Source organism: Dermochelys coriacea, chromosome 4 (assembly GCF_009764565.3).
Source record: "Dermochelys coriacea isolate rDerCor1 chromosome 4, rDerCor1.pri.v4, whole genome shotgun sequence".
NCBI classification, from domain to species: Eukaryota; Metazoa; Chordata; order Testudines; family Dermochelyidae; genus Dermochelys; species Dermochelys coriacea.
In genome coordinates, this window is record NC_050071.1 from 87337762 (window position 1) to 87626119 (window position 288358).

At 40.6% G+C, this 288358-nt stretch overlaps 2 protein-coding genes across 8 annotated transcripts; one reads left to right on the forward strand and one right to left on the reverse strand.

Moving 5' to 3' along the window:
- Nucleotides 1–1410: 1410 nt before the first annotated feature.
- On the reverse strand, nucleotides 1411–168205 carry MICU3 (mitochondrial calcium uptake family member 3). Of its 7 annotated transcripts, XM_038398886.2 has the most exons (15): nucleotides 167819–168205; nucleotides 141127–141280; nucleotides 102037–102068; nucleotides 90708–90786; nucleotides 78997–79044; nucleotides 74681–74763; nucleotides 55090–55161; nucleotides 53593–53631; nucleotides 47588–47683; nucleotides 39066–39166; nucleotides 36424–36595; nucleotides 26503–26611; nucleotides 17510–17667; nucleotides 9917–9991; nucleotides 1411–3241 (listed from the first exon to the last, which is right to left on the reverse strand). In XM_038398886.2, the coding sequence occupies exons 1-14, from the start codon at nucleotides 168164–168166 to the stop codon at nucleotides 9923–9925; spliced, it is 1560 nt and encodes a 519-aa protein (XP_038254814.2). In that variant the 5' UTR covers nucleotides 168167–168205; the 3' UTR covers nucleotides 1411–3241; nucleotides 9917–9922. The 7 variants fall into 7 exon arrangements, with proteins under 7 accessions (XP_038254814.2, XP_038254813.1, XP_043369649.1 ...); XM_038398885.2 differs by lacking the exon at nucleotides 9917–9991; XM_043513714.1 differs by lacking the exons at nucleotides 9917–9991; nucleotides 167819–168205 and adding an exon at nucleotides 144798–144917.
- Nucleotides 168206–176579: 8374 nt separating this feature from the next.
- Nucleotides 176580–183447, forward strand: FGF20 (fibroblast growth factor 20). The gene is made up of 3 exons (XM_038398891.2): nucleotides 176580–177578; nucleotides 180115–180218; nucleotides 182308–183447. Exons 1-3 carry the CDS (start codon nucleotides 177281–177283, stop codon nucleotides 182551–182553), a joined length of 648 nt encoding a protein of 215 aa, XP_038254819.1. The 5' UTR covers nucleotides 176580–177280; the 3' UTR covers nucleotides 182554–183447.
- The last annotated feature ends 104911 nt before the right edge of the window (nucleotides 183448–288358 follow it).

Consider the following 288358-nt stretch of genomic DNA (forward strand, 5'->3'; position numbering starts at 1 on the left):
TCCAGCCAGGACAGGTTAGGCATTTTAGAACTCACAACTCAAAGAATTAAATTTAAGTATGAGAGAAATAAAATTATGAAATGCACAGACCAATCAAAAAACTAAAATAACAGCACTGTAATCCTTAAAGAACTTTGAAAGAATAAAATTATAGAGAATATATGTGCATTGCACATTTCAACATGCAGTACCAAGAAGTAATAAGAACAACAACAACAATACAAGTGTATGGGGGGGACTGTGTATTGGGGGAGTGAAAGAGAGACAAAGTGTGTGTGTGTGTGTGTTCGTGTGAGAGAGAGAGAGAGAGAGAGAGAGAGAGAGAGTGTCAGACAGAGTGTGTGTGTTGGGGGAGTGAGAGAGAGACAAAGTGTGTGTCTTGGGGGAGTGTGAGAGACAGTGCACTGTCACTTTAAGCAGAGCACTCACTAGTCTGAAGGCTTGTTCAGACAGTAGCCCCGGCTAGCAGCTCCCACTCCTGACTCAGAAACAGCAGTACAGACTACCCCCACCCCAGCTCAGAGGAGACTGGGTACACAGGTGGAAGAAAGGGGACACCCCAACATCAGCCTCCCGCTGCCACGCTCTGCACAACAGACTCCTGGGAACAGCTTGGCAAGGGGCTGCTCCAAGGTGTGGAGCAGGAGCTGCAGCTGGCTGCAGATGGCAGCTGAGCCAAGCAGCAGGGGGAGGAAAGGCACCCCTGCTCTGGAGGCGCCCCCTCCTTAGAATGGCACCCCGGGCAGTCGCCTAGTCCGCCCACCCCTAAAGCTAGCCCATAATTTGATTCATCTGCATTGCAACAAAGGAAATTAGTTTGTTTCAAGTGCGTTTATTTTGAGATAAACAAGAATATGACAAGCATATTTTTTCATATTAGTGTACTGTTACATAATTTATTGTTATTGTACTAATAAACAAAAGCAGAAAGCACAGTCTTATGAACTAATCTGGCAGTAATATATTCTATTTTATGCCAGTCTACTGTACTTAGGCACCATATAGAAAAAAATACAAATTGGAAAAATGATACCAAGATTTTACATACATTGTGATTGGTCCTGCAATTGATTTTGCACATCGAAAAAGCAGTCCACTGCATACTGTTAATTACAACATCAGCGCCTATCAGCATTAGTCCAAATCTCTTTGATTTTCTAGTTGTCAGCTGTGAGAGGAGAGTGCAGTAGGGACTGCATGAGTATTTGTCATGGAAATGCTGTCTACAGTAGAATATTTCTGACATTTTTCTAGCTTGTATTTTCTTATTATATGATTTTTACCTAAAATGAGATAAGCCATGAAAAAAAGAAAACCTTCTAACATTGATATTTCTGAAATTCTTCAAGTGGAAATTCTAAAAAAATTTTTTTTATAAAGTCAATTAAAAAAATGAATAAAATCATTGTAAATTGATTAGTCCTGGAACTTAAGGTTATTAACATAGAAGAAAACATATTCTTTTCTATTCATGCATTTAAAGATACTATATGGTCTTTGAAGTGACAGACAGCCACATTCTACATGATGAAAGAATAAAACTCTTTGTTGTGTTTGTGATAACAATGAAAGATTAAAAACAATATGTTGTGCTTAATAGCTGAATAGCACCACTAAACCAAACCTTTTTTTACAACTGTAAACAATATGTAAACAATAACAATGTAAATAGATTAATATTAGATAATCCCTGTTTTCATTCACAGATTGCTTTTATGTAAATTCTGATTCATTTCATATTCAATAAATTTTCCTAAGAGTAACATTAAAATTGTGTGTGTTAAAGTGTGTTAGTATTAGGGTTTTATTTACTTTATGCTATCAGCCTTGTAAAAGCAGTGCAAAACTTTTAAATGCAATTGCTACATTGAGGCAAACCTGCCCCTCCAGCCAAGCAAAAAAGACTGTGGATATGTAAAAACAAGCAGAACTGTGCTTCATTAATCATGACTTTTTAGGGCCTAATTCAACAACAACAAAATCATTCTTCACAACATAGAAATCTACAGACATGAGGTCAGGGAGGCTACAGATTGCTTGCATAACCCATAGCTGTATTAAAGACTTATTCTTTATTTCTAGAATTTGATTCAGGTAGAATTCCAAAGTCTCATGGTGTTTACATTTATCATTGTAACATTTTGTAACTGGCTGTAGCTCTGTGCTATTGCCTGCATTCCTTTTAATTTTTTTAAAGCCACACCCCAGGGGCAATATTTTTTCAGTACTGCATGCCAGTCTAGCAGAACTGGAGAGGATTAATTTCTGCTCCATACCATGCCCAACTTTTATGAAAAGTGCATTATTAACAAGTAATACATAACTAAGCTGAAATCCATACTCTGGCAAAAAAGTTACAGAAACACAATGCTATATATTAAGTAGCATTGTATTACCTAACATGATAAAAATATTAGCTAATACTTTGCCATTTTATTTTCATTATATTGTACACAATTAGACATCTTAAAATCAGGAGATTTTATTAAACGGAATCAGTAAGATTATAATAGTAAGACTTACAGCTGTTGGACATCAGTACCTCTTAATTAACAGCAATCAGTAATTCACATTATCCTATATCACAACTGCTATTTATAGTTGTTTTTAAATGACAGCTCTGTTGACTCATGAGTACTTACAACCTGTACATTCCACACTTATGCAATTGTTCTGCTACAAAGTGCATTCTCATCCCTGTTTTAACACAAACTTCATATAATATTCATTTTCTAAAAACAAATTCACATCCCCACCACACGGAAATAATTTTTCACCACTGCCAAAAGACACATTCACCAGAATGAAAAAAAAATTCTTTAAATGAAAGGCACATCTCAAAATAAATACAAACAACAAATTTCTTTAAATACACATTATTTAAGATATACTTTTATAGGCCAGATGACAGTGTAAGTCAACTCTTAAAACAAAACACAAACTGAAAAAGTGGTTGAAAAAAATCCATGAATACATCAGCAAATCAAGTGAAAAAACCCAATGGTGATTCAGTGCATAGTGCTGCAAGTGAAAACTACATAGTTTACCTGTGTTATGTCATGTTTCACACACAATATCTAGGAAAAATAGTAGCAACCAAATGCTGAAGTTTTTTCTTTCCTTCAGTTTTTTATCCTAGCATATCTCGACTCCGAAATTGCTTCCAGAGCTCTCTTAAATGTTTGCTTGTTACAGTCGTCACACAAACATAGTAATCCTTCAAACCATATTTTGGGGTCTCCTGTTAAAAATGAACAAGTATAGAATTAGAAACAGATATTGTGCATTAAATTCCTTGACACTAGATTATATTTGACAGGTGTTCATACAAACTAGGTACATTTTTCATTACTACAACCAGGAAGTGCTAAATCCTCAGATTAGGGAGAGAAGACAGGCGAAGTAATATCTTCTATTGGACAAACTTCTGTTGAGAGAAACAAGCTTTCAAGCTTACACAGAGCTCTTCTTCAGGTCTGATATAAAGATCCTTGCACATGAACATGGTTGTGGATCTGTCTGAAGGTAAGTAAGCAGTTTTCAGAACTGCACCTCTACCACAAGCACATGTGGTGGTTCACCCAATAACTTAGTCTATATAGGTAGCTAAATGAAAACATATTCTTTTGTTCAGAAGTCTCCTGCTTTTAAGATAACTTCTTCATTTTCATAGCTGTATCAAAAGGTTCACATTTTTACACAATAAAATAAAAATACCAAAATGTCTTGATACTTGTGGAAGACTCATGGCAATGGCTATAGCCAAGTATAAAATGAAGGCAGATAATACACAAACTTCCTTGCACTGTTATGTCAATTCTGAACTATGAGATTTCTGTTATTTCAAACCTGGACCATCCTATAAAAATTACTATTCTGCTGAATGGTACTGCAGTTCTGTGACACTGACAAATACCCAGAAGAGAGTAGGCTGAATAGGGAGCAAGGATGGTCTAGTGCAGGGTTTTCAAATGCACGGCCTGCGGGGTTATTTCCTGCAGCCCGCCAAGTTCCCTGTGCCTCCCCCGCCCCCCTGGAGTTATTTCCTGCAGGCCACCAAGCTCCCCTCCCTCCGTGCCTCCACCTTCCAGTGCTCTGCATCCCCGCTCCTCTGCCTACCTCCAGGCACTTCCTGCTGCCAAACAGCTGTTTGGTGGTGCTTAGTGCTTTCCAGGGGGGAGGAGCGGGGAGTCGTGCACTCAAGGGAGGAGGTGGAGAAGAGGCGGGGCTGGGATTTGGGGAAGGGGTTGGAATGGGGCAGGGAAGGGGTGGGAAGAGGTAGGGCAGGGGCGTGGCCTCATAGAAGGAGTGGAATGGGGGCAGGGCTGAGGACAGCGGAGGGGTGTGTGTGTTAGTGATGCGGCCCTCGGGCCAGTGTACTAGTCCTCATGTGGCCCTCCTGGTGATTGGAGTTTGAGATCCCTGGTCTAGTGGCTAGGGTTCTAACATGGGACCCAGAAGCCTAGGGTTCAATTCCCTGTTCTGCAAGACTTCCTGTGTGACCTCTGACACATCACTGAGTCTCTTACTTAGTTCCCTGGTCATATGCATCTTGTGTAATTTACTTACATACATTAACGATAAAGAAAAGATCACATACTACAAGGGCAAGGTAACCATAGATTTATCTTTACTTTTAAATTTATAAGATAAATTCATCAATTGTTCCTGGGCATAAACTCAATATTTTTAAAAATACACTAATAAACCACAATACTCTAGCCATTTATCTATGTATTTCTAATGTGCCAGCACTGCTGTAGCTAGTCTCAGTATATCAAATTAGGAGAATTTTTGCCTCTAAAAATCACACTCTCCAATGTTTTCACCCATTTCTAAGTGAGTGTATTGTCTTGTTATTTTTTTTTAGACTATTTAATATACTCACTCTATGTATTTAGATGCACAACCCAATTTTCCCCTTTGTAAAATATATGAAAAGAAAAATGGGTCTTGTATTGTATTTTTAAGGGCCCTCAATTGAGAACTTCCAAGATGAAAAATTACCTGACCTAGTTTGATGGCCTGCAATCCAGCACATTTAGATGAGGAAAAGCTTCATACATGGACTCTGAAGGTTCCTAACATGGCCTTTCCAAATCTGATTTGAAGTAAATGTAGCTACCATCACAAATAAGGCGCTGCTGCCACTGCACACCACTGGCGGCAACATGTCAGATATGTGTAGTTACACTTCATAGTGAAAAGCAAGCTGTGGGAAAGATTCTGGCAGCAGGGAAAGGTTCTGGCGGCTGATACTTATGTTGAGAAGCGTAATGTCAATACGCTTTCTAGACGAAATGGGAGATGCTAGCTCCTCTCTTACGTGGCTGGGAACACAGTCCATAGTCAGCAGTCAAATAACAAATACCCCTGTGTAACAAACACTGAATGAAGTACAGCACATTTTGGAGAGTAAGATTCTTCCTTGCAGAGTTAAAACTAGATTTTCTTCAGCTATGAATCCAATATGATCTAAAATTTTCCCTAAAATTATGAGTGAAAAATAGTTGAGAGATTAAACAATAAACCAAACTGTGTCATTATTATTTTCAATCTTTTTATCCAATATAATCCATCTACCTTACAAGACTATTGTTCACACAACACTAAAACTGGATTTGTAATCCCAGTTTTCTGCACAATCAGTAAAGAGAAGTCATTGCTCACCTTTCACTTTGCCTGTCTCAGAGAAAAGACTTAGCAACAATGTTTCCGAGAGTTATCTGGTTTTCCTAATATTGCTTGTTATGATGGTGACGTTTAAGTGTATAAAAAGATAGCCTTTTATTACGAGAATTGTACATTGGGAATGCATAGAAATTAAAGGTTTTTAAAACCTTTACCACATGACAAATCTAAATCTTGTTTGTATAAAACATTTATATTAGATAAGAAACTGAATAAGAAAACATAACTAGAAATTAGCTTTTAGAATTCATACTTATAATATCAGTCTTCCATTGTCTTTTCTTAACATTTTCTTGTCCCCTTTCCTCCTCAACCAAATGAACTCCTACTGGTGCTAATTCATGTGCTATGCCTTGCAGGGACAGCCACAGAGAGAGAGAGAGACAATCTGCAAGACTATTGTCAACTGTTTGAACCAGGTGAAGTTTGGATCTTGTTCCCCAAGGACAGATTTCATTATTTATTATAAGGATAGCATGCTTCATGCTGTGAAGCAAATGTCATTAGTGCAGTTTAGAGATATGTAACACATAGCAGAATGTGCTTCTCTTTCTTTTTGGGTACAGATTCCAAATGTGGTATAATCAGTGATAAGTATGCCAAATATTTAAATCTCTTTTATTACTGATCTAAGTTTACCATACAAATCATATCAAAGTATAAACTAAAGTCTTTACATTTATATTTGGAACAACAGTAAAATTGAGAGTTATCATATTGCATCTAACCTTAGGTGATCTATATGACAGATTTTTATATTGCAGACATACGATGTGTTTCTTTGTATATGAGGTTGATGTTTAAATTAATTAATTTTCTGAAATAAATGTTCAGTTTCACACTGGTTAATGGCTCTGCCTTTATTCTCTTTTCAATTATTCTGTAGTTTAGTTTTGCAATGACTTTTTAAAAGGGTATATAAACTCACTTTCAATCCATAATACATATAGTGTGAATAGTGCAGGTTCTATTGTCTGCAAGACAACTCTCAGAGCAGCAGGCTCAAAATCACATCACTTATGTTTTTAATTAATAAAGTTGGCCAAAGCTTGCTTCAATTTCAGCTCACCAATCTTCATAACATGGATTAGTATTATAAATGAATGTAACATCTTTTATCCAAAAGGAACTAAAATTACCTCACAAAGTACACACGATATGGTTCATACATCACTACTGAAATGCAACTGCCACTAGGGTGGAGGGCATTAACCAATTGGTGCACCTTAAGGGAAGGGGGAGTTTTCGCTTTGGCAAAGAAGGTTAAAAGAGCAACTCTTGCAAGAAGCTCCAAGAGAATGTCCAGGTACATCAGATAGGACTTCAGTTTTTCAGTCTCACCTGAAAGAGTCTACACATAGATAAACTGAATATCATGCAGTCAGAAGGATGTCATCATGTCAGAAGGATGAATTAACTCTGCCTGGATTTAAACCTCTGGTTTCAGGGAGTATGGGCACTTATACTTGATGCTTAGAGCACAAAGTCTCTCATGTCAATAGAATTTTACTAGGTTTAATATTAATGTTTTGGAGATCTTCTGAGTGATAACATTTTGTTCCAATTTGGTAAATACTTACTATTGAAACTCACTAAAAAGGCACAGTAAAAGTACAGCACTTTACCAATCTATTTAAGACCTGATACCTGCCCTGAAGTTACAGTCTAAAGTATAAAAAGACAAACAAAGGTATGTCAATGCATAAAACAGTACAGGAAAAGGAGGATGTGTAAGGATTACTGGGGAAGAAAAAACAAAGTACTCCTGGAAGAAACTGCAGGATTGGGGTTTTAGTTAACAAGAGATTGAATAAGGTAGGAATGAAGGAAAGAAAGATAATGCTCAGTTTACCAAACTGGGAATCAAAATAATGAGCCTTAGAGGTGATGTGAAGATAAAATTAATCTAAAATAATTCTTACTCTGTGTGACTAATCAGTTAAATTATTAAATTGAAAGAATTTTAAAAATCACTTTGTTTTTACCACTTCAGCTGTCATTTACATTTCACTTCACATGTGCAGAGAAACTAGAGTTTTGCCTGTTTAGAATGAGTTACTTTCCAGTTCTGAGGCACTAACACAATACTGCAGTATTTGGGTTGGACCCACACATAGGATTTTTAAATTACAAAGTGTAATCAAAATTAGTTTTCTTTTTTGGAAAATAAAGTCCTATTGATTCTAAGTTTCATATGTGACAGAATGGGATATGTCTGAGTCAAATTTTGAGCTCCATCTTGTGTATGTGTGGAAATTTTGGATACAGACAGCACGAGCCTGCACATACCCAGAGATAACCTATTGTACTACACTCCTGAGAGCAGCCCTGCCCAGCGAAGGTGTTTGATACTGTGCTGATGGACTAACACTAAGGGTACATCTACACAGCAGTTGGGAGGTGTAATTCTCAGCTCAGGTAGACCTGCATGCACTAGCTCTGCTTGAGCTAGCATACTAAAATTAGCAGCTACATGGGTGTTGGCTCAGACTAGCTGCCTGAGTACAATCCCACCTGAGTCCCTGGGTACTCGAGCGGCTGCCCATGCCCACACTGCTGTTTTTAGACACTAGTTCAAGCAGATCTAGTGCATGTTCTTCTACCCAAGAGGGGAATGACAAGCTGCTATATAGATGTTCCCCTTAAGAGCCACTAAAATCCCAATCGGGGCCAACAACTTTGTTTGCAACAATGGGCTTTCTACACAAGGTCCTGAAGGGGAAAAGGGGCAAGCATGACTGGTGGGCATGTAGCTTCTCAGTCTGAGTAAATGGCTAACAGACAGTGGCCTCATTCTGTTCTGTGCAGGGAATGATAATTGCCAAAGGTAAAAACAACTTGAAGGAGAGAGGAGAGGAGGAACTCTGTGCAGCCTGAAACACTGACAAACCTCAGACTCACAGGAAGGGTGAGATCAGCCTAAGGGAGGATGCTTCTCAAGGAGTTCTGTGGTTTTCAAAGATCTGTAACTCTTAAGTGCTTTAAGTGTAAAGTAATTATGCTTAAGAAATTCTATTGCTAAGCATGTGTTCCTTGCTTTCCTGCTATGTTGTCCCCAAGTGGCTTAAACTAGAAGCTAAGAGCCTAGGTGGAGCTCTACGGCAGTGTGTGTAAATGACTGGGGATGGAGAGTGGGGTGCTTGGGAGGCCTCAGACTCTGATTTCAGAGTCTATGGCAGCTGGATGGCAGCATTTCATGTTCCAAGGAAGGACATAAGACATGTGGTCCGAGTCTGGCCTACGGTTCCAGAGCTAAAACAATTACTACACTCTAGCCAGACCCAGTTGGTTTGGAAGCACATGGGACCTAGTGATTGTTTCGACTTGCAACAGACTAGTGATGTACAGTGGTGTGTAGGGCCAGATTCTAATAGCCCCCTTCCCCCCCCCCCCGCTCCATTCAGAAACTATGTTTGGGACCTAAACTAGTTGTTAATGCCCCATGAGTAGCTACTATACAATTATTATTTTGCCTCCCTCTGTAGCATGGGGCACGGGTCACTTGCTGGAGGATTCTCTGCACCTTGAAGTTTTTAAACCATGATTTGAGGACTTCAATAGCTCACACATAAGTGAGATTTTTATTGCAGGAGTGGGTGGGTGAGATTCTGTGGCCTACATTGTGCAGGAGGTCAGATTAGATGATCATAATGGTCCCTTCTGACCTTAATGTCTATGAGTCTATTATGGACAGAAAGGAAAAATTGGCATTTATAACCTTAAATCACAAAAAGCATCAACACACACTTTCAACGGAAAGATAGTTCAAGCAGCAATGTTAGAAATACACCAAGCTATTAAAAATATGTACATTTTCAAACTAGAGTGGAATTAAATTAAATAACGATTTCTCAGTGGGAGAAGGGAAAATCTACTTTTACTATAGATGTCTTTACTACCATATATATCATACAGAGTTATCTGAAGCATGAATAAAACTAGTTACAGAACAGACAGAAAATACCAACAGAAACTCACAAAATCTGTGCTGTGGGAGAGGGAGAAGAAGCGTTTTCTTGAATACAGTACAAACAAAGCAATAAGCCAACAAAACAATGATAGCATGAGATAGAATTCTATGACCTTGTAAAATAATATGATGATCACATTCTGACAATCTATTCCTTAATTCTGTAATGGGAAAACAGAATGGTGGCAGTTTAACATGCAGCCATTCCCATCAGCATGCTGGCACACTTAGAAAGACTAAGCAGCTAACACATACCGTAACTTATCTGCTATAGAGTTCCTTCTTCACGCAGGCTTTGAAAGTGGTATACCTCTGTACAGTTTTGTATCCCTGTGGAGCAGAAGATGGAGAAGTGTGCAGATGCAGACAACATGTGAAGGCAGCCAGAGGTAAGCATAAGACAATAGTGGCATGAAAATACAAAAGAATGGGGATTAAACAACAAATAGCTAGAAGTTAGTCAGAGTATATAGTCAATTATAGGTAAAACTTTTTTTTATCATTCAGTCTTTATATTTCAAATGAATTGTAACTGAAGATAAAATTTATAAAGGAGAGGGAAATGGTTTAGCATTACAGTTTTTAAAATAAAATATATGAAAATCATTATCTTCAATCAAACAAAAAACAAGGAAAACAGTTTTCATTGTTATGCCTTCCTACGATATAATATTTGTACAAGCTTTTAACAAAAAACCTCTGGCAATATTCTGACTGACCACTGGGTGGCAGTTAAATACATTGGATTATCTCAAAAACAGTTTTCAAATTAAACCCTCTCTCTCAGGTTATAACAGTTTTCTTTTAATGTCAAGTCCCATACTTGAAAAAGAGATATAAATTCTTTTATATAATATAAAACCTATTAGACATTCAACTGTTTTATGTCTATGCTAGTTTCTTAAATATTCCATTTATGAAGGCAGGTACTGGAAATTTAGTTTTCATAATGTTTTAATTGTTACAGACATCTAATTTATAGTGTTAAGTAACCCAGTTAGACAAGCAGACAGTGTAAGACAATGGAAGAGAAAATGACTGTGTATACTTGTTAATTTTGTATAAAGATTAGTATCTGGTCCTCTCTCCAACCCCATAGCTTTCTGTCCTTTAACTGACATTCAAGTGAATGATCCCTTATATAGAGCAAAACCTACAGTCCTGGCAGAATCTTTTTAGAATTCCAGTTTCATTTAGCCTTGTGCTTTATTAAGTGCACTTGCTTTATTCAGGCTTAATGTGGCCACAGAACACTTTGTGCTAAAATACTTACTATTAATTGTAATAACCATAAGCTTCTTTCAGGCAAAACATCCTCAATAAAACAGAATTTTTAAACAATCTCAATTATTAGGAAATATTGCTTTAACAACTAATCAAACGAACAGAATATTATTTTTCCTTTCAAGGCAGCACTCAAAGTGAAGAGGATTTTTTACTTTTATTAATCATCATTACTATGTCAAAACAGTCACATGACATGCCAATTGAAAAGGTACAATTGCAGGGCCTCTAAAATGTAGCAAATTGAAGCTTACTTGGCCATTATGAAAAACTACAGTAAAAACTGCAGGGTTTTATAACTAACATGAGAAACTAGCACACAGGAGGGTCTCTGATTGAAGGGAATCATCTGTAATTGCAATAATAATTGTATTATTTACATTATACAGAAAAGAAATGCCATCTAGAAAAGCCACACTCCAAACAGATGCCTGCTGTTATTTAGTTTCTATTACTTTTTCTTACTAGATATTTTTAGCTAATAACAAAGACTGATGTGACTTATGAGGATGTATGGATGTATGGTATTTCACATTAAAATATTAAAACACTGTATCTGGACTGTATAAATTGAAATTTGATCTTCATAAAGTTTGATCAGCCAAATACTTCTCTGCAGATATAAAATATTGTATCAGCAGAAGCTATTAGTCTTCTTTTATCCATAAAAGCTAACAAACAGAATGTAAGTAACCATTAGGAAAGGGATCCACAATATGATAGAAAATATCGTAATGCCACTATATAAATCCATGTTATGCCCACACCTTGAATTCTGGCTGCAGTTCTGGTTACCCTATCTCAAAAAAGGTATATTGGAATTGGAAAAAGTACAGAGAAATTTATGGAGGGGATGGTATGATGGGATCTTTGACTATTAGAGGTAAATATGCCCAATGGCCTGTGATGGGACACTAGATAGGGTGGGATCTGAGTTACTACAGAGAATTCTTTCCTGGGTGTCTGGCTAGTGAGTCTTGCCCACATGCTCAGGGTTTAGCTGATCGCTATATTTGGGGTTGGGAAGGAATTTTCCTCCAGGGCAGATTGGCAGAGGCCCTGGTGAGGTTTTGCCTTTCTCTGCAGTGTGGGGCACAGGTCACTTCCTGGAGGATTCTCTGCACTGCACTGAAGTCTTGAAACCGTGAGTTGAGGATTTCAATAGTTCAGACATACGTCAGGGGTTTGTTACAGGAGTGGGTGGGTGAGATTCTGTGGCCTGCGTTGTGCAGGAGGTCGGACTAGACGATCATAATGGTCCCTTAAAGTCTTAAAAGTCTATGAGAAGGGCAACTAATATGATTAGGGGTATGGAACAACTTCCATATGAGGAGAGAAAAAAAAGACTGGGACTGTTCAGTTTAGAAAAGAGATGCCTAAAGGGGAATATGTTAGAGGTCTATAAAATCATGAATGGTGTGGAGAAAGTGAATAAGGAAATGTTATTTACCCCTTCACATAACACAAGAACCAAGGGAGGTCACCCAATGAAATGAATAGGCAGGTTTAAAACAAACACAAGGAAGTACTTGTTCACACAATGCACAATCAAACTGTCAAACTCATTGCCAGGAGTTTATGTGAAAGACAGAAGTATAACTAGATTAAAAAAAGAGTTACATATGTTCATGGAGGATAGTTCCATCAGCGGCTCTTAGGCAAGCTGTTCATGGACGCAACCCCATGCTCTGGGGATGACAGCGGATGGATCACTTGATAATTGCCCTGTTCTGTTCATTCACTTTGGAGCATCTAGTTCTGGCCACTGTCAGAAGAGAGGATACTGGGCTAGAGGGCTATTAGTCTCACCCAATATGTCCTTTCTTATATTATGTTCTTAGCAGATGGAATTTGCAAAACTTGCTATGGACTTAACACATCATTATATTTATTAAGAAACCACTTCACTGAATCTTAGGACTGGAAGGTCTTCTAGAATCGAGAGGTCTTCTAATCCAGTCCTCAGAACTCAATGCAGGATTAAGCATTACCTAGACCATCCTTGACAGGTGTTTGTTTAATCTGGTCTTCAAAATGTACAATGATGGAGATTTCCCTAGGCAATTTATTCCTGTGCTCAAACACCCTGAAAGTTAGGCAGTTTTTCCTAATGTTCAATTTAAACCTACCTGGCTAAATTTTAAGCCCATTGCTTCTTGCCTTAGCCTCAGACATTAAGGAGAACAATTTTTCTCCCTCCTCCTGGTAACAACATTTTACATACTTGAAAACTGTTATCATGTTTCCCCTCAGTCTTCCCTTCTTCAAACTAAATAAACCCAGTTTTTTCAATCTTCCCTCATAGATCATGTTTTCTAGACTTTTAATAAATTTTTGTTGCTCTTCTCTGGACTTTCCCCAATTTGTCCACATCTTTCCTGAAATGTAGCCCCCAGAACCGGACACAATAATCAGTTAAGGCCTAATCAGAGTGGAATAGAGTGGAAGAATTACTTCTTGTGTTTTGCTTACAACACTCCTGCTAATGCAGAATGATGCTCGCTTTTTTCTGCAACAGTGTTACACTGTTGACTCATATTTAGATTGTGATCCATATGACCCCAGATCCTTTTCTGTAGTACTCCTTCCTAGGCAGTCGTTTCCTATTTTGTATGTGTGTAACTGACTGTTCATTCCTAAATGGAGTACACTGCACTTGTCCTTTTTGAATTTCATCCTACTTACTTCAGACCATTTATCCAGATCATTTTGAATTTTAATCCTATCCTCCAAAGCACTTGCAACCTCTCCCAGCTTGGTATCATCTGCAAACTTTATAAGTGTACTCTCTATGCCATTATCTAAATCACTGATGAAGATATTGAACAGAACCAGACCCAGAACTGATCCCTACGGGATCCCACTTGATATGCCCTTCCAGCTTGACTGTGAGCCACTGATAATTACTCTCTGGGAATGGTTTTCCAACCAGTTATGCACCCACCTTACAGTAGCTTCATCTAGGTTGTATTTCCCTAGTTTGTTTATGAGAAGATCAAGCAAGACAGTATCAAAAGCCTTACTAAAGTCAAGATATACCACATCTACCACTTCCCCCCATCCACATGCCTTGTTAGTCTGTCAAAGAAAGCTATTGGGTTGGTTTGACATGATTTGTTCTTGACAAATCCATGCTGACTAGGTTCCATCTTCTAGGTTTCTTCAAATTGATTGCTTAATTATTTGCTCCTTTCTCTTTCTGGGTACTGAAGTTAAGCTGATTGGTCTGTAATTCCCCGGGTTGTCCTTATTCCCTTTGTATAGATGGGCACTATATTTGCCCTTTTCCCATCCTCTGGAATCTGTCTATATTCCTGTATTTTCAAAGATAATTGCTAATGGCTCAGCTATCTCCTTAGTCAGCTTCTTGAGTATTCTAGAATGTATTTCAGCAGGCTCTGGTGACTTGAAGTCATCTAACTTGTCTAAGTAATTTTTAACTTGTTCTTTCCCTACGTTAGCCTCTGATCTTGCCTAATTTTCACTGGCATTCATTAAGTTAGATGTCCAATTGCTACTAAACTTTTTGGTGAAAACTGAAACATGAAAGTCATTTAGCACTTCTACCAGGTCCATATTTTCTGTTATTGTTTCCCCCACCCCACCACACACACTGAATTAACAGACCTACCCTATCCTTGGTCTTCCTCTTGCTTCTAATGTATTTGTAGAATGTTTTCTTGTTACCCTTTATGTCTCTAGCTAATTTAAACTCATTTTGTGCCTTGACCTTTCTAATTTTGTCACCACTTGCTTGCGTTGTTTGTTTATATTCATCCTTTGTAATTTGATTTAGTTTCCACTTTTTTGTAGGACTCTTGAGGTTCAGAGCATTGAAGATGTCCTGGTTAAGATGTCCTGGGTGGTCTCTTGCCATATTTTGTATCTTTCTTACGCAGTGGGATAGTTTGCTCTTGTGCTCTTAATAATGTCTCTTTGAAAATCTGCCAGCTCTCTTGAACTATTTTTCCCTTAGATTTGCTTCCCATGGTCTTACCTACCAACTCCCTGAGTTTGCTAAAGTCTGACCTCTTGAAATCCATTATTAATTAATGCTTAATTGTGCTGTTTTCCCTCCTACCATCCCTTAGCTTTGTTACTGATAGGTTAATTTCAGTTTAGCATGAGACAACTGCTTCAGCACACTATAAATGTGACTATAATCATGATTAAAGAGTTACACTGTACTTGCTTTGCCAATAATAAATACTGTATAATTCTACAAGGTCAATTAGTTGGAAAGAAATTATCCTGGCTACAGAGGCGATATCTGCAACCTTCTGCAGCTGGAAAGATCATAGATACTTCCTGCCAATTTGGGCACTTAAGAAGCAGTAAGGCACTACATGCTATGCCCTTTTTCCTTTTCATTCTGTAACTCAGTAATGTTGGTTTGTGTATTATTAGACTTTATAAAAAAATGAGAGTTTTGCAAGAGGTTTACAACAGACACCATTACTTACCCATGGTGGATGCTGACATGTTTTCTGTATTATTTCTGAAACCTTGCTAAAAACGGATACTCGCACCATAAAGTTTATTTCTGAGTGTGTGCTGGAGTTTTACTCTCCCGGGGAAATAATATATTTTTAGGAATCATATGACAAGGTAATGGGTAGTTATAACCATTGTTAGAAAAATAAATAAATAAAATGAAAAAATAAAAGTGACTATTTCATTGTTGTCCGTGTAGTATGGGACCAAATTTTGATATCCTTACACACAGTGAGTAGCACCTGATTCCTAGCGTAGTTCTACTGAAATCAATGGGATCACTTGTGGAGCAAGGTGCCACTCAGTCTGAGTAAAGATATCACAATCTAGCCTAGTGTGTGCAGTACACTCCCTATTTTGTGAACCAAGAGCTTTTCAAGTTGCCTATAAGGAAAGCATGATATATGGAAAGCAAAATAGTGTCTGATGAAGATGACTTTTAAAGTTTATATTTGATTTCTGTCCTGCTTTTTAATAAAGTTAAAAAGAAGCATACATATAGTCCATATTCACAGTAATTATTTAGTAACTACTCCAAGCACTGCTTAAGTTAACATATACGACACATTTACAATTAGTTAACATAGTTAATCATGCAGTTAAACATCTTCTAATGGTTATAAAACAACTATACTTCCACACTATCAAGAAAAAAAATTATGGTTTAAGCATCAGCAGGAAATACATATGTGTCACCACTTCTGAAGGAATGTCATCAACATGTTTTCTTCACTGGGCAAAATACAACAAAGAAAGCCAAGTCACCTACGAGATTCAACATCACCTTCTACACAAGACCTAACATTAATTAGTCAATTTAGAAATCTATTCTACTTTAAAAGTGAGTAATACAGTGGGTAAAACAGTATGAAAAAACAAAACCAAATTTCAATTTAACAAGTACTGTACTCTATATATGAGTTTAAAGCTTGTATCTAAATGGTTATATTGTCAGTTTGAAAAGAGCATATTACATTTTAAAACTAAATTTAAATAAATAATTTGTGATATTGCTGTGTAAAAAACAGTAAGAACGTGTGACTTCATATGGTCATAAAATGATGCATTAATTTTTCTAACTGCTCCATTTAAAAATAAAATCTAAAATTATTTCTAAATCCCAAATCAACTCATAAGTTTAGCAAAATAGCTGTGCAATCACATAACACCACTATGCAATGATGTTCAGGTGTAGGTCCCAATTGTCCAATGTTATTTAAAAATTCTCCTTTAAACTTTGACACTCCCAAAATTTCCTTCCTTTGCTGGTGGAGTGGGAAGAGAGTACAGAGCAGTAAGTTTTACAGATCTGCCCCGTGGCAAAGCTCTAAAGTCAGTTTACAGGCTCATTTTCTCCAACAGCTTTTAGCAAATGATTTCCTATTCCCTACCAATCTTCCTGTGTTGTAATGTTGACTTTAAATCCACTAGATACAGACCTATATTATCAAAAAGGAGATTTGGGCCACAATAACCTTGTTTATACAAAAAACAAACAAACAAAAAATCCCAAGCCCCACAGCTGCTGCTGAAAAGAGAGTCTTAACAACTGGTGATGAACACAGAAATATAGTTTAGTCCATGACTACACTTGCAGCTAATCATACTCAGCATGATTTCACTAATTGTTAATGTCACTAATTAAAACCTTGATCAACTATATCTGTTGCAGACCCCCATTGTCAGTAACTGCCTTTGCACACATACACAAGACCTGAGGTGGAAGGCATCTTCCTCCTTTCTCCCTGTCAATGGTCCAGGCACAAACACAGTACCCGTTAAAACCTCCATCCCCAAACCACTCCACATCAGCCAGGAGAAACGGCAGCATGTACAGGAGAGCGCTCTGCACTTCTGAGGTGGTCCTGTATTGTAAAGGCACAGCCTGATCCCCATCTATGGTTCTCCCAGAATAACAAACTTCTACAAATCAGGAAGAGATTCATCTTCCTGACTGTTTCCTAAGTCTTTCAAAATATAAAGATTTAATTAGCTGTTAGTTCACAGGCTACTTTCACTACTTTGGCAATATTGAGTCAATTAAAATAAACGTAATATTAACATTCTTACCCTGAACCCTCGATTCAATCTGTCCTTCATAATGCCAATAAATTCTTTATAACTCAGCTGGTCATCTCTGTCAACATCAAAGATCTTGAAGACTGTGTTCACCAAATGTGCTGAAAGCTTCAGGCCTGTAGCTACATACACAGCACGCTTGAATTCATCTATGTAAACAATACATCAAAAGAAAAAAGTAAAACACAGAGGTCATATTAGGTGTTTTAATTTCTGGATATATCATAAAAGCTTACATGTTGTGTTATACCCTCTTCAGCATAAACTTTTCTAGTGAACTATATGTAATGAAATGCAAAAATGATGTTATTGCTAAGTTATGTTTGCACATTTAAGCAGTCAAAAGTAAGGATATGTGCAAATTACAGTTGAATTTTTCAGCTCTGCCATACTGTCTTTAGTTACATGATTACAGATGATTTTATATATACTTGAGTATCAAAAGTTGTATAGGAAAAAAAAATAGTCTCAGATTCTTCATTGGTGAAAACTGGTGCAGATTAATTGAAATCAATTAATTTACACCAGCAGAGAATTTAGTTCATAGATTGCAATTTACAAAATATATTATACTGTGTGTAATCACATAATTGGAAAGTATATCATAACAGAGATCTGATGCACTATATTATGCTTGTATTATATATAAGGCACCGTAGATTTAGGTGGCACTTCCCCTCCAAGCTCTTTCCTTGATCCACTGTCCAAAGACAAAAGCCCCATTGGTACACATGTTAGGTGGTGTACCAAGTTTGGAGATGAAAGATTGAGCCTGATCAGAAGCAGATACTTCTGAGTATATTTAGAAGCAATTTTTCAGTTGCTTATAACTTTATGATCCAAACAACTGTTCAAGTTTATGAAACATGCACCCCCTCACTAACGGCTTTTTAGTGCCATTGCGCCCCCCACCCCCACACATACCTTTGGGCAGAAGCCAAACATGGGAAACTGTATCCCATAGGCACTATGAGAAGGAACTGAGAAACATGTAGTAACTGTTTGAAAGTTAAGGACTACTTGTGGCACCTTAGAGACTAACAAATTTATTAGTTTGTTGCAAGGATAGGTTCCTGGGTTAGTGGTTCTGTTATTTTCTTTGTTGGGCCTGTACTGTAGTAGGTGACTTCTGGGTACTCTTCTGGCTCTGTCAATCTGTTTCTTCACTTCAGCAGGTGGGTATTGTAGTTGTAAGAATGTATGATAGAGATCTTGTAGGTGTTTGTCTCTGTCTGAGGGGTTGGAGCAAATGCGGTTATATCATAGAGCTTGGCTGTAGACAATGGATCGTGTGGTGTGATCTGGATGAAAGCTAGAGGCATGTAGGTAGGAATAGCGGTCAGTAGGTTTCCGATATAGGGTGGTGTTTATGTGAACATCGCTTATTAGCACCGTAGTGTCCAGGAAGTGGATCTCTTGTGTGGACTGGTCCAGGCCAAGGTTGATGGTGGGATGGAAATTGTTGAAATCCTGGTAGAACTCCTCAAGGGCTTCTTTTCCATGGGTCCAGATGATGAAGATGTCATCAATGTAGCACAAGTAGAGTAGGGGCATTAGGGGACGAGAGCTGAGGAAGCATTGTTCTGAGTCAGTCATAAAAATGTTGGCATATTGTGGGGCCATGCGGGTACTCATCGCAGTGCCGCTGAATTGAAGGTATACATTGTCACCAAATGTGAAATAGTTATTGGTGAAGACAAAGTCACAAAGTTCAGCCACCAGGTTAGCCGTGACATTATCGGGGGTACAGATTGACAGAGCCAGAAGAGTACCCAGAATAACAGAACACCACTAGCCATCACCTTCAGCCCCCAACTAAAACCTCTCCAGCGCATCATCCAGGATCTACAACCTATCCTGAAGAACGACCCATCACTCTCACAGATCTTGGGAGACAGGCCAGTCGTTGCTTACAGACAGCCCCCCAACCTGAAGCAGATACTCACCAGCAACCACACACCACACAACAGAACCACTAACCCAGGACCACTAACCACTAACCTTGCAACAAAGCCCGTTGCCAACTCTGTCCACATATCTATTCAGGGGACACCATCATAGGGCCTAATCACATCAGCCACACTATCAGAGGCTCGTTCACCTGCACATCTACCAATGTGATATATGCCATCATGTGCCAGCAATGCCCCTCTGCCATGTACATTGGTCAAACTGGACAGTCTCTACATAAAAGAATAAATGGACACAAATCAGACGTCAAGAATTATAACATTCCAAAACCAGTTGGAGAACACTTCAATCTCTCCGGTCACACGATTACAGACCTAAGAGTGCTATCCTTCAACAAAAAAACTTCAAAAACGGACTCCAATGAGAGACTGCTAAATTGGAATTACTTTGCAAACTGGATACAATTAACTTAGGCTTGAATAGAGACTGGGAGTGGATGAGTCATTACATAAAGTAAAACTATTTCCCCATGTTATTTTTCCTCCCACCCCACCCCCCACTGTTCCTCAGACATTCTTGTTAACTGCTGGAAATGGCCCACCTTGATTATTACCACAGAAGGTTTTCCTCCTTTCCCCCTCTTTCCTGCTGGTAATAGCTCATCTTAAGTGATCACTCTCCTTATAGTGTGTATGATAAAACCCATTGTTTCATGTTCTCTGTGTGTGTATATAAATCTCCCCACTGTATTTTCCACCGAATGCATCCGATGAAGTGAGCTGTAGCTCACGAAAGCTTATGCTCAAATAAATTTGTTAGTCTCTAAGGTGCCACAAGTATTCCTTTTCTTTTTTGCGAATACAGACTAACACGGCTGCTACTCTGAAACTTATGTATGTATTTCCTTTAACAAATGAAATGAGATTATAAAGATTATTTGAGGACAATATTGATGGAGGGCAGGTATAGAAGGGAGTTAATAAATCTGTAAAATTGGGGGTTCTACCCTATTACAGGAGAATCGCTAATATAGTACCTATTTTTAAGAAAGGGGAAAAAAGCGAACCAGGAAACTATAAGCCCGTTAGTTTGACCTCAACTGTATACAAGAGCCTGAAACTAATTTTGAAAGAGAAAGTAGTTAAGGATATAGAAGAAAATGGTAACTGGAATAAAATACAAGGTTTTATAAAAGGTAGATCATGCTAGACCAATCTGAGCTCTTTCTTTGGGAAGATAGCTTATTTTTTTAGACAAAAGAAATGCAGTATATCTAATCTACTTAGATTTCAATAAGGCATCTGATGCAGTTTCACATGGGAAATTATTAAATTGGAGAAGATGTGGATTAATATGAGAACTCAAAGGTGGATAAGGTACTGATGAAAGGGGAGACCTCAGCAGGACATGCTGAAAGGTGAACTGTCAGGCTGGAGGGAGGTCACTAGTGGAGTTTGTCACGGACTGGTGTTGGAACCAATCTTATTTAACATTTTCATTCATGACCTTGGCACAGAAAGTGGGAGTGTACTAATAAAATTTGTGGTGACACGAAGTTGAGAGGTACTGCCAGTATGGAGGAGAACTAGAATATTATACAAGAGCTGGATGACCTTGAAAGCTGGAGTAATAGAAATGGGATGAAATTTAATAGTGCGAAGTGCAAGGTCACATACTTAGGGACTAACAAGCATATATTTTTGATAATATGCTGGGGACGTGGGGGAACAGGGGAGAGACTGGAGAATAGCACTGTCACCAGGAAGAGGCAGGTCTATGTGATTGGGGACTCTTTATTGAGAAGAATAGACAGGCCTGTAACTAGAGCTGATCCTGAGAATAGAAGGGTGTGCTGTCTTCCGGGTGCTAAGATACGGGATGTAGACCTGAGGTTGAAAAGGATCCTAAAGGGAGTGGGAAAGAATCCCCTAATTATCCTTCATGTGGGAACAAATGATATGGCTAGATTCTCGCTGGAAAGTATTAAGGGAGACTATGCTAGGCTGGGGAAGACGCTTAAGGAAATTGAGGCTCAGGTGATCTTTAGCGGGATCCTTCCTGTTCCTAGAGAAGGGCAACAAAGGTCTGACAAGATTATGACTGTCAACAGATGGCTTAGGCAGTGGTGCTATAAGGAGGGCTTTGGGATGTATGGCCACTGGGAGGCATTCACGGACAGAGGTCAGTTCTCTCGGGATGGACTTCATCTGAGTAGGGAAGGAAATAGACTTCTAGGATCGAGGCTGGCACAACTGATAAAGAGAGCTTTAAACTAGGAATTGGGGGAGATGGATGAGAGATGTCCAGAAAATCTCCACGCCACATTTTAGCATTGAGAGGGAAGAAGATGAAGTAAGAATGGATACAGCCGTGGGTAGGAGAATGTATATAAGGAGTGAGGGCGGTGTGGATACTAGTCTAATAGGTTATACTGGATGTAGAATGACTGTGCCTAATAGGGTACAAAATGTGAGCGAGGCCAAACAGCAAAAATTAAGATGTTTATACACCAATGCGAGGAGTCTAGGTAACAAAATGGAGGAACTAGAGCTACTGGTGCAGGAAGTGAAACCAGATATTATAGGGATAACAGAAACATGGTGGAATAGTAGTCATGACTGGACTACAGGTATTGAAGGGTATGTGCTCTTTAGGAAAGACAGAAACAAAGGTAAAGGGGGTGGAGTAGCATTGTATATCAATGATGAGGTAGAATGTAAAGAAATAAGAAGCGATGCAATGGATAAGACAGAGTCTGTCTGGGCAAAAATTACATTGGGGAAGAAAACTAGTAAAGCCTCTCCTACGATAGTGCTTGGGGTGTGCTATAGACCTCCGGGATCTAATTTGGATATGTATAAAGCCCTTTTTAATGTCTTTAATAAAGTAAATACTAATGGAAACTGCATGATCATGGGAGACTTTAACTTCCCAGTTATAGACTGGAGGACCAGTGCTAGTAATAATAATAGGGCTCAGATTTTCCTAGATGCGATAGCTGATGGATTCCTTCATCAAGTAGTTGCTGAACCGACTAGAGGGGATGCCATTTTAGATTTAATTTTGGTGAGTAGCGAGGACCTCATAGAAGAAATGGTTGTAGAGGACAATCTTGGCTCAAGTGATCATGAGCTAATTCAGTTCAAACTAAATGGAAGGATTAACAAAAATAAATCTGCAACTAGGGTTTTTGATTTCAAAAGGGCTGACTTTCAAAAGTTAAGGAAATTAGTTAGGGAAGTAGATTGGACTGAAGAACTTATGGATCTAAAGGTAGAGGAGGCCTGGGATTACTTTAAATCAAAACTGCAGAAGCTATCGGAAGCCTGTATCCCAAGAAAGGGGAAAAAATTCATAGGAAGGAGTTGTAGACCAAGCTGGATGAGCAAGCATCTTAGAGAGGTGATTAAGAAGAAGCAGAAAGCATACAGGGAGTGGAAGATGGGAGGGATCAGCAAGGAAAGCTACCTAATTGAGGTCAGAACATGTAGGGATCAAGTGAGACAGGCTAAAAGTCGAGTAGAGTTGGACCTTGCAAAGGGAATTAAAACCAATAGTAAAAGGTTCTATAGCCATATAAATAAGAAGAAAACTAAAAAGGAAGAAGTGGGGCCGCTTAACACTGAGGATGGAGTGGAGGTTAAAGATAATCTAGGCATGGCCCAATATCTAAACAAATACTTTGCCTCAGTCTTTAATAAGGCTAAAGAGGATCTTGGGGATAATGGTAGCATGACAAATGGGAAGGAGGATATAGAGGTAGATATTACCATATCAGAGGTAGAAGTGAAACTGAAACAGCTTAATGGGACTAAATCGGGGGGCCCAGATAATCTTCATCCAAGAATATTAAAGGAATTGGCACCTGAAATTGCAAGCCCATTAGCAAGAATTTTTAATGAATCTGTAAACTCAGGAATAGTACCGAATGATTGGAGAATTGCTAATATAGTTCCTATTTTTAAGAAAGGAAAAAAAAGTGATCCAGGTAACTAAAGGCCAGTTAGTTTGACATCTGTAGTATGCAAGGTCCTGGAAAAAATTCTGAAGGAGAAATTAGTTAAGGACATTGAAGTCAATGGTAAATGGGACAAAATACAACATGGTTTTACAAAAGGTAGATCGTGCCAAACCAACCTAATCTCCTTTTTTGAAAAAGTAACAGATTTTTTAGATAAAGGAAATGCAGTGGATCTAATTTACCTAGATTTCAGTAAGGCATTTGATACCGTGCCACATGGGGAATTATTAGTTAAATTGGAGAAGATGGGGATCAATATGAACATCAAAAGGTGGATAAGGAATTGGTTAAAGGGGAGACTGCTACGGGTCCTACTGAAAGGCTAACTGTCAGGTTGGAGGGAGGTTACCAGTGGAGTTCCTCAGGGATCGGTTTTGGGACCAATCTTATTTAATCTTTTTATTACTGACCTTGGCACAAAAAGTGGGAGTGTGCTAATAAAGTTTGCAGATGATACAAAGCTGGGAGGTATTGCCAATTCAGAGAAGGATCGGGATATTATATAGGAGGATCTGGATTACCTTGTAAACTGGAGTAATAGTAATAGGATGAAATTTAATAGTGAGAAGTGTAAGGTTATGCATTTAGGGATTAATAACAAGAATTTTAGCTATAAGTTGGGGACGCATCAATTAGAAGTAACGGAAGAGGAGAAGGACCTTGGAGTATTGGTTGATCATAGGATGACTATGAGCTGCCAATGCGATATGGCTGTGAAAAAAGCTAATGCGGTTTTGGGATGCATCAGGAGAGGCATTTCCAGTAGGGATAAGGAGGTTTTAGTACCGTTATATAAGGCACTGGTGAGACCTCACCTAGAATACTGTGTGCAGTTCTGGTCTCCCATGTTTAAAAAGGATGAATTCAAACTGGAGCAGGTACAGAGAAGGGCTACTAGGATGATCCGAGGAATGGAAAACTTGTCTTATGAAAGGAGACTTAAGGAGCTTGGCTTGTTTAGCCTAACTAAAAGAAGGTTGAGGGGAGATATGATTGCTCTCTATAAATATATCAGAGGGATAAATACAGGAGAGGGAGAGGAATTATTTAACCTCAGCACCAATGTGGACACAAGAACAAATGGGTATAAACTGGCCACCAGGAAGTTTAGACTTGAAATCAGACGAAGGTTTTTAACCATCAGAGGAGTGAAGTTTTGGAATAGCCTTCCAAGGGAAGCAGTGGGGGCAAAAGATCTATCTGGCTTTAAGATTCTACTCGATAAGTTTATGGAGGAGATGGTATGATGGGATAATGGGATTTTGGTAAGTAATTGATCTTTAAATATTCAGGGTAAATAGGACTAATGCCCTGAGATGGGATATTAGATGGATGGGATCTGAGTTACTATAGAAAATTCTTTCCTGGGTATCTGGCTGGTGAATCTTGCCCATATGCTCAGGGTTTAGCTGATTGCCATATTTGGGGTCGGGAAGGAATTTTCCTCCAGGGCAGATTGGAGAGGCCATGATTTAAGGACTTCAATAGCTCAGACATGGGTGAGGTTTTTCATAGGAGTGGGTGGGTGAGATTCTGTGGCCTGCGCTGTGCAGGAGGTCAGACTAGATGATCAGAATGGTCCCTTCTGACCTTAGTATCTATGAATCTATGGATGTACTGACTGATCACAGGATGACTGTGAGCTGCCATTATGATGAAGCTGTGAAAAATGTTAATGCAATCCTAGGATGCATCAGGTGAGGTATTTCCAGTAGAGATGGGAAGTGTTATTGCCATTATACAAGGCACTAGTGAGACCTCTGAAACACTGTGTGATGTTCAGGCTTCCTATGTTTAAGAAAGATGAACTCAAATTGGAACAGGTGCAGAGAAGTACTACTAGGATCATCAGAGGCATTGAAAACCTACTAATGAGAGGAGATACAAGGAGCTTGGCTTATTTAGCCAAACCAAACAAAGGCTGAAGGGAGATATGATTGCTCTCTATAAATACATCAAAGGATAAATCCCAGGGAGGGAGAGGAGTTATTTAAATTAAGTGCCAATGTTGACACAAGTACAAATGGATATAAGCTGACCATCAACAAGCTGAGGCTTGAAATTAGATGAAGGTTTGTAACCATCAGAGGAGTGAAGTTCTGGAACAGTCTTCCAAGGGGAGCAGTGGAGGCAAAAAACCTAACTAGCTTCAAGATTGAGTTTGAAAAGTTTATGGAGGGGTTGGTATGATGAGATTGGCATCAATGGCATGTGGTCCATCTGTAACTGCCAATAGCAAATATCCCCAATGGTCATAGATAGGGCAATAGATGGGGAGGGCTCTACTACACAGAATTCTTTCCCAGGTGTCTGTCTGGTGGGTCTTGCCAATATGCTCAGGGTCCAAACTGATAGCCATATTTGGGGTCAGGAAGGAATTTTCCCCCATGTCAGACTAGCAGAAACGCTGGGGTTTTTCTGTCTTCCTCTGAAGCATCGGGCACAGGTCACTTGCTGGTTTAAAGCAGAGTACATGATGAATTCTCTGTAACTGGAAATCTTTAAATCATGATTTGAGGATTTCAGTAAGTCAGACAGAGATATGGATCTATTACAAGAGGTAGTTGGTAAAGCTATATGGCCTATGACGTGCAGGAGATCAGAGCAGATGGGCACGATGGTCTCTTCTGGCCTTAAAATCTATGAGTCTATGAGTTGTATGTATAATATCTTCTAAAATTACAACAGATCTCTAGGCACATGAATAAAACATAAATTAGCAAAATAAGGAAATAATTAGTATTAATCAAATTCAGCTAAATATTTTTCAATTTTTGAAGGAAAAAGAATGATTAAATTAGTTTGCACTGATGGCATCTGTTTAAATGACAATGTTCACCGAAAGTGGTGAAAAAGACAGCACTATTTTCTGATAAACAGCAGATGTATTTTTATTTTCAAATATCAAATAAACTCTCAGTGATACAGTTATATCCTATTTTCCTAGTAATATCCAGTAATGATGAAAAATTGTTAGGACAAGAGCAGGACTGCAAGTTGCACAAAATATCTGTTTTTAATCACTTACTAACAAAAAAGTAATAATTCTCACCTTGTCCTATGGAACGATTTGCAAAATTATACATTTGCATTGCTATTGCAAAATCTTCTAGGTTGTTCAAAAACTGGAAAAATGATCTGAACTCATCAAATGTGATACCCTATTGAATAAAAGAACCATATTTGCATTAGTATTGTTAGAATAATCAATAGAAATGACACGTGAATAAACATGTTAGAAGATTGCATATGGCTCTTTCATTTAGGGACATATCCGACATCCACCACAATAAATGAAAATTTTGCAGCTGATGTCAATGAGAGCAAGACTTGTCCCGACATGAGTTCCTACAGATATAACACTTTCGCATGTTTGTCACAACTACAGGAAGTTAATTTTCACTGAAAAAACATTAACTTACAGTTAGGTTGTGACACTGATTAACATAACCCTTAAACTAATAAAATTATTATGATAAAGTAACCATTAACATATTTTGATATAAATACTGGAATATCTTTACAGTTTAATATATACATCATGAATATAGATATATAAACAGAATGCAGTATTATTGTAGTCATGTTGGATATTAACCCAGGATATTAGAGATACAAGGTGAGTGAGGTAATATATTGGACCAACTTCTGTTGGTGAGAGTGACAAGCGTTTGAGCTTACACAGAGCTCTTCTTCAGGTAAATAGTTACAGATACGCTGAATGAGTTCATAAGTACATGTTGTGAGTCTGAGTTAAGTTCTTTCCTGTGAATTTTTACATATTCACATTTGTAGATACTTGAGCTTTCTTCAGCTGATGCTCACAAGCTTATACTGGAGGAGTTCCTTCTGCTTTGCAAGACAAGTTCTGAGGATTTGAGCATTGATTAATCTGCTGGGTGTGCAGTTTTTAAATGAGCACCAATGATTTTTCTTTTTCTTTTTTACTGGCTCTTCTGCTCCCTCTCTAGTTTTGGCTCCAAATCTATAGCCCTAATCACTAACTTCAAACCCCAGGCCCACTCCACAAGAGATCTCAACTACTTGCTGCGTGTATTGATTCCCCTGATCTGAGCTTTTATTTTTCAGAACCAAATCAGAACTGGTTCAAATCAGAATCAGTACTCCAGCCTCATGCTCACTGACCTTTCAGATACCTTCGTCACTGTTGATCATGCTCTTCTTCTTGAGGTCTTGTCCTCTCTTCACTTCCATGACTGTCCTCTCCTAGTTCTCCTTCTAGCTTTCTAATCACTCCTTTAGTGTGTCCTTTGGAGAATAGTCCTCATCTGCCCTCCAGCTTTCTGTAGGGGCTCCACAGGGTTCTGTCCTCGCTCCCCTTCTCTTCTCCCTCTACACCTTATCACTGGGTAATCCCAACTGCAAATACAAATTCTACTACCATCTCCATGCTGATCATTCACAGATGTACCTCTTTACTCCGGACCTGTGTGTGGCTGTGCAAACTAAAATCTTGGCCTGTTTCTCTAACATCTGTTCATGGATGTCTAGCTGTCAGTTCCAGCTCAATATTTCTAAAACAGATTTCTTAATCTTTCCTCCAAAACCCTCCCTGTTACCTCCTCTCTCAATCACTGTGGAAAAACCATTATCCTACCTGTCATTCAGGCCTGTAACTCTGTTTGACTCAGACCTCCCTCTAGGTCTTCAAATCCAGTCCATGTCTAAATCTTGCAAGTTCTTTCTGCATCACATCTCTAAGATACAGCCTTTCCTAACCATCCACACAGCTAAAACTTATCCACACTTGCGTGATCTTGCATCTTGATTACTGCAACATCCTTTTCTCTAGCCTCAACAAACGCAATCTTTTCCTACTCATTTCCATTCAGAATACTGAGACCATTTTCCTAGCCCATCACTTTGACTATGTTACCCCCTCTCTTTGCATCCCTTCACTGGCTCACCCTTCTCTATTGCATCAAATGTAACTTTCTTGTCTTCACTTTCACGGCCCTTATCCCCATACTATCCTTATAAACTTTCATTTACTATTGAGGGATCAGTTTCCACCTTCAATCAGCCCATGATACCTGCCTCCATCACACACGTTTTAAATTTTCAAACAAGCACCTTCTTGCTTTATCCCATGCTGTTCCTTCCCATAAACATCTACAAAGCTCTCTCATTATCTTCCTCTAAAATGCTCCTTAGCCATGATGCCTACAAAACATTTGATGCCTGCTATGCCACTGCCTATCATACTAAGCAATATTTTCACCCCGCTTTCCTTGTACAGGAACTCCTCACTTAAAGTTTTCCTGATTAATGTTGTTTCATTGTTACATTGCTGATCAATTAGGGAATAGTCTCGTTTAAAGTTGTGCAATGCTCCCTTCTAACGTCATTTGGCAGCCGCCTGCTTTGTCCACTGCTTGCTGGAAGAGCAGCCTGTTGCAGCTAGCTGGTGGGGGCTTGGAACCAGGGTGGACCAGCAGCCCCCCTTCAGCTCCCTGCTCCCCTAAGTTCCCTGTGCAGCAGCTGCTCAGCAGGCTATCAATTGCAGGCAGTTCAGCTGTCCCTCCCCCCACTGCCATGTGCTGCTCCTGCCCTCTGCCTTGGAGCTGCTCCCCGAGACTGCTGCTTGCTGTGTGGGGGGCAAGGGAAGATGAGGGGGGCTAATGTCAGGATGTCCCCCTGCGCTCCTGTACCCTGCTTACCCCATCTTCCATAGAGCAGGGGGGACACACTGACGGAGGGAGCAGCTGTGGTCAGGTCTCAGCTTGCTGATCTAATTAACAAGGCACGTTACTTCTGACCCCACTCTTCATACTTAAAGGGGAAATGTGCATCTCTATCTCTCAAACACACACAAGGTGTGTGTCTCTGTCTGCCCTTCCTCCTCCATCTCAACCAAGCTTCACAATCATCATCACTGTGTACCAGTATTAAATTGTTTGTTTAAAACTTATACTGTCTCTGTATGTGTGTGTGTGTGTGTGTGTGTGTGTGTCTGTGTCTTTTGTCTGGTGAAAAAAATTCCCCTGGAACCTAACCCCCTCATTTACATTAACTCTTATGGGGAAATTGGATTCGCTTAACATCCTTTTGGTTAAAGTCACATTTTTCAGGAACATAACTACAACGTTAAGTGAGGAGTTCCTGTACTCTCCTGTTTATCCATCTATGTCCATCTGTTTCTAGTCTTATACTTAAATTGTAAGCTCTGTGAGGCAAGGATCGTCTTTTTGTTCTGTGTTTGTATCGTGTCTGGCACAATAGGGTCCTGGTCCATAACTATGGCTCCTAAATGCCATGGTAATACAAATAATAATAATTTGAGATGTCTTATAGGCAAGTCAAGGAGAGGAAAGGCCAGGGGAGCTGGGAAATGGTGTCAGTGGATGTTTTGTATATATTTCTTCTATTTGTATTTATAGAAGGATCAGGTTAATATGCCTAGAAATACCTGAAAACAGTTTGACTTTATGAATCATTATATTTGCAACAATAGAACTCACTCTGGAAGACCTTAGCAGGCCCACGAATAACAGAAAGTGCCTACCTACTTAGCTTAGCTACTGGTGCAAGCCTTCATCTCTCTCTCCCCCTCCTCTGGTTCCTTCTCTAGAGATGGAGAGGGCATTTGAAACTGAAGAGGATGGAGTGTGAAACATCTCATTAGCACGCCACAATGACCCTTCCCAAGAATAATGTCTTGGCTTTTGCCTAGCCAGGGGGAGGGATAGCTCAGTAATTTGAGCATTGGCCTGCTAACCCCAGGGTTGTGAGTTCAATCCTTGAGGGGGGCATTCAGGGACCTAGGACAAAAATTGGGAATTGGTCCTGCTTTGAGCAGTGTGTTGGATTAGATGACCTCCTGAGGTCCCTTCCTATCCTGATATTCTATGATGTAAATTATCATGTTGGATGGGTTCAGAACATCTACATATAGGGGGGTAATTTCATCCATAGTGGGCAACAGTTTTACTTCCCCAGTTCTATTCCTGTTTTAGATTTACCTGGGAAAGCAGTTTATATCATCCTCTGGCCTTTACCAGCCCATTCTTGCAACACATTAAGCACAGGTGGTCCATTACACATGTAAGCAATCCTAGTGAAACTGGCATTGGAATCAGGAAACTAGGTGCTATTCCTGGTTCTCTCTCAGACTTCCTGTGTACCTCCTCGACGAGTCACAAACTTGTAGTGTATTAGTTTTTAGCATGATTGTGGTCAGGCTAAATTCATTAAACACGCATACAGTACTTTGTATTCATATAGCCCCGTCCATCCAGATTCTCAAAAGATAATATTAATGTTGATGGTGAGATAAGAGGTCAAATCTCACTCCCTGGCCCTCGTCAGGAATAAAGTAGCGAATCATTTAACAAACCAAAATCACAATGACAGGGTTGACAAAAGAGAAAGCGTTTTGACTTCTTTCCTAATTTCCTTACCCACAACAAATGAACAAACTCATCCACACATCCACTATGGCCAAAGCTCATAAAAAGACAAATCTGTACATCTCAAAACAATGGAGGATAAATTGCTGAGCTGAAACCTCTCTCCAACCATAGCTGTACATGACTCTTACATAAGTTATGAGAAATGCTCAGAACTGCAATGATTTCTCTGACTCCTATAAATTTCCCAACTTGTGGCTGCAGAGCTGCATTTTGCTTTTTTATTTTGGCTTCAGCAGTAGTCCAACCATTCTGCTGAATGGTTCAGTCTCACGAGGCAATATCATCTGAAAGTCACTGAGGTTTAAATACCCAAAGAGATCACAGAGGCTTTCAGATGGATTAAGCCCCAATAGTAAAATGCAACAAAATTACAATCTGGCTATTGTGCAACCTCACTGAGAATTATTTTTCAGGTCGTCTGCTGTACTGAAGTTGGATTTTATTTGGTTTTAAATGAAAGAAAAGATAATTGTATTTGTCAAGTCAAATCATGAATTAAAATATCATTGAACTTTGCATAACATGCTTCTGAGTTACTAGTAGCTAGAAGTAATTATAAATATGTACAATTATAATAGATTTGATCTTCACTGCAACTAAAAATGCCCATGAGTGGATTGAGAACATTTGAAGTTTATGCTGATTTAGAAACTCTGGAATTTCTCATGAAGTTCTGGCTAAAATTGTGGAGCCTGGAACTGATTTGCTATAGCGAGCTCAAACTAGTGGATGTGAACAACTAACCTGCCCTTCCCTTATTGCTAAATGGGAGGGAGCCCTGTCTAAATGGGGATGTCCTGGTATGGAAAAGGTTAAGAGAACCATCGGTCTATACACAGTACATTTTGCAGCTTCAACCTTCTAAACTGCCATGAAAACTGTTGCCTTGTATGAGTTGATATTCAGGGTAAAGTGGTTTATGTAATTTAACTGAAGAAGCATCCAGCATCCCAGTGTACTCCCCACAACCTTGAATGTAGAGGGATTTTGTCTGGTCATTGGGAATAAAAGGAGTTGTGGCCAAAGAACGGGGAAAGAGGGGAGGGGAGGAAAAGTATCACCTGAGTCAGAAGCAGATGAAAAGGACTCAGGTGACCCTCTGGACCATGCACATTTGAGGGAGGGAGGGTATTTATATTCTGTTCTCTCTTGGCAAAGCCCTCTTTCATGTCATAGCAGCAGCACCTACCCTCCCATCTATGGGATCAGAGTAGGACCAGGTATTATGGTCATTGCTCTAGTCACCTTTTTTGGAGCTGGGAAGGAATTTTCCCCTCACTAACAGACTGGCCAAGGTTGGGTGGATTTACTCATCTTTCCCAGAGCAGGTCAGGGACCTGGCGGGGTAGGTAAGAAGGTATAGTTCAAGCTGTCACAACTTAACAGGTGACAGGTGCCCAGTGCAAGTACTCATTCTGTAGGTGGTCTGGTTCTCTGAAAACTCCATTTCCAAATCCAGTTTAAGGGAAGGCATCCACAAGGAAGCTGAGAAAGGGGTTCCTACATGTGGCACAAATGGGAGACAACCCCCTTTCCCCAGTCCCTTAACCCGCTTATGAAGGGAAGGTCCCAGCAATGGGCTGGGACCAGGGAGGGCTAACAACAGATCTCCCCAAATGTAAGTGGAAATGATTACGGAAGGAATGATGACATGCACTGTGAGGTTATTATTGGGTAGTTCCCAGATGAGTTAATACAGTTGTGGCGTATTTAAACTGCATCCCTCACATCTTGTCATTCTCCCTGTGTGGCCAGGATCATGTAAAGTGCATGTACTCTACAATTTTTGCATTAATGACGATAAAAATAGTGTGATCTCTGCACAATACAACTTTCACTGAAATCAACTGCAGTTCCAGATGCTCAGTATCTCTCAAGAGCAGGCCCACAATATTTGCTACAACAGCTCACCTTAAAGCTGGAAGAGGTGAAGGAGAAAGAGAGAGAGAGAGAGAGAAAGGAAAAAATTAAACTAAACTAAAAAAAGGGAGGTGTCCTGGACATACAGAGTTGGATATCTTTTTCCGTTTCTAAAATAATTTATTTGTAAAACTGACCATCTATAAAAGAGTAATAATCTAATTCTGCATATATTTTGACATGTGAAATGATCTAAATGGATTTCATAGATATTCATAGAATATCAGGGTTGGAAGGGACCTCAGGAGGTCATCTAGTCCAACCCCCTGCTCAAAGCAGGACCAATCCCCAATGTTTGCCCTGGATCCCTAAATGGCCCCCTCAAGGACTGAACTCACAACCCTGTGTTTAGCAGGCCAATGCTGGATTTGCCAGGTTCCTATTTAGTTTCCAGGTAAAAGTGAAGGCAAACATGTTCATTTCACTGGGCAGATTATATTTTTAGCAAACAAAGTGGATTGTGACATGAATGTGGCAGTTAAAAAGACAAACTTCCTTTAACTGCTGCTATTTGTAGTGTAATTAAAATGCCAGTCTAAATGAATCAGTATTTGGCACCTAGTTAGCAAAAGTAGAACATCTTGTGAGCAGGCAGCATGCCAGCCAAATGTGTCAACATGAGATGCATCCGATGAAGTGAGCTGTAGCTCACGAAAGCTTATGCTCTAATAAATTTGTTAGTCTCTAAGGTGCCACAAGTACTCCTTTTCTTTTAACATGAGTGTAGTCAGCCAAAAGATCATCACATTGTTTATGGGCTTCTGCATATAGAAAGTCACAAAAAGACTAACTGTGTGAATATAGCAGCGTAACAGTCCGGAGCCATTTCTTTGAAAACTGAGTTCTTAGTTTTGCTTTATTGTTGGAGAATTTTATAATAATCAAATATTCTGTTTTTGCAAAAGTGAAGACTTAATATTATAATGCTAAATAAGACATCAGTCATAAAGGTTAAAATTTTTTAAAGGACCTAATGACTTAGACGCCTAAGTCCCATTTTCAAAAGTCTGCAGAATATCTCGTTTCAGAGTAGCAGCTGTGTTAGTCTGTATTCGCAAAAAAGAAAAGGAGTACTTGTGGCACCTTAGAGACTAACAAATTTATTTGAGCGTAAGCTTTCGTGAGCTACAGCTCACTTCATCGGATGCATCTGATGAAGTGAGCTGTAGCTCACGAAAGCTTATGCTCAAATAAATTTGTTAGTCTCTAAGGTGCCACAAGTACTCCTTTTCTTTTTTGCAGAATATCTGTGAGCCCTATTCTAAGGAGTTACTTTAGCTACAGTCACGAGTGCATATTTTCAGAATCACTAGTATGTAACTGTAGAAAACTGAGAAGTAGCCCAGCATATTGCTTTTAGAATTATGGGAATTATATGAAGGAACAGGGAATACCTAGAACAAACATGTGCGTAAGTTCTCATTTGGATGATAGAGTTTACTAGCCAGAAAAGAAAACTTATCGGGGACATGTGGGCTGACAAGGTAGTTTCCCGGGCTGATGGTTCTGTTACAGAGCACAGCCAAGAGATGGAAGGGAACCTACTGAGTTAAAGACTTTTCCCACCCAAAACTGACATTCAAGAAGTGAGATACTGAACTTCAAAGAGTGTTTCTTATGTATAAATCAATACAAATACAGATCTTTTCTTTTAAACTAAACTGTCACTTTAGACAGTTATATACATGTGTATCTCTATATCCATGATTGTGTGCCATTATTTTCCACTACCTATGTGCTATATATATTATTGTGGCTATTAAAAATAAAATAAAGAATTTTAACAACAAACTTTTATTTTTCCAAACAAGTCTTCACCCATACACATAAGGTTTGATTTCAACAACAAAATACATCTGGCTGCCACACAGCAAAAAAAACAACAACATACTGAAGCAAAATCCATTTCTACTGCATTGGAAAGGCTTTCAAATAGTGGCTCGTATTTAGAACTGGGCACACACAGGACTAGTTTGTACCCCGAGTAAGGGGCAGTAAGTAGCTGCATTGCCCTAGAAGCAGACCAGCGCATAAACTGTTTCTTGGAAAGTAATAATTTCTTCTCTGCTCCCCCTTGATCTAGGGAGTGCATTTCTTCACCCCTTTTTATCAAGCATATTGCTCCTCCTGTGCCATGTATCAAGTCAGCTACTCTGGCTGGCAAGTGGGTGAGTGTGCAGAGCAAGGGCTCCTCATGCTTTCCACCCCAGGGAATAAGAGTGAGAGTGGGAAGAGTAACAGGTGAGTAACCTTACTTCCTTGTACAGCTGAGGGTTGTGACATCTCACCCAGAGCAATTGCTGTGTCTCACATAAACACACAACATTCATTTTTTTGTGCTTACCTTTTATGAATATAACTCCAGTTTTACATTCAGCATTTTGTTTTAATTTTAATTTTTTAAATGTCCTAGCTATTTTATATTTTAATGGTTTGTTTTTTCAGACTAACAAATTAAGGTAATTGCCAAAGCATACTTACTGCTTTTAGTTCCACAAGCGGAACTGTCAATACTATCAAAAAGTGTAGCCATTTTAAACAAAGTCAGACTGTTTGCAAGGACATATTAACCTGATCCTTCTATAAACACAAGTAGAAGAAATATATCCAAAACATCCCATGCTCTAAGGGGTACTTGTAACACAAGCTCTATTGATTTGCACTGATGCATTCAGCTACCACTAGATTTTTCTATTGCTCAGATACACTACTGACAACACATTTGTTGCTAAATAATGAAGGATTAACGACCTAATGTTCTTAGTTCACAAATTCTTTGAAAATATCTCTTCATCCACTGATAAGAAACACTCACTCATCAATGGCTATCTACAAATGATCCACTATTAAGACTATTATAGAAGTAGATAAAGAGTGTCAATATTGTTTTTGAAAAGGTTTTATTCAGATGGTAGCAGAAAGAAAAAGTCAGAAAAAATGTGATTTTCCACTAAAGCTAAAAATCCTCAATATTAGGAAATTTCATTTCCTTACAGCACTAGCATATTGTTGTTTAAACTGAAGGTTTAATATAGTCTTAAGCCACTGTCTTTAAACACCTCAAAAATAATTACTGGATAATTCCCGTCATGGTTCCTTGTTATTTAACTCTACACATTTAACAAATTAAATACTGTGTCATTCAGTGTGGATTTTGTAAAAACAGAAGACACAAAGTAGATCATCAAAGATACTTAAGGTGAAATCTTGGTGCCTCTGAAGTCAATGACAAAACTCACATTGACTTCAATGGCACTAGGCCCTGGTGTACACTGGGGGGGAGGGTTGACCTAAGATATGCAACTTCAGCTACGCGAATAGCATAGCTTAAGTTGGTGTATCTTAGGTCGACTTACCTGGCCGTGAGGATGGCGGTGTGTTGACTGTTGCCGCTCCCCCATCAACTCCGCTTCTGCCTCTCGCAAGCTGGAGTTCTAGAGTCAACGGGGAGTGCGTTCGGGGATTGATTTATCGCATCTAGTCAAGATGCGATAAATCGATCCCCGATAGATTGATCACTACCCGCCGATCCGGCGGGTAATGAAGTCCTGCCCTAGGATTCATCCTTAGGATTTTGGGATTTTATCTGCTGCGCATCACTGTAGTATCTGCGCACCTACCTTTTCTTCAGGGATCCTGCAACGTACATTTTCCAGGTAACTTGATGTATTTTCCACATTTGTATATCTCAAAAGAATATGAGCAAAGTCTTCCTCACTGATGGTGTTCATCCCATTAGAATAGGAAAGGAATTCTATTTCTAGAACTTCGGTTTGTAGGTTATCCATAAATCTAAAGCACAAATATAATACATAGGGAACAAAAATACTTTGCACTTCTACAACTCCTTTCATCCAAAGATCTCAAAGCACTTCACAAACTCAGTAATTAAACCTAACAAAACCCCTTTTTAGGTAGGTAGGGGATAACCATATAAAAAGTAAGCACTGGTAGTCCTAGTGAAGAAGCAGAAGCCAAACTTTCCACTTGTTTGAATCTGGCAGATACATATTTTTTCTTAATTTGATCAATTGTGCAATTTTTTGTGGCATAACTATTTAGTAATGTTCTTTTAAGTGCCACCATTAGAATCAGTTTTCACCTATACTCGTAATAGGTAATACAGTAATTATGGTACCTGTTGCAACAATTTGGGGAATTGTCTGTACAATTTATTAATTCTCTCTGAGACTGTGAACTCTGAGTATGTATCTTTACCAGACTACAGGTTCCATTCAGAATATGGGGTTCTTCATCACCTTCATTGTTGTCCTGCTACCTCTATGTTGGACTGAAATTCCAACAAGGTAGTGGTACAGGGTTGACAACAGAAGGCTGTTAAATCTGGATGGTCAGCCACTGAAATTTAATTGCTCCAGAGAAAAAACTGGATCCCTACCAGGAGAAACAGTTTATCAGGGAGAGGTCACCTAACAGTGAAGTCACCCAGCAAGGGTCTTGGATCACCTGTGGAGGCTGATTCAGGAGTCACCTGACAGAAGGACTGGCAAGTTATAACACGCAGGACTTAATCAATTTGTTCTCTCTCCCTCTGGCCATTTTTCAACATCTTAAAAATATGGTAAACTGCTGTAAGGAGCTGATGAGGCAGGAGGAATGGGGACCCTGCTTCTCTGAACACAGATGGTCCCCCAAGGAAAGAGTGAGCTAGAGTGAGAGGAAATGAGTGTAAGATTTATTATTTCTTATTTCTTGTCTGATTAAATAAAGAACATTATTGTGTTAGAACTTGCGCAAAGTCTGCCTGTCTGTGTTATATGTTATACTTACTACATGTTTCCAGAGAGAATTAAACTGTAACCCTGAAGGCTCATACCCTTGGTGGGATTCTGGAGCCCATGTATGTCAGGCACAGGCGCTGACTTCTGTTTTTGCTGGTGGGTGCCTTCGGCCTTCCGGTTTCACTGTGCGCCATGTATATGCTCTTGGCACTGGTGCCTTGTGGGTGCTGAGCACCCCTCCTTTTTTTTTGGTGGGTGTTTGAGCCCTGGAGCCCACACAGAGTCAGTGCCTATGCCATGTGTTTAAGCTACTGGAGTATCTTGGGGGTCAGTATTGCATCTGGGGGCCTAGGCAGGTGGACCGAGGGTCTCTTTTTCCATCAAGCAGTAACAGACAGAGTCAATGTTCAGGAAATGTATAAGAGACACCAAGGGAAGCAACAGTCCTTCAGCCTGCTAAGACCCAGGGAAGCTTAAAATATCCAGGTATCCAGATGGTTGGATTCCCTCACAGCAAGCTAGTTCCTGAGAGGTCATAAGGGGGCAGGCAACTGGATCTGTGAAAACCTGCATGGTATCTTTTGGCAGTTTTTTACTTTTAAATGATAACCACTGTATGTCCCTAGCAGAAGAGATAGAGGTGAAGACAAAATCTCTGACCCAAAGAGATTACAATCTAAACAGAAAATGTAACAAGCAGGAAGAGGGGAAGTGGAAAAAAAACTTAAAGGCTGCATCTCCTGCAGCCCAGTACAGCCGAGTACACGAATACACAGGAGCGGGCATTAATTCAGTACTGGATAGGGGCAAGAATACCACCTGCTGCAGTGGTTCTCAAAGCCGGTTTGCTGCTTGTTCAGGGAAAGCCCCTGGCAGGCTGGACCGGTTTGTTTACCTGCCGCGTCCGCAGATTTGGTCGATCGCAGCTCCCACTGACCGTGGTTCACTGCTCCAGGCCAATGGGGGCTGCGGGAAGTGGCTCAGGCCAAGGGATGAGCTGGATGCCCTTCTCGCAGCCCCCATTGTCCTGGAGCGGTGAACTATGGCCAGTGGGAGCCGTAATCGCCAAACCTGTGGACGCGGCAGGTAAACAAACTGGTGTGGCGCGCCAGAGGCTTTCCCTGAACAAGCGGCGGACCGGCTTTGAGAACCACTGACCTACTGGACCACAAACACTACTTTCTATAGGGCAGCATTTCTTTGAGTCAACATATGTAACTAATGACCTCCTCTGATTAGCTTACAAAATCTGATGTTAATAGAGGAATGTTTATTTGGCCTTTATTAAAACCAAACCAAAACAACCTAACAAATTTTGAATTCTGTGTATTGTCTTAAAACTTTCTTCATCCTTGTTTTAAACCTTTTCAGCAGAAAAGATAAAGCTAAAGAAATGTCTGATACAAAAGATGCTTATAAAGAAAGAGTTACCTTCTTGAACTAGATATATTATGTATATATTATTTACTAACATATACGGAGGTCTTTGTTTATATAGAAAGTATAAAATCAAAGCTCACCTATAAAAATCGTCAAAGTTTAACTCAGCCTTTCCCTTCTTGCCAAAAAAATGCACAAGCAGTGTAGTATCAGACAGCAAACTTGAGATGTCATCTGCACGCTTAAAAACCATTAGAATAAGACAATTAGTTAAGGCTCTAATTGCTTTAAAAAACTTTATCAAAGAAATCATTTTATAGTCAGGAGAAATACATTATGCAGCAAATATTTAAGATATGAATTCATGCATCCGATATTTGTAATGTTAGAAAGGTAATTATAGTGTTCAAATCAGTGAAGTTATTTTAGTTATCATACACTTTCCATATGAAACATTCACTTGTTAATTGCAAATTAGTACAACACACAAATCTCCCCCGCCCCCCCCAGTGAGTTAGTGGAAAATATCATGAGGAAAAAAGCATGAAAATTAAAACCAGAAACTTTAGGGGAAAATGGACTAGAAAGTAAGGTAGGACCAAGGATTTTTATTTATATTTATTTATTTATGTGAAGAAATATATATATATAATATTAGTTTTCTCAAGCTGCACTTTCCGTAGATACTATTTTGCAACTACATGAAAATAAAGCATTGCTATGAGTGTGTGTTTTCAAACCATCTCTAATGGCGTACTTTATACTGGAGCCACTGGGAGCAGGAATAGCCTATAGTGTGAGGTCTCAGTAGCAGACAGCAACGTTATATTATGCAAATGATATATATGGTCATAATTGCCTCATGATACAAAAGAGTCATCTTGTGAGTCATAGGCATGAGGGAATAGTGAAGATAACTAGACTACCTCTCATATTACTAAATGACATGTCATTGATATAGTAAGAGAGAACCCTCATTAGAATATAGAGATTATGTATCATTCCACATTTTTGATATAACTAGTATTTGTTGCATTTACTCACGGCGTATGTGCGTGTTCATTTTTCTCTTTCATAAAGACCCTCTTGTTATAATGAAAGACTATTTTAAGAACTGGATATAACGATTCAGTAGAATGAGACCCTGATCCTTCAACGTTTTCAACATGGGCAGTGTTTCTTTGAAATCACTGGGGCTCTGAATGAGATCTGCTTGCAGAACACAGCTTCCAGGATCAGGGCATCAGAGATTTTTTTGAAACATTGGTCACTATCTGATTAATGAGGAAGTTAAGTGATTTATAAAAAAATTAGAAACAACCCTCAAATGAAGCAATCAGGCCACACATTTTGAGTGCTTTAGTTCTATCCCAAATTATTGGACTTGATACAGGACTTTATGAAAATCTCCAGAGAAAATCTTCAGATAAATAAATTCCCTTTTCTCCAGTAACAAGTGTCCTCAAAAGATACCTATTCTTAGAAATAACACATTCCCAGTAAAGGATGTTCAGAGTAATAATTTGTGAGAATGTTGCTATTGACTTCTTTGGGAGCAGCATTGGACCAAATGTTTGAACAAGATTTTGAAAGTGTAAAATGATAAATAGCACTACACTTAGAAACAGGAAAGCTGATTATGTGTACAAAAACTCTTACCTTGAAATGCACATATATGCCCTGATAAATTCCAGTAAAGACAAATACCAGATGCCCCCTTTATTTTTATGAAATACATGTAATAATAGCTACAGAGGCAGAGTATAACCAATCTGTTGAAATAAACCAAGGCATGGAGATTAGGAAATCAGTCAGATTTTCTGGATAAATAACAAGAAAAATGAAGGGAAGCAAGTGAATATGCTATGTCACAATGGCTAGTTATTTAGAAAAAGTTTAAATACTAGACTACAATTTTTTAAAGAAGTTATCAGCAATAACTATTAAATGGAAACATGAGGGGTGTTCCCTATCCTATCTGAGGGAATGAGAAGAGAAGAGGTTGATGATCATCAATGGAGCTACTATTTAGGAAGTCCTAAATATGCATAAAGACTTGAGAGATCAGGAAAGAGATTCAGCTGCTTTTCTTATGTAAAACGCACACAGTGATTTGGAAACGCCAAGAGAAAGTAAAGATGTAGGAATTAAAATATTGCCAATTATGAATATAGGGCCTAGTCTGATTGGATTTGTCAGTGAAAGAAAAATATATTTACCAAAGGATGGCAAGGATGTGAAAATCATAAGTATTTCAGCGTTGGTTTACTAAAACTTCTGCAGCAGAAGCTGATCTGTAGTTGGCATAAACTGGCATAGGTCTAATGAAGCTAAGACCTGGCCCTAAAACTACACATTCTAAGAATAACCTATGAGTCAGCATTACTGACACTATTCAGATATGTGAATCTTGGTTCATTATGAAGTGATGAATTGCAATAGCAAAATAACATTAAAATACATTTACTCAGCTGCACGGTGTATTGATAACAAAAATGATTTAATATCCACATTGTCCAAATCCTTTATGACATACTGTATTCACATTTGAATACACGCTTTCAAATTTTACCTATTTTATTGTTAAAATTAACATTTCATATGTACTAGTAGTACTTATTAATCACTGAAGAGAAGATACTAAATAACAAAAAAAGGAAGAAAAAGTAGTAACAACAAAAAACCCTTTCTTTTCATCGTACAAGAACTAAAGGAATAGGAGAGATACCTTTAGTAGTTTAATAAAGTCTGTTTTTGGATTATCAAGTTTATATTTCACAAACTCTAACTATTCTTCTCTTTATTCCTGTATTCTTCTCCAGGGAGAAATATGATGGCATAATATATATCTGTAGAAAGACATTTTATATCCTTCAATTAAGATAGCTCTACTCCTTAAATGAACTGATTAACTGGAGAACAATAATCACCGACTATTTGTCCTTTAATACTCTGTTGTCCTCCACTACAGGGCATAGTGCACTGAAATAGAGATACCTTGATTTTCTACATCTTTTAAACAATTAACCTTCTAAGTACATTCAAGCAGTTTCCCTCAAGCACTGTGAACATATATCAGATTGTAAGTTAGTCTTTCATCCTGTAAATTTTTTTAATAACCTTGTTAGATTCAGGTTGCATTCATCCATATCTAAAGAACTGTGAGTACTAGCATATTAGTTAAAAAAAAACAAAAAAACTAGAAGTCTTTCTACCATTTTCACTTGGTCAGTCTCACTGAATGAAAAAAAACAAAAAAAACCCCTCAATATGCGTTTACACAGAGTTCCAAGTCACTGAAAACTATATCAATGTCCCTTGTGTCTTAATAGCATTATATAACTTAAGTCTCATAAGGGGTGAGCCTAAAATAATGGCTTTATCCCTTTGATGCTGTTGTTCAAAGTAAAATGAATTCTGTTTTATAACAGGAAACAAAGCAACAAAAGAACACAATTTGTTTTCATGTAATAAGATATCAAACTCTATTTTGATCTAATTTATTTAAAATATTTTCAATGAGAATGAATGTTTGGCTTATCTGTATTTGTTAAGAGATATTTTACACTAGTTCTAAGATACCTAATATAAACTGTAGCATAAAGGCAGACAACATATATCAGTCATATAACTAGGAAATAGGAGTTCTATTTGCAGCTCTTCAATGAATTTTGCACCCATGGACAAAATCATGTTAGTCCTCTGTGCCTTCATTTCCCCATCCTTAAAATGGGGATAATTATATGTATTCATCTTGTAAAGACTTCAGATCCTTGAATGAAAGGCAGTATGGCCTTCTATGATGAGATAACTGGCTCTGTGGATATGGGGAAAGCGGTGGATGTAATATACCTTGACTTTAGCAAAGCTTTTAATACAGTATTCTTGCCAGCAAGTTAAAAAAGTATGAATTAGACGAATGGACTATAAGGTGGATAGAAAGCTGGCTAGATGGTCGGGCTCAACGGGTAATGATCAATATCTAGTTGGGGCTCGGTATCTACCTGAGCGCCCCAACATTGGTCCTGGGGCCGGTTTTGTTCAACATCTTCATTAATGATCTGGATCAGGGGTGGGCAAACCATGGCCCACGAGCCACATCCAGCCCAACAGACGATTTAATGTGTCCCTCGAGCTCCTGCTGGGGAGCGGGGTCTGGGGCTTGCACTGCTCCCACACTCCAGCCGGAAGCAGTGGCATGTCCCCCCTCCAGCTCCTATGTTTAGGGGCAGCCAGGGGGCTCCACACACTGGTGCTGCCCCCACAGCTCCCATTGCCCAAGAACTCTGGCCAATGAGAGTTGCAGGGGTGCCGTCTGCAGACGGGGCAGCACGCAGTGTCGCCTGGCCACACCTCCACGCAGAAGCCGGAGGAGGACATGCTGCTGCTTCTGGGAGCTGCTTGAGATAAGTGCTTCCCAGAGCCTGCATCCCTGACGCCATCCTGTGCCCATATCCCTTGCCCCAGCCCTGATCCCCCTCCTGCCTCTGAACCCTCAGTTCCAGCCTGGAGCACCCTCCTACACCCCAAATTCCTCATCCCCAGCCCCACCCCAGAACCCGCACCTCCAGCCAGAGCCCTCACCTCCCCCCCCCCCCTGCAGCCAAACCCCCTACCCCAGTCCGGAGCGTTCTCCCACACCCTGAACTCCTCTTTTCTGGCCTCACCCCAGGGCCTGCACCCCCAGCAAGAGTCTTCACCCCCTCCTGAACCCCAACCCCAAATTTTGTGTGCATTCATGGGCCCACCATACAATTTCCATACCCAGATGTAGCCCTTGGACCAAAAAGTTTGCCTACCCCTGATCTGGATGATGGATGAATTGCACAGCACCCTTAGCAAGTTTGCGGATGACACTAAGATGGGGGGAGAAGTAGATATGCTGGAGGGTAGGGATAGGGTCCAGAGTGACCTAGACAAATTGGAGGATTGGGCCAAAAGAAATCTGATGAGGTTCATCAAGGACAAATGCAGAGTCCTACAGTTAGGACGGAAGAATCCCATGCACTGCTAAAGGCTAGGGACCGACTGGCTAAGTGGCAGTTCTGCAGAAAAGAACCTGGGGATCAGGACCGGCTGTAAGCACCAGCAAAGCAAGCACGTGCTTGGGGTGGCACATTTCTAGGGGTGGCATTCTGGCCATACTTTTTTTTCCCCTGGCCCCGCTCAGTCAACCAATGAGCACCTGTGTGGGCCGGGGCAGCGGGCTCAGTGCGGGGGACCTGGCCCGGGCGTGGTCCCTGTCCTGGTCCCCAGCCGTCGGGGGAGCGGGGCGATGTGACTCCTCCCCCTGCCGCATGTGTCAGAAGTGGCGGAGAAGCCGGAGGCGAGTGGAGGGGAGCCTGGGATCGGGGCAGGACCCGCAGACAGTAAGGGACCCGCTGCCCTGGGCGGCTCGGTGCTGGGCTAGCGACCCTGGTCCTCCACCCTACCCACAGCTGACCCACCTCACAGCCGCTCTGTCGGTTACTGTCCCCTCTGCAGGGGTGGGGCCGGGTCTGAGATTGGGCTGGGGGCCCACAGGCGGGATGTAGGTCCCCAATCACCTCACTCCAAATACTGCTATAGCATTACGCATTCTTTTAACATTACCAGTATCAGTGGCTTCTGGTGAGCACAGTTTCTCAAAACTGAAATTACTAAAAAATTATTTGAGGTCCACCATGTCTCAGAAGCACTTGTCAGAACTCACATTAATTTCAGTTGAAAGTACCACTGCACAAAATTTAAATTTCACTGAATTATTAAAAGACTACGTAAATATAAAAACCCGAAAAATTAAGTTCATATAAATTCTTTTAATTTATGAGAAACTGGGCACACCAGAAGACACTAACATTTTTCATTACAGTATATAGTTGAACCCAAATTGTTTGTAGTTGTGATTTTGTTAAAATTAAATGAGTACACTAGTAGGAAATTGTTTTATTTCACTAACTACAAATTCTGTTTTCATTTTTTAAATATTTTAAACAGTCAAAACAAAAATATTGCAAACTGCAAACGTGTAAAAGCCAAAAAAAGGGGGGGGGAAGCAGCCAACATTTTTTTTGCTTGGGGTGGCAAAAAACCTAGACCCAGCCCTGCTGGGGATTACAGTGGACGAGAAGCTGGATATGAGTCAGCAGTGCGCCCTTGTTGCCAAGAAGGCTAACGGCACATTGGGCTGCATTAGTAGGAGCACTGCCAGCAGATCAAGGAAAGCGATTATTCCCCTCTATTCGGCACTGGTGAGGCCATACCTGGAGTATTGCATCCAGTTTTGTGCCCTCCCCCGGCATCACTACAGAAAGGATGTGGACAAACTGGAGAGAGTCCAGCAGAGGGCAACAAAAATGATTAGGGGCTGAGGCACATGACTTACGAGGAGAGTCTGAGGAAACTGGGTTTATTTAGTCTGCAGAAGAGAAGAGAGTGAGGGGGGATTTGATAGCAGCCTTCAATTACCTGAAAAAGGGGGGTTCAAAGAGGATGGAGCTAGGCTGTTCTCAGTAGTGGCAGATGACAGAACAAGAAGCAATGGTCTCAAGTTGCAGTGGGGGAGGTCTAGGTTGGATATTAAGGAAAAACTATTTCACTCGGAGGGTGGTGAAGTACTGGAATGGGTTACCTAGTGAAGTGGTGGAATCTCCAACCTTGGAGGTTTTTAAGGCCTGGCTTGACAAAGCCCTGGCTGGGATGATTTAGTTGTGGTTGGTCCTGCTTTGAGCAGGGGGTTGGACTAGATGACCACCTAAAGTCTCTTCCAACTCTAATCTTCTATGATTCTATGATCTAAAATTGCTGATATCAATGGGAGTCTTCTACAGTGAGTACAAAATATGTATGTTACATTCTATGTTGATAGACAGAGACATCTCTCCACAGTCCTATATTTTTCAAATGCTCTAGCAACTTCAGTAATTTCCAATATCCATTCAGAATTAATCCAAAAGCTGAGCTCAGCAGTGTTCAAATCCACTGACCTATTGGGAGTGGGCTGTAGAACTACATAGCTTCACTCATTCCTCTCAGAAAGATACCAGAGAGTCAGGATGGGCAACTTCTCCTCTTGCTGAAGAGACTCTTTCGTGGAGTCTGACAAGAACAAATCTTTTCTAACCTCCTTTTCAGTCTACACAATAACACTTGAAAAGGCTGTAAGACAGCACAGACTCCAATGTTACCTTGCTTTATGTCACTTTTTCAGCACAAAAGTCCATGGTATCATCCATTTGTTAAGAGTGTCTGCGAGAGATAAGGATATGGAAAGCTAGCAAGCTCAAGCTTAAACCAAGCAAGACAGATGTGATTCTAGTGAGTAGTGGGAAATACTCTGAGAAGCTAACCAAGGATATTCGATTTGTATTCAGTGATTTGCATGTTAGCTGAGAGGGTTTATGCAAATGTTCATGGAAGAATTAAACAAATGCAGAAACTAGATGCTGCTAAATTTTAATTATTGCAGTCTACAGATGTCAGTGTAATGCACCTTTAATGATGTGCTTAATTGCCTATTGGACAGGTTCACATTAAAAAGGCTTCTAAAGAATACTAATCTTAAAATATTGTACATCTTGCTCATTGTTAATTTTGCTCATCTAAGTACAACAGGTGTAAAGACAATCTGTCCCCAGCTTTGCTGCACTTCAAGCTAATCCAGCTGACTGGAGTTACCCTCAGTGTGGGAGAATCCTCAGGTGACATAAGACTGGCAAAGCAGCTCCTATGCTTCCCTCATTACTGTCCCTGTTGTGATTTGCATGGCTCGAGATAGAGGTGTTACTGGGGAGCTGCTACAGGTGGCCAATCCTTGGGGCCATGACCAGCCTGGCCCAATGTACAGCAACCTCCTTCACACTGTAGCTGGGCACAGAAATGCCAGTTTGGAGGATCTGGCCTTTAGACTCTCTTTTAAATTATCAATACAAAGACATACACACATTCTGTTTATTCAACTTTTTCAATGACTAGATAATGAAATAAGCTTTTTATTTTTATTAGAATTTAGATACCTGCATACATTCATTTTTGATGGAATAGAGATATTGCTAGTCTTTCACAATGATTGTGCAATATCTAAAGATAAAGACTGAGATTAATGTATGCAATTGTTTTAACTGCCTGAAACACCACTGTTTTCAGTACAATACATTAAAAAGAATCTTTAGCAAAGGCATACATAATATTGCTGATCATGACCTTCTGTAAAAATAAACTTGGCTACCATATGTTTTAAAGCAAGTTAAGGGCCTGAACCCACAAAGTCTTGGATACCTCATGAGAGATGCTGAGCGCACTCTACTCTCATTAAAGTCATCACCTCACAGGGTCAAGCCCTAAATGAAAAAGGGTTCTTAATTTTTCAGTTATATAGAAATCAGTGGTTTTTTTTCAGTTAATATTAGATAAATATCCTAACACAAGGACATAGTGATAGGACTTGATCTTCCAAATCTTGCAAAAGAGAATGCTAGCTGACTAGAAATGACAACTTAAAGTAATACCACTGTATTCAGCCACATTAATTTCATATGACAACTTTCCATAAACACTGTTTTTAAAAGAACTATTTTAAAAAGAAAAGAAATAAGATCCACAACAATGGGGAAAACACTAAAATACAAAAGGAAATAAATAAAATGGCAATTTGTTCATGGACCAGACAGAGGTTTTATTATACCTCTGCAAGATCCGAAAAGAGGGCTTGGCTTGTGCTACGTCTCAATGTATCCCAATAGCTTCTGGGGACAAGGTCCTTTCCATCTGTCTTAAGTACCTGTAGAAGTTTCAAGAAGCACAACTGTTTGAAAACCACAAAACAATCATAAAGAACAACAGCTTATATACTTTAAAATCTTTTCTAACTAATCTTCAAAAACAAGAAAACTGCATGAATTTATCTTTGTTTTTGTTTTTTTCCCTGCACAAAGAAAAGTATTATCACACCCCTTGTAAACCCAAGGTATTTTCAAAAGGGTAATAGTATCGATGTTCATTTCCTTATTAGTCACAATGTGGGTTTTACAAGACTTAAGCGATTAATGCAAAATAAATTAACTACATTAAAAAAATAGTCGGCATTAATCAGAGTTTTAATTGCACTGCTAAACAATAATAAAATACCAATTTAAATTTATTATGAATATTTTTTGATTTTTTTCTACATTTTCAAATATATTGACAAAAATTACAACACAGAATACCAAGTGTACCATGCTCACTTTATATTATTTTTAATAGAAATATTTACACAGTAAAAAAGATTTTAAAAGTATTTTTCAATTCACATCGTACAAGTACTGTACTGCAATTTCTTTATAGTGAAAGTGCAACTTACAAATGTAGAATTATTTTTGTCATATAACTGCACTCAAAAACAAAACAATGCAAAATTTTAGAGCCTACAAGTCCACTCAGTCCTATTTCTTGTTCAGCCAATCACCAAGACAAACAAGTTTACATTTACAGGAGATAATGCTACCTGCTTCTTATTTACAACGTCACCAAAGTGAGAACAGGCATTAGCATGGCACTGTTGTAGCTAGTGTTGAAAGGTATTTATGTGCTAGATATGCTAAATATTTGTATGCCCCTTCATGCTTCGACTTGTAGATTACGCTTTTAAAAATCTTTTTTACAGTGCAAATATTTGTAATAAAAATAGTAATATAAACTGAGCACAGTACACTTTGTATTCTGTGTTGTAACTGAAATCAATATATTTGAAAATGTAGAAAAACATCCACAAATATTTATAATACATTTAAATTGGTATTCTTTTATTGTTTAGCAGTGCAATTAAATCTTTTTTAATCTCACGATTATTTGTGATTATTTTTTTAATCATTTGACAGCCCTACTATAAACAGAAACATTCTGGAGTATATGTAAAGTGAAAATGTATTGGCAAGCTTGTATTATTAGTAATTTCATAATTTTGTCAACATATTAATATATAAATAGATTAGGCTGCTTGTGATAGGAAGCTTGTTTTCTAATTTATGAAAGCATGACATGCACCAATAGCACTATCTAAATAGTTACAAATAATTTAATTCCAACAAAAGATCCATCCTAGTAGTGTTAAGGAAAATAAGAATCAGGTCCACTGAGACTAAGTTCTAGTTGCAGGATATACAGCAAGAAAACCTGATTGTGGGTGTCCACTGATCAAATTTACCATGTGCTCTATTTGAAAGAACTGTAAGCCATATCTTTTTGCCATGGAGGTGCTCTGCAACAATTTTAGAGGCCTGAGACACTTACATCTCTTACTTTTTGCCCCACTTCCCCACTTTACAACTACCCTTGGAGGTCGAACATGATAGCTTCCATCTTTCTGGCTAAGGAGAACTAGATAAGGATCTTGGAGGCAGTCAAGGCTTCTTTTAACTTGGCTACTGTTATCACTGTTGAATGTTCTGTTGCCCTTTCTCCTGTGCCCTTTCCCCCATTAGTCTAGGCCTGATTCCCTACCGTCAGTGCTCCCAACTCCTGTCAGTCTGGCAGAAGAGACAAAGACTGGCAACTGAATTCAATCTTCCAACTACAAGTGGGAAAAATATCCTTACTTTTATTTTTTAAAATGAGCATAAATTGTTGCTATTAAAGATCTTACACGGTCATAAACTATAGAAATACAATGTGATATATGCCATCATGTGCCAGCAATGCCCCTCTGCCATGTACACTGGTCAAACCGGAAAGTCTCTACTCAAAAGAATAAATGGACAAAAATCAGATGTCAAGAATTATAACATTCAAAAACCAGTTGGAGAACACTTCAATCTCCCTGGTCACTCAATTATAGACCTAAAAATCGCAATACTCCAACAAAAAAAAAACTTCAAAAAAAAGACTCCAACAAGAAACTGCGAATTGGAATTAATTTGCAAACTGGACACCATTAAACTAGGCTTGAATAAAGACTGGGAGAGGATGGGTCATTACACAAAGTAAAAACTATTTCCCCATGCTAATTTTCCCCTACTGTTATTCACACCTTCTTCTCAACTGTTGGAAATGGGCCATCCTGATTATCAATACAAAAGTTTTTCTTCTCCTGCTGACAAGAGCCCACCTTAATTGATTAGTCTCGTTATAGTTGGTTTGGCAACACCCATTTTTCATGCTCTGTGTATATATGTCTTCCTACTATATTTTCCACTGCATGCATCCAATGAAGTGGGTTTTAGCCCACTAAAGCTTATGACCAAATAAATTTGTTAGTCTCTAAGGTGCCACAAGTACTCCTCGTTCTTTTTCTGCCCCTATTGTACACTTTGCAGAATCCTGTGGGATTCCTTTTAGGATTTTTAGTATATCTATAAAGCCATATAGATGTTTTGAGGAGTATTCTGCGGGGCTTATTTTTGATTTTCCACACATTCAACATCATATGTATTGAGGAAATTTAGATAGTTGAAAATTTAGAAAGGAGACCTGACAATTTATATTTTAGAAAAAAATCTCTCTTGAAATATTATTCCCAATATTCTGTTAGCACAATATTTTCTCAGCTAACATATGCAGCCTTCATGGCACTCACATTCCCAATTTAGCAAGTAGTAAAATATGGTTACATGACTGAAGACATCATTTAAGTACGTCTTATCAGTGTAATCCACTTAATGCTCATGGGGCTGTCATTTAATTATTATTTGCCTGAAGATGAATCAAAAATCAGAAATGAATTCTGAAATATACTTTCTCTTAATAGTAAAGAGCAATAACAATGTTTTGACACCAAGTGAACGAGTCATCTTACTGAAAAAGAACAGAGAAAAAAATTCACAGAGAACTCTTGGATGAAGTATTTCTGCTTATTGTAGTTCACAATATTTTTGCCTGAAGAGAAATATCTTATATGCTTAGAAATAAGGTATTTTACTTTTGCATGTAGTGGCATTCAGGACAAAGACTTAAATTAGTTGAGATGCCAACCTTGTATATTGTTTAATTTCTCTGAAAATTACAAAGATTTTATAAACAAGTGTAAGACAAAAATGAACAAGATATTCATTTTGTGCTTTCTAATAAAGTCAAAGCAGAGAGTCATTACAAACTAAAATTTTGTCAAATAATTTTTAACTCCTTTTTAAAGTAACCTTTTTTAAATCTGGCACTTATTTATATACCGTATGAGAAAACAAACATCTAAAATTATATTATATGACAAGAGATTTTTAGCCAATAGAACATTATCCCTTTTGTTGATTTGGACCATACATTAAAAAGATAAAAATACTGTTCCCACACCATACAATCTCTGTAATTACAAAAGTCTTACATAAGTCTGAAGATAGTCTATCACTCAACTTTGGAAGAAATCTCTTGTCTGAAGTATGGAATCTCATTCTGGGGAGCTTCCAGAAAGATCCATAAGAGAGTCACCCAATATTAAATACAATATATTGGACCTCCACAAACCAAAATTAATTTTCCACAATTTTTAATATGCTGCAGGTAACAACTGTATACTATTCTGACCAGTATAAGGTTAGGTGCATTAAAATATATTTTGCAGCTAACATTCATAAAAAGTCTGAATAAAAGATAAAAAACTGAATACAATTAGTATGCCTATCCTTTTCATTTCAAATTTAATGTCATGTTATAAAGCTCTTAATCTAAATAGAGATAAACTGGTTTTGATCCAACTGCTGATTTATCATGTTGATTATGTATATTTTAATCTATGAAACTTCATATTTTAAAAAAAATTCTTAAACCATAAAATATTGACAAAATATGCCAAATAAGTAAAAAAAAATGAAATCACTGCCTCAAGAAGTTACATATATTTTTGACCGCCTCATCCTTTATTTAGATACACATACTATTACATAATTATTAATTGAATAACCTGTCTGATAACCACAAAACCTGGTGATGTACTTCATTTATCTGACAAAAACTGATTAATTACTGATGAAGTTAGTATTTCTGAAGCATGCACATTTTATTATTCTACATGTTACTTTTACAATAATGCTCAATAATAAGATTGCATTCAGCTAGTCAAAACCCACATGCAACTCATGCTGTACTAGTCTTAATACACATTCACAGCATGCACCAGCTTAGCTCCAGAGAAATATCATGAGTAATATGAAAAGACATAAATAATCAAACTACTCAGACGCATTTATAGATGCATCTTATGTAAGATGTAGCCTTCAGAGCTTGATACTATGAAGTTGTGAGTACACTCAATTGCCCCAGATTTCAATGGGAGCTGAGGGTGCTCAGGACCTCATAGTTTGGGCTTTCAATGATAGAAATATAAAAGTGTTCATTATTCCAATTCCAGGTCCACATTCATAGCATGCCAATAGATCTAATTCACCATTCACCCATATATTTTATTTAAAACAATTTAAAACCCCTACTGTGCTGACTTATTTTTCTAAATGTGAATATAAAATAGATTTTTTTTACTAGAGTCAGAATATTATTATAAATTTAGAAATGCTTAGAGCTAAGTTTTGTTAAACTATAAAAGGAAGGAAATATAGAGAAATGAAGCACTGAGTCTTTCACGCTGACATAGGGCATGATCCAAAGCACACTAAAGTCAAAAGAAAGGCTTCAATAGACTTCAAGTCAAGACTATAGTGCATACTTTTTGCCTTATCATCATCTTATTGAACAGGTATGTATTTAACATGTCTGTGCTGCCTTACCTGGGCACAATTGTATGAAAGACACAGTGACAGAGTTAAAACGTAGGCATGATCAGAAACAGTACTATGTAAAAGGTTGGTTCTTACCATTTTTTATTTTTGTTAATGCTGCACAGCTACAAAAGTCATGGGAAACAGAACGGTATATACAACTTCAAATCCTATTCCCTTTTCTATAAATGCAGTCACAAACTCCATCCAGCCTAATTATCATGCTAATCTGGCTCAAAAGAATGAATTCCTCCCCATATAACCATGAAGATTGAGGCTTGGGTTCTTCCCTGGCTTTTTTATGCTAGGCAGCCAGGGAGGACTGTTTAAAGGAGTCTAAATCTGCTCTGCTCTGAAAGGGCATTCAGCCAAGGTCAAAGGACAGAGTTCATCAATCTGAAAATTCCTTCCACCCTCTGCCCAAACAGTAATCAAGTGTAATAAAGTCTGTCCTCATCTTGGGCTATGGGCTTCCTCTCTACCAACAGCCCCTGTTCTCATCCTACTCTGAAGTAGTTTTGTTTTATTTTATGCACAAATAGTGCAAGAAAAAAATGGTTGAGACCTTCTCTTCCCCTGTGCTGTGTTAGGATAAGATGCTGGGAAACTGAACGAACCCAAGGAATATGGTTATTATTGAAGGCTCTACCATTATGTCCCATAAAAGGGGATGGAATTTTTATTACTAGTTGTTGTTGGGGGACTTTATTTACCTGGGGTCACCACCCCATCCAGAGCAGGTCTACAATTCCCTAATACACACCTGCTCTTTTTCTCCTTTTTACCTATCCAGAGGCATCCATCTGTCCTCTGGATGGGCCAGTCTATTACTCTATGCCTGTAGCAAATATGTGCAGCCTTCTGTGGCCATGAAGATAGAGTATACTTTTGATTTAATAAGACCCTATACTAGCAAAATTCATTTACTTGATAAAGAGCCAACTGTTATAACAAATGATTCCATCTCACTAGTGAAAACTATATACACAGAAAAATTTTGAGTACATACACTGTTAGTAGAAGTATGATATCCATAGAGTTGAAGGCGCTGACATACGGCAAAAATGGTGAAGTGAAGTACCACATTTCAGAATGAAACCAAAAAGAAAGAGAAAGAAGACAACAGAATAGGTTAAGACAGGCAAGTCTTTATCTGACACGTTACTAGAAATGTTGGTATGTTTTTTTAAACAGTGGCGAGCAAATGGTTTTCTTTTTTTACATCTTGTTTTTAAGACTCTTAAAACAGAAAGAAGTATAGGTTTATCATTAAAACCATGATAAATTTAAGTTACAAGAATTATGCTATTCTATCCCCCTATTTTGTCTCTAACATTCTCAAAAGTTTTCCTTCTAGGATGAAGTTTCTTTTGCTTAGACTTGGCCTAAACATGTCAACAAAATTAACTGAGCAATTAATTTTTTTTGCCAATGTGAAAAAAGTTGTGTCCCTTAGGATGAGAAAATATTCTTTTCTGTGCTTGGGTTATTCAAAAATGTGGTAGCTCCTAAAATTCAAGTTTCTTGTGGTTTGGGGGCCAAGCTCTGGGAAGAGAGCACACAGACAGCCCCAGATAAATATGCTTTTACATTATGCTTTTAAAATTCAAATAAATAAATAAATAAAAGGATTTTGCTGTACACAAAACAGTTGTTGAGCTGAGGGCTAGAATCTACAGCCCCAAGTGGCCAAGTAGCCTTAATGGTAGCCATAGGGATAAGAAGCAGATATATCCAAGTGGTACCTATAATGTGGGGTTTTGGCCCAATTGATTTGCACAGTGCATGAATCCACGCATTTTTCAAAAGGAGGATTGGTAGAGACCTATCACCGAGACACATGGGGATTGCAGGGACACGGGATGGCTGAGTGGGGGTGCAGGCACAAAGGGGGGCAATGGCAGATGTGCCTGACTGAGAGAGGCTAGGGGTCAACTAGGATCTTCATGGGGGAGGCTCCATGACATATTTCTCCCAACCACTCCCAGGCTCCTTCCCAGCAATTACTTCCCCTTACTCCCCAAAGCCTTTGCACTGCTTCTGATGGATGCGGGAAATACTGTATGTTTCTTTTCCTGAATATTTTTTGTTGTTTATATTGTTACATACATACTTGCCCCTAGGACTTGCCCACATGCATTTTGAAATAAATTACTAAAGTAATTGAAACTGGTGTGATTATATTGTGTTATTTTGACAAATAAAATATGCAGAATTTTACAGAATTTTAAAATATTGTGCATATATTTTTTATTTTTTTGATGCAGAATTCCTCCAGGAGTACCTATGATACTCCGCTCAATAAACAGGCTTAGAATCAAATCAACCCTTTATATTGTTAGGAGTTATGTGATTCAATATGGTACCTGGTGTTGCCCAGAAATTTCAAAAGTGATTAGTAACAGTAAATAAATATTCTTCTTAATTAATAAATATAACCACACTTTTGAACTACATAAAAAAAATCCAAGAACTACAAACCTACAGCTATTCTAATTTTACTTACCAACATTATACGTTTCTCTTCATCTCCTTTTCTTTCTCTCTTCTCATTTTTCTTTCTAAATATCTCTTGAAGCTGCAAAACAAGCCAAGTTTATCTTCTGATCCAGGAATAGAGCTACTATGTACATAACAAACAATGCAGAATTGCCACTTCCTGTCAATATGTCTACATACACAGTGCTGTATACATACATACACATGCTGTAAAAAGTTGAGCTATTAAATATAGTTTTAAGAGAAATAAAATTTTATATGACCAGAGATAGATAAATGTTCCAAAACTATACTAAGTGGGTCATAGCCCACGCAAGCTTATGCTCTAATAAATTTGTTAGTCTTTAAGGTGCCACAAGACTCCTCCTTGCTTTTGCTGAAACAGACTAATACGGCTACCACTCTGAAACTTGTCACCTTATACTCAGACTCTCACCTTCTAATCTCCAGCTCTCCTCACCCCCTTCTCTTCCATATGAAAAGGCAAAAATAGTTGTTTGTTTTTAAATAAAATACTAAGTAAACAGCCCCCTTAAAACCACAGATTTTAGAGCAAGGGCCTCAGAGTTTTACATCATTCTCATCGTTTTAGTATCTGAAACTGGACTAGACAAAATTCTGGAGAATAAACTGTTGGGAATAATGCTACAATCCGGAAGTGATGGACCAGGTGACCTAATGGGTCTTTTCCTATCTGCAAGTTCTATAATTCTATGAAAACTCATATCTGCATCTCTTCCTCCTACCCATGAACTAATTACTTCTGGTAAACAGGGCATAACCCCTGGTCATGAGCCAGTAGTTATCTGGTCATTCTATCAGGTCTATTCTATTGACAAGTTTCAGAGTAGCAGCCGTGTTAGTCTGTATTCGCAAAAAGAAAAGGAGTACTTGTGGCACCGTAGAGACTAAGAAATTTATTAGAGCATAAGCTTTCGTGAGCTACAGCTCACTTCATCGAATGCATCTGTATTTTCCACCAAATGCATCCGACGAAGTGAGCTGTAGCTCACGAAAGCTTATGCTCTAATAAATTTGTTAGTCTCTAAGGTGCCACAAGTACTCCTTTTCTATTGACAAGCTGTCGGTGTTGCAATGCTACTGTTCCCCAAGACTAAGGAGCAGGAATGAAGCTCTCAATCTCAACTAGCAGTGGCCAAAGTAGGAACAAAAATCCCTCAATCTTTTGAGCAACAGAAAAAGAATCACCTCTATACTATTCTCTGTTTTGACAGCCTGCAAAACAAGCATCTGAGATAAAAAAATCAGATCTGGATCCCTTGTGTAGTACCACAAAATCTTAAGGAAAATGTGTCATATGTTCCTATGGTCACAGGGTATAATTAATGTAACTAATTTCATCACCTGAATGTGTAAATCAAGAAAATAGATCACTTATCATTAACTACTTAGCAGTGATGGTTCCTGAAGAGTGAAATAGTATGAATTTTCCATTTAAATCTGTATTAACTTCCAACTTCCACCACAATATAGAGCTAAAAATCATAGTAAAAGAAGAATCAAATCTGTTTATAATCAGACCTCTTAAAAAGGATTAGCATAATACCCATGCATAGTTATCTAAATCTTTATAAAGTCTATTTATATACTATGTTAATCATATGTTAGATATAGTCAACTACAAAACATAGGTTTCAGAGTAGCAGCCGTGTTAGTCTGTATTCGCAAAAAGAAACGGAGAACTTGTGGCACCTTAGAGACTAACAAATTTATTAGAGCATAAGCTTTCGTGAGCTACAGCTCACTTCATCGGATGCATTTGGTGGAAAAAACAGAGGAGAGATTTATATACACACACACAGAGAACATGAAACAATGGGTTTATCATACACACTGTAAGGAGAGTGATCACTTAAGATAAGCCATCACCAACAGCAGGGGGGGGAAGGAGGAAAACCTTTCATGGTGACAAGCAGGTAGGCTAATTCCAGCAGTTAACAATATCATCAGAGGAACAGTGGGGGGTGGGGTGGGAGGGAGAAATACCATGGGGAAATAGTTTTACTTTGTGTAATGACTCATCCATTCCCAGTCTCTATTCAAGCCTAAGTTAATTGTATCCAGTTTGCAAATTAATTCCAATTCAGCAGTCTCTCGTTGGAGTCTGTTTTTGAAGCTTTTTTGTTGAAGTATAGCCACTCTTAGGTCTGTGATCGAGTGACCAGAGAGATTGAAGTGTTCTCCAACTGGTTTTTGAATGTTATAATTCTTGACGTCTGATTTGTGTCCATTCATTCTTTTACGTAGAGACTGTCCAGTTTGGCCAATGTACATGGCAGAGGGGCATTGCTGGCACATGATGGCATATATCACATTGGTAGATGCGCAGGTGAACGAGCCTCTGATAGTGTGGCTGATGTGATTAGGCCCTATGATGGTATCCCCTGAATAGATATGTGGACAGAGTTGGCAACGGGCTTTGTTGCAAGGATAGGTTCCTGGGTTAGTGGTTCTGTTGTGTGGTGTGTGGTTGCTCGTGAGTATTTGCTTCAGATTGGGGGGCTGTCTGTAAGCAAGGACTGGTCTGTCTCCCAAGATCTGAGAGAGCGATGGCTCGTCCTTCAGGATAGGTTGTAGATCCTTGATGATGCGTTGGAGGGGTTTTAGTTGGGGGCTGAAGGTGATGGCTAGTGGCGTTCTGTTGTTTTCTTTGTTGGGCCTGTCCTGTAGTAGGTGACTTCTGGGTACTCTTCTGGCTCTGTCAATCTGTTTCTTCACTTCAGCAGGTGGGTACTGTAGTTGTAGGAATGCATGATAGAGATCTTGTAGGTGTTTGTCTCTGTCTGAGGGGTTGGAGCAAATGCGGTTATATCGTAGCGCTTGGCTGTAGACAATGGATCGAGTGGTATGATCTGGATGCCTCTAGCTTTCATCCAGATCATACCACTCGATCCATTGTCTACAGCCAAGCGCTACGATATAACCGCATTTGCTCCAACCCCTCAGACAGAGACAAACACCTACAAGATCTCTATCATGCATTCCTACAACTACAGTACCCACCTGCTGAAGTGAAGAAACAGATTGACAGAGCCAGAAGAGTACCCAGAAGTCACCTACTACAGGACAGGCCCAACAAAGAAAACAACAGAACGCCACTAGCCATCACCTTCAGCCCCCAACTAAAACCCCTCCAACGCATCATCAAGGATCTACAACCTATCCTGAAGGACGAGCCATCGCTCTCTCAGATCTTGGGAGACAGACCAGTCCTTGCTTACAGACAGCCCCCCAATCTGAAGCAAATACTCACCAGCAACCACACACCACACAACAGAACCACTAACCCAGGAACCTATCCTTGCAACAAAGCCCGTTGCCAACTCTGTCCACATATCTATTCAGGGGATACCATCATAGGGCCTAATCACATCAGCCACACTATCAGAGGCTCGTTCACCTGCGCATCTACCAATGTGATATATGCCATCATGTGCCAGCAATGCCCCTCTGCCATGTACATTGGCCAAACTGGACAGTCTCTACGTAAAAGAATGAATGGACACAAATCAGACGTCAAGAATTATAACATTCAAAAACCAGTTGGAGAACACTTCAATCTCTCTGGTCACTCGATCACAGACCTAAGAGTGGCTATACTTCAACAAAAAAGCTTCAAAAACAGACTCCAACGAGAGACTGCTGAATTGGAATTAATTTGCAAACTGGATACAATTAACTTAGGCTTGAATAGAGACTGGGAATGGATGAGTCATTACACAAAGTAAAACTATTTCCCCATGGTATTTCTCCCTCCCACCCCACCCCCCACTGTTCCTCTGATATTCTTGTTAACTGCTGGAATTAGCCTACCTGCTTGTCACCATGAAAGGTTTTCCTCCTTCCCCCCCCTGCTGTTGGTGATGGCTTATCTTAAGTGATCACTCTCCTTACAGTGTGTATGATAAACCCATTGTTTCATGTTCTCTGTGTGTGTGTATATAAATCTCTCCTCTGTTTTTTCCACCAAATGCATCCGATGAAGTGAGCTGTAGCTCACGAAAGCTTATGCTCTAATAAATTTGTTAGTCTCTAAGGTGCCACAAGTTCTCCGTTTCTTTTTACAAAACATAGATTAATGTAATATTACATTTGAGAATTTATAGGCTAAACAGCCAAGAAATACGAAAGTGTTCCTACGGCAACATTAACTAGTCCATGTTGCACATTTAAGATATGTATTATTTTGGTTTACAATTTACTGATGAAATATATACATTCACTTACAAAAAGAAAAGGAGTACTTGTGGCACCTTAGAGACTAACACATTTATTTGAGCATAAGCTTTCGTGAGCTACAGCTCACTTCATCGGATGCATTTGGTGGAAAATACAGAGGGGAGATTTATATACACACACAGAGAACATGAAACAATGGGTTTTATCATACACACTGTAAGGAGAGTGATCACTTAAGATGACAGGACAGGCCCAACAAAGAAAATAACAGTATGCCACTAGCCATCATCTTCAGCCCCCAACTAAAACCTCTCCAACGCATCATCAAGGATCTACAACCTATCCTGAAGGACGACCCATCACTCTCACAGATCTTGGGAGACAGGCCAGTCCTTGCTTACAGACAGCCCCCCAATCTGAAGCAAATACTCACCAGCAACAACACACCACACAACAGAACCACTAACCCAGGAACCTATCCTTCAAACAAAGCCCGTTGCCAACTCTGTCCACATATCTATTCAGGGGACACCATCATAGGGCCTAATCACATCAGCCACAGTATCAGAGGCTCGTTCACCTACACATCTACCAATGTGATATATGCCATCATGTGCCAGCAATGCCCCTCTGCCATGTACTTTGGTCAAACTGGACAGTCTCTACGTAAAAGAATAAATGGACACATATCAGACGTCAAGAATTATAACATTCAAAAATCAATTGGAGAACACTTCAATCTCTCCGGTCACTCGATTACAGACCTGAGGGTGGCTATCCTTCAACAAAAAATCTTCAAAAACAGACTCCAACGAGAGACTGCAGAATTGGAATTAATTTACAAACTGGATACAATTAACTTAGGCTTGAATAGAGACTGGGAATGGATGAGTCATTACACAAAGTAAAACTATTTCCCCATGTTATTTCTCCCTCCCCACCCCACCCCCCACTGTTCCTCAGATGTTCTTGTTAACTGCTGGAAATAGCCTACCTTGCTTGTCACCATGAAAGGTTTTCCTCCCTCCCCCCCTGCTGCTGGTGATGGCTTATCTTAAGTGATCACTCTCCTTACAGTGTGTATGATAAAACCCATTGTTTCATGTTCTCTGTGTGTGTATATAAATCTCCCCTCTGTATTTTCTACCAAATGCATCCGATGAAGTGAGCTGTAGCTCACAAAAGCTTATGCTCAAATAAATTTGTTAGTCTCTAAGGTGCCACAAGTACTCCTTTTCTTTTTGCGAATACAGACTAACACGGCTGCTACTCTGAAACCATTCACTTACAGAAAACTATATGTACAATTTAGACAAGTTAATGTTGCTCTGAATATCTTAATTTATATTTATTAGACCTACATGGGAAATAATTTTCCCGTCCCATGAGAATTTGAGATTTCAAAACATTTTCTTATTCCAAATTCAGATGAAAAGTCAAAATTTTAATTTTCACAAACTGATAACCTGTCTTTATTATAACACAATCTATCTAACAAGTAACTCATTTGCTTATATAATGGTTGAAATACCACATACTTGGCACTCATAAACTACACACTGCATAATTCAAGTAATTATACAGTTAAACTGACTTGTATAAAGTGTAATAAACCGTACTATTAGTGTGATATCATGGTTTTCAGCACTTTTAAAACAGTTTATAGTATATCATATACAGGGCCCAATTATGCATAAGATTTGCATTGCATCTCTCAAAAATTTGTAATATTTTATGCCCTATAGGTGCTGTTGAGATGTCAGCTGTTATGTTTCTCTGTACAGAAAGCAGAATACACATTCTAAATCTAGATAATTTATTTTTCAGATCAAGGAAAACATCAGAGCCAGATTTGTATATGCAGTCCAGATTCTACTCATTGCTTGAGTAGCACAAAAGAGCCACATCCTGACTGCAAGTGGCTAATTGAGAATTCCTCCAGGGGAGGGAAGGACAGAGATGTCACCTGGTACAATACTGATGGAGTGACTACTAAACTCTAACTTCTCCCAATTATCTGACTATGTCAGAACTTTGCTACACTTTGCCAGTTCTCAGCTGGCTATGCGCGCATAAGGTTCATAGCCAGTTTACATCAGTTAAAGCCTAAAGCTTACCCTAGAGCTGGGGCTGGAGCCACTATGGCTTGAGAATCAGAGAGTTAAAACTGACTCCCTGATGGCCTGCTTGTCACAGGAGGGGAGATGCAGATCTTGGCACTGAGAAGAATCTAGCCCATAAAGTCTCCATAAGAAGGAAACAGAGACAAAGGCCAAAAGTGGAAGAACTTAGCACAATACATAATGTGTTAGCATTCTATTGTTCAAAGAAGACAGATCAGAAGCCAATTTATTAAATACAATTTATTCCAAATTCTTGCTAGAATAAACAGCACTTTTGAATCTTGGAAAATGATTCTTCTGCAGGGGAACTCTGTCTGCAAGAGACAATAGCAACTGAATTCCTTTATTTACAGTAGTACCTCAAAGATATGGAGACCAGAGTTTTGAACGGACCAGTCAACTGGACACCACGTGAAATCAGAAGTAACAAATCAGGGAGCAGCAAAGACCAAAAAAAAAAAAAAAAAAAAAATCAAATACTGTACTGTGCCTGTATTCCATCTTAAAGGCTGTATTATATCTGGGCTGCCTGTCCCAACCCCCACGCACAGGGCAGCCACTTACAGCAAAACGCTGGGGCTGCCAGCCTATGGCAGCTGGAGCCAGAAGAGCAGGAGCAGGTCTGGGGTCTGCGCTGCTTTCACCCCCCGCCCCGCCAGGAGGGGGATGCACTGTTTTTATTTCTCTCCCCCGGCTGGAAGGGGAACAGGCTGTTTTCACACACACACAAACAGCCCTGTCAGGAGAAAGACAAGCTTGCAAACTCATGCCTGTGCTGAGTAGGGAGCTCTGCTGCTGTTGAAGCCTGGGCTGGAGTGTCAGCTGCTGGATCTGGAGACCAAACTGTGCTTTGTTCAGAGCTACGAACATTTCAGAGTTACGGACAACCTCTATTCCCGAGGTGTCCATAATTCTGAGGTTCTATTGTAATATAACAGTGAAGGTGCAACAAAAATCAATATTTTACATATCCCTACCAATGTGCTTCACAGATGACAGATTGTTTCAGACCTCATATCCATTACACTTTGGCTTCTTAGCTGAGACTAACACAAATTATGCCAGTTATTATGGTGGAGGTTTTGCCTGCTATAAATTACAGGGAGCCAATGAAGACCCTCATCCTGTAATACACTATGCACAGGCACGCCATATGGGAACAGGTTTCAGAGTAGCAGCCGTGTTAGTCTGTATTCGCAAAAAGAAAAGGAGTACTTGTGGCACCTTAGAGACTAACAAATTTATTTGAGCATAAGCTTTCGTGAGCTACAGCTCACTTCATCGGATGCATTCAGTGGAAAATACAGTGGGGAGATTTATATACATAGAAAACATGAAACAATGGGTGTTACAATACACACTGTAAGGAGAGTGATCACTTAAGATGTGCTATTACCAGCAGGAGAGTGGGGTGGGGGGAGGGAGAGGAGGGGAAGAAAACTTTTTGTAGTGATAATCAAGGTGGGCCATTTCCAGCAGATGACAAGAACATCTGAGGAACAGTGGGGGGTGGAGGTGAAAATAAACATGGGGAAATAATTTAACTTTTTGTAATGACCCATCCACTCCCAGTCTCTATTCAAGCCTAAGTTAATTGTATCCAGTTTGCAAATTAATTCCAATTCAGCAGTCTCTCGTTGGAGTCTGTTTCTGAAGTTTTTTTGTTGAAGAATTGCCATTTTTAGGTTTGTAATCGAGTTCCCAAAGAGATTTCTAGTAACGTGTAAGATAAAGACTTGCCTGTCTTAACCTATTCTGTTGTCTTCTTTCTCGTTCTTTTTGGTTTCATTCTGAATGCTTGATAGAGATCTTGTAGGTGTTTGTCTCTGTCTGAGGGGTTGGAGCAAATGCGGTTATATCATAGAGCTTGGCTGTAGACAATGGATCGTATGGTGTGGTCTGGATGAAAGCTGGCGGCATGTAGGTAAGCATAGTGGTCAGTAGGTTTCCAGTATAGGGTGGTGTTTATGTGACGATTACTTATAAGCACCATAGTGTCCAGAAAGTGGATCTCTTGTGTGGACTGGTTCAGGCTGAGGTTGATGGTGGGATGGAAATTGTTGAAATCATGGTGGAATTCCTCAAGGGCTTCTTTTCCTTGATGATGAAGTCCAGATGATGAAGATGTCATCAATGTAGAGCAAATAGAGTAGGGCATTATGGCGTCACATAAACACTACCCTATACCGGAAACCTACTGACTGCTATTCCTACCTACATGCCTCCAGCTTTTACCCAGACTACACCACACGATCTATTGTCTACAGCCAAGCTCTACGATATAACCACATTTGCTCCAACCCCTCAGACAGAGACAAACACCTACAAGATCTCTATCATGCATTCTTACAACTACAATACCCACCTGCTAAAGTGAAGAAACAGATTGACAGAGCCAGAAGAGTACCCAGAAGTCACCTACTACAGGACAGGCCCAACAAAGAAAATAACAGAACGCCACTAGCCATCACCTTCAGCCCCCAACTAAAACCTCTCCAACTCATCATCAAGGATTTACAACCTATCCTGAAGGACGACCCATCACTCTAACAGATCTTGGGAGACAGGTCAGTCCTTGCTTACAGACAGCCCCCCAACCTGAAGCAAATACTCACCAGCAACCATACACCACACAACAGAACCACTAACCCAGGAACCTATCCTTCAAACAAAGCCCGTTGCCAACTCTGTCCACATATCTATTCAGGGGACACCATCATAGGGCCTAATCACATCAGCCACACCATCAGAGGCTCATTCACCTGCACATCTACCAATGTGATATATGCCATTATGTGCCAGCAATGCCCTTCTGCCATGTACATTGGTCAAACTGGACAGTCTCTACGTAAAGGAATAAATGGACACAAATCAGACGTCAAGAATTATAACATTCAAAAACCAGTCGGAGAACACTTCAATCTCTCTGGTCACTCGATTACGGACCTAAAAATTGCAATTCTTCAACAAAAAAACTTCAGAAACAGACTCCAACGAAAGACTGCTGAATTGGAATTAATTTGCAAACTGGATACAATTAACTTAGGCTTGAATAGAGACTGGGAGTGGATGGGTCATTACACAAAGTTAAACTATTTCCCCATGTTTATTTCCCCCACTCCCACTGTTCCTCAGATGTTCTTGTCAACTGCTGGAAATGGCCCACCTTGATTATCACTACAAAAGTTCCCCCCCTACCCCGCTCCCCTGCTGGTAATAGCTCATCTTAAGTGATCACTCTCCTTACAGTGTGTATTGTAACACCCATTGTTTCATGTTCTTTATGTATATAAATCTCCCCACTGTATTTTCCACTGAATGCATCCGATAAAGTGAGCTGTAGCTCACAAAAGCTTATGCTCAAATAAATTTGTTAGTCTCTAAGGTGCCACAAGTACTCCTTTTCTTCATATGGGAACAGTGATCAACCCAGGGTAGAATCAGGGACTAAGCCTAGTCATCTCATGTCAGCCACTGAACAGAATTTAAATGATTAACCTAAAATTTAAAAATACCATTAATGTAATAAATAATCCAAGTATAATTTAAATCTAATTACTAGAGGAAGTAAAATTATTCTTTATTCTATTTGATTTCAGAATACCACTTCTAAAAAGAGTCAGCAAAATACAGACAGATATCACAATATGATTAACTAAATAGTATTGCTGGGATATAGATAAATTAGATAAATATCTGTAATTAAATAAATAGCAAATGAATTTATGAACAATATTAATATTAGTTTCCAAGAATGGCTATAATGTACACAGAAAAGTAAAGTGAGGCAAACACAGAGCACAATATTTTCTATGATATTTTCCCTTTATTATTGAGGATAGGAATTATTTTCCTATTCTGATATGCTGTCACTGAATTGTTACAAGCCATCTGAGACAAATTACAGACCTCTGTCACCTCTCCTGAAGACAAGATAGGAAGATTTTTGCCAAAGGATGGTGGTCTGTATATTATATATGGAGTGTCAAAAACATTTAAAACCATGGAGAGAAAGATAAAGGCTAATGAAAAGGCAGAAGTGGAAAGGAAATACTTTGTGAAAAGTGTAGTGACAAGTCATCAAGTAAGAGGAGAATGATGGTAATTGAAAAACCAAAAGAGATCTGAAAAAAAACTAATGCATCTTTGGATTTTCCCTGCCCCAGCTTCAAAGGGAGCAGGATCCTGTTGCATTCATTATTAAAGACCTGGCTGAACTTCTGGAAACTGACCCTTTGTGCAGAAAAAGTGCTATGGGATACAAATGAGAAAAATAGTGAATGTGAATGACTCTGGGAGCACTATCCTAGGAACATTGTCTGAAACAAGATAATATGACTGAACATTGAAAACAATGCAAAAAAGATCTCCAGTAGTAAGGGGACAAAATCCATCTGTTCCCTGACCTCAGCCCTATGACATAAGCAAAGAAAAAAAGCTAACACATCTGAAGAATTAGTTTATAAAAAATTATTGGAGCCATGGTGCTGTATCCAGAAAAGTTAAGGGTGATATAAATCCTCTCTTGGCATATTTTGAAGTTCTATCTGCAACTAAATCTGACAAAGGTTTAATTTGTCCTATATTACAGTTCACAAAGCCATTTTATTTGTAAAGCTTATACGTTACTTTTGTTATTAGCTTTACTTTCAACTTTGCAGTATTTGAATTTTGTTTAATGGAAAGGTACTGTGGAAAAGTTTAAAAGGGGTCAAGCGGTCATCTATCTGACCTGTGGCCAAATTCAGCCCTGGTGCAATTAGGTGCAGTGCCACTGCACCAATGAAGTTGCGTTTAGAAATACAGAAATGTAGGGCTGCAAGGAACTATCTAGTCCAGCCTGCTGTGCTAAGGCAGGACCAAGTATACCTATACAAACCCCAACAGGTGTTTGCCTACCCTTTTCTAAAAAAACCTCCAGTGATGGGGATTCTACAACCTCCCTTTGAATCCTATTCCAGTGCTTAATTATCCTTATAGTTAGAAAGTTTTTCCTAATATCTCACCTAAATTTCCCTTGCAGCAAATTATGCTCATTACTTCTTCTCTTACATTCAGTGGACATGAAGAACAACTGATCACCATCCTCTTTCTAATAGCCCTTTACATGTATGAAGACTTATCAGGTCCTCCACTCAGTCTTCTTTTCTCAATACTAACCATGCCCAGCGTTTTTTTAAAGCTTTCCTCACAGGGCAGGTTTTTTAAACCTTTTTCATTTTTATAGCTCTCCTCTCGACTTTCTCCAGTGTATAGCTTTCTTAAAGTGTGGCACCAAAATCTGGACACAGTACTCCAGCTGAAGCCTCACAGTGAGGAGTAGAGCTGGTCAATTACCTCACATATTTTACATACAACACTACTGCTAATACACCCCATAATGGTATTAGCCTTTTTAGCAACTGCATCAGATTGTTGACTTATTCAGTTTGTCGTTCACTATAACTAAGGCTCCATGTTGGTCATGGAGGTAGAGGAAGTCACAGATTCCATGACTTTCTGCAACCTCTGTGACTTCTGCAGCGGCCAGTGTGGCTGGCCCTGGGGCCAGCTGCTCAGGTGGCTCTGGGGACAGACACACCGGCCGCTGCTGGAGCGGCTCTCCAGTCAGCCACTTGGGCAGCCCTGCTGCTAGCCGCACCGGCCACTGCTTGAGTGGCCCCAGGGCCAGCTGCATCAGCCACTGCTTGGGTGGCCCCAAGCAGCTGGCCCCAGGGACTGCCCGAGCAGTGGTCCCAGGAGCAGCTGGAGCAGCTGTTGCTTGGTGGCCCTGGCAGCAGTCCCAGGGCAGCTGGAGCAGCTGCTGCTTGGCAGCTGCTGGCAGTTGGCGTCACTGGCCCTGGCCCCCCGCTCCCTGAGCAGTGGGCCAGGAATTTTTGTTTATTGCCCGTGACCTGTCCATGATTTTTACTAAAAACACCCATGACTAACTATAACCCCCAGATACTTTTCACCAGTACTACTGCAAGATCAAAAAGAAAAGGAGTACTTGTGGCACCTTAGAGACTAACAAATTTATTAGAGCATAAGCTTTCGTGAGCTACAGCTCACTTCATCGGATGCATCCGATGAAGTGAGCTGTAGCTCACGAAAGCTTATGCTCTAATAAATTTGTTAGTCTCTAAGGTGCCACAAGTACTCCTTTTCTTTTTGCGAATACAGACTAACACGGCTGCTACTCTGAATACTGCAAGATCAGTTATTCTTCATTTTGTATTTGCGCATTTGATTTTTCCTTCCTAAGTGAAGTACTTTGCACTTATCTTTATTGAATTTTATCTTGTTGATTTCAGATCAAGTCTGTAATCAAAATTATTTTGAATTCTAATTCAGTCCTCCGAAGTGCTAGTACTCCTTCCCAGCTTGGTGTCAGCTGCAAACTTTATAAGCATACTCTATTCTCCTCTATCCAATTCATTAATGAAAATACTGATAGGGACCCAGGAGAGACTCCTATGAAATCCCACCAGATAAGTCTTCCTAGTCTGACAGCAAAACATTGATAACTACTCTTAAATACATTGTTTCAACCAATTTTGCATCCACTTTATAGTAATTTAATCTAGATGAAATTTCCCTAGTTTTCTTATGAAAATATCATGTGGGACTGTATTAAATACTTCACTAAAATCGAAGTACAACATGTTCATGCCTTCACCCCTATACACTAGGTCAGTAATCCTGTCAAAGAAGGAAAATAGGTTGGTTTGGTATGATTTATTTTTGACAAATTCATGTTGGTTATTACTTATCACCTGATTATCCTCTAGGTGCTTACAAATTGATTAATAATTTGTTCCAGTATCTTTCCAGGTATCAAAGTTAGGTTCACTAGTCTATAATTCCCCATGTCCTCTTTGTTCCCCTTTTTAAAAGACAGGTACCTCTTGGAACTCACCCATCTTCCATGAGTTTTCAAAGATAATTGCTAATGGTTCTGAGACTGCTTCAGCTAGTTCCTTAAGCTCCTAGAGTGAATTTCATTAGGCTCGGCTGCCTTAACTTGTTTACAAGCTGAATTAGGCATTTAATCTTTTCATTATATTTTTGATATTACAGATTTGTTCTTAATAGGCAGCAGATATAAAACAAACAAAAGGAAGTATTTCTTCACACAACACACAGGCAACCTGTGGAATTCTTTGCCAGAGGATGTTGTAAAGGCCAAGTCTATGACAGAGTTCAAAAAGGAACTAGACAAATTCATGGAGGATAGGCCCATCAATGGTTATTAGCCAGGATGGGCAGGGATGGTGTCTCTAGCCTCTTTTTGCCGGAAGCTGGCAATGCAACTCAGGGCATGGATCACTTGATGGTTACCTGTTCTGTTCATTCCCTCTGGGGCACCTGGCATTGCCCACTGTCGGAAGACAAGATACTGGGCAAGATGGACCTCTGGTCTGACCCAGTATGGCCATTCTTGTGTTCTTGTGGTTACTTTACTTAAGACCAAGATGGAACCAGACTCCTGGCATGCAAAATTAAAAAGGTCACAGAGAAGTTTTTAAACTAACTAACGGCTGGAAAAAAGCTAAAAGGTGTGAAGGAGCATGTGGTTTGGATAGAGACATCCCTGAGAGGAGGATTTAGAAAAGGGGATACTCTATATCCTAGAAAGAGCAGAGGATACAAGTTGACAAAGTCCAGAAAGAAACTGAAGAGAAACAAACTGTCAAACAAAAAAGAGTCCCATTCATTTACATTACAAGAAGGCAGACAACTAAATATTGACAAATTTTATAAGTGCTTGTTTACAAATTCTAGAAGTCTAAATAATAAGATGGGTACTTGAGTGCCTGGAACTAAATGAAGATATTGATGTAATAAGCATCACAGAAACTTGGTGGAACAATGATAATTAAGGTTAAGATTTTGTCACGGTTATTTTTAGTAAAAATCACAGACAGGTCATGGGCAATAAAGAAAAATTCATGGAAACTTATGACCTGTCCCTGACTTTTAATAAAAATAACTGTGAGAAAATAGGGCTGAGACCGAGCTCTGCTGTAGGAGGAGAGGCAGGGGGCCCAGCACCCGCCACCGTTGTGACTGACAGCTTGAGGGTCCCACAGCCACCACAGGTAGCTGGGAGCTCCAGTACCCCCCAGCACCTGTTGTGGGCTGAGGTCTGGGGGCCCCTTCCTGCCTGCAGCAGCTTGGACCACTGGGAAACCTCTGCCGTCCACGGTGGCTCAGAGCTCTGAGGGCCCCTCACTGCCTGTGGTGGTTCAGAGCTCCAGGGACAGCAGCTTAGATCTCTGGTGGCAGTGGCTGAGAGCTATGGGGCCCCCCTCCACAGCTCCAGAGCTCGGAGTTCCAGATCCCCACGGTGCCTGGGGCAACTGAAAGATGCAGGAGCCACTACCACTCACAGTGGCTCAGAGATCCAGGTCCTCGGCTGCCCAAAAGCTCTGGGGGCCCTCCACCGCCCGCGGCAGCTCCAGAGCTCAGAGCTCCAGATCCCTCTGCTGCCTGCAGCAGCTGAAAGCTGCAGGGGCTGCTGCCACTCACAGTGGCTCAGAGCTCTGGGACCCCTGCCTCCCATGGCGGCTGAGAGCTCTGGGAGACCCCTGCCACTTGCAGCGTCTCGGAGCTTCAGGATTGGTGGCTTGGAGCTCTGCTAGCAGGGGCTGAGAGCTCTGGGTTCCCCTGCCACCCACAGTGGCTGGGAGATTCAGATCCCCCCACTACCCACGGCAGATGGGAGCTGCATGGTCTCCTCGCCAGTTGTGGCAGCTCAGAGCTCCAGGTCCCTCTGCAGAGGGTGGTAGCTGCAGGGGCCCCCACCACTTATGGCGGCTCAGAGCTCCAGAGCTCCTGCCGGTTGACAGCTCCAGCCCCGCCGCCCTGGGACTGAGGTTGAAAATGTCATGGAGGTCACAGAAGTCATGGATACCGTGACTTTGCTGAGGTTGAAAATGTCATGGAGGTCACAGAAGTCATGGATGCCGTGACTTTGATGACATAATCTTAGCCTTAATGATAGTCAGTGGGACATAGTAATACCAGGGTACAAAATATACAGGAATGACAGAGTAGGTCATGCTGGTGGGGAAGTGGCACTATATGTGAAAGAAAGCAAGAGCCAAATATAGGGAAAATATTAAATGAATCAAACAGTACAACAGAATCTCTATGGATAGAAATTCCATGCTGAATAATAAGAGTATAGCAGTAAGAATATACAGGTTGAACCTCTCTAGTCCGGCACCCTCTGGACCTTAGTGCTGAACCAGAGAATTTGTCGAACCTTGGGAGGTCAATGCAGAGCGCCAGCGCGTCTCCATAGGCGTGGAAAGTAGGGGTGCAGGCTTTGCATCCAGCATGGCCTCCTGCCCAGGGGATCCGATGCCAGCCCCAGGTCCCAGCCACCAGCCCCATACCCGGGGTCCCAGCCGCTGGCCCCAGGTCCTCCCCCTCCCTCCCGGAGCCTGAATGCCGTGAATCAGCTGTTTGCAGCACTCTGGAAGCGCTGTGAGGGAGGAGGTAGAATTGGTAAGCGTGGGGCCACCGGCACACGAGAGATGGGGGAAGAAGGAGGAGGCTTGGCGCCAGTGGATGCTCCAGCCCCAGAGCACCCATGGAATCGGTGCATATGCCAGACCACGAATATTGCCAGACCAGGGAGTGCCGGGTTAGAGAGGTTCAGCCTGTACTACAGACCACTTGACCAGGATGGTGACACGATGACTCTGAAATGCTCAGAGATTAGAAAGGCTACAAAAAACAGAAAACTTAATAATAATGAGGGATTTCAATTATCTCCATATTCACTGAGTACATGTCACCTAAGGATGGGATGCGGAGATAAAATTTCTCCACATCATTCATGACTGCTTCTTGGAACAACTACTCCTGGAACCTACAAAGGGAGAGGGAATTCTTGATTTAGTCCTAAGTGAAGCACAGGATCGGTTCCAAGAGGTGTATACAGCTGAACCGCACAGTAATAGGGACCATAATGTAATTAAATTTAATATCATTGTAGGGGAGAAAATACCAAAGAAACCCACCACAGTAGCTGTTAACTTCAAAAAGGGGAACCATATAAAAATGAGGAAGCCAGTTAAATGTGAATTAAAAGGAAGAGTCACAAGACTGAAATGCCTGCAAGCTGCATGGAAATTATTTTAAAATACCATAATAGAGGCTCAAATTAAATGTGTACCTCAAATAAAAATAAAACAGTAAGAGGGCCACAAAAAGCCACCCTGGCTGAAGAAAGTAAAAAGAGGCAGTTAGAGACAAAAAGACATCCCTTAAAAAATCAGAACTCAAATCCTACTTAGGAAAATGAAAAGAACATTTACACTTGGCTTGCCAGAGTTTAAGTATAATAAGGTAGAGGAAAAAAGCCAAAGAACAAAAAACCAATCCGAAGAGCAACTAGCCAAAGACACAAAAACTAACAGCACATTTTTTTAAAGTACATCAGAAGGAATAAACCTTCAGGGGGGTACCAATCAGGGGGGTACTGGATGATCCAAGTGCTAAAGGAGCACTCAAGGAAGACAAGGCTGATGCAGAGAAGCTAAATTAATTCTTTGCATCACTCTTCACTGCAGAGGATCTGGGGGTGATTCCCACACCTGAGCCATTCTTTTTAGGTGACATATCTGAGGAACTGTCCCAGATTGATGTGTCTATAGAGGTAATTTTGAAATAAACTGATAAATTAAACAGTATTAAGTCACCAGGACTAGAGGGTATTCACCCAATAGTTCTGGACCTCATTCAAACAATAAAATACAAGTAAATAGATAAAATTCACCTTTGGGCTAAACTACAGATTGAAAAATATTTATTTAGATTTGTAAAATAACAGAAGTACACCTCTCTTAGTTCAGAGCAACTCCACCTGTAATCCCACCCTGTGGTCCAGCAAGGGCAAGTATTCACAGGCTTCCGGTTCCCCAGCCATCAACTCTCTTGGGCAGAGACACGTGCATCTCTCAAATTTGACCAGGGTATTTCCAGGCTGCACAGTTTCCTGCCTACACTGGCAATTCCCCACCAATGCAGATTGCCTCAGCAGGCGTGCTTTCTCTTCTCCTCAGAGTCTATAAACAGTGTAATTAGCCATAGTGAAGTTACCATACAACTCTTTTTAAGCAAGCACATTTAGTAGTAAAGTAAAAAAGCATTTCAGAGAAAACATATTAAAACAAAACAACACACTACGTGCATGCTAATAAGCTTAACAGAGATCACCCCTAGTTGGTGTCAGTCCTTCCAACCCTTCCCCAAGGATTGGGGCCCTTCTCTTGGACAGAAGGTCCTGTCTGTTTTCCGGAACCTAACGAAGCCCATGAGTCAGCTTCAACTCAGGTTAATTATCTAAAGTCCTTCCTTTGACTTTGGCCTCTGGAGAATCCACTTTGAACTAGCAGGGGCAGCGAGTAATATGGGCCCGTGGTGCCCATGCTCCAGCAATATTCAGGGCTGAGGGGCCTGGCCCCACCAATGTATGGGGCCGGGTCTCTCCCCCGGCCCTACCTGCTGCTTCCTGCGCGCCTCCCCTGAAGGTCCCCCGCCTGATGTCCCCGTGCGTCTCCCCTGGGCCCCATAGCATCCCTGTCTCAAGCGGGTGGCTGTCCCCTGCAGCTATGCACTGCGCTCCACCAACTCCCGGCATCAACTGCCGCCGCAGGGTCCTAGCGCCCCCATCCACTAGTGTCAGGGCAGGCTGACCCTGCCCTTCCGCCTCAGACGGACAGACCCTTCCCTTTTCCGGTGGGACCATCCACCAGCACCGGGGGCCCCCCCTGCAGTCACCGCTCCTGCTCTACGCTGGGCAAGGGGCAGCCCCATTCCCTACCCCCAGTGAGGTTACAGTGAGGGGCAGCAACAGGGAAGGAGGCGCACACGCACCTACCACACCCACCACAGCAGAGGTGAGGGGGCTTCCTGGATCTGACACGGGCTCTAGGAGCACGTGTAGTGACAGTGGTGCAAGGTGAATGTGCTGCCAGGAGTGGAGAGGGGGCCCCTCCCTCGGAGATCGCTGCTGCCAAAGAGGGGAGGGTTGGAGGGAGTCCTCTCTGGCCCCAGCCCGGGGAAGTCTGCCTGCACCCCAAACTCCTCATACCCGCCCCACCCCAGAGCCCACACCACCAGCCAGAGCCCTCACCTCTCTGCACCCCAACCCTCTGCCCCACCCCTCCGCCCCCTCCTGCACTGTGAACCCCTCATCCCCAGCCCCACTCTGCAGCCCTCCCCTCAGCACCCCAACCCTCTGCCCAATTCCCTCCCACACCCCAAACCCCTCACATTTTTACATTATTTTAAAACATATATATTGGCTTACAAGGCAGGTGTGTGTGTGTGGGGGGGGGGGGGGGCTTGGACCCGTTTGGGCATCACCAAAAATTATACAAACCTGCTGCCTGCTGGATGTGTTACATCCTGAGTGAGTACCCAATCACACTCCACTGTTCTTAGTTCCTTGAGGGCTGTGGTTACTCTCCCCCATGGAATTACATACAATCCCTGGCCCACGATACACGCAATACAGTAAGAGCTCCCCAAGATATTGCAGGAAATTGTCATATCTGTCACAACATCTAATCCAAAAGCTCTAGGTGCCCTGCCATTACTTAAAAATACAAAATTATTCAGACTCCAGTCAGTCTTGCCACCAACATCATCCAGGTGTAATAAAATCATTAAGGGCCCAATTCAGCAAATCACTTTAGCATGTGCTTCACTGTAAGCCTGCATTTGAAATCAATATGATTTACACAACATTGTAGTGCTTTGTTGAAATGGGACCTTAATGATATGATGGGGCTAAGCAGCACAGCAATATCTCCATTCCACCTCAGAGCCTCTCCAAATGGTCCCCAAAATAGACTGGCCTTGCAGCATGTCACGAAAGTCAACAGATTCAGGTTATTTTGGATCAAGTGGGGGAAATAAACAACAAAGGCAAGAGGCCACCTGGAGAACATCCTGCCACAAGCTCCCTCATTGTTATACCAAAGTGTGTCTAGCTCAAGTAACTGCTGACCACAGCTGTGGCAATATTAGCCCAAAAGGCATTTTACTTGAGAAATGTATTAACAACAACAAAAACAGTAAAAGGAAAATGGCAATTCAACTTCAAAGCACAGCATGCAGTACATCTATGCACCATTATAAATAGTTGACATTCACAGTTACCATTTTATGCAATCTCTCATTGTCATACAGAATTTAAACATAAAAATAGAATGATAGCAAGATGAGGTTAAAATACTCAGAAACTGATCAAAGGGCAATATCTAATATACATACCACCAAGAACTCCTTTTTGTCGACCATCTCATTGCCATCAGTATCAAACATGTTGAAAGCTATTTTAAAACCTGCATGAGGCTCTGCCAGAAAAAGAATACAACTGTCAATTATTTGCAAAAAGTGATGATAAAAGTTTAACCTTATGAATATAAACTAAATATTTTAGATCAGATCCTCAACCTGTGTATATCAGTATATTGGTGCATATAAACAGTGTATAACTGACTTACAACAGCTAGGGATCTCACCTTATACATTTGTTTCACTTTCAACATTTCAGAAGCTGAATGCACACCTCAAAGTTCATAGATTGAAAAATAAAAAAAAAAGAAAGAAAGAAAAAGGGTAAAACATCTTGCAGCAGTGGTGGTTTGGTATTGAGGAGGGAGAAGCAATCACACATGGCTATGACCTGTTGTCATCTCCTAGGGGTAGGGCCAATGTTCCTCCCAGAGTCATTGTGGAAATTGAGGCAAAACCCATGGGTGGGTGCGGAGGGGCGAGGAGGTTATGTGCTTACAGTATTAGGAGATTTAAGAAAAATATTTTTACAATTCTGCTTAATTGAAGTGAGGATCAGTTGTGGCACTGAAGTCCAAATAGTGATTCTGAAAAGATATATATCTGATTCCACATTTCTAATCTGCAAATAATGTTGATTGGAATGTCAGATAAATAGAGACTACCATATTGCTGGCACAATGCACCTTAATTCAGAGCCAGCTTTACTCAGCAAAGACACACACTGCCAATCCATTTGTACAACTTTTGCTTGGAAAGGCATGACCCATCAAAATTAGTTAATAAGCCCCCCACAAAATTATAAGGTTTTTGCAATGATGAAATATCATCCAAATTTTAACTTACAATCTTCTTACCATTCAATTTTATAAAAACTGGCTTCTACTATCCAGGAACAAGAAATTGCTAAGGACAATAAGAGAAACAACATACTGACCAAGGTGAAATCCCTGAACAGCGTTAGGTGAGAAGTGACAGTCCTAAAGACAACCTTATCTTTGTGAAAGAGAGTAAACAGGCTATCTTTTAAAATACCCTACAAATCACTCATTACTGTCTTTAAAAGCTTTGAAAACAGCCAGAAGAAATGACATCTTAAAAGAGTACAGATAAAGACTAGTAAAGACTAAACAATAGAATTCAAAAGCCAGGCTATATTAGAAGCTTATGTAATAAACCTTTTAAAAATCTAGCAATATTGAAGTAAGCAAACAATTTAGTATCCTGTGAATTATGGCAAAAATAAAACAAACAGGGCAACCAAATGAAATTTAAGATATCACTCACAGAACAGATTTAATAAGGAAATATATTTAGAGGATAGAAGGAAAAGGGAAATATGAACAAGGCAACCAACAGAATCTCAAGACCAGGAATAACCAAGAACTGTAAAGCCTTCTTCTGTTTAGCACTGTATTACTTATGTTAGGTAAATAAAAGGTGACACACATGCACTCTCCCCCGTCCCACTGAGCTCTATTATATTTCAAAAGCCTGGCAATTAAATATAAGGGGACAGATTCACCCTATGTATAACTCCACTGACTTTTATAAGAATGAATGTCTCACCTGAGGACATAAAGTATCAAATGACTTGGAAATAATAATAAGAGGCTAATAGAACATTTTGGTATACCAAAATACCAGTAATTTATTAACCAGAGATTTCAGAGTAGCAGCCATGTTAGTCTGTATTCGCAAAAAGAAAAGGAGTACTCGTGGCACCTTAGAGACTAACACATTTTTTTGAGCATAAGCTTTCGTGAGCTACAGCTCACTTCATCGGATGCATTCAGCTATAGCTCACGAAAGCTTATGCTCAAATAAATTTGTTAGTCATCATTTTTTCTCTAGTGCTGCCTTGGCATTTAGAAGTTGAAAGGAAATGGTATTCGTAATTCTCTGAGCCTCTCTGGTTAATAAAAAGAAAAGGAGTACTTGTGGCACCTTAGAGACTAACAAATTTATAGCTCACGAAAGCTTATGCGCAAATAAATTTGTTAGTCTCTAAGGTGCCACAAGTACTCCTTTTCTTTTTATTAACCAGAGAGGCTCAGAGAATTACGAATACCATTTCCTTTCAACTTCTAAATGCCAAGGCAGCACTAGAGAAAAAAATGATGACTAAGATGTTAAATGAATCCTTCAGAGAATCTTCCAATATGATTTTCCTTTTAAAATATCAAATGACATTTTTATTAAAGTGACTGGCCAAAAGTTTGGGTGGAAAAAAAATAGATCTCCCACTGATTAAAGAGATGTTGCTATGTGCCCTTGGTCAGGTCTTAAAGCTACTAACTAAAACAATCCATACTCATGTTCCCTGATATTGGCAAGAGGAACAGCTGACAAGCCGATTCTATGATTTAAAACGCAGTCCTATGGACATATATTCTATGTCTCAAAAGGTATGCAATGATTGCATTTACTCCACATGTACACCATTATTCTAGTAGGTCCCTTTGAGCACTTGGAAGGAAGAATTTAAAACCCAGTCATATTAGCCTGAACTCCAAAGCTTATTACATCATTCAATTTAGTAATAATTTCTTGCCTTTACATGTGGCCCTATGAAATGATGGACTAAAGCCCTCTTCTAACTCTGCCATAGTTACATAAAAATGGCATCAGCTGATAACCTCAGTTGTTTGGATTTTGAAAATTCCAGTTTAACGTCTACCATTCGGACAATTGAACTATTTTATCCTTCAGTCAAAAAATGGGTAACTCACCTCCCATTTCACTTCGTACCTATAATAAAGAATCTCATTTTTGGTCAGACACTAGTCCATTTTATGGATATTCTTTGTAATGGAAAACAAATTCAGACAAAATATTCTAGAGCAAGGGTAGTCAATAAGGGGACTGTGGGAAAAACTCAGATCGCGAGCGGCTTTTGACCAGACCACAAAGCTCTGGGGGAGCTGTGAGCAGTTAGTGTGTGTGGGGCGTGTAGTGCAGGCAGGAGTGACTGGCTGTGTGCTGGTGGGCTTGGAGGAGCTGGCCCCTGGGTCTGACTTGTAACTGGGGGGGGCAGGTGCTGCCCTGCCCTCCCTAAATGGAGCCCCGCCAGGTATGCTGGAGCTCAGAGCTTCAGCCCCTGCTGGGAAGCACTGGGGCTTCAGTCCCTGTCGGACACACTAGGGTTCGGGTCTTCAATGGCCCCACCCCCGAGTTACAAGTCAGCACCAGGTGCCTGTGGGGCTCCTGCTGTCAGCACTGGGTGCCTTCCAGGGCTATATTTAGGGAGGTCTGTGATCAGAGAAAAAGGGTTCCTCAGCAAATAGTACCTCAGGCAATCCATAGACCACTTCACTGCCGCGACCTCTTTCTCAATGATGGATACAACTTTCTCTCTGGAGAACATAAGCTTTTAGCTTATGTAGAATATGGGGTTTTCTTCTCCCTTAACTTCTTATGAAAGAAGAGCCTCTAGCTCTACATGTGAGGTATCAGTTTCTCATATAAACCTCTTTGAAAAGTCTGGATTAAAAAGAACTGGATTCTGACACATACAATCCTGTGTATATGATTCCATACTTACACTCGAGAATTCTTGCATGAAATGCCCAAATTAAAGAACAATGTTGTGGTTTTTGTGTTTGACTTTTAAATTCCAATAGATGACAGTTTTAAAAGCCTATTACTTGAAGTTAACAAAACTTCTAAAACTAATTTGTAAATCTTTAATTTACAAATCTAAAATCTCAAACAATTGTGTTAGTTATGGAAAATCTATACTATACATAGTTGACTCTAGTACAATCAAAAAATTAAACCTTCTACATTCTTCTATATTGTTTTCCCAGGTGGAAGACAAAACAAATATTTAATTTTGCTAGTGTTTGTTGTTTACAAATAAATGTTTGGCTCAGTTTTAACAGATATTCTAAAACTATGAAAGTGGATATCATATATAGACTGAAAAATAATATTTACAATTTATGTATCTCTCTCCATCTTCAAAAGTCGTTTATAAACTTTAATAAATTTATCTAACAATTATCAGCAATTTCAGAGGACTGAGATTATACACTACAAACTGATGTTCAATTCATCTGATAATCCTTAATCTCTCATTTTCAGTAAAGGGTGCCCAGGTAATACAACACTTCAATTGAAACGTTATGAGATTACCCTGTGATAATACAGTGACCAAGTTGTATGGAAAAGATGGATGTGATTTTTCCCCATATAATTTATATAATTTTTGAGTGAACATAAAATATTCTAATGTATAGGAATAAATTCAGAATCACAAAATTGCAGTGAGTTTTTTTCAGAATACTTACTTGTTAAGATACAAAGGAGAAACAGATATTCTGTGTAGGAAATCAAACCTAGAGATAAAAAAGTGTCATGTCATATCAACTCTAATGAGTCTTCATTTGTCAAGCTTGAAAAATTAGAGGTTTTTTTTTTTTTTTTTTACACATATATACATTACAGCTGGGCAAAATTGTTCAGATGAAACTATTTTTCAGTCAGAAAGCAGATTTAGGTTGACTGTAACATTTTGCGAATTCATGTAGATTTCAGCAAATTGTTTCAGTCAAAACACAAAAAAAAGAACATTTTTCCAAAAAGTCAAAATGAATCATTTCAACATTAACAAAATGAAATCTTTTTCAGGAAAGATTTCACACAGGGATTTAGGCATTATTCACAAAAATGGAAGTAGGGGGCACTGTCATCTCCCTTATAACCTTTAGTACAATGGGTAGGGTACTCATTTGGGACCTGGGAGACCCAGGTTCAAATCTCCACTCCAGAGCAGGGACTTGAACCCAGATCTTCACTCCTTCTAGGTAAGTACCCTAACAACCAGGCTATTGGGTATTCTAAAGGGGGTCTCTCTCACTCTGTCCTGTTGAAGCTGTTCCACTTTATATAAAATACTTGAACAGTCATTGAGGGGGGAGGGCAAAAATGAATGACTCTATAGCCTCGTGCTCAGGACACTCATCTGGGAGGGAGAACACCTACATTCCAATTCCTGCTCCAATGAATATTTATTTATACAAAATGGAACAGCTTCAAAAGGAAAGACTGAGAGAGCCCCACACTGGAATAGGCAGCCAATAGCCTGGTCGTTTAGGCACTCTGCTCCAGACCTAGACTGTCCACATTCAAGGTGACTACGCTAACTACTGGACGAATGGTTATAAATCATCTCCTCCAGTTTTGCAAATATAGCCCTTCATTTTCTTTATCTTTTAGAACAAGTTAAAAATACTCAAAAGGTTTTGTTCAATGTGAGCTTACTTTTTGATAGTTTGGAACTGTCAGAAAACTAAAATCTCTCTCTCTCTCGCCAGCGGAGAGTGGTTTGTAGTCCAGGTAAGTTGCTCTACAAATACACTGCAGCCTTACTACTAAAACACTGGGTTAAACATATATTAGTTTCATCCCTTGAACGTAATGTGCATGATTCTTTACACCAGGTTTTTCCAAAACCCCAACCATGACACATGGAAGTATCTTATGGTAGGTTTCAGAGTAGCAGCCGTGTTAGTCTGTATCCCTAAAGAGAAAAGGAGTACTTGCGGCACCTTAGAGACTAACAAATTTGTTAGTCTCTAAGGTGCCGCAAGTACTCCTTTTCTTTTAATCTTATGGTAGTATATAAAGGTTTCACATTACAGTTAAAACTGTGTTCTCTCCTGATGTCATCTTTAAATATGTTCAAGCTTGGGTCATAATTTTACTAAATGTTAGTACACATATCTAGTTAGGAATTTTGATTCTCACATTGCTTAACAATACACAGATTTTAGTATTTAGCTGCCTCTGTGTATACGTACATACACTCTAATTATGCTTTGAAGTTTACATTCAACTCTTATTAGATGAGCTTATACATTTTAATTAAATAAAAAGAAAAGGAGTACTTGTGGCACCTTAGAGATTAACAAATAAGCTTTTGTGAGCTACAGCTCACTTCATCGGATGCATGCAAAAGCTTATGCTCAAATAAACTTGTTAATCTCTAAGGTGCCACAAGTACTCCTTTTCTTTTTGCGGATACAGACTAACATGGCTGCAACTCTGAAACCTTTAATTAAATACTGATTTTTAAGGCTTTGTTAAAAATTGAAGTATAATGTCAGAACTATTTACCAATTTAGATATATATGAAGCACTTATTCTAGGCCTCTCAATACTTTTGCGATATTTTAAAAATCCAATCACAAAAAATTCTGAACTGGTTCAAACTGCAGAAAATAATTAATCAGGGTTGAACTCAACATCCATATTATATACTCATTACCACAAATTGCGCTCCTTCTTCCCCAAAAGCCTGGGTAAATAGATAATCTTGCAGCATGCCCAGAAGGTCAGTGAATTAGGGATATTCTGCACTCTTTTCAAAATGGGCTGCTTAAGGAACAATTACTGCCTTGAGGGTCTACTGGAAAGGCTTCAGTTCCATTAATCTTTAATGACAGACCACCAAAACTGGTCCCTAGTCCCTAACTTGATAGGAAGGGCACTATCTCAAAAACACAGGAATTATGAGTTGGTCTATAATATTGGCCAAACTCCAAGAGCGAGATTTTTTCAAGTTGAAGGTGCCTAGTGGGATTTTTAAAAGTGCGTAGACACCTAACTCCAATTTATTTCAATGCAAGTTAATCACCTGTGTGCTCCTGAAAATCCCATTAGTCTCCTATCTGCATCTTTAGGTGCCTACATACCTTTAAAAAATCTAGCCCTAAATGACTAACTTCCAATCCCAAACCAAACACTAGATTACCTGTGAGCATTGAACCAGGAGCCACCTGGAATTTTTTCATGGTCATCATAGTGGCTGTGAAATCTAAAGCTCATTCCAACAATTTGTCATCCATACACGTTAAAATCACTGATTGCTATTGGCCTAGGTACCTCCAAGGTGGGTCAGCAGCTCACACGAACAATTTGCAGCACATCAGCTGGTTCTCCTGAATTTATGCCAACTCAAATGCATCCTGGGAATAGCACAAAATGAACATACTGTAATCAATCTAGCCTGGGTGCAGGAAACTTCCAGATTTTCAGGCTGCATACAAAAATCATGCAGAGTAGATCTTCACCTGTCTTCTTTAGGCTAATACTGTACAGAATACCTCGCTTAACCCAACTGTGCCCAAACTAGTAAAATGGTAACATCCAGCCACACTTTGCTAATACGGGCAAGCCTGGGGGACAAAAATCCTAATTAAATCATAGACTGTTGAAATTTTAGCCACTGATCTTCCACCTATCAGCATGAAGCTAAAACTGGAATTTTTGTCCTTAACTATAGGTAAAACCAGTGAAACGGAGATTATGCATTTTGACCTCACAAGGTATTTTTCTGACTTGTCTCCTCCCATACATGAATATAGGAACGGAGGAATCCAAATACTCACAATTAATTCTCTGTGTACAATACGACCATATTCCCTACACACAGCAACATTTTTCAACTCTGTTTGCCCTCTGCAGTGATTATTGAATGGTCATAGCTGCCACACCTCAATACTAAACAAAGGATCTTCAATGCAGGCTACAAAGCCAAACTAAGAAGACTATTCACTCTCCCAAACACCTTTACCAATAACACCCCAAAACCTCACAGCCATTACCTTCAGAATCACTCCCTAAATATTCTCCAATACAACAGGCCATTTATCCTAAATAATCCTACACACTGGCCATTTATCCTAAAAGGGCAACGCTTCCATGATGGATATGTCTCCTACCCTCAAAAAACAAGAAAAGATACCCAGATCATTTTGGTCCTCACCATTGAGGCTGGAATGTGGGGATTATGTAAAAGGAAGGCAGTTGATTAAGCTATCATTTAATCACACCAAACCACCTATCCACCCCCCAAATGAACACTTACACACCTGTAAATTCACTAAATTTGAACCTCTTTCCTCTCCGACCCTAGCCCAACCCCTAATTTCAGAAAATAAAATAAATAAACATATTTAATTCTTCCCTCTCTTCCTCAGTCTAAATGAAAATCCCTGGAGTAAACCTCCTGCTGTCGCCGGTTGTTGTTGTGGTGCTGCTAAAGTAGGGAAGGCTTCTAAGCAGTTCTAATACTATCCATTTTCCTTACAAGTTAGTATCTCACTCCCCCACCCCCACAAAAGTGTGGATTTGTAAACATAATGTAGCTGCTTCTGCTAGCATTTCAAGTTTAAAAGCAGTTACTCTAATAATAAATACAATCATGTATTCTGCCTTGTGTCATCTAGATTTCGTACAGTACCTCAGAAACTGAGAATTACTCTTATGTGTCAAAGACCAGTTCCAATTTTTCATTAGGTCTGTGACTACTTGGAAGGTGAGCTACCTAGAGATCAAATGCAGCTGAGATATAGATAAAGGGATGTAAAACACGCTTGAGTAATCAGTCAAATGTAAAAAATTATTTTACAGATTGTTTTTCAGTGTTTGATACCACCTTCTTTGTTGTAAAATAAAGGAAGGAAGAGCAACTGTCAAGTAGTATGTCAGCAGACATGAAGGGAGCTATCTAGGAGGCCTTGAAAGCATTCCCTACTTTTGTTTGTACTAGTATATTGCAACCTATGGACAGATAGTTCTGGTTGATTGCCCTGAGTGTTATGGGAGAAAGATTCTGGAATGACTATTGCTCAGAAAGAAGGGCTAACTCAAATACCACATAGAAGGTGTAGAGGTCACTTGAGGTGAAAATAATTAAAATAAAAAGCCCTGGACCATATCCTTAGTTGGTGTAAATTGGTGTAGCTGAATTGACTTCAATGAAGCTCTTCCAAAATACACCAGCTGAGGACCTGCCCATCTACATACTTTATATCACAATGCATATATTGTAGCAATAAAACCTAATAGAGAGAGAGTGTGAACTAGGAGATTAAGACAGAATTGGGACTCTGGCGATCTCGATTCTATTCCTTTCTCTGCCTTTGGCATGTCATCTCTCCGCCTCTCAGATTCCCCATCTATAAAATGGAGACAATGATACCACTTTTGTAGAGTACTTTGAATGTACTAATTAAAAGCACTATTATTATTCTACCACTTTCCTCCAATTTTACACCATAATTTTATTAATTTCAATTGACTCTCACTGGCAGAAAACTGGAGTAAGACATTGGTGAATCAGATGCAGAAATTTTAGAGACATTTGTATTACACAATTCACAAAGCTTATTATTGGATACGCTTTTTAATGGAGAATATTTTTAGAAGAGTTATTATATTGCATATGCGATTGCCTACTATATGGTAATGTTTACATTATTTAGAGCATATCTGGATCTATTAAAAGTAGAGTCACAACAACAACTATTAATAGAACATATAATGTAATTCTCAGTTGAATGACGATTATTTTATTATCAAATATTAATAAGAAACAAGCACCTTTGTGCTTTCTCCCATGCTGCCCCATGCTTGGAAGGATCTGCCTGTAAGTATCCACAAAGTTACTTCACTATATTCCTTCAAATCTCTTTTTTAAAATCTCCTTTGCTGTGATGCCTACAAAAAACTTGACAATGCCTGGACCACTAGTGTGTTGAGACCACTGCCTATCATGTCAAATGTAATAGAGCCCTCAGAGGGTCAGGTGGTTTACTGGGTAGCACACACAGTATCGCCTCTCAGCAGGAAAGCCTTTCAGTCCAGTTCCTCACCCAAGGATGGGTTTGGCTTCCCCTCAGGTTTGCAGTGTCCTTGTCCTTTTCTTATCAGACGTGGAGTAAGAGTGGCATGTCGCTTGTGCCCCCTCCTGCAGCAGTGGAAGTAGGCAGGGGAGCCTGGGTCCTCTCACTCCACCGGGCTCTGAACTAGGGCCCTATGAGAGTCAGCAGTGTCCAGCATCCTGGAGTGCCCTCTGAGTTACCCTCCCTGGGTCACTTCCTACCATCTGTCTCTCCCCACAGCTCCCAGTCCAATATAAGGTAACAAAAGAAAAAGAAAAAAAAACAAACAAAAAATAAACCTTAAGCCCCAACTGGGCTCAGTATGCAATCCTGTTCCTCAAAGGGGGGCTTCTTTGGCACCCTTGTCCAGGAAGGTCTATCTTCCTCCCCAGCCTCCCACTTCAGAGCTGAATTTCTCCCTTTAAGCTTGCTCTGCAGGTCTGGAGGGGAGGGGCTATCTGGATCCAGTATTGTCCTTTAACTCCCTTGGACCCAGTGTGGGGTTTGTCCACCCCTTCACACTAACCAATACTATCTCATTGTTTCCTTGTACTCCCCTGTCTATATCTACCTATGGTCTCTTGTCTTATACTTAGATTGTAAATGCTTTGAGGTCAGAACTGCCTTTTTGTTCTGTCCTGCACAGTGTCTACCCAACATAAAATAATTCAGCCTGGAAATAACAGTAAAATATGTCAAGATCATGATAGTTAAGAATTGCTGTATATGTTTAGATAAGATGGTTTAGAAATGCTTTAAGATTTTATTTTCAGTGAATAATTCAATCTACACCTGTACAAAATAAAAATAGGGAGATCACACCTTTGCAGGATATTGCATTTTTATACTGTATATTTGGTTGTGATATAAAGTATTTCCTTGGATTCAGTGTCAGTACTTAGCAAACTAGACCATAATTCATGGCACATTCACCAAAAGGAAATAGGCATTTTACAGAAGAATATCATAACTTTATTGAAATAAGTCTCTTATATCAACATAAACCAAAAGGGGACAATCTGACCTAAACATATATCTTGAGTTAGAGAAATAAAAGGTTTCAGAGTAGCAGCCATGTTAGTCTGTATTAGCAAAAAAGAAAAGGAGTACTTGTGGCACCTTAGAGACTAACAAATTTATTTGAGCATAAGCTTTCGTGAGCTACAGCTCACTTCTGTAGCTCACGAAAGCTTATGCTCAAATAAATTTGTTAGTCTCTAAGGTGCCACCAGAACTCCTTTTCTTTTTTAGAGAAATAAAAGAAAGTCATGAGAAAGTAATTAAGGACCCAATTCACAAAGGAACTTAGGCATTGCAGTGCTCAGCATTGCAACACCTAACCTGTAAGTGTCCTGGAAATCACTGGAAACCACAAACCCTGAGTTGAGTTAGGCACCTAGTCTCCCTATACAATGCATGGAGAGAGGTAGGCACCTGAGAATGGGATCTATAAAAGACATTATGCTAGGCTGGGAGCTGCCTAAGATAACCAATGGGAGATGCCAATGAAGGGGGTTTGTCCTCATCTTCACCCCTCTCATGGAGTTACGTACCCAAGTCCAATCTGCAGAAAGATGCTTATCTGCTTGTGATCCACAGCGAGGAGTCAAGTGTGTAAACTATTTCTTGCAAAAAGAGCAGCACACACTCCTAACACCACATGAGGACAACCAGTAGTCATCCTCCATTATAACATTTAGCCTAGTTGTTAGGGAACCCACTTGTGATGTGAGATCCTTGTTCAATCCCCCTGTCCCCTGATGAGAAGAAGGGATTTGAACAGGGAATCTTCCACCTCTCAGGTCTTAACCACTAGAGTATGGGGTAGTTTCATACAGGTCTCTCAATTACGCTTGTTGAAGCTGTTCCTCTTTGTATTAAAAATTATATATATGTAGGGCCAGAGAGAGAATGAGAATGACTCTATGGTCCAGTAATGAGGGTACTCAGCTGAGAGGTGGGAATGCCCAGTTGAATCTCTTCTCATCAGGCAGAGGGGGAGCTGAATCAGCACCTCTCACATCCCAGGTAAATACCCTAACCTGATGGGAAAAGATTATAAGGAAGGCCTCCTCCCTTCCCCGCGTGGCTTGTTTTGTGTGGAGTTGGGCAGCTCAGATCCTGCTTCTGGATCAGGCGCTGCAGGCAAAATACATGGGGTAATACCTATCTGGTTTGAGGATCACGCTAGGGTTTAAGTATGAGATAGGCACCCAGACACCTGCCCAAGGCAGCAGTGCACATGCCCAGAGGCAGAAACTTAGATGCCTAGGGAACTTTTTCTAGAAAATGTAGACATTGAATGAGTTCAGGCACCAGCTGAGTGAATGAAAGGGAGCAGACAAAGATAAAGTTGGTCATAAGGATACAGATAGAAAGCTTTCAAATTAGGTACGGAGGGCCAGTTTTTAAAGGTAGTTAGGTGCCTTGTTTTCAATGAGAGTTAGGCACAGGTATTTTTGAAAATCTCACCCTGAGTTACCAACTCAGAAAGCTAGTTTCACAGATGAGAACATAAAAACATGAGAGCTGTCATACTAGGTCAGACAGTGGCCAGTACCAGAGCTTCTGGGGGAGTATACAGAATGGCAATTATGGAGAGATCCACCCTGTCTTGCCTCCTGGCTTCTAGCAGTCAGAGGCTTAGGGTTGCCCTGAGCATGGGGTTGCATCTTGACTATCTTGGTTAATAGCCACTGATGAACCTGTCCTCCATGAACTTTTCTAGTTCTTTTTTTAACCCATCTATATTTTTGACTATCACAACATCCCATAGCAATGAGCTCCACAGGTTAACTTTGCGTTGTGTGAAAAAGTACTTCTTCTTGTCTGTATTAAACCTCCTTCCTATTAATTTAATCGAGTGACCCCTAATGCCATGATAATAGATGCAACCAAATAATAGCACTGCCACTCCAGTAATTTTTTTAAAGACACTTACAATAAACTCAAAAAGATTTTTTCTCTCTTCTTTCTCCATCATTTTGTAGCCAGACCATCTCACTGACCCACCCACAACACCCTTCTCCAATCCCTCAAAGGCCCCTGCATTGTTGAAATTTCCCCTCTAGCAAATGAGACCTACACAAAGTTCCCTGTGGAAAAACATCCACCACAAGAGGTTGCTAGAAAGGGAGGCAATACTTTTTCAATCAGCGATTACAGTGCCTCCACAATGCTCCCAGCCCAAAATCAGGTGACTGCTTAAAAAATACTCCAATCTGTGCATGTAGGTACTGGGAAGGATTGAACATTATTGTGCATACCTGAAGTCAGATTTTAGTCTGAACCAAAAAATAAAACCAATGGAAAAATGAAAAATAGCAGAACTGGAATTTAAAAGGCCAATAAAAACAACTGCATGTGTTTCCCACCCCATTAGTAATTGAAGTGTCATTTAGCATCCAATTTAGTCAAACTTTTAATTAAATAATTCCTTTATATTTTACTTCACACCTTTTCTAAATCGAAGGTACATTTGATGTAGATAGCCTGTTTTGCACCTTGTATCATATATGAGGTACACCGAAATAATTTAATATTACTTTAATGTGAACTGCACAAGAACTTCTCAGCCTAACAAAGTAGTTGCATAGTAAGGTATCTTTTAATAAAGGATAGGTCACCAAAAACAAAAATAAAAGTGTTGCTGGAATTCTGCAACAGCCCTGCATGAAGGAGATATACTTAAGGACTGAAGAGTAACACAGTTAAAATATATAAATAAATATATGGTTTTAACAAATGTTATGTGAAGAGTGAGAAAGGTGATTCCTATTGTTAAATATTTAAAATTTGAGCCCTAATTTGAGCCCTAGTTCTTACAGAGTCTTTACTTATGTATGAATATTTTTCAATGGACTAAGGCATATGTAATAAATAAATAGTTATATCTCATGTAGTGCTTTTCATCAGTAGAGCTCAAAGCATTTTCCAATATTGGATTTTTACAGAAGGAAAAACTGAAGCACAGTTACTTTGCCCAATGTCTCAACTGTAAATGGAACCCAGATCTCCTGAGTCCTAGCACATTGTTCTAAGCACATAACTTGACATCACTGAACCAGCGTTTATAAACATTCTAAAAATGAAAAGTTTGTATTTCATTTACATGATCTAAAACTCATATTTTTATGGAGCCAAATTCTTCATAGCAGAAAGCAAACTATGCTAATTTCTCTTGCGAGCATAACATATTTATAAGGTGCACAACAAACTTCAAGGAAGCTATTTTTTTTCCTCTTGAGGAGTCTAAAAAAGAGAGGTAATCTACAGCTCCATAACTTTACAGGATTAGGCTGCACAAGAGCTACACAGAGGACAGGTTCCACTGCAACTTTATACATGCTAAGTGTACTTGCTACATACTCTCTAGTTTTGAATTATTCTAAAATTAATACAAATGGACTTAGGTACACTAACTCTTCATTTAATGTCATCCAGATTAATGTTGTTTTGTTGTTATGTTGCTCATCTATTAGAGAACATAGTCATTTAAAGTTGCGCAATGTTTTCTTATAACGTTGTTTGGTCGTGGGGGCTTGGAACCAGGGTGGGCCTGCAGATCCCCTATCAGCTCCCATCCACCCTCCCCCGCACCTCCCCCCCTGCCCCACAGGTCAGCAACTCCCCCTCCCTCCCTGTGCCTCCCGCCTGCAGAAATCAGCTATTTCGAGGCATTCAGGAGGCTTGTGGGGGAGGAGCGAGGATGCAGTGGGGTGGGCCCTTGGGGGAAGGGTTGGAATGTGGATGGGCCTAGGGCAGAGCCGGGGGTTGAGAACCCCCTGGCACTTTGGAAAGAACAGCAAGAGGAGCAACTGGACAATCCACCATCTTTCACTCTCTGACTCTACCACTTCAACCAAGCTTCACAATCATCATTGCTGAGTACAGTATTAAATTGTTTTACATTGTTTAAAACGTATACTGTATATATGTCTTTTGTCTGGTGAAAAAAATTTCCCTGGAACCTAACCCCCTCCCCCCCATTTACATTAATTCTTATGGGGAAATTGGATTCGCTTAACATCATTTCGCTTAAAGTTGCATTTTTCAAGAACATAACTACAACGTTGAGCGAGGAGTTACTGTGTAATAAATCCTGAAGCTTTACCCCCCCCCCCCCAAAAAGTCTTAGTTCAGGGCTTCAGTGCCTCTCTTCGATTTAATGCTGACAACAGTGAGCAGCAAATGGTTTTCATGACCATGAAGCTGAGGCATGCTGCAACACTTTTAGTACCGTTCCAAAGATGAGCTTAGTTTTGGGGGTTTCTTTATAGCTTATTATAAATGTTTACTTCAGTTTGAAACCTAACACAGAACTGAACAGCAGTCTTCCCAGTATTGGTATCTGGCAACAGCACAGAAAAATACCTACAGCCCCAGTACTCAGAAAAGACTTAACTCTTCCAAGGTGTCATTCTAACAAGAATCACCAGTTCAGGCAGACTAGTATTTCAAGATCATTTTATTCAACCTGCTGTAATAGATAATATTTTTGGTTATATCATCTTGTAATAGTTGTCTGATTTAACTAATTTAAGGCCAGATTTAATTTAAAAACTCCATGAGTCTTCTGCTACTGTGGAAACAAACGCAACACTAAATAGGTTAATTTGGATGGCTTTTACAAGTTTCCACAGTACAGAAACCAGCAGGTTTTTAGTGAATATGTACTTTTTAAAAAATATATCAGAGATCTAGAGTGAGATTATATCGTTTCCCAATAATTAATGTGAAGTTTGATGGTCAGAAGCTATGAAGATTTTCAAAACCAAGTCAAGTCAAAACCTTGATCTGCAGATGTTTAGAAACTGCTAATGCATAAATCTGATTTTCTTGATTAAAAAGTTGATGTACTATATGGGATTTTAGAAATCATCAATTAGTATTGTGGGGAACATGAATAACTGAAGTTTTTCAAGGAAATCAATACACATTACTATCTTTGCACCTATCAAAACTGACAGTCATTCTATATCCTTTAATTAAAAGTATTTTATCTATGTCTCTTTTGTAGGTAATTCTCATTAGAAGGACAAAATTAAACTTGAAACATTTAAATACCAATACAACACACTTCAAAAAACTGTTCCAGATTCAGATAGTACTATATATAGCGATCCTACGGCAGCTGCAATCATGATCAAACAATGTAGATATTGAAGGAAACTGTGCTAGTCTCTAAAATGTAAAAGACAACTGTTTTCCCTCTTTTTGGAAAAAAAATTAAGGATTTAACTTAAAAGTGAATATTTTAGCAACAATATTTCCATTATACAGAATCTAAAATAGATGTAGTAAAGTCATTCAGCAAAATAAATCTTCCTCACCTTTCTCTCTAAGATTACGGAAAAGTTTTGATGATCCTTTCCAAACTGGTGGTGTCTCTATAAGTATTTGATTCAATTCCTGAAAAAAGAAAAAAAAAATTAAAAAACACAAAGTAGTTGGTAAAGTCGTTATCAGACTAAATAGTGAAATCTAAGAAACCAAGACCAGAGGCAAGTAATTTTACACAAACTTCCTATTTAACTTAACTCCCAATGTATGGCAGCTGTAAGTGGAAAAATTTTAGCTTATAAAAGCATATGGGCCCCGATGCGTCAAACACTTAAACACAGCATAAGGTTTGCTCATATGAGTAGTCCTGATATCAGGATCATGAGCAAATCTATATTCATACTTAACCGTTTATAGGACTAGGGTCTTATATGTAACTCATTTCAGAGTGGTAGGCGTTTTAGTTTGTATCAGCAAAAAAGAAAAAAGAAAAAAAAAGAAGTACTTGTGGTACCTTAGAGACTAACACATTTATTTGGGTATAAGCTTTTGTAGGCTAAAACCCACTTCATCGGATGCATGCAGTGGAAAATACAGTAGGAAGATATACATACACAGAGAACATGAAAAAATGGGTGTTGCCATGCTAACCGTAACAAGACCAATTAATTAAGGTGGGCTATTATCAGCAGGAGAAAAAAAACCCTTTTGTAGTGAACTCAGTACACCTTATGCATGACTGAACTTTTCAATTTGTTGCTACAACTCATTCACTAACATTTTTATTGGGGGACTGATCCATAGCCACTGAAGTCAATGGAAAGACTACACTGACTTCGATGGGCTTTGTTTCAGGCCCCTAATTTGGTTGCATTGCTATTATGATGTCTAACTTCACTTACACCAAAACAAATTTCACATTAGAAACCTGAGCATGGGCTTCTTAAGGCTTACAAGTCATTCAGCACCTTGCAGGGATACCAGGATACATTCTGCTCTCAATTACACCCATGAAAAGAGCAAATCAAACTGCAATAATTCCAATAAAGTCAATCAACATAATACACTTTAACACCAGGAAGGGCTTAAAACAGCCAAGGAGAGGGCTGTGGCTGGGGGGCAAGTAACTCCCAGGCTGATTGGGGAAGTAGATACAGCTGGGGCCATGCCCCAAACAGACCACAGCTGGCCTGTGAGCCAGATATTCAGATAGAGTCTCCTCTAGTGCTGGAGAGTGTGGCCAGGCCAGGCCAGGCCAGGGGAACTGGGAGGCTCCAGGCTGGAAAATACCAGACTGCAGGCCTGGCAGATAGCCTAAGACAGGGTACTGGGGTTGCAACAGGGCAGCCCAAGGGTAGGCGGAGGCAGCAGGTCCAAACTCCCCTTGCCTGTGATGAGTTGCTTGTACACTGCTAGGTGGTGACTAGCAGTAGCCATATACTGAGGTGGGGATGGGGGGTTGGGGGTTCCCTGGGAGGGGAGACCCAGAGACTGGGGGGTACTGCCAGGGGGCAGGAACCAAGGGAAAGGGACACTGGGGTTCAAGAGGGACACTGAGGGCCAGCGACAGGTGAGATACCGGCTGACTGAGGATGCTCTGGAAGTTGGTGAGCTAATTCCCTGGATGACCAGCAGGAGGTGCTGCCGGGTGAGTCTTGCATCGCTATACACCAGCAGCAATAAGAGCAGAATTTTGTCAGCTGAGCACCCTCAACTTCTGCTGAGTTTCACAGGAGTTGAGGATGCACTGCACCCTCAAGGGAATTCCCGCACCTTGCAGAAATGGGTCACATGAGTTTTACACATCCAGTCAGGGAGAAGAACTGTATTATGGAACCTTCATATCCATAACATTTTGATTTTCAAATCATCACTACAAGCTGCTGGTAAATCTACAGAACAATAATTATTTGCAGAAATAACTTCAGATAAATAAATCTGTTAAAATCATGATTTGTCCAGGGACAATGTACAAAGTGCTACAACTTGTCAAATGGTTTTCTAAAAAATATTTTCTTCGCTCTACTCCTGGTAATCTGGTTAATTACCATATTAAACAAATTTCTGATTTTGTATTAATTAACAACAAAAAATAAAATTTAAGTGAGAACAGATTTTACTGTAGTCTGAATGCTGTAGAGTAAACAAAAAAAGTGTAGAATTTATATTGAAGGCAATCCACTTGGAGAGATACACATGATAAGGTAACCAAACTAAAGATCCCGTCTGGGAACACTGCACAAAAATAAAAGCTTGCTACTTTTAGATCTGGTGCCATTTCTTCCTAATAAAAGGCTCAGTCATGCAACTGGGTTTACATGGGTGCAGAAGTCTGCATAAATAGATCCACTGGAAGGATCAGAGCATGAACCTCATTTCAGATTAGCCAGAAGCATAATGAAAGCCAAACAAATAAAAGGCAAATTGTTATATTTTGAGATTTATAAAAGTGTTGTACCAGTGTTAGTCGCAGGATATTGGACAGACAAGGTGGGTGAGGTAATGTCTTTTATTGGGCCAACTTCTGTTGGTGAAAGCGACAAGCTTTCTTTGGGCCAATAAAAGATATCAGCCACCCTGTCTCTCTGAGATGTATATAGTTAGTTACAATTGTCAATATATATTTGAGGGATGTGATGCATAGTGGGATTGAAAAATCATGTAGAGTTAAAGGCCAGGAGGGACCACAGGATCATCTTGTCTCTCATCCTGTATATCACAGGCCACCAATGCACTAAACACTACACCCAAAAGTAGACCAAAGTATTACAGATTAGGAGACCTAAACTATGAGGTGCCACAGGCAGAGAATAGCAGGGACTGAGTTGCACCAATGCCTAAGTCCCTCTGCAATTGTAGGGAAATATTTAAGTGTGATATACCCAGCAAGTGACTCTCACCTCAGACTACAGAGCATGGTGGAAAAAACCCTTAGGCCACTGCCAATTTGACCAGTCAGCTAAGCACCTGAGAGAGAAAATGCCGAGTGCCAACTCAAAGCACCATCCCACCTCATCCACTGTCTCATCTCCAGCTGTGTCCATCTTGATGCTTCAGAGGAAACAAGCAAAAAAATTATATTGGGCGAGATCCCTTCCTGATCCCTGCAGGAGACTGGCAGAAGCCCTGAAGCATGAGATTTTAGGAACATAAGAAAAACCAGAAGGTACCTCCCAGGATGCCAAATCCAGATCCCACAATCACAAGCAACCTCATCACACAATCTGACTCATATATTTATCCAGCTTTCTCAAAACTAAATTGTTTACTCCCACACTCTTATTGGGAGGTTGTTCCAGAATCTCACTCATCTCGTTTTTTGAGGGGGAGGAGGAAGGATAGCTCACTGGTTTGAGCATTGGCCTGTTAAACCCAGGTTTGTGAGTTCAATCCTTGAGAGGGCCATTTAGGGATCTGGGACAAAAATTGGGGATTGGTCCTGCTTTGAGCAGGGGGTTGGACTAGATGACCTCCTGAGGGCCTTTCCAACCCAGATATTCTATGGCTAGAAACCTTCTAATTTCCAGCCTGAATTTGTTCAGAGATAGTTTATACCCATTTGTTCTTGTGCCAACATTGTCCCTTAGCTTAAATAGCTTTTCTCCCTCCCTGGTGTCTATTCTCCTTATGCATTTATATAGAAAGCAATCATAATCTCCCTTAGTCTTTGTTTTGCTAGGCTAAACCATCCAAGCAATTTTAGTCTTCGCTTCTAAAATAAGCTCTTCATTCCCATCATCACCCTAGCAGCCCTTCTTTGTACCTGTTCCAATCTGAATTCCTCATTCTCAGAAATGGGTGACTAGAATTACATGCAGTATTCCAAATGGGGTCTTGCCCTATCTCTACAGCAGACACCTCGCCTGATACACTTGCCCTTTTCCATCATGTTGCTAACTCGCATTCATCCTGAGATTGACTAATGCACCAAAGTTTTTCTCCTCCTTTGCCACATCTGACAGAGGCACCCCCAGCATACAGCAGAAATTCTTGTTGTTAGCCTCTCAGGATACGTTTACAATGCAACACGACATCCATGGCTGGCCCACGTCAGCTAATTTGGACTCGCAGGGCTCAGGCTGCAATGCTATAAAATGGCAGTATAAACATCTGTGATTGGGCTGGAGCCCGGGCTGTGGGATTCCATGAGTGCTTCACCTTATTTCTAGCTCTCCAATTCTCAAGGTAGTCCAATTCTTCCTGCATAATATTCCAATCCTCCTGTGCATTAACGATGCCTTCCAACTTTGTATCAACAGCAAACTTTTTGTGTAATAGTCATTAACAAAAACACTAAATAAAAATCAGTCCCAAGACCGGTCCTTGAAGAACTCCACTAGCAATCTCCTTCCAAACTGACTGTTCACCTTTCAGAACAAAACACCGCCTTCTCCCCTTTAGCTAGTTCCTTACCCACCTTATAATTCTTGTACTAATGCCCATCTTTTCTAACTATTACTTTCCCATGTGGTACCATGTTAAATGCTTTACTGAAGTCTGTATATTAGATTTACTGTATTTCCCTTATCTTTAAAAAAATCAGTTTTTTTCTCAAAGAAGGAAATTATGTTAGTGTGGCACCTTTGGTAAACCCATGATGCATTACACTTCCTTTTCCATTTGCCTCCACCAATTTAATTATTTTTTCCTTCACTATTTGTTCTAAAGCCTGGACTACGGCTGAGGTCAGACTAACAGGTCTGTTATAATCCAGATCCCTTCTCCCCCCCTTCCCCCACCTTTTTTTTTAAATATAGGGATGATGTTAGCTATTCTTCAGTCAAAAGGTGCTACTCCCCAAAAGACTGAAATTTTAAAAATTGTTGCTACTGGCCTTGCAATTTTATGAGTCAGTTCTTACAGTATTCTAGAACAGAAATTATCCGGTCTCCCCATTTTGAATACATTAAGCTGTAAGTTTTTCTTCCACCTCAGAAGTGGTAATTTCCATTCTGTAAACTGATTTCCATCAGCCATGCTGTCCTTCATGCCCATATTCCATTTTATCATCCTTACTGAGAACCAAGGCAAAGTATTCAGTTAGTTTTTTGGCCATACCTAGATTAGTCTCCTCCCCATCCATGCTGTATGGTGGCCCAACCTCATCCTTCCTTATTCTTTGTAGATATAATAAATACGAGATTTTTAATTTTATATAATTTCCTTGGTAAGTGCTAATTCAGCTTGACTTTTAGCAATTCTTATTTTATTCCTACATTTTCTAACTTCCAGCATGTAGATTTCTTTGATCAATCCTTTTTCCCATTCCCTATAGGCTCTCTGCTTACACTTATAATCACCTCAGAAAGGTTAATTCATCCAATTGGGTCTGAAGCCTTTCCCTACAAAGTTTTTTCCCATTGCTTGGGATGAAAATTGCAAATACAGTAAAAGCTGTGTTATCCGGCACTTTATCAACCAGAAAGCTCTATTAATCGGCATTTCTGATATCTCCCAATACAAATCTTCAATCTAGTAACTGGGACTAATATACTGCCCAGGAGGTTATGCAATAGCACATTCTGTACTCTACTTTAATGCAAAAAAGGCAGAAGACAAGTAAGCCAGCCAGTATCAGGGATTTATTCAAAAAAGCAACTTCCAGGGTGTGTCATAGGGTCATTAGATTCAGCCCAATCTCCTACACCTTCTACATCTACAATAATAAACTGGTCTTGATAATGGTGACCCTGAGGCACTGCAAGATCCTGAACTGCCTTCTGAATCATCAAAGAAAGATTAAATTATGTTCAATATAGTTTTAGTGTTAAGTGTATTTTTAGTGATCTGGATGTAGGCCATGCTCTCACAGCCCACAGTGATATGTAGTGTCATAAGATAACCTACTGTATAGACAATTTTACCTGTATACACCAAAGTGCTTCAAGAAAGCAACCACTCTGCAGTACAGCACTACTATTGGATTGGTGAGTACCTGTATACTATTTTATACTTTATTCATTTTATTGTATTCTAATTCTTTGAAAATTGGTATTCCATTGGTAAGTATAACACTTAGTAAACCGGAATTTTTGACTAGCCGGGATCCTGTATTTCCCCCATGCCGGATAACAAAGCTTTTACTGTAGTTTTTGTATACTTAATTCAAAGAAATTCCAAGCGCATCCACATTTAAATCCCTGAGCTCTTCAATACAGTTGACTTCTTTAATTCCCTTAATTTCCCAGTCTGCTCTTTTGAAATAAAAAATAGTTGACAACCTGGTTTTGGTTATCCTTCTATTTAATTTAAACTGAATCAATTCATGATCACAGTATCCAAGGTTACTTCCTATAGCTAGGTCTATGATGGCCTCACTACCTACCAAAAACAAGTTTAAAATTGCATCATCGCTTGTTGCTGGTTCGGTGACTACTTGATGAAGAAAACTCATCATGACCAGGAGTAACTAGACCCTACCAAAAAGAAAAGGAGTACTTGTGGCACCTCAGAGAGTCTCTAAGGTGCCACAAGTACTCCTTTTCTTTTTGCGAATACAGACTAACACGGCTGCTACTCTAGACCCTACCAGTATTAATAGCATTTATTCTTCAATCTGTAGCCAGAAAATTTAAGTCTCCAATTATGATACAATTCCTGATAGTATTTCTCTAACAACATTAAAGAGATCTCTATACATATCCATATCCAAGTCCAACCCTGGAAATCTATAGCAACTGCCCAGCACTGTCCTAATAGAACCTCTTTTGCAATCCTTCCCCAAAGTGATTTTGACTCAAAGAGATTCAGTTTTGTCCATACTATTTCTTATTTCTTTACAGTTTATCGCATCCTTATACTACCCTACCAGCTTTACCTTTATGTATATCACTCCTAAACAGCAAACTAAAATACCCTTTAGTTTTGAATGCTATTTCACCAGTTTTCCATCATGCCTTATATCCAATTTGACCTCCTACACTATTTGTTCCAATTCCTCCATTTTATTGCCCAGACTCCTTGCATTCGTGCACAAGCATCTCAGTTGTTTCCCTCAGAACTCACACAGTTTTCTAGCCAAACTAAAAATTGTCCTTTCACTAACTGTATTACCCACCTGACTACTTCTCCAGTTAATATTTGTACTTTCTTCCTCTTGCTGTTCATACTCTTATATTCTGGTGTTCCCTTACCTCTTACATCTTCATTTAGAGGATTTTCCTCCTCCTGTATATTGAAGTCAGGCATGGAGATTGCACCAATCTCTCACAGCCTCCTCCCCACATTTTCTAGTTTCAAGTCCTTCTTAACAACTATGCCAGCCTTGATCCCAAAAGGTTAAAATCCCAAACACTCTAGTGGGGGTCCATCAGGCGAGAATAGTCTTCCTCTGTGAATGTCTTGCAATGGTTGATTAACACCGAACCTTCCTCATAGCACTAATTCTTGAGCCACTTGTTGATCTGAATTATTTTGCTACACCTTCACTCTCCTTCTGTAGGGTCCAGAAGTATCCCACTGAAAGTCATCTGAGCTTCCCTTCTTTGAGCATCTTACCAAGGCTAACAACTGTCCTGGATCCATTTCAGTTGGAATCTAACAGTATCTTTCATCCCAATATGCAGCACACTCAGTGGATTTTCCCCCACTCCCATTAGGATCCTTTCCAATCTCAAAAAGAAAAGGAGTACTGGTGGCACCTTAGAGACTAACATTTATTTGAACATAAGCTTTCGTGAGCTACAGCTCACTTCGCTCACGAAAGCTTATGCTCAAATAAATTTGTCAGTCTCTAAGGTGCCACAAGTACTCCTTTTCTTTTTGAGAATACAGACTAACACGGCTGCTACTCTGAAACCTTTCCAATCTCACATTCACATCTCATATCCTTGCCCCTGGCAGATAAAACACTCTCTTCTGTTCTCTGGTTATGGTCTGGGGAAAGGCCTGTCGATTCTTCTTAGCATGGAGTGGAATTCCCATTGACAGAGTCTCTTTCTGGTGTTATAAATCTGTCTTATGTTCTCTCTCTCAGTCACCTGTACATCATCCTCATTTTATCTTGGGTTCCACTCCATGACTATCTCCATTGTCTCTTCCATCCCTTATGCATACACTTGCTTCCCTTCTCTTCTTCTGCACCGCTGCAACTTCTGTCTGTTTCTCTTTCTCATTTTCCAGTGCAGCAAACTTGTTGTTCAACTCTATTTCACCTCCACTAGCCAGTCTCTTCTTCTGCATTGTCCTTGTGGTCACGCTCTTCCATGGATCACCCTCCTCTTCTGGCAGTTCACTCTTAAGGTCTGTTTTTTCAGCAGTTGTCCAAAAATCTTGAGTTGTCTGTCCCACCTTGTCTCCATTATAACTTCAAATCCCTGTCTGAATTCCATCATAGTCTAATCTCGAATACTTGGATCTTTTCCACCATGAATCCTAACTGGCGACATTTCATGCATAAGTAGCTTCCATCAGATACCCACTCTAGGATTATGTATGTCCCACAATTTCCACATCCAACCATCTTCCTGTCCTCTCCCCTTCAGATCACTTCTAATGTTGCATCAGTAGCCATCATCTCTTTCTAGTCCCTACTCCTAGGAGGAAAAATGACAAACCTCCCACCTACAAACTCCCACAGAAACTCAGCTGCTAACTCCTCCAGTGTCAACCAATGACTTGCTTTTAAACTAGCCAAAATAGGGCCAGGTCTCGACTCAAAAGTTAAGTCGACCCAACTACATTGCTCAGGAGTATAGACAGCATTAGGTTGACAGAAGAATTCTACCGTCGACCTGGATATTGCCTCTCAGAGAGGTGCATTAGCTACACTATGGGAGAACCCCTCCCATCACTATTGGAAGTGTCTACACTGAAGTACTAGACTGGCAAAGCAGTAGTGCTGCAGCTGTGATGTTGTAGCATTTCAAGTGCAGACAAGTCCTAGGTCAGCACTGCCCCCTTGTTAAGCAGCAAGCAATGGATCAAGTCACAGACTTGGAACAGCTCACTCAAAAATCAAAACTGCGCCTCCAGAACACACAATCACCACTCTCCTCTCAGAGAAAACTCCCACTGAAACTCCAGTTAGCTGCTAGTTGTTCACTGCCAATGTAAGGCACACTGTTGTAACACTACAGTGGTGAGTAAATGCTAATGGTTGCTACGATTGATCATGATCAACAGTTTTTATATTCTAAAAATAAAAATGAACTGTTTATTTTCATAAGCCTTGAAATTAATCCATTTACATTTCCAATGTATTGAAATATACAGTGCATAAATACAGACTGACAATAATTTGTCGTTGTGGTTTCTGCAAATATGGTTGTATTTTTGCTTAAATGTTCTGCGACTCCTGCAGTACTTTCAATGAAACAGTTTTCCTAAACGAACAGAGATCATGGAGTACTTTATTCTTCTTTCAACAACAGACATTAAGAGCAATTGAGGGAGACAGCAGCTGCAGGCAATATTTGCTGCTGCTGAAAGTCTTGGGAGACTCATGGGGATGGAAGTAGGGACAAGCTCCTTCAACCAGTCTGAGAAGCAAGGAATAAGTATCTTTTGCTCCCTCAAAGACATCAACTTGTTGGAGGAGATGAGGCACAAGTATCCATTACACTTAAAGAACAGTGTATTTAGCCTCCATAGACTTCCATCCAGCCATGGGGCAGTGAAGCAGCAGGAGTAGATTACAATGGAACCAGTTTTGCAGTCAGATTAAGGATCTCCTTAGGATATTCCTCCTCATGATTTTATGACAGTCATTAAGAGGGTGTAGAAGGAAAAGAGTCACTTCTTCCCCAAAATCTCTAGCCTGGCCAGGTGAAATCAGAACACAGGTGCTTGTTCCCCTGACCCCACATGGATCTCTTTTTAGCTGCTTCAGCAGCAAATACTGTGTCCTGGGAGGAGGTAACAAAACAACAAAAAAGCCAGAGTTCAGCCCTGCTTAAAAGCATGTAAACGTCCAACTACAAATTGGTCACCTGATCTGAACAAATGCACTTGGGCCATATTATACTGTTTCTATTCTTGATTAATCTTCTCACAGTTGAGACCCTCTTGAAGACTGAATAAAATGAAATCACATTACTCAATTACCCAATTAGTTTTGAATTCTGAGTAAGATGCTCTAAAATGAAATGACTAATGAGAACCAGAAAAGGCTAGTTATTTCAAATGATTAGACAATTCAATGTGGCATGTCTAAAAGTTATCTGAACCACTGAAAGCCTGATTTTTGTAATTACAAAGTTAAAAACAAATGGCAGTGGGGGAAGAGACTAAGCATGCCAGCCTCTCATCACCACCTTTCCCCGTATCTCCTGCACATCTAGAAAGCAGTGGAAGGGGTATCCTCCCCTCTCATCAAGAGCAGGTAGCCCCAACACTCCTTCCACAGGCAGCTTTAGCCCTTAGGAGAAGTAGACTTGGACAAACTCAGAAACCTGGTGATGTCGTAAGAGTTCTGTAGGCAGGTGACCCTATTGTAATACATAGTACTTCTAAACCTCATTTCCTTTAGGTGATTATGGGATCTTGGACAATTAGTCTCACTCACTCCTTCCTCCCAGTACATGATATATGGATTAACATGGAATTTTATACAGAATGGAACAGGCTCATGGTTTTTTTTATGCTGCTTAATCCAGCCTTCCAGAATTCTATTCGTCTACTTATTGCAGCAAGTAACTTTTTTTTTTTTTAGAAAAAACAACTTTGTTCAATTTTTAATCACCACCAACACCACAAAAATAGTGGTAAGCGGATTTTGTGCCCAAACTAGTACATTTTCAAGACAATTTTACAAGTCTGCCTTAATCATGTTTCCATCCTAGCTCCTTTTAAATTATTGTTCACTTATTGCCTTATATTCAGCTAGAGACCAATGAACAGCATCCATATCAGCTTTGGGCTTGTCTACACTTAAAATGCAGCAGCTGTGCCACTGTAATGCTTTGGTGTAGACATTATCTAAGATGATGGGAAGGGTTCTCCTATCAGTATAGGTAATCCACCTTCTGTTGACCTAGCACTGTCCAATGGGGATTTAGGTCATTTTAAACTATGCTGCTAAGGGGTGTGGGTTTTTAACATCCATCCCAAGTGATACAAGTAGGCCAACCTAATTTTCTAGTGTAGACTAGGCTTTGGAGGAATAATTAATCATTAGAGCCAGCAATCCTTTTACTAGAGACCAAGTGACTATTGTGACATTCCAAGAAGCAGAAGAGGAAGTGTCTCTGTTGTTGGGTGTGTTTGTTGTTCTTTTTTGGGGAGGGGGGAAATCTGGGATTTATTAAAAAAAAATCTCACCCAAAAAAACAAAATTGTCTAATCCTTTCTCCTTGTGGTTGCAAGTTTATAGCATATATTTACTTAACTCATATGTGGAGAAATCTAAGATTGCAAGATACAGAAGGAACTATTGCTCACCTGTTTTGAAAGGGATCTCCACTTTTTAGCACCTGAAATGAGAGAGAAAAATTAATGTAATGGAATCAGTTAATGATTTAGCCTGTATGATTTGCATCAAAGAGAACATATCTCTGCTATAGTTAACTTAGGGACATATTCCTGTCTTCAAGCAAATTGCATTTGGTTCCAAAGCATTTAGTATATGCTGTTAATGACATTTTTCAAAATCATACAAAACATACTTTAAAAAAACCTATGTAAAGATATATTTCCTTACTAACTGCCTCTTCGGTGAAAAATGATATCTACATGGTCTCTACCAACACAATATTCAATTAAAAATTCTAAAGAGGGAATGGAGGATGATCCAGGTATACCTGTAGAGTCTGTACATTCAGATAATTTGTATTAGTAGTACTATTACAACTGAGATTGCAGTTCTTTTGTGCTAGGCACTGTATAAACACATAGTAAGAGACAGTCCCTACCCTCCATAGAACTTAAGTCTTAATGGACACCACAGACAAAAGGTGGAGTGAAAACTGAGGCACAGAGAGATGAAGTGAGTTGCCCAAGATTACCCAACAGTTCAGTGGCAGAGTCAGAAACAGGGCCTAACTCTCCAGATTCCCAGTCTGGTGCCCTGTCCCTGATAAATCATGCTATACCTCTGAGGACTGGTCACTAGTAGCCTTCCTTTCTCCTTCAAGACATTTTTTTCCTGCAGATTCCCACAACAGGGGACTTGCAGCTGATGATAATCCTCAAGAGGATGGTTAAACAGACTAAAGCACTGTTCTCCCAAAACAAGCTTCCAGAGGGAACTCTATCAAGACAATGTTTGTGAAAGCATCAACTGAACTCCAGGTAGCAGCCTTACAATTCACAGGTTCAGAAACTTCACACCTCTTACACCTCCTATGCTTTCAAGATTATCCAGATACTGCGGATTAATTTCATACAACATTATAGCGGGACACCAGCTCTGCTACACTTAAGGTTGAGAAGACTTTTCTTTTTAAAGGTTGATTCTTCTAAATGCTCTAAAATCTGCATGTTTACTCTGACACATGGCTGGTGAGATGAAGACAGCTGGGAAACTAAGGGCAGGTCTACACTTAAAATGCTGCACTGGCGCAGTTGCACAGCTGTAGTGCTTTAATGAAGATGCCCTTAGCCAACAGGAGAGAGCTTCTCCCATTGTCTTACTTAATCCACCTCCACAAGAGGCAGTAGCTATGTCATAGAATCAGAGGGTTGGAATGGACCGCAAGGGTCATCTAGTCTTAACCCCGTCAAGATGCAGGATCTTGTGTCTAAACTATCCAAGACAGATGGCTATCCAGCCTTCTTTTGAAAACCACTAGTGAAGGAGCTTCCACAACCTCCCTAGGCAGTCTGTTCCACAGTACAACTGTATGTAAGGGAGCAGTTTGAAAATAGCCAGAGCCTCGCGAACCAGCTGAGCGGCAGCGGAGCAGCGGGGACAGCAGAGCAGCTCACAGCAGGAGTTTGCCTGGGACTGGTAAGTATCCGAGTGTGTGTGTTTGCTTGCTGAGGAAGTATCCGAGCGTGTGTTTGCTGGGAGGGCAGGGAGAGAGCCTGAGTGAGTGTCTGATTGGCTGCTAGCCTGCAGGGGGCGGGCATTAGGGTGTCTGTGTGTTTGCGTCAGGGAAGCCTGGCTGTTTGAAAATAGCCAGAGCCTCGCGAACCAGCTGAGCGGCAGCGGAGCAGCGGGGACAGCAGAGCAGCTCACAGCAGGAGTTTGCCTGGGAGTTCGCCTGGAGTGAGCCCAGTGAGGCTTACATCTTGCCAACGTCTCTGAGGAAGCTCATAGTAGGTAGGTGATATGGAAGGGGGGGATTCAGCTGTTGTGACCTGCACTGGATGTGCCATGTTTGTCTTTCTTCCACAGGACAGAAGCGACTTTGTCTGTACAAAGTGCAAGCTGGTCTCCATATTGGAAGAGAAGATTGAAGGTCTGGAGCAACAGGTAACGACCCTGCGTTGTATACGAGAGACTGAGGACTTTCTGGACCAAACTCAGGATAGCCTTCTAGGGGCACAAAGCTCTAAAGGTATAGAGCAGGTTGCACAGAGGAGCCAAGAGGCCAGTGAAGAAGCTTGGCAACATGTGACCTCCAGAAGAGGTAAGCGGAATGTCCGGGTTCCAGTAACACAGACACAGGTAACTAACCGCTTTCATGTTCTCTCCACAGGTACCATTGCGGAGAGTGGACCAGATGATATGTCTGGGGGGAGAAAGCAGAAGGAGACCCCGCTGGTTGGGAGGCATGAGATGCGATGTCCTGAGGTTGGGGGTTCCACGACCACCACTCCCAAGAGGAGAAGGCGGGTGGTGGTGGTCGGGGACTCTCTCCTCCGGGGGACTGAGTCATCTATCTGCCGCCCTGACCGGGAAAACCGAGAAGTCTGCTGCTTGCCAGGGGCTAAGATTCGTGATGTGACGGAGAGACTGCCGAGACTCATCAAGCCCTCGGATCGCTACCCCTTCCTGCTTCTCCACGTGGGCACCAATGATACTGCCAAGAATGACCTTGAGCGGATCACTGCGGACTACGTGGCTCTGGGAAGAAGGATAAAGGAGTTGGAGGGCGCAAGTGGTGTTCTCGTCCATCCTCCCCGTGGAAGGAAAAGGCCTGGGTAGGGACCGTCGAATCGTGGAGGTCAATGAATGGCTACGCAGGTGGTGTCGGAGAGAAGGCTTTGGATTCTTTGACCATGGGATGGTGTTCCATGAAGGAGGAGTGCTGGGCAGAGACGGGCTCCATCTTACAAAGAGAGGGAAGAACATCTTTGCCAGCAGGCTGGCTAACCTAGTGAGGAGGGCTTTAAACTAGGTTCACCGGGGGAAGGAGACCAAAGCCCTGAGGTAAGTGGGAAAGCGGGATACCGGGAGGAAGCACAGGCAGGAATGTCTGTGAGGGGAGGGCTCCTGCCTCATACTGGGAATGAGGGGCGATCAACAGGTTATCTCAAGTGCTTATATACAAATGCACAAAGCCTTGGAAACAAGCAGGGAGAACTGGAGGTCCTGGTGATGTCAAGGAATTATGACGTGATTGGAATAACAGAGACTTGGTGGGATAACTCACATGACTGGAGTACAGTCATGGATGGTTATAAACTGTTCAGGAAGGACAGGCAGGGCAGAAAAGGTGGGGGAGTAGCACTGTATGTAAGGGAGCAGTATGACTGTTCAGAGCTCCGGTACGAAACTGTGGAAAAACCTGAGTGTCTCTGGATTAAGTTTAGAAGTGTGTGCAACAAGAGTGATGTCATGGTGGGAGTCTGCTATAGACCACCGGACCAGGGGGATGAGGTGGATGAGGCTTTCTTCCGGCAACTCACGGAAGCTACTAGATCGCATGCCCTGATTCTCATGGGTGACTTTAATTTTCCTGATATCTGCTGGGAGAGCAATACAGCGGTGCATAGACAATCCAGGAAGTTTTTGGAAAGCGTAGGGGACAATTTCCTGGTGCAAGTGCTAGGGGAGCCAACTAGGGGGAGCGCTTTTCTTGACCTGCTGCTCACAAACCGGGTAGAATTAGTGGGGGAAGCAAAAGTGGATGGGAATCTGGGAGGCAGTGACCATGAGTTGGTTGAGTTCAGGATCCTGACGCAGGGAAGAAAGGTAAGCAGCAGGATACGGACCCTGGACTTCAGGAAAGCAGACTTTGACTCCCTCAGGGAACAGATGGCCAGGATCCCCTGGGGGACTAACATGAAAGGGAAGGGAGTCCAGGAGAGCTGGCTGTATTTCAAGGAATCCCTGTTGAGGTTACAGGGACAAACCATCCCGATGAGTCGAAAGAATAGTAAATATGGCAGGCGACCAGCTTGGCTTAATGGTGAAATCCTAGCGGATCTTAAACATAAAAAAGAAGCTTACAAGAAGTGGAAGGTTGGACATATGACCAGGGAAGAGTATAAAAATATTGCTCGGGCATGTAGGAAAGATATCAGGAGGGCCAAATCGCACCTGGAGCTGCAGCTAGCAAGAGATGTCAAGAGTAACAAGAAGGGTTTCTTCAGGTATGTTGGCAACAAGAAGAAAGCCAAGGAAAGTGTGGGCCCCTTACTGAATGAGGGAGGCAAGCTAGTGACAGAGGATGTGGAAAAAGCTAATGTACTCAATGCTTTTTTTGCCTCTGTTTTCACTAACAAGGTGAGCTCCCAGACTGCTGTGCTGGGCAACACAAAATGGGGAAGAGATGGCCAGCCCTCTGTAGAGATAGAGGTGGTTAGGGACTATTTAGAAAAGCTGGACGTGCACAAGTCCATGGGGCCGGACGAATTGCATCCGAGAGTGCTGAAGGAATTGGCGGCTGTGATTGCAGAGCCCTTGGCCATTATCTTTGAAAACTCGTGGCGAACGGGGGAAGTCCCGGATGACTGGAAAAAGGCTAATGTAGTGCCCATCTTTAAAAAAGGGAAGAAGGAGGATCCTGGGAACTACAGGCCAGTCAGCCTCACCTCAGTCCCTGGAAAAATCATGGAGCAGGTCCTCAAAGAATCAATCCTGAAGCACTTAGAGGAGAGGAAAGTGATCAGGAACAGTCAGCATGGATTCACCAAGGGAAGGTCATGCCTGACTAATCTAATCGCCTTTTATGATGAGATTACTGGTTCTGTGGATGAAGGGAAAGCAGTGGATGTATTGTTTCTTGACTTTAGCAAAGCTTTTGACACGGTCTCCCACAGCATTCTTGTCAGCAAGTTAAGGAAGTATGGGCTGGATGAATGCACTATAAGGTGGGTAGAAAGCTGGCTAGATTGTCGGGCTCAACGGGTAGTGATCAATGGCTCCATGTCTAGTTGGCAGCCGGTGTCAAGTGGAGTGCCCCAGGGGTCGGTCCTGGGGCCCGTTTTGTTCAATATCTTCATAAATGATCTGGAGGATGGTGTGGATTGCACTCTCAGCAAATTTGCGGATGATACTAAACTGGGAGGAGTGGTAGATACGCTGGAGGGGAGGGATAGGATACAGAAGGACCTAGACAAATTGGAGGATTGGGCCAAAAGAAATCTAATGAGGTTCAATAAGGATAAGTGCAGGGTCCTGCACTTAGGATGGAAGAATCCAATGCACCGCTACAGACTAGGGACCGAATGGCTCGGCAGCAGTTCTGCGGAAAAGGACCTAGGGGTGACAGTGGACGAGAAGCTGGATATGAGTCAGCAGTGTGCCCTTGTTGCCAAGAAGGCCAATGGCATTTTGGGATGTATAAGTAGGGGCATAGCGAGCAGATCGAGGGACGTGATCGTTCCCCTCTATTCGACACTGGTGAGGCCTCATCTGGAGTACTGTGTCCAGTTTTGGGCCCCACACTACAGGAAGGATGTGGATAAATTGGAAAGAGTACAACGAAGGGCAACGAAAATGATTAGGGGTCTAGAGCACATGACTTATGAGGAGAGGCTGAGGGAGCTGGGATTGTTTAGTCTGCAGAAGAGAAGAATGAGGGGGGATTTGATAGCTGCTTTCAACTACCTGAAAGGGGGTTTCAAAGAGGATGGCTCTAGACTGTTCTCAATGGTAGCAGATGACAGAACGAGGAGTAATGGTCTCAAGTTGCAATGGGGGAGGTTTAGATTGGATATTAGGAAAAACTTTTTCACTAAGAGGGTGGTGAAACACTGGAATGCGTTACCTAGGGAGGTGGTAGAATCTCCTTCCTTAGAGGTTTTTAAGGTCAGGCTTGACAAAGCCCTGGCTGGGATGATTTAACTGGGACTTGGTCCTGCTTTGAGCAGGGGGTTGGACTAGATGACCTTCTGGGGTCCCTTCCAACCCTGATATTCTATGATTCTATGATTCTTACAGTTAGGAAGTTTTTTTTTTTCTTGAGATTTTATCGAAATCTGCTATGCTGTAGTTTGAACCTATTGCCTCTTGTCCTGCCCTCTGTGGCAAGAGAGAACAACTTTTCTCCATCTTTTTTATGGCAGCCTTTCAAGTATTTGAAGACCACTAACATGTTCCCCCTCAATCTCTTCTTTTCCAAGCTAAACATACCCCATTCCTTCGGCCTTGGCTCATATGGCTTGCATTCCATTCTTTTCATCATCTTTGTCACTCGCTTCTGGATTCTTTACAGTTTCTCCACATCCCTTCTATACACTGGTGACCAGAACTGGACACAGTACTTTAGCTGAGTCCTAACCAGTGCCAAATAGAATGGTATTATCACTTCCCATGCCTTGAATGCTATGCCTCTGTTAATGCAACCTAAAATTGCATTTGCTTTTTTTCCGCAATAGCATCAGATTGCTGACTCATGCTGAGGTTGTGATCCACCACAACTCTCAGATCCTTTTCAGCAGTGCTGCTACCAAGTCAGTTATCCCCCATTCTGTATTTGTGCATTTAGTTTTTCCTCAAGTGTAGCACTTTTGTCTTTGATAAATTTCATTTGTTGTCTATAGGCCAATTCTCCAATTTATCAAGATCCCTTTGAATTTTAGCTCTATTCTCCAAAGTGTTTGCAACCCCCCCCCCCAGCTTTGTCACGTGCAAACCTTATCAGTATGCTCTCTATTCCGACATCCAGATCATGCATAAAGATGTTAAACAACACTGGACCCAGAACAGATCCCCATGGAACCCCACTTGAGATCTTCTTCCAATCTGACATCATTCCATTCAGAGTTACTCTTTGTTTGCGGTTGTTTAACCAAGTATGTATTGACTTAATGGTAATTCTGCCAAGTCCGTATTTCTCTAGCTTATTTATCAGTGTGTCATGTGGGACTGTTTCAAAAGCCTTGCTGAAGTCCAGGTATATTATGTCCAATGCATTCCCCCTATTCACCAAACCAGTTACCCTGTCAAAGAAGGAATTCAAGCTGGTTTGGCATGATTTGTTCTTGGCAAATCCATGCTGATTGCCAGTGATTACCCCTTCATCCTCCAGGTATTCACAAATTTGAGAAGCTCTCCTGCCAACATAGCACTGTCTACACCAGTGCTTAAGTCAGTAAAACTGAGTCACTCAGAGGTGTAGATTATTCACACCTCTGGGCAACATAGTTATACCAAAGTAACTCTGTAGTGTAGACTAGGGCTAAGGTTGTCTATGCTGCAATTAAAAATCTGTGGCTGGTTGAGGTGGGAGGGTCCCAGAACCAAGGCAGCTAGGAAACTAAAGGAATTAGCCCACGGAGGAAGACAGGGAGGTAGGGTTGTGTGTTGCTGTTTTTTTTTTCCTTTCCTTAACTTGAAGTATTGTTCACGGAAGAACACATCATGGGAAGAAAATGACATATTGCCAACACCACTGCTAGCTCTTCCTCTGCCTACACGGAGAAACTAAATTAATTCTTTGCTTCAGTCTTCACAGCTGAGGATGTTTGGGAGATTCCAAAACCTGAGTTGTCCTTTGTAGGTGACAAATCTGAGGAATTGTCACAGATTGAAGTGTCGTTAGAGGAGGTTTTGGAATTAATTGAGAAACTTAAAGTAACAAGTCACCGGGACCAAATGGCATTCACCCAAGAGTTCTGAAAGAACTGAAATGTGAAACTGTGGAACTATTAACTATGGTTTGTCTTCTGTCCTTTAAATCAGCTTCTGTACCCAATTACTGGAAGATAGCTAATGTAACACCAATATTTAAAAAGGGCTCTAGAGGTGATACTGGCAATTACAGACCGGTAAGGCTAATGTCAGTACCGGGCAAATTAGTTGAAACACTAGTAAAGAATAAAATTGTCAGACACATAGAAGAACATAAATTGTTGGGCAAAAGTCAACCTGGTTACTGTAAAGGGAAATCATGTCTTACTAATCTATTAGAGTTCCTTGAAGGGGTCAACAAAACATGTGGACAAGGGGATCCAGTGGACATAGTGTATTTAGATTTCCAGAAAGCCTTTGACAAGGTCCCTCACCAAAAGATCTTATGTAAATTAAGTTGTCATGGGATAAAAGGGAAGATCCTTTCATGGATTGAGAACTGGTTAAAAGACAGGGAAAAAGGGTAGGAATAAATGGGTAAATTCTCAGAAGGGAGAGGGTAATTAGTGGTGTTCCCGAAGGGTCAATCCTAGGACCAATCCTATTCAATTTATTCATAAATGATCTGGAGAAAGGGGTAAACAATGAGGTGGCAAAGTTTGCAGATGATACTAAACTGCTCAAGATAGTTAAGACCAAAGCAGACTGTGAAGAACTTCAAAAAGATCTCACAAAACTAAGCGATTGGGCAACAAAATGCAAATATAATTTAATGTGGATAAAGGTAAAGTAATGCACATGGGAAAAATAACCCCAACTATATGATATATGATAGGGGCTAATTTAGCTACAACTAATCAGGAAAGAGATCTTGGAGTCATCGTGGATAGTTCTCTGAAGATGTCCGCGCAGTGGCAGTCAGAAAAGCGAACAGGATGTTAGGAATCATTTAAAAAGGGACAGAGAATAAGACAGAGAATATCTTATTGCCCTTATATAAATCCATGGTACGCCCACATCTTGAATACTGCATACAGATGTGGTCTCCTCCTCTCAAAAAAGACATACTGGCATTAGAAAAGGTTCAGAGAAGGGCAACTAAAATGATTAGGGGTTTGGAATGGGTCCCGTACAAGGAGAGATTAAAGAGGCTAGGACTTTTCAGCTTGGAAAAGAGGAGACGGGGGTGGAGGGGGGGATATGGTAGAGGTATATAAAATCATGAGTAGTGTGAAGAAAGTGAGTGAGGAAAACTTATTTACTTGTTCCCATAATATAAGAACTAGTGGCCACCAAATGAAATTAATGGGCAGCAGGTTTAAAATAAATAAAGGAAGTAGTTCTTCACGCTGCACACAGTCAACCTGTGGAACCCCTTGCCTAAGGAGATTGTGAAGGCTAGGACTATAACAGGGTTTAAAAGAGAACTGGATAAATTCATGGAGGTTAAGGAATAGTATCCCTAGCCTCTGTTTGTGAGAGGGTGGAGATGGATGGCAGGAGAGAGATCACTTGATCATTACCTGTTAGGTTCACTCCCTCTGGGACACCTGGCATTGGCCACTGTCAGCAGACAGGATACTGGACTGGATAGTCCTTTCGGCTGACCCATTATGGCCATTCTTATGTACACCTTTGGTGCCTGCCATCAGACAAGCATCCTGACCCTGGAGGCTTCTACCCAGCCCCTGGTCTTGACTTGCTGGGAATGTGTCCTACACATCCCTGCCAACAAAAGTCAGGTAGGGAGAATAACCTCATGTGAGAGGGGTCTGTTGGAGGAGGCCCTTGGGAAGCAGGAGGAGGTGAAAGTAAGCTGGTATGGTACGGTACGGAGTACCGGTAAAAAAAAGATGCAGTAGCGTACTGGCAAATAAGTCGAGCATTCAGTACTGGCTCACTTTCACCTCTTTTGGCGGCAGAACAAAAAGTTCAAACTCAAAGCTAATAAAAGCTTGGAAAGGGAAAACTCACTGTCACATTTGTTTGTTGTATCTCTCCCTCTCCTCCTCCAGCCAGGCTGCCCTGGCAAGGCTCCCTGTTCCCCTGACCCTCCCACTCTGTAGGGGCTCCCCTCTAGCTTGTAGCAGGGGGACTGCCTGAGGGAGAAGCCTCCCCAGGTAGCCTGCTGCTTGCATAAGAACAATTTAAATTCAGCTGCTCACTCCCTGCTCTGAACAGCAGGATTAGGGGCTATTTTTGGCTTCCTTGTTAATTTCACTCAGGTTTGTTGCTGGGAGTGGGGAAGGGGGATTGTGTGAAACCAAGACGGGCAGAATACAATAGACATTTGGCCGCACAGCTTAAATCCAGAGCTAATAAAAGCCAGAGAAAGGGGAAAACTCACTGTCACAGGTTTCTCTCCTCCCTCCTCCGCAGCCTGGCTGCAGACAGGGCTAGGCTCAGTGCTTCCCTGAACCCCCGCACTCAGAAGGGAGCCCCTGCAGCCCCTGCTAGCTTGAAGCAGAGGGACTGGCTGAGGGAGAAGCCTCCCCAGGTAGCCTGCTGCCTGCATAGGAACAGTTTAAATTTAGCTGTTCCCTCCCTGGTTCAGACTGGGATTTGGGACTATTTCTGGCATCCTTGTTAATTTCATTCACAGTTGGTGGGTGGGGGGGGAGGGAGATGGAAGGTGAGACCAAGGTAGGGGCAAACTACAATAGACATTTTACTGCACAGCTTAAATCCAGAGCTAATAAAAGCCAGTGGAAGGGGAAAACTCACTGCCACACTGGTTTCTCTCCTCCCTCCTCCTCCAGCCAGGCTGCCCAAGGTGGCTAGGCTCCCCGTTCCCCCCGACCCCGCCCCCTCAGCAGGGGCTGCAGCCGCTCCCCTCTAGCTTGGTGCAGGGGGATTGGGTGAGGGAGAAGCCTCCCCAGGATGCCTGCTGTCAGCATAAGAACAGTTTAAATTTAGCTGTTCACTCCGAGGTCTGAACCGTGGAATTTGGGGCTATTTCTGACTTCCTTGTTAATTTCACTCATGGTTGTTGGGGGGAGGGGGTACCACAGCCTGGGCAGTTCTTTTCTGCCCCTTGGATGAGGCAATCTTCAATAATATAATACACAAAAAATACAATCAAAATCAGGAACCATTTCCAAGTTCAGCTAATACCTCAGGAACTTCTGGTTAATGTGTGCTGCTTACTGGCATCTTGCCCCTGGGGGGCTGTTGGTCCGATTCCTACACTGAAGAGCTATCTTTTTTGAGAGATCCATCCATACTGTACATATACATTTAGAACATACCTGGAATAAGAGTAGATTTTGATCTGTCAAGAAAGACAAGAAGATTTTGTTTTCACAAGACGACCTTCATGTGGATGTTCCAAAGTTAGCTTTTGAGTGCCATACCGCCACATGGTGGTTGTGCGGGCTTGCTTCTGATTGGTCAGGTCTGGTCAGGCACGCACTATTAACAGCAGGAGGACAGTAAGTGGGGGAAAAATGCTGCCTAAGAAGGTACGTGTTCAACAGACTTTTACAGGTGGATTTAAATGGAAAAGTGAGGAAATGGGGGTCAGTCAAAAAGAACAGCAACCAATGAAGAAGCTGTAACTAGTCATCCACAGGGAAAAAATGCTGACACTTTTACACCTTTGTCATGCGGTGAGCTACAGCCACCACAAAGAGAGGAGACAAATGAAACTGCTGAATTGCCCCGTAAAAAAGCTGATACTCCACCACCATACCCTGCTGTGTGGTCAAAAATGCAATTTGAGGAGTTCAAAAAGAAAAACGATTGGCTTTTTGCTTTGGGCAGAAAACTTGGGTGCCCAGTATGTCATGACATTTCAGATTTGAAGCTCCGTTCTGCAAGAGGAGTTAACATCTCTCCAAAGTGGGCCTCTTGTGAAATATCCTCGTATGGAAAGAATAAAGAGATAGAGCTGTCCTCCCTTCGCAAAAAAAATAAATTAACATAAGAAATCTGCAGCTCACATGGAGGCTGAAAAAATTCAAGCCATGGCTAAAAAAGAAACTCTTAATCTGAATGCTAAAAGTGAAGAAGCAGCATTTGAAACTACTGCTCATGGATTCCGAACAGCCTACTGCATTGCCAAAACAAATAGACTACTCAGTGACCACAAGAGCCTCATTGACCTACAGCAAATCAACGGAATTGAAATGGGGCGTTTGTTGCATAGTAAAACAGTTTGTGTAGACATAATCAATCATATAGCCACTGAAATGAAAGAGAATTGTCAACAAAATAATCGACTATAAGGCAAAAATTACAGTACTTGTCGATGAATCGACTACTCTTGCTGGAAACTCAACTCATCATTTTTTTTGAAAGCCAGTATAGATGGAATTATGAGGCCTCTTACATTTCCTCTGGATTTGATAGAGCTGCGAAGTGCAACAGCAGCAGCCATTAAAGGGGAAATTTTGAAATGCTTGCTGCATTGTGGGTTCACTAAAGAACTATTATTGGAAATGATTATCAGCTTTTGTAGTGACAGCGCAAATGTGATGTTAAGAGTCAAAGCTGGTGTTGGAAAACTACTACAAATGGACTTTCCTAATGAGATATTATGGCATTGCCTCAACCATAGACTGGAGCTTGCTGTTGATGAAGCTTTAGACGTCACTGAAGGTACAAATGACTTTAAGGCCTTTTTGGATGCATTATATTCTTTGTACAGTCCATCACCAAAAAAACTCTTGTGAACTGAGTGCTCATGCTAATGAATTACACACTGTACTTAAAAAAATCGGCAAAATATTCAATTTAAGGTGGGTGGCGTCAACATGGAGAAAAGTCAGTGCAGCGTGGCAAACATACCGTGCTTTGTCAAAACACTTTGAGACGGCCTCACCAGACCTGTCAAGAGTCGGAAGCGAATGTATTAAATTTCAAGGACTACACTCAAAGCTGTGTTCTGTAAATTTCATCAGAAACCTTTTGTTAATGCTGGATGTGCTGACAGAACTGAAGAACTTGTCAGAGATGTTACAAGAACCAAACATGACCATTCCAAAAGCAGACAACCTAATGCAAATATACATCAAGAGAATTAAAAGCCTAAAAACAGACCCAGGAATTCACTCTGAAGAAGCTCAGAAGGCTCAACAATCCATGATGTTCAAAAACAGCAAATTAAACGGCGCTGGAAAAAGCCCCAGAATCAACTTGTCTCAATTCATTCAAGCAGTCATTGACAACATGAGGACAAAACTCTTCACAACTGCCTCAAACAAAGCCAATCAAAGCACACATGAAGAAAGGACTTCCAATTATAAGAACTTAATTAACAATTTGTCAGTTTTGAATCTTAAAAAATGGCAAGAGATTCCAGAGAATCCCCACTTTGGAGAAAAGGAAATAAGAGCATTGGCTGATCAAGTGAGACTCAAACAACAAGAAACACACCTGGGATTTGTTGAATTCAAGGCTTCTGGAGGAAAAAACATTCCTGGTAAACATAAAAAACTCATCCTTGCAGTGGACACCCTTAATGCAAGCAACGCTGACTGCGAAAGAGGATTCAGTGCGATGAACAACATCATTACAGTGAAATGGACTGTATTTACCACTCATCATGTGGCGGATTTGCTATTCATTTCATGTGTGGGACCTCCTCATACTCAGTGGAATCCCATGCCATATGTGAGATTGTGGCTTGGAAAGGGCAGACATGCAGCACATTCATCTCAAGGCATGGCACGACAACAGGGAGAGCAGCGAGATCAGCTGTATGGCCCAATGTGGGAGTTTCTATAAGGATGCTTTGCTCCACCTAGTCCTTCCCAAGGATGCCCCTTTCTTGCCCCCATTGGCTAGCCAACTCACACCTTCCACGTGCCAGGACTGAATCGGGGACTGGGGCGGCTTTGCTGTGGGTAGTGGTTCCCCTTGGAGCGGCAGCCCCCACCTGCCACCCCCTATCGCTTGTGTTGTTGCTGCTGCATGCCCCCCGGACCTCTGTCTTCTCCCCTGCCTCCCAGGTGGCTCCCTCCTGCAATCTGACAGAGTAGCAGTTGCTGAGGCTGGAAGTTTTCCTGTGGACACCATTAAGCAGCAATCCAAAAGCTGGGTGTCCACAGGTGCACTGACAATACCCAGCCAGACCTTGCCTCTTGCAGAAGTTCCTGAGGTGTTAGCCGCAGAAACACCTTCTCCCTGGTCCCTGCACCCCTCAAAAGGGCACTGGCGCCCTCCCCACAGGCTGCACGCCTGGAGAATGTGCCTGGCCGCTGCAATGGGTGGCCGCTTGCTTGCACAAGGGCAGCAATATGTACAGTATGTATGTGTCACAAACGATGCACTGGCCAGCAGTGACCCCAGCAACCAGCCCCTGCGGGCTGCTGCCTGCAGAGAGCCAGCAGTTGCCACTGGGCTGGGTCTGCCAACGAGTAAGTAACCAGGTCAAAAACCACAGCCAGCCAGCCACAGCGCCATGCCCACCAGTGCCCCGCTTTCCCTAGACACTCCCTATTTTCTAGCAGGTCAGTTAGCAAGGATTGTTTAATCTCCCTCCCAGGCGCATAAAAGTGAGCAGTTTGGACATCACAACAACGATCCTCTGCTGGGGAGGGAATGGGATAGTTTTGAACTTGGAAATGGTTCCTGATTTTGATTGTATTTTTTGTGTATTATATTATTGAAGATTGCCTCATCCAGGGGGCAGAAAAGAACTGCCCAGGCTGTGGTACCCCCTCCCCCCAACAACCATGAGTGAAATTAACAAGGAAGTCAGAAATAGCCCCAAATTCCACGGTTCAGACCTCGGAGTGAACAGCTAAATTTAAACTGTTCTTATGCTGACAGCAGGCATCCTGGGGAGGCTTCTCCCTCACCCAATCCCCCTGCACCAAGCTAGAGGGGAGCGGCTGCAGCCCCTGCTGAGGGGGCGGGGTCGGGGGGAACGGGGAGCCTAGCCACCTTGGGCAGCCTGGCTGGAGGAGGAGAGAAACCAGTGTGGCAGTGAGTTTTCCCCTTCCACTGGCTTTTATTAGCTCTGGATTTAAGCTGTGCAGTAAAATACCTATTGTATTCTGCCCCTACCTTGGTCTCACCTTCCATCTCCCTCCCCCCCCAACTGTGAATGAAATTAACAAGGATGCCAGAAATAGTCCCAAATCCCAGTCTGAACCAGGGAGGGAGCAGCAAGTTTAAACTGTTCCTATGCAGGCAGCAGGCTTCCTGGGGAGGCTTCTCCCTCAGCCAGTCCCCCTGCTACAAGCTAGGGGGGGAGCCCCTGCAGCCCCTGCTGAGTGCGGGGGGTTGGGGGAACACAGAGCCTAGCTGCGTCGGCAGCCTGGCTGGAGGACAATGAGAAAAATAATGCATCCGATGAAGTGAGCTGTAGCTCACGAAAGCTTATGCTCTAATAAGTTTGTTAGTCTCCAAGGTGCCACAAGTACTCCTTTTCTTTTTGCGAATACAGACTAACACGGCTGCTACTCTGAAATGAGAAAAATGTGACTGAGTTTTCAGGCTTATTCCAATAGTAAAGTTTTATTACAGACAGTACTGGTAGTAGTAATAGTAGCTTTATTTTCTATACCTAAGTCATGCAATGGGAGGGATCCATGAAGTATGTAGGAGAGGGTTGCTTGTGTTTGGACTGTACCGGTAAGAAATGTAACTTACTTCTGGCCCCACCCATTTTGCCTGAGACCCCGCCCCTTCTGGGAGCGGGAGAGTGGGACCTGTACCAGTAAGAGCTGTATTTTACTTTTACCCCTGGAAGCAGGTACCATAGTTGGAGGAGGAGGTGACTCCGTTGCACAGCATCTGGCAGCAGGAGGACTTCATTGATAGGACGCATCTGGGATGGAGGATGCTAGCCAACTACAGATGACTACACCAGCACCAGAAGAGGAAGGGAAACTGGCTGCTATGCAGGAAGAAGACTAGCTGGTAGCCACCCTGTGCCATATATTATGCTCCACCCTCCCCCCCCACTCATCAATATGAAGAACCAGTATGCTATACTGCAACAGGAGGTGAGGAGCAAACCCCATGGGTGAGGAGCAGGAGCCAATTTCCCCCCAAACTAGGAGGCTTATGGCCACCTCACCCAAGAGTAGGAGACATAAGGAGCTGGTGGTTGGGGGCTTCCTTCTAAGGGGGACAATGGCATCCTTCTGCCAATCTGACGTGATGTCTTAGGAGGTGCACTGCCTCTTTGAAGCCTGTGTCTGAGCCATTACAGAAAGGTTGCCGAGGCTCATCCATCCCTCTGATCACTACCCCATATTGCTCATAAACATGGGCACAAACAATACTGCCAGGTATGATCCTGAGCCTATAAGCAGTGTGTATAGGGCTCTGGGAGCAGGGGTGAAGGAGTTGGGATACAGGTTGTATTCTTGTCTATCCTCCCAGTTGAGGGAAGGACAAAGGCAGCAGGACATATCATGAAGATGAATGCATATCAGCACAGATGGTGTTGACGAGAGGACTCAGGCTTCCTCAACCATGGGATGCTGGTCCGGGAAGGTCTGCTGGGAAGAGATGCAGTCCTCCTGATCAACAAGATGAGGAGCATCTTTGTGTACTGATTCACCAACCTAGTGAGGAGGGGTTTAAACTAGGTTCACAGGGAGCAGGTGACAAAAGCCCTCAGCTAACAATAAAAATTGGTGACCTTAGCAGGTGGCTAGGTGTTGGGGTGTGGTGACGGAGGGGACTTGCAAAATTACAATACGGTTAGAGGAGCTACAAGAAGGAAATGAATGGGGGAATGTGCTCAATATCTTAGATGTCTTTACATAAATGCAAGCAGTGTGAGGAATAAACAGGAAGAACCAGATGAATTAGTGCATAAAGTGACTTGGTGGGATAAGTTTCATAACTTGTATATTAATATAGAGTATAATCTGTTCAGAAAAGGAAACACAGGATAAAAAGGGAAGAGGTGTGGCATTATAAATCAAGAATATATACATTTGCATTGTGCTCCAGAAAGAGGTAACAGGAAGGCCAGTTGAGTAAAGACAATAGGAATTAAAAAAAAATTAGCTCTGACATCACAGCAGGGGACTATTATAGACCACAAAATCAGGAAGAGGAGATGCATGAGGCATATCTAAAACAAATACCAGAAATATCCAAAATACAAGACTTGGTAGTAATGGGAGGTTTTACTTTTCCAACAGGTGTCTGAATAGTTAATATGGCAAAAGAAAATTTCCTAAATTCTTCTAATATATTGGGGATAACTTTACGTTTCGGAAAGTGGAGGAAATAACCAGAACAGACATTTTAGACATGATTCTGACTAACAGGGAATAATTGGTAGTGAATCTGAAGATGGAAGGCAATTTGGATGAAAGTAACCATTAAATGATAGATTTCATGATTCTAAGGCAACGTCTACACTTACCAGGGATCGATGCTGCTGCGATCAATGAATGGGAGGTCGATTTAGCAGGTCTAGTGAAGACCCACTAAATTGACCACAGAGCACTCTCCGGTTGACTCCAGTACTCCACTGGAACAAGATGAAGGTACCGTAATAAATCAATCTAAGCTACGTTGACTCCAGCTACATTATTCACTTGGCTGGAGTAGCATAACTTAGGTTGACTTACTGTGGTAGTGTAGACAAGGCCTAAGAAAAGGAAGGAGTGCAAGTAGTAGAATAAGGACTTCAAAGAAGCAGACTTTACAAACTCAGAGAACTGGTAGGTAAGATCCCATGGGAAACAAAATTTAAGGGGAAAAATGAGTTCAGGAGAGCAGTCAGTTCCTCAGGAAGACAATATTACAGGCCCAACTGCAAACTATCCTGATGGAAAAGAAAGTTAGGAAGAATAGTAACAGTCCATTATGACTTTATCTGGAGAACTTCAATGACCAGAAAATAAAAAATAAATCATGGACAAATTGCTCAGGAGGAGTACAAAAGAATAGCACAAGCATGCAAGAACAAAATCAGAAAGGCTAAGGCACAAAACAAATAACATCTAGCAAGAGATACAAAGGCAACAACAAGAGGTTCCTTGAATACAACTGGCGGCGTAAGAGAGAGACAAAGGAATATATATGTCCTCTACTTAGTGGAGGTGAACTAATAAGTGATGACACCATGAAAGGTGAGCTATTTAATGACCATTTTGCTTCAAATCTTCACTAAAATGGTTAATGGTAACTATTCATAGAATCATAGGACTGGAAGGGACCTCGAGAGCTCATCTAGTCCAGTCCCTTGAACCATGGCTAGATTAAATATTATCTAGACCATCCCTGACAGGTTTTTGTCTAACCTGCTCTTAAAAATCTCCAATGATGGAGATTCCACAATCTCCCTAGGCAATTTATTTCAGTGCTTAACCGCCCTGACAGTTTGGATATTTTTCTTAATGTCCAACCTAAATCTCCCTTGCTGCAATTTAAGCCCATTGCTTCTTGTCCTATCCTCAACAGTTAAGAATAATTTGTCTCCCTCCTCCTTGTAACAACCTCTTACACCCTTGAAAACTGTTATGTCCCTTCTCAGTCTTCTTTTCCAGACTAAATAAACCCAATTTTTTCAATCTTCCCTTATAGGTCACATTTTCTAGACTTAATTGGTTTTGTTGCTCTTCTCTGGACTTTTTTCAATTTGTCCACATCTTTCACGAAATGTGGTGCCCAGACCTGGACACACTACTCCAGCTGAGGCCTAATCAGCATGGAGTAGAGCAGAAGAATTACTTCTTGTGTCTTGCTTACAACACTCTGCTAATACATCCCAGAACGATGTTCGTGGTGTTTTTTTTTTCTTTTTGTTTTTGTCTTTTTTGGCAACAGTGTTACACTGTTGACTCGTATTTAGCTTGTGGTACACTATGATCCCCAGATCCCTTTCCACACTACTCCTTCCTAGGCAGTCATTTCCCATTTTGTATGTGTACAACTGATTGTTCCTTCCTAAGTGGAGTACTTTGCTACTGAAATATTGAATTTCATTCTATTTACTTCAGATCATTTTTCCTGTTTGTCCAGATCATTTTGAATTATAATCCTATCCTCCAAAACGTTTACAACCCCTCTCAGTTTGGTATTGTCCGCAAACTTTATAAGTGTACTCTCTATGCCATTATCGAAATCATTGATGAAAATATAGAACAGAACTGGACCAAGAACTGATCCCTGCGGAACCCCACTCGTTATTCTCTTCCAGCATGACTCTGAACCACTGAAAACTACTCTCTGGGAATGGTTTTCCAACGAGTTATGCACCCACCTTATAGTAGCTCTGTCAAGGTTCCTTCCCCACTCTGAACTCTAGGGTAGAGATGTGGGGACCTGCATGAAAGACCCCCTAAGCTTATTCTTACCAGCTTACGTTAAAACAGATATCTTTCTTGCCTTGGGAACCAGCTTAGCTTAAAAACCTGGTACACTGCCACCACCAAGCGATTTAAACAAAGAACAGGGAAAGAGACCACTTGGAGACGTCTTCCCCCAAAATATCCCCCCAAGCCCTACACCCCCTTTCCTGGGGAAGGCTTGATAATATCCTCACCAATTGGTACAGGTGAACACAGACCCAAACTCTTGGATCTTTAAGAACAATGAAAAATCAATCAGGTTCTTAGAAGAAGAATTTTATTTAAAGAAAAGGTAAAAGAATCACCTCTGTAAAATCAGGATGGTAAATACTTTACAGGGTAATCAGATTCAAAACATAGAGAATCCCTCTAGGCAAAACCTTAAGTTACAAGAAGACACAAACAGGAATACACACTCCCTCCAGCACAGCAAATTTTACAAGCCAAAAAAACAAAAGAAAATCTAACGCATTTTCTAGCTAGATTACTTACTAACTTTACAGGAGTTGGAAGGCTTGCATCCTTGATCTGTTCCCAGCAAAGGTATCACACAGACAGAGACAAAAGCTTTTTTTCCACCACCTCCGGATTTGAAAGAATCTTGTCCCCTCATTGGCCATTTTGGGTCAGGTGCCAGTGAGGTTACCTTAGCTTCTTAAACCCCTACAGGTGAAAGGATTTTGCCTCTGGCCAGGAGGGATTTTATAGCACTGTATACAGAAAGGTGGTTACTCTTCCCTTTATGACAAGCTCAATCTAGGTTGCAGTTCCCAAGTTTGTTTATGAGAAGGTCATGTGAGACAGTATCAAAAGCTTTACTAAAGTCAAGATACACCATGTCTACTGCTTCCACCCTAGCCACAAGGCTTGTTACCCTGCCAAAGAAAGCTATCAGGTTGGTTTGACATGATTTGTTCTTCACAAATCCATGCTGACTGTTACTTATCACGCTATTATCTTCTAGATGTTTGCAAACTGATTGCTTAATTATTTGCTCCATTATCTTTCCAGATACAGAAGTTAAGCTGACTGGTCTGTAATTCCCTGGGTTGGCCTCATTTCCCTTTTATGGATTGGCACTATATTTGCCCTTTTCCAGTTTTCTGGAATCTCTCCCATCTTCCATGACTTTTCAAAGATAATTGCTAATGGCTCAGATATCTCTTCAGTCAGCTCCTTAAGTATTCTAGGCTGCATATCATCAGGCCTAGGTGACTTGAAGACATCTAACTTGTCTAAGTAATTTTTAACTTGTTCCTTCCCTATTTTAGTGTCTGATCCTACCTAATTTTCACTGGCATTCACTATGTTAGACATCCTATCACCACTAACCTTCTTGGTGAAAACCGAAACAATGAAGTCATTAAGCACCTCTGCCATTTCCACATTTTCTGTTATTTTCCTCTCCTCATTGAGCAACGGGCCTACCCTGTCCTTGGTCCTTCTCTTGCTTCCAATGTATTTGTAGAATGTTTTCTTGTTTCCCTTTATGTCTTTAGGTAGTTTGATCTTGTTTTGTGCCTTGGACTTTCTAATTTTGTCCCTACATAATTGTGTTATTTGTTTATATTAATCCTTTGTCATTTGACCCAGTTTCCACTTTTTGTAGGACTCTTTTTTAAAAATTTTTTTTATTACTGAAGATCTAGTTTAGACTCTGTGGTTTATTGCCATACTTCCCATCTTTCCTACGCAGTGGGATAGTTTGCTCGTGCCCTGAATAATGTCTCTGGGCATGGCTACACTTGCAGATGTAGAGGGCTTTGAGTTAAACCCGCCTTCAAGAGCGCAGTAGGGAAAGCGCTGCAGTCTGTCCACACTGACAGGAACAAGCGCACTGGGGTGGCCACATTTGCAGCAGCATTGGGAGTGGTGCATTATGGGCAACTGTCCCACAGAGCACCTCTTCCCATTCTGGCACTGTGGCTTGTGGGAAGGGGATGGGGGGTGCGGGGCATTCTGGGTCCTGTCCCAACACCTCATGATGCATCGGTTCACATCCCAGCAATCGCTGTACTTCCATCCACATTTGGCACCATCTTTCAACATTTTTTGTACTTCGCGCTCTGTCTTCCCTTTCAGTCTGTGGGAATGGAGCCCAAACTGCTGAGGAGTAAGCTCTCACCAGCACGTCACGTTTGGCAGTCAAATTATTCCTTGTGATCCAAAGTGACAATGAGGGCTCAGACATCGACTCAAGTAACGCATATGACACGAGTGTGCTTGTGGCATTCACGGACATGCTCACCACTGTGGAACGCTGCTTTAGGGCTCAGGAAACAAGCCCTCAGTGGTGGGATCACATCATCATGCAAGTCTGGGATGATGAGTAGTGTCTGCAGAACTTTCAGATGAGAAAAGCCACTTTCATGGGACTGTGTGAGGAGCTCATCCCAACCCTACGGCGCAAAGACACGACACAGAGCTGCCCTGATGATGGAGAAGCAGATGGCTATTGCATTTGGAAGCTGGCAACTCCAGACAGCTACCGATCGGTCGCTAACCAGTTTGCAGTGGGGAAATCGACCACTGGAATCACGTTGATGCAAGTTTGTAGGGCCATTAATCACATCCTGCTCAGAAGAACGGTGACTCTGGTGCATGACATTGTGGATTGTTTCCCTAACTGCGGAGAGGCAATAAATGGCACATACATTCCAATTCTGGCACCAGCCCACCTAGCCTCCAAGTACGTTAATTGGAAGGGGTATTTCTCTATGGTTCTCCAGGCACTTGTGGATCATCGTGGGCATTTCATTGACATTAACACAGGCTGGCCTGGAAAGGTGCATGACGCACGCATCTTTCAGAACACTGGCCTGTTCAGGAAACTGCAAGCCAGGACTTTTTTCCGCAGACCAGAAGATCACCGTAGTGGAAGTCAAAATGCTCATTGTGATCCTTAGAGACCCCTCTTACTCTTTAATGCCATGGCTCATGAAATCCTACACAGGGACCCTTGACAGCAGCAAGGAGCAGTTCAACAACAGGCTGAGCTGGTGAAGAATGACTGTAGAGTGTGCTTTTAGCTGTTTAAAGGACTGCTGGTACTCTCTGTATGGGAAACTGGACCTGGCTGATGACAGCATTCCCACAGTTATATCCGTGTGCTGTACCTTCTATAACATTTGTTAAGGGAAGGGTGAACGATTCACTCAGGCATGGAACTTGGAGGTTCAACACCTGGAAGCTGAATTTGAACAGCCAGAGAGCAGGGCTATTACAGGGGCCCAGCGTGAGGCTGCAAGGATTAGGGATGCCTTGAGGAAGCAATCTGAGGCTGAAAGCCACCAGTAATGTCTGGTGCCCTGCACGGGAGTGAAGTTCAGTGGTTCCAATGTTAGTAGGAATCTGTGTTTGCTACGCTGACTTGCGGTGCCTGTTTCTTTCCTGGTCTAAGGTATCTTTTACTTTATGCAATAATAAAGAATGTTTTCAAAGCCAAAAAATCCATTTATTGAAAAGAAACACAACTGTTTGGGAAACAGAAAGGGCAAGGAGTGGGGTGGGGAACGGTACAATCACAGATTTGCATATGTCCTGTTATCATACTAAGCCTTCCTGGCTGGAGTGCTGTGCAATGAGTGCTGCACTTCAGGATGGCTATACTGCATGGTGATGGGGGTTGAGTGCAGAGGGTAAGGGTCATAGTTTTCAGGGCTGGGTGGTGAAGCTACAGGTGTTGGAGGCAGCCAGTGGCGGTAAGAACCCGGATGTTGGGGAAAGTGGGTTGGAGGTGACATGGGGGCACAAGGGAGAGAGTTTTGGGACAAGGGCTGGGTGGGGCGGCACAGTAGTGTCCCGCCTGCATGGCTACGAGCGTCTGGATTGGTCTGCTTGGCACTCCATTATGCTTATCAGCTGATCTGTGCTTTGCTGCTGGAGCACTGCGCTTTTGTGCCGGCGCTCCTCATTCTGCTGGCGGAGCCTCCTTTCACAGTCCCGCCACTCCTACACTTTTCGAGTTTTCATTACTTGAATGCTGCATTACTTCATACAACATGTCTTCCTTGCTTCTACATGGCCTCTTTCTGATTCTTTGTAGTCTTTCGGCCAGTGATAACACGGACGGCTGAGATCTCACGGTTGCATCTGTAAAGGCAAAATGCAACACTTAACAGAGGCAGCATTGTTTACACCAGACAGAGCAATGATTCCCCCGTACTTAAGAGCAAGCACAGTCGAGACAATAGCATAATTTGCCCATCCCAAAGCGAGTGCACATAACCCACAGGGGCCCCAAATGGTGAGTAAGCACAGGGTCAAGCGTGACTGATTGTTTCACAGCTGTACTCTCCTCTGGGTTTCTGTACCTTGGGGAGAGCCAACAGTGGCAGCGGGCCCCTATACTGAACACTGTCCCCATATTTTCCACAAGAGTTTGTCCTGGAAGATATCTCACCGCTGAGGGTGACCTGGGAAGCAAGGGAGGGTCTTCTACCGCAATGCGAATTCCACCCTGGCCCATATGCAGCTTGCCTGTATGTAACAATGGTCCCCCTGCCCCTCACGGCACAGTGGCACGGACAAGTTAGCCTTACTGGCACAAGCAACACAGTGGCTCTCCCGAGAAACCTGCGCAAGCACATTGCTCAAGTTCTGGTGGAGACCTTTGAAGAGTTCACGGAGGCCGATTACCACGATGTGAGAGAGCACATCAACACCCTATTCCACATCTAGGCATGCATGCAGCCGTAACCCTCCTAACTCCAAGAGCCCGCATCGAATAACTTCCTTCCCAAAATAAAAGCTGCTTACCGGGAACCTCCTCTGGTGTTTGTCCTTCCCCAAGCACCGGCCACCGCGACTGGCTACCTTCCTCCTGGCTTGAGAACAGCTCCTGGCTGCATGCATCTAGGGATTGCGGGGTGTCTTTCTCCGTCTCAGTACCCTCACTCCCGCTTTGCTGCTGCTGCTCCTCCTTCTCCTCCTCCCGCCTTGTTGAACTGGGCTCTGAAGTGTCCATGGTGGTACTCAGAGTGGAGGTGAGGTCGGCCCCAAGTATCACGTCCACCTCTTTGTAGAAATGGCAGGTCACGGGGCAGCACTAGAACAGCTGTTTGCCTCATGGGCTTTGCAATAGGCATTCTGCAGCTCCTTCACTTTAACCCTGCACTGCAGTGTGTCCCAGTCATGGCCCCTTCCCATCATGTCCCTTGATATCTGTCCGAAGGTATCATAATTCCTACGGCTGGAGCGCAGCTCGGACCGGACAGCTTCCTCCCTGCAAACACTGATGAGGTCCCTCACCTTGCCATTGCTCCATACTGGGGATCGCTTGGCGCGTGGAGGCATAGTCACCTGGAAAAATTCGATGAGAGCACTCCATCCCTGGCTGAAGAAACAGGAAGGGGATTTTCAAAATTCCCAGAGAATTTAAAGGGCAGGTCTGATGGTTGGTCACCTGAGAGCAGAGCAGTAGAGTTCAAAGTGATGACCAGAGTGGCTAGAACAGGCATTGTGGGGCACTTCTGGAGGCCCATCAGAGTGCAGTAACAGATCAGGGCGTCCACACTGGCGCCGCAGCACTCCTGTGGGGGCGCACAAAACGTTATTCCACTCGCCGTGGCGGAGTACCAGGAATGGACCAGCCGTGGAGTCAGTGCACTCTATGTGCCTTGCCAGTGTGGACGGGTAGTGAGCTAGTGTGCCCGGGGCTCCTTTAAAGCGCTGTAACTCGCAAGTGTAGCCAAGCCCTCTCTAAAAAACTGCCAAGTTACTTAACATAATGAAAATTAACAAAGGGAAAGGTACACAAGCCAAAATAGAGAAATAACAGATTAAAGAATATTTAGATAAGTTAGATGTAATTTAGATGGCAGGACTTGATGAAATTCATCCTAGGATACTTAAAGAAAATAACTGGAGCAATCTTGGAACCTTAGCAATTATCTTTGACAACTCATGGAGGACAGGAGAGGTCCTAGATGATTGGAGAAGGGCCAACATAGTATCAATGTTTTAAAAAAGGGAACACAGATGACCCAGAGAATTATGGACCAGTCAGCCTAACTTGGATACCTGGAAAGATACTGGAACTAATGATTAAACAATGAATTCTTAAGCATCCAGAGGATAACAGGTTTATAAGAAATAGCCAGCATAGATTTGTCAAAAATAAATCATGCCAAAAATCAACCTAATTTTCTTCTTTGAGAGGGTTACTGACCTAGAGGATGGGGAAGAACCAGTAGAAGTGATGTATCTTGATTTTAGTAAGGCTTCTGATGCATTACTACATGATATTCTCATAAGCAAACCTGGGGAAAGTTGTATGAAATTTCAGTAATTCTTTTTGTTTATACAAAAGTAAACAAATTAAAATGATAATCAGTTGTTCACTCATCTTACCGTAGTTTGAAAAACCATACTCAAAGATAGGTTTCAGAGTAGCAGCCGTGTTAGTCTGTATTCGCAAAAAGAAAAGGACTACTTGTGGCACCTTAGAGACTAACACATTTATTAGAGCATAAGCTTCCGTGAGCTACAGCTCACTTCATCGGATGCATTTGGTGGAAAAAACAGAGGAGAGATTGATATAGACACACAGAGAACATGAAACAATGGGTTTATCATACACACTGTAAAGGAGAGTGATCACTTAAGATAAGCCATCACCGGCAGCAGGGGGGGGGGGAAAAAGGAGGAAAACCTTTCATGGTGACAAGCAAGGTAGGCTATTTCCAGCAGTTAACAAAAATATCTGAGGAACGGTGGGGGATGGGGTGGGGTGGGGAGGCGAAATAACATGGGGAAATAGTTTTACTTTGTGTAATGACTCATCCATTCCCAGTCTCTATTCAAGCCTAAGTTAATTGTATCCAGTTTGCAAATTAATTCCAATTCAGCAGTCTCTCGTTGGAGTCTGTTTTTGAAGCTTTTTTGTTGAAGGATAGCCACTCTTAGGTCTGTAATCGAGTGACCAGAGAGATTGAAGTGTTCTCCAACTGGTTTTTGAATGTTATAATTCTTGACGTCTGATTTGTGTCCATTCATTATTTTACGTAGAGACTGTCCAGTTTGGCCAATGTACATGGCAGAGGGGCATTGCTGGCACATAATAGCATATATCACATTGGTAGATGCGCAGGTGAAGGAGCCTCTGATAGTGTGGCTGATGTGATTAGGCCCTATGATGGTGTCCCCTGAATAGATATGTGGACAGAGTTGGCAACGGGCTTTGTTGCAAGGATAGGTTCCTGGGTTGGTGGTTCTGTTGTGTGGTGTGTGGTTGCTGGTGAGTATTTGCTTCAGATTGGGGGGCTGTCTGTAAGCAAGGAGTGGCCTGTCTCCCAAGATCTGTGAGAGTGATGGGTCGTCCTTCAGGATAGGTTGTAGATCCTTGATGATGCGTTGGAGAGGTTTTAGTTGGGGGCTGAAGGTGATGGCTAGTGGCGTTCTGTTATTTTCTTTGTTGGGCCTGTCCTGTAGTAGGTGACTTCTGGGTACTCTTCTGGCTCTGTCAATCTGTTTCTTCACTTCAGCAGGTGGGTATTGTAGTTGTAGGCATGCATGATAGAGATCTTGTAGGTGTTTGTCTCTGTCTGAGGGGTTGGAGCAAATGCGGTTATATCGTAGCGCTTGGCTGTAGACAATGGATCGAGTGGTATGATCTGGATGAAAGCTAGAGGCATGGAGGTAGGAATAGCGGTCAGTAGGTTTCCAATATAGGGTGGTGTTTATGTGACCATTGCTTATTAGCACCGTAGTGTCCAGGAAGTGGATCTCTTGTGTGGACTGGTCCAGGCTGAGGTTGATGGTGGGATGGAAATTGTTGAAATCATGGTAGAATTCCTCAAGGGCTTCTTTTCCATGGGTCCAGATGATGAAGATGTCATCAATGTAGCGCAAGTAGAGTAGGGGCATTAGGAGACGAGAGCTGAGGAAGCGTTGTTCTAAGTCAGCCATAAAAATGTTGGCATACTGTGGGGCCATGCGGGTACCCATCGCAGTGCCGCTGATTTGAAGGTATACATTGTCCCCAAATGTGAAATAGTTATGGGTGAGGACAAAGTCACAAAGTTCAGCCACCAGGTTAGCCGTGACAGTACCGGGGATACTGTTCCTGACGGCTTGTAGTCCATCTTTGTGTGGAATGTTGGTGTAGAGGGCTTCTACATTCATAGTGGCTAGGATGGTGTTTTTAGGAAGATCACCAGTGGACTGTAGTTTCCTCAGGAAGTCAGTGGTGTCTCGAAGATAGCTGGGAGTGCTGGTAACGTAGGGCCTGAGGAGGGAGTTTACATAGCCAGACAATCCTGCTGTCAGGGTACCAATGCCTGAGATGATGGGGCGTCCAGGATTTCCAGGTTTATGGATCTTGGGTAGCAGATAGAATACCCCAGGTCAGGGTTCTAGGGGTGTATCTGTGCGGATTTGTTCTTGTGCTTTTTCAGGTAGTTTCTTGAGCAAATGCTGTAGTTTCTTTTGGTAACTCTCAGTGGGATCAGAGGGCAATGGCTTGTATAAAGTGGTGTTGGAGAGCTGCCTAGTAGCCTCTTGTTCATACTCCGACCTATTCATGATGACGACAGCACCTCCTTTGTCAGCCTTTTTGATTATGATGTCAGAGTTGTTTCTGAGGCTGTGGATGGCATTGTGTTCTGCATGGCTGAGGTTATGGGGCAAGCGATGCTGCTTTTCCACAATTTCAGCTTGTGCACGTCGGCGGAAGCACTCTATGTAGAAGTCCAGGCTGCTGTTTCGACCTTGAGGAGGAGTCCACCCAGAATTCTTTTTTTTTGTAGTGTTGGTAGGAAGGTCTCTGTGGGTTAATAAAAACTACAGTCCATTGGTGGTCTTCCTAAAAACACCATCCTAGCCACTATGGATGTAGAAGCCCTCTACACCAACATTCCACACAAAGATGGACTACAAGCCGTCAGGAACAGTATCCCTGATAATGTCACGGCTAACCTAGTGGCTGAACTTCGTGACTTTGTCCTCACCCATAACTATTTCACATTTGGGGACAATGTATACCTTCAAATCAGTGGCACTGCGATGGGTACCCGCATGGCCCCACAATATGCCAACATTTTTATGCCTGACTTAGAACAACGCTTCCTCAGCTCTCGTCTCCTAATGCTCCTACTCTACTTGTGCTACATTGATGACATCTTCATCATCTGGACCCATGGAAAAGAAGCCCTTGAGGAATTCTACCATGATTTCAACAATTTCCATCCCACCATCAACCTCAGCCTGGACCAGTCCACACAAGAGATCCACTTCCTGGACACTACGGTGCTAATAAGCGATGGTCACAAACACCACCCTATATTGGAAACCTACTGACCGCTATTCCTACCTACATGCCTCTAGCTTTCATCCAGATCATACCACACGATCCATTGTCTACAGCCAAGCTCTACGATACAAGCGCATTTGCTCCAACCCCTCAGACAGAGACAAACACCTACAAGATCTCTATCATGCATGCCTACAACTACAATACCCACCTGCTGAAGTGAAGAAACAGATTGACAGAGCCAGAAGAGTACCCAGAAGTCACCTACTACAGGACAGGCCCAACAAAGAAAATAACAGAACGCCACTAGCCATCACCTTCAGCCCCCAACTAAAACCTCTCCAACGCATCATCAAGGATCTACAACCTATCCTGAAGGACGACCCATCACTCTCACAGATCTTGGGAGACAGGCCACTCCTTGCTTACAGACAGCCCCCCAATCTGAAGCAAATACTCACCAGCAACCACACACCACACAACAGAACCACCAACCAAGGAACCTATCCTTGCAACAAAGCCCGTTGCCAACTCTGTCCACATATCTATTCAGGGGATACCATCATAGGGCCTAATCACATCAGCCACACTATCAGAGGCTCGTTCACCTGCGCATCTACCAATGTGATATATGCCATCATGTGCCAGCAATGCCCCTCTGCCATGTACATTGGCCAAACTGGACAGTCTCTACGTAAAATAATGAATGGACACAAGTCAGACGTCAAGAATTATAACATTCAAAAACCAGTTGGAGAACACTTCAATCTCTCTGGTTACTTGATTACAGACCTAAGAGTGGCTATACTTCAACAAAAAAGCTTCAAAAACAGACTCCAACGAGAGACTGCTGAATTGGAATTAATTTGCAAACTGGATACAATTAACTTAGGCTTGAATAGAGACTGGGAATGGATGAGTCATTACACAAAGTAAAACTATTTCCCCATGTTATTTCTCCTCCCCACCCCACCCCACCCCCCACTGTTCCTCAGATATTCTTGTTAACTGCTGGAAATAGCCTACCTTGCTTGTCACCATGAAAGGTTTTCCTCCTTTCCCCCCCCTGCTGTTGGTGATGGCTTATCTTAAGTGATCACTCTCCTTACAGTGTGTATGATAAACCCATTGTTTCATGTTCTCTGTGTGTCTATACCAATCTCCCCTCTGTTTTTTCCACCAAATGCATCCGATGAAGTGAGCTGTAGCTCTCGAAAGCTTATGCTCTAATAAATGTGTTAGTCTCTAAGGTGCCACAAGTACTCCTTTTCTTCATACTCAAAGAGTAATTATTAATGGTTCTCTGTCAGACTGAGAGGGCATATATAAAGGGGTCCCGTAGGGGTCAGTCCTGGTTCCAGTTCAGCATTTTCATTAATGATTTGTACAACGAAGTGGAAAGTATACTTATAAAATGATGACACTAAGATGGAAGGAGTTGCAAGGTCTTTGGAGAACTGGATTAGAATTGAAAACAACATTGACAAACTGGAGAAGTGGTCTGAATTCAACAAGATGAAATTCAATATGATAAAACCAAGTACTATGCTTAGGAAGGAAAAATCAAATGCACAAACACAAAATGGAGAACAACTTGCTAAGTGGTAGTACTGCTGAAAAGCAGCTGGAGGTTACAGTGAATCACAAACTGAATATGAGTCAACAACATGATGCAGTTGTGAGAAAGATTAATATTCTGGGATGTGTTAACAGGAGTGTCATATGTAAGACCCATGAAGAAATTGTCTGACTCTTCCCAGCACTGTTGAGGCCTCACCCGGAGTCCTGTGTCCAATTCTGGGCACCACACTTTCCAGGAAATATGTGGACAAATTGGTGAGAGTCCAGAGCACAGCAACAAAATTGATAAAGTTTTTCTAAACTGATCTCTGACGAAAGGTTAAAAAAATGGGCCGGTTTACTCTTGAGAAAGAAGACTGAGGGGGGACCTGATAACAGTCCCCTAATATGTTATGAAGAGGAAAGGAATCAATTGTTTTCCATGTCCATCAAAGATAGGAGAAGTAATGGACTTAATCTGTAGCAAGGGAAATTTAGGTTAGATATTAGGAAAAACTTCCTAACTATAAGGGAAATTAAACTCTGGAATAGGCTTCGAAGGGAGTTTGTGGAATCCCCATCACTGGAGGTTTTTAAGACTAGGTTAGAAAAACACCTTTAGCAGATGATCTAGGCATACTTGGTCCTACCCCTGCACAAGGAACTGGAGCTGGTGACCTCTCAAGGTCCTTTTCCGCTCTACATTTCCCAGGATACAGCCCTTTGGGGATGGAGAAGAGCTTTTCTTAAAGTTCACAGATTCAACCAACTTTTTTGGGGGGGGGGGAACCTATATGTTACAGGGGGTGGTGGGGAAGGCAGGGAAAGGAGAGAGACACAACAATCTTCTCTCAGGTGCTTAAAATTTACTGTAACAACCATGTAATAAAACTGTCATGATTTTAGGATGCAGACAATGTTTGAGATTTCTCTTACTGGCCTTGTTAGGAACTACACATTCTGAACATTTCAAAGCTATGACCATTATCTCTATTCCATTATAACAAAGTGTACAGGGTGGGGCAGGAGAGAGAGAGCACTTAGGAATCACATAGCAATCATATCAACCTAATGGAAAGAACAGTGTACTGGCACCAGAGGCGTTGGAACAATTTTTATAGTAGGGGTGGTGAAAGACATTGACCAAAACTGGGTAAACCCTTTATATAATGTAAGCCACTTCACCAGGGAGTGCTACCACACTCCCAGCCCTCCTGACTGGTACTCAAAAAATTGGGATATTATTCCTGGATCTCTCATTAGCCTTCTTGGTGACCTTGGGCTAGTCACTTCACTCTGTCACCACTGTACAGATTGGAAAAAAAAGAAAGACTAAGATGTTTTCCTCCTTGGGAAAGTGCTTTGAGATCTACTGATGAAAGACACTGTGCAAGAGTTAGGTATCATCATCATCTTCATCATTACCTGGCCACAGCAGCATCTCAACTCCATGCCTACATGATAATTGCAAATGCCTAACTGTCCATTAATTCCTACCAACACATTTCTCTTTCTGTTCAAAAAACTAAACTTCACTAACAAAACTTAATTAATATAGATTTATGGTTGCCCACTGGTATCTTGTGATTTTTCAAAATATTGAGGACAGCAAAGAAGATTCTTAAAATGAGGAAATACGCTTAAGGTACCTGCCCATTCAACCTTAACTCTGGCTTCCTTGATTGATGCCCCAATATGTCCATAACACATGTACTCACATTCTGCCTTTGCACCGTACTAAACAGGAGTTACCTATACTTGCCCTACATTCAAACAAAAAACAAACAAACAATACTAATTTTCACGACCCTTCAACAACTTTTACAACCCCTTCACCCTTATGCACATGATGCCATCTAAACATAGTATTTTCCATTTACCCTTCATAAAACTCACAGATCACATTTATCTCCCACTTAACTGTGGGGCAAGAAGACCCCTGTGCCCCACTACTGCCATGACCTACACAACACAGTACTGTAATGAGACCACTGAATCTTGGAAGGTGCATATGAACCTCTTTCCTTTGATCATATATATATATGGGTGTAAGGAAGATGGGCTCACCCATGCCCCCAGAGCACCTCATACTACAATCACAGGTCTGCCAAGCTTCTCCAACTGATACTTCCATCATTCACTAGAGCTACACCTAACAGTGAATGCAGCTGTAGTTCATAACAGCAGCTACTGTCAGCTCCAGGAGAGCAGAGATAAGGTTGCATGGACATGTACCAGAACCCCATTTTCTGGTTTTCCAAAGTTAGAGCTTTGCTGAACTCAGTGTTCTGGAAGGGCAAGAGATACCACTGACCAACCTTAACTTTGCATTCATGGAGTTTTTTGTCAGAATTGTATAGCAGTAGACACAGCAGCTACAATGGAATTTAATTAGTTTAGGAGTAGTACCATTCCTCATACTGAGATTTGAACATGACAACTTGGTTATGTTCATACCTCAGAAAGTCTGTGACAACACCACCACCCCCATAAGGTTTGGTATGATCAAGCCAAACATGTAGCAAGCTGGACAGCTTTTCATGTAACTTTGTGTTTAAAATCTTAAATATGGATTACAGCCATCTCTCTACTGTACATCTTCTATAAAGTCAACTCATTCTGATATAGGCTGATTTGCATTTGTATTAGTTGGGTGGGGCGGAAGAGCAAGGCATTGAAGAGTAGAGGAGGCCTGGGATTACTTTAAGTCAAAGCTGCAGAAGCTATCGGAAGCCTGTATCCCAAGAAAGGGGAAAAAATTCATAGGAAGGAGTTGTAGACCAAGCTGGATGAGCAAGCATCTCAGAGAGGTGATTAAGAAGAAGCAGAAAGCATACAGGGAGTGGAAGATGGGAGGGATCAGCAAGAAAAGCTACCTAATTGAGGTCAGAACCTGTAGGCATAAAGTGAGACAGGCTAAAAGTCGAGTAGAGTTGGACCTTACAAAGGGAATTAAAACCAATAGTAAAAGGTTCTATAGCCATATAAATAAGAAGAAAACTAAGAAAGAAGAAGTGGGGCCGCTAAACACTGAGGATGGAGTGGAGGTTAAAGATAATCTAGGCATGGCCCAATATCTAAACAAATACTTTGCCTCAGTCTTTAATAAGGCTAAAGAGGATCTTAGGGATAATGGTAGCATGACAAATGGGAATGAGGATATGGAGGTAGATATTACCATATCTGAGGTAGAAGCAAAACTGAAACAGCTTAATGGGACTAAATCGGGGGGCCCAGATAATCTTCATCCAAGAATATTAAAGGAATTGGCACCTGAAATTGCAAGCCCATTAGCAAGGATTTTTAATGAATCTGTAAACTCAGGAGTAGTACCGAATGATTGGAGAATTGCCAATATAGTTCCTATTTTTAAGAAAGGAAAAAAAAGTGAACCGGGTAACTACAGGCCAGTTAGTTTGACATCTGTAGTATGCAAGGTCCTGGAAAAATTTTTGAAGGAGAAATTAGTTAAGGACATTGAAGTCAATGGTAAATGGGACAAAATACAACATGGTTTTACAAAAGGTAGATCGTGCCAAACCAACCTAATCTCCTTTTTTGAAAAAAGTAACAGATTTTTTAGATAAAGGAAATGCAGTGTATCTAATTTACCTAGATTTCAGTAAGACATTTGATACCGTGCCACCTGGGGAATTATTAGTTAAATTGGAGAAGATGGGGATCAATATGAACATCAAAAGGTGGATAAGGAATTGGTTAAAGGGGAGACTGCAACGGGTCCTACTGAAAGGCGAACTGTCAGGTTGGAGGGAGGTTACCAGTGGAGTTCCTCAGGGATCGGTTTTGGGACCAAATCTTATTTAATCTTTTTATTACTGACCTTGGCACAAAAAGTGGGAGTGTGCTAATAAAGTTTGCAGATGATACAAAGCTGGGAGGTATTGCCAATTCAGAGAAGGATTGGGATATTATACAGGAGGATCTGGATGACCTTGTAAACTGGAGTAATAGTAATAGGATGAAATTTAATAGTGAGAAGTGTAAGGTTATGCATTTAGGGATTAATAACAAGAATTTTAGTTATAAGTTGGGGATGCATCAATTAGAAGTAACGGAAGAGGAGAAGGACCTTGGAGTATTGGTTGATCATAGGATGACTATGAGCTGCCAATGCGATATGGCTGTGAAAAAAGCTAATGCGGTTTTGGGATGCATCAGGAGAGGCATTTCCAGTAGGGATAAGGAGGTTTTAGTAGCATTATACAAGGCACTGGTGAGACCTCACCTAGAATACTGTGTGCAGTTCTGGTCTCCCATGTTTAAAAAGCATGAATTCAAACTGGAGCAGGTACAGAGAAGGGCTACTAGGATGATCCGAGGAATGGAAAACTTGTCTTATGAAAGGAGACTTAAGGAGCTTGGCTTGTTTAGCCTAAGTAAAAGAAGGTTGAGGGGAGATATGATTGCTCTCTATAAATATATCAGAGGGATAAATACAGGAGAGGGAGAGGAATTATTTCAGCTCAGCACCAATGTGGACACAAGAACAAATGGGTATAAACTGGCCACCAGGAAGTTTAGTCTTGAAATCAGACGAAGATTTCTAACTGTCAGAGGAGTGAAGTTTTGGAATAGCCTTCCAAGAGAAGCAGTGGGGGCAAAAGATCTATCTGGTTTTAAGATTCTACTCGATAAGTTTATGGAGGAGATGGTATGATGGGATAATGGGATTTTGGTAAGTAATTGATCTTTAAATATTCAGGGTAAATAGGACTAATCCCCTGGGATGGGATATTAGATGGATGGGATCCGAGTTACCCAGGAAAGAATTTTCTGTAGTATCTGGCTGGTGAATCTTGCCCATATGCTCAGGGTTTAGCTGATTGCCATATTTGGGGTTGCGAAGGAATTTTCCTCCAGGGCAAATTGGAGAGGCCCTGGAGGTTTTTCGCCTTCCTCTGTAGCATGGGGCATGGGTGACTTGAGGGAGGCTTCTCTACTCCTTGAAGTCTTTAAACCATGATTTAAGGACTTCAATAGCTCAGACATAGGTGAGGTTTTTTGTAGGAGTGGGTGGGTGAGATTCTGTGGCCTGCGCTGTGCAGGAGGTCGGACTAGATGATCAGAATGGTCCCTTCTGACCTTAGTATCTATGAATCTATAAGAGTATTTTGAACAGAAAAAATTTGTCAATCATGAGACATTAGTTTAGAATGGCAAGCTTGCCATTCTAGACAAGCAAGTGGAATTTTACATTGGGCATATGAACACACACAAACCCTACAACTCAGCATTTGGCTGTCTATAATTTTTGTCGAGTCAGGTCATAAGTTAAAATAGAGCAAAACACAATTCTATTTCTTCCTCTTTCCAAAAGTTTTTTTGAAAGTGTAAACATGTCTCCACGTGATAAAATCAGAATTACAAGCTTGACTTCTCATAAACAGTTTCAGATAACACACTATGATTTATTTCATAAACCCAATCCTTCACTAGAAATATAGGAATATAATTTTAAAGTTAATAATTTTACTACAACTGTCTAAAGTTAAACGTTTAGTTATAAAAAATATTTCACATTTTTACCATAATACTATTATCCAATGTTCAGTCACTGTTTAATCAAAAAGGAAGTGAGCACACTCTTGACTTTTGCAGGGTTTATAAGATTTCCAGGGTAAATCAGTCACAATAGCTGTATTTATTCTACCAGAAATCTCATCCAAGTCTAGTAGTATTAGCTTTTCTATATAGCAAAAGTAAATAGCTACTACTATTACTCTTCAAAGGGCACTTTTCCTTTCTGACAAAATTCAAGGCTCTTCTAGTGTTCATCCACTGAAAGTTTAAGTGTGAGTTCTGCCCTCCTATGTTCTCCATAAGATATATGAACAGCCCTTACAGGCCCAAATCCATAACAAGTTTAAAGCAAACAAAAAAAAAGATTAAAAAATGCAAGACATGATTTTATTTAATATTTAATCTTTGATTCAAAAAGTCATCTTTCCATGTCATTCTATATTTAGTAGAACAGGGCAGACAGCTAGCAATCTCTTCAAAATGATAACAGTAGGAATAATAATAGTAACACAAATAATTTATTACTTTACATCTTCACAGCTATATACACATTTTAATTAATTAAATACTCACAACACCTCTGTGAAATATTAGTTCAGTTTACAGAAGAGGACACAGACCCAGAAACATTACAATATCTGTGTTCCAAGTAGCAAATCAGTGGCACATCCAAAGTCCACACAGCAAATGAGGCAGTAAAAGATTAAAACTCAAATGTTCATGGAATCAGAAGCTGGAAATGGGAAAGACCTGACAGTCATCTAGTCCTTCCCATGGCAATGCTCACGATTGTACATTTGCTAGCCTTTCCCCTCTCTAATTTTAAAATAACTCAAACAGTAGAGCTACCACCTTAATTTCATCCTCTTACATTTAGCTACACACTCTTATGCTATTCCTGTAAATAATTACTCTCAGTTCTGAAGTCTCATAATGCTACTAGTTTTGTAAAGTTAATCAACATGTCTGACTGCATCTCTAAGGCTTTATAGATTAGCAGGATTTCCAGATTAGTATTGTCTCTGGCCTCAGAGATTAACTACATGCATTCAAAGGATTTTGATTCAAATAAGGTTTACTGCATTTGAGCTCAGAAGGGAAAAGTGGCTACTCCACCTCCAGATTCTCCTCCCTTGGTGTAGGATTAATAGCATATCCTGGGAGAGCTAACACTGGACTTGCAATATCAGCCAAGTGGACTTCTGCGACAGAGATCAGGTAATGCACCTCACTGGCAATAAGATTATGGATTGTGAATGATGTAAGGCTTGATCCTATGCTATCAGAGCCAATGGGACTTTTGCACTGATTTCAATAGTAGGAGGATCAAGCCTTTATTGACTAGAGATCTTATGTTGAGGATGAAATCCTTCTGTTTATCTATTTTGAATCCATGTGTGGTAGCTGGCTGCTTATTGCACCAGATTGTAGGTAGTAGTGTCTGGTAATCTTCTTTCCAAGCTTTGGCTGATGTTCTCTCCATTTCTTCTTCCTTATATGATTTATACTGTGGAGGATGATTATAAGAAGTATGCTTAATTGACGATGACAGGAATTTAGCACTGTGTTGGATAACTAGTGTATTGCCAAACTACTCATCTCCCAGGATGACTAAGTGAAAGTGAACTGTTGGAGAGATCTGGAGATACAACAGCTGTTCAAGGTATGGTACATGTGCTCAGCACCCCTGAGTACTGTGTTATTGCTATACTGTGGGAAGCCTCTACTTCAGAGTACCTGAAAGTGGTGTTGCAAGTAGATGGCTTTATATAAAGTGAGGCATTAGTCTGTTTGGAGGATGGTAGAGAAGGAGTAACATAAATCCTGATGTAAAGCTGGTACTTGATGTTGTCTGAGATGCCAAACTTGCTTTGAGACTTTTAGGGACGTTTATTGAAAAAATAAGGAGGAATTAAGGAGGTTGCTTGGACCTCTCCCCTCACCTAACCTCCCCTTGGAGAAATCAGGACCTACTTCTCTTCCCCCTCCTATATATGGTCGGGGGGGGGGGGGAACCTGGGTTCACGCCTCATTGCGCTCCTGACTCCCACTTCCAAACAGGGAGAAGGAGAAGATCAATCCTAGGAAAGCTGCTCTTCTATGCCACCGAGGGCTCTTTATTATGTTGACCAGTCCAGGGCCTGGATCTCCTTCCTGGGATTGTCCCTGTCCTCTTCTCACTCCTGTCATTTTCCCTCTCTTTTCCTCCACCATCACTGCCTCCTCCTGCCCCTTTGGCTTCTCCTCCTCTGTATACTGTATAGAGGGTCTGCATGGTGATTGTCAGTGGGATTGAGGCACTGGATTCACCATCAAAGCCTCTGACTGCACGTTGAGCCCTAACTGCCCTGTATGGACCCTGTTGGCCCACTCTAGTGTCTTACTGTAGTTGAGCAAGGTCCACACAGAGCAGTTAGAGTGCAACACGCAGCCAATGGCTTGGAAGGTGAATCCAGCAGCGCCCCAACTCATTCAAAATTACTGCAGCTTTCTTCCTATCAGACTGTCACTGCATAGTTTGTGCATATGCCAGGATTACTGAAAATTAGGGATAAACAAAAACTTTAAATGCTGCTTCCTGAGTCAAAACTTCAAAGTTTTGGAAGTTCAGCTGATGTGTTGTTCTTGGCAATGGATAGGGGTCTCTGCGCTACTCTCTGCTGGTATTCCATCGACTTAGTCCTCATTAATAGAAGGACATTATACCTTTCTTCAAGAGTTGTCATGGTAGATGAGGAAATATCTTTTATTGGACCACCTTCTGTTGGTGAGAGAAACACGCTTTCGAACTTACACAAAGCTCACCAACCTTGTCTCTCTAATATTGTGGGATCAACCTGGCTATAACACTGCAAACTTCAAGAGTTGTAGCAGTTTTGGTATCACTTGATTCAGACAGCTGCAACCTCTTTTGTGGTGTTGCTGCTGAGAGAAAAGGGAAGGAAACTGTAGTCTGCAAAGAGTCTTTCAAGCTCTACTTAAGCTGCATTAACTGGTTTTGCTAGTTCTCTGGTGATGGTTTCAGCACTCTTTGTGCTGCTGACTTTAGAAAGAAGGACTTTGACAACAACTCAAGTCAGTTATCGTAAATTACTCTTAAGCAACACAAGGCATTCACTTTTCCCAGGAGTTCTGAATGTTGCTACCAGAGCATTCCAAGTTTGAGAGCCAGAAAATCAAGCCAGTTAAGAATGTTTTGCGTTTGTACAGTGCCTAGCACCCTGGAGTGCTGGTCCATGATTAGGGATCATAGGCATTACAGTAATACAAATATTATAATAATAAATAGATAGTAATGTTGTTTCCTACTACTCAGTCTGCCTGTGCATTTATCTTTTGGTGTTGAAACTGACATAACAAATCAACTAAAGCTGTGTTAAAAAGTGGAAAATAAACTATCAGGGAGCTTCTTCTTTGAATCTGTAAATGCAGAAAATTGATTCCTGCAGGGTCTGAGATTCTTGCTCAGAGTGTTATTTGCTCTTTGGCCATGAGATGGCTTACATAATCTTGAAAGAGTGAAAAATAAAAACAAAATAGATGACAATTTAAAATGGTGAAAACTGCAATACAAAACTGTTCTAGACAGTGCATAGGGAAAAAAGCACTTTCTACACTGTGAGAACGACACAAGAGTTCTATAGCAGTACTAGCATATTCAAAAAGAAGCTGGAATTGAAACTATCAGTACAAATGAACTTCATATTCTGCATGCCTATTATGAAAGGTGTGACCTATAAGACAATACAAAATGTTTAATTAAAGACTTCTAAGGGATTAAAAAGGAATTACAAAATTGGCTTTAATTTAAGGGCAATCAGTATAAGAAACCCTATAAACCTTCTGGATACCATTAAAATGAATTCTGCATTCTCCTTTTGGATTCTCAGCAGTTCCTTTTCACGTCAAGTAAAACAGAAACAGTAATTTAAAATAAATTGAAAGATAACATGCATCATCAGCATTTAAAACAGGAACTTCATCCATACCAAAATCCTACTTACGTTTGGGTGCATCACTTGTAACTGACTGAATGAAGTCATATGGGGTCATATATAATTGGCCTTCAAATTCTAAACTGGCAAATATACGAAACCGTTGCTCTCGAGAAGTTGCATAAAGGTCCAGATCTTCAAGGTCTAATGTGCTGTCTGTGATCTTAACAGAAAAAAAAGTATGAAGGAAAAGTTGTTCTATTACATTCAACACTGTCTTCAAGACTCACTATAAAGCAAATTGTAAATGTAAAAGGTGTAAAGATAAATGCATGCATAAAAGTTTTGCAGGATAAGGGCCTAAGTTTACCAACAGGGTTGTCTTAATCTTATTTTGTAAGTTTCAGCAACAAACTTCCTTTAGACATGAAAACTGGCAAGCTTAGGACAAGTCTACATTTAAAATGCTGCCTCAGTGCAGCCTCACTGACGCAACTGCACCGCTGTAGAGCTTTAATGAAGACACTCTAAGCAGAGGGAAGAGAGCTCTCCCATTGGTCTAGTTAACCCACCTCCCGGAGAGGCGGCAGCTATGTAGACAGGAGAACTTTCATGTCTACATAGTGCTCTCTACACGGGGGGCTAGATCAGTATAACTATGTCGCTCAGGGGTATACACCAGACCTTACTGTCAGACAAGAGGAAAACTTTTTCTATGTTGATTTGGAGAGAAAAGTTCAAGGGTACCTTTGTTTGAAAAGCTCACAAAAATCTAACAATAACTGGAAGACAGCTTGGGAAACAAACTTCAGATAATACTTAAAACTTGTACACAGGACAATTTGAAAGAAAACATGCAATGGGAAGGAGAGAAAATACTTTTTTTTTTTTTTTTTTTTTACTTCCATGTGTAAAGTGCAAGTGTCGACAATTTTATATGCAAGAGGTTCTACAGATGTAAACTTTCTATGGCTATCCTGGATTCAATAGCTAGTACTATCAATACTGCTATACTTTGTGAGGAACAAACAGAACTCCTCTAAAGTTAAGAAACCGCTTAAATGGCATAACTTTGTATGAAGTTCTGAAGTTTGTAAATGCCTGGAGTACTTGAACTCTTGGGATACTGCCAAAGACCTTTCATCTCATCCTGTGGTTACAGGTGGACATTCCACCCTCTCTCTCTCTCACACACACACACACACACACACACACACCACAAAAATATGTATTAGTGTTGATTGGCATATTGCTACTATCAAGTGACTCTGTAACTAACTAGAGTAAAATCACAAAGGATATCAATCCTCATGGTTCTCTTTTCTATTCGCACTGTTTAATCTGATAATATAATGATTTTGTGAGACATGCACCTGCACCCCTAACTGCCAACTGCTGCTTGTAAACATTCCTTGGCCATGTAGCTAGACATATGCTTCTATGGAGGCAATATCAAGAAGGAAAAAATAGTATTTCAACCTGTTCATCACAAATGCAGAGAAAAACAACAGCTTAAAAATGAAAAGCAATGATACAGTTAACTTTTACTAGTATTTAAAAATCAGAAAGCAGTATCTAAGCAATAAAACAGCTATAATGTCACTCTACCCTTTTATTCATTTCACAGACATACCATTTAGTTAGTTTTGCCACCTAAGCAATTTTGAAACTATTAAGTCAAAGAGAACAATTAACAGATCTTAAACAGTAGTTCATTTTTTTTAAACCACCCAAGAAATTAGCCACATAAAGTTTGTTTTTAAAGAGGAGTCCAAACACTTCCAACAAAGGGAACAAGCTTAAGAGATGTTTGCAGTTAGTGTCCACCAAGAGATAACAGTCTTAAATGGAGGGTATTTTTTCAGAAATCTTTGTAAGGGTGAGGTTTAGATTTCAGTGATTAAAAGGAAAAGGCATATTTACTGGGTGGGCACAAATGTAGGCTTTCTTGAGTTCTGATTTCCAAAATGTTAACATTTAGTCACCTGAAAAAGTAACACATAAGTAAAACTACAGGGGTGAAATAAAACCAAGCTGCCTTCAACTTGTAGCCCGCCCAATGACTAAATGTTTAAATTGGTGTTGTAGACCAGAAGCAGGGCTGGGCTCATAAATGGGTGAATGTCAACAATTGGTTGAAAATTACTCTTTGGGGACACATGACAACAGTTACTTTGGACTGCAGGTCAGAAATAAAACAAACCAAACAGCCAAAAATAAAATACATATAAACATAAAAATTCAACCTCATTAGGGACAATCTAGATGAAGTTGCTGCCAAATTTTTCAATTTCTACATTTGTAGATATGTTAAACAAGGGTTTTGTACAAGTACCACCACAGATTTATCTTGAAAGACTGTATGTAGTCACTTTTTATGCTGCCTCCTCAGTTCCTAGCAGAAGAAATTAAAATAATTGGCTATGTAAAGCTATTCTATCACTTGGCAAAATAGGTGAGAAACTTTTTGTGACCTGAAGGAAATAATCCATAATCCATGTTGAGAAGGAGGAAGGAGAACTGAAGAAAAAACAGTAAGTGCATCAAGTATTTGCTTCTGCCAATTGTTAACAAGTTCTGTGGAAGTGAACTTCTTACTAATCACTTTTTTCTCACCTCCAAGACAACTCACAAACTGCAAAATTAGGAAGCCAATACATTTCTCAGATTCAGACACTCTATTAGGTTGAGAGAGAGCCTATAATCCATACAGTAGTATCATGCAATTCAAAATCTTTTTTATTTTTAGAAGTCATTGTATCCAAGATTACAAGGACTATCAGTCCCCCACTATTCTCCCATGAAGAAAATGAAGCCGCTTGATCCTCTTTACTGGATATCCCTCTTTACTGGAGATCCCTGTCTGTGTATCTAGGGCATATTTAAATAGTATTTTGGGGACAAACAAGATCTCTTCTGTGCAGTGCAAACCACACACACAGGGCTCTTTCCAGAAGGTCCAAATATTTTTCTACATTTTAGATTAACATTTCTATATATTTTAAAATATATCAAAACAATCAAATTTAATTTAAAAAAAATGTTTGCTACATACAAAGTAATAGTTTATCAGAACTGCCATTAAGAATTTTTTTTAAGATCACATATAGGCTAACATTACAGTCTTGAGAAGTGACTGTAATTGTGGCATTTTGGGATTCCAAGTTTTAACATTTTCCAGTGATTTCCAAATCAAATGTACAAGGATAAGATGCTTTTTTTTAACTGCCTGTCCTGCAAAGTCACCATGTGATGAGAATGGAAAGCTGGGTTCTTTCCTTCTTGGACATCCATCAGCAGTAATAAAAGATCCTGCAGGCCAAATTGTGCTCTCAAATTATACACATGCAAACCAGTTGCATTCAGGTTATGCTTTCAGTGAAATTTTGCAACCCATCCTCTTCAATGTATTTGCACAGATGTAACAGATTATCCCTAAAATCAGAGTTTTAGTTAACAATTCTGTTTGTGATATATATGAAAAAAGAGAATCCAGATCATTCCCTCTTAGTTTGTGCAGTTTCTGCAGGGCTAGAGAGTGGACAATTATTTTTATCACTAATATTAGCAGATACAATTCTGAATACACACAGGAAACAAGCACAAGTGCCATTTTTGCCCTGACATCTTTCACAGTAGGATTGCATTTTAAGAATTTACTAAACAAGTATAATCATAATAGATCACAGTGACTCAAGAGGATCTATGGATAATGGATCACTTAGGAAGTTTTAGCATACTTTTCTATTCAGGTGCAGTACTTGGAGGATATGTTGAGGTTCTGTGCACTTTGAGGCAATTCAGACCATCTCAAGTAGTGTTGCTTATGTTTCCATGGAGACACTTCCAATCGTATTTACTGCATTGTCAGACACATACTTTAACATTTCTTAAATGCTGAGTGCTAGAATAAAAATAAAAAGTGACACACAGTATTTAAGGAAGTTTTAAGACATACTTACATTTAACTCATGTCACTACTTAGCCCTGCAAGATCTTAAATGACAATGGTGAAATCTTGCTCCATTGACGTCACTGGGAGGCATCAATCAGCATTCACGTCGCACTCCCTGTCAATATCCGGCCCGGGCCAAGGAAGCTAATGATCCAACCAGTGGACCAAATTCGGAGATTAATCCTGGTCACATGCCACCTGAGGCACATTGCACATACACTCAGAAGATTGAAGTCAATGAGAGTTTTGTCACCGACTTCAGTGGAACTAGGATTTCACCTTATATGTGTTTCAGAGTAGCAGCCGTGTTAGTCTATATGTCTTGCAATACTTGGACATTTTGTTTTGTGAATTAAGAGCAATACCCTTTTCTATGAATGTAGTTGCTTCCATTTTTCAGATTAGAGGCAAAATAGGTTTTACATCTGCTAATGATACAACATGAACCCAAACAAGCCTATAACGGCAGCCTAATCTACTGTACTGTTATACTGGCTTTCATAGATCCATTTATTATGTAGATGTGTACTATTTATTTATACATATAGTCAGAAACTAGGTAGAATTTTGTCTGGGAAAGATTCCAGTCAGACACTTTATAGTGAAGGAGAGACAAAATACCTTTAGGAATACATATTGTTTTCCTTATTTAAACAGTGTTCAGTGTTAGAAGAAAGCAACTCTTTCTGCAATTCTTTACCAAGTCACAATATATTTTTCACACTTAATCTCTTTCATAAAGCCTCTAAATATTAAGAATGGATGAACAGGTTTGCTAAAAAATTCCAGGCCAATCTTCAGGTACAAACTTTTTAAAAGTTCATTAAAGAGATCCCCTCTCCCAACATTCTCCATTACTTGCATATATTACCCATCCTCCCCAGTCATTAGAAGATCCCATCCCTGACAATTTTAGTTATGCTTAAGGCTACATTTTAGTCACTCATATTTTTAGTAAAAGTCATGGACAGGTCATGGGCAGTAAACAAAAATTCATGGCCCAGGACCTGTCTATGACTTCTGCTATATACCCCTGACTAAATCTTGGGGAGGGAGGCAGCCCTGGGGTGCCGCAGGTTCTCAGGGAGGATGGCCCAGAGGACATCGCAGGTGCTGGGGGTGCGACAGGCCATGGCATGCGGCCTGGACCCTCGCTGGTGCTGGGGAATTGTGGCGGAGTGGCGCACAGCCCGGGACTTGTGCTGGTGCTGGAGGGCCAGAGGCGTTGGCGGGACTGGCAGGCTCCCTACCCATGCCTCCCTGGAAGCGGTGACATCCTTCAGCTCCTAAGCAGATGCAGAGGAGTGGTCATGCAGTTCTGTGTGCTGCCTCCTCCCTGGGTGCCGGCTCTGCAGCGCCCATTGACCGGGAACCGCAGCCAACGGGAGCTGCAGAGGTGGTTCCTGCAGTCGGAGGCAGTGCACAGAGCCCCTTGGCCAAGCCTCCCCCTAGGAGCCAAGGGATGTTGCCACTTCTGGGGAGCCCCCCCCACCCAAGGTAAGTACCGCCAGGGCCCTCACCTCCTCCCGCGCCCCAACCCCCAGCCCTGAGCTCCGACCCAAACTCCTGGTGCTGCGGGGGGGAGGGGCGGTGGCCCGAGACTGCCCCAGCAGCGGCCAGTGCAGCTGGCCCAGGGGCCACCCAAGCTGCTCAGGTGGCTCTTGGTTCAGCCATACCAGCCACTGCAGAAGTCACGGAGGTCATGGAATCCGTGACTTCCATGACCTCCGTGACAAACTCACAGCCTTACTTATGCTACAACTTGCTCCCTGTCTACTTAACTCAGGCACATTCTGGTGCACCTATGACCGCGTAAGTCTCAGAGTTGGGGAAGTTTTACTGAAGCAGCGCGAGCACCAAAACAGATGGATCATTCAGTAAGATTCACAAAGCCAGGTAAATTCTAAAGGAAAGTACAGTGGTGTTGACAAAGTAGGGGGGTAAGCGTCAAAAAAGACTCCAATTTCTATTTGAAGTTTTTAAAGTTTATCCAAACCAAATCTCTTAGTAATTATCGGCAATCTTCAAAAACTTTCATGAAAGCATATCTCTGACAAATAAAAGAAAAAGATTTTTCAAACTTCTATTTACTAATCCTCTTGGCAATCTTGTCTACTACTTACAATGACCTTATATCATGTTATAGTTCTGTGCCTTTTAAAAACTGGATGTGGCCATTTCCCTTAAGTGCACTGTCACAAACTTCTGATTAGCAGTTTTATCTCAATTTTATGAATAGCAGGTTCGTTCTGGTTTACCTCATCTGCTGACCTACTTCACTTAATACGTTTTACCAAAAAACAAAATCTACAACACTTTTTCTTTCAGCCTCAAAATTAACCTTTCTATTCACAAGCAAGAATCTTTTTTTAAACAAAGTATTAGGGTTGAAAGTATGTTTTAAGGTAGTCTCACTGACACCCAAAAACAAACAGTATAAAAGCCCCAAACATTAAAAATCTGGAACTGAACAGTTAAGGGACTTAGCCAGTTGCCCGCTGTCATGTAAACCTTCATCACTCACTATCACGTCATGACTTATATGGTCAACCCAGTCATAGCTTTTTAATGTTGGGGTTTTGGTCCCCTTATATGCCATTTTTAAAAATAAAAGATAACTTTTATAAGGAAAATTTAATACTTTTTTGGCAATGTTAGGTTGCCACTGTAACATATTTTCAAACAACTCTTTTTAATGAAGTTATCTGTTTCTGAATTTCCTTAGGGTTTTTATTTAGAGGGTTATTTCTTGTGGGTGTTTTGCTTTGTTTTTTTCCCTCAAAAGAGTGACATACACCAAACCTATTTAAATTTTTTAAGGTCAGCGGGAGGGAAGTCCTTCTTTGACAGACCCTTTTGGAGACTTTAGCAATTCCGTAGGAGATAGGTTAGTGTGGTGAAAGGGGAAGTGGGTAGGAAATGGAAAAGTGAATGTTGGAGGGAAAAGCTTTTATCCATATTCAAAGCTTTAAAGTATTTAAAGCTTTATATCCAGAAAGTCAAGCATTTTAAAGTTTCATATGAATAAAATTGCTCTTCCTGATCCCCTACACTCCATCATCTTACAACCTGATCTCTTGTCATATTGACATCCATGTCTTGCTAGTACTTTTTCTCCTTACCAATGCGCTCACTCCTCCCATACAGATCACTATTTTAAAACCCGAGAGCCTGGCCACTCTCCATATACCACCCCCATGCCCAATCCTAAACCTCCAGTTCATGTCCCTCCAAGTTTCATCCCCAAACTCCCATACCATCACTCTCCAGCTCAGCACAGGAGCAGCATAAGGTCAGTTTATATTGATAAAGTTAATTTTAAACATTGTTCTGTATACACATGAAAATAGATCTATAAACACACAGCCATAGCCAAAAGTAACAAGAAAGAAGCACCCTGGCCCTTGGCACACACACCTTTGAGCTTTTCCCTTCTGGCCCAATTTGCAGGGTGTCAGGATGTATTGTCCTGGCTTTCTTCTGCCTAGTCCAGAAACAAAGCCAAAGCTTGGATAGCTTTAGCTGAGAAGAAAAACAAACAGCCCTCAATTTAAAATCTCTTGCAAGTAGTACAGATTAACGGTCAGTTCTTCCTTGCTGCCCCAGGTTGGGCCTGGTTTATTGAACCTGTTTGGGAAGGGATGGAGAGGAGGAGGGAGAGAAAAAGCAACCATATGTGTACCTCCTCTTTGTATCCTTGCTCTAATGTGTCCATAGGTTCGCCCTCCCCTAACTACCGAAGAGTGGGTTGTAGAATCATAGAAATTTAGGGCTGGGGACTTTGTCCTCTGATGTTTGTTGGTACTAAACTGAAGAAAAAGGGACCCTGATGCATATTCTGGGGGACTATCCAACAGTCAGGCAGCGGTGGAAAGAGACGGACACAATAATGAAAATAACGCTTGGCTTCAGCAACCAAACCTCAGCTGAAAATTATCACAGATTACATATGTACTATGCTGATTCTTGAGGGCTGCAAAGATTGTCAAACCCATAATTTTACAAAAATGAAAGAGTAAGCTTATTCCCAGACTAGAGCAATGGTATTCAGACGTGTCTGAATTGTAGCGAAGGAAGAGTAACTCACCAATGCAGAGACCAAGTAAATAAATTTGAAGACATTTGGACCATGTTTCTTGATAAATTTGAATAAAGATTGCTGAGATAGAGCAAACAATGCCGGACATCTCCACTTTTCCCCTCCCTTGTGCCCCCGCTTTCCCTTTTTGGCTGTTTGTGAATGTCTCTGGGTGTGTCTTTTTCCTCCACCCTAACATGTTCTGGCTGTGTATTATTGTCTGACTTTGTAGTGTCTGTTCTTGAAGCTTTGACACACTGCATAATTCCACTGGACAGCTTGTGAAATGTGTGGCATTTGATAACATAGAAGCAGTAAGTCATTTAACGTTGTTTTTTTATTATTTCTTTATTAAACTTTTTAAAAAATTAATCCCAAAAGAAAAAAACAGAGGGCTGGAAGATACCTCAAGAGGTCACCTAACTCAGGTCCCTACAGTGAAGCAGGACCAAGTATTCTGCAAAATTCTGCATTGTTCAGTGGCGCCGAATTTCCCTAGGAATAAATCTGCTAGTCTTAATTCATTGCTAGTAATTTAACAGTCTTTATCAGAGACTTAGTTGAATATACATAAAGTATCTTAATTCAGGTCAACCCATTAGTCCAACCTAAAAGCAACAGCCTCCTCCCACTGTCAGCTCCCAGACCCTGAAGAGTCTATTCATTCTTGTAAAGCCACAGTAACGCATCTTTCTTTAGTTCAAACTTATTCAAGTGTTTATATATCAGTTATCTTAACAGCTTTCTATAAGTCGTTTAATAGTCTCCTTTGACCTAATGACCATCTATGTGTGTTGTATTATTGAAGTTGTTTTTATTAGAAGAATGATGCCATTTTCATTTTCTTGCTGCTGCTGTTCTTCATCATTTCTTCTTTCAGCTGAGTTTGGTCTTGCAGGTCAGAACTGCAAGTGTCTGATTTAGTCTATACACTTGACCATCATTCAGTTTCAAATAAGGTAGGTTATGCAATTCTCTGCCATGATTCTTTTAAAAAAAAAAACCTCAACTGATATTTAAAATGTATTCCTTCCCTTATATTCTTCTTGGAAAAAAAACCAAGAACTAATAAACTGTGCAGGCAATAAACCGTGCAGGCAATAAACCTTGCTGTAATGATGATGTTCTACAACAGGGGTTGACAACTGTTGGCACACGGCCCATTAGGGTAATCCGCTGGGGGCCACAAACCATTTTGTTTACGTTGACCGTCTGCAGGCACGGCTCCCCACAGCTCTCAGTGGCCATGGTTCGCCATTTCCGGCCAATGGGAGCTGTGATAAGCTGCAGGCCGGTGCTGGCTGTCGCTTCCCACAGTGCCCATTGGCCAGGAATGGCGAACCGCAGCCACTGGGAGCTGCGGGGGGTGGTGTGTGGCATGCCTGCGGATGGTTTAAAAATAGCCAGAGCCTCGCGAACCAGCTGAGCGGCAGCGAACCAGCGGAGCAGCGGGGACAGCAGAGCAGCTCACAGCAGGAGTTTGCCTGGGACTGGTAAGTATCCGAGTGTGTGTGTTTGCTTGCTGAGGAAGTATCCGAGCGTGTGTTTGCTGGGAGGGCAGGGAGAGAGCCTGAGTGAGTGTCTGATTGGCTGCTAGCCTGCAGGGGGCGGGCATTAGGGTGTCTGTGTGTTTGCGTCAGGGAAGCCTGGCTGTTTAAAAATAGCCAGAGCCTCGCAAACCAGCTGAGCGGCAGCGGAGCAGCGGGGACAGCAGAGCAGCTCACAGCAGGAGTTTGCCTGGGAGTTCGCCTGGAGTGAGCCCAGTGAGGCTTACATCTTGCCAACGTCTCTGAGGAAGCTCATAGTAGGTAGGTGATATGGAAGGGGGGGATTCAGCTGTTGTGACCTGCACTGGATGTGCCATGTTTGTCTTTCTTCCACAGGACAGAAGCGACTTTGTCTGTACAAAGTGCAAGCTGGTCTCCATATTGGAAGAGAAGATTGAAGGTCTGGAGCAACAGGCAACGACCCTGCGTTGTATACGAGAGACTGAGGATTTTCTGGACCAAACTCAGGATAGCCTTCTAGGGGCACAAAGCTCTAAAGGTATAGAGCAGGTTGCACAGAGGAGCCAAGAGGCCAGTGAAGAAGCTTGGCAACATGTGACCTCCAGAAGAGGTAAGCGGAATGTCCGGGTTCCAGTAACACAGACACAGGTAACTAACCGCTTTCATGTTCTCTCCACAGGTACCAATGCGGAGAGTGGACCAGATGATATGTCTGGGGGGAGAAAGCGGAAGGAGACTCCGCTGGTTGGGAGGCATGAGATGCGATGTCCTGAGGTTGGGGGTTCCACGACCACCACTCCCAAGAGGAGAAGGCGGGTGGTGGTGGTCGGGGACTCTCTCCTCCGGGGGACTGAGTCATCTATCTGCCGCCCTGACCGGGAAAACCGAGAAGTCTGCTGCTTGCCAGGGGCTAAGATTCGTGATGTGACGGAGAGACTGCCGAGACTCATCAAGCCCTCGGATCGCTACCCCTTCCTGCTTCTCCACGTGGGCACCAATGATACTGCCAAGAATGACCTTGAGCGGATCACTGCGGACTACGTGGCTCTGGGAAGAAGGATAAAGGAGTTGGAGGCGCAAGTGGTGTTCTCGTCCATCCTCCCCGTGGAAGGAAAAGGCCTGGGTAGGGACCGTCGAATCGTGGAGGTCAACGAATGGCTACGCAGGTGGTGTCGGAGAGAAGGCTTTGGATTCTTTGACCATGGGATGGTGTTCCATGAAGGAGGAGTGCTGGGCAGAGACGGGCTCCATCTTACGAAGAGAGGGAAGAACATCTTTGCCAGCAGGCTGGCTAACCTAGTGAGGAGGGCTTTAAACTAGGTTCACCGGGGGAAGGAGACCAAAGCCCTGAGGTAAGTGGGAAAGCGGGATACCGGGAGGAAGCACAGGCAGGAATGTCTGTGAGGGGAGGGCTCCTGCCTCATACTGGGAATGAGGGGCGATCAACAGGTTATCTCAAGTGCTTATATACAAATGCACAAAGCCTTGGAAACAAGCAGGGAGAACTGGAGGTCCTGGTGATGTCAAGGAATTATGACGTGATTGGAATAACAGAGATTTGGTGGGATAACTCACATGACTGGAGTACAGTCATGGATGGTTATAAACTGTTCAGGAAGGACAGGCAGGGCAGAAAAGGTGGGGGAGTAGCACTATATGTAAGGGAGCAGTATGACTGCTCAGAGCTCCGGTACGAAACTGTGGAAAAACCTGAGTGTCTCTGGATTAAGTTTAGAAGTGTGTGCAACAAGAGTGATGTCATGGTGGGAGTCTGCTATAGACCACCGGACCAGGGGGATGAGGTGGATGAGGCTTTCTTCCGGCAACTCACGGAAGCTACTAGATCGCATGCCCTGATTCTCATGGGTGACTTTAATTTTCCTGATATCTGCTGGGAGAGCAATACAGCGGTGCATAGACAATCCAGGAAGTTTTTGGAAAGCGTAGGGGACAATTTCCTGGTGCAAGTGCTAGGGGAGCCAACTAGGGGGAGCGCTTTTCTTGACCTGCTGCTCACAAACCGGGTAGAATTAGTGGGGGAAGCAAAAGTGGATGGGAATCTGGGAGGCAGTGACCATGAGTTGGTTGAGTTCAGGATCCTGACGCAGGGAAGAAAGGTAAGCAGCAGGATACGGACCCTGGACTTCAGGAAAGCAGACTTTGACTCCCTCAGGGAACAGATGGCCAGGATCCCCTGGGGGACTAACATGAAAGGGAAGGGAGTCCAGGAGAGCTGGCTGTATTTCAAGGAATCCCTGTTGAGGTTACAGGGACAAACCATCCCGATGAGTCGAAAGAATAGTAAATATGGCAGGCGACCAGCTTGGCTTAATGGTGAAATCCTAGCAGATCTTAAACATAAAAAGAAGCTTACAAGAAGTGGAAGGTTGGACATATGACCAGGGAAGAGTATAAAAATATTGCTCGGGCATGTAGGAAAGATATCAGGAGGGCCAAATCGCACCTGGAGCTGCAGCTAGCAAGAGATGTCAAGAGTAACAAGAAGGGTTTCTTCAGGTATGTTGGCAACAAGAAGAAAGCCAAGGAAAGTGTGGGCCCCTTACTGAATGAGGGAGGCAAGCTAGTGACAGAGGATGTGGAAAAAGCTAATGTACTCAATGCTTTTTTTGCCTCTGTTTTCACTAACAAGGTCAGCTCCCAGACTGCTGTGCTGGGCATCACAAAATGGGGAAGAGATGGCCAGCCCTCTGTAGAGATAGAGGTGGTTAGGGACTATTTAGAAAAGCTGGACGTGCACAAGTCCATGGGGCCGGACGAATTGCATCCGAGAGTGCTGAGGGAATTGGCGGCTGTGATTGCAGAGCCCTTGGCCATTATCTTTGAAAACTCGTGGCGAACGGGGGAAGTCCCGGATGACTGGAAAAAGGCTAATGTAGTGCCCATCTTTAAAAAAGGGAAGAAGGAGGATCCTGGGAACTACAGGCCGGTCAGCCTCACCTCAGTCCCTGGAAAAATCATGGAGCAGGTCCTCAAAGAATCAATCCTGAAGCACTTAGAGGAGAGGAAAGTGATCAGGAACAGTCAGCATGGATTCACCAAGGGAAGGTCATGCCTGACTAATCTAATCGCCTTTTATGATGAGATTACTGGTTCTGTGGATGAAGGGAAAGCAGTGGATGTATTGTTTCTTGACTTTAGCAAAGCTTTTGACACGGTCTCCCACAGCATTCTTGTCAGCAAGTTAAGGAAGTATGGGCTGGATGAATGCACTATAAGGTGGGTAGAAAGCTGGCTAGATTGTCGGGCTCAACGGGTAGTGATCAATGGCTCCATGTCTAGTTGGCAGCCGGTGTCAAGTGGAGTGCCCCAGGGGTCGGTCCTGGGGCCCGTTTTGTTCAATATCTTCATAAATGATCTGGAGGATGGTGTGGATTGCACTCTCAGCAAATTTGCGGATGATACTAAACTGGGAGGAGTGGTAGATACGCTGGAGGGGAGGGATAGGATACAGAAGGACCTAGACAAATTGGAAGATTGGGCCAAAAGAAATCTAATGAGGTTCAATAAGGATAAGTGCAGGGTCCTGCACTTAGGATGGAAGAATCCAATGCACCGCTACAGACTAGGGACCGAATGGCTCGGCAGCAGTTCTGCGGAAAAGGACCTAGGGGTGACAGTGGACGAGAAGCTGGATATGAGTCAGCAGTGTGCCCTTGTTGCCAAGAAGGCCAATGGCATTTTGGGATGTATAAGTAGGGGCATAGCGAGCAGATCGAGGGACGTGATCGTTCCCCTCTATTCGACACTGGTGAGGCCTCATCTGGAGTACTGTGTCCAGTTTTGGGCCCCACACTACAAGAAGGATGTGGATAAATTGGAAAGAGTACAGCGAAGGGCAACAAAAATGATTAGGGGTCTAGAGCACATGACTTACGAGGAGAGGCTGAGGGAGCTGGGATTGTTTAGTCTGCAGAAGAGAAGAATGAGGGGGGATTTGATAGCTGCTTTCAACTACCTGAAAGAGGGTTTCAAAGAGGATGGCTCTAGACTGTTCTCAATGGTAGCAGATGACAGAACGAGGAGTAATGGTCTCAAGTTGCAATGGGGGAGGTTTAGATTGGATATTAGGAAAAACTTTTTCACTAAGAGGGTGGTGAAACACTGGAATGCGTTACCTAGGGAGGTGGTAGAATCTCCTTCCTTAGAGGTTTTTAAGGTCAGGCTTGACAAAGCCCTGGCTAGGATGATTTAACTGGGACTTGGTCCTGCTTTGAGCAGGGGGTTGGACTAGATGACCTTCTGGGGTCCCTTCCAACCCTGATATTCTATGATTCTATGGTCAACGTAAACAAAATGTCTCACGGCCCACCAGTGGATTACTCTGATGGGCCACATGCCGAAGGTTGCCAACCCCTGTTCTACAATTTAATAATGTCAAAGACACTAATTAAATGTTCAGTATTCAACAATGTCAAATAGGCCAACCAAGATAAGTACAACAAGGACTGCCACAACATAGTACTTCCACAGTCCATAAACACTGCCCAAAGAACTTCCAACACCCCCGCTCCTCCATGGGTTAACAGCTGCACAAATTTCCGGCCTAAGACTCAAAATAAGAGCAATAGGCATCTGACAATATTCACCCACAAGGTGGGTTGATTTAAATCACCAAGAGGAAAGCTAGGATATAAATAATCAATTTTAATCAATTTTTCCATTTGTACTTCAGTTATTTTCTAAAGAAAAGTACAGTCTCATTGGTTAATATAATCATTAAAAACATGCCCATTTACACCCAATTATAACCCAGTGCAACAGTAACTCTTCGATGATATCACACAACTGCATGACAGTGACCCCCAATGGTGATCGCCCCACACCGAACTGGTTTGCTATGGGCCAGCAGCACTTGGGGTGGCCAGCTTCCAGACTTGCTTGTCCACAGATATGGCGCGCCGCATGCTGCTCTGCTGTCACTGTAGTTCCAGGATTAGTACAGCACATCTCCAAAAAGGTTGCCTTCCTCCCATCCTAAAATTCTCTCACCACTGCTAGTTATCCCAGATCTGCAGGTGAATCCTTTCCTATTAATACATTCTCATTACCTGACCTCAGAATCTGCACTGTACACTGTGAAGCTGCTCCAGGAACCAGTCCTCTATGTCTCTCTCTCATCTACGTCCAAGTTCCACCATCACTGAAGACACTTCTGCTGCTGCTACATCTATTCAGTGGTGCGGCACATGAAACCTCCAGTCAAAGTTCCACCAGCTGAGTGCTAAAAATACAGCCCAAGCAGCCTGTGTGTATCAGAGGTTGCCAGCATAGTGGTGAGACAGCAATTCAAAAGTGGCACTAGACCGCCCATAAAGGCAATATGAGGCAAAAACAGATGAATCATGAGATTTTAAACAATTTTAACTATCCTGGCTTCTGCTAGGCATCCCACAATGCCGTGAGAAAAATCCCATAATGCAGAATTATGAAGCATACCCCCTGAGAACGCCATGTGGCAAACTGCCCATGTGTACCCAGTGATGTACATTGACAGAGGGAACACCATCCCATGTGCATGCTATTACTGCAGCTTGGATAATGCATGTAACCTGAGATGCAGCAAAAAGCTGCTCTCACACACACACACACACACACACACACAAGCCCTTAGAAAATGTTGAATGGTACACAGCAATAGCATAATAAAAAAAAAGCAGGTGACAAATTGATGTTCCTGCCCATATTCCAATGACATGCTTTAAATGTCTCCCCTGTCTAAAAACACTCACATATACTTCTGCATAAAAGATATTTCACAGCAATTTTTATAAGATGGATTAGTTCATGTCAGCAGTCATAAAAAAACCTACAGCAGCCAAGTGTTCACACTTTATGAAAAGTGTTTTCCCTCTAAGATACATTTTACTGTCAGGTTATCATCATCAGGGAGAATAAAGGCCATTTTGAAAATTAAATTGTATTCAGGCAATATCTTTTTGAAGGGACATATGTTTAATATGTAAGGGGACAAACATATCTTACAAACATCCTGAACACTAAAAAAAAAAAAAACTAGCAACCTTCTCAAATGGGGCCTACAATAGTCTCAAAATCAAAGTTATTCTGTATAACCTAAAATATGTCCATAAATTATGATGTTCCCCTACTAAACAGATGTTAGGGGCTAGATGGACCTCCATGTTCCTGAAAGTCACTTCCCAGAAGTATTGGATTTAGAGCAGATAGACTAAACACACTGATGTAAACACTATTGCAGGCCTTAGAGAATTTTAGTCTTTTCTGATTAAGAGGCATATTTGTACTGTATACCTGGCATTTAGGGAAGCATATTATATTTAGGATCAATCATGAAAATGTTGCTTTAAACAAAAGAAAAAGAAAGAAGTTTTAAAAGCTGGATAGTCCTATTGCTGTGTAACATGCTGTGTGCTATTACATAGCTACCACTTTTTGCCTTAAATGTGGTGGCACTCCAACAGTGAGTGAGGCAATTTGTGTATAAAACAGTTCACTTGTAAGTTGAGTAATTTTATAAGTGCTTTAGGAGTGAAGCGAAATTATTCTATGTACAATTATTCTCTTTTATCCTCACTCCTCTCTCCTCATTCCCCACTCAAATGGAAATATCAGAAGTGTGAGTGGGTCTCTTGCTGTGTCCAAAACTCATTTCTGTCTAGGAGTTCATCTCTATTTTTCCCCACAGTGGATATAATAGCAAGCCGCAAAGTCCTTGAAACACCTGTACTCACCAAGAGTTCACCATATTTCACCCAAACTTCCCCTTAGGCTTGTTTAATCCCAGGCTTCTCACTTTAGGACTTCATATCCATCCTACTACCTGTCTAATCTCAGAGAGTTGCTCAGCTGTTTATATCTCAAATTGTTTATAGTGAGAGCTACCCATGTAGTCAGTAAAATAGCTTTGCACCTCCATAAAGTGTCCTAAAGCCAGGATACCATTTTGCACAATAGCATAAAAGATTAAACTGCTGCAGTTTTTGTAAACTCTTAATGTATTTGAAAGCAGTAATTACAAAGCTATGGCTCAATTTTAATGAAAATAAGGCATTCAGATAATACATTACATCATTATCCTTCCTATAAACACCACAAAGGACAGGTTCACTGCCAAGTGTATGTCTCATGTTACTTTAGGTCATTAATTCAAAAGTTTCACTCTGGCAAAAGAGCTGGTTTTCCCATGGAGACAAGGTTAATGCCAAATAAAGGATTTGCTGCTTGAAAATTAGGAAAACTGATGCCTACAAGCTGATAATGCTTTAGAAAGGTAACCTGAACCAATTATATCAGTTATCTAAATTCAGAATAATACATTGCCTTTCACCACCTCAAAGCATCAACTAATGATGTCAAATAGTCTACAGGCTATATAAGGCAAGAAAAAATTGCCCTATCATAAGCCATCTCCACGTAAGAGAGAAGACTTTGCTATGCTCCAGATCACATAAGTATTAGTTTGGCTTTTTCTAATTGACACAAAGAAAGAAGACTAGCATTTGATTTCACATAAAGAAGCCACTATTTACTACTAGGAAATATCTTTTGCTAGCAGTCAAACATGTATTATATTATAATAGTTTAATCTTTTAACAATTATGTTTTAAATGAGCAGATTTCACTGATTTCTTTTTACAAAGTAACCTGTCTGAAATCAATGAGGTTCTGTAAAATTCATTAAAATAAAAAGGTTTTCAAAGAAATTCTGTACTCAGCTCCCTTCATTTATATTTGGCTTCAGGCTTATTTAATATGCTTCCAAGTAGATAAAAGCAGTATACATTTTATTTTCATGGTGGGTGGCCAACAGGTTAAACATCCAATTCTCTGTGTGGGAAAACCCCAAAGTAGACAAAACTGTTTTGATGCTTAGCAAAGTTCTATTTCTAGTACAGCCAACACTACTGCTAACTGCTCTCTCTCAAAATATGTGAGAAGGATATTATGTGAAAATATTTACAAGCATTGCAAGATGGAATATATTTAAAATATTGTGTAGAATGACTGGTTTGAATAAGACTTTACAGGGAATCCTTGTGATAAAGTTTAACTAGAACATAACTACAGTGTTCCAAAACAGTAACATTAGCACTAACATTTTACATCAAACTTTTGATGGTTAATAATTCTGTTTTTATTTTTCAGCTATCTAGATGTACAAGTTGCCAATAATCCATCATTAATATTGATTATGAAAAAAGGTTTAGCACTATATCGATGTGCTAGAAGCAGAATGGTTTGGAATCTGGAATTCTCAAATCCCAGTGTTCTCAAAATGTATTCTTTATTATGCTTCTATAAGTGTTTTACATTACCTGTTTAAGAGAAGTTACTACTCAGTTAAAACACTAGACACACAAGAGTTAAGTTTCTATTGTTAACTTGCCCACATTGCACATACCACACACACAGGTATGAATTAATAGCCTACTTAGTAATCAAAAATCTCGTGTGTGTGCTATAGAGGCAAGTTTATGTTATGAAAACCCTAATTTTTGCATTTCCTGACATTCCTTACAGAACTGGATAGTCCTCTTTGCTTTCAGTTAAAAGGACTCATAGAACTGTTACTTACCATACAGTTCTTTGAGATGTTATAGTCAGTATGGTTCCCATTATGGGTGCACATAAGCCTCGTGCTGAGACCAGTGGATTTTTGTTTTGTTTTTAAAACTAGGATCCAGCTGTGCTGTGCATGCAGCCCATTCTGACAGCCCTCCGCTGCAGGATGTTCACGTGTAATTTCAGGTTGTCTTGAGACTACATCCCTTGTATTTGCAGATGGTTCAGATGGGCGGCTCAGCCTGTCCCATGTGTGTCCACATAAAAGCCATCATCATGGAGGGGACCAAGAATGACATGAATTTCCCCAGCCCCGCATATTTACTGGGCCTACCCACCAACCAAGCTCTCAGAGGACTTGAGGTGGGACCATGATCCTGCTATTCACATGACATCTGGATGGGAAATATGCATACCTCAGCCACAACTGTAAAGGCCACAGGTGAAGTCTGGCAGGCAGTGTTACGTGTGTACACACTCATGTTCATATGTCACCGACTGCAAATATCTGAACCTGTCCTCTGGCACATAGGTCCTTGCTGATCTGGAGACACAGCTCTTATGAACTCTCATTTGCAATAGTATGAAAGATGATTTCTCAGTTCACAAGGAATCTTAGCTGAGAGAACAGGGAAAGGATATATTCCAAGGCTGACTGTCTCCAGGAGCAGGTCAGAACAGATCAGCCAGTCATCCAGGTACAAGCAGATGTGGATTCCTTGTCTTCTTAAAGTGTGTTGCAACTATTGCCAGACATTTTGGTGCTGTGGATGCTCTGAAGGGAAGAACCATTATTGGTCACAACTAGGCCCCACTGATCGTCTTAGGTACTTCCTATGGGCCAGGTGGATTGAAATGTAGAAGTACGTATCCTGTAAGTCAAGAGCCAGAAGCCAGCCTTGAGAGGGAGAGATGGAATGACAGAGGCAAATGTTACTGTCTCAGGTTCAGGATGGTATGTAATATGTTGAGTCTCCTCAAGTTGAGAATTGGACAAAAACCCCTTTCTTCTACAGAATGAGGAAATACAAGGAGAAGTCTCTTCCCTTGAGCTATTTTGGGACCTGCTCTATGACTCCTGGATGAAGCAATTAAGCTACTTCTGGTTTTGGTGGGCTCTCATAAGACAGGTCCCTGAAGAGTGGAATTAAATGTACACACACCTCTAACGCCTATCTGACTAGGGTGACCAGATGTCCTGATTTTATAGGGACAGTCCAGATTTTGGGGTCTTTTTCTTATATAGGCTCCTATAACCCCCCCACCACCCTCTGTCCCAATTTTTCACATTTGCTGTCTGATCACCCTATATCTGACTCATGTCATGGCAGACCATGCTCACTGGGTTGGGATGAGGCAGTTTCCAAAAACTGTGCTCTCTAAGTTAGGTTTGAGGTGGTTTTCAATTGTCTCATCAAATCTGCTCATGTGTAAGACTGTAATTCTGTCACGGAGGTCAGAGATTCCATGACTTTCTGGACATGCCCAAACAGAGGATCGGTGGCCAGCCCCATCCCACTCTAACAGCTGACCAGTGGCCAACCCTGGGCCAGCCCTAACATCGTCTGGGGTTAGGACAGCCTCTCTGGGGCTGGAGCAGCAGCAGTCAGCCCTGCCGCAGGAGCAGCAACGAGGCTGGAGCAGCTGCAAGCCCTGGCAGTGCTCTGTTTTTACCCCACCCTAGGGTAATTTTTAGTAAAAGTCAGGGACAGATCACAGGCTTCTGTGAATTTTGCTTATTGCCCAAAACCTGTCCCTGACTTTTACTGAAAATACCTGTGACAGAATCTTAACCTTACTCATGTGTCATAGGAGCAGAGTATGTTGCTGAGGAAGAGGAAGGCAGGTGCCCCTGTTGAGTCTTAGATGCCTCTTGACATGGTTGTCTGCATTGGCAGGGCATGTGCATTGTTTCAGCTGGAGCCTTCCCTTTATATTTATGACGATGAGGATTCTTTTTCTTTATAGTATTTTCTTCTGTGAATATGTAAGGTTTGATTCATATTTAATTTGATGTCCCAGATGGGTCAGTGGCAGGGACTGAATTCAGGACTTCTGGATCTAAATGCATGAGCCATTATTACCTGTGCTAAAATAATCACCTCTGTTAGCTCAAAGACTGTAGCCAACTCATAAGCCTGTCCAGCCACTCAACAGAGAACCACATTAAGTAAGCATGGGTTAGAGTTGTCTTAAAGAAACAGCTGAAAAGCAGCTTTCTAATAAGAGACCTATGGGAATGTGAGAGTACAAATCACATCTTAGAAGGATAAAGGAAAAAAAAAATCAATGGAGTTACTGAATACAGTGTATTCTTATTCACTTAAACTCTGAATAGGATGAATACAACTCTAAATGTTTATTAAATATAAAACATAGCCCTCTGATGCTGAAAGAAAACAATGGTCTTGATGTTTATAAATACCTCAGTAAAGAATAACTGGAATATTTCTATCCCCAGTAATAGGGTGTGTCATGGCAATGAAGATGAACTGGGAGGTTTTTATGGTTAGTTCTTGGAATTGAATCCTCTGAGACCAACATCAGGCCCCTCTCAGGTGAGACACTCCACTTCTAGAACGTACACCCTCTTGGCAAGTCAGAAAGCCAGTTTAGGGAACTTAAAACCATAATAAATAATGAGTGTTTAGATCTGAAAAGAAGAGAATGGTTTTAACCAAACCCATTATCGGTGGTTATGTAACTTGTTTCTAAAATCTGTATTGAAATAAGCATTTAGTAACGATAATTGGTTCTCTTAAAAACAGTTTAGAAAGAAAACACTTATGTTCAATTTCCAGAACACTTAAGCACCTGCCTATGTGTGGTAATTTTAAAAAATGATGTCATCATGGAGCACTTCAATATGGGAGAAATATGTTGGAGGTCTCGTATAGCAAGCAGTAAAATATCCAAATTTCTAAAAGTTATAGATGAAGTAACTATTTTGGACCTCATTATCATAGATGAAGACAGAGTTCCCACTAGACTGGAAGTTGTTGGTTGCCTAGGAACCAGTGATCATGATCCAATTACATTGTGTATGGACAAAGAGAGAACAGTCCCAACCACAAGATATACACTTAGTGCTTCAGTTGAGGAAAATTATGAAGAATTTAGACAGAAAAATGTGAATGAAATTGGCAATTGTTTAAGAGTTGAGATGGCCAAAAAGCCACAAATCCACAATTGCAAAAGAGGACAATTTTGTTTAAAAATCTCATTCTGGTTACTAATGGAAGTGTAGGTAGCAATTATAAATTTAACCTTTTTTCCTTTTGAAGTAGATGGCAAACAATATCAATTAGAAGCTGTAAAATATATATTAAAAAAATCCATGGCTGACATGGTTAAGGACAAGTTTGTTTGTTTAAGTATATCAGAAACAAAAACTAACAAACAAAACTAACAATGGCATAGGCCCATTACTAGATGGAGATAGTAATTTGTTAATAACAATGCAGAAAAGGCAGAAGAGTTTAAGTATTTCTGTTCTGTATTTGGAAAGAATGACAATGACAGACTCATATCACAGCAGGATGAATTGCTTTCTAGTCCACTAACAAAGACATTAAACAGCATCTACTAGCGATAAACATTTGTAGTTCAGGAGCCCAGATAACTTGAACGCAAGATACCTAAAAAAGAGTTGGTGAAAGAACTCTGGCCCATTGATTATGTTAATTTTTAATAACTCTTACAATACTGGGAAGTTCCGGAAGACTGGGAGACTGCTAATATGGTGCCAATATTCAAAAAGGGGAAGTGGGAAGCATAGGTAACTATAGGGTGGTTGATCTAACACCACTCCCAGGCAAAATAGTGGGAAATCGGATACAGAATTCAATCAATAAAGAATTAAAGGATGGATATAAAATTAGTGCCAGTCAATACGGTTTTACTGACAACAGGTCTTGTCAAACAAACATTTTTTTCTTGAGATTACAAGTTTTGTTGATAAAGGTGACTGCGTAGAAGTAGACTTTTGTAGTACCACATGATATTTTGACTTAAAAGCTAGCACTATACAAGATCAATAGATCATATGCTAAATGTATTAAGAACTGGCTAACTGATAAATTGTACAAAGTAATCATCAATGGGGAAAATAATCAAATGGGGAAGGGTAGTTTCTAGTGGGATTTTACAGGGATCACTTTTAGGCCCAACACTATGGAATATTTTCATCAATCATCTGGAAGTAAATATAAAGTCATTTCTGATCAAAATTTTCAGATGACAGACTGCCAGAGGGTAAATGAGAACAGGGAAATCACACAGAGCAATCTGGATCACTTCAGTCAGCACAGACCATGGGTTTACTGATAGACAGGATCAAAGTAGTAGCTGTTGGTTCACGGAAGGCCAAGAAACTGTTGGGCCAGTTCAGGGGCACTCCAGCTCTTCACTGAAGCAGTGGTTGCTTCGATGGAAACCCGAAGCTCTGTGAAACTGTTCAACCAGTTCAGGATCCTCTCGGAAGCAGCTGCCTTAGTTTTTCTACTTCCTTGCTTTTGTGGTAGGTATGTCATGCATATAGCAAGCTTAACTCGCACATGGCATCATGTTTTTGTACTACAGTAACAATATAAGAATGCTATTTTATCCCAAGTGTTACATCTTATAGAAGCATACTGATAGTTTGCTACCATATTTGTATATCTTAATTAAGAGGAATAGTCATCTCAGTGAGGAAGGGTCCAGTAGTTAGTGCATTAGTCTGGGGCTTGAGAGACCCCGCTTCAATTCCCTGCTTTGCCACAAGTTTCCTGAGAGACCCTTACCAAGTCATTTAATCTGTGCCTCAGTTCCCTCCTGTAAAAATGGGAATCCCTTTATCTCCTACATCACAGGTACTGTAGAAACTGTGTGGTGCTCAGATACTACAGTAATGTGGGCCATAAAAGTACCTAAAATAGAGATATCTCAACCCTAGAAACTTTTCAAAGTATATTTTTCTTTTCAGTCTAATAACCGCATCACATTATGAAATTCTATCAAGCTCTCAAAATGTTAGTATATAAGAATCATAACACAGCCAATCACATTGGAGAAACCTTCTTCTCCAATGTTTCTAATACCTCATAACCCCTGCACTGGATGGAATCAAATTACTCAAAGACTGAAAGCTTACAGCTGTCCACAAAGAAACAATGGTCACTACTCAACACTAGTCCAGCCAGCTTTATGATGAAAATAAGCCTATATACAATATCATAAGCAGAGCTGCTAATGATACATGTAGTTAAGGTTTGCCAACACTTCCCATTATAAGACTTTGTTTCAATTGTTTGAAACTTTACCAAACTTTAACCTTTCAGGCTGAAATTTTCCATTGCAGGTGGAGGCCTCAAGCTGATGTTTTTTAAGAAAGTTGCAGCAAAAGGATCGCTCAGTTATTTCCCAAAGTGGGATTGGAAAAAAATTGTTTTGCCCATGTTAAAAAAATCTCCCAACTCCTTTGTTGAAATGCTCTAGTAACTCCATGCTTTGGAGCAGGAACTTGACGTTTGGAAGAGGGAGTCACCCCAGTGTCAGCCTTTTTCTGTTGCTATGAAAAACTGATCAAGTTACGACCTTTGAAAAATCTCAAGTTGTACATGCTCAGTAAAGACTTGTCTGTCAGCTAAATTCTCAGAAGATGCCATCTGCACGAAGCATGCTCCAGCCCAGGTCTACAGGGACTGAGAAATATTTCCCTGCAATTCCTTCTCCTGGCTCCTGAAGGTCACTGTGGCACGGGACACTGAAACTGAAAGAAGAGACACCCTCTTTCCTATGCTTTCACTGCTCTACCTGCTGACACCAGGGAGATTGGAAATGGCTGGTCAGAGAGGATGGGGGAAGTAATTTGGGAAGGGAAACTAAGAAGGGGAACCCAAGGAAGGAAGATTGGGAAACTCATAAGGAGTACTGGGACTGGACTGAGGATCTGGAGAAAAGGGAGGAAAGACATGAACAGACTGGAGAGACAGGGGCAGAAGGGGTCAAATTGTGAGGTTGTCTGTGACCAGTAGAGCACACTCCCCTCCGGAACCTGGAATGGAACCCAAGATTCTTGAGTCTCATCATTCCTTTTCTGTCAGCAAATATTGTGAAACCCTAAGTATGTGTCTCCGCCCCCTCTAGTGGCTGGTCCACCTGGAGGATGTCAACCTCCATGGCCATCAGTTTCTCTGTTAAATCAAGTGGCAGTGGCTCTAAACATTCCAACCTTGCTGATAAGTAATGTGGGTGTCAATATGTCATCATGACAGAATTTTTGTTAGCTATTTAAAAAAGTTTAGGCATGGGGGTACACTTTCAAAGTGAAAACAAAATATTGAATAACTGCTCATTCAGTGAGCACCATCCAGCCTGCACAATGAATGAGGTAGGGATCCTGGGGAGGGGGCAACAATGTAATCACAACGTATACTCACAAGTGGAGTGAACTCAGGTTACACAGGCAACCTTAACTCTTGAATTTCCCAACTTTTCAGTGCTTCACTTTGCAACCTTTACCATAGCTTAGCATGTAATATATATTAATACAGAAAAAACAGAATTATGAAGTTAATTGTGTGAGGCAAGCATACTTGATACAAACGCCCAAAAGCCAGGAAGTGAAAGTTAAGCCACCTAGCAGCACATAGCCATTCTTCCACACACGAGACACAAACCTAACCATCATAAGAACTACGATATACTGCAGATCACATACCGCAATTTTAACTCTGCCCTCTTTTAGCCCTTCCACACACACACACACACACCCCCCCCTTTAATATCTTTTCCTCTCAACACCAGTAGTTGTGGATGTTTGGTATACTACATGGGCGTCTTGGGAGAGAGTAGTTTGGTAAAGCGTTGGGTACAGAAAGGTGGTTAAAGGGTGTGACTGAAGAGTAGCAAGCCTCAGGTGGCAATTAGGTTATAAGCACTAAAAAAAATTTAGAAAGGAGACAAAACCCCAAGCAATTTTCCTATTTTAATTTTCCCTGTGCATCCTGTCTACAAGACTGTAAGATCCTTAGGGGAGGGACTGTCTGTGTCAGATCACTAGTGTTCATTGTAAAAAACAGTTTGTGAAAATGTGCCATGTTTTCTGATACGTCTTACAGTATAAAATTATTCTATAATCAACATTTATGTCATTATGCACTAAACATGTCACTATGCCCCAGTTTTAGATATGATAGGGCAGTGGTTCTCAACCAGGGGCCTGTGGCCCACTGGGGGGCCTCCAGGAGGTTTCAGGGGAGCTGAAGCAGGGCCAGTGTTAAACTTGCTAGGGCCCAGGGCAGAAAGCTGAAGCCCCAACTTACAGGGCTGAAGCTGCCATGTGCGGCTGAAGTTAAAGCCTGAGCAACTTAGCTTTTCAGGGCCCACTGTGGTATGAGGCCCTGGGCAATGGCCTTGCTCGCTACTCCCTAATGCCGGCTCTGGCATCTATACGCAGAAAAAAGTTGTTGTGGCACATGTGGGCTGTGGATTTTTTTATAGCATGTTGCGGGGGGGGGGGAGAGGGGGCTCAAAAAGAAAAAGATTGAGAACCCCTGTCATATGGCATCTAATATCCAGGACTTCATAAATCAATATTTTGGGAGACCCAACTTAAGTTCCCTGCTCTGCCACAAGTTTCCTGAGAGACCTGGGGCAAGTCATTTAGTCTTTGCCTCAGTTCCCCACCTATTTTCCATTACTGTACAGTTAGCCAGCACGTTAATCTGCAAAACATGATCAATTGTTGTGCTATTTATATGTACAAAGCAGTATAAAATTATAATTGCTTATGCAGTTTGATATATCTTGCCAATTGCCAACTAAAGATATTATTGAATTAAAAAGTCAATAATTTTAACTAATAAGCAAACAATGCAAAGATTTTGTTTCAATCAGCTGGAGTTCCATTTGTAGCACAATACACTTTTTAAATCAAGCTGGATGGAATGAAACATCTAATCTAATAAGGATAGTTCCACACTGTGAAAAACAGTAAATGGTCCGATTGACAGCAAATCCAAAGTTGAGGAGTGGTTGTTACAGCATACTTCTTGTCATCTATTATTAAATAACTGTACTGCACAGGGCAGGAGGGGGAAAAAATTGTTTACACATCTTTTACACTTCTGCTTTTGTATTTTAACTTTCTGCCTGATCCGACAGACAGGGCAAGTCCAAGCACTTGTCCCGTGCAGACGGGCCCAATTAGGAGAAAGTGACACTGACAGCATTTGGCACGTAGTCCAACGCACAAGATATTCACGCTGAAAAGACAGAGCGGAAACTATTTCTCTCTCCAATCTTTCGCTCCGTCACCTGCGGGGTTACGTTCTCAGACAAGAAGCTCGGCTGTGAGCATGACCGCATCCCTTTAAGGTACAATGGACACGAGTTTGGGACTTGAAACTGCGTTTCCCTAAGTCCTGCCCCTGACTCGCCTATATAAATCGACGCGGGGGGGGGGGGGGGCACAATCCTAGGGGCGCGCCACACACAGGGTGCCGAGCCGCTGCGCACCAGCGCATCTGGCAAGCTCTGCTCCTCCACCCGCTGGACACGGGCTGGCGGGGAGCAGGGAGGCACCGGACCCCGAGCCATGGGGCCTGCGGCTCAGAGACCAGCAGCCCCCCTCCGGCCCGTTATCCGCTCCCGGCTCGGCGCTCACACACCTACCGTCTCCTTGGCGGCCGCCGCTACGGGGATGGGCAGCAGCCCCCGGGCCGGGCCGGGCTCTCCGGCTCCCGCGGGTCGGCGCTCGGCGGCTGTCTGCGCCCCACGGGGCCGGGGGGGCTCCGGCCGCCGCCCGACCCGGCGCTCATAAAGCCGGTAGCCCAGGTAACAGGCGAGAGCCCCCCCGGCCGCCCCCGCCGCCATGCCCAGCTCCCCCCGCCGGCCCGGCCCCGCCGCCTCCTGCCCCGCGCCGGCCCCCAGCGACCTGGCCAGCTCCGGCCCGCCGGGCAGCGAGCAGGCGCGCGGGGGGCCCAGCAGGCGCCACCGCAGGAGGCTCCGCAGGGCGGCCATGGCCGCAGCTCAGCCCGAGTGAGAGGCGGGGGAAAACGAGCCGGCAGAAACCTCGCGAGATGCGGGGGGAGGGGGGGGCACGCGAGACTCCCTTCATTCCAACCCCTTCCCCGGTCCCTCCACAGTCTGCGCCCCCCCCCCCGCCTCGCCCTCTCCTGCCTTCCCCTCAGCCTCTGCCCCCGTCCCCTCTCCTAATCCTGTCCCTCCTGCTCAGCCTCCTCCCCCCAGCCCTTGCCCCCTCCTGTCATCTATCCCGTCCAACCCCCTCCTCTGCCTCAAGCCTTACCCCCCCTGCCCCATCCCCTCATCCTCTGCTTGTGCCACCCCCAAAGTTTGGGGGAGTTCACAGCCAGTATTGCACACGGAGCCTGCCTCTGCTTCCTCACCAACCTTGCTTACAGTGCAGTAAGAAAAGGAGTACTTGTGGCACCTTAGAGACTAACAAATTTATTAGAGCATAAGCTTTCGTGAGCTACAGCTCACTTCATCGGATGCATCCGATGAAGTGAGCTGTAGCTCACGAAAGCTTATGCTCTAATAAATTTGTTAGTCTCTAAGGTGCCACACGTACTCCTTTTCTTTTTGCGAATACAGACTAACACGGCTGCTACTCTGAAACCTGTTACAGTGCAGTGTATCTAACGGCCTAAATGAAGTTTGTCCGCGTTCTCAGGCAGGTCCTTCTCAGTGGACAAGAGTCCACACTACAGAAGCCACCATCACAGCTGGCAGCAGAGCATTTTGTGTGTACACTGGAGTTCTCCATCACTCAGACAAGTAGTCCCTCTAGGGCAGATGTAAGGCACTTTGATGGGCCAATTTTGGCAAGCTTGGAGTGCCACTTCCCATTCTGTACATAAATAAGCCTTCAGTCTTGGCCATCAATCTGCCACCTTCCACCAGCATGACATAATTCTTATTTAAAATAAATGAACACACCTTGTGAGGATATTGTATAATCTCCTTATGAACTGTGCATAGCCATACTACACGGGTTGTTTGATCTAGTGAACTTCCCACATGCAGAATATGATTGAGCCTGGACAGTATATGAACTGGAGACCAACAAGGAAAACATGTAAAATGAAATCCAATCTAGTGATTTTGGGCACTCATGAGTTTTAAGTTTCTCAAACTCACGTCAGTAGCCTCCTGCTACCACACTGTACTAACTTGAATGGAACTATACCCATATTCATCAGCCCAGTAATCCAACAGGTCATACAAAAATAAAAGGAGGACTTGTGGCATCTTAGAGACTAACAAATTTATTTGAGCATAAGCTTTCGTGAGCTACTTCCGATGAAGTGAGCTGTAGCTCACAAAAGCTTATGCTCAAATAAATGTGTTAGTCTCTAAGGTGCCACAAGTCCTCCTTTTCTTTTTGCGGATACAGACTAACACAGCTGCTACTCTGAAACCATACAAAAATAAATACTTCTCAGCTTATACAAACTCCAAAATGTCTGAGGGCACTACAGTAATTATAATTCATAATATCACTTATAATACCATGACTCAATTTATCTCTTATTTAACTCTTGACTTCATTGTTCTCAAGTGTTAGAATCAACAGAATGAAAAAATTGTTATAATTTTGGACAGTAGGTAGGAGCATTTTTATTAATATATTGCAGGCAAGTTTATGTAGGGAAAGGCATGCCACCTAAACAGACCTAGGTTTCAAGATTAAATGTCATGCTGCTGTGAAGTACTACTTAGATTTCAGTGACTGTGGTTCTAATCCAAACCCCACTGAAGGCAATGGGAGTCTTTCCAGTCACTTCACTAGACTGCCAGAATCTGTGACTACACTATAGTGCAGTTAAATAAATGTGTTACTCAACACCATCTAAATCCTTTCTGTGCCTACTGTTAAGATTAATTGCTCTATCCAATTATCCAACAATTGATTCTGTTGACACTGAGATAAACCAAATTATATTAAATTTTTGAGGCTTATTTAATTTAGAAAATAAAAGAGTGATCATCAAGGTAGGTAAGAGTTAAATAGAGTATATTTGGCTGAGTCTAGAAAAATAGAGGAGAAACCTAATTTGCTTAGGCAAAACAACTTTGGGTTAGTAGTAGAAAATTGTACTTAAAAGGATATCTAGAAAAAGTAATTTCTTTATACCTACTGATAAACCTACCTGTAGGGTCAATGGACGGTAAGACTGTGGCGAAATGTTCAGAGTTGTGTGTCTAAAATTAAGCTTCTAAATCCATAGATTTGGAAATCCAACTCTGAAAATTAAGCTACTTTAATTACATAAATATGGACTTCACAGTCCAACTTTAGGGACCCCCATGGTCCTGTACTCACCAACTATAGTACTCCATTATGTCAGGGTGCAACGCTGCAAGGGCTCCTCATCTCCAGCACCTCCTGCTGGCCATCTTGTCACCAAGTCTTCCACGGCTCAGCATAAAATTCAGTTCCTTTCCAGATAACAAGAAGAGCCAACTGGAAAGTTCACAAAATATCATATCACAAAAGAGCCGGCAGCCCCCTCTTAGGCTATTCCTCAGCTCATCCTTTGTGGTCAGCCTTCACCTCCACCTTGGGCTCAATATTCCTTCCATTAGGCTTGCATACCACTTCCTCAGAAGCTGGTAAGGGAACCCAGGCCCACCTTCTACTCTGGGTTCCATCTCAAGTACCTCATATTAAGCAGCTAGGTCTGCTTTTACAGACATGCAACTGTTTCCCTGGGCCGCTTCCTACCTCTAACCTCCCTTGTGTTGCTTCTTCACAGCATGTGCTTAATACAGCCTCCCTTTGGTCCTGAACCAGGCTTCTCCCCAGGTCCTCTCAGCATTTTCTTTCTCTGTTGAACTAACCACTTCTACCTCTCTCAGGTTCTACTAAAGTGCTCTTACTGACCCTATCTCAGGGCCTGCCCCACAGAAGCCTAACTTATTCCTTGTGGATTCTCCAACCTGACTTCTTACCAGTTTAAGCCCTATTTCAAGGCTCTTCTTCCACGGGAGCCTGATCTGCTCTCTGTGAGTTTCTCTCCACAGGCACATCTTGCCACCTCTGCAGTCTCTCCCCCAGTGAGTTCCCTCAGCTTCCCTATTAGGCTCTGGTGCCTAATGATTTTTATCTAGCACTGTCCCTTCTGGCAGAGAGGCAATCAATCAATCACAGAGGCACTAACTGGCTTGTCAATCAAGTGATGGGAGTAAGCCCCATCACAGGACCCAATTTAGAAAATTTTGTCCTGTCCTTTCCAAATCTATCTCACTGATCATGTGAAATGGTCCTTCAATCAGTCAAATGTTATATCTTTCTGACTGTCTAGTTTTAAAATCCAATTTCAAATTAACTTTCATGAACATAGTACTGCCAGTAAACCCATTTGATGTGTGACTCATTAATCACCCAAATTCCAAAAGTATATGGACCATGAGTTATCTTACCATTGCATATTGTTTCCTTGAAACTGGCATCTTTAGACAGGAATTTGACTTTTCAGTAGCACCTTCAGGCTAATCTTTTGTTCAGTTCAAAAAGCCCAGTACACATCTGTAACTACTTGTGTCTGGGTGTGTTCCTCAGGCCCTCCCTAGTGAGGTGTCTGCTTAGGAACACGTGTGGAGACTATTCTTATAGGAAGTTTAAGATTCCAAGTTAGCTGCAGATCTGATCTGCCCTGATTCAGACCACCTAATTTAAATAAAATAAAATAAAGTCTTCCAGTGTCATTGTTAAAGAACTTGTTTAAAAGCTGCTGAACAGGCCATTTAAACACATGTTGGTAGATGTATCAATATATATGCAAAAGTTGACCTCTCATCTGAATATAGACATGTGTTCCCCATCTATTTTTTCTTTTCCACTCCACTTATATGGGAACTACTCATATGTATCCAGAGAAGATTGGACCTAACAGCCACATATCTTTAAAAAGCAATTAATTTCTCTCTTCCTTTAAAAAAAAAATCAAATAAAACAGAAATTCCATCCTACGGGAAATTTTGAAATTTCAGCATTTGTTTTTGTCTTCAATCAGGTTGAAAAGTCAAATTATTAAAATGTTTTGCAGAACAAAAAGTTCTGAAAAAATTTAATACAGAAATATTGATATGTTTAGTTTCAACGTTTTGGAGAGAAAAAAAAAATTTGATTTTCCTAATCAAAATGTTTGATTTTTGGTTTGCCAACCTGAACAAAAATCTTTTGTTTTGATTCAGGCTGACAGTAATCTCTGCATCTGCCTGAGCTGCTGCAGAACCTTATGGGAGCTGTAGTTCCGTTGTTCATGTCCCCATTGTCCTCTATGGGTCCAGCTCCCCACCTACAGCACATCTCCCATGATGCCCTCAGCAGTCAAATAAAACATTTTTTGTAATTTTTTCCATGGAAACCTGCCACCTGCCCACCCATTTTCCAGCCAACTCTAGTCAACATACTGATTTTGTTTAGATTTTGTAGAATTGTAGATTTTAAGGATGGAAGGGACCATGATGATTAACAAGTCTAAACTTGTGCATAACACAAACCAGAGAATTTCACTAAGTGATTCCTGCATCAAATGTATAGCTTCTGCTTTAGTTAGAGCATTTAGCAATGCAATCTTGATTTAAAGACTTCAGGTGATGGAGAATCCACCCCATCTATAGATAAAGTTGTCCCAGTGGTTAATTACTCTCACTGTTTAAAAAAATTGCTTTAAATTGCTAGTCTGTGTCTGGTTTGTGCTTCTAGCCACTGGGTCTTGTCATGCCTTGGTCTACTAAATTAAAGAGCCCACAGTTATCAGAAAAGGAGTACTTATGGCACCTTAGAGACTAACAAATTTATTTGAGCATAAGCTTTCATGAGCTACAGCTCACTTCATCGGATGCATTTAATGAATGCATCCGATGAAGTGAGCTGTAGCTCACGAAAGCTTATGCTCAAATAAATTTGTTAGTCTCTAAGGTGCCACAAGTACTCCTTTTCTTTTTGCGAATACAGACTAACACGGCTGCTACTCTGAAACCTGTTATTATCAGAAAGCTGCTCTTCAAGTAGGTATTTGTAGACCGTGATGAGGTCATCTCTTAATGTTCTCTTGAATAAATTAAATAGATTGAGGTTTTTAGTCTGTCACTCTAAGGCAGGTTTTCTGCACCTCAAGTTATTCTTGAAGCTCTCTTCTGAACCCTTTTCAGTTTGTCAACATTCTATTTGAAGTGTAGACATCTGAACTGGTAACAACCATAGTTTACCTATTGCCACATGCAGTGGTAATAATATCTACCTACTTCTACTCAATATTCCCTTCCTTATGTATCTAAGAATCACATTCACCCTCTTAGCCAGTCCATCCAACTAAGCTTGTGTGCGCCATGATCCCTAAGTCTTCTTTTTTTGTCATTGCTTTCCAGAATAGTTATCCATATTTCACATATTGCCCTTAGTATTCTCCCAAAGTTCATATATACACTGCTCAATGTATTTCATATATTAATATGGTCTTAAAAATGGTTTTGTACGTGTGTCTGTGTGTGAAACAGATGCTACATTTTATATGTTTTGTACAGATTCATTTGTTGTAGAACTTATAGGGAAAGTGTTGCTGTAGGTATTCAGAGCAGAGCAGAACCCAAGGAAAGATCTGACCCCCACCAAAGAGCCCAACAGATCGCCAAGGGATATCCAAGCCCCCTTGAAAGAGAGCCAAGACCAAGGAGCCCATAACAGCATGCATGTTCATTTTCTGACCATCTGCAAATGTGGAACATTCTATTACTAGTGGAGTTTCATTTTCCTATCTCAAGGGGATGGGATCTGATTTTGGGGCATAGTTTGGAAAATTACTCCTCCCCCCCCCTCAGTGAATCCTGCATACATCTATGACTTACTTAAGTTCAATGGGAATCTGAAAGACTCGCTCCTCAATACCTGTGTGATCTTCTGCTATTATTGTCCATTGAAAATAGCCCATACTGTGTTTTTTTGTGAAGATACAGAAAGGATTTGATAATGATTGAGGTACAGGAGTAACTCAAGTAGGCAATACCCATATTTTGTTTTAGAGTTGGTACACCATTGTTGCAAGGATGTTTTTAAATATTAAAGTACAGTAAATTTGGAAAATATAAATCTTTAGAGCCTATATGTTTTTTTCCAACTGTGTCATGTGATACATGTATAAAAGCATCAAAGTTATCAGTGAGCTCCTTTCTCCACTCTGCAGGCAGCCACCAACTATTGCTCAGGACTATATGCTAATCTTAGAAAATGTACAGTAATTATATTGTCTGCAGAAGCTCTAACTACTTGCAGTAGAAATAAAAATTGGATCACATATGTGTTTGTTTAACAACATTGAAAGTGTGGTCTCTAGGAAGTATAGGTAAAGTTGATTAGATTGTAGTGTATACTTAAAGTTGAATAATGTACTCTTGTAAAAACACTCTTCAAAATTATTTAACTTCCCATGATATTGTCACAGAATGTGCAGAAAATCTTTAGTGTTATCTTTTCCTGTCACATGACTACTGCAAACAAGAAAAAAATCCTTATCTTTTTGCTTCTTTTCTGGTACTTTATAAAATAGCATAACCGGTTCAGCAGCCAGACATTAAAGATTCCGGTTTGAAAAAGTCTGTGTTTTGTATTTCACTCTACTTAATGTGTCTCCATTGTGAAACAAGAATGATTTTATTAGCAAGAAAGTATCTGAGGGGCTGATGATGTTTGAGAAAACCTCTGGTACAGATAGTCACATGTGGAATCTAACCAGAAAAGCCCCTTATTGCTTACTATATTCAGATAATACTGGAACCCAGGAACTTTTCATTGGAGGAGCATCTCTAGGCTCAGTAGGATATTCCCCTTAATATGTGCTGCAGTGTATGTCCAGCAGTTTTGTGTTGAACTGAATTAATTACAGTTTGATCATGAAATAACTGTCATATCAATAAAAACACTTGATGTGTGTTTCAAATGTTTTAGGTATCTAAATCAGTGTACAGGCTACTTGAGAAATCTGTGCTATATAGATCACTCAACTTTGATCTATTTCTTTGATTTAGCACTGCAATTAAGAAGATTTGGTTCAAAGAGAAAGCTCATTGGTTGATGTTTTACACTGATGTGGTAATGTTTACACAGATGTGCTTTGAAATCTCAATTATGGTGAATTTTTGGGTCCCACCACATGACAGACTCCTGTTATTTGAAAGGTAAAATAATATAACATCTATCTGTAACAGCCTTCAGAGCAGGTCTGCCAGGGCTCTCTTCTGAGGTGATTTATCTGATCATTGTATTTAGTGTGAGTTTTTTTGGTTTTAAATCCCGCCACAGTAAATCACTTGCTTTAAAGAACCCTTTTTATAATTCAGGTGCATACAGGGGCAGTACTTAGGACTGCAATGATGAAAAGGTGTAGCATTACTTGCTTTAAAGCACCTGCCAATTAATTAGCCCCATACTCTCCACAGCAAATAAAGCTAAGCAGTCAAATCTATTTGATCTCCCAGATTTAGACTGTGACTGAAAAGCCCATGGAGCAAGATTGAAAAACTAATCTTTCATGATTCTCTACAACTTTTTGTTCAAATGAAAGCTTAAACCGGCCAAGTGACTTTCAAGCCTTTGAAAGATTTAACTATGAAAGATCTTTGGGTTTTACACCATAATACATTAATACTGGTGAGGGCACATGTTGCAATACTTGCATGCTAATGAATATACTTTAAGATAGTTTTCAGTGTTTAAAATTACTATTAAATATGAAAAAATCAATAGAGTGTAAAAGTCAAGCCTTGATAGTTTTAATATAATTGTTTTAAAATATCAATTATAGTTTTATACTATTCATTTGAAAGGCAGAAATGCATCTTCTCAGCTACATCAAGTTAGCATAGTCCTAAATCAGCCTCAAAGAGATCTTAATGTTATTGATGCAAGGATTAAAACATATTTTAAAGGCGATACTGTAGTTAAATTGTAGGCGCTCCTATATTGTGGTGATTAGATGGATTAGATATACCATCGCTCTCTGTCAGAGTACGTACTGTGAAACTATTCTCACACCATATTCTTCCTCTTTCTCTCTATGTGATTTAAAAATGTTAATCAAAAGTCACTGGTCTATCTCACTGATATGTTTAAAACCACTCTGCTGATACCAACAGACATTGATCAATATCGTATCATGTTTGTGATGAATTAAATATGAACGCGAATTTTACAGAGGGGAAAACATCCCTTATTATGCAATTTCTTTTAAAAATCCCCCACCTTGGAACTTAAGTGATAAAAGGAAAGGGTAATACATGAACATTTTATTAGTGTTTTACAATCAGGGAGTAAAACTGTCAGATCTTTGTTTTGTCTTTCATGTGTGTCTGGGCAGGTCTATCCCTCAGGTAACGCCCTTTATCCTTCTTCTCTCTTACCTTTCCTTGCACCTGTCCACGTAATGCACTGCAAGCTCCAAGCAACTCCTGAGTCCAACCCTCCTTCTCGAGTCCCTGCCAAACCGGGCTCCTTATAGCTGCAATCTATCATTTTCGAAACACTCACATCAAAGGAGGCTGAGCAGCAGCATCAACAACAACAACAAAGGGGAAGAGAGTGTCTATGCTACCGCTCTGCAAAGTTGGATGCCAGCTCTCTCTCTCTCTCTCTCTCTCTCTGTCTATGGATTATTTTTTATGGCTCTGCACACTGGGAAACGTCAGAAACTCCCCATCGTCATTGCAGATCAGAAAAAGGTGTGAGGAGAGGAGAGATCGGTTTAAAATTTCAAACACAACCTCTCCGGCGCGCAAGAGAGGGCTTCATTAGCATATGTCCGGGGGGACCAGCATATATACGGGCTTTGTATATAAACAGAACTCTAATCTGATCAATTTCCCAGGACACAACAGCAGCACCAGCAGCTCTAGATGTTGATGCAAAGCCAGCAGCAGACTCCCACATTCTCGGAGAGAGAAGAGGCTCCAAAGACAGGCAGCTGTTGTCCCAGTGCAAAGTCCACCCTGCCTGAGATCATCCAGGAACAGCTCGGCCTGAACGTTTAGAGCTCACTCTTCTCAATTGATTATTGTTAATTTGCCTTTCAACTCATCGCTCGTTAAACCTCCTCCCTTCCAGCGGGCTCTTTCATGGCTCCCTTAGCCGAAATTGGGGGCTTCCTAGGAGGCTTGGAAGGGTTAGGGCAGCAGGTGGGCTCCCATTTCCTGCTGCCTCCTGCCGGGGAGAGGCCGGCTCTGCTCAGCGATCGCCTGGCTCAGGCCGAGAGGGGGTCCAGAGGTGGAGGAGGTGCGGCGGCTGGGACTGCGGATTTAGCCCATTTACAGGGCATCCTACGCCGGAGGCAGCTCTACTGCCGGACGGGCTTCCACCTGCAGATCCTGCCCGATGGCACCGTGCAGGGCACCAGGCAGGACCACAGCCTCTTCGGTAGGTAGCAGCTGCAATCACGCAGAGCTTGGATCTCAGCCTCATCCATCCCGAGGAGAGAGGTGTTTCTATTCCTCGTGGAAAAGAAACACTTACATACTTACTGCAAAGTACAGCAGCAGAGCGGTCCGATCAGAGTGCACCATTGGGCAGGTGTTTAATCCGAGACTCCCAGTATAAAGCTGTGCGTTCCAGCCTTAGACTGCAGGGGCTGCACACAGAACTCAGCATGACAGAACATCTCTTCCTATATCATTTATTAACGAGAAATGTCTGTGTGGAGCGTACAGAGTATGTCGGTTTATATGTACATACATATATTCATTAGTATATGTGTGTAAACTCTACACCTGCATTTGTATGTAGCAGCAAACCCAGAAAGAGAGGTTCTATCACGGAGATTTTTTTTCTATTTAGTACCTAAAATATAATGTCCCGCACTTGCCTCTGCAATCTCAAAATCTCTAAATTGCTCTAAATCTCTTTCTAAACAAACAAAGATCATGGAATCGTTAATCTTGCTAAACCTCTAATCTGCCTCAGGTTGCTTTGTTTTGCAAGGAGGAGAAAGCTACACGTGGGATTGCACACAGCTACAACTGTAATGTAATTACAACAGTAATGTTTCTTTTATTTCCTTTTTAAAATGGTTTGTCCATAAACCAAAAAGGGGGGGGGAGAGATATCCTAAGGATGTAAATGGTTTCCTGACATGTAAGGGTAAATAAGAAGGAATGTATATAGGCACTGCAGCCTTATCTGAACAAACCTGCTATTGTTGACAATCAGTGAGTTTTTTCTGTATTAATTTAACAGCCACAAAAAGGTGATTAAAGAGTTTTCTATCATCTCTCCCATAGTCAAAACAATCAGCTGGAATGTCCCTTAACTGATTTTATAACACATTGAAGTACTGATGTTTTCAGAACTAAAAGAACTGTAGTTAAACACAAAGTTATTCACAGAAGGGAGACTTTCTACAGCATGTAAACACGAAATCATTACTTTAAAAAATGTTTAGTCCAAGATCAAAGATTTGCAGTGTTTCTTTCAAATGTTCTTCCTTTATTCTAACCCTATTCTCCACAAGTTTGTCTGATGTGGTCTCTTTGTGGGTTGAATTGCCTGCTTATTATGGTTTATAAAAAGAATGGCTTTGAAAATGATATCAGAAAGACAAAATACCTCCATGACTTTTTATGGGACCTTGGACATTAGGAACTGGGAAATCTGTGATGATTTACATCCAATAAAAAGTTCTTAATGCTTGCTCTTTGTAAAGGATTTAGCTGGTTTGTCATTTAGCATTGTAAATAAGAGGTATGCCAAAGTTCAGTTAAAACTCAAAAGATTGTAAATTACAGTACACTAATCTCTCAAGATGGAAAATGGGTCAGAATGTAAAACAGTGTGCATAATGAGACAAAAAGGCATGCCCAAACTATTGTAAAGACTATTCCATACTATCACATCAGTTTAATAAGTTTGTATTATTATTTTAGTATTGTGCTAGCTGTGATGCAAAAGCAACCTCACTTTGGGACTCTGTTTACATTGGTAGCAATTTTAACAGATATGATTTACACATTTCCTGTCTTTTTTGTATTGTACATGTAATGTAACCTGTACATATTGGATCGCAAAATATTTAATGCTTAGGGCAAGAATGGGCTACTAGCAAGGTTACAGGTAAATTGGATCCTTTTTGGTCACATTTGTATTTGGTGAAATAGTTTAAAGAGACAGAATATAACATAATTTAAATACTGTAAAATGGGCCCAATTTCACATTGCAAATGATGAATAATGAATCAGAATAACAAATATTTTAGGCATATTTAGATAATAAACATTCTAAATCAAGTTAGTTATATTCCACATATTATGATCAATTTTGTAATTTTTTAAATATAGTGTACATGCACCATATTTTATACGTATACAAAACCTGCCTCTGAAATAAATGGGATTACTCATGTGATTAGGGGCTGCAGGTTTGGGCCCACATGTTGGATTAGATATACAGCGAATATGTTTTTCTTCTCAATGGGAAGACTCTCTGGTATACAACTCCCATCTGTATTTTGACTTCTATTCACATGATATCATTATTTTGACTTCCACCCATTAGATATAATTAAAATTCTTAAGATAGTGCTACAGAGAAGGTGAAATATATCTCCGGATAGTTCAATCTTACTCTTCAATGTATGAACAGACACTTCATCAAATATTGTATAATCATCTACTGAAATTGTATAGCCCTGAATCCTAAATGTATATTCTTAACTAAGTCATAACAAATGTTTCTGAAAAAAGCATATAATTCTTTTTCCTTGTGGAGGCTTCTAGTGAACTAAAATGTGTATGAAATTCAGTTCAGTGATAGACATGTAAAATAGGAGTATTCTTATATATGTATGTAGGCCACATTTGCTATAAATTATTTCACCTGCTTCTTAATATATTATATATATATTTCTTGACTTTAACACATGTGAGTTAAAGCAACCCTACCCTTTTTGTATACATTTAGGTATCCTTGAATTCATCAGTGTGGCAGTGGGACTGGTCAGTATTAGAGGAGTGGACAGTGGCCTTTACCTTGGAATGAATGACAAAGGAGAACTCTATGGATCTGTAAGTATTAGCTTATATTTTCTAAGCCACATTTGGATTTTAGACCTGACATACTGAGTCAATTGGTAATAGTGGGCAAAAAACTCAGCCAACCACTGAAATAATGCAATATGCTAACTTTCTTTCCTGTTAAAATAATGTATATCATTTGTGTCATTCAATCATCCTGAGAATGTGTGGTGATGATAGCTCAAATCTTTACAGTCTGAGTCAAATATCATGCACATGGAAAGAATTCAATTAGCCTGAGAAGAAGAGAATGGATCAGAAATGCTCCTCCTTAACAGAGACAAAAGAAAGAGAACAATGAATGAATGAATGAAAGTAGCCAGTTTAAGAAAGTCTTAATACTTAATACAGTTGCTTAGTGACTGATTTTCTTTTTAAGATCTACCCTACAAATCTATCAGGGTCACTGCATTTTACACCATAAAAAATACTGATATGGAAAACAGTGGAAAAAGATAACTACAGAAAAATACATAAATAAATACAAAACCCTGGATTACTTGATTTGTGGTCTGCTGATCCCTTATAATTCAGCAGGTGGCACTCTGGGGCCCCTGCTTTTTTTCAACATCTGAATGAAGACCGTTAAAACTTAAACAGCTTAGTCATGTACCACTGTTATTTTGAAAATGTGAGGATTATAAATGAGGCAATATCATTTAATCCATACTCTGATTTAAAATTAAACTATTAAGATTGAAAATAAGCTTGTAATTATTTAAAATGATTGTTTTTTGTTGAGAAATTTCAGCATAAGACACTACAAACTATAGTCTTTGGTTCTACAGCAGTATCAGGCTAACATGGACTCAGATTCTTCTCCATTTCAGTTTTCAAACCTTGAAAGATAAAATACTCTCTGTCCTCCCCTCCCACCCAAATGTTATGCAGTAATAAAACATACACCTTTGACAGGAGTTTCAAGTCTACAACTTCTATTCCTATCATGGATTGGTTTATACCCTTACCACAGATGATGGCTGAATATAATCATTTCTTACAATAGATTGTGAACTCTGGGCATTTTATAAACCAAAAGGAAACAGTATGTACATTATCATTGTTTGTGGCTTACCTTGTAAATCAATGACATCCTTTAGTGTTTTAGGCCTCAAAATTTTTTAGGATTGAAGGTTGAGGGGGAAGCATTTGTTGCTCTGAATGGGTATGAAATGGTGACCAGATGGTAATATGTTCCTGATTCTTCCATCTTGCTGCAAGCTTTACCTTATCCATCATAATAATGAACCATACACACTGAGTTCCTTTGGTTTACAAAATGTGATGATGGTAGTCCCTCTTCCAGCAATGAGTAATTATGTTTCTCCAAACAAGATTAATGTGGTCACCAAAGTCCTTGTAGTGATCTTAGTTATTTTAAAAGTTGGGGAGTATAAGTCACAAATACGAGGTACAGCCACAGCAGTTGCTTTTCTAGTTCCAAAGGGATTGCCTTTCTCATCTGTTACATTACATCTTTACCCAGAAGGCTCATATGTGTATATGGACAGCAGTGACCACATACCCTTCAGCATAAACTGAGGTCTAAGCCATTCTATGTTGGATATGTTCAGTAGTCAAATACATTTTTAAGGTAACAATCTGTATTTTCTTGACCATTTAAGAACAGGAACACTTAAACACATATTGTCATGTCTTATAATTTCTCTGCCTGTATATACATCCCCAAATCTCATTTTGAGGGTGTCGGATACGATGCTGGAGATGTGTGTGTTAGTTGATTCTTGCATGTGTAACACCCTCTTCAATCCTAGAGAAAGTCAGCAAAATGGGATTTAAATCCAAAATTGTACACAAAGTGGTGCAGGTCTAGTACTGATAAAAGGGAGCCTTGTGAACAAATAACTTTCCCTACTGCTCTAAAACAGTTCACATGCTGCAGGTATGATCAGATTCACCCTCTTTCCGGGTTTGATTTTATTAGCAAAGAAATTAACAATAAGTCAACATATACTCCAATCCATTTTGGATATCACTGTATCTCTTTATAGGAATATGTTCAAAAATTGGTTACTGAAAGAGCTCTGACCTTTTATTTTTCTATCTTTTTTTAAAATAGGAGAAACTAACTTCTGAATGCATCTTCAGAGAACAGTTTGAAGAGAACTGGTATAACACTTATTCTTCCAACGTGTACAAACATGGAGACTCGGGTCGGCGGTATTTTGTAGCACTTAACAAAGATGGTACTCCCAGAGATGGGGCTAGATCCAAAAGACATCAGAAATTCACACACTTCCTACCCAGGCCAGTGGATCCCGAAAGAGTCCCAGAACTCTACAAAGATGTGTTAGGATACAGTTGAAATGGGACAGAATGTTTGAAAGGAAACCAAAATAAAACCCATTCTTTCCTACCACAGCTTCCATGGTAACACAAGCAGGAAGAACTTTCAAATACTGCAGAGTTACCAAGCTCTAAGAGAGTGGATTTTAACAAGCTGTTTAGTGATAGCCTCCATTTCCTAATGTTTGGATATAGGAGACAAAGCCTTAAAGTTAAGAGTGGACAAGCCTCTTTGAAGTTTGCTGACCCTGTTGCTGGCCAGTAGAGAGTGGGAGGTTGGAGTCTGATTTATTTTAAAATACCAAACTCGTGCCTAACTTGTCTGGATTACTTATTATTCATAAACTAGAGAAAAAATAACTACCTAAATCATGTGGAGTGGGACAATAGTTCGAAAGTTGGAAGAAATGGTAAGGAATAGGCTGTAAAACAGCAATAAAGCCTGAGAACTATATCTGAAGTTATAGTGGCTATACTGCAAGTGACGGAACTTGGAAGTCAATGCATTTCAGTCAGAGCTGGAACTTTTCTTCAGGATGGACCTATTTATACATTTCCAGATGACATATATTTATTTTATATATTTATTTATTAAAGAGTTTATTTTTACTGGGATATGAAGACACTACAACCCCTTGCCCGAACAAAAAATCATTGACAGTGCCAATATTTACTCTGAGGTAGTGTCATCATGCAAAAAAGGCATTACATCACAACAAGTTCAAAAACAGAGTATCTAAATTTTCATTTTTTATAAAGTATAGATTAGGTTATATTTTTATGCACACATAGTTATCTCATGGATCGTCGTAAGCTGGAGAGAATGTTGGTTGCTTTTGACTTTGAGAATGCCTTACAGATTTGTACTGAATTCAAATGCATATTTAAAAAGGAATTAAAATGTTTTACTTTATCAGTTTTACTGTCATTCTTTAAGTGAAGAGTTTGCTAACAAACTAAATATATATAGCTTTGCAAAACTGCAAAACTTTTGATGACCATAGTAAAGTAATCTCTCAAAAGTTTGTGTTAGCACTTTAAAGCCCACAGTGCATGGCATTTTAGCTAAGTGACTTCCATTGACTTTAATAATAGTTGAACAGCTAAATGACTAAATTCTATACAGAATTTTAAAAACTGAAGAGTACAAGTGACCATCGTATAAGAAGTTTTGTTCTTATCAACTTCATTATGTTTACAGTGCAGTGGTAGTGCAGTACAGTCTTTGAGATCACTGAATGAAAAGCTCTGTAAAAGTGCAAAGTATTGCTACTATTGTATTCTTAAATTATATATTTAACAGAATGATGTGCAGAAGATGTTACACAATGATCTCATAAATTAGCATGCAGATATTTTTTCAGAAGATGAAGACAAAATTGAAACTAAGCGCTCAGTTCTGAATGACAGACCATAGATGTGCCTTGATTCAGTAGTTGCACACATGTATACACTCCAGTCATGATCTACATCACCCAAAAGCAACGTTGAGGGTTTAACCTAGGATCTCCCATTCCAAAAACATAGTCTCAGTCATTAGCCAACTGAGCTAACATTTCCATCAGGCCAATTTCTGTATGGTTTGACTTTGTAACCTATCTAGGCTAGCTGATAGAGAGTTACATACTCTATCATGACTGACATTAGAGTAGAGGGCAGCATTACACATACTTGATCTCTAAAGGAGAAGATAGATGGTTTTGTGTTTGAGGCAGAGAACTGTGAGTCAAGAAAAGAGAGAGCTCTGCTCTTTAGAGACTTCCTGTATAGCCTTGTGCAAGTCACTTAACTTCTCAATGCCCCCGCTAAATGGCTTTGAGGTCTTTGGTACTGTGTAAATGCAAAGTGTTAAATGTAATAATATATTATTATTCATTACATATGAATAGCACCAACAAGCAGAGTAATACTAAAAATGCCTTTGATGGGTTAAAAGCAGCTTCCACAGAAAAGTATTGCTATGTTATGGCACTGTACATTAGGTCAGATGCATACATCTAGTGTATCTCTCATTAAGATAATGAAAATGGGGTGTAGTTTTGTGCAAATATCAGTGGTGTATGTGCTATGCAGCAGCATTCATGTGTATCTACCTGTGATGGGGTGTTCACCCCATACTAGCCTGGGAGGGGTTAATGAGGCTGAGAAGGGGAATTATGTGGCCTAAGTAATTCCCTGAATGATGACGGAGCCCAGCTTGAAAAGTAACAGGTGGGGCTAGGATAAAGCCAGGAAACTGGCAAAAGAAAGGGGCTGCAAGGGAAATAGTCTGAAGTTATTCTGGGAGAAGGGAGTTTGGGCTGGTAACCCCAGAGAGGGGGAGAGCAAGAAGGTAGAACTAATAAGTAGGAAGATGTAGGAAGGAGGAGTCCAGGAGAAGAGCAACATGGTCTGGGAGTAAGCAGGCCACTGTCCCTAGAGATAGGTTCCCTGGGCTGGAACCTGGAGTAGAGGGAAGGCCTGGTTTCCCCTACCAGCCACTGGAGAAATGACATGGCCAAGGCAGTGAAGGGAAGACTGCCATTTTTGTATGGAGGGACTTTGATACCCCAGAAGGGGCAGGTTATAGTGACCGGGCCAGAAGCCTAAGTCCCAGAGAAAGAGAGAGAGACCATGGGGAGAGGAACAGGCAGAAGGGAACATTGGATGTGTGAAGAGCTAATCCCCAGAGCAACCGGAAGGAGGCACCCTAATGATGACTGGACACCATGACACTATTCAAAACCAGAATTTCAATCAAGAGCATTTTTTTAATATTAACTACACTTGCAAGAAACATTAATATAGCTAAATGTCCTCAGATCTATAGTCAATAGAGAACTGGCTGCTTCATATATATAAATATAGATAAACATATTATTTCTACTCATATCTTTTTACTTTATCCAAGAAGAAAATGAAATATTTAGCACTTGGATAACAGGTGGCCAGGGTTTAACAGATCAATAAACCAATTAAATGAAATTGTGAAAGGCACCATTCAAAAAATGAAGAGGGAAATGTAGCACAGAGGGCAATGTAGCACAGAGAATATCAGAAATATTTTGTACTAAGTATATATTGCTAATAGATGGTATAACCCATTCTTATTTACAGTAGTTGGTATTGATGATATTGTATTTGAAAAGTAAATTAATGACTAAATAACAACCAAGCTAAATGGAAGGGTATATTGGATAAGTACAGTAAATAACTCAAAAGTCATCTCTGCATGCTAGAAAGGCAGAACAGTTTATTCCACACAGTTGTCTAGGCTTTGTGACAGATCTGTGAATACAGATCTGGCTGACAGATTTTCATGTATTCTGGCAAACACGGTCAGTGTTTAATCTGTATTTATAACCATAAGTGAGTTTCTGACTATGTGTCCTTGGTTTACCAGTTAGTTTACATTTGGAATATGCTTTGAAGGTGAAAAAGCATTACAAGAATTTTTAACATTGTTACTATTATTTTGTGTCTCATCATGGCTGTCCTGTTTTTTTAACAGACATAACACAAACCTGAATAGTTACAGGGATTAGCTCCATCTGATAAATAAATAATATGCAGCTGGAACTTGAAGATCCAAATGCTTATACAACTTGTATTATCAGGAAATACCATATATTTCTATAAAATACTTGCCTCATTTTCCATATATTATTTGACTATTGAAATCCCGTATTACAGATATCCCAGTAGTAATGGTCAAAAATGTACCGCAAAATTACATGGCATATATATATATATGCTCAGATACTAAGTGATGGGCAGCACCTGACATGTCCCTCCAAGCACTGAAAGGCCTATCAGTCTCTCTCTCTCTTTTTTTGGCTGTAGCATACTTCCACTGACAAAAGTAAGAGGATATTGTATTATGTGTCACAATGTGTTCAATTTCCCCATTCCATTCTGCTTTTTGAGTGTATTTCCATTCTGTTGTATTCTGTCTATCATGATCCTCTGAAACAGTTGATGTGCTTTGTACTCTGAAAAGTGCTTATGTAAAAATGACACTTTAATGAACAGACCTACCTTTGTGTGTACTCAGAGTCAAATCTGTGGATTTTAGTGACTTTTTAAACTGTACGGCTAAGATAGATAAGAGAGAGGCATTTCATTCTATTTAATCAGCAGAAATGACTAAATTTACTAATAATGTACCTGTGTAACTCTAATGGTGTAGTGCTTGGAATGATATGGGGTTACACTGATATTACCAAGAGTATAATTTGAAGGCAATAAGGTTTCACAAGTGTAATTGAGGGCATAATATGAAGGCAATGGGATGCACAAGTGCAACGGAAGGCATAATTTCATATCTGTCGACTCTATGGGTTTCCCCTATAGATCAGGGCTTTCCAACATTTCTATAGGTCTAAGAAAAAAACTTCTTGGCTTCAAATCCTCACCTGACTGGCTGCTCTTTCGCTACTTCCTCACCTCCCGGGGAAAGAAAGCCAATCAGAGCTGCTACACAACCTGATGGACATTCTGATTCTGCACTCTCCGTAGCAAGTAGAGCTCCAGCTCCTGCTTCCCAGGTGTATAAACAATGGGAGAGAGCTGGTAAAATGCTCAGCCCTTTGATCTCAGAGCTGGCTGGGAAGCAGCAGCTCCCTGCCATCTCTTCAGCTCCCCATGTGTCCTGTGCCTCACATGAGCTCCCATCCCAGATGCCCCCTGCCTCTCATGTGCCTCTGAATTCCATGCACGTGTGCCATCGTGTTCTTCTGCCCATCATATGTCACAGATGCCACCAGTGCTATTTTTTGTCCCTGACCCCACACTGTTCCTATAGGACAGTGCCCAGATAGGACCTCTACTGAACCCATGGAAACCTCAGTTTTGCCTATAAATGATAGGGCTTATTGTGTGCTGTCCCTCCTCTGTTGTAGCTTGGTAGTTGGCTTGGGGGATACAACTTCTGAACTTCTCCTGGGAGTGATGGGTTGAGTATGGAAGGAATCAGTATGAAGTGTAGAGGTGTGAAGTGTATGAGGACTGAATAGCTAGATGTGTTCAGGATGGGTGGGTGAAAAATGAATGGGTATATGGAGTGGGCATTTAGGAGTGAATGTGGATTGGGGATAGGTGTACCGAATGAGTAGCTGTATGTATTCAGTATGTGGCTATGCAGAATGAGTGGATGCAGATGGTGGAGTAAATTGTCTGGGGATTATGTTCCTAGGTGGATGAAGAGATGGGATGTAATAAGAATGGGTGTGGAATAAATGCTAGTTGAAATGTATGGAATGAATGTATAGAGCGGGTGTGAGAAGGACAAATGGGCAATGTGTCCATGAATGTATGCATGTTTATATATTTCTATGCCATGCATGTAAATCAGAATTGTCTTTTTTTTAGTTTGTAAATGTTGGCAGGTATGTAGTTTGCCTCGATTTGCCAGAACCTCAGTTACTGATAATCCCAAAATGAGTTGGTAGGGATAAAGTTAGGAAAAAAACCCATCTTTTTAATTGTAAATTGAGGACATTTGATGTGGAAATCACTGTGAGATAAACATGGAAGCTCATGGTTCCATTTTTACAACGTTACCTTTCAAAGTTAAACCATGGTAAATAAGGAATAATTCTAATTCATTGTATATTAGTTACTTGAACTTTATTATACTTGGATTGCTTTTTTAAATGTATTTTTTTCAGTACTGTGTAAAAATAATCATACATATATGGCATTCAATATTAAAAAAAAAGGCAGGGGAAGCAAAAAAAGCTGCATAGATTTTCCCCATCTCTAACTAATTAAAGAAACTCAGTTGTGGTGTGGCAAGGAAGATATATATTTCCAGAGATACTTTCCACGCACAAAAATCCATTCCAAACACCAACAGATTAAGTCACCCAGTTTTATGCTCCAAGAAATGAAGATTTTCATTAATCCGTATTGTGAACAGAAGGGTCCAGTTTAGGGAAAACTGGGACTGCTAACTTGATGCATCTGCACAGCACACTGGGAATTTTAAAGAGGGATTATGCTTGAGGCTTAGTCTTCCCCAGTGTGGGCCTATGTATAAAGTACACAATCTGACTTTAACCATTAATAATTAGATAGCTGACCGCAGATTCATTCCCAAGGCCTCAGCCCTGTAAATTGTTCCATTTGGGGTAAGGGAGGGCTCCTGTACCCAGGTGGACCACATTTAAATCAATGGGAATCTGCATGGGGACATAGGTCCATCTGCACAGAACAAGCTGCAGGATGAGGGCCAGAGACTGTTTCTGTATTCAGGTACAACAGCTGTAAGTTAGAATACTGGTTATCCCCTTTTGTTTTCTTGAGTATTCACAGTTTGAAGAGTTTATTCTGCAGACCCATGTGACCTTGAATAGTTTATATTTGATGTAACATGCCAAAATCCCAGTGCTTTGCAAATGATTTGATTTCTGTACCAGTATATTGTATTTTCAAATATACTTGATTGGGAATTCCATATCTTGTAAAGACTGATTTCATATAATAAATCATCATACTCAAGATATATTTTAGCATATTCAGTTCAAAGTAGCCTGACTAGAAGGAGAAGGCCATTAAACAGCCTTTGCTTTCACATCAGAGCTGGTAATAAAAGAGCTGGTCTTTTATTCCATAATGAGCAACCTTTAATTCATCACCAACAGACCAGTAGCAGTGTAATAGAGGTGAGATTTCTCTTTCTACAGCCTCTTTCAGGACTTGTAGTTTTATCTTCTGTCATCACCTGTAGTTTTATTTGGTACATTTTCAATGTGCTTGTGCATTTGTGCTTCTATATCACACTTCGTGTTACTCTCTGATTAATGTGCCCTTAACAATGTGTCCGCCCCAAGTAAGCAAGAGCTTACTAAGACTAGCAGTTATTGCTAGTACTGATACACATGTTTGAAATGAAACTGGTAACTTTGAAACAGTAATCTTTGTATCCTAGGTAGAGGGGTGCAGTTGTTAAAGACTTTGTAACAATGGCTAACAGTTTATGGTCAGCTTATATGTCAAATTGTCAAACATATTGGTGATAACTTTCACACGCAAATGCTACAGTGAGCATCTCTTCTATTTGGATGGAACTTTTTTAATCTGACTCATCAACAGGGACACAATTAGTTGAAACACCAACCTGAAGAACAGAGTTCATGTTGTGAAGCACCAGAAGTCACTTTTAAAAAAGTGCAGAACAAACTGGTTATGCAAACAGAAGCTTTATCTATCTATCTTCACCCCCCCTCCTAATTTTTCATAGCCATTTACAGTCTTTCTGCAATAACTCTTTAAGGCCTTGTCTAACTCAGGTTTTGTACCTGTGTAACTCTAAATCTAAGTGTGATTTTTTTTGTTTGTTTTTAAACTGATATTTATGCTGGTACAACCCCTAGTGCGGACACAGTTATATCAATATAAAGGTGCTTTATATCAGTATAGCTTATTCCCCTTAGTGTATGGGAATAAGCTGTACTGGTATAAACACTTTTGGCATAACTGCATCCACACTGAGTGTGTGTGTGTGTGTGTATTGCTTTAATCACACCGGGCAAGGCCTCAGTGGCATAGTTATTGTGAATATTGTGGTAGTAATTTGGAAAGCTTCTACTGGTTCCAGCAAATCAGCTGATACCTTTTTTCCCCACAATGGAAATGTGAAGATGTTTTTATAACTTCATTAAATTCCTTTAGATCTAAGCATGCTGTTTGTCAGCATCTTGTCTTCATTTATGTTTTGTACACCTCTAAGCACATTGCTGGTGGTTAACAAATAAATAATAATAGTGACAAATAATGGATCAGATCATTCTTCAAGGTGGAAATGTAATACAGCAAGAGATTGTATCACACTTTCTGCACCCACCACCATGGTGGAGATACTCCATTGGAGCCACACAGGTGGACAGTAGGGAAATGCTAGTGATCCAGAGCTGGCAGAGAGCTATCACAACCAGGAGAAGGGCAGTCTTACCATGTAGCCTGAGCAGGAGTTGGGAGTCAGGCAAGGGCAGATACCAGGAAGTCAGAGTCTGACACAGGCCAGAGGGAAAACCAAGAATCAGGTGTCAGGAGGCAGGAAGGGCCAGGTAACCAGAGGATCAGCAGTAGAAGCAGATATTGCAGAGAAAGCAGTCCTGAGAGGGAGAACCCAGCTGCATGAACAACTTTCTGTGCTTGGGTTACATAAGGGCTGGGGACCAATTAGGACACTCAGGTTTCCACCAGTCAGAGCCCAGGACTCCCTCTGTTAGAGTTCAGCTGCTATTCTGGTCAGTGGGTGGCAGGTTGGGAGTGCTTATCTCTTAAAGGCCCTGTGCTCGCATTCAAGACCCATGGTCCCTGACAGAAGCTGATACCTGGGGATTTGTGTCCTGGTGGATCAGGGGCTTTGTTTATCAACCTCATGGCATATTGTGCAGAGAGGCAAATCTTGCTGTGATAATGAAAGGACTAGGTAGTTGACTCAGTGAAGCCAGCCTTTTAGAAATTTACTCCTCTTTAGTTCCCTCCTTTGGGTTTTCCTGGGAGAAGGGCTCTGGGCCCACTGATAAATTCTCAGATGTATTTGGTTTTTCCTTCTACACCACTGGATATAACAAGTCATGTGACTGGGGACTAATCTGTCTAAACCTGATCCTGATCAGGTGACTGAAGCCAGGAAATAAAATAAACTCTAATCTGCACTCCTGTGAATCAGATCTTTTATAAAGTAACAGAAGTAAACTACATTTTCACAAGATTGGAGATATGAGAGGATTATTTTGCCCCTTACTGCATATTTGTCAACAAGTACTACCCCCCCCCCCAACCTCAATGGCTTTCTGACTGCATGGTTGCTACTTGTTTACTTGTTTACTGTCTATGAATGGATGAGTACATATGGTACATGAGCACTGTCAATAGAATTCTAGCATTGTTAAAGTATTTCATCATACTTTACAATGCTTTATTGAGACTACCAGTTCAGAGACTCATAGGCAGAAGGACAAAAAAAGATGTAACAAATTTCTCAAGCAAAACACAATTAACTTGGAAATATTGTGATGGGGTAGTCTGCCATTGAGGGCAGTTGTGCCTAGTGGTCAGCCCCACTCTGCCACCTGGCTTGGCCATTAAAGGGTTTGGAAGGGTCTAATAGATGCAGATAGAGATCTGGGAATGCCTGAGAATTGGGGAAGGAATCTGGAAACTGCATCATTAAGGGCCTGAAATCTTTCAGATAAGGTAGGGCTAGGTTTCCCTCTCACTCAACCAACTGGGAATGAATGGGAGAAGGGGAGCAGCATAAAGGCTACCTCCTTTCTCGGAGCAGACGGACACTGATAAGAGAAGGGTGGCTTTTTAAATTGGAAGGCTAATTGGCATGGGTATTCAGCTGAAGAGAGTTGGCAAAAGCCTTGCAGCTAAGTTAAGGCAAGAGGTTTAAGATATGGTCCCAGAGGGCTTAGGGAGACTTTCTGTTTAAAGGAGAGAAACACTGAGAGTTTTAAGACAAGGGGCAGAGAACTGCTAGTATAATCCAGCTGCTATGGGGAAGAGCTGAGACTGGCTTTTAGAAAATACTTCTGTAGCTGGTCCCAGGAGAAGCTGTGAAGAACCATAAAGGTCAGGACAGGAGCAGCAGTCTGCAGATCATATGAAGAGGTAAAGGTGGGTGTAGCCCAGGGAAAATGGGGAAGGGATTGAAGGAATAGTCCTTAAATGCCTAAACAAGGTCCCAGGGCTGGAGCCCAGAGGAGAGGGTGGACATGTGTTCTGCTGCCTCTCCCCAGGCCAACAGGAGAAAGCAATTAAGGTGGCTACTCACATGTTCCTGGAATGCTGGCTATTCAGTAGTTCTGGGAATGGCTTGGGTCTAAACCTGCTGGTATGACCTTGTATGCACAGTGCATGTGAGGTCATGGTACACAGAGGGCTCCATTTTTAAGAGCATGCCACACTGGCCCTGCCAGCATGACCTTGCACATATGCTTTCTAGGTCGGGTTGGGGGGTGGAGTGTCATGCTCTTAAAAATGGTGTCACTATCAAATAGTGGACAAAAAAAGTCCACTTTTGTTCCGGTACCAGATGGGATTCAAACCTCTCAAAAAGAGGACCACCTGGTTTAATACCAGATGGATGGCTTCCCTAGAAGAAACACAGGTGTCAAGAATAAAAGAAGCCAAGAACAGAAGTACCAGAGGCTAGGACATGGCTTTGAACATTAGATTTTCAGTTTCCTATTTTCTGGACTTTTCTGTGAACCCCTAGAAGGGGAATGAAATGAGCAATGACATGGCTGGAGGACTAGGCCAAGCGTTTTGACAGACTGTTGTGGCGCTAGACTAGCTGGAGAGAGTGCTAGGTTGAGAATATCTTTGCAGCATTGAACCTGGAGGCCCCCTGGAGGTGAAAGAACCCTTATGATAAGTAGTTACAAACAAGCTATGTACCAGGAAAATAGAACAGAAAAACAGTATAGGAAGGAGGTGAAACAATTGCCTCCATTGTCAACTGGAGAGGATATTGGATTTCAAACAGAAATTGGCTGGCAATATGCTAAAGTAACAACTAACTGATCCGCAGCAAAGTCAGATGACAAAACCACCCTGAAGGGTCAGTACTAAAGGAGGACTCACAACACCTCAACAAAACCAAGGGTGACAAAACACTCTGCGTTTTGAGGGCATCCAGGATGCTATTGATATTGCTTACTTGTAAGAGAAACTCTAAGCTGAATTTTGCAAGGAGGGAAAGTAATGTAAGAAAACAGCCTTTTGAACATGTGTTTAATAAAAAAAACTTCTCTAGTTTTAGATTTTGGAAGGTGCATAAGATGTATTTTAAACCAGCAACATACGAAAACTAAACAAAGCTCTATTCACGCACTGTAGCATTTTCAAAAATCACAAACCACACCAGCATTACTTTCAGGGTCACATCTGTCATAAATATAAAGGGAAGGGTAAACACCTTTAAAATCCCTCCTGGCCAGAGGAAAAACCCTTTCTCCTGTAAAGGGTTAAGAAGCTAGGATAACCTCCCTGGCACCTGACCAAAATGACCAATGAGGAGACAGGATACTTTCAAAGCTGGAGGGGGAGAGGAGAAACAAAGGCTCTCTCTGTCTGTGTGATGCTTTTGCCGGGAACAGAAAAGGAATGGAGTCTTAGAACTTAGTAAGTAATTTAGCTAGATATGTGTTAGATTCTGTTTTGTTTAAATGGCTGATAAAATAAGCTGTGCTGAATGGAATGCATATTCCTGTTTTTGTGTCTTTTTGTAACTTAAGGTTTTGCCTAGAAGGATTCTCTGTTTTGAATCTGATTACCCTGTAAGGTATTTACCATCCTGATTTTACAGAGGTGATTCTTTTACTTTTTTTCTTCAGTTAAAATTCTTCTTTTAAGAACCTGATTGCTTTTTCATTGTTCTTAAGATCCAAGGGTTTGGGTCTGTGTTCACCTATGCAAATTGATGAGGATTTTTATCAAGCCTTCCCCAGGAAAGGGGGTTTGGGAAGGATTTTGGGGGAAAGACTTTTCCAAGTGGGCTCTTTCCCTGTTATATATTTGTTAGACGCTTGGTGGTGGCAGCAATAAAGTCCAAGGGCAAAAGGTAAATAGTTTGTACCTTGGGGAAGTTTTAACCTAAGCTGGTAAAATAAGCTTAGGGGGTTTTCATGCAGGTCCCCACATCTGTACCCTAGAGTACAGAGTGGGGAAGGAAACTTGACACCATCTTTTCAGCATCATTTGATATATGTGTAGAATCTAAGTTATAACTCGTATATACCTGTCTAATACCTCTTTATGTATCAACAGTAGCATATTTTTGAACAATGCTTTGTAATTTTATTATTTACAGATGTTTCTTTTGTTCATGGAAATAATGTTAGTCTCAATGATTGACAATCTCCTTGTGGAAATAGACTTAGGTCTTTGTTATGTGCTTGATCTTTCAGTTATCTTTAATAAAATTGGCCATGCGGTGCCATTGACATGACTATGGCTTTTAGGGTAAAAGGAATTGCCTTAAAGTGGTTCCATTTATTCCTGGTGTAGGGATCTCAGAGGGTGGTGATAAGCAACTGCTCTTACACCAAGGAACTTTCAGCTACGGAGTCCCAGAGGGATCAGTCTTACCTCCCCCTTTTATTCAATATTTAACTGAAGTTGCTGGGTGAGATCATGAAGTAATATTAGTTTATAGGGTGTTCAATATGTTGATGATACTAATTCTACGGTTCCTTTTTATTGGACCCAGATGGTGTCATTTCCTTGTCTGACATAGGTAAGGATCTGAATGAAAGCCAGCCGGCTTGAGCTCTGTCTGAATAAGATGGAAGTTATACTCAATGGGCAGAAGGAAGCATTTTGAGGAACTTGCAAAGTCTCTGTCAGCTGTCACAATTGGAAATGCCTACTGTGTAGGAGGTCTTATAATCATTTGGGTTCATGAGTTCCCGCATCAGAACAGCAGATAAACTTTTTTCTTTTCAACTGGCAAAAGGTCTGTGCCCTCTCCTCTTAGGTTTAGAGCCCATCGTGGCCATCTATCCCTTTTGGAAAGCAGTGTAGTCCTGTGGCTAGGGTAGTGCACTAGGAGTCAGGAGATCTGCATTCTCTCCCTGCTTTGCCATTGCATCCCCCGGTTCAACCTTGAGCACATGTTTTACACACTTTTTCAGTTTCACCATCTATAACTTGGGGGACAATAATGCTTACCCACTTAACTTCTATGGACGAAAAGTGCTGTAGAACTGCTTACACAAATCCAGTTTTGGCTAGATACCCCTTGTTATAGAAATCCAAATAAATTTTAGTTGTTACTTACAGGTTAATTGACTGCCATACTCACCCTGGGGCTAACTATCTTAGGACTTGTCCACACCAGTGCTAAGTCGGCAGAAGATGCTCTCCTGCCCGCATAGCTTCTGCCTCTTGTTGAGGTGGAGTAATTATACTAACAGGAGAGTGCTTTCCGATAGGCATAGCATATCTTCACCAAATGTGCTGTAGTGGCACAGCTGCATCGGTGCAGCTGTGCCAGTGTAGCAGGTAGTATAGACTAGCCCTCAGTTATGTCAAAGATCAGGTAGTGCAAAATTTGGTTGTGTGCCCTCTCAAAAAAGTGGACTTGTGACAACATATTACACTTTTGCTCTACGCTCACTGCTAATATCTTTCTGCTCGTAAATGTAAACTGCTAATTACTGTCCACAAAGCCCTACATAGGATAGAGCTCAGCTACATAAGATGGGAACTAACCTGGTGGTTTCCATCATATACAGGGTTAACAGTTTGGTTCAATGGCTCTCAGCACTAACCTCCCCGCTCCCTCTTGGACCCACAATGTCACCTGTTAGTCCAGAATCCATAAGGTAACAAGTTTGAGGTTGCTGTGTGTAAGATATTGTCAGGTGCATTCTGGAATTCTTTCTCACTGGAAATATATCATGGCCAAACTGAAGAAACACTGTTTGGCTTTTCGCTAACTGCTGGATCCAGGATCGTATCATTCAGCATAGTGGCTGTATTTTCATGTCTTCATGCTATAAAGTTGTGGAGGCTAAAGGCTTTAAATCCCAATATTTGGGATATATTCTTACTTATCTTAATTATGTAAAGTGTTCCCAGCTACTATAGGTGTTAAAGTAAATGACTGCAATGAACAATAAAGTCATTTGTAGGTGTTATTACTAGATCAATGCATTTACATTGGGCAAAGCTCAGTTTATCTAATTCTAATTTATTAACAGAGCCTTTCCACAACTTGTCACTGTGTATGTGACTGGTGGGTATTAGGATCTCCGCTATCTTACTTCGTTTCACCAGCTTTGGACCAGTCATCACGATGACTCTCTTTCTTACTGACTATGTTTGAAAGCTAATCCCCTGAAGCCCAACATGACTTGAAGAATAGTCAGGGGTGGTCTCTGGAGAACACAGTGACTTCCAGGAGTTGAGTATGAGGCTTCTGAAATTACTCCAGCCCCTCACATTCTGGGGATCAAGAAACTGAAGTTGCAGTCCAAATCAGAACCCTTGTGTAGTAGTACAACATGTTGCCCCTTGTTTCTCAAGTGCCCCACATAGACCATTTGAGCAGCCCCACTGACAGTGTTTTAAAAGAAAATGTAACTGATGACTGACATAGTACAGTCATATGTTTTCATGGAAAAAATATACTATTGTTTCAAACAGCAAAATCTTTATATCTTATGGAATAACTTCAATAGTTCTACAAAAGATTTGGTTGCTTAAAGTTAATTAGTGTATCCACATGCTTTCATATGATTCCTTTATGATGCTGGCCAGCAATAATGAAATTAGCATGTTTTCATCTATATACAAGTTGTTCATAAAAAAACTTGAAAGGGGTAGTTAGGAAAATCCGAGTGCTGAAACATTTAAAATATGCTTTCTGGTCACAGTTTTGTGTGATTGTCAGCCAGAGACTATCATGATCAAGGTAGCTTGCCAATTGCCTGCCACAGATATATTTATTACTGTAATGGGGATTTCCTATCAGAGATCTGAAGACACCCACTCTTGCACATTATTTTATACTAGATAATCTATACAAATCAACAGAAGAGATTTGATATGGAATATAATGAAAAGAAATACAATATATAGGATATTACTTTGATCTAGTGGACTTAACTGAACTTATTTGGATATTTTTTGCAATTTATATGTAACTAAATATGGAGAAGGAGCTTGTCTAATGCTTTGCTATGTAAAATAAATAAGTGTGGCATGTAGGTAGGGGTGGATTTTATTACTGATTTCAAATGGTGGGTTAGCATTGAGTAACACATTTCTTTCACTCTAAAGAGGAAGAAGTAATTTAAAGAAATTCTCTTAGGCCTATTAGAAAGCACACAGGAATGTTCAACTAATCAGGTCACTAACTGGCTGAACACTTCTGTGACTCGTTTTCTTTCCAGAAGGAGATGAAGCCTGGGTTGTATTACTGGGGAAAGGGAAAGATATTTTTTAAAAAAATTATTAAAAATCTAGTGCCTGATGATGGCACTCTTTGCTTTTGCCTCTCCAACATGTAAAAACAGAGTGTGGTAATCTGTTGTGGTGTGGAATAGTAAAGAGCACACTGCATACCTGCCAACATTTGCAAACAAACCCCAGTAAATTCTAATTTACATATATTTACATAAATAAGCACATATATTCACAGACACAGTCCCCGTTTGTCCTACTCATGCCCACTCCATGCATGCATTCATTCCATACCCACTTGCACTCCATCCTACCTGTTTACTCACATGCTCATTATGCATGTCATCTCCGGATCCAATTTATTTCACCTCCTATCCCCATTCATTCCATGCTCACCCATCCACTCGTTCTGCGCAGCCACACACTGAATACGCATTGTCACCTGTTCTCTAAACCCATACCCTCACTCCATACCTACATACAGCATAATCACTGCACACATCCTTTCTGAATACATCTCCCTGCTTATCTGTGTACGCTTCCCATTGCCCTCAACAACAGTCCAAGCTACACAATGGGAGGGAAAGCACACCCTAGGCCCTATTATTTATTGGCAAAGCCCAGGGAATGATGGAGTTTCCATGTGGTCAGTGCAAATCCCATTCCTCCCATTAAATAGTCTCAGTCCCTGAGTCCCTACCCCAGAAGATACCAATGCTCTCTTAGTGGGAATCGGGGGAGGGGGAGATAGTGGTCCCATTTGGTCCCCCCTCTGAAGACTGGAGATGTGGGACAATGACATCTCCTGAAGACAGGAGAGGTGGGGGAAGGAATTGGGACACCTCCCAGAAGAGCCCTACAGTAAGCAGGTAGCCAGGACCTGTGGATTCAGTGTAAGAGGATGGGGAAAGGGGATGGCAGGCACATGGGGACAATAGAAGGGGAAGTCAGAGGCATATAAAGTCAGAGGGCACATGGGAACACTGAGGGGGAGGGGGCAGAGGCTCACGCAGGAGGGAAATAAGGGTGATGCAACATCCACCCCTCTCTCAAACAAAAAATAAAAAATTCATTTTTTTTTTCAAAAATGTTCATGGAAAATAGTTACCATTTTCCAAACAGCTCTACAAAATATGGCACTTGTGGTTTGTAGTACAGTACTTTGTATCACTTAGCAGATAGCCCAAACATTAAACACTAAAATTACAAAAAGGGTGGCAATTGCTGCCAGGTATAGTGGTGGTTATCCGACGCAGACACCTATTCACTGGAAACTAGATTGAGAGCACTGGCTCATTTGGTAATCATTGGTCATCAGTTATCTCATAAGTTTTTGGTCACCAATAGATGATGGTACTACAGTGATGAGCTTTATATTACATTACTGTTCACAAGTCATTCTGCCATAGACAAAATGTTTTACCCAAGAGCTACACATTAAAATTCAGCACTGCAGTTTTAATTTTTCAATTTACATATGAAAGGGAACCATGTTCTTTAGATCCAGCATGCACTAATGCTTTCCAAATATTTGCAAGTGCTGCAGAAAAGAATCCCACTGACTGAAGTTTCCTCATTTACCAAAAAAAAAAAGTTAGAAAATTTTCCAGGAGTGTTAGCTCATGCTATGAATTTTAGTTAACATCTGAATAATTAGGATTCAGGTCCTGTCAGAGTATTTCAGCATTAAGACATGACGGGGCATATTCCATAGGGCTAATAAGACATGCCCCAGGTACATCAGGAACTCCAGCTACCTATGGCGTGTATCAATGGACTTATAGAACGTGATTTGCAGTATCTTATTGTATAATAATATTGCCAGTCAGTCTTGATGAATGGAAAAACAGAAAAAAGGTTGTAAGCAATTCATTTTTATTCAATTATGAATATTAAATATCTATTTTCTTGTTAAAGCGCTATGTTTTCTATGCTTACCATGGACTTCTCATCATCTCCTGTAATAGACAGCTGTTCACAACTCTTCCTGCTCTCCTGGGCCCAGTGGCAACATTGATTTGTTCTTTCCTGGTGGCTAGGTAACTTACTACTTTTGAAAAAGAAAATTAAATGGAGAGACTCTTGACACTTCCTTTCCTTTTCAAATAGTATGCTTTATTGAGGCCACGTCCACACTTCAAACTTTGGTCGATGCAGCTTACTTTGGTGTAAAGCTGCTGTATTTAGTATATCACTTGTGTGCATACATACTTGATGGCCTGCGTTGGCACTTTGTGCATTCACAAGGAGTGTTTGTGTCAACACAAAGTGTGGTGCACCATGGGTATCCTTGTGTGCCATGCACTACTCTCCAGCACAATGGCTTTTTGGAGATTTTTGCAATGTGTTGTGGGATAGAAATGAGCCGTGCAGAGAGCTAGTGGTCAAGTCCCCATCATGCAACTTTCTCCATCGTATAATGCCATCCCTATCCTGTAATTTTTGCACCTTTTTTTAAAAAAAATCCTGTGCGGAACTTGTTGCTGTCCATCATCTGTCAGACTTATGAGCCCAAAATGACGTATAAGCGCTATTGTCAAGAATGTTGCAAACACAGGATGAGTGATCCTCCAGTAGTTGCAGAGCCTCAGGAAATACCACAACAAAGGGGTAAATGATTTCTTTGAGGACAGATTGCTATGGGACTTAGCAAAAACCAATTCAAGGTGGTTGTTGGCATTCACGGAGCAGCTACAGGTGGTGGAGCACTGCTTCTGGGCCTGAGGAACAAACACTGATTGTGGGATCACCTCATAATTCAGGTTTGGGATGACTAGCAGTGGCTGTAGAAGTTTTGGATGTAAAAAGCCGCATTCCTGGATCTGTGTATTGAACTCACTCCAGTCCTCCAGAACATGAACACTAGAATGAGAGTTAAATTGACAGGGCAGAAGCAGGTGGAGATCACACTGTAGAAGCTTGCAATGCCAAATTACTACCAGTCAGTGGGAAATCATTTGGAATTGGAAAATTCACAGTGGAGGGCCATTGTTCAAGTGTTTACAGCTGTTGATTGTATTCTGCTATACAGGACTGGGACTGTTGGCAATGTGCAGGACATCAAGGATGGATTTGCAGCTATGGGTTTCTGAACTGTGTGTGTGTGGGGGGGGCGGCAATAGATGACACACGCATCCTATTTTGACCCGACTCCACCTGACAACAGAGTACATCAACAGAAAGGGCGGCTCCTTCTACGATTATGCAAGTGCTGGTGGATCACTGGAGATGTTTTACCGATATCAGTGTGGGATAGTGCATGACTCTCACATCTTTAAGAACACAGGACTGTTCAGAAAGCTGAGAGCAGACATTTTTTCATGACATAATGACATTTATGACATGACATTTTTTCATGACATAATGGTGGATTACCATTGGTGATGCTGAAATGCTCATAGTGGGGGACCCAACTTACCCTTTTCTCCCCTGGCTCATGAAGCCGCACACTGGTCACCGTGACAGCTTCAAGGAAAGATTCAGCTACCGACTCAGCAGGTGAAGAATGACAGTTGAATGTGCTTTTCATAGATTGAAGGGACACTGGTGGTGCTTACTCACCAGATTAGATCTCCGTGAGAAAAATATCCCACTTGTTTTAGTTGCCTGTTGTGTCCTGCAGAATATCTGTAAGGCAAAGGGGGGGGGGAAGTTTGTCATGGGGATGGAGGGCAGAGGTGGAGCGGCTGTCTGCTGATTTCGAACAGCCAGACACAAAGGCAATTAGCAGAGCTCAACGCACAGTTATGTGGTTTAGGGAAGCCTTGAAAGAGCACTCTGATGGCCAGCAACATTGATGTGCTGTGCTAGACAGTACGCGACCGGAAATTTTGGGGGTTAGGAATGGTGCAGTACCTGGCATACACTTATGAATATCAGTGTCTTTTAATGAACCTATGAATTATTCAGTGCTTACTGTATATTTATAACTTTTATTGCCGTGTGGTTTGCACAGAATCAGTAGTTCCATTCAATTACAACTAATACGTGCTTTCAGTAGCACTAGGAATTCTGCGGTATATGTTATGAAGTAATAGGGATGAAATTATTTCCAAAAATAAAAATTTATTATGTTACAAGGTTCAAAGAGTAATTTGTCGTTAAAAATATTGTGCAAATGTATAAAATTAATAGAATGGCATAAATGGACATGAATGTTTTCTAGCAAATATACACCAACCATAGGTCTCACAGGTCAGTGTGTGAGAAGCTGTGGTTTGCCTTACTGTCCCCTGGCATGGAGTGGTAGGGCTAGGGATGTGACCACAGATGCTGAGTGTGTGTGTGGGGGGGGAGGCAGGAGGGCTAGAGAGCTGCTAAAATGGAGTTTCTATAGATTGACTGACTGCAAAGGGAGGTGAGCATGTGTTGGACCTGTAGGTCAACAGGAGTCAGCAGCATTTGTGTTTGCTACTGGAGAAGCCCAATTATGTCTTGGTGCATCTCCCTCTCCTTTTCCTGCTGCAACTTTCTCTTGTCCATTCTTTCCTTCTCCATGTTGTCTGTTATATTTACCCTCCAGGTCCTCTGATCAAGGTCTGATGAAGTATTGGCTTGCAGGATCTCACTGAACATATTATCATCTCCTCCTCCTCGGGGTCAGACATTCTGTGAGTGTGGAAGGGGCACCCTTCAAGGCCGCAAGAGCATCAGCTACAGATATGACAGATGTATTGTTGGATTGACAGTCCAATCAACAGTGAAATAAAAGTTTCCAAACTGCCTTCCCTCATTCCTATAAAAGTTTTAAAATCAGAAATACTAATTGACACTTCAGGTTTTGAACACCTCTCTGCACAGCACCGCTCTCCAGCCGTAGCCATGGTGACTATGGCCCACTGAGGCAGGAGAGGAGGGAGGTAATTGTTTGGCTGTATAAACCCCAAAAAACTTCAGCCCCTATATCCAAGGTTACAAGTACAGGGCAATGGCGCTGTGTACTGCCACTGTTTTCCAAAGCCGGTGGTGATTTTAACTGATCTCGCTCCTGAGGATAAAAGAGGCACAAAAAGCACAGCTGCTGCTGGCATCCTGAAGCTGCCTGGGCCTGTATGCTGCCAGGTCACTAAATTCAATGGTGCCTGCCGAAGTCAGTGCTGAGGGGTGTGGGAAAGTGTCCTACTGTGGAGGAAGACTCTTATCTCTAGAAACCTTTGGGTTTGCAGAGAAACGTTCATGGAGATTCTCGCTTTCAGAAGGACACAAGGGACATCCCTGTGTACATAAACAAACTGCTCTGCATGGCCTCCCTAATCCTGCAAGGGAATGAAAAGCAGATACAAATGCTACAAGTTTGTTGTACTGCTATCTCTGCTTGTATGAGTAAAATAATGAAAAGCAGATACCTGGTAACTTTAGGGTTGGGCTGGGTGCCATCTTCACATTTAAACTTTTTTTAAGGGAGAATGCATGCACACACTTACCTGAAGTACCTTCCCTTGGATATGGCTCATCTGTGCTAGATTGGTGGAACTGGATAGACTGTGGTGGAGTCTCAAAAAGATCCTGGTTTGTGGCATAGCTGGCCACCCTTGCTCCATGCGGCTCTTTCCTTGCTGTTCATGGCAGAGGTCTCTGTCTCAGGCTCTACTGAGTTATCCTTGATTGTCTATAGGGTGCTGTTCTCTGCCAAGTGTGGCATGCAACTCATAAAAGTGGCAGGGCTATGGCTCAGCACCAGATTGACTGTTGGCTTCCCTGTCCTTGTGGTATACCTGCTGCTGTTTCTTCGCTTTCATGCAGCACTGCTGTTGATCCTGGTTGTACCCCTTTGTCTGTATCCCCTGTGCAATCTTTTTGTACATGTCCATGTTTCTATGGCTAGTCCATGGCTGAGCTTGCACAGCCTCTTCTCCCCCACAGGTCAGGAGATCTAATACCTTCTGTCTACTCCCAGCAGGAATGTAGCTGGAGCATGTAGCTGGCATGGTTGGGTGGGCAGTTACATACAACAAGGGAGAGCTTGCCAAGCTGGGAAATCAGGAAAAAGCATTTAAAAAATACATGAGGGTTTTTAAAGCAAGGGGGTGACTTTTGTGACCCCCGGGCAGTGGAGTTCACATCTGTGAACACAGCAGTCACTGTCGTGCATTAATGGACAGCTGCTGGAGGACTATTCAGGTTGACATAGGTCATGCAGTATCTATACTCACACTGCATTGACCATAGGTCAATGCTCTTCAGGTAAGTGGTGTTACTGTGTCTCTGTAACGGGGCACTTACATCAGTGGAAGATACACTTGAGTGTAGAAACAGGCATAAATAGGTTGACGCAAGGTGACTTATGTTGACCTAACTTTGTAGTGTAGACTGGACCGAAGTAACTGAGCCATCTAAAATGAAGCAGGAACTAGGATGAGGAGATATAATGGGACACTCACCCTATGGCAAAATTTATGATTTATTGCACAAAGATGGAGAAAAATGACATGCACAAGTCCATGGGTCCAGATCTAATGCATCCAAGAGTGCTGAGGGAGTTAGCTGATGTGATTGCAGAGCCACTGGCCATTATCTTTGAAAATTCATGGTGAGCGGGGGAGGTCCCGGCCGATTGGAAAAAGGCAAATATAGTCTCCATATTTAAAAAAGGGAAAAGAGAGAACCCACGGAACTACAGACCAGTCAGCTTCACTTCAGTCCCCGGCAAAATCATGGAGCAGGTCCACAAGGAATCCATTTTGAAGCACTTGGAGGCGAGGAAGGGGATCAGGAACAGCTAACATGGATTCACCAAGGGAAAGTCGTGCCTGACCAACGTGATTGTCTTCTGTGATGAGATAACTGGCTCTGTGGATGTGGGGAAAGAGGTGGATGTGATCTATCTTGACTTTAGCAACACTTTTGATAGTGTCCCACAGTATTCTTGCCAGCAAGTTAAAAAAGGATGGATTGGGTTAATGGACTATAAGGTGGATAGAAAGCTGGCTAGATTGCCGGGCTCAAGGGGTAGTGATCAACAGCTTGATGTCTAGTTGGCAGTTGGTATCAAGCAGAGTGCCCCGGGGTCGGTCCTGGGGCTGGTTTTGTTCAATATCTTTATTAATGATCTGGATGATGGGATTAATTGCTCCCTCAGCAAGTTTGCAGATGACACTAAGATGTGGGGGAGAGGTAGATATGATGGAGGGTAGGGATAAGGTCCAGAGTGACCTAGGCAAATTGGAGGATTGGGCCAAAATAAATCTGATGAGGTTCAATAAGGACAAGTGCAGAGTCCTACACTTAGGAAGGAATAATCCCATGCATCGCTACAGACTAGGGACCAACTGGCTAAGCAGCCGTTCTGCAGAAAAAAACCTGGGGATTACAGTGGACGAGAAGCTGGATATGAGTCAGCAGTGTGCCTTGTTGCCAAGAAGGCCAATGGCATATTGGACTGTATTAGTAGGAGCATTGCCAGCAGATTGAGGGAAGTGATTATTCCCCTCTACTCAGCACTGGTGAGGCCACACCTGGAGTATTGCGTCCAGTTTTGGGGCCCCCTACTACAGAAAGGATGTGGGCAAATTGGACACAGTCCAGTGGAGGGCAACAAAAATTATTAAGGGGTTGGGGCACATGACTTACGAGGAGAGGCTGAGGGAACTGAGGTTATTTAATCTGCAGAAAAGAAGAGTGAGGGGGGGGATTTGATAGCAGCCTTCAATTACCTGAAGTGGGGGTTCCAAAGAGGATAGAGCTCAGCTGTTCTCAGTGGTGGCAGATGACAGAACAAGGAGCAATGGTCTCAAGTTGCAGTGGGGGAGGTCTAGGTTGGATATTAGGAAACACTATTTCACTAGGAGGGTGGTGAAGCACTGTAATGGGTTACCAAGGAGGTGGTGGAATCTCCATCCTTGGAAGCTTTTAAGGCCCAGCTTGACAAAGCCCTGGCGGGGATGATTTAGTTGGGGATTGGCCCTGCTTTGAGCAGGGGGTTGGACTAGATGACCTCCTAAGGTCTCTTCCAACCCTAATAGTCTATGATTCTATGAAAAACTGCTGTGCTCTTTGGGGGCTGGAAAGGGAAATCCAACCACCCCCAGCCTGGGGCAGTCCATGGGGCTGGAGCACTTCCCTCGTCGCAACACATTTGCGCTCCTATATGGGGGTGCCCAATGCTGGATTTAGTTTGAAGTGGCCCTTCTCCAGCCGGACTCTAAAGCTCCCAACTCCATTGCAGTTTATTTGGAGCCTGTGTCTGTGGGACATAGAAGCCTTCTGTCAGTGACTGGATCATGGCTTGTCATGCCTCATGGTTAGAGCAGGAGTCAGAAGTCAGCTGCCAGAGCCGAAGTCAGGAATTGGAGTCATGGGTCAGAACTGGAGTCTGAGGCCAGATCCCGAGACAAGGATCAGAGCTGAAGTCAGGAATTGGAGTCAAGGGTCAGGACTGGGTTACCTGGAGTGAGGCAAAGCAGGAGCAAGACTGGGTGGCGTGGGGCTGGGTCCAAGGCAGGAGCAGGTCTGGGAACAATCAGACACAGGAGCTATTGTATCCAGGGGTGAATGCTTTGAGCAGCTGCTGAACTGCTGCTGCTGCTCCTTGGCTTGATTGTTCCCAGCCAGTTGCTGACTTTTCCAACCAGTCAGGTGGTGTAGCCCATACAGCAGCTTACTACAGGCCAGCTGTGCTTGCTAGGATGCCTGGTGACTTGCTTTGCTCCAGACCCGGACTCCTGACACGTCCCTGCATTGCCACTGTCTATCATGATGTCACTAGAAGCTTGTTTGAGTAGTAAAATCTCTCAGGATATGGCCAAATCATATGTACAGTCATTTGCAAGAAAATTGTCTATCCTGCGCTTAGCTCTTTCCTTAAAGAAGGAAGGTGACTATTGTGTAGATGGGTAAGCAAGAGGACTCTCTGGGAAGATCTGTGTATTTTTTTCCCTAGAGATCTATGTTTATTTCCCGAAGTGTGAAAAATATAACACAGCAATTTGCCTATAAAACAACACATAATCCAAAGGTGAGTGGCTACCCAGCATCCCTACAGCATGAGTTGAGAAGTGAGGGAATCTAATACTAACATACTTCTTGCTACATGTTGTTGTTTTTATAACATGAAAGTGCTATTCAATGAAATAGCTGCTGCTTTGTCAAAGATCCTGTTCTTCATGAAACGGTTAAGCCGGCTCAAGACCTCTTCTCTTGAACTTGCTGAACACTTTCACAAAGACCAGGAACTCCTCAAAACTATTCAGTAGGTTTAGGAGTAGAGCAATAGGTACCCTATTAAAGAGTCTGTTAATCATGAAACTTTATGAAACTGTTCTACCTACTCTGTACTTTTCTTCAACAAAGTGGCTGTTTCTTTGTTGACATTGATCTCTGATCCAAAAAATGTGTCTCTGGACTAGCAAAACCTATTCCCCATTTATTGTGTTCTTCCCAATTTCAGATACAGGGAACATTACTCAGGTGAAAATGAAAGTGATGCATTCCTTTCCTGAACTGTTCATAAAGCCTCCTGCATACGAGGTCAGAGAATGGAAGTAACAGACTGTCCTGTAACTGCGGTGTACAAGGTAGGATGAGTAGTCCCCTTTTTCTTTTTCTTTTTCTGTTAACAAAATGGTTATACAACCCCAGAGACCTCTAAATTATCATTATGCACAAATTTTTGACTTTCTAGTCTGTAGTTTTTATGCTAGAAGGATCTTAAAATGAAACTCACATTTTGTATTTTGTGATTTTTCTGGTCAGTTTTTAACCAATTAGAGCACACAAACTAAGATTTACTTAAATCTTCAGAAAATCCAAACTTTACTCAGAAATTACGTGCTGAAAAAATTGGACAGACCCTGTAGTTCATACAAAAACCAGAGGTTGAATCCCATTTTAAATACAAAATAAGACCCAGCCTTAGCTAGGGAGCTGCAATAGCTCTGTTGTAATTCTAAAACCTCACAAGTCCACCTGTCATATATACATGTTTTCCTGGCAACTAAATGACATTGAGTTCCTGGAGCATTCCTTTCCAGAAGGCTGGTTGGAGTTTTAAGGATCCAGGACTGATTATATTGCTTGTCCTGTATCAGATCCTATTTTAACAATAAAAATCCTTTAAGGTATATTTTGATATCATTGGGTTGCCAATCATGGCTAGTGCAACTCCTTGCATCTAGGTCTAGGAATGTAGCTCTTGGTGCAACAGGTGCCCCTTTGCTGTTTAGTGCTCACTCTGCGATAATTTGGCCCTGCTGCCAGGTCACCATTTAATCCTCCCCTTTTGGGGTTACAAAGTCTGACAGGACAGTTGTCTAAATTCCATCTCCAGATGGTGTTCAGCCCCACCTTAAGGTTTTGTGCCACTATAACAGTGGCTGGCAGTGGAACCCAGGCCTGCCCTTTACACAGGTTTCAAGCCCAGGGACCCTATAACCAGTAATCCAGGTCCTCAATCTCTGTTCCTGTTGAGGTTTCTCTAGGATTTTTCTTACCAAGCCTCTCTATCTTCTTACCTTGTTTACCACAGGAGCCTACTCCTTGTGGCTACTTCACCCCTTCTAGCTTCTTGCCAGATTCCTAACTCCAGGCTCTCAAGGCTTATTTTTGCTCTGTACAGCCTCCTTGTCTCTGATGACCACCTTCATCCCAGTTGTAATGGGATGTTAAACTGTATTGTACTGTTCAGCCACTAGGTGGCACTGTGTATGAAAGACCTTATTTAAACTAACCTCAGCCATACCTGGAAGAGCACTACAGGACCTTATGATGAACACATTTGGTCTGGTGTATATAAGCAAGCTATGTAGCCCATCCATATCTGGTATAGAAGATCATGACATGGTGTCAAGAGTAACCTAAGAACAAAACCAGAAGGAACAAAGCAACAAAACTTGCAGTATCTCATCAATATGCCACTCTTCAATGCCCCAGAGAATTTCAGCTTTGACTAACCTTCAGAATGAACAGACTTGAAATAAGATTTTGCACTGCTACCAAGCTTCACAAAGAAACTGGGGAGATACAGCTATTGTCTTTAATTTATGCTATGGGAAAGCAAGCAGAGCATATCTTTAAATCCTTTGATTTAGTGAAGACAGTTGTTCACAAAGATAACTGTGAAATGGTTCTGGCTATGTTTGATGCACACTTTATACCCCAGAGAAATGTGGTTTATGAAAGAGCACGTTTTCATCAGAGAATTCAAGAACTGGGGGAAATGCTGAATGTTTGATTAAAAACTCTACATACATTGGCTGAAAATTGTGATTTTTGGGGAATGCAAAACATGAAAGTATCAGACAGGCTGGTTATTAGGTTAACTGATTAAAAAACCTTTAACAGCAGCTACCACTGAAGAGTGTTTTAACCCTACCCACCACAATACAACAGACAGCAAAACAACAGAATAAGTCAAACAATAGAACACAACTTAGAAGCAACTTGAAAAACCTGAAACTAGCTTAGAAGCTATAAACAAAGACTTGAGTATTAAGTCTTTCTTTCTCATAAAACCCCTGAATCAAGGAGGGAGAACTCCCAGGCTAAGAGGGACAAATTCTAGCCTACATGCACAAAGTATGGAAAAAGTTAATCTCAAGAGATGACATGTCCAACCAGAGATGCATGGTGTAATACATGCATGAAATATGGAAATTTTGCAGCTGTTTGCTGCACCAAAGCAGTCAGGGAGTTGACTCATATTATAGAAAAGAGTAATTGTTTCTGGGATCTCACTTGTGAAGATATAGTCTGCCTGGAAAGTGAAATTGAATATTAATGGCAAGACTATTGACTTTAAAGTTGACTTAAGAGTGGATATCACAGTCATCTGAGAAGGACTTACAATGACCTTGAAACTCTCCTAGAGCTGAAGTCACCAGAAACAGCACCTGACTAGCCCTGCATAGGCCAATTCACCAAACCACTTACAAAGACAAAAGCTACGCATTCAGAGTGCATATGGTCAAAGACAAACAACCTTCTCAGCTGCAGTGTGGCAGCCATGATGGGCCTAGTGAGAAAGGTGGAAGTACTTGATGGAGGATTTGATGATAGGGGACTTTTGAAAGGAGATCCCGTACAAATCAATTTAAGAGACAATGCTGAACCATACAGTGTACAAACATGCCTACAAGAGAGATCTTGGAAGAAACTAGCAATAGATTTACATGATTTCAGAGGACATCATTATGTTGTTGTAAAGGACTATTTATCCAGGTATATAGCAATGAAGTACTTGAAAGACCTAACATGTTGCAGTGTTACTGAGAAATTGAAGTGCACTTTTGCTCACTTTGGTATCCCAGAACAACTAGTGATGGAAAACAGATCACAATTCACTACAGCAGAATTTAAGTCATTCTGAATGAAATGACATTACCCACAAGTGACTGAAGAGGTTGAGAGAGCTATACAGACTGCCAAGAAAATCATACAGCAGAAGAATGGATCTGAATATAGTCCAGCAAAACTCCTGATTGGAAGACAACTCAGAAGTTCTTTTCCAAGGTTGGAACAGTAGTTATGTGCAAAGTGGCCAGACATGAGGAGAGTAGCCAAATTGGATAAAAAGGCTAAGAGAGCTTTATGAACACTTTTATAACAGACATCACTCAGAGAACTGCTGAGTCTAGAACCTGTGACAGTGTTCATGTTAAATTGGATGGAGAAAAACAATGGACCAAACCAGCTGTTGTGAAGAAAAAAATTCAGTGGCGAAATCAACAGAAACCATCATTGTCTACAGTTTGTTCCCCTAAAAAGAACAATCAACAGAGCAAACTCTACAGATGGTGGATGCTGAACAAGAAGATGACCGTTCAGGGATTCCAAACCAACCACAAGCAGTCATTGCAACTATTGGACAGCCAGATGATCAAGTTGTTACTTTTGGGACATGTAATTAGAAAACCAGCATGATTCAGAGATATTTAATAGAATGAACTGTACTGAACTTCAAAGACAGCATGATGGTAAGAATGTAGAAAGAACTTGAAGGGGGAGATGGAATGTTAAACTGTAGTATACATTCAGCCATTAGGTGACGCTGTGTGTAAAAGACCTTATTTAAACTAACCTCAGCCATACCTGGAAGCTCATTAAAGGATCTTATGATGAACACATCTGGTGTAATAAGCAAGCTCTGTAGCCAGTCCATATTAGATACAGAAAAGCATGACACCAGGGAGTTATTTTAGACTCTTTTTTCTTTTCATGGAGAAACAGACTTATCTGGATTGTCTACACCTGCCACCAACTATAATTTTTAAATACCTAGCAGTTTATATTCTCTTGTTCTACCCTATGTCTGTCAGGTAATGTAACAATGCCTTTCTAATACTATCCCATTTCCCTGATATTGTTACTAAACATTTAATGTAATATTTGTTATCTTAAGCCATTTAAATTCCTCAAAAAGCTTTTCCCTTTCTTATCCCTTAAATGGTAATCAATTGTTTCTTCTACCTTAGAGCATGCACATAGTACATCTTTGTGGGGGTTTTTATTTGAAAAAAAGTTTCATTTAAGCCACAATGGTCAGTTAGTATTCTAAACAAATTCATTTCATTTTCCCTATCCAGGCCCTGAAGAACGCCATTATCCTCAACTCTAGGGCACAATGCAAAAAATGTTCTTCCTCATTTTTCATTGATCCAAATTTTTTGCCATTCTTTTTATTTTTTCTATACTAAACTTTTGAATTCCTGTTTACTCAAGAGTATTTCTATGTCTATCCTTCCATTTCTTACAGTGCTTGTAGCTGCTTTGTCTGCCATTTCATTCCCCATATGCACTGGGATGCAAGCTAATGCTACATGTATCCCCATCTGAACTAACTGATGGTAGAAATATAATTTCATTGATTAAATCTCTTCCCCCTTTTTTTTATTGCCATAAGGCCTGATACTGAGTCCAAAAAAATGACTTCTGCTGCTGGGCATACATCCCAGATCCAGTTTAACACTAGCATTAATTGCTGCTAGTTTGTTTGTCATGACAGCTACAAAATTGGATATTCTTTTAGCTGCACTAATTCCCAGTTTTGATGTACAATGTGCCATCCCTACTCTTCTTGTTTGGACCTATCTGTATATATTTGACACAAATGACTCTACTTTTCATTTATATACTAGTACACTTCATTTTTTTATATACCCATTGTCTCCTTTTTACCCTTAAGTTTATAGAATAAATCCAAATCCATATTTGGACATGTGGCTTTCCATCCCATGACCAAAAGTTGTGACTTTGAGTTTTTCCTTGTCTTTCAACTCCTGCATCTGTTTTAACTCAAACAGCATGTGGAGTTCTAAGATCCTGTGCTTTAGTCTGCCTACTGTATTTGCAACAATCCTCATAAATTTGTTTGGTACTTTCATCATTGCTAGTCCCATTAAGTTTCGCCCAGGAAGTTAGGACCAGTAGTTTCATTTGTAGTGTAACTGGCATTTCACTAGCAGCTATCTGTAGTGCGCATATGGGTGTTGTAATAAATGCACTGCACGCAACGCATAGTGCACTATTAAATCTAATTTTTTTTAATTCTGATTTTGATGCTGACCCTAGAGTTTGGCAGCTATAGTCAATACCTGGTTTGATTAAGGCTTTGAATACCTTCAGCAGTGTCTTCTCATCTGCCCCCCCAATTAGTCCCCACAACACTTTTAAGCAGGTGATTCTTCTCTTGCATTTATTTTTAACATAGTCTATATTATCTTTCCAAAATAATTTAGCATCAAATATTGTCCCTAGGAATTTAAACCTTTAATCTTTATCTAGCTGTACAGACACAGTTTATATTCCTTTGTAGCTTTCTTTTTTGTAAAGATCAGTCTTTTGGTTCTAGCAATGGAGACCTTAAAACCCAAGCATTTCCCCGGTTTGAAATCCCTTGTAATGCTTTGTGTCACTCCTTGTTCCCATATAATATATACAATTCCAAAGGAACCCTCAACCTGCTTTCAGGAAGATATCTAAACATTACATTGCATGCATTATCTTTACCCAGGGATGTATTTTTGTTATATCAATAGCTTTCTCAAGTTCCTGCACATCAAACCTTTCATTCAGTATAGTATTTTCAAGTTTTCGCCCAACTACATAATAGTTCATTCCTCTATTTGATGAATTGCCTTTTAATGTGATGAAACTGAACTTTGATTTTCATCATTACTCACCCTTTGGAAAATTTCTGTGAAAAGTTCTGCTTTCTCATTATCAGAACTTCCAACTATTTTGGCAGGCCCAACAAGACTGGGATGTCACTACTCTTATTCTGAATTCCATGAATTCTTCTAATATGCTTGTATATTTCTGATGTTTTGGTATCTTTATTTAACCCCCCACAATACTTCCTCCAACTCTCTCTTTGATTTTTTTTTTATAATTCTTTGTGCTTTTGATTTCCATCGCAGAAGTGAGTTTTGGGGTACTTCAATATCTTAGGTCTGGCTACAGTAGCTGCTGCTATTATCCTTTTTATTACATTGTCATTGAAATTCTCTGTCATCACTCTCACATAGTGATCATTCACAAATTCAGTACATTTATATGTAAATATCTCCTAGTTAGCTTTCTTAAAATTCCAGGTGAGTAACTTTTACATTGCCTTCAACCTTGTCCTAGAAAAGTAATAAGGATAGGGAAATGATCACTCCCCATTCCTTCTTCCTTATATATTTCCCAGTTGCATTTGCTTGCAATATCTGTTTATGATTCCGGGTCTAAGCAAGAACACCTACCATCTGCTGCATTAAATCTAGCTGGGGTGCCATCACTTAAAACCACAAGATTAGTTTTTTGTCTATCGGCCTTTCTAGACAGGCACCATTACTATCAGTTGCCCTGCTTCTGCACAACTTATTATGACTGTTTAGGTCACTGTATGTAATGTATGGTCTTTTTGTGTTCTTTGCTATTTCTTGTTGTTCTGAGCTTTCTAATTTCCCACATGGGCTGTACGTATTATAAATCCTTAAAGAAATATTTCTCTTCTGCATTGGGATCTCAACAACATTATATTTGAGACTCACTTCTTCATTCTGTAATTCTATATAGTTTAGGGCTTGACCACACTTAAAACACTGCTGCAGCTGTGCCACTGTGTAGACACTGTGCTTCAGTGTAGACAATACGTATGCTGACGGGAAGGATTCTCCCATTGACATAGCTAATCGACCTTCCCAAGAGACAGTAGCTAGGTTGACAGAATTCTTCTGTTGAGCTAGCACTGTCTACATTGGTGGTTGGGTCGGTATAGCTACATCTCTCAGACATGTGGATTTTTCACACCCCTGAGAGATGTAATTCTATCAATGTATAATTCTAATGAAGACCAGGCCTATATGAAAGTACAAACACCTCCTCCTCTACCTACTTTTGGTATATTGTCAATATACCTTGGAATTTTAAAAGCAAGTTTTTCTACTGATCATGTTTCCTGGATACTTGTATCTAGTTTAATTCTTATTCCCAGTATATTTTTCCCTTAGTTCTTGAGTCTGTGCTATCAAACTGACCATTCCAACAAAAGATTGTGGTTTCCACACTAATCCTATTTCACCATTATCCTCATTTAAGGTTGCAGGAATACAATTCATTGACAACTTGCGAACATAGAAATAGTTTTCCATTATCCTTGCTATAATTTTAATTTTTTATGTTCCCCCCCCCAATTTGATGTGCAATTTATCACTTCTATCATAAATGCAATAAACCTCTCTTTTCATCTGCAGTGTTTATCATATTTTTTTTATACACTGAGGCCATATCTGCAGTTCCCATTTTCCTGTGCTGATTTTCTCTTCATTTTCTGCCTGAGGTTTTGAGATTCTCCTTGTGCCTTCTGCATAAAATGTTAACAATTTTTGTCTCTCTTGTATCATTTTAGCTGGTCTTGCTGCAGTACATATGCTGGACTCTGACTCCCACCACAGTTACTACACACGCCCTCCATCCCTCCTATACAATTTTTATAGGACTGCTAACCCCCCACATTTACTGCATCTCATTTTCCCATTACAAACATTTATTACATGGCCATACCATTGGCACTTATCCCTTCTTATGGCAGGAGGAATATATGGCTTAGTTCTAAATGTCTGATACCTTAGTATCACTTTCAGGTAGAGTCCCTCCTTAAATGTAATCAGGACAGAACTTGAGGCTTGTTTTTATCCTCCTCTTGTATTAATTAGAGTGTTAGTAACAAAGCACAGAAGATAGCTGCTTACTTATCTCATCATTGGTCAGGCCCAGTGGTACCTTGGATACTACCCTTTATTTTGGTGAAATACTTTGGTAGCAGTTAACTTACTTTAACTTTCTGTAAACTTTTAGTTTTAGCAGTTTATCAGCCTGCTCTTTGTTTATACTTTTAACTAAAAGATCCCCATCTTGCAACCTCCTGGCAATTATGATATCCTCTATGATGTTTTTAATTCAGTCAGTTACTTTCACAGGGTTAACGTTGCATACTCTTATTTCTTTGGCTAGGAATCTTACAATTATAACATTTTGGTTTTATTTCTTTCCTCAACTTGGCTTTTTTCACTAAAATCATCATCATTCTGCTTCTACTCTTTTCTTCTTACTTTGTTTTCATTCTCTCTCTCTCTAATAGACTTTTCTTCAGTTTCCAGATTATTTGGGGTTATAAAATTCTCCATTTCCCTCAAACCTTTCACCCAACATTTTTTTTTTTTTTTTTTGCTGTCCCGACCGCCACAGCTGCTCCTCCCACCAGCCCTCCCTCCTCCAGGCCTTCCAGCCCAGAGCCCAGTGAGCTTCTAGCTCCTTTCTGTTCTCAGCTTCTTGTCTTTATAGTGTTGCCCAGCTGTTCCCCAGTTGGCCTTCACTCTCAGTTAACCCTGGTCCTTCTTCTCTCAATTGATGCCAGGTGATTTAACTGGCCTCTCAGGCCCTCATTAACACTATCTGAGCTGGTATGGGGAGTACGCCCCATCACATTTGAGGAGGCAAGACAGTTAGAGGCCTATTACTACATAGAATTATAAAACTGTGGGGCTGGAAGGGAACTCGAGAGGTCAGCTAGTTCAGCCCTCTGTGCTGAGGCAGGACCAGGTATACATAGGACATCCCTGTCAGGTGTTTGTATAACCAGTTTTTTTAAAACTTCCAGTGATAGGGATTCCATCTCTTTCCTTGGAAGCCTGTTCCATAGCTTAACTATCTTTATCCTAATATGTAACCTAAATCTCCTTTGTTGAAGTTTAAGCCCATTACTACTTGTCCTACCATCAGTGGATATGGAGAACAACCAATCACTGTCCTCTTTGTAACAGCCTTTTAACATATCTGAAGACTGTTTTCAGGTTCCTCGTCAGTCTTCTTTTCTCAAGACTAAACTCACCCAGTTTTTTAAACCTATCTTCATAGTCCAGGTTCTCTAAACCTTTTATCATTTTTAAGCTCTCCTCTAGACTCCCTCCAATTTGTCCATATCTTTCCTAAAGTGTGGCACGCAGAACTGGGCACATTACTTCAGCTGAGGCCTCACCAGTGCTAACTAGAGCAGGATAATTACCTTCTGTGTCTTGTATATGACTCTTCTGTTAATACAGCCCAGAATGATATTTGCGTTTTCACAACTGCATCATATTGTTGACTCATATTCAATTTGTAATCCACTATCCCCACCCGATCTGTTTAAGTAGTACTAGCTCCTAGCCAGTTATTCCCCGTTTTGTAGTTGTGCATTTGATTTTTCCTTCCTAAGTGTAGTACTTGGCACTTGTCTTTACTGAATTTCATCTTGTAAAATTTAGACCCATTCTCCAATTTGCCAAGGTCATTTTGAATTCTAATCCTGCCCTGCAAGGTGTTTGCAACCTCTCCCAGTTTGGTGTAATCTGCAAATTTTATAAGTATACTCTCCACTCCTTTTTATCCAAGTCATTAATAAGCATATTGAACAGTACCAGACCAGGGACAGATCCCTGTGGGACCCCACTTTATCCTCCCAGTTTGACAGCAAACCACTGATGATTATACTTTGAGTATGGTTTTCCAACCAGTCATGCACCCACCTTATAATTTCATGTAGACCACATTTCCTTAGTTTGCTTATGACAATGATGGGGGACTGTGTCAAACCCCTTACTAAAATCAAGATACATCACTTCTACTGCTTTCCCCCCCCCCGCTTCCATGCAGTAGGCCAGTAATCCTGTCAAAGCAGGAAATTAGGTTGGTTTGGCATGATTTGTTCTTGAGAACTCCATGTTGGCCATTACTTATAACTCTATTATCCTCTAGATGTTTAAAAACTGATTTATTTAATTATTTGTTCCAATATCTGTCCTGTGATCAAAGTTAGGCTGACTGGCCTATAAATCTCTGGGTCTTCTGTGTTCCCCTTTGTAAAGATAGGTACTATGTTTGCCCTTTTCCAGTCCTCTGGGACTCACCTGTCATCTATGAGTTCTTGAAGATCATTGCTAACGGTTCTGAGATTGCTTCAGCTAGTTCCTTAAGTCTCCTATGATGAATTTCATCAGGTTCTGCTGACTTGAATACATTTCACTTATCTACGTGTATTTTAAACTGTTCTTTCCCTATTCTGGCTTGTGCTCCTTTCCCTTATTGTTAATATTAAATGTGGTAAGCATCTGGTCACTATTAACCTTTTCACTGAAGCAAAATAGACTTTCAGTGCCTCAGCCTTCTTGATGTAATCTCCTTCTCTACTGTGTAGAAGACTTAACACTTTTTCTTTTTCTTTCTCTTGCTTCTAATGTATTTATAGAACATCTTCTTATTGCCTTATGTCCCATACTATGTTTAACTCATTTTGTCCTTAGCCTTTCTGAGTTTATCACTACATGCTTGTGCTATACTTTTTTATCTGTCCTTAGCAGTTTGTCCATGTTTCCACTTTCTTTAGGATTCTTCTTTGATTTTCAGGTTGTTAAAGAGTTCCTGATGGAGCCGTATTGGCCTTTTAGTATTCTGCCTATCTTACCTCTGCATCAGGATAGTCGTTGTACCTTTTTAATATTGTCTCACCTAATATTGTCATCACCTAAGACTGTTTGTATACTTACTCCTGGAGTGATAATGCAACTTAAAACCAGATCTCTCTTATCAGGCACCTCTACTGTTTGTTTTATAATTTGCAAAGTGAATTTAAACTCCAAGGAAACAATGCAGCAGTTCTTACTCTGGAGTACTGTGTCCAGTTTTGGGCCCCACACTACAAGAAGGATGTGGATAAATTGGAAAGAGTACAGCGAAGGGCAACAAAAATGATTAGGGGTCTAGAGCACATGACTTACGAGGAGAGGCTGAGGGAGCTGGGATTGTTTAGTCTGCAGAAGAGAAGAATGAGGGGGGATTTGATAGCTGCTTTCAACTACCTGAAAGGGGGTTTCAAAGAGGATGGCTCTAGACTGTTCTCAATGGTAGCAGATGACAGAACGAGGAGTAATGGTCTCAAGTTGCAATGGGGGAGGTTTAGATTGGATATTAGGAAAAACTTTTTCACTAAGAGGGTGGTGAAACACTGGAATGCGTTACCTAGGGAGGTGGTAGAATCTCCTTCCTTAGAGGTTTTTAAGGTCAGGCTTGACAAAGCCCTGGCTAGGATGATTTAACTGGGACTTGGTCCTGCTTTGAGCAGGGGGTTGGACTAGATGACCTTCTGGGGTCCCTTCCAACCCTGATATTCTATGATTCTATGAAGCTTTCCCAGCACAAATTCTGTTGCTATCAGAACAGGTAAGACTAAGGGAAAAGATGAGGAAGGACAGATGTTGGCTACATTGCTTTATCTGCATTTTCTTGTAGCATGGCTGAAACCTTACTGACGGAAAGTGCAGCTTACTCGAAGGATGGAATGACTCAAAGCACAGGAAGCACTTTGCACATAGAATCTGGGAAACAAAAGGGAGGTACTCCACATACATTTCAGAGATCAGAATATGTACATTGCTTATGCAACAGAGTACATTCCTGAAAAACACATCTCTTGGAGAATGTGACACTTGACAGTAACAGCCACAATGACACCTGAAGCATGAACAACAGCATCAAAAATGCTATGGGTCTAAATGAGCATATATGTGCAGTTAGAACATTTTGGGCAATGTCCTTTTCTAGCGTAAACTGATGTTGCTCATTTGACTTAAATGGAGCTACACCAGTTCAGGTTCTGGCTTTTGTCATCAACCCAGGATAAAGCAGTACAGTCACAGGAAGCTGTCTAGATCTTCTTTTGTATTAAGAATAACTCTGAGAAAGTTTGTGCAGGACTAGGGAACTTGTCTTAGAGTACTGAAATTTCAGCTGTGGATAAAATTTGTTGCAGTGCAGAGGTCCTAAGTAAGGTTCTCTGTACCACTTAATTACTTAATGTGAAGCATAATGAGAAATACTAAAAAAACTGAACTCTGTGAAACAAGACTTTTCTTGACAGTCAGCAAATTATCATTGGCCTGCACTGCAAAACCATTCCAGGAATGACTGGTTTGGTAAACTCAGAAATGTAAAACAATGCAAGGGCAGTGAGTAAGTAAAAAAATCTTGCCTATTTGATCTAGAATATCAATATTCTTAGATATGCCATCCCCCAAACAGAAATTCTAATATCATTTTAATACATTACCCATCTTCTGTCTGTTACTGATATGTACAGGGAGAAGAGGAGTGTAAGGGAAGAAAGAAGAATCCCTCAGTATTTTTTGGGTGATTATTTCTGTCCTAGAGAAATAGTATCAGAAAAGTAATATCTCCTTCTTCAAAATAATGGACAAGATCTTTGTCTCCATAGTCTGCTTTGCACCAGTGCAGCAATGCAAAGCAGTCAAGCTGACTTACACAGCACACAGAAATCCCCACTGGTATAGAACAGGCATAGTCAGCTCTATCCTATGCCCTCTCTTAAGCTCATGGGATAAGACATACTGTATAATGGTCCTGTGGCTGGAGTGAGGCTGTGGTTTGGTGATCCCTGGCTGGTAGTGACCATTGCAGCTTGGCACAAATTAGAACAACCCTGAGGCTGCTCTAAGTTTCATCAGGGGCTGAATTGGCCTTCAGGTAGCCCAAAGATCAAGGAAGTATAAAGATTGCTTAGAATCACCTTTATCCACACCTTGTTGGATCCTGCACCAATAAGCAGGCCGGACCCAAGGAATTAACTATGAAAGCAAATGATGTATCCTTATCAAAAGCTTTTACCTTGTTGCAAAAGAAATAATAACTTTGATATTTGAACACTCACTGTGTCATTCATGGTTATTGACACTTTAATATTAAGATACAATTCCAAATGTTGGATTTGTACATCATAAAGTCGTAAAAGTAAATTTTTCTTTACAAATGTTTTGTTTGCCCCCTAATTTAAAATCAACCAAGTATTGTGAGGGAATGTGAAATGCACATATATTCTGTAAAAAATAGAGAAATCAAACTTTTGTTTTGAATGCTGTACTGCCATCTAATGAAATAACTATAAATTACATGAAAACATTTCTCTCACAGTATTGCACTCTTGTTGTTTTGGACACATGTGGTACAATATGTCACAAACTGCCATAAATTCAGGAAATCTGTAATTGTGGAAAAAGACTTAAGGGTTTATTCACAACTGAAAGTTTGAGTGTAATGCTCACTCGTCCTAACTTGAAGTATGTGCATACAACAATGAAAAACTTATCCCTTTGCTAAAGTTTGCATATAATGAAATGTCTAATCAAATAAATACAGTGAATAAAGTTTCCTGAAGAAATAAACAATAAAGTAAACACAGTCCCATCTTACAGTTCACAGTAGATTTATTTTTGACACTAGCAGGATTTCAGTGCCCAATGCATAGCCCTGCATGCCGCTTAACATTGCCACAATGGTCCAGGAAAGTTGTTGATCCAAAGTGACTTCACAGAGACATTAAAGATCTTGTGGTTAAAGACACAGGGCTAGGAGTCTAGCCACTTGGTTTCTACTTCTGGCAATACAACAGAATTTCTGTGTGAACTGCAAGTTACTAAGGGAAAATCCTGCATCATATCTGTCAGTGTGAAGATCTTCAGACAGTGCTGCTCTGCTATGTGGAGCTGGGACAGGGTGAGGAGAGCCCCTGGAATACATCTCTGTAGGGGCTCCTAGCACTTTGTGTGTTTTGGGTTTTTTTGCAGGATAGTTGGAAGCAGGCTGGAATCCATCTCCCTTTGGCTTTCCCCTGTACAGGAGATGCTGTGGAGGATGGTGACCCACCTTAGTGGGTCCTATACCAGTTACTGGCTGGTTGGGTGTCTGGGAAAGGGATATGGCTGAGATTCATCATTAGGTGGGAAGTAACATTGTTTTAAGCCTCCATTTATATCCCTCCTTCTCAGCTGCACCAGGCACAACTGAAGCCCTGACCCAAGATATTTTTGTATTATAGTATAAGCAATTCCATATATGATATTTTCTGAGGTTTAAATCTTGTAATTAAAAATACAATTAGTGATGAAATCAGACACAGTTTAATTTGTTGCATTTCAAAACATACATTGAGAGGTGGTCCTCAGTCAAAAAGTACAAAAAGAATTGTAAACCTAGTCTGACTGCTTTCAGCTACATGTGTGCAAATCACCATTAATAAGTAAAAATAAATAATAACCACTCAGTGCTTCCAATATACAAAACTTTCCCTCCATAGATCTTAAACTACTTTCCAAAGATGAGTAAGTATAATTATTCCCATATTTCATGAATTTACTCTGGTGTAATTTAGAACAGAATTTGATCCTTAATGTTTGTTTTACAATCCTACTTTACACCATACTGGCATGATCCACTACTATTTTGTTTTGTCTTGGTAATAAAGAATGTAACTGTTGCCAGTATTATTGAGATCATAGTATGTCACTGAAACTTTACATAAACAAAAGAGGAAAGGGTGTCTGTTTACTGACACTAATAAGTGTTATAGTCTTGCCAATCAACAAGTACTAGTTCTGACTTTTTAGTAACTGAGAGCATTCTGTTGACTTTATGGAACACTAGTGTCTCCACACAGGAGGAGATCAAAGAGATGCATTATGTTTCAATACATAACTTTATGGGACAGATGGAATTCACCCAGAGAGACCCATGACACTTAAGGCCAGATTATCAAAAGTATCAGACACTAAAACCTATTAGCACATTCAAATCTTTATCCCAACACTGTCAGCACTGTTTAGCTCCATTTAAAGAGGCCAATTCCATCAGAATTTTAACTACTGCAAAGGTTCAAATGTAGGTTAGGAGAGTGGTTAAAAGAGGTGGAAAGGCCACAAGACCCTTCTTTTGCCATTTCTTTTTTTCCATGTGGCTAACAAGTGTCACAAGTGCCAGGATACCATGTCTTTGAAAAAGGGGGAAAAATGGTCATGCTGGTACACATACCAAGCCTTAACAATGTATTTGGAGAAGTGATATTTTTTTAAAATTTTGCAGAATCTTCCTACCTGCGTGGGTCACAGAACATGAAGAAAACGGTTTTCTGTGTCATCCCTGAATAACTTTGCGCCAGTTTTCAGCAAGAAACCCAAATGCAGTCTTGAGGGAGTGTACTTCTGGTCTCTCTCATACATTTCTTACAAAATTTTCTGTGGTTAAATCCTGACCACTTTATTCCAGATCACATTCTGCTTTCTGATACACTGACAGAACCAGGAATAAAATCATTGGCTTCAAAGGGATGAGTCTTGATATACTCTGGTGTAGATGAGATCAGAATCTGGCCCTCAGTTTTTACACAGGCCTTGTCTAAATGGAAAATTTTACTAGTTATACTAGTATAGTTAAACTGGAATAATGCCCCCACCCCGCCCCCATCCCACGTAGGGGGACACTCATTCTGGTAGAGTTGGTTTCTTTGGTTTAGCTCAAATCCATTCCTATGTGACATAAATTAAGATGAAATAGCCACTCTTCTACCAGAATAAGAGTGCCCGTATGATGGGGTGGTGCACGGTTATGCAAGTATAACTGTATTAGTTGAAATTCATACCTTAGCTTATATTGGTATAATTTACCCATGTAGATAAGCCTTCAGGCCTAATTTAGGCAAACTGCTATTGTATCCAAAGACAATTTGCCTGAGTGGACTAGACTACGGATCTAATAATTTGCCCCCAAGTTTCAGAATTGATTCCATACATGACAATGTCTAAGTCAAGAAATGTGGAAAACATTTTCTCTTTTAAGGACATATTTTCATGCTTGGTGGCAATATCAGAAATGATAATGATGAACTTCAGCCAAAACTGGGGTAAGGGATTGAGTCTGATGGTCTTGCACACACACAGGTTGCACTAGCTTCAGCCTGAATATTGATCGTATAAGGACTCCAAGATCAGTTCCAATGTGATACATGTTTGGACTTAGCTGGAGCTGAATTATTTCAAGAGGGCTGTTAATCAAATCACAATTGCTTCAGAAAGGTAGGGAGAAAAATTAGACCACTGATTTTTTTGGCAACGAACTCTGTGAAGTGGACGGATATATTGCAGTGAAGGGTGTGATATAAAAATATAGATAAAAAAACAAATTTAATTCACTACCTTGCTGAGAGTAATATTGTGGACCCTTTGTAGCTGTGAACAATTCAAAACTTATTTCCATTTTAAGAAAAATCCCTCCCAGTAGCAAGTAGCCCCTCATAGTACGAGTATGAAACACAAATATTTTTGCTACTGTAGACAAAAATTTAGTATTTCCTCTGTTTCCTGTCTTACGTTCGATTAATATTTCGTTTGTGTCACTGCCATAGCACAGTCTTTCCTTTTTTAAATAAGAAAATCAATCGGTGGCTAGAAAGGGTTAAAAAAGTTGCATCACTGAGCAGGTGTTGGTTAGCAGACTTTTTGGTTTACTTCTTGGCCACTCATGCAGTGCAGGTGTTGAGCATCGGCATTTCTTACTGTTTGATATCTGGGCTTTTGTGTTTGTCATTTGCAGGAACCCCCCCCTCAGCTTTGTTGTTTAGGCTGAACAGGATAAAACAGAATTTATTTCTGATTAGTCTTAAGGTTGAAACGACTAGTGCAGCTATAGCTGCCAAGCTAAGAGGTGGAAGTCTTGTTTTAACTTGACCTTGTATATTGGTACAGTTCATTTTTTACAAAACGGTAACAATTAAGAACTGAGTAACAGAAATCTGGCAATTTAAAAAAATGAATGTGGTGCAATCAGTATTATATATTTACTTCCCTACCCCTACAGCTGTCTTGTGTGAACTCCCCGAGATGCCCAATCTGGTGGACAGCCTCTGAGCATGTTATTGGATAGGGCCCCTTCACACAATTTAGGTGGCTGAATGCCTAACTTCCCTAGTGTATTAATTGCTCTGGGGCTTAGGCAGGAAATAGGCACTCAGATGCTTCCAGTGAGGCAGCAGTGCACATGTGCACCTAGGCGTGTAGAGCACGGCAGCAGTGGGCAGGCCCAGAGGCAAAAACGTAGACACCAAATGAGTTTAGCCATCTACAGGGTTAGGTGGCAGCTGAGAGGGAGTTTTCTGGATCACAATGATGCCTAAATATGGGACTTAGGAGCCTGAGTCTCCTTGTGGATCACACCCATAGTGCACACTTTCTTGGGCATTTTATTATCCTAAGGAAGTCTCCTAAGGATGCTATTTCTACAGGGAAGGCACATTTGGGGTCACTGACCTGTTTGCTGTGAAATGCTAAACTGATGTAGGCAACAATTTCAGAACCTCTCTTTTGCTCTTTTCCTTTACTGAATTACTGGAAGGCCTATCATAGCCTGCTAAATTTTGTGTGCGACAGAGAAAAATTGTGATTGAAGTCTGTCTATAAATTTACATAATAAATGGTTTAATCCCATCATACTACTACTTTAATTTTATGCAAAATGAATATGATTTTGAGTTTCTTTTCACTAAAAAATAGAAAATTTCATTTTCCCATACTGGACACGTTGTTTAGGACTAATTTTATGGTAGCACCCGAAGACATCTATCAGGAGTGGATTGTGTTAGGTGCTGTATGAATATATGGCAGGAATACATGGTCTTTGGCTCAGATAGTTTGCAATGTTGGGTCCTGATCCTGCAATGGACAGAGCATGGGTGGATTGTTGTGCCAGCATGAAACCCTACTGAAGGCAATGAGGCTCTGCACGGGTGCAGCAGTTTGCCTGTGTGATTTTAGTTGCAACAGTAGGGCCTATGGCCACAATACTGTAGCTGGCTTTGCACAAGTAGACCAAATGGTCTGATGTCAATGAATCTATGAGTGTATACTGAGGTCAGCCCATGTGTAACTCCTTCCAGGATAACAACTTTAAATAAGTCTAAGACATACACAGGGCTTGTCTACATGGTGTGGTAAAGCACAGTAGAGGGGTGTGTTTTTAGAGTGCTCTAATGTGCTGCGCTGTAGCTGTCATGTGTAGATTCCTGGTGTAAACTAAAAGGCATCTAGTTTGCATTAACATTGTCCTACCAGGTACCTTTTAGTTCACACCAACAGTGTCTACACAGGGCATTTAGAGTGCAGCATGTTAGAGCGCTCCCCAGATCACACCACTCTAATGCACTTTACCATGCTGTGTAGACAAGCCCTTTCTTTCTCACAGTTAGCTCATTTAAATTGTGCTAAACTGAGAAATAAAGTTGGCTAAAAGCTGATTTTTTTCTGAGAAAATTTTAATCTGGAAAAAATAATCCACATTTCATCACAAAATTTGTCCAGAAAATTTTCCAAACAGCTCAACTGGTTACGCATCTGGACTGTTGGTGGAAAAAGTATTTGACAGCAACCCATGGTATAAATACAGCCACCCAATGGGCTGTTCCAGAAATTGGGACTAGCTGGAGTTCAGAGGTGCCTTTCCCTTGGGAATGGCCCATGTCCCAGAAGCTAGGAGTAAACGGTTATTCTAGTTTTATAACAACTGAGGATTCCTCTTGCCTAAAGGGGACACCCTGTATAGCAAACTCGTCAAGGTGGTGTTCAGGAGTGGCACACGACAGCCAGAACAGGGGTAAGAATCTGGCTTGAAAGCTGGAAATGGGGTCATAGGGCATATGTCCTTTTTGCTCTCAGATTAAGACTGCCAATTTTTCAAATTGTTAAGCATTAATTACATTTTCCTGTATGCTAACAAAAGAGAGAGAACAGTGGCATATCACTACCAGACATACTGTACTTCATGTAGTTACATTCCCCTTCCTGAACAGTCACGTAATGCATGTAATAAATAGCTGCACATTTCTGCAACTCTTCCACAGAACTCCGCCCCCACCATTTAACTCCTGGAGAGCGGTACAAAATGCACACTCAGAGGTCACTTCTAAACCTGCTCATATGTGACAACAATGTTCCAAAACATTGTGATACTACTATCCTAAATGCAGGATCAGTAATGGGCCCAAACACTGCTGTATCAATATATTTTTAAACCATTATTGTAGAATACAGTCACATATTCTTATAAGAGATCATGATAGTTCCCTGGCATGCCACTGTATTGACCTGAAAACAAGGATACATCCCATACAAAATGGGGTCCTGATCCATGACTGGATTCCTAGGCAATAAAATAATACAAATAATAAATAATAATCAAGACTGTATATTCATAAAGTGATGCAGATATCATTTTGGGATCAATTCTACAGTTTTGAGAGAGAATTATTACCTAATGAAGTCTGTGGGCATATGGAACTCTTGGCTGAGATATGTCATAAACCCAAAATACTCAAAAGGGGCTAAACTTGACTTCTGTCTATCTATCTAGGTATTTATATTGTGGTTATCATCATGGTATCTGAGCACCTTGCTACTTGATAACAAATTCTTGCAAAGGCAGTTGGAAGTAGACCTAAACAATTTTTTTGGAAGGGATAAAGCTCAGAAGCCAAGAAACATGACTAAAAATAATAATTTCCTAAATATCTAAGCAGGATGGATAGCTTGGCTATGTGAAAAAAGTGTATCATCTTTATAACACCATTTACCTGTTTAAATCTTATTGGTGCATACTGTAATTGTATTTGTGTTTTCATAACACCACCTGCCAACTTAAATTAAGATGCATTTTATTATCAGGTCAGGGACACTGAAAGAATCTCCCTTTAAAACAGGGAAATTATCTTTGTTCTGTCCCTGGTTCCAATACAGCTGTCACTGGTACTCCATTATTCATTTTGGTAACGTTAACCAGCTGCCAACTTAATGTCTTCATTGCTGGAGTCTATTTAAGAATCCTCCCTCTCCCGCAAATAATCAGGACAATTTAACACTTGTTCTGAATTAGCAAACTGTTTTAATGCTACATGAAACCTAAATAGAAAGTTGTATATGTTTTGCTTTGAATCACTTTCATGTCTGAACATGACTGGCACAGAATTATTTCATTAACTTTTGGTAAAGTGTACTAAAAGTATTAACCCATTTGCTTATATACCACACTGTGCACATTGTTTTTTCCTTATTTTATATTAGTACTGCCTCCAGTCTTGTTAATTAAATCACAATTGCTGTCATCAAAACACAGTTTGCTACTATATTGCTAATTGGCTGTTAAGCTAAAAAAATCACATAATGCAACAATTTGTTAAACAGTAGCTTCTGATAATTAAAAATGATTAATTTTAACTTCTGAATTTCTGGAAGGTATATACAACAAGATGAAAAACAACTTAAATGAAACAGATTCTTGACTAAAGATTGTGAAAATTCAGTGTTTTGGACAATAGCTGTAGCAAAATAAAATACTTTAGGCTTCCATCTTAAAATATTAAATAAATGTGGTTGCCTCTGAAAGCGGGTAGTTGCTGAGGTGTTGTCAGATTATATCACAACCAATAGCTGGATGGGTGGATACTATAGTGCACCAGTAAAGAGAATTTATGGAAATCCCAAGGAAAAACAATTGTTAACATATAATGTTAAGATTGAAAGACTCTATCATTTACTTCAACTAAAAATATTAAGGAAAACCTTGTAATGTTATTAAAATACACAAATATCAGAAAGCTGGAAATGCCTATATTTTTGATTTCTTATCTGCTTTGCTCTATCCTGCAGTGAATTTTTGCATGTGAAATTTGACTTGGATTCCTTTGGTTTTGGTGAAGTTATGCTTTGAAAACTGGGTTTATAATGGAAAATAAGTCACCTTAAGTATGGAAGGATTAGTGCTCCTCTTAATATTGTCCTTTCTACTGGACATTCAATAAAGGATATTGAAAACCAAGCAAACAGAATTTATGGAAAATGCTGCTAATGGTAATAACTATACTGAAAAAAAGTCTCCTTATACTACAGATTTAAACTGTAGATGAGAAACCATAAATTTTTGTCTTTGCAAAAGACACTCACCATTCTTGGTATTTTTGACAACTGTGGTGGTTCAATATAAATTAATGGGATATAATTATTCTGACTACAGGTTGGACAGAAGTTTAGGAAGTTGGACAGAAGTGGGAGTTGCATTGTACTCATTATATTCATATTGAAATTTGGAAAATCACTACAGGGTAAAATGACAATGAGTGGAATCTGTTTAAAAATCCCCTGTAACAGAAATTGTTCTGTTCCTGTTCATGCCATATTATGGGAGAAGGGTGAATAGGATATGTGGCCAGTTCCCCTGAAGACCCAGTAGGCTGCAGGGAGTGGGTCTTACATTTCTTCCCACACATGGTAAAACTGCAAAAGGGATGGCCAGTTGGCCATCTTTCCTTGAGAGCTCAGGAAGGGGAGGAAGCTTGCTAGCTTCCCTCTAGGATAGGGAGGGCACATGCAGTTGGCAGAAGACACCTTTATATTGATGCTTAAAGAAAGGTTCGGAGAAAGGAAAGGTTCAGAGAAAGGCAACAGAGGTAGTTAGAATTAGGAAAGGATTTATATCTGACTAGAAACTGCAAAGACTAGTATTATTTATCCTCAGAAGGAGTGAAGCTAGTAAGACTTAACTGAACCTTCAAAATTATGAAGAATATAGTGAAAACAGATGTATCACTTCACTTTACTTTGTCTTACAACACAAGGACAAGAGGCCAATTGATAGTACTTTGGTGCATAAATTCAGAACAAATAAAAACCCTAGTACTGACACTAAATGGGGAAGAGAGGTAGTTACGCTGGAGGGTAGGGATAGGATACAGAGGGCCCAAGACAAATTAGAGGATTGGGCCAAAATAAATCTGATGAGGTTCAACAAGGACAAGTGCAGAATCCTGCACTTAGGACGGAAGAATCCCATGCACCGCTACAGACTAGGGACTGAATGGCTAGGCAGCAGTTCTGCAGAAAAGGACCTAGGGGTTACAGTGGACGAGAAGCTGGATATGAATCAACAGTGTGCTGTTGTTGCCAAGAAGGCCAATGGCATTTTGGGATGTATAAGTAGAGGCATTGCCAGCAGATCGAGGGACGTGATCGTTCCCCTCTATTCGACATTGGTGAGGCCTCATCTGGAATACTGTGTCCAGTTTTGGGCCCCACACTACAAGAAGGATGTGAAAAAATTGGAAAACATCCAGCAGAGGGCAACAAAAATGATTAGGGAACTGGAACACATGACTTATGAGGAGAGGCTGAGGGAACTGGAATTGTTTAGTCTGCAGAAGACAAAAATGAGGGGGGATTTGATAACTGCTTTCAACTACCTGAAAGGGGGTTCCAAAGAGGATGGATCTAGACTGTTCTCAGTGATAGTAGATGACAGAACAAGGAGTAATGGTCTCAAGTTGCAGTGAGGGAGGTTTAGGTTGGATATTAGGAAAAACTTTTTCACTAGGAGGCTGGTGAAACACTGGAATGTGTTACCTAAGGAGGTGGTGGAATCTCCTTCCTTAGAAGATTTAAAGGTCAGGCTTGACAAAGCCCTGGCTGGGATGATTTTCTTGGGGATTGGTCCTGCTTTGAGCAGGGTGTTGGACTAGATGACCTCCTGAGGTCCCTTCCAACCCTGATATTCTATGATACTTCACACAGCATGTAGTCAGTGTATGCAAATGTTACTTCTGCATGATATCAAACCAATTACTGTACCTGGATTTTGTGTATGTATGTGTCTTTGTCCACCAGTTGACACAATGGCTGTACAAAAGTGATGCTTATAGATTCCAAAGGAAGTCCAGTCCAGGTTTTCCTGGCTGTAAGTTGGTATCTATGATGAAAGGTAATATTGGAAAAATATATTGAGCAGGGAGAACATGGGAAAGGAGCCTCAGACTTCATGTGGGTTGTGAAGGATTTAAGAGCAAAATGACAGAAACTTTTGGGATAATAAGGATTTGTTAGGATTTAAGACAACAGAGGCTGCAGATTAGTTGCAGGCTTCCCACTGATTTATACTTCGATTTTTGTGCTCTGTATTTCCGCCATCAAACAGCATGGTGGCGGTGGTAAATCATAAGCAACATATAGATTCAGCCACGTGATTGAATCTGGCACTGCTTCTGTGGCTTTTCATATTTTAGACATGTAGGAACAGTGAGCTTTTATAAACTTGGCCTTTGGAATAATGAAAGATTATTCCACAAAAATGTCTATATGTGCTTTTGTCTTTAAAATGCAGCACTCAATGGATTTAATTTATAGTACTAACCTTAATCAGAATTTTTAAATGATTGCTGGTTATTGTTGTTCCACACAGCTCATGCAGTCTATACAAATATTATATCTAAAAAGTTTGCTAAAAGAATATTAAAGATGCAAAATCAAGCACTAAAAAGTTAAGAAATGCAAGCATTAAGGTTTCCTGTGTAACCTTAATTTGCCCTCCTTGTGTATATGCATAATGATACATGATCACTCACTATTTTCCCTATGTCTCAGTCCATGAATGGACAGCTATTCAATATTTCTTTGAGTGCTCCTCCATTCAATATGCTGCCTCAGGTCTTATTTAACACACACCACCCAAATAGTTACATTATTATCTTCTTTCTGAGATTCTATACTATTCATCATAATATCTGAATGCTTCACAAACATTAACAGTCATCTTAACTTCAGTATCAGAAAGATAATGGAGCAAATAATTAAGCAATCAATTTGCAAACACCTAGAACATAATAAAGTAATAAGTAACAGTCAGCATGGATTTGTCAAGAACAAATCATGTCAAACCAAATTAATAGCTTTCCTTGACAGGGTAAAAAGCCTTGTGGATGGGGGAAGGAGGAGGAGCAGTAGATGTGGTATATCTTGACTTTAGTAAGGCTTTTTATACTGTCTCACATGACCTTTTCATAAACAAACTAGGGAAATATAACCTAGATGGAGCTACTATAAGGAGGGTGTATAACTGGTTGAAAAACCATTCCCAGAGTGTAGTGGTTTACAGTCAAGTTGGAAGGGCATATTGAGTGGGGTCCCACAGGGATCAGTTCCAGGTCCAGTTCTGTTCAATATCTTCATCAGTGATTTGGACAATGGCACAGAGAGTACACTTACAAAGTTTACAGATGATACCAAGCTCGGAGGGGTTGCAAGTGCTCTGGAGGACAGGATTAAAATTCAAAATGATTTGGAGAAACTGGAGAAATGGTCTGAAGTAAATAGGATGAAATTCAATAAGGACAAATGCAAAGTACTCCACTTAGGAAGAACAATCAGTTGCACACATGCAAAATGGCAAATGACTGCCTAGGAAGGAGCACTCCGGAAAGGGGTCTGGGGGTCATAGAGAACCACAATCTAAATATTAGTCAACAGTGTAACACTGTTGCAAACAAAACAAACATCATTCTGGGATGTATTAGAAGTAGTATAAGCAAGACATGAGAAATAATTCTTCTGCTCTACTACATGCTAAATAGGCCTCAACTGGAGTATTGTGTCCAGTTCTGGGCACCACATTTCAGGAATGATGTGGACAAACTGGAGAAAGTGAGGGGACATGATAATAGTTTTCAAGTACATAAAAGGTTGTTACATGGAGGAGAGAGAAAAATTGTTCTCCTTAACCTCTGAGATTAGGACAAGAAGCAATAGGGTCAAATTGCAGCAAGGGAGGTTTAGTTTGGACATTAGGAAAAACTTCCTAACTGTCGGGGTGGTTAAGTACTGGAATAAATTCCCTTGGAAGGTTGTGGAATCTCCACCACTGGAGATTTTAAAGAGCAGATTAGACAAACACCTGTCAGGGATGGTCTAGATAGATAATACTTAGTACAGCCATGGGTGCAGGGGGTGGACTAGATGACCTCTCGAGAACCCTTCCAGTCCTATGATTCTATGATCCTATGATTAATACATTTATCTCCACAATACCTTTGTAAGATTGGCTACTATTATTATCATCCCCATTTTGCAGCTATGGAACCAAAGCACAGAGAGTTTAAAGCCAAATTTGTCAGAAGTGTCCATTAATTTTGGGTGCTTAACTTGAAACACTCAGGGACTGATTTTTCAGAGTACTTAGCATTTTTCAGCACTTTCTATGTTCAAAGCACAGCATCCATTGACTTCAGTTGTACTTATGAATGTTCAGCATTTTGGTAAACCTGGCCTCATGCATCTCATGTTGGGCACCCAGAAAAAGAGGAATAGAAATAATTAGTGGCTAACTGTGAAAAGTTTGCTTTAAGTGACTTCCACATTGTCATATAGAAACTCTGTAGCATGAACGGGGACAGAATCTAGTTCTCCAGGGCAACATTCAACTTCCTTAATCATGAAACTATCCTTTCTTTTTCTGCAGTCCCCTGCTTCATTCATTACACGCCTTCCAGCTGCTTCAATAAATGAGGTGAGGGACCTACAGACTATAGCCTCATTCATTGCATAACCCTGAAACATTCCCTAAAGTCTCTTTCATCCTGTGCACTGGGTGAGGCAGGAGTCCTGAGGGAAAAATATTATGTGATCATGTAATTAAAGACCACATCATAGTACATATATATAAGGGGGTTGAATGAAGGTTGCACAGTTGCAACCTTAATTCTGGCATTTCCTTCTGAATGCTTGACTTTGCAACTTTAGTGCTCTTGATGTAATTTCCTAACTTAAAAAAAGAAACCCTGAAAAAACAGAAATCCCATTACATGGAATCATATTGACTTGCATGGGTCATCATCAGAGTTTGGACCTTCTTATTGACAGCACAGAACTGTATCATTTGAGATAACAGAGTAACTAGTGCTTATTTATGCTCAAATAAATTTGTTAGTCTCTAAGGTGCCTCAAGTACTCCCTTTCTTTTTGAGAGTAACTAGTAGCAATAGTAGGCTGTAGCAATAACAGAGTAACTGGTAGCAATAGTAGGCTGTTATCTTCTATGTGGACCAGCCAATGCAAGAAGATAAGATACACACATTGTTTTTTGGGTTTCACCTATATTTGCCTACAGCAGAGGAATGTAGAGACTCAGAACTCCTGGCTTCAATTCCAGGTTCTGGAATGGAATGTATTTAGTGGTTATATACCCTTCTGCCTCTCTACTCCTATTTACCACCCTCAACCCAGTTCCTGCCCCCTCCATCTCTGCTCCTATCCATCTACCATGCCCTGGCTCCTGTCCCCTCTCTAGCTTCTACTATCCACCCAACTCATCATAGTTCCTGCCACTCTCTGCTTCTATTAACTGCTAAAGGCCCTGGCTCCTGCTCAAGTCCCCTCTGTTCCTATCCACCACCATATCCCCTGGCTTTTGATTACCTGACCCCAGCATCTTATGTATCCCTCACTCCTATCGATCCCCTACTCCTCCAGCTCTTGCTCCCTCCCACTCTGGTTCTTGGAACACCTCCCTCTTCATTTCTCACCATTCTGCATTCAAATCAGATAACTTCCTCCTTCTTCAAGTGTCTTGGACATCAGCTGGGGGGGAAGTTGAGAGCACAGAAAACACTGTCTCCTTGCTCTCAGTTCCAGTGCCCAGTGGCACAGGAACATCTAGCACATGGAAGGAGCAATTGCAGAGAAAGCCCTACTTAGCCCTGCAGCCCTGGGCTAAGCATGCTCAGTGCAGGTGGAATCTCTGGGGAATTTAGCTACCAAATTCTAGAAAAAAAAAGTAAACTATTTGGGGCAGGGACTATCTTTTCATTCTGTGTTTGTGCAGTGCCTAGCACAATGGAGTCCTGGTTCATGATTCCTCAGCACTACAGTAATACAAATAATAATAATATTGAGCATGGGCAAACTGCAGTTTTTCAGAGGTACATGCATCCCTCTCACCGGGGTGATGCTCCTGGCAAATTTCAAGTCCCTGCTGTAAAGAATGGAGATGTTAGAACTTCTCAATGAAGCAATTGTAAGAATTTTTTTAGCACAGGCAAAACAATATTTTTTCCCTAACTTCATTTTTGCATATAGCCGGAAGATCTCTTTCAATAAGGGAGGTGGGAGGGGAACTATATGATGAAGAGTGGGGTGATGCTCTTCATGGGAAGCTATAAAAATAAAAACCTCAATAATAATGGGGGATTTCAACTACCCTATATTGACTGGGTACATGTCACCTCAGACGGGATGTAGACATAGAGTTTCTTGACACCTTAAATGACTGCTTCTTGGAGCAGCTAGTCCTGGAACCCACAAGAGGAGAGGCAATTCTTGATTTAGTCCTAATTGGAACACAGGATCTGGTTCAAGAAGTGATTATAGCTGGGCTGCTTGGTAATAGTGACCATAATATAATTAAATTTAACATCCCTGTGGCGGGGAAAACACCACAGCAGCTCAACACTGTAGCATTTAATTTCAGAAAGGGGGACTACACTTGTGGAGGTTAGTTAAACAGAAATTAAAAGATACATCACCAAAAGTGAAATCCCTGCAAGTTGCATGGAAACTTTTTAAAGACACCATAACAGAGGCTCAACTTAAACGTATACCCCAAATTAAAAAACATAGTAAGAGAACTAAAAAAGTGCCACCATGGCTAAATAACAAAGTAAAAGAAGCAGTGAGAGCCAAAAGGCATCCTTTAATAAGTGGAAGTTAAATCCTAGTGAGGAAAATAGAAAGGAACATAAACTCTGGCAAATGAAGTGTAAAAATATAATTAGGAAGGCCAAAAAAGAATTTGAAGAACAACTATCTAAAGACTCAAAAAGTAATAGCAATTTTTAAAAAAGTACATCAGAAGCAGGAAGCCTGCTAAACAACCAGTGGGGCCACTGGACGATTGAGATGCTAAAGAGCACTCAAGGACGATAAGGCCATTGCTGAGAAACTAAATTAATTCTTTGCGTTGGTCTTCATGGCTGAGGATGTGAGGGAGAGTCCCAAACCTGAATCATTCTTTTTAGGTGACAAATCTGAGGAACTAGCCCAGATTGAGGTGTCATTAGAAGAGGTTTTGGAACAAATTGATAAACTAAACAGTTATAAATTACCAGGACCAGATGGTATTCATCCAAGAGTTCTGAAAGAACTCAAATGTGAAATTGCAGAACTACTAAGTGTAGTTTATAACCTACCATTTAAATCAGCTTCTGTACCAAATGACTGGAGGATAGCTAATGTGATGCCAATTTCTAAAAAGGGCTCCAGAGATGATCCCAGCAATTACAGGCCAGTAAACCTGAATTCAGTACCAGGCAAACTGGTTGAAACTATAGTAAAGAACAAACTTGTCAGACACATAGATGAACATAATTTGTTGGGGAAAAGACAACATGGTTTCTGTAAAGGGAAATCATGTCTCACCAATCCACTAGAATTCTTTGATGGGGTCAACAAGCATGTGGACAAGAGGGATCCAGTGGATATAGTGTACTTAGATTTTCAGAAAGCTTTTGACAAGGTCACTCACCAAAGGCTCTTAAGCAAAGTAAGCTGTCATGGGATAAAAGGGAAGGTCATCTCATGGATCGGTAGCTAGTTAAAAGATAGGAAGCAAAGGATAGGAATAAATAGTCAGTTTTCAGAATGGAGAGAGGTAAATAGTGGTGACCCTCAAGGGTCTGTACTCGGCCCAGTCCTATTCAACATATTCATAAATGATCTGGAAAAAGGGGTAAACAGTGAGGTGGCACAATTTTCAGATGATACAATACTACTCAAGATAGTTAAGTCCTAAGCAGACTGTGGAGAGCTACAAAAGGATCTCATAAAACTGGGTGACTGGGCAACAAAATGGCAGATGAATTCAGTGTTGATAAGAGCAAAGTAATGCACATTGGAAAGCATAATTCCAACTATATGTATAAAATGATGGGGTCTAAATTAGCTGTAACCACTCAAGAAAAAGATCTTGGAGTCATTGTGGATAGTTCTCTGAAAACATCCACTCAATGTGCAGTGGCAGTCAAAAAAGCGAACAGAATGTTGGACATCATTAAGAAAGGGATAGATAATAAGGCAGAAAATATCATATTGCCTCCATATAAATCCATGGTATGCCCACATCTTGAATATTGCGTGCAGGTGTTGTTGCCTATCTCAAAAAAGATATATTGGAATTGGAAAAGGTTCAGAAAAGAGCAACAAAAATGATTAGGGATATGGAACAGCTTCCATATGAGATGAGAGATTAATAAGACTGGGACTTTTTAGCTTGGAAAAGAGACGACTAAGGGGGGATATGATAGAGGGATATAAAATCATGACTGTTGAGAGGCTCATTCACCTGCGCATCTACCAATGTGATATATGCCATCATGTGCCAGCAATGCTCCTCTGCCATGTACATTGGCCAAACTGGACAGTTTCTATGTAAAAGAATGAATGGACACAAATCAGACGTCAAGAATTATAACATTCAAAAACCAGTTGGAGAACACTTCAATCTCTCTGGTCACTCGATCACAGATCTTAGAGTGGCTATCCTTCAACAAAAAAGCTTCAAAAACAGACTCCAACGAGAGACTGCTGAATTGGAATTAATTTGCAAACTGGATACAATTAACTTAGGCTTGAATAGAGACTGGGAATGGATGAGTCATTACACAAAGTAAAACTATTTCCCCATGGTATTTCTCCCTCCCACCCCACCCCCCACTGTTCCTCTGATATTCTTGTTAACTGCTGGAATTAGCCTACCTTGCTTGTCACCATGAAAGGTTTTCCTCCTTTCCCCCCCCTGCTGCTGGTGATGGCTTATCTTAAGTGATCACTCTCCTTACAGTGTGTATGATAAACCCATTGTTTCATGTTCTCTGTATGTGTGTGTATATAAATCTCTCCTCTGTTTTTTCCACCAAATGCATCCGATGAAGTGAGCTGTAGCTCACGAAAGCTTATGCTCTAATAAATTTGTTAGTCTCTAAGGTGCCACCAGTACTCCTTTTCTTTAAACAAGAATTGTTATTTACTCCTTCTCATAAAACACAAACTAAGGTTCACCAAATGAAATTAGTAGGCAGCAGGTTTAAAACATATAAAAGGAAGTATTTTTTCACACAATGCACAGTAAACCTGTGGAACTCCTTGCCAGAGGATGTTGTGAAGGCCAAGGCTATAACAGGATTCAAAAAAGAACTAGATAAGTTCCTGGAGGCTTGGTCCATCAGTGGCTATTAGCATCCCTACCCTCTGCTTGCCAGAAGCTGGCAATACACAACAGGTAATCACTTGATGATTACCTGTTCTGTTCATTCTCTCTGAGGCACCTGGCATTGGCCACTGTCAGAAGACAGGATACTGGGCTAGATGAAACTTTGATCTGACCCAGTATGACCGTTCTTATGTTCTTATAAAATGAGGGGAGTTACTGAGACTCGGTGGGGATAGGGAGAGCTGGCTCCAGGTGGGAAGCGGGATCCTGGTGGTTTGTAGTCTTTCTTGCTGGCTTCTGGGGGTAGATGCTCTCAACCCTGACCTGATCAGCCTAGTTCCTACTTGCTCCCTGACCCAATCCTTGGTTCTGTGGTGGCTGCTCTAGCCTGTCTGGTTCCCACTCTTGTCCCTGCCCCCCTGCATGTGTGCAGTTTACAGGGAGTATTGGTTCTCAGAATGTGTAATGAAATTATGTTTGAGGGAATGAAACATAGATTAGCCCCCCTGCCTAGGGTGACCATACATCCTGTTTTGGCCAGAACAGTCCCTTTTTTAAGCCCTGTCCTGGCTGTCCTGACTTTTATTTCAAAAGGAAGAATCTATCTCATTTGGTCTTGCTGACTTGATCAGTTGGCAAGAGCAAACGGGACAAATGCCCACTTTTGTAAAAAAAGTGGAGTGTGGAGGAGTGAGTGTGTGTGTGTGTGTTTGTGTGTGTGTGTGTGGCCAATGGAGATACCAACTTTCCCCTGCCCCAGCAGAAGAGGCCGAACTGGGGAGGGGAGGCAGGGTTCTAGCCTTGGGCCCGCAACCTCCTGAAGGGGGCCCCCACAGGTTTCCAGCAACGGGCCCACAGCCTCCTGAGGGCCCCCCTGCACAGCGTTCTAGCCACGGGCAGACACCCAGCATGGAAAATTTCAGCCTGAACAATTACTATCTGTCAAAGTTAAAAACAATTGAGAATGGGGCCTTAGAATTGGAAGTGTCAAGAAACCTTAAGAACAGGCAGTACTACTAGCTCCACTTATAATATTCAAAGAGCTGATGCATTGTTTATATTCAGTAGTGCATTCACCCTGACCACAAATCCTTGCACAGTTTATTTCACTATAATGCCAAAGGAATATTGAGCCAAACAGAACCTTAGGGCAAAAAATCAACCAGTTGAAAAGGTAGCAAAATACAAGATGGACTTGAAAAGCAGTGAAAGAAAATAACATCATAGCAGATCTGGTTTTTTTAGATGTTTGGTATGCACAAATTATTACATTACAATGGAATGATAAAAGTAACTGTCCTAGAAGCAAAAATCAACTATAATCATTAATGTGCATAGTTTGATGCATTTTGATATTATTAGTTAACTTTTGAAACAGATGCAGAAGAATTCATAGAAAAGGAAAAAAGACTTCAAAACATAAAGAGGCACAAAAGAATTTGAGATGATATCCCTAATGAAACACAGAGGTTCAGCACTGTGAGAAAATTAAAAGTTGGGCGAGGAATCAAAGAAAAGCTCAATAGACTTCAGAAGACTTTTTTATTGTCTGGGATCAAGGAGGTTTCATCTTTTAGTGTGCAGAAGGCTAATAATGATCTGCTAATCTATGTGGAGCATTTATTTTGTTTTCCTTGTCATTTCTAAAAGTCTATTAAAGCTTACATATAAGGGATTGTAGGCTGGAAATCAGATGTGACTATAGGGCTGGTGTGTATAACACCACATCAGTGTTATGTGATGTTCAGGAGGATGTGGAATGCTTTTAGGATTGTCTAGAGGTTAAAGACTTTAAACACTGCTACTCACTTCAGTCACATTCTAGGAGCAGAGAGTAGATAGAGACCAGAACAGAAGCACCTGGGGCATATTTGCTCTACATAGAGATTTGAGAAGCTAGACAATAAGATCCATAATGTATTTCTAACTTTGTCCTTAATGTATAAACATAAATAATCTTCTAAACTAGACAAAATGGTAGCAAACATGGGGACAAGGGGAATATCTAAAATATTATGTTTAGACTTTGTATTCAGTTGAATAGTGTTTTGCAATAAAACATATAAGAATTGGAAGCTGTCTTTTTTAAAGACTTTTCATAGATTTAAACGTCCAAAGAAACAAAGCGTATGCTTAGCAATGGAAATTTATGTAATGCAGAAGTGAAATCCTGACCTTACTGAAGTCAATAGGAGTTTTTCCACTGATTTCAATGGGACCAGGATTTCACAATTACAAAGTCCCAGGTTTTTTACATTCCTGTAAATTAACATGATAACCAGAGCCACTGGGTTCAGGACTGAACTTAGTTTTCTTTTTCCAAGATCAATCCAATGTGGAAACAATAACTTAAAGTTAGTAAACTCTCAAGAGGAAATGCGACAAATCAGTGATGCAGTTGGTCTGAAAAATATAGCTTTATATTATTGAGACAAAATGACAACATCTGATTAACGGCTACTGAATATACAGTATACCAGGATCATTCAGCACACATATACCTTTGGTATTATCAGATGGATCCAACACATCTTGGATGTTCAAGTGATGATGGATTATCCATTTAAAATGACAGCTCAGTAGGCTTCAGAGGAACCAGTATGAAGGAATAAAAAGCACTTACTAATCAAGACATAGCACTTACTAATATATTTTGCAACATGTAAGTGATTTGCAAATCAAGCATCTTCTCCTGTTTCTATTGATGTCAGTTGCAAACCTCCCATCAGATACATTGGAGCAGTCACTTAATTAACTAACAACTGATAACACTTTCCATTTATATAGCACTTTTGATTCATAGATCTCAATGTGCTTTACAAAAGTAAATGTTGTCTCAATTTTACAGATGGGGAAACTGAGGAATAGAGAGGGGAATTGAATTGCCCAGGGTCACATAGTGAATCAGTGGCAGAGTCAAAACTAGAACCTGGAAACACTGACTTTCAGATTGGTGGTCAGTCTATTAGACCACTGTTGCCCCTCCATTAATAAAATTGGTTTTCTCCTCAATATGGATCTCTCTTATTTAGTAGGGTATTAAGCTTTTAGAAAATCTGCAAAGTTGTTTTATATGAGGTCTATGAGCTACCAAATATCAAAAGTAATTAGTTATAAGAATATGTTAAACTCAGAAGGATGAGTTTGAGAATTATATTAATTATAATTATATTATATTATATTATATTATATTATATACTATATATATTATATACTCTTCCCTCCTGCTCCTATATATTTTGTGCATAATGGACCCCACACAACTCTTTTTGGAAAAACAAACCTGGATGTACCAAACCATGATGTACTGAATTTTGATTATTTTTTTCCCTTTCACAAACTTTGCGCTGCACATATTTCTCTTATTGAAAACAGATGTCCTGTAAAATATAGGGAGGGGGATACCAGCCAATTTCTCAGAGAAAAAAATCTCTTGTTTTTTCTTCATATTGGTTAATATTTAAGATAGTTATGACATACAGGAGAGGCTTTGTAAAGTAAAGAACAACACTGAAGTGGTAGGAAGGATGTACTATATATAGATCTTTTCCATCTCTAGAGTCTGTGATTTTTATAATTTCTTGGCTACTTTATGTAAAACTTACAAACAAAAATCCCTCCTTCTAGAACAAAGTAGAATGGAGATATAGGCTATACCAGTTTGGCACTGTTGTAACCAGATTAACTTTAGTGGAGTTACATTGGTGTAAATTTTGTGCCACAGAACTGAGAATCAGATCCCCAGGCACTCATCAGTGTCATGGTTAATCATCAAAGCTGAGAAAAAATAATTTTCAGTGAATAATTTATCAACTGAATTTCACCATGTTTCTGTCTGTGAATTGCCTATAGAAAGATAACAAGTGTACTCAACTTATTTGCTATTGTAAATTATTTGTGATTTTTCTTCAGCAAATAATTTTTGGCCTGTACATTGTTCAAATTGCCACAACAACCAGTATACAACTTACTCTGTAACTTATAGAACTAACGGAGGTAATTTACATAATTTATATGACCAACGTATATATTTGCCTTATGTAACTAATCAACATAGGCCCTGATCCTGCGACAAGGCAGCAGACTGCTGGGCCTACTCAGAGTCACACTGAAGTCACTGGACATCCCTATGGAATCAGTGGTCTCACGTGTAACAAAGTGTGGAATTGGGGCCATTGTGAAAATCTGAAATTGCATATTCGACTTATGCTTACAAGTTTTTGCTGGGTTTGGTCAGCTATGCAAATAATTCAGTCAAGGAATAGAAACAATACCATGTGACTTGCACTAATGTCCAACCCAGAACCAGTTGTGAATTTTGAATGTTGTTATCAAATTTACAATTCAAAATTTGTTTTCAAGGTGAAATTCATCCCTGTCCAGAGGGCCAGCACAAGGGAATAAATGGTGCTAGCCCTCTGAATGTCACCTTCAGTTAAGATTCAAGCTAAAAGTGTGATTTTCATAAGTATCTGTGCTAGTAAAGCATGATAAATCAACTGTTAATGGAAAGCAAACATGAAACTATGGACACATCAAAAATTGTTTTGATCATGTACATGAGACATTATTCCACTATTTTCTTGGGTCTATTCTGGGCCAAATAATGCAACCATTGACTATGACTGCTCATGTGTGTGAGTACTAAGTATGAATAAAGGATAAAGAATCTGGCCCTCTGTTAATACTTAGGTCACACTATGGTTCTGATCCAGTGAAGCACATAAACATGTGCTTAACGTTAGTTACCTGAGTAGTCCTAATGACTTCAATAGCACTATTTACAGTCTTAAAGTTACTTGCATGCTTAAGTGCTTGCTGGATTGAGACATCTGCTCTAAGAGGAGAGCACGAGTGGATGCTAGTGGCAGTATACATGTCAACTAATGTTCCATCATTTGTTGCAGAGGGAAAACTGGTGTAGGGGAAGAACATCTGTGAAAGTGTTGTTGTAGCCATGTTGGTCCCAGGATATTAGAGAGACAAGATGGGTGAGGTAATATATTTTATTGGACCAATTTCTGTTGGTGAGAGAGACAAGCTTTTGATCTTACACAGAGCTGATGAAGAGCTCTGGTGTCTTGAAAGCTTGACTCTCTCACCAACAGAAGTTGGTCCAATAAAAGATATTACCTCACCCACCTTATCTCTAATAATATTTTAGAGAAAAGTTACTTTCACTTAAATTAAGGTTGTAAGTAGTTCAGTAATGAGATCCTCATAACATACATCCTAATGCACCCAAACCTGAACTTTTCCTTTCAATCTTTAAAGACAAAGGAAATCTGCCAAAAACTTTTTTCTATTTTTACTTTTTTAATTTCTCTACTTTCTTCACTCTTGAGTACTTATCTTGACTACATAAAGGAATGCATTTTAATATTATTTAACTTTGTGGTGTTAATCTCCAACTGGTGGTTTTTGTGGTTGAGCACTTCAAATTACTCTTGGGTGGAGTTTTGTTCTAAACAAAAATAATGTTCGGATTTCTTGATAACATTTCAACAAGATTTACAAGCCCACATGAAACGATGGTATAAATTATGAAAAAATCTCTTCCAATTTCTTTTTTATTTTTGTGTGTTAGTATAGATCTGTACTACTACCCAGAAATATAATGGAGAGACTACACAATTTAAAAAGTGATGCATCAAATAAAAAAAATCAACCGTCATATCTCAATTCATTAGGGCATATGTTTAAAAACATGTTGTATTGAGACAGGTACATTAATGCTAATGACATTCACTTCAACTCACTCACATCTTAATCAGTCTCCTTGGTAATTTATAGCCAGATCTAGAACCAGATTGTAAATTAGAGATAGGCCATGGAACTCATTGAGGGTGAAATTATAGCCCCTTTGAAGTCTATCGGAGTTTTGCCGTTGACTTTGGTGACATCAAGATTTCTCTCTGATTGTTCACTGTGTTCTGGGATATGACACTAATTAGACCAGATATTGCAGACATATTAACACTGGATTTCTACTCAAGTCACAAAATCTAGAATTGCTATGGTGTGTTCTTTTAGACAAAGCATTCCTATGCAAATGAACCAGTGCTGAAGAAAAATGAGGAGAGCAGAGATAAAAGCAATCACTTGATTTGTATGAAAGACACTATTAGCGTACAGAACTGTATGCAAAGCAATGCAGTATTGTTTGTTATAAGGAGGTGTAAAGTGGACTAAATAGTAAATTGCCTCAGCATTAAGGCTTTTTTCTAAAATGTACTTTCAGTGTCTGTGTGGTACATGTGGAGATGCAATATAATGATCTGAGAATACTGATATGTAATCATTTTATGATATTATACACGACCTGGGCTATTAGGTGAAACTACTGTATATTAGGTTATTATACTTTACTATATGAATTTGTTGATCTTGTTTAAGAGGGGGCAGTGGGAAAAACACTCAGGAAAGGAACTTGATGGCTGTACATAAGCAACCTCCCAACAAATCATTCTGGGAACAAGTTCAAAATGATGGCTTACTTCCAGCCCCCAGACAGTACCTACACAGCTGTTTTGACTCTGCTGGGAGCCTAGAGATTAAAGGGGACACCAAATGGTTAAAAGAATTGTCTGGAGAGAAAGAGGAGGGGGAGCTGAGGATACTGTTCCTGGAGAGAACATACTGAGACCAAACAGACACAGGTTAAGGTGGCCACTCATACATTCTCAGAATAGTGGCCACTCAGGTATTTCTAGGAATGGTGTGGGCCCACCCCTGCTGGTGTGATGGTGTGTGTGAGGTCATGCCACTAGGGGCTCCATTTTTAAGAGCCGGAGGGGGCAGAGTGGAGCCCCCTGTCTGATACCAGAAAAAACCATATCTAGTTTTGTTCCAGTATGGACAGGGGATAAATCTCTCAAAAAGAGGATCATCCAGTTTAATGCTGGACAAGTGGCCTCCCTAACACAAATCTTGGAGGAATGTCTGATAGCAATTGAGATCTTCCCTAGCTCCCTGGGAAGGCAAGCCTTCGGTAAAGAGAGGAAAATGTATAGACTCATTATTATTTTAAGATCTGTTTTCTTTTAAATACTTTTGTGCTAAATAAATAATACCCTAAGGAGGATGTTTGATTACTGGATACAACTGATATAGCTTCCAAAGGGAACTGAACTGCAGGTATTGAACATGTCAGGCCTGCTGGGGTAATCAGAGTTAGCACCTGTGGATTACAGCCCAAGGCCTGAGGGAGAATTGCACGCTTCCACTCTGAGAGAAATGGCTTATGGCCTGAGACCTGATAGGAGTGCGCAGTCAGAGGTGCAGTCAGCCTGGTAACTGTGGCAGTCTGCCTCTTTCATAGCTACAAAAAATTAACGAGACAAAGTGAACCTCAGATCTGAATCAAAAATAAAAACTATGCAGTGTACTCAGGTGCATAAAATCTCTTACCCAGGTAAGCTGATTGTCATAGCAGTCATATCACTAAGCAAATGTGAGGGAGAAATGCAAAGTCATGCTCAATTAAAAATAGCGAACAGGTTTGTTACATCTTATTTATCCATTAATTTACCAACAAGACAAGCCACTCATTGGGCACTGATTAATGAATGTGTTTGATTCTTTATCCCCAGGGTAAGGAAGAGGTCAACTGGCTATCTTTTCTGTCAGCTCTAACATTCTTTTGATATGTGGGGGAAAATTCACTTAGTTTAAGCATTAGTCAAGTCTTAGTCTTGCAGATAGTTAGAGGAGTCCTGAGCGATAATATTTAGAAACATATTTTCAAAAAAAGCACAGGAATGGAAAGTCCTTGTGAATCTTACTGTATATGTTAAGGATATGTGCCAAAGCTGAGTGAGAAATGCCACCTTTAAACCAATAGGCTGAAGTATTAGATGGATAATATTACACCTACTATTACAATTTACAAGCATGAAAAATATGGGCCAAGTTCTGCAATTCAGAGGGGCCAAAGGACTGTTCCAAGTTGAGTTAGCTGCAGCAATCCCATAGACACTGCTGTGCTGGCTGAAGAGCTGCTGGAGCTCTATGCACTCTGCCTTGCCCTCTTCCACCCCTTAGATGCCTCCTTTTTGCTCCTGACATGACCTTCACATGGAGTGAGGAGAGCTGGTGTCATACAGCTACACAAAATAGCTGGAGCCAGACTGAGAGTCTGGCTCAATGGTTCTGATCTCATTTATACCAGTTAGACACTGGATTAACTCCATCAACATCACTGGAGACAGTCCTGATTTAGGATGAATAAGAGGAAAATAAGGACCGCTTAACAATAGGGGAAGTACAAATATTAAACGTAATATTTTCTGATGTTTAAATCTACCCAGAATATCTTATCTGTAATGTGTGTTAAGGGTCTGATATGAGATGAATGGATATGACTTCAGTTAAAAAGTAATATTATACAAAATTGTAGGGCTGTCTAAAGAGTAAAAAAATAATCACAATTAATTGCGAGATAAAAAACATAGTCACAATTAATTGCAGTTTTAATTGCATGGTTAAACACTAATAGAATATCAATTTAAATTTATTATAATATTTTTGGATGTTTTTCTCCATTTTCAAATATATTGATTTCAGTTACAACACAGAATGAAAAGTGTACAATGCTCACTTTATATTATTATTTTTCATTACAAATAATTGCACTGTAAACAAGAACTGTAGTGTAATCTATCATGAAAGTGCAATTTACAGGTGTAGAGTTGTTATTATTTTTTTTACATAATTGCACTCAGACAAAACAATGTAAAACTTTAGAACCTGCAAGTTGAAGCATGAAGGAGCCAATTGAAGTTTAGTATATCTGGCATGTAAATAGCTTGCAACATCGGCTACAACAGTGCCATGTGAATGCCTGTTCTCACTTTCAGGTGACGTAAATAAGAAGTGGGTAGCATTATCTCTCGTAAATGTAAACAAACATGTTTGTCTTAGCGATTGGCTGAACAAGAAGTAGAACTGAGTGGATTTGTATGAGGTGAATTGAAAACTACAATTTCTGTTATCTTTTTTTTTACAGTGCAAATATTTGTAATCAAATATAATAATTATATAAAGTGAGCACTGTACACTTTGAAATTAATATATTTGAAAATGTAGAAAAACATCCAAAGATATTTATAATAAATTTTAAATGGTATTCTATTGTTGTTTAACAGTGCGATTAAAACTGCAATTGATTACAACTATTTTTATTCTACTTAATTTGTTTTGGGTTAATTGCATGCCTTAAAAATAGTATTGCACATGGTTATTTTGTGATTATAAAGGTGCTTGAAAAATATGTCCTTACCTTTCAAGTATAGATAAACAATTTCTACATTACGGCTAGTTACATCTTCATAGTAGTTTCCATTTCCTAGATCCCACCTGTTAGTCATCCCCCACTTCACCACCACATTATTGACATTCTGTGTCCTTCAAGAAGAAACAGACACCATCCTGCAGAGTAATTGCCATTTGTTTAATCCCCTGAGCCAGATTCCTCATTTAATGATTGATTCCCTATGCATATTCCATGGCCAACAAATCAAAAGTATAGATTCCTTCCAAAACAACCATATAATTGCTTTGGAGCTGTTAATAGGACAAGATATTATTTTTGTATAGATTAAAGTGAAGAAATTAAAACCTAACCCAGGGTTTTGGGAATTGAAGAAAATAAGTGGGAATATTGGATGTTCAGATGGAGATGCATGGACCTTTACTTCTGAGGCTCCTAGCATTCAGTTACAAAGGAAATGGAAAACGCCACAAACAAAAAGAAACAGAATCATTCTTTGTCAGATATAGCAGTTTGATCTCTCACTATCTGGAATAACTTCACAATCTTGGTATATTTATGTGGTTTATTTTAGCTTCAAAGGCAACTATTCTTTTCATAATTCTAAGGGCAACAGCCCCTATATCCAGACTCATAAGGAACTAAAATAAATTTTGCATAAATCAATTTGGATTTGGTCCTAACTCACATCTTGTTTATAAAACAAAATTTCAAAACAGGTTGTGTTGTTAGATAGCCAGAGATACAGTAACAATAGACTCATTGGCTACCTATCCTATGACTTTTTTTTTTTAAGTGTGCTTACAAATCTTTGGTTAAATGAGTAAAACGTTGTAACGCACATCACAAGTTAGAGTTCACGTTAGATGCTTACATAACAAAGCACAAGTGGATATTATTATTATGTATTGTTTATATTGCAATTGAACCGAATCATAATCAGGGTCCAATTGTGCTGCACAAATAAATACAAAGAGATAGTCCCTTTTACAAGGAACTTATAGTATAAGTTAATTAGTTATACTAAGTTGATTAGTATCTCCTGTGGTGATTGCCCCCACCAGCAACATAATGACAATGACTGTGGAGTTCTGTGAATAGCAGTGTATAGGAATGCAGCACTTTCTCAGCTGGTTGTCTGCAGGTTGCTGTTTAATCCGGGGGGAAGTGTAACAAATGATTTTCCCATAAACCACCTTCTCATATCTGCCAGTTTAAAACAAACAAACAAACAAACAAACAAACAATCAGACAATAAACAAACCAAACTACTGTAAGATCTGAATTATGTGGCTTCAATGATAATAGTAATTCTTTCGTGTCTTGTGGGTCAAGATTTCACTACGAAACTACGGATGAAATGGATTTGGGAAAAAACTCTGCTCATTCCCTAGTGATTCACTTAAAGAAACCACAGGCCAAACTGTATAGAAAGAACCTCACTTCCATTGAAACAGATATATGAGGTAACATGGTAATTGAATTAGCGCCTAGTCCTAGGGAGGGTGGTTACCTCTAGGTCAAAGCTGAGGTAATTTGTGGGTCATCTGAGAAAGCTCTTACTGCAGCTGATCTGCACAGTGTTTAGCATTCAAGTAAGCCAGGGATTTTATACTGCAGAACTGCTGCTCCCCAATAGAGTTTACTAAAGTCATTTAAAAAAAAATCAAACCTAAAATTATTGATGAAAGATATCAAGGCCCTGTCTATACACAAAAGTTGCATCAGTTTAAGTAAAATTAGTTTAAAAATTAGCACAAACCCCCTCCTTGTGAACATGCTTATGTATGTTTAAAACTTGCTTTATCAGTGTAGGTTGCCTCTAAATTTCCTGACACAAACTAAATTGAGATAACACAGGTTTAAATTGAATTCAAAGTGTCCACAGAGTGGATTGCACAGGTTTAATAAAACCAGTTTAAAAACACACATTTTGTTAAGCCAACACAACTTTGTGTAAATCTAAAAAGCAGAAAATATCAGTGTCCTTGTGGATTGTTGACCAAATCCTGGAAGATTGCAAATGATGGCTCAATAGCTGGCTGACCTAGCCAAGGGAAAGACTGACTTAGGGAGGAAGAATAGGGAAATGAAATGCAGTCATTTAATCAACCATGGCAAAATTCACCCCCATATAGAGGACCAGTACAGGGTCCTATATGCCATTTCCAAGAGTTAAGGCTTAAAAGGTATGTAGGGCCTGAAGTAAATCCTCTGGAGTAGCTGTGATTTTCCATTGGTGACGCTACCTCTGCACTATGCAATATGCTCCCAGCTACATGCAATCCTGTAGTTATTCTCAAGTGCCTGTCTTCTTTGTGACAGTAGAAATGGGAGAAGACAGTCTGCACCCAAAGGTAATCTGAAGTAGATATTGTGGTGCACAACATGTAAAGCTTGTGGAGTATGGGGGACTGTGTTGGAACTGCAAGCTATCACTTTCGGTATGTGTCTGAGATTTTCTGATCCTGCTTTCAGGCTAAAGTGCTTTGTAGGGAAGAGTGCAATCTGTGTTTCAGGCAGCAGGCAGTCTGGAAAGAGCCAGAATAGAATATGGTGGCGTGAGTTCTGTCTCTTTGCCCTACAGAGCAGCCGGCTTTCTCTCTCTTTCTCTTTTTTTGGTTTTGTGTGTAATTGTTCTGAATTCTAAGAAATAATGTAGTGTTATGTTGCAACCTTTCAAGAGTGTTTTGTTTTTAATGCAGCTTCTCTGTGTGTATGCCATGAACATAACAGTTCTAAGAATCAGTAGTAGCAGAGGCTCATTAGCTAGAGCCCATGGAACAGTTGCCTCAATAGTTTATTAAGATTATGTCTACACTACAAGTGCTACAGCAGCACAGCTGCAGCGCTGCAGCTACGGTGCTGCAGTGCTGTAATATAGACACTTACTGCAGTGACAGAAGGGGTTTTTCCATTTCTGTAGTAAATCCAACCCCTCAATAGGCAGTAGCTAGGTCGATGGAAGAATTCTTCCATCGACCTAGCTGCATCTAGAGTGGGAGTTAAGTTGTTCTAACTACATCATACAGATATGAAATTTTTCACAGCTCTTAGAGATGTATCTAAGTTGACCTAAGTTTTAGGTGTAGATCAGGCCTGAGTTATTGAGATGCAAGGCCTGATTCAGTGTTGTCTTTCCCCCGTGCAAAGTGAGTGCTGACTGAATATGAAATGCTAACATGCTAATTTCATGGCATTTCCCTGCCCCCTCTACTAAGATAAGCAGGGCAGTCATGATTTTAAGGAACGGTAGGAGGGAGAACAGCAAAATAAAGAATGAATTTCAAGAAGGCAGACTTTAGCAAACTCAGGGAGTTGGTAGATAAGATCCAATGGGAAGCAAGTCTAAGGGGAAAAACAATTGAAGACAGCTGGCCGTTTTTCAAAGAGACATTATTAAGGGCATGTAGTGGGGTGGCTGCCCCACTCCTGCAGAAAAGGGGCTAAAAGCAGCCCTGGAGAGGGCTGCAGCAGAGAAAGGGATTAAGAACAGCTGGGGGAAGTTGACTGAGTTGCTGACCACAGCTGTGGTCAGCTCAGTCAGGGCCCAGTTGGCCCTTATAAGAAGGCTGGGGGCCAAGAGTTGGAAGAGTCTCGCTATAGCCCTAGAGTGGGAAGTATTAGCTGCCTGTGAGCAAGGTACCCAGAGCTGGAGCAGTGCTGGGGAAGGTCAAAGGGAGCTGGGGAGCTCCAGCCTGGTAAACCCCCAGGCTGCAGGCCTTGGTAAAGGCCCAGAAAGGTACTGAGGCAGCCTGGGATTGGCAGAGGCAGCTGGTCCTAACCCCTTGCCAATGATTAGTGGCCATTACACTGCAGTCTGCCACACTGAGTGGGGGCTAGCTGATGACTGGCAGTAGCCACTGAGGCAAGGTGGGTTTAGAGGGTTGGGGGTTCCCCTGGGAGGGGAGACCCAGAGTGAGGGGCTACTTCTGGGGCAGAACCACGAGGAAAAGGGCACTGGGGTCCAGGAGGGTCATGGGGCCACGAGACACCAGCCTGAAGAGGGCACGCCATATGCTGGAGAGCTAATTCCTAGGACAACCAGCAGGAGATGCTGCACCGGTAAGTCATCACCTCACTACAGGGCACAAAAGCAAACTATTCCACTGCGTAGGAAATATGGCAAGAGACCACCCTGGCATAACAAGGAGATTTTCAATGATCTAAAAAATCAAAAAAGAATCCTACAAAAACTGGAAACTAGGTCAGATTACAAAGGATGACTATAAACAAATAACACAAGTATGTAGGGACAGAATTGGAAAGGGCAAGGCACAAAACAAGATTAAACTAGCTAGAGACATAAAGGGTAACAAGAAAACATTATACAAATACATTAGAAGCAAGAGGAAGATCAAGGAAAGGGTAGGGTCGTTACTCAATGCAGGTGGGGGGAACTAAAAGAAAATGTGGAAATGGCACAGGTGGCGATTGGGCATCTGACATAGTGAATGTCAGTGAAAATGAAGCAGAATCAGAGGCTAAAATAGGGAAAGAACAAGTTAAGAATTACTTAGATAAGTTAAAAGAAAAGGAGTACCGGTGGCACCTTAGAGACTAACAAATTTATTAGAGCATAAGCTTTCGTGAGCTACAGCTCACTTCATCGGATGCATTTGGTGGAAAAAACAGAGGAGAGATTTATATACACACACATACAGAGAACATGAAACAATGGGTTTATCATACACACTGTAAGGAGAGTGATCACTTAAGATAAGCCATCACCAGCAGCAGGGGGGGGAAGGAGGAAAACCTTTCATGGTGACAAGCAAGGTAGGCTAATTCCAGCAGTTAACAAGAATATCAGAGGAACAGTGGGGGGTGGGGTGGGAGGGAGAAATACCATGGGGAAATAGTTTTACTTTGTGTAATGACTCATCCATTCCCAGTCTCTATTCAAGCCTAAGTTAACTGCATCCAGTTTGCAAATTAATTCCAATTCAGCAGTCTCTCGTTGGAGTCTGTTTTTGAAGCTTTTTTGTTGAAGGATAGCCACTCTTAGGTCTGTGATCGAGTGACCAGAGAGATTGAAGTGTTCTCCAACAGGTTTTGAATGTTATAATTCTTGACGTCTGATTTGTGTCCATTCATTCTTTTACGTAGAGACTGTCCAGTTTGGCCAATGTACATGGCATAGATAAGTTAGATGTCTTCAAGTCATCTGGGCCTGGTGAAATGCATCTTAGAATACTCAAGGACCTGACTGAGGAGATATCTGAACCATTAGTGATTATCTTTGAAAAGTCATGGAAGATGGGAGAGATTCCAGAAGATTGGTTGGACATATGACCAGGGAAGAGTATAAAAATATTGCTCGGGCATGTAGGAAAGATATCAGGAGGGCCAAATCGCACCTGGAGCTGCAGCTAGCAAGAGATGTCAAGAGTAACAAGAAGGGTTTCTTCAGGTATGTTGGCAACAAGAAGAAAGCCAAGGAAAGTGTGGGCCCCTTACTGAATGAGGGAGGCAAGCTAGTGACAGAGGATGTGGAAAAAGCTAATGTACTCAATGCTTTTTTTGCCTCTGTTTTCACTAACAAGGTCAGCTCCCAGACTGCTGTGCTGGGCATCACAAAATGGGGAAGAGATGGCCAGCCCTCTGTAGAGATAGAGGTGGTTAGGGACTATTTAGAAAAGCTGGACGTGCACAAGTCCATGGGGCCGGACGAATTGCATCCGAGAGTGCTGAGGGAATTGGCGGCTGTGATTGCAGAGCCCTTGGCCATTATCTTTGAAAACTCGTGGCGAACGGGGGAAGTCCCGGATGACTGGAAAAAGGCTAATGTAGTGCCCATCTTTAAAAAAGGGAAGAAGGAGGATCCTGGGAACTACAGGCCGGTCAGCCTCACCTCAGTCCCTGGAAAAATCATGGAGCAGGTCCTCAAAGAATCAATCCTGAAGCACTTAGAGGAGAGGAAAGTGATCAGGAACAGTCAGCATGGATTCACCAAGGGAAGGTCATGCCTGACTAATCTAATCGCCTTTTATGATGAGATTACTGGTTCTGTGGATGAAGGGAAAGCAGTGGATGTATTGTTTCTTGACTTTAGCAAAGCTTTTGACACGGTCTCCCACAGCATTCTTGTCAGCAAGTTAAGGAAGTATGGGCTGGATGAATGCACTATAAGGTGGGTAGAAAGCTGGCTAGATTGTCGGGCTCAACGGGTAGTGATCAATGGCTCCATGTCTAGTTGGCAGCCGGTGTCAAGTGGAGTGCCCCAGGGGTCGGTCCTGGGGCCCGTTTTGTTCAATATCTTCATAAATGATCTGGAGGATGGTGTGGATTGCACTCTCAGCAAATTTGCGGATGATACTAAACTGGGAGGAGTGGTAGATACGCTGGAGGGGAGGGATAGGATACAGAAGGACCTAGACAAATTGGAAGATTGGGCCAAAAGAAATCTAATGAGGTTCAATAAGGATAAGTGCAGGGTCCTGCACTTAGGATGGAAGAATCCAATGCACCGCTACAGACTAGGGACCGAATGGCTCGGCAGCAGTTCTGCGGAAAAGGACCTAGGGGTGACAGTGGACGAGAAGCTGGATATGAGTCAGCAGTGTGCCCTTGTTGCCAAGAAGGCCAATGGCATTTTGGGATGTATAAGTAGGGGCATAGCGAGCAGATCGAGGGACGTGATCGTTCCCCTCTATTCGACACTGGTGAGGCCTCATCTGGAGTACTGTGTCCAGTTTTGGGCCCCACACTACAAGAAGGATGTGGATAAATTGGAAAGAGTACAGCGAAGGGCAACAAAAATGATTAGGGGTCTGGAGCACATGACTTACGAGGAGAGGCTGAGGGAGCTGGGATTGTTTAGTCTGCAGAAGAGAAGAATGAGGGGGGATTTGATAGCTGCTTTCAACTACCTGAAAGGGGGTTTCAAAGAGGATGGCTCTAGACTGTTCTCAATGGTAGCAGATGACAGAACGAGGAGTAATGGTCTCAAGTTGCAATGGGGGAGGTTTAGATTGGATATTAGGAAAAACTTTTTCACTAAGAGGGTGGTGAAACACTGGAATGCGTTACCTAGAGAGGTGGTAGAATCTCCTTCCTTAGAGGTTTTTAAGGTCAGGCTTGACAAAGCCCTGGCTAGGATGATTTAACTGGGACTTGGTCCTGCTTTGAGCAGGGGGTTGGACTAGATGACCTTCTGGGGTCCCTTCCAACCCTGATATTCTATGATTCTATGATTCTATGATTCTAAGATTGGAAAAGGGCAAATATACTGCAAATCTATAAAAAAGGAAATAAGGATAACCTGGGGAATTAAAGACCAGTCACCTTAACTTTGGTACCAGGAAAGGTAATGGAGCAAATAATTAGGCAATCAATTTGCAAACATCTAGAAGATAATAAGGTGATAAATAACAGTCAGCATGGATTTGTCAAGAACAAATTATGTCAAACCAACCTGATAGCTTTCTTTGACAGGGTTACAAACCTTGTGGATAAGGGGGAAGTGGTAGATGTTGTATATCTTGACTTTAGTAAGGCTTTTGATACTATCTCGCATGACCTTCTCATAAACAACTAGGGAGATACAACCTAGATGGTACTATAAGGTGGGTGAACAACTGGTTGGAAAACTGTTCCTAGAGAGTAGTTATCAGTGGTTCACAGTCATACTGGAAGGGCATAATGAGTGGGGTCCCATGGGGATCAGTTCTTGGTCCAGTTCTGTTCAATATCTTCTTCAATGATTTAGATAGTGGCATAGAAAGTACACTTATAAAGTTTGTGAATGTTACCAAGCTGGCAGGGGTTGCAAGTGTTTTGTAGGATAGGATTATAATTAAAAATGATTTGGAGAAACGGTCTGAAGTAAATAGAATGAAATTCAATAAGGACAAACGCAAAGGAGGAATGAACAATCAGTTGCACACATACAAAATGGGAAATGACTGTTTAGGAAGGAGCACTGGAGGTTGTAGTGGACCAGAAGCTAAATATGTAAGACTGTTGCCAAAAAAAAAATCATTCTGGGATGCATTAGCAGGAGTTTTGTAAGTAAGACACGAGAAGTAATTCTTCTGCTCTACTTAGCACTGATTAGGCCTCAACTGGAGTATTGTGTACAGTTCTGGGTGCCACATTTCAGGAAAGATGTGGACAAATTGGAAAAAGTCCAGAGAAGAGCAACAAAAATGATTAAAGGTCTAGTAAACATGACCAATGAGGGAAGACTGAAAAAACTGGGTTTTAGTCTGGAAAAGAGAAGACTGAGAGAGGACATGATGATAGTTTTCAAGTACATAAAAGGTTGTTACATGGAGGAGGAAGAAAAATTGTTCTTCTTAACATCTGAGAATAGTACAAGAAGCAATGGGCTTAAGTTGCAGCAAGGGAGGTTTAGGTTGGACATTAGGAAAAACTTCCTAACTGTCAGGGTGGTTAAGCACTGGAATAAATTGCCTAGGGAGGTTATAAAATTTCCACCCTTGGATATTTTAAAGAACAGGTTAAACACCCACCTGTCAGGAATGGTCTAGCTAATACTTAATCCTGCTGTGAGTGCAGGGGACTGGATTACATGACCTCTCGAGGTCCCTTTCAGTCCTATGATTGTATGAATAGAGCCCTTAGCATAGAATTTATACCTGTTAGAAGACTGTAAATAAAACAGTTGAACTATACTGTGTAAATTGTTGGTGATGGAGGAGTGACTTGGGGCTGTATTGCCCTTTATGCAGAGCTCCTTCTGTGGTGAACGACTCCCCCTTAATTGGGGATCCAGGACCAGTGGTGACCAGGGGAGTTCCTGGTAGCAGACATCCACTGTAGCCATGTTCCAAGAATGTGGAGGGTTCTGAGCAGATCTTGGCCCCTCCTGGATGCCCTAGGATCTGCATGAATTCCCTGGGGTGGTGTGATGGGGTGTACAAACCCCACACTGGGTCTGAAGGCGTTAAAGGGCAGTACTGAGCCCATGTAGCCCTGCCCCTTCAAGCCTGCTGAGCATGCTCCAACCAGAGAGGAAGTTTAAAAGGGAGCCACTTAGCTCAGAAGGGGAAAGAGGGGGGTGGAAGACTGACCTACCCTGAGGGTTCCTGAACAAGGGTGCTGAAGAAGCCCCCGCGGTGAGTAAGAAGACTGCCTACAGAGCGCAGTTGGGGTTGAATATATAGTTTTCTTGTTTTTATTTTTATTTTATATTTTTATTCTTATATTTTACTTTGGGGGAGATGGATGGTAGGAAGTGACCCAGGCAGGCAGCTCTGGGGCACTGAAGAGTGCTGGATATTGTTGTCTTTCAAAGGGACCTAGGTTGGAGCCTGGTGGAGTGGGAGGGCCTGGGCTCTCCTACTGACTGCCCTTGGTGCAGGAGGACATAAACCCCATTTCCACCTTACTACCTTTCTAGTAAGGAGTGGGAAAGGACTTTGAAAAACTGAGGATAAGCCACATACAACGGTTAGGAACTGGAGTGAAGGCCTATCCTGCTGGGAAGTGAAAGACAGGAAAATGGCTTTCACTAGGCCATCTGGTCCTCTGAGGACTCTACTACAGGCCGTTTCATAGATATTAAGGTCAGAAGGAACCATTCTGATCATCTAGTCCGACCTCCTGCACAACACAGGCCACAGAATCTCGCCCACGCACTCCTACAAAAAAACTCACCTATGTCTGAGCTTTTGAAGTCATCTAATCATGGTTTAAAGACTTCAAGGAGCAGAGAATCCTCCCTCAAGTGACCCGTGCCCCATGCTACAGAGGAAGACGAAAAACTTCCAGGGCCTCTTCCAATCTGCCCTGGAGGAAAATTCCTTCCCGACCCCAAATATGGCAATCAGCTAAACCCTGAGCATATGGGCAAGATTCACCAGCCAGATACTACAGAAAATTCTTTCCTGGGTAACTCAGATCCCACCCATCTAATATCCCATCTCAGGGGATTAGGCCTATTTACCCTGAATATTTAAAGATCAATTACTTACCAAAATCCCATCATCCCATCATACCATCTCCTCCATAAACTTATTGAGTAGAATCTTAAAGCCAGATAGATCTTTTGCCCCCACTGCTTCTCTTGGAAGGCTATTCCAAAACTCACTCCTCTGATGGTTAGAAACCTTCGTCTAATTTCAAGTCTAAACTTCCTGGTGGCCAGTTTATACCCATTTGTTCTTGTATCCACGTTGGTACTGAGCTTAAATAATTCCTCTCCCTCTCCGGTATTTATCCCTCTGATATATTTATAGAGAGCAATCATATCTCCCCTCAACCTTCTTTTAGTTAGGCTAAACAAGCCAAGCTCCTTGAGTCCCCTTTCATAAGACAAGTTTTCCATTCCTTGGATCATCCTAGTAGCCCTTCTCTGTACCTGTTCCAGTTTGAATTCATCCTTCTTAAACATGGGAGACCAGAACTGCACACAGTATTCCAGCTGAGGTCTCACTAGTGCCTTGTATAATGGTACTAAAACCTCCTTATCCCTACTGGAAATACCTCTCCTGATGCATCCCAAAACCGTCTTTTCTCACAGCCCTATCACATTGGCAGCTCATAGTCATCCTATGATCAACCAATACTCCAAGGTCCTTCTCCTCCTCCATCACTTCTAAGTGATGCATCCCCAGCTTATAACTAAAATTCTTGTTATTAATCCTTGAATGCATAACCTTACACTTCTCACTATTAAATTTCATCCTATTACTATTACTCCAGTTTACAAGGTCATCCAGATCCTCCTGTATAATATCCCGATCTTCTCTGAATTGGCAATACCTCCCAGCTTTGTATCATCTGCCAACTTTATTAGCACACTCCCACTTTTTGTGCCGAGGTCTGTAATAAGATTGGACCCAAAACTGATCCCTGAGGAACTCCACTGGTAACCTCCCTCCAGCCTGACAGTTCACCTTTCAGTAGGACCTGTTGTAGTCTCCCCTTTAACCAATTCCTTATCCACCTTTCGATGTTCATATTGATCCCCTTCTTTTCCAATTTAACTAATAATTCCCCATGTGGCACGGTATCAAACGCCTTACTGAAATCTAGGTAAATTAGATCCACTGCGTTTCCTTTGTCTAAAAAATCTGTTACTTTCTCAAAAAAGGAGATCAGGTTGGTTTGGCACGATCTACCTTTTGTAAAACCATGTTGTATTTTATCCCATTTACCATTGACTTCAATGTCCTTAACTATTTTCTCCTTCAAAATTTTTTCCAGGACCTTGCATACTACAGATGTCAAACTAACAGGCCTGTAGTTACCCGGATCACTTTTTTTCCCTTTCCTAAAAATAGGAACTATATTAGCAATTCTCCAATCATATGGTACAACTCCTGAGTTTACAGATTCATTAAAAATTCTTGCTAATGGGCTTGCAATTTCAGGTGCCAATTCCTTTAATATTCTTGGATGAAGATTATCTGGTCCCCCCGATTTTAGTCCCATTAAGCTGTTTCAGTTTCACTTCTACCTCAGATATGGTAATATCTACCTCCATATCCTCATTCCCATTTGTCATGCTACCATTATCCCTAAGATCCTCTTTAGCCTTATTAAAGACTGAGGCAAAGTATTTGTTTAGATATTGGGCCATGCCTAGATTATCCTTAACCTCCACTCCATCCTCAGTGTTAAGCAGCCCCACTTCTTCTTTCTTTTCTTCTTATTTATATGGCTATAGAACCTTTTACTATTGGTTTTAATTCTCTTTGCAAGATTCAACTCTACTTGACTTTTAGCCTGTCTCACTTTATCCCTACATGTTCTGACTTCAATAAGGTAGCTTTCCTTGCTGATCCCTCCTATCTTCCACTCCCTGTATGCTTTCTGCTTCTTCTTAATCACCTCTCTAAGATGCTTGCTCATCCAGCTTCATCTACAACTACTGCCTATGAATTTTTTTCACCTTTCTTGGGATATAGGCTTCCGATAGCTTCTGCAGCTTTGATTTAAAGTAATCCCAGGCCTCCTCTACCTTTAGATCCATAAATTTTTCAGTCCAGTTTACTTCCCTAACTTCATTCCGTGTTGGACAAATCTATCACCTCAATGTGAAAGAAACCCTGCAAGGTAAACCCTTCTGAAGTTTTCCTTCTTGTAAGCCTCCTCACTTGGATTTTGCTGAGGGAGGCGACAATCATGCCAAAGGATAGTCTATTAAATATTAATATTTTCATTATTTGGCATTATGTGTTTAGTCTAGACTCAGACCTTTGAATTGATGGGATGGCTATATCTATGCATCCTTGACTGTAAGTTAATGAAGATTTTCGTATGGAAATAAACATAATTTCTATGGTGTCCTTCTGTGTAAGCAAGTGCAGAAAGAGAAAGCAAAGCATATACCCTGATCTGTGGATTTTTTTACACCCTTCCTTTGTGCTTCATCATTCCTTTCTGGAACTGGGGGGCTGACTGCAGAGAGTGCATCCGAATAAAATAAAATAGCTTGGTGTAATCAGGGATCAGACTGGGGATGGGGGAGAGGAAGCCATTCCCTGTGTTAAAATATAAGTATTTGTATAATAAACAGGAAGAGTGGACAGAAAGGATAGAAGTGTCCTCCTATTTAAGTCTTGTAGCATTTAATTTTCTCTTAATTTTACAGCCAAGAATATTAAAAACAAAATTTTCTCTTTAATGTGCTTGCACAGTTTGGTATAAAAATATAGATCTCTTTAATTACACCTATGTGTTTTGTAGTCACTTGGATTTGGATGTAATTCCTATCCTCAAGTTTTCTCAAAAATTTTTTAATCTAAGGTGAAGCCCCTCCACCGTGTTTTTACAGATATTGCACATAAAGATAATGTTAAATCCCTGGTTTACTCAGTTAATCTAGTGATTCTTTGTAGCCTTAAGTCATTCTTTCTGGATTAGTTAGGTACGGTGCAGATTAAGAAATCACCTGTCACACAGGTTAAAAATATTTACATCAAATTGTCAAAATTTATCCAAGCTACAATTCAGCTTCTTCCAAACAAGTCATAGCAAGTTACCATAAAAAATTCATAGCAAAGAAAAATAAAGAGGAATGCTTTTGTGTTTGAACTGCTGCTTTGTAGTACTTTCCTGTATGTGTATGTGTGATACTATATCTAAAGTAGACAAGTCACCTGCAATAATTGCATACATCTGGAGCATGGTATCTTAACAGGATCAGATATGCAACATTTCTAAATTCCTATATTTGGAGGTATTTAAATACTATTTTATGCCCACAGAATATAAACAATATTTCATGTAACCTACCTATAAATAAAATTCAGTGTCAAAAAAATTAGGGTTGTCAAATGATTAAAGAAAAATGTAATTAATCATGAGATTAAAACAGTAGTTATGATTAATTGCAGTTTTAATCATACTGTTAATAACTGAATACCAATTTAAATTTATTATACATATTTTGGGATGTTTTTCTACATTTTCAAATATATTGATTTAAATTATAACACAGAATACAAAGTGTACAGTGCTTGCTTGATATTATTATTTTTGATTAAAGACAAAAGAAATCGTATGGGTGACTGGAGAGTGGCGGCTGCTAGCTGGGAAGGCAGCATCACCCCCAGCAGAAGTAAGGGTGGTGTGCTATGGTATTGCCACTCTTACTTCTGCACTGCTGCTGGCAGTGGCGCTGCCTACAGAGCTGGGTGGCCGGAGAACGGTGACTGTTGGCTGGCAGCCCAGCTCTGAAGGCAGTGCCGCCACCAGTAGCAGTGCAGAACTAAGTGTGGCTTGGTTTTGACTGTTGAATCACTGAAAGGGATCCTACTCGTACAGTACAACTTCAGGCACACATCTTCTGAAGACTTCCATGGCTACTTGATGAACAATCAACCACTGCTGAGAAAGATACACTCTATAGAGAGAGATGTCTTGGTACAACAGGAAGAAGAGCAGTAGGAAAGTACTGACTGCATGTAAAAAGGTACATTTAAATTTTATTTACATTTGTTTTTGAGGCCATAACACTTGTTTACAAATGTTAGATAGTAAAAGTAGAAAGAAACTGTACCTCTCCTTCCTCTCCAGCTCTGCCTTTCCCAGCCAGTATCCTCTATTTGGGAACTTGAAATATGGTAACCCTAAGCTCTGGGCAAAAAACACAAACCAAAACAAACAAAATCCACTACCTGGAAACATTTTAAAAATATCTATTTTTGGGGTGGCTTATATCACCAGAAACCCTGCCTCACATTACTCCAAATTTGGGTCACTAACTCCAACCTGTACCCTCCTGAGGGCATACCAAGAACATAAGAATGTCCGTACTGGGTCAGACCAAAGGTCCATCCAGCCCAGTATCCTGTCTGCCGACAGTGGCCAATGCCAGGTGCCCCAGAGGGAGTGAACCTAATGGTAATGATCAAATGATCTCTCTCCTGCCATCCATCTCCACTCTCTGACAAACAGAGGCTAGGGACACTTCCTTACCCATCCTGGCTAATAGCTATTAATTGACTTAACCTCCATGAATTTATCCAATTCTCTTTTAAACCCTGTAATAGTCCCTTCACAACCTCTTCAGACAAGGAGTTCCACAGGTTGACTGTGTGCTGTGTGAAGAAGAACTTCCTTGTATTTGTTTCAAACTTGCTGCCCATTAATTTCATTTGGTGGTCCCTGTTTCTTGTATTATGGGAACAAGTAAATGACTTTTCCTTATTCACTTTCTCCACACCACTCATGATTTTATATACCTCTACCATATTCCACCCCCCCCCCAGTCTCCTCTTTTCCAAGCTGAAAAGTCCTAGCCTCTTTAGTCTCTCCTCATATGGGGCCCATTCGAAACCCCTAATCATTTTAGTTGCCCTTTTCTGAACCTTTTCTAATGCCAGTATATCTTTTTTGAGAGGAGGAGACCACATCTGTACGCAGTATTCAAGATGTGGGAGTACCATGGATTTATATAAGAGCAATAAGATATTCTCCGTCTTATTCTCTATCCCTTTTTTAATGATTCCTAACATCCTGTTTGCTTTTTTGACTGCTGCTGCACACTGCGTGGATGTCTTCAGAGAACTATCCACGATGACTCCAAGATCTCTTTCCTGATTAGTTGTAGCTAAATTAGCCCCCATCATATTGTATGTATAGTTGGGGTTATTTTTCTCAATGTGCATTACTTTACATTTATCCACATACAATTTCATTTGCCATTTTTGTTGCCCAATCCCTTAGTTTTGTGAGATCTTTCTGAAGTTCTTCACAGTCTGCTTTGGTCTTAACTATCTTGAGCAATTTAGTATCTGCAAACTTTGCCACCTCACTGTTTACCCCTTTCTCCAGATTATTTACGAATAAGTTGAAAAGGATTGGTCCTAGGACTGACCCTTTGGGAACGCCACTAGTTACCCCTTTCCATTCTGAAAATTTACCATTTATTCCTACCCTTTGTTCCCTGTCTTTTAACCAGTTCTCAATCAAATTTCAAAGAAATCCAACTAAGCATGTCTATTTTAGAAGACTTAGAAATGTTGACCTTTAAACAGAAGTCGTGATGCAAAAGAAATGTTGTACGTAAGACATATGAGGTAATTGTTCCTCTCTATTCGGCACTAGTAAGGCTTCATCTGGAGTACTGTGTCCAATTCTGGGCACCACGCTTTAGGAAAAATGTAGACAAATTGGAGAGAGTCCAGAGCGGAGCTATAAAAATGATAAAAGATTTAGAAAACCTGACCTATGAGGAATGGTTAAAAAACTGGGCATGTATTGTCTTCAGAAAAGAAGACTCAGGGAGGACCTGATAAGAGTCTTCAAATATGTTAAAGGCAGTAATAAAGAGAACAGCACTAATTTGTCCACTTAAGGTAGGACAAGAGTAATGGGCTTAATCTGCAGCAAGGGAGATTTAGATTAGATATTAGGGAAACCTTTCTAATTATAAAGGTAGTTAAGCTCTGGATAGGCCTAAGGTTGTGGAATCTCCATAGTGAGGTTTTTAAGAACAGGTTGGACAAACTCCTGTTGGAGATGGTCTAGGTATACTTGGTCCTGTCTCAGTGCATGGAACTGAATTTGATACCTTGTGGTCCCTTTCACCCTACATTTCTATGAACTGATGATTCTATGAAACTCAACTACAGTGGCGCTGCTGCCTCACTAAAATATTTCAAAAGCAAGCTATATAAATGGACACAGAAATATAGATTAACAAAAGTATGAGTCATATTACATATATATATAATTTTATCAATTTGGTGAAAGGTAAAATTTAACTGTGCCCACCATGATAAACAATTGCTACTTCCCTGATGATCTTGTATCAGCAAGTGTTGGCAGAGGGCCATTATTAAACCTAGGCTATGGTTTGGGTTTGAGAGGGCTACAGTCTCTCAAACTTTCTTTAGGGACCAGCTATTCTTTTGAAGTCAGCCATTGCATTTCCATGGCTTGTTCACAGATTGGTGTGTGAATTCTCTGCTACATGGAGATGTACATTCAAAGCCTGGTGACTTGGGCTTTGTACTGAGGGAAGTTGAGGTTACTTTCCACTCATAAACTTGAAAGTCCTGTCAAAATCTCATTCTAAATATACTGAAGAAGCTGTTGAGAAACTAGAAATGTTTTTGAAAGTAGTAAATGATCTGAATCTTGACTGGTTGGTATTTGCTTTTGAAACAGAGGGATCAGTGATTTGATCATTGGTAACAAAGTCACACAAACCACTTTTTTGGGGGCTCCTTTGCTTGTTTTCTCTCCTATTTTCTTTGTGAACTGTGATGGAGGTGATGTTCTTCAGTCTTTAATATTACATCAAACCCCTCTACAACCCACATCAATGATATTATGGTCAGGCTCTTTTATATGTCTCTGGACCTTGTTTCTCACTTGATTCAATAGTTGTCACACATAAAATCCTGCTTGAGGAAAGCAAAGCCTCCAACATGTTAACATGTGACAAATGTGGGCTCAAACAGCCCAAGAGTGTGTGCTGGAGAAAAATATCAGTTTTATTTATAGTGTTAACTGAAGGTATATATTAGGTTTATTTGCTTCCCCCCAAAACACTGTTTTCTGATAGTTTTAGACACTGATGTAATTTTGGAGAAGACATGGGAGAGGTGAGAGCAAAGTTGTGTCAGCTTATAGAACATTTATATGTGATTATATTATATTCTGCAAAATTGGGGTGGGGTGCAAAGCGAAGCAAATAGACCAATGAAACGTCTAGAGAGGGAAAACCAATGTCAGGGGACAACTGCCCCATTTGCCCCATAGGAAATGATGATCCAGTTTTAGGACTTCAGTAGGCCAAATTGTCACCACAGTCCACACATGCAACTCCCATCATCATAAAGTGATTTGCCAGTGGAGGTTCCATACACATATAGATTTTCAACACTTAGAAAAATATCAAGAGTGATCTGTTGTCTTTTGTGCCTGAATTTAAGTGACATTTTAAATCGCCATTGAGAAGGTTAAAAATCCATTAACCAAGATTTCAAAAAATGACTGGTGATTTTGATTTTTTTTTTTTTTGCGTGTCCATCTGGAGACACCTTAGGGGGATCTGATGTTCAGCCCTTCCTTAAAGGATATCTAACGATGAAGATTGAAAACTGAGGAAACAAACTATTAATCACTTCTAAAAATCTTGGCCAGACTGTAGAATCCCATTTGCTTGGAAGTAGAAGTGGCTGAATAATTAGTAATATAGGTTATTCCATGAATTTCACTTCATGTTTGTGTTGGCAAACTGTCCACAGGTAGGCGCTGGGTTTCTTGAATGTAATTTATTATTTGACATTAGTTGCACAATGTCTGAATTATTCTTGGTCTGAAGCTCATTCATTAACAGTTCTTTGCAAATATTTGATATTTGAAATTTGATCAGTGTAATTGGTCACCAAAGTTATATGGTTTCTGTTTCCTGGTTGGATGACCATGACTCCTAGAATGAGTATTCTAGTATGAATACTCTTGAAAAGTAAATTTAAAATTTCCTTTCCACAAATTGTCTTCAATATTTCTTGAAAATGTACTGTTTGTTAATAATCCTGACAGTAAGCTCATTCAGTATAAGTGACTTCAGAAAATTACACACAAGGGGAGTGAAAGTTGATGGAAATTCGTGGATTTTTGTTTTTGTTTGCCTTCAGTATTTTTCTGGGAACAATGGACAATAGAGCTGTTGATTATCTGCAACTGACTCTCTAATGAACTACTGTATCTTTTACTGAAGAAGGATCTATTGTTGAAAGTTTTTGTCAACCTACTTAACGACTTCTGGATGTGAAGAGTGATTCACAAATTGCAAAATGATAAGAAGTAAGAAATAATGTAAAATATTCTTTTTTTCTTTCAAAATGTAGGAATATTAATCTTTTGGTTACATATCCCATTTATCCTTTCCATTGCACTTAGACTTCATGGAGATTTTCCAGTGATTGTTAATGAAAAGTCTGTGTGACAAGCTGCAAGTGTAAAATGTGACCATAAAAATATAGCAGCTATTCTCCATTAGACTGGTGTAGAAATTTACAGCAGACACCACTAATATTGTGTACAAGATGATATTTAAGAAACTGGAAGAGATACTCAAACAGTAGGAAATCGTGTGTTAAAAGATTAACAAGGATTAATATGGCCTGAATGCTGTGTCTATGTAGATATATGCTAAAGCTCCAGGGGTACCTTTATGTATTACAATAGACTAAGAAGCATATTACAATGATAGTAAAATGTGCTTCTAACTTTAGGCCTTAGGTACATTTTCAGTGTGGTGCGGAAGGAGTTATGGAATACATTGTGCAAGTAATTCTTTCCTGATGCATCATAATACTTTTCCTTTGTACCTCCACTAGTTAACACTCTATACCAGTGGTGATCAACCAGTCGATTGCAATTGTCTGATCAATCCTAGAGGATTTCCCAGTCAATCGTGATCTCTGGTAGTGCAGTGTGGCTGCCGCTAAGGCAGACTCCCTGCCTACCCAGGCCCCACGCCACTCCCAGAAGCGGCCAGCGCAGTCCCGAGGCTCCAGGGCTGGGGGGGCAGAGGTCTCCCTCCGCACGCTGCTCCTATGTGCAAGCACTGCTCCTGCAGTTCCCATTGGCTGGGAAAGCTGCAGAGGCGGTGCATGCAGAGGGGGCAGCGCACAGAGCCACATGCCTCCGCAGGGGCTCATTGGCCCTTCTAGGAGTGGTGTGAGGCCAGAATAGGCAGGGAGCCTGCCTTAGCCTCGCTGTGCCTACCAGTGACCAGGAGCCACCAGAGGTAAATGCTGCCCGGCAGGAGACTGCACACCAACCCCCATCCCTGAGCCCCCTCCAGAGCCAGCACCTCATACCCCTCCTGCACCCCAAGACCCAGCACTGACCCCCCTCCCAGAGCCACCACCCTGCACTACTTCCTGAACCCCAACACTCTGCCCCTGCCCAGAGCCCCCTTCTGCACCAAACTCCTCCCAGAGCTTGCACCCCTCACCAGCTCCTGCCACACCAACCCCCTGCCACAGGCTCAACCTAGAGCCCCCTCCTACACTATGAACCCCCCAACACCCTGCCCCAGCCCAGTGAAAGTGAGTGAGGGTGGGGGAGAGCAAGCCATGGAGAGGAGGGGATGGAGTAAGCAGGGCAGGGCTTTGGGGGAGGGGTGGAGCCTTGGGGAAGGGGTAGATCCTGGGTTGCCCTTAGATTCAAAAAGTGATCTTGGGCATAAAAAGGTTGGAGAGCACTGCTCTATACCTTTTTAAAAACCTCTTTCATAATTGTACATTAGTGGCCTGAGCTTAGTTGCACATGGCCTGCTTCTAACAAACAGCTTGGCAGGGCAGTGTCTTGGCAGCTTGTGGGGAGGTGCTCAGTATCTGGGCCAAAAAGTTGAAGATCAGTCTGACGTCAGGAAAGGTTTAAATCGCAAAGCCAGAGTTTGTTACCAAATTGAGAACGTGAGTGAAAATTGGGGTCAGGCTGGGCCAGGGTCTTGCATGGGTTGGCCTGATCTTAAGCCGAAGACAGTAAACCAGAATCAGAGTCGGGAGCTGGGCTAAGATCAAGAGCCAAGAGTCTAGGATGCAGGTGAGTCACAGTGAGGAACAGCAAGTGGTGTCTGAGGCAGAAGCACACCAGAGGTCTGTGTTGCTCATCCAACTCCCAGAAATGGCTTCCTGGTTTATATGGAGAGTGCAAGCCAATCAGGGAATCATGGAGAGCTGTTGCTCATATCCTTTAAGGCAGGAATTCCTGCAGGGCAGAGTTTCTCAGTACTTCTTGGTGGCAACCCTACCTGGACCTCTGGTGAAGAGGAAGCAGCAGCTGACTCAGATCCTGGTTCTAGGCCTGTGGGTTCTTTTATCACCTTCTTTCTCCCTTCCCCCTTCTTTTCAGGAAGAAACCAGGCTGACTTGTCTAGATAAGCCTTATGAAATTTTCTCACCAGTTCTGAGCCGTGGTCATAGGAGGCAGGTTTCCAAGTGTGCTCTCTGGGTCGATATCCTTCCCAATTTAGAAGGTAGTACAGATATCCTTGGGGGCATTTGGAATTGAGGATGGTGTGCACCTTCATATTCTTCATGGTTCCAGACTTTGAGTGATGGAGGTGGAGAAGCAATTTGTCCAGGGAAGAGGTGCTCAGTATAGGGTTTTAGGAGAGAGTGGGACATACAGAATATGGTGTGGATCTTGAGGGATCGGTGAAGCTGTAATTTGAAAGTGACTGAGTTGATGTGCTGCCATATATGGAAAGGTCCCAGAAACTGGCAGTCCAGCTTGCAGGAGGGTGCTTTGAAGAGAGCCAGACTTTCTGGCTCATGGAGAAGGCTGGGGCCTCCTGGCACTGCTGGGCAGCATACCGCTCTTCTCATTCTCTAGATGGTCTTTAAGTTCCTCCTGGGTATGATGGATTTGTTGGACCAAGTCGGTGGCAGCTAGGCTCGGTGAGGATACTGGTAGTGTTGGATGGAATTGGGGTGGAACCCCTAATCTGTGAATAAGGGGCTCCATCTTATTGAGGCATGGTCTGCATTGTTGTAGGAAATCTTGGAAAGTGGTAAGAGGTGGTACAGTTATCTTGGTGATAGTTAATGAATCATCTGAGATACTGCTCCAGTACCTGGTTCACCTTCTCAGTCTGCCCATCTGTTTGAGAGTCGTATTCAGTGGAGTTAGAAGTATGGATGTCCAATAGTTGCAGGATTTCATGCCAGAAGAGTCAGGTGAATTGGAAGCCTCAGTTTGAGCCATGTGATCTGGGAGCCCATGAAGACAAATGACATGTCTTATCAATAGTTGGCCACTAACCTCACAGTCGCAGTGAAAATGAGGTAGGATCAGAGGCTAAAATAGGGAAAGAACAAGTTAAAAATTATGTAGAGAAGTTAGGTATCTTCAAATCACAAAGGCTTGATGAAATACATCCAGAATACTTAAAGAGCTGACTAAGGAGTGCCCATCTATAAAATGGGAAATAAGAATAACCCAGGCAATTACAGACCAGTCAGCTTAACTTCAGTTCTCGGAAAGATAATGGAGCAAATAATTAAGCAATCAATTTGCAAACATTTAAAAAATAAGGGGATAAGTAACTGTTAGCATGGATTTGGGTCAAGAACAAATCGTGTCAAACCAACCTAATAGCTTTCTTTGACAGGATAACCAGCTTTGTGCAGAGGGAAGTGGTAGACATGGCATATCTTAACTTTAGTAATGCTTTTGATACTATCTCGCATGACCTTCTCATAAACAAACTAGGGAAATACAACCTAGATGGAGATACTGTAAAGTGGGTGCATAATGGATTGGAAAACCATTCAGAGAGAAGTTACCAGTGGTTCACAGTCAAGCTGGAAGGACATATCAAATGGGGTCCAGAGAGGCCAGAAGCTGGGAATGGGCGACAGGGAATGGATCACTTGATTACCTGTTCTGTTCATTCCCTCTGGGGCACCTGGCATTGGCCACTGTCAGAAGACTAGATACTGGGCTAGATGGACCATGGTCGGACCCAGTATGGCCATTCTTATATAGGGATCAGTTCTGGGTTCTGTTCTGTTCAATATCTTAATAATTTAGATAATGGCACAGAGTACACTTATAAAGCTTGCAGAGGATACCAAGCTGGGAAGGGTTGCAAGTGCCTTGGATGACAGGATTAAAATTTAAAATGATTTGGAGAAATGGTATGAAGTAAATAGGATGAAATTCAGTAAGGACAAATGCAAAGTACTCCACATAGCAAGGAACAATCAGTTGCACACATAAAAGGGAAATGACTGCCTAGGAAGGAATACTGCTGAAAGAGTTCTGGGGGCTATAGTGGATCACAAGCTAAATATGAGTGAACATTGTAACACTATTGCAAACAAAGCAAACATCATTCTGAGATGTATTAGCAGGAGTGTTGTAAGCAAGACACAAGAAGTAATTCTTCCGCTCTACTCCATGCTGGGTAGGCCTCAACTGGAGTATCGTGTCCAGTTCTAGGTGCCACATTTCAAGAAAGATATGGACGAATTGGAGAAAGTCCAGACATGAGCAACAAAAATGATGAAAGGTCTAGAAAACACAACCTATGAGGGAAGATTGAAAAAATAGAGTTTGTTTAGTCTGGAGAAAAGACTGAGAGGGGACATGATGATAGTTTTCAAGTACATAAAAGGTTACAAGGGGGAAGGAGAAAAATGTTCTCCTTAATGCCTGAGGACAGGACAAGAAGCAATGGGCTTAAATAGCAGCAAGGGTGGTTTAGGTTGGAAATTAGGAAAAACTGTCAGGGTGATTCAGCACTGGAATAAACTGCTTAGGAAGGTTGTGGAATCTCCATCATAGGAGATTTTAAAGAGCAGGTTGGACAAACACCTGTCAGGGACGATCTAGATAATACTTAGTCCTGCCATGAGTGCAGGGGACTGGAGTAGGTGACCTCTCGAGGTGCCTCCCAGTCCTGAATCTTGGAACAATGGAAAAATCAGTCACCTTCTTAAAAGAAGGATTTTATTTTAAAAAAAAGAGAGGTAAAAATCATCTCTGTAAAATGAGGATGGAAAATACTTTACTGGGTATTCAGATTCAAAACAGAGGATCCCCCTCTGGGCAAAACCTTAAAGTTACAGAAAACAGGAATAAACCTCCCTCTTAACACAGGGAAAATTCACATAAAACAAAAGATAAACTAATCTGCCTTGCCTGTCTTACCTATACTGATTGCAATATTGGAGACGTGGATTAGGATGGTTTGGAGAGGATGGATTTCTGTCTGGTCTCTCTGTCCCAAGAAGGAACACCCCTGTAAACAAAGAATACAAAAAAAAACTTCCCCCCTCCCAAGATATGAAAGTATCTTGTCCCCTTATTGGTCCTTTGGGTCAGGTGCCAGCGAGGTTAGCTGAGCTTCTTAACCCTTTACAGGTAACAGGATGTTGCCTCTGGCCAGGAGGGATTTTATAGCACTGTATACAGAAAGGTGGTTACCCTTCCCTTTATATTTGACAGCTTTTTAGATAGCTAAAAAGCTCCTTATCCAGCCATGTTGGGACCTGTCTATATGATGAAGATGCTGGCATTTGTCTGACACTACAAAGAAATAATAAAGAGGACAACTGGGCTATTCTGATCAAAATGTTACAGAGATCGGTGGCTATTAGAACTGGCTAATTACTGAAGAACAGTACTCAGACCTCCATTCAGATTCAAAACTGCTATTTTACTTGACTATTTTCATGATCCCTTGTTGTTTGCTATCACAAACAATTGTGTGATTGGATTTTATTTGCATGAATATTTGTGGAATAGCTCCTTTTCAAGCCAAAACAAAATAATGTGATTTAAAAGAATAATCACACACCATGAACAGAGAATAGCTTGTGAAAAATGCATAGCTGAAAAATTGTTCAGTCAAAGTATTTAGCTAATAAATCTGGGTATCAAATAGATTAGAAATCAGGATCAGTTTGTGAATGATTTATGAATAGGAGAGAGGCTAAATTTGCAGCCAGTATGATTCACTATTGCATAATTTGACCAGCTCTAATTACTTCTACTTAGGTGTCAGCAGTTCTAATGGAAGGCAGAAGGATAAAGTTCACAACTTGAAGCATCTTGTTAATATTTAACATTTCCCCAAAGCACTGAGGAGTGAGCAAATAAAACCCTATCATCTATTTAACTAATAATTTTTCTGTGGCATGGAACTGACCTAATCTTACACATTTGTTGTTCTGAAGTGTGAAGTTGATGAAGACCGTACTAACTTCTTAAATGTTGAATCATACTAAATCCATTTAGAGAAACTTGTCTACATTTGTAAATGTCTCTGTAGGTAAGGGTTAAGATGGGATAAAGGGACTATTTGACAGTCCCTGGGTTGAGCAGTTTTTCTTTCTAGACTTTCAACGCCGTCGTCTTAAATAACTGTGAATGTAGACAAAAACAATAGGGCTGTACTTGTCACACTGCAGCATAGTCTTCCTTTCTTTATTACACGACATCCTTGAACTTGTGCACAAATATTGAATCTTTCTGCCATAATCCTTAATGTCAGCTCACCCACTACTGCTGGGGAGCTTTGTGCCATAAAAATTGGACTCTTAGACCCAAGGAATTAAAGAGATTATGTATTTTTTCCCTATTGCATTATTGATGATTAACAAAGCGTTGGCTTCTGTCTCTAATGGGTCAGATTCAATCTTCATTTACATGTTGTGACCCCATTGATTTCAGTAGGATTGTGGGGTTGTAATTGAGTACAGAACTTGGCTCAACGGACCAAATACAGCTCTGGAGGAATGCCATTTAAATCAATGGATGAATTTAGTTCTTGGGGAAGAATTCTGCTGTTGCTTAACCTTGTGGAGCTCCAGTTAAGTCAATGGGGATGCCCTGGTGTAACTGAGCAGAATTTGGTCCTATGTTTTTTGTTTTGAAGCTTGACTACTTTATTGCCTGTTGTACAATACCTTTCTGACTTAGATTTGTGTATCTGTTCTCCCATAGTTCTCCTACATCTGCTAAAACACACATGATCTTCCTTTAATGCCCACAAAGTTGGCTTCACTGTGTGGATGAGTTACCACAACTGCATCTCATACAGCTATTGCCAGCTCCAGTTGGCTCCAGCTGACTCTTTGTTTATAGTGTATTGTATGAAACTGGGCCAAACAAAGTGCAAAATAACTGCCATCATGAATCAATAATAGCATCAGGGGACTAGAAACATTCTCTTCATTTCTCAACTGTTGTAAGGCAAGTTTTCAGAGCTGCCGAAATCTTGTTTCGGGTCCCTACTGTACTATGCTGGGCAGTTACTCTCTAACTATAAGCAACCTTCTCTTTCTTTAATCAGATAAACTGTCTGGCCTGAAACACAGCCCTTTTCTTTTCACAGACGGCTCTATTTTCTTCCCTCAAGAGTTTTTGCGCAGCACAGGGCCATGTTTCAAGTTAAAAGAAAAGAAACTTGGGCTGACTCATTTTTACTTGCAGCGCTCTGTGGAGTAGGCTGACAGGGAGAGGTGGCAAATGGTTACACAAGTGATCCATCAAAAAAAGAAAAGTTTCTTCTAGATAGTCCTGTCAGTTACTTCCTACTCTTTCTGTCTTCAACCATAGGTAGCAGAAAAAATATGTATTTACCTTTAGGAACATCTACTTGTACAGTTGCCTTCCAAAAAAGCTATCATGCACATGTGTGGATGTGTGCACATATGCACACACCTTTTTGGTAGAAATAAACTTTCCTTTCTGTGGAAAAACTGTAAATGAAATCAATAAATAAAGTTATAGGTGTAAGAAATAGCCTAAAATCAAAACTTTATGATTCTCAGGAGACTATGGAGTGCTGAATCATTCCCAGAATGTACTAAATAGGGGCCAGATTCTAGTATGCCTACTTGTGTGGGGTAACACCTTACTTTACAGGTAGTCCCATTCATTTCAATGGCTATTTAACCTGCGTAAGGGTATCAAAATCTGACCCTCTAAGCTGTGATTGATGCCACTGCTTGTGTCTCCATCTCTGACTCTGACTTCTCCTCCAGATCTATAGTGTTACCCTCATGTTACAATTTTTTATACAGAGTTGAGGTATTACAGGCCACTTTTCCAGTAAATTGTTTTCACATTGATGCAGACTTGTTTTGAGTATTTGTATAAATTCTTTCAGTATGCTCATGGGAAGAATGAACAAGTAGATCCTGTAAAAGAAGATTTATTGACAAGTTCTCCTATTAGGTTGTACAAAAAAGGAAATATTTTCAATAATATCAAGATGCAAACAGCTCCTCCAATGATGTGATACTTGCCTGAACCAGAATGAGTTAACCCTACATTTAGCTTTTGCAGTTTAATCTTTTTTTTTTAAAAAGCTAGAAGATGTATCCTATATTTATACAGATTATTTAAAGTCATAAAGCGCTAATTGTTCCCTTGAATATAATATTGTTTCTGCTACAGCAAGTGCCACAACTGAGCAGTCACAAAACTGCCCCATTATAATGAAGACGTACAGTAGTTAAATGCTGTGGGCCATGTGATGACTGGCCCTTGCAAGGTGTGCAATGTGTGTATGGAAAGGTGCAAGCATCAGCCACACACTTAGAAGGAATAGGGGCATGGAACTTTTTAGTTCCTCTGTAGGAGAGCTGAGCAAATTGGTTTCTGTTTTGTTAGTTCAGTTGAAATTTTTGGTTCACGCCAAAATTGAGGCATGTTAACTAGTTAAAAAAAAAGTTGGCCTTACCTATATGCCTCAGTTTAAACATCTATAAAATGATGACAATATTTACCTACCTCCTAGGAGTGCTGTGAGACTAAGTATGATAAAATTTGTAAAGAGTTTTGGGTTCTTAGATGGAAGGTACTACACACCTGCAAACTATGAATAAATAAATTCTCGGAAAAGCAACTGAGTTATTTGTTTCTTGATTAAAAAGCAATAGTATGTGAGTGGTGTTGATCTTGTGGATGCAGGGGATTTCTTTGACTGAAAACTTTTTTTACTTTTGATAAAAGACACCAACCAAACAGGCTTTGGCTAAATTCAACTCTAACTGCCCTGAAATTAGTGGTTTCTTTATAGGCAACGAGCCAATTTCTATGTTGACATAAGTTCTGTACAATTCTTTTGAAGTCATCAGGTTTGCACAGGGTGTGAGCCACCAAAAAACTTGAACCTACTAATATGTAATTTTGTAGGTTTACAATAGCAGTGGTGAAAGAGCCTGATATTATTTATAAGTCACATCCTGTGAAAATGCTACACCTGGAGGTTGTGTAGAGAACTGCAATATTTTAATATCTGAGAACAGTGTTATCTGGCAATGCCCATCCGTGGAATTCTGGCCTGACTTACACATGTGTAACTCCTTTTTAAGTCAATGATTCCAGATGGGTGCAAAAGGGCTGAATCATCTCTGATACCTTTTCTTTGTGTTTGGTAACAGTGAATGGCTTTCTGAAAAAAAAATGCATTAAAACAGTTTGCAAAGGGAGAGAATTTTATACGCATTTAATGTACCCTTCTTAAAACACCCAACGTGTTATAATTTTACAATGACAGGTTTCAGAGTAGCAGCCGTGTTAGTCTGTATTCGCAAAAAGAAAGGAGTACTTGTGGCACCTTAGAGACTAACGAATTTATTAGAGCATAAGCTTTCGTGAGCTACAGCTCACTTCATCGGATGCATTTGGTGGAAAAAAAACAAATGCATCTGATGAAGTGAGCTGTAGCTCACGAAAGCTTATGCTCAAATAAATTTGTTAGTCTCTAAGGTGCCACAAGTCCTCCTTTTCTTTTTAATTTTACAATGTAACTTAAATTTAGCAGAAATATATTTAACTTTTGGTATGCACAAAATTCTGCCTTCAGATGCAGGTGTGGGGTTTCCGTTGAAAGGCCAATAGTATTTTTGAATGTGACCTCCCTGTGGACATGTGCAATATTAGCACTATACATCATAAAGAAAATAACTTGGCCTACTATCCACATGGATTTTTCCCAACCCAACATGCATTGAATCCTATTTACATAAATGAAATATCTGCACATAGAGGGGAGAAGAGACATTGGAGTAAAATCCACGTGGATCAAACAGCAGAATTTTGCCCTATGTTCGTGATTTGTTTTTTTTTAACTCTCTATATAAATCTACATTGTACTGGAGTGGGAAGGAGTGTGTGTGTGTGTGTGTGTGTGTGTGAGAGAGAGAGACACATTTTCAACCACATGAATAATGGAAGCAGTGAACAATTTTAGAATTAAGCACCTACTATATTCATAGTATTTCCTGACTCTATTTATTGTGCCTCCTTGTAAAAAGTACAGTAGTAATACTGGACGGCACATCAGTGATTTATTTAATGCTCAGTAGATATCTTTCTGAGATTACTAAATGCAATACAGGATGTTTGAAATCCCTTTAACATTTTTTCCAACCAGGTAAACAAGTATGGAAAGATGTAATTAGCTTAAAGTCACACTGATAATACACAGTAGTGAATTCTGTATACTTTATTGAAAAAATAATTTGGGTTTATCTCTGAATAGGATAAAAATTACTTGAAAGCTGCCTCAGTGATGGATTTGAATATGGACATTTTGGGTCAAGTGAGATTAGTGAAATAGGTTATGATAGATGTATTTGATTCTGAAATAGGTCACTTAGGCTAAAACAATAGATTTTTTTTTCACATGAAATATATAACAGACATGATTCACATTGCACCTGCAGGATCCTGGTGTTTTTCAAAACCAGTCAAAATATAGAAATGTTTAAATGTAAAACAATCTCTTGTATTTTGGAATAACATGAGAAAATGAATAACTCCAGTTTATCATGACTATGGGGACAGGAACAGGCTCTCAGCTTGTAAAACCGCATGAAGCTGTGACACTGGCTGCAATTTCCTCTACAGTTCATAGTTCATACAGGGGAATGTAAATATCATAGATTGCAGCCTCAGTTGGTAGAATACAACGTAGCTCTCGACTTCATTGGAGCTACCCACAAACCTGAGAATTAGGCCTTCCGACTTCCATTTGTGCACTCTGAAAATTTCTACCACCTTTTAACTTTTTTTTTTTAAAAAAGCATGCCTCCATCATCTGAGTACTTTTGTAAAGTATTTGTAATAACAAAAGTGCACTGTATCTACTCATATCATTGAAAAAAAAATTGTGTTTGCAAGTGTGAAGTTATGTATTTTTCTTTTGTGGGCTTACTAATTCTACACATGATTTTTGGGTTGGAATGGCCTCGGAGTCTTGAGACATCTATCACCATGGTGAATAAAACCTTCCATTGTATAGGGGAAAACTTACCTGACACATGATGCCTTCTTAGAGATGAAAACTGGGAAAAAACCTTAAGGAAACATACTGTGTTGAAAACTGATAAAAAGGAAGCTTGTGTAAAATCTTCAGGTGAGCTAATCATTTTAAAAAATCCATATACTGTAGCAATTAATAATGAATCTTTTCTAACTACCATAGGCTATCAGGGCATTTAGCATATAAACCAATTCCAAAGTAACCTCTTAAGAAAATCACTTCAGGTTCCACATTGTCCCACGGGTCTGCTCTGCTGCAATGCACCAGAATTGTGGTTTTACTATTAATTATTATATTATTATTATTTATTATTATTGTAATTATTTATATCACAGGAACAAGGAAACGCCTCTGGGGCAAGAAATTAGTCCAGAAAAGTTCAGTTAAGTAGCCTTTCTGCCCAGAGTTTTAATAATATTCTTTTATAAACTGATTAGCAGGGGCCAGCCACACATGGCAACAGCAAATAGGATTTTTGTTGTTTTTTTTTTGATTTGCGGGATAGCTTGTATAAAGCTAACCTGCAAAGTTGTTTACAAGTCTCTATTCAAAGCTAAGCCTATGCACTCTAGCTTAGAAAATGAAATTTCTAGTGACTAACCACACCAAAAATCTTCAGATAACTCATATAAGAATGTTTTAATCCAAGTACAAAGTCAGTGTTCTGCTATGACACACAGCAGATTTTAAACAACTTAAAGGGCCAGTGGAGGATTCCCTTGGCATGAAAGAGACCTCTGGTGGTGTAGATGAGGTTATGTGGGCCACTCCCCTTACTTCTGGAGCAGGTGGGCATGGCCATGGAAAAGTGTGCAGGCGCACAAATGTCCTTACTTTCCAGACTACTGGGGCTGTGGGCAGCTGGCAGCCCTAGGACTGGAGAGATGAACAATGGCATAAAACCATCTTTGTGTTCTCCCTCCTGAGTTGCACCAAGTCCGCAAAAGCCACACCCCACATTCCAGCCCTAAAATTTTATGCCTAGGATAGTCAGATGGGGATAGAAAATATAGCCATGAGTGCTCAATAGACCATTGCCTTTCCATTTTCTTAATTTGTATTAAGGTGCTATAAATGAAGCAAAAAGGGGGTAAAATATTTGTGGTTTGTGTAAATCACTTCAATGTATAGAAAATAAATTTAAGTTCTCTCCCTCATTCACAGTGTAAAATAAAGTGTTCATTTAAAAACTCACAATTGTCAGCGGTCTTTCTATAAAAGCCCTTTTACCATCCTGGGGGTACGAAAGATCAATACAATAAATGTCTGGAGTATAAGTAACCTTTTTTAACAGGTTTCAGAGTAGCAGCCGTGTTAGTCTGTATTCGCAAAAAAGAAAAGGAGTACTTGTGGCATCTTAGAGACTTACAAATTTATTAGAGAATAAGCTTTCGTGAGCTACAGCTCATTTCATCAGATGTAACCTTTTTTACTTTCTGGGAAAATGCCTATCAATTTCAATTAGTGCAGGTTAAGGCCAAAATTTGGCAGCTTTTTTATGTCTACATAGGAATTTCTGTACCAAAAAAATCTTAAAGTGAACTTAAGGTTGCAAGCATATCTCAGTATGTTGCATGCATATTACCATTCAACAAGGTTAAATAAAAACAAACAAGCAAATAAACCTCATGTGTTCAGAAACCCAGGGAGTGCAGAGTTAAGTTTGCCTGTCAATTTTTGTAGAATAATTAGACTTCAGCTCTGAATATAGCCTACCAATTTTGATGCCAGAATATCTGTATGTGTGCGGAGGGAGAGGGGGGCAGGGGGAGGGGAATATTTTTGGATGGTGATGGCAAAACAAAGTTTATAATAGAAACTCAGTTGCAAACTTCATAAAGGAAGAAACAACCTTTTTAGCCCCAGAAACATTAATGTTGCATATAGTTTTCAATGCTGTAAGAGATACAGGACTATATTCACCACTGTGTAAGCAGGCACAACTTCATAGACTTCAGTATGATCTCCATCATGTTTTATAGCATCACATCACAGAACATTTGCAATGTTCAGAGTTGTGCTCTTGGACATTGGCTCTGATTTTAGCCCATGAAGTACTATTTCTGTATGTATTCCATCCTATCATAGGTTATTTACAGATGCTACATCATACCCTGTTTAATTTGCATAGTAATATTGGCCATGAAATGTTTTGGAAAATTCTTGTATGAAAGATGCTATGGAAAAATGAACTACATTACATGGTGTGAAACTTCAACTAAAGATCTCTGTTTTCTTTTTAATTTATGAATTCCGCAGAATTACTGAGCACAGAGTTCCCACTCTGGGTCTTGCTATTCTGTTAAACAGGTCAATAAGTAATTCTTACAGGCACATTACTCTGGAGGCAGAGGTGAAAATATTGATTGGAATGGGCACATAGATCATTGCAGTAATTATTACAAATCTATGAATTCCCACAGATTTGCAACATGGGAATCAGAAGTGATAGGTGATCTGCACTTAATTAGAGACTGTCTTAGTATGTTAATAGGGATCAAACTTCAAAGGTCAACAGTAAATGTATTTTGTATCTGAGCTCTTAGTGTCATTATCATGGATTCCAAGGGAGGTAAATCCTAGGATTGCTGAAAAAGTATTGATTGTAACAATTTCCTAAAGTGAAGTATTTAATCATTTGTCAGCCAGAAACCCCCACTACAAGCTGGGGTCTAATACATATGTATATGGTACATAATTCCATAAAATTTAACCATAGCTATAACTTGAGTGTTTATTGTAGCTTATAAAAAACAAACAAAATATATTTTAAAAGAATATACTGTATGGAATAAAACAAGCAGAATACACTTTGGATTCCAAAATCATTCTGATCTAAGTATCCATTTTTTAAAAAATAGGCCAATATTTTAAACAATTCAGATTAGAAACTATGGTACCAGTTTTGCATAGATTACATATGATTTTCACTCCTACCCGCCCCACACATACAAATATGTGTGTTATAACAGTCGACTAAGTTTGATGAATTTCCATTAATTTTCAGGTTTCAGAGTAGAAGTTGTTAGTCTGTATCTGCAAAAAGAAAAGGAGTACTTGTGGCACCTTAGAGACTAACAAATTTATTTGAGCATAAACTTTCGTGAGCTGTAGCTGTAGCTAACGAAGGCTTATGCTCAAATAAATTTGTTAGTCTCTAAGGTGTCACAAGTACTCCTTTTCATTAATTTTCAGTAACTTTCCCAATAAATTATTCATGAATAATAATTTTGGAAGGGCTATAATCCCTCATCCTTCAGGAAATAAGCCAACCTCTCACTACTGGGGTTTAGAAAGAGACTTTCTCTGATACAGGTTATTCCATAGCTGCTCACTACAGGTTTTCTCACATTTTCTTCTGAAGCAGCTGGTACTGGCCACTGTCAGTGAAAGGATAAGGGACAGATAGGTTAATGTGGTCTGATCTAGTATAGCCATTTCTGTGCTTCTGTTTTGAAAAAGAACTGCACTTTGTGTGATAGGATATGGAATTACTTTAAGTAAAAAGTGATCATAGTTTGGGGTTCGATGGAAGTTAAGACTTGGTTTGATGGCCTAGTAATAATGGTATCTAGCACTTCCCCCTGAGTACTCAGGTACTCAGGGTAGGGAGCAAGCCTGGAATGGGACCATCAAAAAGTTGGCCAGACATGGATAGTAACAGAGAGGGAGGAGACTAGTTTCTTGAGGATTGACAGGGGTGTCTATTCAAATAAAACAAAAGGAGTTCACCTATCAAAAAGCTAATCTTGTAAGTGCAAAGAGTGGAGCTCTGTGTAAGCTCGAAAGCGTGTCTTTTACACTAACAGATGCTGGTTCAATAAAAGATATTACTTCAGCTACCTTCTCTCAACAAAAAAATTAGTACATTAGGTTCAACATAAGGGTCACTGTCAATTTCATTTTAGAAAGGTACTAAAGTGATAACACTTACACTTGTACAGACAGCCCCCAACTTACACGATGGTTTCGTTCTGGAAAGACTTGCGTAACTCAAATTTTTTGTGAATCAGAAATATATACCCATACGTTATGCAAAAATTTCTGCAACTCAAAAGTCCTATTTCTGGCTTATGGAACTTTTTCCGTAAGTGCAAATTTGCATAAGTCGGGTCTTGCATAACACAGGGAGCATCTGTATGGTACTTTTCATCTTCAAAGAGGTTCTACAAACATTCCTGAGTTTAGTCTGATTGATTTTGGACAGAAAGTGCTGAATAATTATTGTTCTGCCATCAGACCTAAAAATCCATGTGATCTGGGAATATGAAGCTGGTACTACAAAGAAGAAAAATTATCACTTTTGAAAAACAATCAGACTTCAAACTGTTAATGTACAAGATTATCCATAGTGCGCTCGGGTCCCAATCCTGAAATTAGATCCCCAGCGGTGGATATCTTTGCCCAAATAGAGCCCCCTTGATAAACTCTTGTGCGTGTGCATTGAATTACAGATTTGAGGCCATATTCATCATCTGAAGGACCCAAACCCAGATAGATGAATAATTAAAAACTGAATGTAACCCATCTATACAAAAGAAATTGGAGGCATAGAGCAATCAGTCCTTATCAAATCCAGACAACCATCTCAAAGACCCTCTGATGATACTGACCACACATATGTACCTCCTTTAAATCCTCTGAATTCTGTGTGGTTATATAGCCTCTTTGAGACACAAAGTGGGCTCTCTTTGTGTACAGTATACTGCACAAAACTAACCCCAAGTGAAACTGAAGATTTTTGGTGAATTGTCTAACATCTAATAGCTATAGAGCAGTGGATTTAAAAAAAACAAGATCTGTACAGTTTTTTGGAGAATATTTCCCTGGGTACAATAATAATAATAAAGTAGTTTTCATACTATAATTTGAAAGTTTGTCCATTAACTGTTCAATGCTCTCCTTTTAACTTCACCTAGCTGGTGTAATGATCAAGGAACGGGATCATATCCTAAACTGATGACCCCATTATCTCTAACCAGTATCTCTTAGTGGTTTCACTGGTATAGTTTGCATATTTTCAGTTTTTGGAAAAAAAAAAAAAAAGGAAGAAATTTACTTTGCATTGTATTGTAATAGTAAAGCGCTGACACCTTTTCTTTGGGCATTTGCCAGCCAAGGCTGCATTTTCACATACATTATTATACTTTGCTAAAAGAGTTAACATTTCCTTTGTGACAAGTGTTAAATTACACATGTTGAAATGCATCATATATTTGGCTACCTACTAGCCCACACCCAGTTGACCTTTAGCTCTCCAGGTATTTTTCTGAAAACAGTAAAATGTAGGAGATAGGTGTGCACAGTTGCCTGTGATCTTTTTCAGAAACTAAAAAGAGCCCAGAGAAATTCAAGGATTTAACATGACTTCTACCTGACAGAACCTTACTGAGATCAAAGAATGACTGGTTAGCCATTTAGAAAATACAGCAGCTTAAGCTAAAGCCTAGGCAGTGCTTAACTGTCGAGATGCACAAAATTTACCTGCCAACTTTTGAAATGGAGGCAAATTACAAGTTGATGGGGTTACAAAAAAAGTTGTTAACCTTGAAAGTCCTTTATTGACAATTGTAAATCTTCTATAGACCTACATATATTACTCTGCACAAAGCAAGGCAGCTTGCAAGGTGGTCTGAAACTCAAAAGCATTTCAGAATCTTTTTTTTTTTTTTTTTTTGAAACCCATCCTATATCAGGAGACTGATTTTTAGTGCTCATGAAACTTTGAAGGATTAAATTAACTAGATTTCCCATTAAACCAGATTAAGAATGGTTGGGCTCAAAGAACATTGAGCATTGTTGGCCATCATGGAAGCCAAAACAAAAGTATATTTTCATTTCCCTTACAATTGCCCTCCTAGACTGCAGAAAATTATAGAATCCTGTTTAGAAAGGACAGTTCTGTGGTTTGTAGTTAGTACAGCATAGGTAAGAACAAGGAACTGGCTGACATAGTTGCTCAATATTATCATTAGAACTGTGCCCATCTGCCAAATCCAAATACACCAAACTTGGGGTTGACCTAGAAATCTTGATCAATATCCAAATATTATGTAACCAGCTCTTCTTTTATTCTATTATTTCTTATGGTGATATGTGGGATTTTTATTGTGTGGACCAGTGATATTTACATGAAGACTGAGATCATAGTGAGATCTATGTTTCCTGATCTTTGTATTGATTCTTAGGTTATATGAATGGTCTAATGGAGGAGGAACCCCCAGCAAAGTACACACAGTCAAGATAAGGTCCAAATTTACCTACTTCCTGGGGTTTGGATTTTACTGGTAACATATCCACAAACAGCAACAGCTAGAGCCTACACTTTTATTTTCACTGTGTAGAGGAGTCATTTTAACCTCTTTTATAACCTGCTGGATGCATCTGTCATTATGACTCAGTATTAATTATCCTGTATCTTTTGACAAAGTTAAAGCAGCTGTCACCAGGGTGATTGAATAGAGAATTCCTGCATCCTTGTGCGGTGTCTTGGAGCCCACCATCCTGTTAGAAAGTCAAAGCCCGTATTATAATTGCAGGCCTATAGTACTCCTGAGGAATTAGTTACAGCTCAGAATGAAATACCCACAATTACAAGAAAGAAGATTGTTCTTTTGAAAATCTGTGCCATCCATTTGGTTTGCAAAGTAACACCAGCTAATATCATTTTATTCTGCTAACTAGTGGAAGACCATTCACTCCCTCCCCCAGGTCTTTACAAATATTTCTCGGATTCAGATCTTTGTCATCAAGTTTGAACTTTCTTCTGTTGAAACAGTGCCATGCAAAACCAAAGTCTCTACAGTCCCATTTCATCCCATAGACTGCATTCATGTGCACCAGCTCAGGAGAGAAAGAGAAGTTACTTATAAGACATTGTTTCTTCTGTCAGGAGCATCTTCTTCCACCTGTTGTGGGGGATTGAGCAAGAAACACACAGTGGATAATTATGGAATAACCTGCCCATAATGGAAGTTCCTTCCTAATTATCATTAGTTGATAGCTGGCTTTTATCCTGAAGTATGAGAGCTTACTTTCCGTCTATTTTTTCCTGTGTAATGAAACTGAAACCTGTAGATATTTTTGTTAGCCACATAAACTTTCAATCTTTTCTTAAATCTGACTGAGCGCTTTCCCTCTATGATATCTTATGACAATGAATTACACAGGTTACTTATTTGTACAAAAATACAAATTATAAATAATAATCTTTTTATCAGTATATTACAACTTCTGATCAGCAGATTCACAATCTTCCCCTGCATCAGAAGTGACTCTGAGGGTCATAGTTCAGAAGGACGGCAATCCAGCAACAAAATGTCTGCGTGCTGGAACAAGACGGCTTAGTGAGAGAACCAAGAGAACCAGAGAACCAAGCATCAAAGCATGTTGTAGCTGTGTCATCACCAGGATTCAAGATGAGAAGCCTGCAAGCAGTAAGCATGAGGCAATGGTTAGAACAGGACAACAGGGACACAGTGCAGAGGCTCTCCCAGTGACATTGTAGGCGGGAGTGAACACTGACTGGGAGAATCTAAAGGCTAATGTTTAATTGCTGTCTAATAGAGGAATGGGCCAGAGAGGACACTCTCCTCTACTAGGCTTGAGGAGTTGCACAGTATGGGCTGGGTTTCTAGCTACTTTGCACCAGCAGAGTAGAACCAAGAACTGGGGCCAATATATTTATCAGCTCACACTAGAACTATGGTAAAGTTGCTTCATGGTTAATTTCACTTACATACTCACAGAAAGCAATTTCAAAGTTGAACCAAATTTTAAATACACAAGTACGAGTGTTTGCCAACAGTTCCATATAATTAGTGTGATCCACCCCAACTAACATAATTCAAATAGTGACTGTTCATAGTATACTCTGGACTTGATTCCCCATTGCCCTACATCTTGAATAGCCATTTACTCTAGTGCAAAATGGGTGTAAAAACTGATTTGGTAGTGCTTTACCCCACTTTGCACTAATGTAAATGACTGTACAAGGCACAGGGCAATAAGGAGATGGACCCTCAGTGGTCAGTCCATAAATAACAAAAATTCATCTAATAATTTTGAATAACAGATTTGTGAAAATTGCTATCTCATGAATCAGAAAAAGCTAAGCATGTCAGATAAAGTATTGATTGAGTATTATTCATTTCACCCTACTTACTCTCTTGGGACCATGGCAGTGTTACTGGTTACTGAGTATTGAAGGCTTGGGTGCTTTAAGCCACCTTCATGTCCTCCAGTTTCTGGGCCGTTCTGAGGCTGGTACTGCCCGTAACAAACTCTATGCAGCCTGTGTCTGGCTGCTTATGGTGGTTACTTCATCCTGAATCTCTGCAGTACTCTGTGCAACAGTGCCACTCCTCCCCCCCCCCCCCCCGTAACTCTTCTACATGTCCCTCCCACACGCACTCCCAGCTCTAGCATGCCCTCTAAGCCAGGGTTTGTGTGGGGTCCTGTTTCAGGCTGATAAAGTAGACTTATAGCAGTACCTGAACCAGAGACCTTCTGCTCTCAGCCAAGAGGCTTTCCTGATCCTTTCACAATGCCATAGCAGTGTTTAGGGACTGGGCCAGGTGAGAGCCTCCCTCCTCATATGGGCTGTGAATTTTTAAAGTGCATATATGTTAAGCTAAAATAACGACAGAGGACTATATATATCCCTTTGAAAATAAGATAGAAACAACATACTATGCACCAAGATAGCAACAGTTTGTCAGGTAAGTGACCAAAATATAAAAGAATAGATTGAAAAAAAATTGCAAATTTTCTGTAAATCAACTGGAAATAGCCAGTGAAATAAACAGATCATGAGAATAACTCACACAATGGTATAGAGAATGGCCAATTTACTATAATAATTATATTAGTAAAGAGATTATGTTCATATGCAACCCTTTTAAAGTACCTCCCTGATATTTTTCTAAATCTTTTGTAATGTACAACAAGATCTTACAGACAAACTAGAATTTTCTTTAGAATGAACAAGGAAAGTTTCATTCAGTGAAAAATCTCAAGTAAAGCAAGTTTTTGTTTTTTTTTTTAACCAGACTGGAGAGAAGCTCATTGTATTGCCTTATACTTTTTGTTCTGGGCACCTGAGCAGTGAACAATGTGCCACTTATCAGTAGAACAAAAGATTCCTTCATTGGCCAAATGCTGGGAAAAATGACAGCTGCAAAGTCAGAGTCAGTAAGGACAGGTAGCTTGCTTGAGACCTAATAGGAAATGGACTATTTATTCAGGCAGACTTTAATGTCCAACCCTATCTAGTTCAAACTGAAGTAAGATTAGCCTCCTTTAAAAACATGTACATGTTTAATGGTAACCCAAGATGATTATAATTGTGAGAGATCAGGTACAGCAGGGGAGAAGATGCATTGTAATTTATTGATACACATTAGAAACTGTGGCTACTTTCAATATACTTACAAATATTAATCTTTTATTCTAATTCTTTGAGTCTGTATTCAAAGAAAACATGAATATTCTTTTATCTTTAGTGTACCAGTTACCATAAACAAATTAACTTATATTACACAAAATTCTCAGAAATTGCTCTATTAACACATTTAGCTGGCGATAATCTACTGGATGAATCAAGTTCTAAGGACTTAGGATAAACGTTGTTAATTTTGATTAAGTTCATGTTTAAGCCTCCATGTTAAATGGATGTGCAAGATTTAGGTCATGAACAGTATTAGTTCACTGGACTCTGCTGTGTGCCTTATGAATGCCCGGCTTGGAGAAGAAGGCATAGGGAGAAACCATCAGCCCTCTCCATGTAGCAGCAGCAGTAGTGGCACAAAATTCAAACCTAGCAATCAAGAGAGTACTTGGGAAGGAGACTGGCTTTCGCACCAACCAGTACACCACTGTTCTAAGATGGTTTGGTGATGTAACCAGTCATCTAAGCAGCCAGCACATAAATGACTGTTGGGAGCATGCACTAATCAGGAACATATTCTCTTCCTTTAAAGGAACAGCATATGTGCTCTCCTTTGTGTACTGCAACTATTTCCAGGAGTCATGGTTCTTGTAACAAACCCAGGCTGCCACCACAGTGTAGTTTTCACCACCGAAAGCATCAGTGTGTCTTATACTTTAATATCGTTCCATGGAAAGTCACTCAGAGCACAATCTGGAATCTACTATTCTGCTCTTTCTACCAGGCAGCTCCCAGAAGTGGCCAACATGTCCTGCTCCTAGGCAGAAGGGCCAAAGAGCTTTGCATGCTGTCCCTGCCTGCAGATGCTGCCCCCCGCAGGTGCTGCCCCTAGTGGTTCCTGGCCAATGGGAGCTGCGGAGCTGGCCCTCGGGGTAAGGGCAGCACATGGAGCCCCAGTGGCTACCCCTGCACCTAGGAGTTGGATATGCCAGCCCTGGCCGCTTCCAGGAGCCGCACAGAGCCAGGGCAGGCAGAGAACCTGCCTTAGCCCCGCTGCGCTGCCAACCGGAGTATCCAGGGTTCCTTTTCGACCAGGCGTTCTGGTTGAAAAGCAGATGCCTGGCAACCCTAATTGTGAGAGAAATGAGAGGGAAGGAAGATAATGCAAATTTTAGAAGCCTTTTAAAAGTCTCACTGGAACCATGATATTTATGTCCTTTATGACATAACCACATGATTCAGTTATAGGCACTCAAATCCTTTCTTTCTTCTCCCTCTCATTTTATCAGAAGGGAGTAAGTGGAGCATGTGGAGGTATGGAGTGAAGCTGAGGTGAAGAGACTGTGAAGGAATGGAAGGGAGAGTGTTGGAGCAAATATCTAATCAGCTCAGGGAAGAGAAAATCCAGTCAAAACCACAAAAAGTTCTCTGAATGCACAAAAGTCCCTGCTTTGACTGCTTCAGCCAGTCAGAGCTGCTGCAGAAGTTTTTTATAAATGGCCTGTGTCCTGCCTGCTTGCAACAGCTCCTCTACTCATGCACTGTTACCTCAGTTACAACCAACATAGATGCTTTAGCCGCAGCTGCCTTGGTTTAAAGAGACAGGACTGCTGACAGAGTGTTCTCTGTGAAGGGCCCTCAGAATTGGAATTCATTTTATTCCTTGGCCTTCAGTTGAAACCTCTAGGGCATACTGTAAAGGCCATGTGTTTTCCCAGGGTTTAAAGAAAGAAGGGGTACAGTGAAGGCTGATAGACTTGGGGAGGGAAAATACTATTTGGGCTTGTTTTTTATTGATGGTTTTCTGTTTTTGGAGAGTGGTTACTAGTTGGTTTCTGTGGTTGTGAATTACATATATGTAAAAAGTACTTAGAATTTGGGCACTGCTTTTTTGTATAATTCATAAATGAGAATACATACTGCAAAAATATGGTGCGCATGAGGGATAACTGAGGTACATTAAACCTCATTCTTCTGGATCTGTTTCCCTAGCTATTTTATTCTGGAGTAGAGTAGGCTATTCCAGCTTTGGTTTTGGATTGAAATGACTTTACTATATTCTATCTAGACTAAAAAGCTCATTCTCATAATGTGAGAAGTAGGCTAGTATCTTATATATTGGAGCAGCTACCATAGATATAAATAGAAACCAAATATATAAAGAGAGTGTATAGTTGTAAAATCCCTGGGCACCGGTTGCTCAGCACATGTTAAATCAAATGCTAGGGAAGTTGCCATGTTTGTGAGCTGAAGTGGGGGAGAACAGAAGATGGCATCAGAGTGATAATCCATATAGCATTCTTCATATCTGGAACAGGTCCTTTTCTAATATGGAAGAAAAGTGATTCCTTAATTGGGAGATTATTTGTGTTAGCCTTTAGATTGTTTAATTATATCTTAGGTCTCTCTGTGTGGTTTTTTTCCTCCCCTTGGCAAAATACTTTATAAAACATCCAGTTGAGAGAAATGTAATTCATTTCCTTTGTCTGAGATGTTATTTACTTTTGAAGGTCCATGTTTACTCATATTGTGTTAAATCAGTCTTAATCATAAAAACAATCCACTTTATAACAAACTTCTATTTATGCACAGAAGACAAGATGAAAACAACCCTAATTGACAGTCCAGGAGGATGAGAAGAACAGAGGCAGAAACCAAAAGTCTACAGCTAGTCTATAATTCAACAGGTAATTTACCTTGTGTATGTTAGACTATTGATCACTTGTTTATTGGAAAACAATCCCATAAGAACTACCTTCTTTTTACAAGAAATATATAATATCTTTGATAGAAAAGAAAAGGAGTTTTAGGAAGGCTTATTTTTAAGGACTTTTTTATATTTATCAATTTAAATTTTCACAAGTTGTGCAAAATTATGGATTTTTAGCATTTTTTCTGGATTTTTATCTATTTATATATTTCAGAATTGCAGGAAATTATGGGGAAGTTAGACAATGGGCAGGTCAGACAATAATTATTTAATGATACCAGATGCTGAGTTTCAAAAAGTTAAAGTTTAATAAACATTAAAACACATATTGTCCACATCACATGTGAACAGATACAAAGTAAATATCCTTAAATCAAACTATAATAACCTCTCAAGAAGTATTTTTCTTACTTTGTGTATCTGTAAATTTTGATTATTATTCGTGGAAATATTTTTTATCCATTTGGTGTGTACATGGTGAAATCATTTACTGACAAAAATCTAATCCTTTCAAGCCTATTTATATATTACTTACACTTTCAAAATGACATTTGATCTAATATTAACCTGTTCTAATCAAGAATAAATAATTTTTGGGCCAACGTACATTTCAGCACATTTTTATATAAACGTAAGAAAACATCATTTCTATAGGCTACAACACTGACAAGGCACAACTACCTTGTAACCTTTTAAAGAGTGAGAACAAAGCTTTTCTTTTCAACCTTAGATTCTTACGCACTTTAATAACACATAATTACATTACAAGGAAAAGAAGAGGGGAACACAGGTACAGTATTATGTACAATTTCACACTGAAGTACACGGTCATCATCACATAAGGAATTCCTGCTGCAGCTTTATACAATCAGGAATGTAAGGATTACACAAAGTATGTAATGTAAATTGTACTACTTCCTGACAGTATACAATATCACTGAGCACAATAGCTGTG

Excerpts from the sequence above, each read along its gene's own strand:
- MICU3 (XM_038398885.2), bottom strand. The coding sequence starts at position 168,166 with ATGGCCGCCCTGCGGAGCCTCCTGCGGTGGCGCCTGCTGGGCCCCCCG. Across the intron at positions 74,764-78,996 it reads TCTCCTTTGTATCTTAACAA|AGCCTCATGCAGGTTTTAAA; the intron begins GTAAGTATTCTG and ends TTTTTCTGGCAG. Across the intron at positions 3,242-17,509 it reads GATTGAATCGAGGGTTCAGG|GAGACCCCAAAATATGGTTT; the intron begins GTAAGAATGTTA and ends CATTTTTAACAG.
- FGF20 (XM_038398891.2), top strand. The coding sequence starts at position 177,281 with ATGGCTCCCTTAGCCGAAATTGGGGGCTTCCTAGGAGGCTTGGAAGGG. Across the intron at positions 177,579-180,114 it reads GCAGGACCACAGCCTCTTCG|GTATCCTTGAATTCATCAGT; the intron begins GTAGGTAGCAGC and ends GTATACATTTAG. Across the intron at positions 180,219-182,307 it reads AAGGAGAACTCTATGGATCT|GAGAAACTAACTTCTGAATG; the intron begins GTAAGTATTAGC and ends TTTTTAAAATAG.